Source organism: Prinia subflava, chromosome 15 (genome assembly GCF_021018805.1).
Source record: "Prinia subflava isolate CZ2003 ecotype Zambia chromosome 15, Cam_Psub_1.2, whole genome shotgun sequence".
Lineage (NCBI taxonomy): Eukaryota > Metazoa > Chordata > Aves > Passeriformes > Cisticolidae > Prinia > Prinia subflava.
This window is the reverse complement of record NC_086261.1, coordinates 15,339,766-15,586,609: the sequence shown is the minus strand read 5'-3', so window position 1 is coordinate 15,586,609 and position 246,844 is coordinate 15,339,766. Positions and strand designations below refer to the sequence as shown.

The 246,844-nt window shown below is 52.5% G+C and overlaps 1 protein-coding gene and 3 long non-coding RNA genes across 7 annotated transcripts; 2 read left to right on the top strand and 2 right to left on the bottom strand.

The window, feature by feature from the left end:
- Positions 1-23,376: 23,376 nt before the first annotated feature.
- LOC134558365 (uncharacterized) lies at positions 23,377-33,955 on the top strand. Its single transcript, XR_010082343.1, has 4 exons — positions 23,377-24,205; positions 26,256-26,395; positions 26,481-29,290; positions 30,123-33,955. It is a non-coding gene; the product is annotated as an uncharacterized LOC134558365 (long non-coding RNA).
- A 532-nt stretch (positions 33,956-34,487) lies between these two features.
- LINGO1 (leucine rich repeat and Ig domain containing 1) lies at positions 34,488-186,491 on the top strand. 4 transcript variants are annotated; one of them, XM_063412132.1, is made up of 5 exons: positions 34,488-34,693; positions 49,251-49,420; positions 85,486-85,528; positions 128,289-128,374; positions 184,590-186,491. In XM_063412132.1, exon 5 carries the CDS (start codon positions 184,602-184,604, stop codon positions 186,441-186,443), a length of 1,842 nt encoding a protein of 613 aa, XP_063268202.1. In that variant the 5' UTR covers positions 34,488-34,693; positions 49,251-49,420; positions 85,486-85,528; positions 128,289-128,374; positions 184,590-184,601; the 3' UTR covers positions 186,444-186,491. The 4 variants fall into 4 exon arrangements, with proteins under 4 accessions (XP_063268202.1, XP_063268200.1, XP_063268203.1 ...); XM_063412130.1 differs by lacking the exons at positions 34,488-34,693; positions 49,251-49,420; positions 85,486-85,528; positions 128,289-128,374 and adding an exon at positions 169,882-170,020; XM_063412133.1 differs by lacking the exons at positions 34,488-34,693; positions 49,251-49,420; positions 85,486-85,528; positions 128,289-128,374 and adding an exon at positions 170,369-170,497.
- On the bottom strand, positions 165,660-171,846 carry LOC134558366 (uncharacterized). Its single transcript, XR_010082344.1, has 3 exons — positions 171,666-171,846; positions 167,156-167,289; positions 165,660-166,377 (listed from the first exon to the last, which is right to left on the bottom strand). It is a non-coding gene; the product is annotated as an uncharacterized LOC134558366 (long non-coding RNA).
- LOC134558364 (uncharacterized) lies at positions 186,482-231,789 on the bottom strand. The gene is made up of 3 exons (XR_010082342.1): positions 231,362-231,789; positions 191,300-191,549; positions 186,482-186,724 (listed from the first exon to the last, which is right to left on the bottom strand). It is a non-coding gene; the product is annotated as an uncharacterized LOC134558364 (long non-coding RNA).
- Between the last annotated feature and the right edge of the window lie 15,055 nt (positions 231,790-246,844).

The window sequence follows — 246,844 nt, the reverse complement described above, 5'->3', positions numbered from 1 at the left end:
GCCCACCAGCAGCTTCACCCAGGCCCTGGAAAGCTGTCATCCACTGACACGGCACAAATAGAGCTGTTTCACTGAAAAAAACCCAGACAAAACATCCCCTGTTGTGTTTCCACTTGATGTCTCTTGGTGGATCCCCGGCTGTGTGCACTCGGGTGTGCCTGGGCCACACTGAGGATGAAGAGAGGGGAGGGGAAATGACAGAAATGGGAAAAGAGCCACGAAAGACTGACTGGTTGGAGAAGGAAGTGGGGTGAAATTGTTTAAGGTGAGAAAAGAGCCCCCAGCCCTGAGGCATGGGTCTGTAGGTGACACTAAATTGGGAGCATGTGTTGATCTGTTGGAAGGGAAGAGGGCTCTGCAGGGAGACCTGGAGCAGTTGGGTGGATGGGCCGAATCCAGTAGGATGAAGTTTAATAAGTCCAGCTGCTGAGTGCTGCATTTTGGCTACAATAACCCCCTGCAGCACTACAGGCTGGGGGCGGTGTGGTTGAACAGTGCTCAGGCAGAAAGGGGCCTAGGAGTGCTAATATAACCAACTAAAAATGAGGCAGCAGTGTGCCCAGGTGGCCAGGAAGGCCAAGGGCTCCTGGCCTGTGTCAGGAACGGTGTGGCCAGCAGGAGCAGGGAGGTCATTCTTCCCTTGTACATGACACTGGTGAGGCCACCTCGAGTGCTGTGTCCAGCTCTGCCCCTTAGTTTAGGAAGGACATTGAGTGCTGTGTCCAGCTGTGTCCCCTCAGTTTAGGGAGGACATTGAGTGCTGTGCCCAGCTCTGCCCCTTAGTTTAGGAAGGACATTGAGTGCTGTGTCCAGTTCTGCCCCTCAGTTTAGGAAGGACATTGAGTGCTGTGTCCAGTTTGTCCCCTCAGTTTAGGAAGGACACTGAGTGCTGTGTCCAGCTCTGTCCCCTCAGTTTAGGAAGGACATTGAGTGCTGTGTCCAGCTCTGCCCCTCAGTTTAGGAAGGGCTTTCAGACCCTTGAGCGCATCCAGAGGAGGCAGAGAGGCTGGTGAGGGGCTGGAAGCACAAACCCTGTGAGGAACAACTGGGGGAGCTGGGGGTGTTCAGCCTGGAGAAAAGGAGACTCAGAGGTGACCGTGTCACTCCCTACAACTCCCTGAAGGGTGGCTGTGGTCAGGTGGGGTTGGTCTCTCTCCCCAGGCAGACACTGACAGAATGACAGGACACGGTCTTAAGCTGCACCAAGGGAAATATAGGCTGGATATTAGGAAAAAGTTTTTTACAGAAAGGGTGATAAAGTACTGGAATGGTCTGCCTGGGGAGGTGCTGGAGTCACCATCCCTGGATGTGTTTAAGAAAGGCCTGGATGTGGCACTCGGTACCATGGTTTAGGTGAGGTTACGATTGGGTTGGACTTGGTGATCCCGGAGGTCTCTTCCAACCCGGTGATTCTGTGATTCTGTGCTTCAGCCCTTCCATCACCTCCTCAGCCTTTCCCAGCCAATGTCCCTCTTCCTCCCCTACTCCTACATCCTCTGCATCTCTCCAGCTGACCCCATGCATGTTCCCACCCTCTCCTGTCCCCACCAGAGGCCCCAGTTAAGGAGCTGTACCTGCTCCACAAAATCATGCATCCCTCTCCTCATGCAGTCTCCTCAAATGGATGAAAGCTCCCCATTGTTACTGACTTTGCTCATTCCACAGACTCTCAGGGAGGCACATCAAATTTAATTCCTGTACTGGTAATCATTATTTTTATTTTCTAGCTTGTTAGAAGGGCCAGGTACATCCCAGAAGACTTTCCTTTGAAAGCCAAGGCTGCCAGGATGTGTGTGGAGAAAGGATCAAGAAATCTTCATCCGCATGCAGATGATCCCCAGACGACCCAGACCCTGGGGGAATTAACCACAAGGGGAAGAGAAAGGCAGGAGGAGGAAAGGATGAGCCAGCTGTAAAGAAAGCAGGAGAGAGTATAGCTCTGAGGATGGATTTTTGGAGTCGCTTTGGGTTGCATTTGTTGGAGACTGCTCCTTTGTCAAACCAAGAGTGTGTGGGGAAGGTCAGGCTGGATAAATCTCCCCAGTTTGAAAGCAGGCATCTAGAAACGCTCTGGAATGTCCATTCCTGTGATTTGTAAGCCTCCAAAACAGTGAAGAGTTGGTTCAAAGGACTTTTTGCCTAGGAAATGTGAGTTTGCAGTGCAACATGTAAAGACAAAAAATGAAGCAAACTCTGATGGCTGAATCCAGTCAGGATTTCTGGTGGGGTGGGTTTGGCTCCCATTCTTTCCTTGCAGTTTTTTCCTGGCCACCTCTCTCTTTGCAGTTGAGGACAACAGCTTTTTTGGGGACAAAGCTCTTTCCTATAATTTCTAGCAAGAATGTGTCTGAAATCCAGAACCCCCAAAAGGGGTTTCAGGAAAATGGAAATTCAATCCTATTTAAAACTCAGTCTTGTCCAAATTCTGCTTTGGGGATTTCTGTCACTGACTCCCAACCCTGACTTTCCAGCAAGGCTCCAGCCCTGGAATGTAAGGAACATCCTCAGCCTGGCACTGACACAGGGTAAGTCACTGAATTTGGGCAATCTTTAAATACTCTGCGCTAGAGTGACTTGTGAATGTTGTGCTGTTAACAGGGATTAATGGAAATTAAATGAGAACGGCTGAGGAGCCTGAGAGGACTAAACTGCACCGGGAATGGTCTTAAAGGGGGAAGTGTTGCCTGGAAAGTGCCTGGGGAGGTGGCTGCTAGCAGGGGATGGAGCTGGGGGATGATGTGAGAGAGGATCTCAGCCTGCAAAAGCTCCAGGGGCAGGGCAGGGATGCAGGAGCAGAGCTGCTGCAGCCCACTGCCCCCTTCCCCCAGTGCCTGTGTTCCCAGGGGGGCTCAGCTCACCTCCAAGTCTGGCTGGTGGGGTTTTGTGTTTATGCTTTTTTCATCTGGAAAACTCTCATGGGGGCAGCTGTTGAGAGGCAAAGAAGCTGAATTGGATTTTTGTGTCTGCACGAAGTAGGCTCTGGTTACATAGTCCGAGAGAATAGGATCCTAAATTGGATTTTGCTGCTCACTTGGAATGGGCTCCAGTCATGTGGGATTATTGGGGATTTAAAGCTAACATATAGGAAATGGTAATGAAACCATCACCCAGCCAAGAAGCTGGGGAGCTGCTACATTCACAAACGAGGAGGAATCTCCCAATTAACACCTGAGCCATGAACAGAGCACTGCTTGGGATGCTGGAGTGTAAATCAAAATTTACAGGATCACAGGTGGTTATTATCTCCTCCTCTGATGTGAAACAAAAGCACATGTGCCAGCCTGGCCAGCTCCATCCCACTCAGCTCCTTCCCGTGCCTTTCCCAGCCAGGCAGGCCCTCATGGAGCCTTGAAGGTTGTGCAGATCCATGGATGGGTCCTGCCAGCACCCGTCCTTGGATCTGCAAAATCCCTGTGTTCTCTTGTAAAATCAATAACAGGTGTGTTGGTTTTTTTTTTTTTTAAGAGTGAAATTTGGGCTGCTTTACTGGCTTTGCCTGGTGCTGAGATTTAATATCTGATTTGTTTCCATGCCTCTGCCTCACCCTTGTTTTGGCCCCAGAAATGTGAAGGCAAGCTGGCAGTGTTATTTCTCTTCTTGTTTTAGCACCACCCCCCAGAGCACTGGGACATGGTGTGGAATGTACCAGGATTAGCTGGTGCTGCTGCGGGCAGCCCCTGCCCCGGGGGCTGGGACAGTTCAGTTTGGGGAGTTCACCCACAAGACGCTTAGCCAGAGAGCATGGCTGGGAGCTGGGGCCTCCATCTGACCCAACAGCTCTTCTCAAGGAGAGATAGTCCAAGTGGAGCTGTGGGAATGCATTTGGCAAAAGGGGGGTCTGCCAACAGGTGGGATTGGGGGGTGCAGAGGGCTGTGAGGCTCCCTGGGTCCCTGCAGAGGGATCCTGCTCTGGGCAGCCGGGACCTGACTGCTGCTGGGGGCTCTGGGCAGGGCTGGGTGCCAGCAGGTGCCACTCCAGAATGTGCCACTCCAGAATGTGCCACTCCAGAATGTGCCATTCAGCCTCCTGCTCTGCCGAGGCTGCTCCCAGAGGGCTTCCCCAGCTCCTCTGAGCTGGGGCTGGCTGGCCTCCAGCCCTGCCCTCCATCCCCCCTGCCCCACACCTCCTGCTCCTCATCCAGGTGCTGTCCAGCCTCTGCTTTGCTGGGTGTGAGGAAGGAGGCCAGAGGGCCCCTCCTGCCACTGGGGGCTGCCCAGAGACTCCAGCCCCAGGTTTTGGGGCTTGGGCTGGGGAGGAGGGCTGGGAGAAGAATCGTGCAGAGGCAGTTTGTTTTCTGTGCCTTGGCTGGTAGGCTCTCACCTCTGCCTCAAATTACCAGTCATGTCACATCTTGGGAGGCTTGAAATTGTGTTTCTCAGCAATGTTCCCAAAGAGATTAGAAGCACTGAGATGGCTGAAATACCCTCTGAGCCCGGAGCAGAACAAGCCACTGAACAAAGAGTGGGATGGGGAAAGAGGGGCAGCATCCCCACCAGGGTGGAGGGGAGGGCTGGGGCCAGATCAGTGCTGGCCCCCCCAAATCCCTCCTGGCTGGGCAGTGCTGGTTCATCCTGGTGCTCACAGGATGTGGGAAGAGCTGGGGTAGCTACTGGCCCTCTGGCACAGGATGGAGAGGCCTGACCACCATTCCAGATAGTTCACGGTGTCTTTTAACCCATGGAGCACAAGGTGCTGCTTCCCAAATGTGCAGGTGGAAAGTGAGGAGCTGCGATGGATGGGAATGAAGAAGGGCCAAGCAGCAGATGACCCTGAGCGTGGAAGGGATTGGTTTCCAGGGCCGAGAGGAGAAGGCAGAGATTCAACACTTCCTGATATGAGGCAGGAGCTGCCTGTCTCTCTGGAGCTCGGCTGTGTATTCCTATAAGCAGCTCCAGTAGTGCACGTCCTGTTTTTGCTGCTGGAGCCCCTGCACAGCAGAGAGCGGTGCTGGCTGTGGGTCTGTGTCCTGGTCCCCACTGTCCCCTCCCTCCCATCCTTATCCTGTTCCTGGGACTGTGTGGAGCTGTCTGAGATGTCACCGGAGCGAATTGGTCCCAAGGTGCCGCTTGGAGGGCCTGGCTGACAGAGTGATTTGTGATCAGCTGGCTGCAGCGACACATCCCGCGGCAATTAGAGACCTCCTGAATGGGAGGCATCCAGCCAGGCAGGGATGGAGCCGGGTGCAAATATTGGAGGAGCTGTTAAAGACTCAAACTTGTTATCTCCCAGGCAATCCAGAGCCCCTCACAAGGATATCAGTGCCGGAGCACACACAGGGATGATGGATGCAGACACAGCAGCGGGTCGTATGGAGTGGATGGAAAGATGAGCTCGTGACAGACGTGTCTGCAAACGTGGCCATCATCCCAATTACAGCCTGGGAAGAGCTGTGAGGAATGGGAATGGCTGGGAGGGTGTCAACAGAGTGGGACAAACTAGGGCTTGCTGCAGGGAGAGGCCTCGGGTGAGGAAAAGCCAGGGGAAGGAGGAGCTGGGATTGAAGGAGGAGCTTGAGTGGCCGGGTTTATTTGGTGATCTGCCTCCCACTGGGATTCACTGCTCTGGACTTCACTGGCTAATTACGCTGCCCTGTTCCTCGTGACCTGCTAGACTCAGCTCAAGCCTTGCCTCTGAGGTCAGCAGAGCTAATTGAACTGAGTGTCCAGAGAGAGCGTTTACGTGGCTCTTTTCAGAGTGGGCTTTTTCCGCACCTCTGGAAAATGCAAGTTGAAAGGGAATTGCCCTCTCCTCTGAGCCTGGTGGGACCTGCTGCTCCAGTCCTGGCTGAGCTGTGCCTTCAGCACACCTGGAGGGAGAGCTGCTGGGGTCTGAAAATTTTCCTGCCCCGGTGAGAGACCCTCAAACCTATTTTTATCTGGTTGTGCAGCTTTGTCTCTGCAATAACAATGTGCTCAGTGTGCAGAGTGAAATTAATACAGAGCCACATTTACCCTGGGAATATTTGAGCAAGTTTTTAAATGAATATTCATTGGAATTTTCGTGCTCTTACGTCTTGCCTGGCCCATAATGGCTGTAGCTGGGCAGCTGGGTCAGCGCTTTCCGGGGCATCGCTTGCCGTGTCAGAAATGTGGAAATGTCCCAAAAGATGGCATCCACCTCTGCTTTTCTCTACAGCCTTTGAAGTTGTGGATATCATGTGAAACCTGGTGCTGACACCTGTACTGTGAGGAAAGAGGAGCTGTGCCCGGGGTGCAGCTCCTGTCCCCCATGCCAGTGGTGCAGGTTGGCTGGAGGAGAGGGAGCGTGCAGCCCTGAGAGGGAAGGTGTCCAACATACAGGAGCCAGGTCAGAGCTGCAGGATATGCTTGGACTCTGCAATTGTAATAAAAGTATGTGAGCTGACCTGTGGCCAGCTCCACAGAGAGCTCTCAGTGCTGCAGCTAAATGAGCTGGTGGCAGATTTGGGCAAGACTAAAATTAAACCAGGTCAGGTACAGGCAGCATCGTGGAGCCAGGAGCCAGAGTTTCAAAGCACGCTTGCTCTGAGAGAGGGAGAGCAGGAAAAAACCTTCCTGTGTATGCAGAGGACATTTCCAGAGCTCTAATCCTTTGATTATAACAGATCTTAGGAGAAACTGTGCTGCTCCTTGAAGATGGGAAGGGAAAAAACCCATAACTATTCTGAATGGATGGAAGTGGAGCTGCTAATCAGAGGAGAATAATGATCTATTTATTGGATGTGAGACATTTAATAATGGAATACCAACTGTCTCCCCTGATTCCTGTGACTAATGGAGAAGGACATGGTAAAAAGTGCTGGAAGACAGACTGAGGTGGGGCAGTGGATGTTTAGACAAGGACAAACAGAAAACACGAACCAAGCGCTGCCAGCAGCTTCAGGAGTGGAATGGGGGTTTCCAGGCTGTATTTCAGGAGAGGGGAATGAAAATACACCCATGGATACAGCCATTATCCAGCCAGGAGAGCTGGGGCTGTTGGAGAGGCCCAACAGCTGTTGTTGCTGCTGTTGGGCCCTGCAGCAGCTCAGGGTGCTGGTGTGATCTGATCTTGGACTCTGGATGAGGAGCACGGCATGGGGGAATGGCATGGATGGCTCGAGGGGCTGTGCCTGGCAAAGCACCCGAGCCTTGGGACAGATGAGGGGGACAAGTGGACTCTGCTCCATTCCTGGGGCTGCACGTGCCTCCCCCAGTGCAGTAGCACAGCCTGTAGCTAGGTGCCACTCAGCACCAAGGCGTCATTATGTTTTATGAACTAAGAGAACATTCCCTAATGCGCCTCGGAACATTATCGTAAATAATTAAATCTGAACTGCAGTTGTCACAGTAAATGAACAAAAGATTGTTCCGCTCCCCATGTGCAAAGTACAAATCACAGACTTTTAGTCTCCCTCAATTTTTACTGCCAATTTAAGGAAAATGGCAAAGAACTGATATAAAGTTTCCAGGTTGGGAGAGAATCCAAAATCCCTCCTAAAAAGCCAGCATTTGGGCAGATCGAATCTGTTTTTCTCTCTGCAAGGGCTGAGGAGACTTGGAAGCTTGTTGTGATGGCTCAGATCATAGAATTTCAGAATGGCTTGGGTTGGAAGGGACTTTAAAGATCACCCAGTCCAATCCTCCAGCAGCGACACCTTCCACTAGACCGGGCTGCTCAGGTTTCCTGGGATTTGCACGTCCTGCCTGAAAAGTAAAGCTCAAATCCTTCTCTAGCTCAGGAACTGCTTTCTTTAAGTTAAAGGGATGTAACAGGGCACAATTAGGGGTCTATTTATGTAACAAAGGTTTAGTTTAGCTCTTTGGCCATCCCACTGGTCTGCTCCTAAATCAGCTGCTAGAGCCAGGCAGGAAAGCGATGTTCCCAAAAGGTGGGATCAACAGCCTGGCATGGCCAGGACCTAGGGAGGATAAAATACAGCCTGTGTCTGGAGAGATGGCTCCTGTATATCCCAGGGACCCCTGTGGCCACCCAGGCTGTGCTTTGGAGAGCGTCTCCTGCCCCCTTCCCTGCCCTTGATTTAAGGCTGCTGGTGTTGAGGACACAGCGATTTGATGATGGATCCTGCTGCCTGTGTTATCCCAGGTACATCTCGCCTCCCTAAACCTCCCTGTAGGGGTCTTCATTCAGTGCAAAATGACCCTGCAGGTGTCACCAGGGCTGGTGCTGGCTCAGATGGGATCCCCAGGCTGTGGCCACCATGCCCAGCGCTCATCCCTGGCCCCCAGCACAGAAGAGCGAGTGGCAGAGCAATCACCTTCCTCTGCTCCATTCCAGGTTTATGGTGCAAAACGTTTTAAAAGGGTGAATAATTAAGTGCTGCTCATAAAAAGGGTTGCTTGGCACTGCTGCCAGACTCCTCTGGCTCCAGGATCCACGATCCAGATGGGGCTGAGACACATCCTCTGCTGGGCACTGGGCTCATCCCGTGGGCAGAGGGGGGACTAAACATCCCAATTTCCTCTGACAAGGAGGACAGAGACTTTCCATCTGCTGAACAGTCCCCCACGGCTGAATCCATTCACAGGCTGTCCGGCACAGGGGGTGTTTCTCTTGGCAAGATCCAGCAGTGGTAAATAATCCAGAATTTGTGCTTGATAGATGCTTGTTCCACACCAGCCTGTCTCCTGAGAGTTATATAATTCCCTTTCCTGCAGCTCAGCTGTAAATCCAGAGTGATTCATGGCAGGCCCCTCCACCAAAAGCATTTACAGCCCTGCCACCCTCGGGCAGGCAAGGACGGGGCGGAGGGCACGGGTGGCCTGTGCTGAGCTGGGGGACTGCTGCCTGCCCGGGCACACTGGGGCTCCACGGGCTGAAGCTCTTGAGCAGGGTCCCTCTGGGTGGCATCAGGTGTCCCCTGAGGATGGGACAGTCTGGCCCTCCTCCTCTGGCTGCCAGCAGCCTCTCTTGTTGCTGGTGTTGTGGTGTGGGTGAGGCAATCTCTGTGGCTCTGGAAGGGTCCCACCAGCTCTGAAAGTCCCAGAGAGAAGGGGAAGCCAAATTACTGATGGATTTTTGGAGGGAACCATCCCTTATTCTGCTGTGTAAGCTCCTGCCTGGCCATAAGCCTGACTGAGGTGGTAGAGGCCAGTGGGATTTATGGTCAGGCTGGGCCCTGCCCACTCCAGTAGTGCTGGAGGGGGCTGTGGCACCCCAGGGAATGGGGAATGAAGAAGCAGCTCTGCAAATATTCCTGTTGCGATGTGTTCAGTGCTCAGGGATGATCTCCTGTCTGCAATATTAGCACACATGTAACAGAGTATTTCCCTGTTGCCCCCCTTAAATCAGATGGACCCCACGGCGGAGGGAGCTGAAAAATACCCCAGGCAGTTGCAAAGGCAGGGAAATTTAATTAATTCTTATCTCTGACAGAGGCAGCAAGCAGCAGGCAGGGAAAGGGATCTTTTTGGCCTCTTTTCTGTGCTGAGGAGCTGGAGAGTAAGGGAGGCTGCTGGATTCTGCTCAGCACAGGGGCTCCCCATTCCCATCCTGATGCCTAAGCACAAGAATCTGCAGAGAGGAAAGGAAACAGAAACCTGCCAGCCTGCTGCTCATAGGTCTGATCCATCAAAATCCAGGCGCCCAACCACATCACAACACTGGCACATATAAATAGCTATTTCCAGGGACTTGAAGTATGTCTAAATAAAACCAGTTCAGCTCAACTGCTCATCCCAGACAATAAACACCTGTATATTGGGAGGTGTCTGTGACGCACACCCATTCCTACTTGGAATAATACCCTGGAGTGGTGTTTCTCTCTGGTGGTTGGCTCTGGGGTTGGGAAACCACAGCAAGGCTGGATGGTGCAGTGAGGGACAGAGGGGGAGCCAAGGGCATGGGTGGAGAAGGGGGCACATGTCTGATGGTGGGATGGACACCCATGGAAAGGGTCACCTTCTGCAGCTGGTCCAGAAGCCTCAAAGCAGCCTGGAGCATAAGGTTTCGAGCAGATCTAGGGTCAGGGGGTGTGCTGCAAGAGGAGAGCTGCTCCGAGCACCCCAGATTTGCCCCAGCTGCTCACCTGCCCCTGGGAAATCCCCTTCACCTTGGGGCAGAGGTGGGGATGGTGGGACCAGGTCTCAAGGACAAAGCCCAGTCACGTTGAGGCTGTGGAGCTCTGCTCTGGGCAGCAGAAAAAGGTCCCTGCCCTGTGCCGAGTGTTTGAACTCCATCCAACCTCACCAACGCTGATCAATTCCTCAGTTTTTAATGTTCCTGTCCTCCCAAGAAGCCTCGCTTTCTTTTTCCTCTTCTTTTTCTCCCTGTCACTGGCCACTGCATTTTCATCTTCTTCTGCCGATAGTTCATTTTCATTTGACGTATTAATCTATGCTTCTTTCTGTACAGATAACTCATCCCTGCGTGGTGGCAGGAGTGCATAACCAGCACCACGCCAGGAATATTTTACTCCCTTTGAAAAGACGATGGAATAACAAGTAACCAGAGTTGAGCTGGTATCATCCATCCATTTTAAGAAGCCAGAGGTCCCTGGTGAGAGGCCTGGTGTAGGAGCTCTGCAGGTGGGTGAAGTTTGGAACAGGAGCTGGGGGTCACGATGCCAAGGTGGGGCTAGATGCTGCCCTCCCCTTCCCTACACTCACTGGAACATTGGGCTGTTGGAACTGGGTTCATTTATTTGCTGCTGTTAATCAGGCTTGTGGCTGGCTGGCAGCTTTAATGCTGTTTATATAAGGAACGGTAGCAGTGTACAAGAGCAATTATTCCCACCAATCTGCCTGGGGGTGGGAACTGTGCTGATCCCATCACCCCATCCCCCACAGCGGGGGTATGGGAGGTTCCACAAAGGGTGGCAAATGTCACCAAGAGGAAGATTTGACAGCAAAACCTGCCCAGCTCCCCCTGCACCCATCTGCCAAACCACACAGCTCCGGGGACGCTCCTGGTGCTGCTCCTTTAAATGCTTAAAAGGACTCCATCTGGTTTTAATTATTCAAATGAGCTGACAGGGTAATCAATATAAACGGTTAAATGTGGCCAGCACTAGTGTCAGCTCTGCTGCAGCACCTAGAAAAGCTCTGGAGTGGGGGGATGAGGGCTGTGAGGGGTGCTGGGGTCCCCTGGTCGGTGGGCATGGGTGGCACCGCAGCCTGGGCTGGGGTCACGGGAAGGGTGCGAGTCCACAGCCACCCTGTCGGGTGCAGGATTTAAAGCCATAACCTGCGGTACTTCTGGCTCTGGCTGCTTTTTTATTGCTAATATACTGCTAATTGCACTCTGCTGTGTGGTGATACTAATAAAGAGAGATTTAGAAAGCAGGAGGCTGGAGAGAGTAAATCAAGGGCACGGCGCAGCCTCAGCTCTGCATCACAATCACCCACGGCTCCCTGGCACCAGGAAAGGGTGGGGGACCCCACCAGCAGGACCTGCATCTGGGGTACCCACAGCACCCCAGGCCGCTGGGGGGTGACAAACCCTGGGGTGGGAACATTAACTCCTGCCTGGTGCCGCAGCACTCTTGTCCTTGTGCCCTCCGTGGTAACTAAGTTCCTCCCGACCCTCTTCTCCTCCTGGAGCTGTGGCCGTGCTGCTTTTTTGTGGTGTTGCCATGGAAATGCTGCCTGCATCCATCCCTGGTCCTGCTCGTCTCCATCCTGCCGTGGTCCTGACTGTGTCCTGGCTCCATCCCACCCTGGTCCTGCCTGTTTCCACCCCTGTTCCTCCCTGCTGGGAGTGCCACCAGGCTCCTCCCCGGGGCTTCAGAGGGCTTCTCCCATCTCTGCGAATAAAACATGACTAAGAGATGAAAAGAGGGAGGAGGTGGCACCCCCGGGTTGTTCAGTGTGTCTCTGCTGGCCCCTTGCTGCTGCCTGAGCCTCGGAGCAGGTGACATTCCTCAGGCCAGCCCTGCCTCGAGTGGGGTCCTGCTAAGGCAGCCACCGAAATGAGAGCAGCTGGAATTCTGCATGTGGCACGAAGGGAACGACGGCAAAACCCAGTGGGGACAGTGACATTCCTGTCACCCCCTCCAGCCAGCCATGAGCCTTCCAGGTTTGTCCAGCCCTGGGTGAAGGCAGAGCTGAGGCTGGGCCGTTCCTGCTCCTTCTGTTCCCAAACCCTAATTTTTGCCTTGTGTTATGGCATGGAAATGTTTGACTTTACAGCCTTAGTTTATATTGCCAGGAAGTAACTTAACCGTGCTCTCTAAGTGTTGAAGCTGCATTTCTTTTTGATGATTTCAAAGATTTATTAAGTTCTCACAGGGAGAAAGAAGGAAAGAAAAAAAAAACCAACAAAAAAGCCCCAAACCACGCCAGCAAATAAGATTCAGTGGTAAGCCCAGCAAATAAACCCAAAATATATGTGCAGTGTTTAGAGATTTCGCTGGAGCATTCACTTGCTGCCAGCTCCTGTCTACAATAGGATGTAGATGTTCAGTATTATCCGTGGCTGTCGAAGCCTGGGGCTGGTGTTTTTGGGTTCCCCCTTTATTTTGGGGTGTTGGGTGCAGGATCTGAGCGGAGGTAATTTAAGGTTTGCTGTTTGCTAACAGTTGGAAGGTCGGGAAGTGATCATCCAAACCACTCAGCTGAAATTAAAACATAGTGAGTGCTTCCTGAGCTGGAATCTGGAGCGGTTCCTGGGCAGTCTGGGAACATGAGAGATGGGTCCAGTTCACCGCACAAGTTAGTTGCAATTAATTAATGAACTGGTTCTATTAATTTACTCCAAAATCCAATCACTGGGGGATGAGGTCACAGCTGGCTAAGACGTACCAGCAGGTTGTGGAGTTTTCTGCAAAATAAATTAGCAGTGTTTAATTTCAAGAATCCAGGGGGAAAAAAATGTGTTAAGAAGCGATGGAGGCCTGGAAATCAGCTGGGGCTGCAGGCAGGAGAGGCATGGCCAGCTGTGAGGTGGGTGAGACACAGAGCCAGGCTTCTCTCTAAGGGTATTTATGTACCTGTTCCATCAACCTGCTGCTCCCAGGACTGAGCCGTGCACCTACAGAGGAGAAATTCCTGGGGGAAGGCAGCCTAAATTACTGTCTCCCCCAAATAGATGTGATTTGAAGCAATTTTCTGAAATGTGAGATTATTACAGGTAAGTTATATATTGATTTTGAAGGCTTTCAGGTGAGCAGAAACATTCGTGCCTCATCACAGAAAAGATGAAGGGTTGGGGTGGGTTTTTTTTCTTTTTTCGAGGGAAGAAGAGGGAAATGCACCATAATAAAGCAGAAGTGAGGCATAGGAAGGCAGAGATGAGTTTGAGATCTCCAGAAGAGCTCTAGCCACTGAATTATCCTCAGCGAGAGGTGAAAAGCAGTGAATTGTGGTTCTCAAGGTCCCACAGGGTTTGCCTTCCTCCCTTTCCCTCTACACCCAGCATCTCTCCAGCTCAGGGAGGGAGCTGCTTATCAGGGGGAGTGCTGAGATAAATCCCTGCTAATCTCTGCCCGCTGTACGTGAAGGGCAATGGCTCTGCATGTTATTTTCTCACCTGTTTGGTGAGCTGATGGAAAATCAAGTCATATTGCTCTTCCAGTCCCTGCTCTGACAGAGGCCAAGCTGCTGCGTTTGGGTGTGGGATGCCGTGGGAAGATGTACTGGTGTAATTACCCACAACATACCAGCAATCCACCTGCCCTGGGAACTGCAAAAATTGCAGCTTTCATCAATAAAAACTACCCTTTGATGAGACCCAGTGCTGCTGGAAAGAGCATTGCTAACATCTAACCTGTCCCTTCCTCTCCTTCTCTCATTGGATGCAGGGAACAGGTTTCTCCCTCCCACTTTGCAGCCATCACCACCTGTATTTGCAGACTCAGTTTTGCCCTTGACACTCTCTTCGCTGGGTTAAGCAACTCAAATTCATTCAACCTTTTGTGTTTCCCAGACCTTCTGGACTGCTTTCATTAAATTCATTAGTGGGTTCTTAGGCCAGGAGGAGGGAAGGTCCTGCCTGAGCCCCAGGCTCATCACTGGAGGTGAACATTCTTCCCCTGCCATGATGCCTTGGCACCCTTTGGGAAGGTACAGGGGATATTTTAAGCAGTTTTGGGGACTTTTTTTGCCCTTACCTCTTTGGCAGAAGGCTGGCAGCACCACTTGCAGCTGAGGAATCAGCTTTTAACATCTTTATCAAAGCACATCAATTTGGCTTTTCCTGAACTCAGTCCTGCAGGAGCACCTCGCTGCTTCTCCCTCCATGTATATATTTAGGTATTTTCCCATGTCCAATTAATCCAGCCCCTGCCTGGATCCATCCTGCCTTTCATCCTCCTGCAATAAAGCATCTTTTGTCAGCGGCGTGCTGCCGGCCGCGTTCCTCCGTCAGCCTCGTGTAAAACATCCCCAGACCCTGCGAGACAGGGACGTTCATTGCCCTCTCCTGCAAACCTCGGTGCTGGAAGGGTGAGGGAAGAGGTTCATTACACTCCGAGCCTGAGCCCCCTGTGTGAGAGGCAGCCAGAGGGAAGGAGAGCTCAAGCATTGGCATGGTTAGTCAGGAAAGGTTGGGGCTGTCACCCCAGGGATTGGGATGGATCCTGCCAGAGCATCATACCAGGGTTTTTTTAGCACTGGACACTGTATTACTTTGGCTACCCTCAGTAATTAATTATTATTTCTTACTATTTCTTTGGCCTGAAAGAATCTGACCCTTTTTCTCCCCCTCTTTTCCCCATCAAAACCCCTTTGAGGTAATGGATGTTTTTTCCACTGATGACACATTTTATTTCCATTCTCAGCCCTCCTTTCCCCTCCCAGCCCAGGGATAATGAATCCAGCCTGGCTGGAGTGTTCAGGTGCCTTCAGGGAAGGAGATGATCCTATAGGGTTCTTCCTGTACCTGGGGAGGCTGAGGGTGTCCTGACAGTGGGATGTCATTCCCAGAGGCTTAGGGAGACACAGTTCTTTCCTGGCCCCTCCTGCCAGCAGTGCAGAGGTGTTTTTTGGGAAAGATGCAACTGGGATTGCAATCACCGAGCTGTGCACCACCTTAACTCTGCCCCATTTGAGGTGTGTTGTACAGAGCAGGGACATTTCAGGGCATTTGAGATGGGATAGCTTCTCCAAAGCCCTGAGGGATGCAACTCTTCTCCCTTCCCCTTCCCCATCAGAGGTTTGTGAGCAGGTCATTGCCATCCCTCTCCTTTCCCTCCTGATGGATGCTGTGCTGTTCCAAGTTTAGCATCAGTGGGTCTGTCAGAAAAATTAATTTTTTAATTAAAAACATTTTTTTTGGTGGTGCTTTAATGTCTGGATCTGGAGTAATTATTAGTAGCTCCAGGGAGACTGTGCTTTAGAAAAATTGTTGGTGCTACTGCAAAGGAATTTATCTGATTAACGTCAGCCTTCACACGTGGCTGTCAGGGGGGATGGATGAGGGTGGGAGTCCTGCTGCTCTCAAGCAAACTGATTAATCATGGAAAATGAGGCAGGGCTCTGCAGGTGCTGATTTTCCACCTCGGAGGTGGGATGGGAGCATCAGTGTGGAGCTCCCTTGCCATCCCCTACCCTGCACACAGGTCCTGGGACGTGGCTTGAATGATTGGAGAGGTGAGCAATGGGTTTGTCCCTAGCTGGAATAAAGAGGCAGAAAAACACCAAAAGAGAGCATCAGAAAAACCTTGGATATCCTTGGCCCCATCCTGGGTGGGAATGGAGGTGCTGCTGCCACCCCAGGGCTGGGGATCCTTGGTGATGTCCCCATCCAGCCCCTGCCCTGCTGTGGCCACTTGCTCCATTTTCCACGGCCAAATCCTTCTCCTAGCCAAAGATTCCCTGAAGGAACCAGCTTTTCTCCCAGCTTTTCCTTCCCAACTCCTTATTGCAGGTTTATTCCTGTGCTGAAGTGTAAGCATTTAGATTCTTCCCAAAACTCCTGGCTCTGGAGGTTTCTGCTGGTTTAATCCCTGTAGTCCTGGCTGTGCTGGCTGCTCCAGCTTTGGATTCTCTTGGCTGGGGGAGATCAGCTGGGGAAAGTGGTGTGAAGGCACCTGATAGCTCATCCATCCCCCTCCTGTGAGCATCTCCTGGGGATAGGGCTGGAGGGAGGGAGGGAAGAGAGGGAGGGATGGATGGAAGGACAGAAGGCAAGGAGGGGTGCAACAGGAGGTCCTGGGCTGTCCAGAAGCAGGAGGGACCAACCCCTGCGCTGCTCAGGACCCTCTTCCCCTCACAGAACCCGTTTACCCAATTCCATCATAACATTACCAGCTGCTTCCCTAATGGGCTCTGCAGGCTCCAGGCAGATCCTACCCTTTGTGCCCAATTAACAGGCTGTACCCTGGAGAGTGGGACGCAATACAAATATTTTCCATGTAGTAATAGGACTTTTTAAAAAAAATCCTTATTTTAAAATTTTTTTGGCTGTGGTGCTGTCATTATAATATTGATTTGACATCCAGGTGTCAGAAACAGCTGGATGGCAGAAAAAATGGCAACTTTAATTCATTTTGCAGGCAGGGGAGTGGGGGGAACACTTTCCTCGAGGCTTTTCCTCCCCCCACCACCTTCCCTCTGCGATGCTCCATGTTCCACCCTGACAGGAACATTTATAAACTGCCACTGTGGGGAGTATTATTAACAGCTCGATTCCTTAAAGATGCAATTAATTATTCACCTGCTTCCAAATCAGTTTAAGCAGCTTCTAAGCTGCAGTGTAAATAAAACCTTCCCAACTCTCCTCTCCCCTTTTGCACACGCATTCCTGGTATTCATAAAGCGGAGCTATTTAAATTGAGCCAAACCAGCAGTTATTGTAAATTACTGCAGCTCCAATGGCTTCCCGGGCTCTCCGCTGGGTTACGCCAGCCAGGATTTTAACTCATCCTTGTGGGGATGGCAACTGTCGCTATTTCCTCATTTGCCATATTTTTAGGCTATTTTTACCTTGTTGCTAAATCCCTCCTGTTTTGTCACGCCTGTCTCCCCTTCACCCAATCTCCCTTTTACCTGTTTGCCATTCAGTAAATCATCCCCTAAATGATCCCCTGACTTGAGCATCAGCTACAACGCCTTGGTGCAGGGTTTATTTATATTTTTTCCCCTCTTTGGAAAGACGTTGATTAGGTCTCAGCTGACTGCTGCTTTCAAAGGAGGAAATGCCGACTGTGCTCCAGGGGGGTCTGCAAGCAAAAGGCTCATTTATTGTGGTTAGGTTCCTGGGCTGAAATTTAGGTTTGGCAGATGGCAGATATTTGGGGAGAAAACACTTTAAAAAGAGGTTTGGACTTTTTTTCTTTCAGGGAAAGCTGAGACCTGTGGTGGATTTTAATGGGAGTGGATGGGGCAGAGCTCCTGGAATACCTTTGTCATCACCACCCAGAAATGTTGAGCACCCAGGGCTGAAGGGACAAGGGAGCAAGCAGGAATGCCTGGGGGATGCTCACCTCCATAAACAGACTCTGAAAAAAAATTATATATATATATATAAAATGGATAAAAATCCCCTTTCCTCTTGCATGGGTCCATTTCCAGCATGAACACAGCAGCCACCTCCTGTGTTTCAAACAGGCCAGGCCAAATCTTTGCATAGATTAGTCGTTAACAATGGAGTTAATAATGATAATGGCACAAACGTCCTGTGCCTGCGTGAGCTACACTTAGGAAAATCTGCCAGCACCAGGTAATCACCATGTTTCACACTGTCAATGAGATCAATCATGTCGAGAGCCCATTCATCAATCAGCTGTGCCTGGGGCTGAGCAGGCAAGGGGGGAGTGCAGGCAGCTCTCGATGCCTCAAACCCCAGCTCCTGCGGGAAAAGGGCTGGTGCCCCGGGATTAGGTAGGTTGGGGAGGTGTCAAAGTCCTGCTGGGCTCCAAACCCAGCTGGGTGCCAGGCAAAGCCCGTGCTCACCTCTCCTCAAGGGTGCTCCCCTCTCTGTGGTGGCTGGGGCTGTCGGGGCTCCTCTGCCGGAGACAGATTGTTTGTTGCTGTTTCTCCATCTGGCTGGAATCACGTCTGTCTTCCACTCTGTAATTTGTTGCCCGACTGCCACCTGTAAGCCGTCCTTTCTGCTTGGCTTCCTGGCAAGGAGATGTCCTCAGCTGCGTGGCCTCAACACCGCCCTCAGGTCCCTCTACCCCACGTGGGATCCCAGGCCACTAGTGCTGGAAATCCTGCCCCAAGGAGCGTTCTGCTCTGAAAAATGGGACCTTGCCTCAGAAATCTTCCCTGAGCCTGTAGTCCTGGCAGGAAGAAGCCAGCAGGCAGGGAATGGGCAGCTGTCCCGCGGCAGCTTCGCTCCAGTGAGCAGCAGGAGGTGACGGAGAGCCTGTCCCCATCTGCGGAGAGGCCGGGGTTGGACCCCGCCCCAGGGCAGTCAGCCAAGCACAGCCTTGAAGAAGGGACAGGAACAGGCTGTAAAAAGCATGTCATGGGCAGTTTGGGGTCTGCAAACCCTGCTGGACAATCCTTTATGGCTGCTGTGTTGTTAAGGGAGAGACACCCTAAGGATAATCACAACACCTCCCAGCTCCTCTCAACACCGAACCCTGTGGGACAGGGGCACCCTGGTTCTGGGGTGGGCCGTCTTGCCCTGCCTGTGCCTCCTCCCTGCTGGCTGATGGGTGAGCACACTGGGCACTGGGAAGGGGCTCCAGGTGCTGCCACCTCGGAGCTGCTGTGTCTGGCAAGGTGTCTTGAGTTATGTAAAAAAAAAAAAAAAGAAAAAAAAGAAAAAAAAATTGTATTCTATTTCATCTGTAGAAAGCAGTTGGGGGACGGTTTCTTTTTTCTTTATCTCTTGTAACTCCGGGGGGAGGAGGCTGGATGCCTTCTGATAACAGACCAGCTGTTAAACCAGGTGGGGCAGTGTTTCTTATCTCTTTCATCAACTTTGTCCACCCTCGGGGGATATCTTCTGTTAATGGGACATTGAGGCTCACCAATGACACGACACATTACATCATCCCACTGTGAGATGCTCCACCCAGGGGGGAGGAGCCAACCATTCCTACCCAGATAAAATGGGGACACAGGGACCCCAGACATTCCTCTTTTTCCACTGGATTCCCAGAGGAAGAGCAGACCCATCTCACCACCACTGAACCTGTCTGCAGGATCATCTCTAGTCCAACAGAACCACATCTGTCACTCCAAGAGGACTTATTTGGACTGCTCCCAACATCCTGACCCACAGGGTCTCAGGTCGTGTTCCTGACTCCATCAGGGTTTTCTAGGACTTTTGTTTGTTTGCTTACTTTTTTTTTTATTATTATTATTATTACTGCATTTGTATTTTTAATACTCCTTTTAAAAACTTTTATTCCTATTCCCATATTTTTTTGCCTGAAAGCTCCTAATTGCAAAATTGTAATAATTTGGAGGGAGGGGGGTTTACATTCTAAATTCCAAGGGAAACTTCAGTTTTCCCTGACAGACACCTGTCTTCCCAAACCAAGACACAAGGCTGTCACTCCTGGTCTGCATGAATCAGACAGCTGAAGTCATGGGGACATGGAGGGGACACAGCCCTGCATGTGACTCCTCTGGCCTCTCCATCCAGCCCAACTACCCTGCTGCTGCCAGCTCTGCCTGCAAGGGTCTGCTGGTCTCCAGCCTCTGTGTAGATGGCGATGCAGCCTGGGGACCTCCTTGGCCAAGGGGGCCTCAGGCTCACTGCCAGAGCAGGATTTTGGGCAGAGGACCATACCCCTTATTCTGCATCTTAGTGAGAAGGGAGCAAACGGTGCTACCTATCTCTCCATTGTACCAGGTAAGTAGAAGTGGTAAACCCACCACTGGCATGGGTGATGCCACCTCCAGGCAGCCAAGAGGGTGTCCTGAAGGACCTGGCACTCAGTGGGAACTCTGTTACCTGCATGGACCCCTTCCTTCTACAGCACTTTTATAATTCCTGGGGCAAATACAACTGCAGGGCACAGCCCGTGAGCCCGGGCTCAGCCCTGTGCTCTCCAGAGGTTGAGCTGAACGTTCTCAGAAGCTGTGAAGCTTCCTTGCAGTTCTGTGGCCAGCATCCTCCTCTTCCTCAGTGTGGTACCCAGCTACCTCAGCACCTCTGCCAAGGATGCTGCAGATGTTGCAGATGTAACAGCATCTCTCCCCTCACAGCTGCACCAGGAAGGGATGCAGGGCTGGTTTTGGGGCAGAGTGAACCCCAGGAGCCCCCATTTGGTTCTCCGCTCCCTTCTCCCAGCCTTGCCTGGCCCACTCCCCTCTTTTTCCCGGCAGCAGCCCTTTATCCTTCCCTCTTATTTTCCCCACTTCTGGGAGGCTGCTTGATTGCCTGGCTCCCTTCATTAGCATGATACCTCCTGAAAAATTGGTAAACAGAGGCGTATGAATGAGGTGTTGATTGCAATCAGCGGGGGAGAAGGGGGGACTGAGAGCGCTGGAGAGGCCACCGACGCTTCGCAATCCCCCGGTGGTCCGGACCGGCTGCTGGAGAGGATCCGCTCTCCGGCACGGCCCCCGCGGGGCGGCCCACACACGCACCCCGCGCCGGGGAGCGGATCCTCCGCGGCACCACCCGAGCATCCCTCTGCAGGAGGGTGCTGCGTGCTGCCGCCTGTCCTGCCCTCTCGGGAGTGCGGGATGCTGTGTGGGAGAGCCCACCCCGGCTGCGGGATGGGCCGGGTGTCAGGACTCGCCATCCCGGGCAGGGTGCAGCAGGGATTTGCTCCAAGGGACGAAGCCACCACCCATCCCGGCAGTGTCTGATTCACCGCGGCCCTGGGCTGCTGCCAACAACTCACCCACAAGTGTCTGTCATTAAGCATCTATTTAGGCGTGCAGAAGTTGCCTAATTTTTCAAGAGTGCTGCAAACCCCCAATGTCCTTGAAGTCAGTTGCTGCTGAAAGTACCTGATACCTCCAAAAATGAGTCACGGGATGCATGAATCTGATGCCCAGCAGAAACATGGGTAAAGGGCCAGGCTGCCTGTGAAATGGACATTTTCCTATTATCAAAGGGGGTGGCAGTGCTTATCAGAACCTTCCTGGGTGTTGAGCGATGCCCTGACTGAAGCCAAGGCAGACTGCAGCCTTGCATTGCTGGAGAAACCCCAAAAGTGATGGGAAACCCTGTGGGAAAGTGCCTTTCCCAGTGGAGCATCCTATTGCTACCCAGGCCTGGTCCCTGTCCCCAGCCCTGCTGCTCCCCAAAGGTGGCCTTGGCTCATGGGAGCCAAACTACTTGCAAAGCCCTGCCTAGAAAAGGCAGCCAAAATAGGATGCTAGAGGATTATTCCCCAGCCATCCTCAGCAGGAAGCACAACAACCGAGAACAAACGCAGGAATTAGAGGAGGACACCTAAAGATGGGCTCAGGTTGGGAGAAGGATCCCTGCAAAAAGAGGTAAAACACTGGCAGTGGTTTTCACTCCCCTGCATCTGTTATTTGACCTTATAAAACTCTATTTGTGGAGGTGGTTGTTATTTTTTGTTAAAACTTTTAATCTAAAATCCCATTAGACATTAGGCTCAGCGGTGTGTTCATTTGTGAGCAGAAGCAAAACAGTTCAGTGTTTGTTCATTCCTGTATCTTCCTCACTTCAAACAGATGAAATAAAGTATTTTCTCTTTCCTTCTTGTTTCCCTTTGTGGTTTGGCTTTCTTTAGGAGCCTTCCAGGCAGTTCAGCCTGGTTTTCCCCATTCCCTGCACCGCACGTCTCTTCTAGCTCTGCTGCTTTCAGGTCTGTCGAAATCAAATAAATTCACAGGATGTCCGCTGAAGCAGGGACTTTTTCTTTGCCTGGCTCTCCCGTCAGTGGGGTTAAACCAGCCTATCCAGATGAAATTGTCTGACTTTAGGATAAAGGAGCATTAAAAGATACATCCAGGGTGTATTTCTGTGTGTATGCCCATCTCTACCAGGCAGCAGCAGCCTGTGGAGGGGATGATCTGGTCCCCACACTAGGGAGGCAGCACAGTGACCCTTTACAGTGGTTTTTTTTTCTTCACCCCCTTTTCTCTATCATCTTTATTTCAGGAATTGCTTTAAAAACAGGCTTTGAATAATTCACTGGGAGCATACAGCAGTCCACCCTGATTGCTTCGTCACAGCTTCCCTTGGCTTCAATAATTCACTTTCCCACCAGGAGCTGATGTGCTTTCCTTGTACGTGGGTTTGCTGCTGAGCACACCCAGCTCCCAGAGCAAAGCTGGTCACGAGGAGGAGTAAAAGGGGATTTAAGGCCAAAAGCGTTTGTTTTAAGAAGCGCTACATTTCTGGCAAGGCAGAGAGTTGGCCAGGCAGCTTCTCCAGCTGTGGAAAAGGTAACACAAGGCTCCCCTGGGAGCAGAGGCCGTTGGTCACGCAGCCCCTTCCCTGATGTGAGGCTTTGGGGGCTGCACCTCCAGTGGGTCAGTATCCACTCCCCAAGAGGGTCCCACAACCCCCCCAACCAGGCATGGCCCCCAGCCCCACTGCCCTAACTATCTAAAGCTGCATCACACCTCAGTTTTCTTATGGGGCGTCTAGGCTTGTATTTTCCCCCAGAAAATCAAACCAAAGGGGCCAGTTAGTTGGCAATGGCCAGGAACAGCAAATAAGAATGGGAATGGGAACAAGCCATGGGGATTCAGCAGTCTCTGCATCCAGGTCCTGCTTATTTGGGTGAATTAGGGTTTAAGTTAAAGGAAGCACAAAGGCTTCCATTAACTTAAATGGAACCATCCAGGCTCCTTGTCCATTGCAGTGTATTGATGGGAGAAGGTACACATGTAAGTATAAAAAATATAATGTACAAGTGTCTTGGTTTGAAAGACTGGCGGGAACCTCCCTTGGAATGGAGAATATGACCCCCTTCCCTCCAAATTATTATAACTTTGAAATGAGGGGGCTTTCAGGCAAAACTACAGGAAAAGGGATGCCAGTTCTGTAGGGGTGCCAGAAAAAATAACTCCTGCAATGCTCCCAGCCCACAGCGCCCAGAGCCCTTCTGTGGGGTGAATGTGTTTGTGCCATTCCCCCTCAGAGCCCTTCTCTCGGGTGTTCGGTGTGCCATTCCCCCTCAGAGCCCTTCTCTCGGGTGTTTGGTGTGCCATTCCCCCTCAGAGCCCTTCTCTCGGGTGCTTTGTGTGCCATTCCCCCTCAGAGCCCATCTCTCGGGTGTTCGGTGTGCCATTCCCCCTCAGAGCCCATCTCTCGGGTGTTCGGTGTGCCATTCCCCCTCAGAGCCCTTCTCTCGGGTGTTCGGTGTGCCATTCCCCCTCAGAGCCCTTCTCTCGGGTGTTTGGTGTGCCATTCCCCCTCAGGGCCCTTCTCTCGGGTGCTTTGTGTGCCATTCCCCCTCAGAGCCCTTCTCTCGGGTGTTTTGTGTGCCATTTCCCCTCAGAGCCCTTCTCTCGGGTGTTTCTCTGCCGCTCCCGCCCCCTCCCGGCGCTGCCCCGGCGCTGCAGTGCCCGTCCCGGCCGCCAGGGGGCGCCGCGCCGCCCGCTCAGCCGCGCTCCCTCAGGCGCTGATGGCGGCCGGGGCAGGGCGGGCCGGGCCGCAGCAGCAGCGGCAGGGGCGGCTCAGCCGGATAGGAGGAGGCGACACGAACCGGGCGGTTGTGCCAGGAGCCCTGGGGTGTCCCCGCATGCAGGGGGTGTGCGGCTTCAGTGGCGCAAGAACCCCGGAGCAGTGGCGGAGAGACGCCGGGGCTGGGCCGGGCCGGCTCCCGAACACGGCCCGGAGAGGCTCCCCTGGAGGGAAAAGGGCACCCTGAGACACCCGAGCAGATGGAAAGGGTCCTGGTTTACTGAGGTGGGGTGTTGATAAGGCTCCAGTGCAACAAGCACAGCTTCGCTCCCGCTAGGAGAAGGCAGCAGGAGCCGGAGCCTCGCAGCGCTGGCGAACTCTCCCCACAGTGACCGCGGCCGGCGCCCCCTGCGGCACCGAGCGAGCGGGAGAGCGAGGGGCTGCACCCGAGAGAAATCTCCGGTACCGCTGCCCCTCCAGCAGAAACTCCCCAGCTAAGAGAGTAGCCAGCCGCATTCTTCCCGTGGCAACTTCTTTTGTCTCCGTTAAGTCCTGGTCGTTATTGTCTCTTAGCAACAAATAGGACAAAATGCCATGAGAGAAAGAAACACCAGGAAAAATCCTAAACCCCAACAACAAGCTCTATGCAGTAGTGCTTCTGCTACTGCCGTGGGTCTCTTTCCCTGCCATCTCGGGAGCAAGGCTGGCGAGTAATGTGCAGCCAGGAGCCATGGCTGTGAATAACCAGCAAATTCCTGGGAGGAGAGCTGTGTACCTGACCCTGCAGATGCTGCGGGATGTGTGTTTGCAGCGATGCAGGCTGAGGTAGGTGATGCTAAAGATACTCTGGTGCCTGTGTAAGAGTGTGGCATGGAGGAAAGAGCTTACACTGGCGCTAAGTGCAGTGGATTTAATTTCCTCGCAGTAGCATTTTGATATTACAAGGCGCTCCAGAAAAATCAGAGAGGGCCTGGAGCAAAATGCAGCCGAGTCAATTGAAGTTAACTTCTCTGGGCACGGGGCCAGGCCCCTCTTTAAAGGCTATTTTTCCAGAAAGGCTGCAAAAATGTATTTCGAGTTGCTTTTGATTCAGCTGCCTTGAGACTGCTTGAGTGAACAGCGTGCAGAAAGAACCCTGAAAGCCCGGGCTTGAAGAATGGGGTGCAGACTGAGGGGAGCTGGCCTTGTATCCCCCCATGATCCCTTGAAGGAGCCCTGTGAGTGCTATAGGGGCACGGTAAGGGCCCTGCCCTCTTCCAGCATCACTGAGGAAGGCTGGAGGGGCGTGGGAGATGCCTTGCAGCCCACAGGGCATGGGGAAGGGTTTGTCATCAGGCAATGCTGACTGAGGGCGGGTGGATCCTCAGCACCCAGAGACAACCCTGGCTGGGAAGAGAGGCTCCAGGAGAGCTGAGATTTAGGGACAGTGTCTAGACAGATGTGCTGCAGGTTGGGGCTGAGCTAAATTTGTCCTCAGGTTGGGGGATTTGATGCTCCATGTCCTTGGGGGCCTGATGAGACAGACCATCCTCTGGCTCGACTTGCAGTTTCTTTTCCTTAAGGCTGATCTTCCCACACCATGGGGTGGAGCAGGAGGGGTTTCCACAGCTTTTCTCCCTCTCCTCGCTCCCCGATGTCTGCTGCTGCCGCTCCCAATAGCTGCTGCCTCTCTAATTGCATTATAGCCAATGGGGGGAAAGAAAACACTGCTTTGGCTTCAAATAACGACGCCCTAACCCAGCTCATTAGCCACCTGACTGGCTCCCCAACCTCCCGTGACACTCCCGTATTTGTCGCGCTGTTTTAGCACCACTAACGAGCACAGCAGCTGAGGCTGTGGCCGGCGGCTGCCCCAGCACCGGACCTGGGCTTTGCCAACGAGCTTGTGTCCAGAACCCCAAGGGGATGCTCTGCCTCTGCCGCGTTCATCCTTCCCTTTGCCGTCATCCTTTGTATCCACAGGCGCTTCTTCTGGCCTACTTGCATTCAGTTCATTTTCCTTTTGTTAAATAAAACCTGACTCTAGGCCTTATTTGGCAAATAGAGCTGGGAGAAGCTGGGCTTGCTCTTTCTTCTCCTGACAAGCCTTTCAGGATGGGGGAGATGAGATGGAAAGAAAGGCAGATGAATAGGATGCAAAAGCGGTGAAGAAAAATAAACGGGAGATAAAGGGGGTGTGGGAGAGAGAGAAAAATGAAGCAGATCTATAGCTGGGATGGGAAGCAGAGGGAAGGCAAGAGGGGGCCTTCTAAACCCCAACCAGCCCAGCCCCTATGCATGAAGCAAGGGACCAGGGAGTCCCTCACACTGGTATAATATGTCCATCCCCAGCTCCTCCTGGCCATGCTCACATGGGGAGTTTGGGGAGGGGGACCTGCTGTGGTAGAGAAATGTCCATGTTTCCATCCAGGAACTCCCTTTCCCTCTACTCCAGTATCCCCTAACAGTTTCCCCCTGAGGTGCAGGTCATTCATGGAAGCAGATGAGCACTTTAGCCTGACTCTGTCTCCAGCTGTCAAATGCTGTAAATATCTGGGAGGTGGTTAAAGCTGGGAAAACACAGAGATGCTTTAAACACAGCCCAGAGCCAACCCCACTGCTGGTAGGGCTCATAAATATCCCCTCTGTGTTCCTGCTCTGCCAGGAGGCAGCAATAACAGGGAACAAAAGCCAAAGCCATTGTGGGGTGGCTTCAGCGTCTCTGATGCCTCCTTACCCCTTCCAGGGCATGTTGAATAGCAATGAGGAGTAAACTCAGCTGGGGTGAGATGGTGGCTCAGGGGTGTCCTCTGGGCATGAGATGGTGAGGTTGGGAGCCAGTACAAGCAGCTCAGCATGGAAGTCATTGTTTTTCCTATTATTTCCCCATTTTCAGCTGGCTGAGCAGCACTGAACATCTGCCTTAAGGCAAGTCACCTGGCCCAGCTCTTGAAACCACCAGCTTCATTGGCAGCAAATGAAGTCCTTGGCCAAAGAGAGAAATTGAGGACTTAAAACTGTCTGTGCAGGAAACAGGTGAGAGTGAATGCTGTTAAACAAGGCATGAGACAGGAAACAGGTATTTGCCAGCACAGAGCAAACCCTGGCATCCCTGGGGGAGCCAGGGAAATGTCTGTCCTTTATCAACAGGCCACATCACCCCATCAGCCCTACAAGCACAGGACCCGCAGGGCAGCAGGACCCACTCTCAGGGAAGGTGGAAGCCTCATCTAGACCCAGCACCGGCAACATAACTCTGCCCCAGTTGTGATTTTTATAATAAGCTGAATTCTCAGCTGGACCCAGCAGAAAATCAATAGTGGGACTTGAGAAAGCAGTCAAAATCCATGGAGCTAAATTGGCCACCCCGCAGGCAGCTGGGCCTTCTCGGGCATTGTGATGTGCAGCCACCTGAAAGGGGAAAAATAGGACAATTTCAAAAGTCCTTTGAAATAATTGCCTAAGATTATTGAATTCTCTTGAAATACCAGGGCAAGATGCAGAAGTGCTTTTTAAAAAGTTGGCAGTGGGAGCTGGAGGAGCGAGGGAAGCTACCTTCCTGCTGCCAAAGGCATCTGGGGACAGCTGAGGTGGGTTTTTCCCTTTCCCAATTAGATCCAATGAGTGCCTGCCACTCCACCTGTGGAGCCTTATCTGCAGAGCAGCACATCAGCTTTAGCAGAAAGCCTTTCTTTCTCCAAAGTCCCTTTAATTCCATCCTTTTAGATCTGCCTTTTCAAGCGCAGCCCCAGCGCCTTCCATCTGCCCTTACAATAGAGACAGTGTCCTGAGTCGTTTTATTTTTGGCAGCTTTGCCTTCCGCTCCTCGTGTGCAGGGAAGCAGGGAGCAGATCTCCCCCTCACCGCAGCCTCTGAGGATGCTGTTGGATTTGGGGATGGCTATTTCAGTCCCAGTGGTGGATGCAGGACAGACGGACACTGTAGGGCAGCATCCTGAGGCTGTGTGAGCCTGTCCATGATTACTCACAGCACATGGCTCTTGCTGGTGTACAGCCAGGTGACTCTAAAAACGTGGGAAGCCTCAGCCAGAGTGTTCCATGCCTATCAACGTCTTCCAAGCTATAGGAAGAAAGACAGGGCAGGAAAGCAAAGAAAAACATAAAGAAACAATTTTCCCCTGACATTTTTCTTTTCTTTTTTAATGTGAGCCCTTACAGGAGGAGGTCTTTAAAATTAATAATGTTCTTTCTTTTTCTCTCTCTATTCCTGAGACTCCTGGTTTAACTTAATGAAATGTCAAATACTATTAAGTTCCAATGATGTGTTTGTGATAACGAAGGGACTGATTTTCAGCCAGTTTACAACTTTGATCCCTTCTCTCACCCCCTTCTCTTGGCTCTGATTAAAACTCTCTTTATTAGATTTGCTCTTTCATGGGCTCCCTCTGATTTCTAACCTTTGTGGTCCGAGGCTGGGGAAAGCCTTTTCATTGAGCAGATTTGAAGGCTTTTCAGCATTCTGGTATTTTGCTGCCATGTCTGCTCGGGAGCTGGTGGATATTCCCAGGGATGTCACCCAGGGTGCTGCAGGGCTCCTCAGGACTGGACCCTGTCACTGGGATGTGGCTTTCAAGGCAGCAGGGATGCCAAGCTGGGTTTTCCCTATGGTGACTTTACTGGGACACTGTGAAAAGGAAAAAAAAAACCACCTCTGATGGCCACAAAGTGCCTTGGGGAAGGCCAGACAGGAATCTCCAGAGACACAAGTGCCTGAAGAGCCTCACTAGGAACTGAGGCAGTCCTTGCTTCACTTGCTGCCCTGCCAAGGTCATAAGGCAAGGGTTGTACAGCTGGCAGCATGTCTAGAGGGATGAATTAGGGAAGGACAAATGGGTGGACTAACAGCTAGATGGGCCCATACTCTAATGGATGGCCAACAAGGTTACAAGGTGCTCTTGCTGAGGGCTTCATTATTCACTTGTGTGGCTGTGCTTCGTGCAAGAGCTTAAAGGGTTAATCTGTAATTTAGGACTCAACAGCAAAGATACAGTTGTTGGGAGAGAAGAAAGCCAGCCCTGTCGAAGGCTTTGGGAAATAATTTGCCTTGGCACTTTCTTATAAGAGTGAATTGATTTTTGCTGGGCTGTGTCAGGCTGAATTATGAATGGGGGAAAGTAGGGCTGGTGCTCCTGGAGGTGAAGGTGTGATAATTAGAGGCACGTGCAGAGGGGGCTTGGGAGCTGCCTCTTTCCAGGATTTCCCATGTGAATCCAGGACTCAGAAGCCCTCAGAGTCCTTGGAGAGGTGTGTTTGCTTCAGCCTGGACACAGAGGTGGCCTCCATGTTGATGTCCCCCATACTGAACCAGGAGAAGCCTTTTCTGGGCCATCTGGGACCACCTCCTCTCCCTATCTAGGCAGTAGAGCAGCAGATCCTGCTTGCTGGAGGGTGAAACAAAGCATCACCTTCATCCTGGGAGGAGATGGAAGTGTGCAAGGGGCAATCCTGTCACCCTGCCCTCCCTCAGTCCTGCCCTGGCCACTGCAGCACTGCTGGGAGGGAGCCATGCCCCAAGCCCTGCTCCTGCCTTTAAAAACTGCTGGTGCAGTGTCACTGCCTGCAGCCACCTCCATCAGCCAGCCTGCTGCCCCCCAGGTGCATTATCCTGACCTGCTCAGATGCTGCTTTCCAAGGCAAAGGCATACAATTCCTGCAGGCTGCTGGGAATTGTAGTGCAGCAAAGCCAGCAGGCAGGAGAGGGGACAAAGCCAGGCTGCCAGCTGGCTGCTGGCCTGGCCAAAGCTGCTCCTCTTGGCAGAGCCAGCACCAGACCTTGTCCCCGGCATGCAGAGACCCCAGGAAACCTGCATCTGCCTCCAGCACCAGCCACCTCTCCAGAGCTCTGAGCACCCTTCCATGCAGCTTGGCTTTTGTTTGCCAGCTCAAGAGGAGTCACTGCGAAGAGAATGAGGTCTGGGCTTTTTCTTTTTCCCCTTGCCCTTTTATTTATTCTCCTCTATTAAGAACCAGCTCCAGCTCATCAGTAAGAGCTGGGAACAGCAATTCCTGAATACGAGAGACGCTGTAGAAAAGCCTTGCCTGATCGCAGCCACTTCCCAAACAAAGGGGCTCAGACTATTCACTTCCTTCCCTGCCCTTCTCCCAGAAAATCCACCCCAAAGAACAGCTTGTTCAATAAGCCGGCTGCTCTGTAATCAGACTAGCCCAGTAATAAGCACCAGGCTCATCCAGCTCGGCACAGCTTTCCCCAGTTCCTGGGAGGATGGAAATGCCCTGCTCCCCAGGGAAACAGGCAGGCACCGAGAGGAGGCGGCTCTCACACCGCACACCCAGCACTCTGGGCGGGGGAGAAGGGGGGTACCTGTCTCAGTTGCCTCCCAGAGCCGTGGTTTAGCCCTCCCCAGGTAATTGTGCATGGAAATGGATTCCCATTTCCCTGCTCAATCGTCCTGTTTGCTGTCACAGCCGAACGTTTTGCATGTGCAATTACCCGTCCCCGCACATCTCTGTGGGCACGCTCAGGTGTCGGCTGCCAGCCTCGGGCGGCCGCCGTGCAGCCACATCACGCTGCATTTGGGCTCTGATTGCAGTCAAGCAGAAGCCATTTTCCATATGAAGCTGCAGGACCTATGGGATAAACAAATGGGTTGGAAAACCAGGCTGTATAATGAGTTAATTTAAAACCTGCTTTCCCTTCTTGTATATTAATTTACTCGGCATTATGTTTAATCTTTCACTTACTGGGTTGCATTGGTTTCTTTGTCTCCTTCCCCCTCCGGCAGATCCCTGGGATGCTCTGCCTTCGGCTGGAGCAGCAGGAAGCTAAGCCAGGGCTGGAGAGTGGGGACCAGATCTGGGCCCAGAGGAGCCGCTGTGTCCCACAGGAGCTCAGAGTGCCACCTTGAAGGCTTTTGTTCTTGTAGATGCCCAGCAGGTGCGGACAAATTCCCTGCAGTGAGGGGAGACCATTGCTGGGTATCCCTGGTGTCATCCCCAGGGTGCTAATTCCTTTAACCAACTGGGAGGATGGCACAGGGAATTAATCAGCTGTAATAAGGACAATTGGAGCTGACAAAGCAGCAGGAAGTGGTAGCAGAGGACTGGGTGGAGGAGCTGAAATTTGGCTGAGGATGATCCTGCTGAAGCATCCATCATGCTGCTCCCGTCCTCCTGGCAGCAGCCACGAAACCTCAGGTGTGAGTGGATGGCACTTCACATGAGCACCTCTCTGAAGGGCACAGGAGGCCAGTGCAATGAATAAAAGGCTGCTGCAGCCAGGGAAAGCAGGGAAGAGGCGACAGCAGCAGCTCCGCGGTGAGAACGAACAAGTGAACACTACTCTGGGGCTTTGTGTCACTGTGATGGGCTCTGTGCCCATGGCTGCTCTGGATCCCCTCTGGATCGCTCACTGGTCCTGTCGAAGAGAAACTTGAGGGTGAATATTGCAGGCAGGGAGAAGTAGGGAGGGAGCAGCAGGCAGGGCTAGGCAGGGCTTGGCAGGGCTCACCAGCAACCCAGAGATGCTGTAGCAGTGAGTGCCAGAAAGTGTGGCAGGCAGGATGCCCCAGTGGGAGTATCCCCAGCCATTCCCATCACCTCTGTCCATGGGGAATTATCTTAAACTGTCTTTTAGAAGGACTGACTGACATCTGAAAGAAAAAGACTATTGTGGAGCTTATTTAAGATAGGCTGACCAGAGAAACTGTCCCTGAGGCCACGCCAGAGAGAGGAGGATGGATGCAAGGCCCTGGGGCTGCATCCAGCCCGGGGAGCATGGGGTCACAGGCAGGAGGTTTGATCTATACCCGCGGCCTCTTCTGTGCTGGGGGAGCATGGGGAGCATCACAGCAGCTGCTGCTGGGAACACCCCCTTCCCTCCCCTCTTGCTAACGAATGTAGGTGAAACTTGCTGTGCCATGACTTTAATCAGCAAAGAAAACTGCAAAGCCTTTTTTTTTCCCTTTCCCCACCTGCTGAATTCAGCACTGAATGCGAATTAGGTGGCGTTCGGGCTTGGCTGCACGCCCGCTTCCCGTGCTCATGCAGGGAGCCAGACTCTCCCGCACCCCGAGCCTCCCAGGCTAATCTGAGCCGCGCCTGGATCAGCCTCTGGCATTTCACACTGTGCACTGACCCCCGGGGTTTAAGGGCTGCTTGCTGCCGGCTCAGCCCGTTCCGGGGAGCGGGACTGGCCCTTGGCACCCATGGGTGGCTGGGCAGGGTGACCCTGGCAAGACGTGCCTCACCAACCTTGGGTGTGTGGTGGCATTATCCCACAGCCGGTGTGCTCAGCAGCAACAGGCTGCCTGCCCCAGGAGGGGATGCAGGAGTCGGCGTCCTGGAGCTCTGCATAGGTGTGAGCCCAGGTGGAGCTGTTCCCCCGGGCTCACACCTATGGGTCCATGAGCGTGGCAGGAGTAATTTGTGGCTCCATTAGCACTAGGAGTCAGCATAGCAGCCCTGCAGTGTGTCCATTTGATAAGAAGCAAGTTCCACTGAATAATGAGCAGTAATTGGATTTCAGGGTTAACCAGCTTGCAGCAAAAATAGAAAAGAACAGAAAGCCATTGGATATTTCTGTTCTGGCTCATCAGACACTGGAAGTTTATCTCTGCTGAGAATAGCACAGGAGAGGTAAAGTTATTAGTGACCATCAGAGCATGGTGATACCATCTCCCTCTTGCGTTTAGTGGGATGAGTCTGTTCGTCCTCTGTGAGTTTCATTTAAGGCTATGGAAGTTGATAACCCCCTGCGGGAGAGCTCCACCCGTGCACCAGTGCAGAGTGGCACAGAGGGGAGAAACCAGCTCTCCTCAGTGTGCAGGAACACCTGCCAGCCTGAGGCAGAAGGCAGTGTCTCCTGCCAGTGTCACCTCATCCAGGTGACAGTCTGGTGGGCGGAAGGCCAGCAGAGATGCATGTCTGGAGCTGCAGTTGCCTTCCTTGGGGTGGCACCAGTGTAGGCAGGGTGGGCACAGGTGGTTGTGCCAAGCACCAGGAGGTGCACATAGCCATGATGGCCCTTCTCCCAGTGAGATGGATTCATGCTGGGAGTGGTGCAGAGAAGGGCTATTAGCACGGGGCAGAAGGGAGAGCCTGTCTTGTAAGATGAAGCTGAAAGCACTTGGCTTGTTTAGCCCAGCAAAGAAAGGCAGAACAGGAATATGATTACTCTCCATAAATATATCAAGCCAGTAAACACCAGGTACAGAAAGGAACCATTTAAGCTAAAAGACTGTTCTGGCACAAGAACAAATAGGCTTAAACTGGCTAATGTAGGCTGGAAATTAGGAGACACTTTTAAACCCTGAGAAGCAGAGAAGGAAAAATACCTCATTGCCTTTCCAAATGGAGCTGGACCACCATGTGAAGGGAGCAGATAGCCAGCTGCCTGCAGCTGCAGGGCTCTGGGGTGGGAGCCAGCAGGGTCCTGCCATGTCGGGCTCCTTCCAGGGTGACTGGGTGCACAGTGCACAGCGGCAACTTCAGAGGTCCCAGTTTCCCAAGGCAGGGAGCACCAGGGCCTGCTGACACCAGTCTGCCTCTGCTCAGGGGCTGGCAGGCACCTGGCACCTGGGACAGCCCCCAAAGTGCTTGGGGTGGAAGGGGTAATGAACCAGAGGCAGCCAGTGGTGTCTACCAGCTTGGGAGGTGCCACAGGAGCAAAATCTTCACTGATCAGAGCACAGCAGCTCAGAGCTCCTGGATTAGGGCTGGGAATCTGCTGCCATCACTGCTTGGTCTGGATTTTCACTGGGAATGGCATACAGCTGAGCCACCAACTCCAGATTTTACCTCCTGCATGAAATTATTCTCAATTCCCTGTATATTCTAGGGCCTTCCTAAAGGATGGGTGAAGAATCTGCTGATGAGGACTCTAATCAGTTTTGAGAGCAGGTAATTTCTCAGCTAGAGATCATCTCCAAACAGGAAATCAGATTCAGGAGATACCTACTTTATGCAGCACATCATGGTGGACTCAAGCAAAGCTTGTGGTAATAAGCAGAGCTGGAATAAGAAGATCATTATTAACATTATGCATTAATTATTTTACAAGCCTCCTACCAGGTGTGCTTTCCACATCATCTATCTCACTCATCTCTAGTATTAATAGAACAGGAATAATTCTAGACCCAATCCTGGCATTTTGGGTGATGTTTCTCCTTTCTGATACCGGAGGAAAGATGTTCCCTGCCTTCATTGTGCGTTTAGAGTTTGGCAGCGTGCCTGGGATCGTAGTAAGACAAAAAAGCATTTGAAGGAAGCGGCCACTGGATGGAGCCTTAAAGGTCATAACAATTGCCGGCTCCGGTACAGATGGTGCTCACTGATGAAAAACACCAAGCGGGAAAGCGGCGAGCGTTAGGGCTGCGGGATGCTGCAGAGCCCAAATCCACCACCCCCATCCCAGCTCTAGACACCTGAGCCGGCTGCCAGCGCCTCTGCCTGCTCCTGCCCCCGGGTCCTGCCCTCACTGTGCCGGTGTAGATTGCTCGGGGCAGGGATGCACTCACAGCCCGGGGTGCTCTAAAACACCTCACCAAACACCTTGCTTCTTTCCGGCAAGACGAATAGAGATAAGTGACTGTGTGAAGAGAATTCCAGTTTTGATTAAAACGCACAGACCTGCTAGCCTCGGCTCCCGCTTGAATAAGGATGAGGATAATATTGGCAGGAGAAAATGAAAACATCTGATGATATCTGAAGCAGAAGTGTGGCAGGGTGTCAGCTTTGGGAAAGGGGTTCACAGCTTTCTCCTGGACAGGGTCTGGTGTGCCGAGCCCTTGGCAGCTCCACTCCCTGCAGCCCTGGGAAGGGGTAAGGCAAACAGCCAGTGGGATAAGAATTTTCTGGATGAGTGGACAAACACGCTTACTAAAAGGGGCTCTGCAGGCGCGACGAGGGCCATCGCTGGGTCCAGCTCTTGGGACTCATCCTCATGAACACCCAGCCGCCCAGGGAGCGATGGAGAGCTACGGGGGGTGCGGTGCATCTTGGAGGGGATGTCAAACAGCGCTCGCTCTGTGCAGGCGCTCTCCCTTTAAAGCAATCCCGGGGCCGAGAGTGGGGAGGAGGCGGGGGTGGGCGGGGGGCGCGGCGCCTCGGTTCGGCGGCGGCTGCTGCGGGAGGTGGCCGGCGCCGCGGCGGCGAGCGGAGCCCGGCAGCAGCCGCCAGCCCCGGGGTATGCGGGTGAGCGGGAGAGGAACGCGGAGGAAGGCGGAGAGCGGCGGGGAGCGGGGCGAGGGAGCCCGGCCGAGCCCTCCCGAGCGGCGGAGGATGCGCCGAGCCCCGGGAAGTCGAGCCCAGCTGCAGCGCGGCGCGTCCCGCCCGGCCGCCGCCCCAGCCCGCGCAGGTAACGGCGGCGGAGGGATCGGGGCCACCGGAATGGGATTTTATAGGGTAGAATATCCATCCCCCGGAGGCAGGGGGGACATACATGATCCCGGGGGACCTGCGGCTCCGCAGCGCATCACTCGGCAGGTGGGACTCGATCCTCTCGCAGAGGAGCTGAGATGAGGGAAGGGTCCCCCCGCGGAGAGAAGGGGTCCCCCCGTGGAGAGCTCCGTGGGGCAGGCAGAGACAGGGTCGCCGTGCTTTAGCCCCCCCAATGCCCTGAGGGGCTGGAGGCCCAGCTCGGAGCCATGGCAGATGCTCAGTGCCAACCTCAAGACCACCCCGATCGAAGCTCGGCTTTGAGGTTGGATGCATCCGGCAACCTCAGGCAGCTGGCGCGGGAGACAGGCAGAGTGTGGCGTGAGGTGACAGGTTCCCATCTCGCCACCTGCTCCCCGAAACCGGCCAACTTTGGGCTGATGCTGTGGGGCACCTGGCACCCAGCAGTGCTGGTGGGGGGCAATGGGAGCCAGTCCTTGCTCGGACTAAAGCTAGAGGAGATGACAAGGGTGCCTGGAACATCGCAGCTGGATCCCTAGGGACTGCTGGCTCCATGAGGGATTATACTCCAGGTTTAGCAACCACAGGGGTGCGATTTGATCCCACACACTTTGTTTCCAGCTCTGTGTTCATCAGAGGATCTGCCCGGCAGGGGAGCTTCCTGTGTGCTTCTTGCTCCACTGCTAATTTAAGGCAAATTGCCAAGCTGGCCCCCTGCTCCCTTGTCCTTGTCTCTATTGAAAAACTGAGTCTCATCTCATGTTCCTCAACTTGTACAGGAGCAACCCACCACAACAGCGACTCGAGGGCCCCAGGGCTCTCCTTTTATCTGCTGCGCTGCTAACGGAGGAGAGAGAGAGGTTTAATTATCCTCAAGTGTCAGTTCAAGATAGATCTGCTGGGACACAGCTCTTGGCAGGTGCAAAATAACAGGACGTTTTCATGCATGGGAGGCTGAGCTGGGAACAGTTCAGTGGTTTAATTGGAAGGGTTCATATCAGGGTACAGAAAATGGGACAGTGCAGGCTCCGGCAGTGATCCTGGTGCTGCAGCTGTGCGAAGGGAAGATGGATGCCGAAGGCTAAGAACTTTCTCTGCTGCATTGTTTTGTGGGCTTGGAGCAGAGTGGGTGCTCCGGGCTGGTAGCACAACCCCAAGGCCATGCTGTCCTGTGACCTGCGAGGTGCTGATGTGTTTTCAGTCTCACTTTGTATCTCAGCTTTTCAGTCGATTCCCATGAGAGTCCTTGCAGGGCCAATGGAGATGTGCCCTGTTTTATGGGGCATCCGAGAGCTGAGAATGAGTGAATTACTCCAGAACCAGGGCACTCAGGGGCTGTCTCCTAGGGAGTGAGGTGTGATGGCCTCAGGGCTTATGGGACAGCTTCTCCTCCCTCCTCCTGCCAAAATCCCTGAAATGGTTACAAGAGGTCTCAAGTATCTGAAGAGTTTCAGTTCTCTGAATCCATGGAGAAAAGCCCCTGTCCTCACCAAACAGCTGTGACATGGGTGTTTGTCTCCCAGGGAGATGTCTCCACCCTGCCTGGGCTGCAGCGCTGGGTGCATGGAGCATCTGTCTCCTCATCTCCTGTCCAATCCATGCCATGGTTGTTGGTCCCTGGAGCCAGATTTGGATCAGAAAGCAGAACCTCCTCTAGCAGTGGCATGCCACAATGGCCATATTGCTGCCACAAAATGGGACTTCTCTATGTTCAGACCCTGTAATCAGCCTGGTATGGGACACGCCAGCTCGAGGAAGAAGGATGTCCTATTCTATTTTTTTTATTGTTTATCCAGATATGCTAAGCTCTCCTCTGTGCTCATTCCCTGGGGACCATGGGACAGATGTTGTAAAGAAACACTGGCCCCATCTCTTCTGGCTGCTTGGAGGGGACGTGGTATCCTGATTTTCTGGTGAAGTCACGGTGTTGTGCTGTTGTAGTTAAGTTCCTTGTTTTAGGGTCTGACATAATGACTTAGCTGCATGCAGTTCCTACAAGCACAAAACAGCAGTTGGTGTTACAAGTCTGGGGTTGGTCCTTTCTCATCTACAGCAATCATGTTCTAGCCCCACTTGCTAATTGCTGGTGTCTTTTTCTGACTCTGTGAGAGGACATTCAGTAACCACGGTGAGTTTTGTAGTTGTGCTGAGATGGTGTTTTCAGGAAGACCCAGTTATTAAATGTCATTTTGGCATCATTCCCTTCACGCTTGTGCTTGGTAAACGCTGCCATTTGCTTGTAGCCACACTCCAGTCCTGCCAGAGTCACATCCTTCTTTTGCAAACCTGCATTAGTGAAACTTGGTTGTTGCTTGGGTGAAAACCTTATGGATACTCCTGGTGCTGTGACCTGTGTGGTGCTGGCCGTGGTGCAGGAGTGCTGGGTATCTGGCTAGCGGTGGCTTGAGGGAAGGCAGCTCTGGGAGGAGGCTTTCTGTCCTTTGTGATAGCTAACTGTGCCTGAGTCTCTAACAAAGGCATTTTGGAGGTGAGATTGAGGAGCAGAGCCTCCTCCTCAGTTCTCCTTGGAGGTCAAGCATCTGGGAGAAGGGGTGGACCAAGGAAGAGCAGAACCCTCACTCATTTCAACTACAACAATCTTTTCGTGCCACCTGTGACAGGAACATATTTAGACTTGATATATATCCCCCGCCTTGACTTTGGGCTTTGGATCAAGGCGGAAGAGCTTTTGATGCTTGCATACACAATAAGGGGAAAAAAAGTTAAACCCACAATCCTCAAAATGTTTGCAAATCCAAGAGCTTATCATCACCCTGGGTAGGCAAAACTAACCAAGGGTAGGATCAGTAAATCACAGAATCAGCCACTTTCATCATCAAACATCAGGGCTGGGACACAGCTAGCACAGAACGGCATTACCACACTGAGTCCTTTGGGAGGATGCTCAGGATCTGGCACCATGGGTTTTTCCTTTAATACCTTTACAGTGAGCAGCTTGGCAATCAGCAGGGATCCCAGCCATACATGGATGGGGTTGGGCTTCAGATGGGTGTGATGAAGAAACAAAGGCTGCTTGTGGTACGGAGGACACGCACCGAATGAATCTCTTGCTGGGGGTTCTGTGAAGGACAGTGGATCATTCAGGACCAAATGGGCTGAGCTAGTGCAAGCCCCCACGTTGGTCAAACGGGTCTGATAACCTCAACCAATAACTGAACTGCTGAGCAGGGAGAACACACACACTTTTAGCCCTGGGAGGAGATTTAGGCCATCTCTGCAAAGCTGAGAGCATCCTATCTGCAGATCAGCACATCAGTGCCAACGGTAGTAACAGTAAAGGGGCTGGTTCTACAGCATCCCATCACTTTAGCCACTCTCCTACATCCACTTGCCACCAAAGCCCCTCTCCAGTGAGGCCAGTCCCTGCTGCTGGTGAGCAGGGGCCGTCCCCTCTCTGTACTTGGTGTGGTGGGTTGGTGGAGTGGAGTTGTATGGTGGGGTGTGAAGGGATCAGGCTGTCCTGACACATCGACAGCAGTGGTGCACGATACCCCGAAGCAGCCACTGCTGAAGCTGACTATGTGGGGTGTGTGTAGCAGCAGTGAGGAGAAGATGGACTGGCATCTGGCCTTCAGATCTGTCCTTCTGCCACCCTGAAAGCAAACTCAGAGCCAGAAGCAGGGCAGGTGGCATTTCCCTCCCTGGCACTTGCGTTGAGCCAGGCTGGTGTGTGCTCCACAGGCAGCAGCAAGCCCTGGTTGCCCTGGGGCAAAGTGCCAGTGGACCAGGGCAGCACATCTCTTGGTAAAGTCAGCAGGAACTCAGAAACTCAGCCCACAGGGCCCGCAGGGAGCACTGCAAGGCTGAAGGGTTTTTCCCAATGCATTTGGACCTGGGACATCAGCTGGAGCGACAGCATCGCCCGAGCACTCCAGTGGTGTCAGAGTCTGGGGTCAGGCAGTCCATCTGGAGTTTCATGGCATTATCTCTTAAATGCCTTTAACTGCAATAGGATGGCCTGACTGATTGGATTGTGCTCTGTAATTAATTAGCTGGGTGTGCTGTATGGGAAGCAGCATCAACGGGAAGACGGGGGAAGAGAGGGAAGCTCTTGCTGGCAAGAGCTGTTAAGCTTCAAACGTCCATTTCTCATTAAACCAGCCTTGTGCAGCGTTAGTCCCTGGCACAGGGGGATTAGTTCCAGTTTCATGGCCCCTTTCCATAGGAGTAAGGGTTGTTTTGCTGCCTGACCATTCCTCGAGAGCCTGTGTCCTGAGAGCCCCAACCAACTTGCCTGGCCTCAGTGACCACCAGGAGAGAAGAGCTTGTTCAGGCTGGGATGTCTTGGGGGTGGTGAGGGGATGCCCTCTCCTGCCAGGGTGACAGACCCTGCAAGGACTCTAGGATGGCTCCAGGGGTTAGGGACTGCTGGGCATGGCTGGCACAATTCCCGTTCTCTTCCTTGCCGCACTTGGGCTTCTCGCCACTCCCCTCCTGCTCCCAAACCTGCCATGCCTCTGCTCAGCTTCTTTGTCTACTTTTAGCATCCATTTGTGCCTTTAAACAGACAGCATCTCCCTTAGGATGGGTTTTTTCCTTTGTGTTTACTGTGAGGATTAATCAGGACCTGCAGCGTAAGGGAAACCTGCAACGAACAGCTCCTTGTTTATTGTTTGATTTGGGAAATGCTGCTGGGTTGGGCTCATGTTTCAGGTCTGTGCTGTTTTTCAAGGGGTGCATTTTGAGAATGTTGTGGGAAGAGAGGGTGTCCCTGTCTGCCCTGGGCAGGGGTCTCTCCTGGGCACAGCATCCTTTGGGCCTGGGGTCTGTTCCTCCCTCACTGGGTCCTGTATGGGTGGAGGAGAGAGGGCTTTTCTCCGGGTGCCTTCCCTGGGAGGTGAGACCTGTTTTCTGCTCAGATGCCCCTAACAATCTATCTGACACCCATGGGTCTCTCTGCAGCTCCCAGGTTCCTCCAGCACCCATTTGGAATGTGGTGAGCGGGGATGTTTGCTGCTGACAGGCACCTCTGTGCTCTTGTAAAATTTCAAGCTGGCTTGTGATGGGGAAACTGAACTTTGTCCATAAGTGCCTGCTCAAAATGGTCCCTTCATCTGTGTTTGGGGGTCTGGGATGGGCTCCCCCACTCCTCAATGCCATAAGGAGGTGGGTGTGGAGGAGAGCAGTGTAAAACTCCAGCAAGATGTTGTTGCTGTCAAGCTGGAGAAGAGTTGTAATGCCCTCTGCTCCAATGGCTGATAAATCTTGGAGGAAAAAACAAAGAAAAACGAACAAAAAAGAGTCATGTGCCTGCTCAGCTTAACCCTCAAAGGAAAACCACGTCATTTTAAAAAGTAAAGCTGTTAAAAATAGAATTTTTTAGCAGAGAATGACACTCAGAGGAGTCAATGAGCACTGTTTCAAGAGCTGGGAAACAAAACGCTCCAGGGGCTGTGAAAGGAAGTCTTTCCTTTTCCAACTCCCTGAGTGTCAGGTGTGGCTCCTCAAGCTTGTTGTTTTCCATCTGGCTGTGCCAGATTCAGCCAGGCTGTGGTGGTTGTTGGCTGCTCCCAGCTGCTGCTACTCGCTGGAAGTGAGGAATTCACCATCTTGGGAAGGGGAGAAGCTGTGACTCAGACTTGTGTTACATCTTGCCTTGGGTTTCCCACTTGCCAGCAGGGCCGAAGGGAAGGTGGTGAGCCGCACAGAGCATCCCTTCCTTATTTATTTAATTTTTAATTGGCTAAGGAGCCCTCTCATTTGCTTCGGTTCTGACTAATGAGACGCGCCTCGCTTTGACAGCGTGTCACAAGCAATAAATTTCTCAGGAGCTTCTGGGCTGCGTGGATGCCCTCATGCTCTCGCCTGGCTCACCCTCCTCCACATCACCCTGTGCTGCTGTCCCAGCCCGGCCTTTGAGCGAAGGAGAGGAGGGTTGGGATGAAGAGGGCTGGGTGTGAATTAGTGATCTCTTTGGGCTGGCCTCAGGGATTTGGGGGCTTCCTATATTGTTTTTCTGGGCTGGAAATTGGAAAGTAGAAATCAGCAAGGACCCAGACAAGCTGTTGTTTAGCAGCCATGATCTCTGTTGTGTTTTCCCAAAAATCTTAGCTGTGCCTCAGGGTGTGAGCATTGTGCCAAGCTCCAGCTAATCTCACCAGGGGCTTGGGCTGGCTGGCAATGAACCAGCATGCAGTGAAGATCCTATGGAAGACTTTCATTTCCAAAAATGCATTTTTTAATTGGAGGGCTTTGCAGGAGCATGTCTCCTTTGGTGAGGAAAGAAGGGGATGGTCTCCAATAGGAAAATCTAGATGGACTGATGATTTTCAAGGCATTTCCCATGGGGCTGTACCAAAAGGGGCCTGGTTGGGAGGTGCAGCAGGGAGGTGCAGCAGGGAGGTGCAGAGATGGGATTCTCCCTTGCCATCCTGCTGAGGTCAGGATGTGGAGTGCAGTCCTCCTGGGATCCTTGCTCTGGAGCATCCTTGTGTGCATTAGGAGCATATAGCGTAGTTGTTGTGTCTTATAGGTGTAATGTGATGCTGATACAGGTGAAGAGAAGGGTCGTGGGCGAGCTGAGGGCTGCCACCCTGGGGCAGAGATGCTCAGCCACATCTGACCAGAGCAGAAAGGGCTGGATGCTGCTTTGTTTGAAGGCGTGGACGCGTTGGTGCTGTTTGTCACCCTCTTGCTGGGTGACACTAACCTTCACTCTCCTGGAGTCATTAAGGGACTGCTTGAGGTTTCAAATCATTGATGGGAAGCACTGACTATTAGCACTTCTTCTCTTTGTATTCGTGATGGATTCTCTTTAGGCGTTGCTCTTAGTGGCTCTCCACTGTTAGCTTTTGTTTTCTCCTCAATAGCTTGTCTAATAAACGCCATTATCTTGGGCACAAATCTACTTCATGTCTCAATTCCACTTGGCGAGAGTTGGTAATAACAGCTGAACAACATCCTTTGAAAAGGGACTCTGTCACCAGCAGCCCTGGATGCCACTTCTCCGCTTCCCACACTTGTCCCCAGAGCAGATAAAGACAAGGGGAAGGCGCGTGGCCAGAAAGCAAAAGGGACATCCTCCTGATAAATTGGATGTCTGAGCAGTGCCGGCAGCAGTCAGTGCAGCAGCTCTGGGCATCAGGGCAGCTCTGGCCCTGCCACCTTGGTCATTAGAGGAGACGTGCTTATGGCCTGGGATCCTTCCTAATTCCAGCAGATTAGAGGACAAGGATGGTGGTGAAAGGTGACGGCTTGCAGGGAAGATCAGGGGTATTTCTTACAGCTTGAAGGAGCTTCTTATCTGTGGCCAAATCAAGCTGTTGCCTCCCAGTCTGAATCTGGTTCTGAAAAGGCTTTAACTGGTTGCTGCTGGGCGCTCACTGGGTTTTGGGTCAGCCTGCAGGTCTGTGAGGGGAAGTATTAAGGCAGCTCCGTGTTTTGGCTGAGGGCAGGACGTTCCCAGCCCATGGAGACCTAACCCTGATGTCACTGCAGTGACTTTTGTTACTGTCCCCACTGCGTGAGCAGATGAAGGGGAGGGCAAGCAGTGTTTTAATTAGAACAAACTCTATTTATTTCTGCTGGAGCAGGCTGCACTCATCTGCTGTATTTTCAGAGCTTCCCAAGGAGGATTTCCCATTCTCAGGGGGAAGGGGACCACTGATAGGAGCAAGCTGCCCTACCTCCTCTCAGTTGTCCCACTGCTGGGATGTCTGGCTGCTTCCAGTATCTGTCCCCTCCCTGAGTTATAAATACTTTATCCTCTCAGTGCCTACTGCATCAAATATTTTTTTTTAATGGCAATTTCTTTTTCTATTTTTTCCTGACTTGGTTCTTGTATTTCAAAACACGCCTGCCATGCGCGTAGCGCTCAGACATGCTCTCGGCTTCCCCCCAAATGTAATTGCTTTAAAACTGCAGATAGTTGGCGAAAGCAATTTTCTCTCCATTACGGAGGACTCCAGCTCCTCTCATCCTTCATGCAAGTCACTCTCCCCCAGCCCTGCCTTCTCTCTGCCGCTGTGCAGTGCTCAGCACTGGGGCTGGTGGTACCTCTGCTTTCCCAAATGAAGCTCTCACTTTTCCTGGCTGCAGTGGTACAGGGTGAGGACCTCTCTGGGGGGAAAAAGTGGCCCTACCACAGCTTCTGCCGAGCAAGGACGATGCTTGCTGGCAGCAAAGCCCTTCCCTTGGCCACGCTGATCTCCCTGGTGGGATGGGTACCTGTGCCAGGCACGTGTTCACTGTGGTTTTGCAGCTCCACCACGCTCACATTTAACATGCTCTTTCTGTCCGCAGGACGTGTTCGGCTTTCAAAGACATTAATGATGGAAAATAAATTGGAATCCAAGAGAAATAATCTTTAGGCATTCTCTGTAGGCCTCGTCTTGCCTTGCCTTCCTCAGCCATGTTGAAGACTGTGGCTGGAGGGGAATATAAATGAGGAGGGGCCCCAGGTCTCTCTGATCTGCTGTGATGCCGTGTGCTCAGTGGATCTCGCTGCAGGGAGCCTGTCTGCTCACTGGTGCTGATAAACCCAAGGGGGCTGGAGACAGTGGAAGTCATGAGGTGTTGCTGGACCTTCCTGGAGGGTTTGGGGTCCTGAGATAAACGAGGTTGAGGCACACCAGATTTTCTGAAGGTCTGTGCCCTGCTTGGGGGGTTTTAGTGTCACTCTGGCATGGGGTAGCAATTGTCTTTGGTTCTGCACCAGCCTGTCTCGGGGAACAGGCCCTTGTGTCAGCTGCCCATGCTGCAGATGGAGTTAGGTCACAGGTAAACCTGAACGTGCTCCATGCACACTATGGCTGCAGTGTTCCCTGCCCTGTGCTCAGACTCCCTAAGGTGCTGATCTCCTGCCTGGAGGGGAAGATGTGATTCCCCCAGGACCACCCCCCACAGCAGGTTGGGATCCTGTTGGCCATCACCCCTGAGATGTCCCTGAGGCCAGTGGCATCTCCAGAAGCACCCAGAAATGTCCTGTCTGGGCATCCTCACAGCAGGAGAGGATTCAGTGGCTTTGTCAGCATCAAAGCTTTTGGTCCCTGGAGGAGAGCCAGTGTGCCATAAAACCTGCTCATTTCTCCTGCCCTGCTCCTGCAGAGTGTGGAGCTGGCATGGACTGGGAGTCCACAGGGAGCCATAGCTCACACTGGCCTCTGGCAAGAGGCTGTTAAAGCACCACTGCCTATCTTAGCTGGGCCCTAGGCTGCTCTTGGACAGGAACCAGCCTTGTAATGAATGAAAGCTTCCTCTATGTCTGTTTGTTTTCTGAGCATCACTTTAATGTCGGAAAAATCCTGTTGCAGCAGAGCCTGGAGCACTTCAAAGACACTGCAGGAGAGGAGGGGGCTCTGTAGGGACCCTCCTTCTGCCAGGTGTGGAGAGCAACCTGGCTGGCCACCACAGCCAAGGGATTTGGCTCAGTGTGTTGAGGGAGACATTGAGCTTTGCTCCCACAGCACAGATCTGTTGCTGTGAGAGTCTGGCACATACCATGTCCTCCCAGCCTTGGATATTTGGAGATGCCTGTATGAACAGCTGGGGGGTTGGGTGAGGAGGATTCATGGTCTGAAACCTGCTGTAGTCGTCACATTAACACGTTGAGTGGTGCTTGTGCATCCCTCTCTTAGGGGATGATGCTGGTGGCTTCTACTTCTCACTAGAATGGAGTCAAGGCTGGCTGGCTCTTCCAAGGTGCTCCACAGCTCCCCAAAGTGGCACTTCTTGCAGTGGTATCCTCCCAGTCATGTAGTTCTGTGTCATCTTACTGGTGTCAAGCTCTGAATGAGCTCAGGCAATTTGCTTTATAAAGCAATGCACTAAATATGTCAACACTCAGTGCATGTTTTTAATATAATATTTCAGATTGTTTTGAAAGAAGCCAAGATCCTGCTTTCCCTCTTCATTAGGAATGTTTTATGTGAAAGAGATGAACAATAGAGAGAGTTTGCCAGCGAGAAAGCTTTCCCAAGTATTTGTTGCTGCTGAGAAATCAGCTGCTTTTTACAAAAAAACCCTCAAAGCAGAACTATCAGGGCAATTAAGCAGCTTGTAAACTGCCAAGGAAGGTTGTAGAATTGGCTTTGCTGGAGATGTTGGAGGCCAGGCTTGACTGTAGCCATTGGGTGTGCTTCAGGCACAGTAAATCCCAGTTTCCAATGGGGGAATGGACTAAATGACCCACTAGTAGCCCCTGGCCTCCTGGGAGTTTCACACAGACATTCTGAGCTGCTCTGGCATGAGCGATTCCAGGCTGATGGAGTGAGTGGGTTTGTGAATCTCATGCTGTTTCAGCCCAGAATTGATGGCTTTGGCTTTTAACTCACTTCCCAGCAGGACTAGGGGTGGGTTCTGTCCTGGGCTCCAGCTGGGAGACTTGGTCTCCTGCCATGGAAAGGGTAAGACCTTCTGCCTGCCTGGTTGCTAAGCTCTGTTCTGGCTGGTGCTACTCAAAAGAAAAGAAACCCAAAAAATCTCACTGCAGTACTTTCATCAGGGAAACTGGATTCCTGTCTGTTCCCCAAAGAGTTTCTCTTTCATCACAAGCTAGAGGAAACTTAGAGGGAACAGAAAACTTCCCTCTTCAATGAGGACAGACCTGGGGAGATAATGGGAGGAAGCTGTTTCCAGAGCCCCTGCCAGCCCTAGCTCTCTTTCCATCAGGCCTCCTCAGCTGAGGTCTCAAGAGGTGTTCTGAGATGACTTCCTCATGAAAGGGAGGGCAGCCGAGAGCCTGGAGCCTTCATGGAAAGGCCTGTCTGAAAGGCAGGGAGCCCCAGCCTCATTATCTGGGGTAGTTGGCACTGGGGAAGTGGTTGAGTGTAGGGGGCACTCCTACAGCCAGAATCAGCCCAGCACAGAAGGTCCAGAGGTGAGACCATGCAGATGTTGGCATGACAGCTGGCTGTGCTGGGATGTGGGCTGTGCTGGGGTGCTCTGACCCAGGGCAGGGAGGAACTGACTGAGTGGCTCTGAGGTGAGACCTGATGTTTTGTCTGTGTGCTCACTGCAAGATGCTGCTGGGCCAGGGGAGAGGGGCCCTGGGGATGCTGCTGCCCTGCTGCACCCAGGACAGGCAGGATCTGGTTTTCCTTCACCTCCCACCTCCTGGTAATCCTCTATTCAAATATTTTTCCTGCAGATCTGGTTTTTATTTTTATTTTTTTTTTACCACTCCTAAATGGAGTGTTTAAGCCTATTCTTTTGTTTTCTGTGAAAGGAGCAGTAAATCCTTTATCCTGCCTGGCTATTTCTGTGTGTGTATTTTCTCATTGTGCTCTATCTTGTCAGCTGTGTCAAAGCCTGGAAACCTTGGCCTCTGTTGGACTTCAGACTTAGATTTCTCTGTATTTAACAACACAGGCTCCCTTGGACTAACAGTTCTTTTTTTTCCCCTTGGTGTCTTATTTTTCCCCCAAAAATATCTGGTTAAAAAAATCCCTGACAAGAGGGAGGGAGCAGAGTGGTTGTTGGGTTGCCGGTGCTGGCAAGGAGCCCCAGCTGGCATGTCCTCCTGTCCCCCCGTGCCTCTGGGGCACCGGGGCTGCCCAGGGAAGGGGAACCCCCTGGGTGAGGGAGCTTTCTCCAGATTAGCCTGGGATCGGCGGGTGCCTGATGCTCAGGCAGGGATGTGATGAGCACAAAGGCAGGATTTCAGCTGGATTAGCCAGGGGAGAGGCGGACGGATGGCTGCCTCTGCGCCGGGGCTGTGTGCCAGCTCTGCCTGCCGTGCCCGCTCCTGGGGGCACGTGTGGGGTGTCTCCCTGGGGGGATCTGAGGGAGTGACAGCCGGTCTGCCACCCCTGTGTCTGGAGAGATGCTGCAGGAGGGATTGAGGATGGTGGCAAGTGAACTACAGCCCACTCTGTGCCCTGAGAGTGGTGGCAGCAGCCTCAGGAAGCCAAGGGAGACTGTAGAATTGGCTTTGCTGGAGATGTTGGAGGCCAGGCTTGATGACTGGGCATGCTTTAGGCACAGTAAATCCCAGTTCCCAAAGGGGGAATGGACTAAGTGACCCATCAGCAGCTCCTGGCCTCCTGGAAGTTTCAGAACTGTGGTCTGAGCTGTGCTGGCATGATCAATTCCAGGCTGGAAGAGTGAGAGGGGTTGTGAATCTTGTACTGTTTCAGGCCAGAATTGATGGGTTTGGCTTTTAACTCACTTCCCAGCAGGACCAGGGATGGGTTCTGTTCTGGTCTCCAGCTGGGAGCCCAGCAGCTAGTGACCCACATTCCCTGGGGTCAGCTCCACCAGCTGTGCTGGTGCTCCATGAATCCCATGGCAGCTCACCACACCAGGCAGCATGGGCGTTTGTGTGAGAACAAAGGAATAAACAATGGAAACTGTGATTAATTAGTGCAGCTAATTAGCAATGTGCTTGGCCTGGGCTAGAACTTGGTGAGGTGCCAAAATCAGAGGAGAAGCCACAGGAGAAACTCTGGTTGGAACCGCTTTGGGGAGGGAGCAGTGAAGGGGAGAGGAGGCTTTCCCAGCACCTCTTTACAACTTGCCACACAGACAGGTCACACTGGGGCTGTCACTGGCCTTACACCCTGCAGGTGCTGCTGCTGCCATCCCCAGCAGCATCCTCCCATTCCCTGGTGCTGCCTGTGCTGAGAGATCACTTCCCTAGCCACAATCAGCATCAGGAGCTGGGTGCTGCACCAGTGCTGCAGGTGCTAATTAATGAGCCCTCCTTAGGGTCGGTAGCGTTGCCTTCCCCATGGAATAGGATCCTGCTTGCTCGTCTTCTTCCACACTGTACAGCCACCTTTTTCTTTGCTCTCCATTTGCAAATTAGTGCAAGGACCACGATCAGCAAACAAATTTGCAGCGAGCTCATGGCGGGCTTGGAGATTTGGAAGAATCCTTGGCAAATATTTGCCAGCTTCCACCGCAAACCTTGCGAATACTTTTCATGACAGAGACATGCTGAGCTTAGCTACCACTTGAGGTAGGATGGCAGACCTTGGGTAGAGGATGGCTGTTAAAAAAAGTGAGCTAAGAGGTATTTTTTAACTTAACTTTTGCTTCCACCCCTCCTGTCCCCTGCTCTGATGCTGTGTAGTGTGGAGATCGGTGGGGATGGGATGTGCATGGCTGCTGTGCTGGGTGGTGCATGTGGGTGTGAGGGCCAGCCCGGGGGCACCGGGCACTGTGACACCACAGGTCACGCAGCTCCCGTGGGCTGCGGGATGGGGGGAACGGGCGAGCACCCCCACACCCGCCCTTCCCTCCGTGGGGCGCGGGGTGGGCGTGGGAAGGGTCCCCATGGGGATGGCGTGGGGCCGTGGTGGCCTTTGCTGTCTCTGGTGGATGGGTTGGCAGGACGTGTTGGGCATGGGTTTGGCCCCCCTGGCCCAAAGTTTGGGTCTGGCTGCCGATGGGCCCCCCAGTGCTGTGGTGGATGACAGGGCTCTACTCCATTGTGCCTGACCCCCATGCTGGCATTGTTCACCTTCATAGTGGCAGGGTGGGGATTATTTTATTGTATTTTCAGTAATACCCTCATTTGGGAGATGTGTAATAGTGCTTTTAATATTTTTTAAGGGTCTGTTTTAATTAGGGGGCTTGGACTAACAATTAGGGGGCTTTCAACCCTAACAATTCTGTGTCTGCAGCCATAGCAGGATCACATCATTGCCATTAAAAGGTGGCTGCACTGAAATACCATTTGCTCAGTGAGGTCTGAAGCAGTGCCCTTTGGAGTAATTGGGAAATGTGGCCTCTTTTTTGAGGACAGGACAGTCTATTTTTCAAGGTGCCATCACATTATTATTAATTTGTTAAACACTGACTGCTCAAAACTGTTTGAGATGCAAAAAGAGGATGTGAGTTCTGCCTTTGGGACCTCACCACTAAATAAATGTATTAAATCAAACTCTTGCTGAAGAGGAGAGTGATGCATGTGAAGGTGAAGCTGGTTAGAGGATGGGTGGATGGTGGAACCTCCATGAGCAAAGGGTATTGCTTCCTTTTCAGTTTTGAATTTGGGAGGAGTGATCACAAACCAGGTGGTCAAGGATCTGCTTTCTCAGCATTTGCTCAGTGCCAGTGGAACCCCTTGAGTTGTGAGCAATGGAGAGAGCTGCTTTTATCTTGTGAGACCCTTGGCTGGGCCTATTGAGCTAAGGGGTCCTTCCCTTGCACGTTCATGGTTGTGTGCATCAGCACAGGCTGCTTGCCCAGGTGAGCTTGTGCTTTCTCTCCTTCCCCACCAGTGATGCTGGAAGCAAATAATACCCTCTGGGAAACTGCTCCCAGGAATCCCCCTGTGCCTGCCAGGAGCCCCTCAGGGGTGAAGATACCTCTTCAGGTATCCACATCTGCGTAGTGTCCAGATCTAAGCAGATCCCACTGGTTTCCTCTCCTTGATGATGGGGAGGAAGGGAAATAAGAACAATACAGTAAAATATCAATATATTAAGTTCTTCACCTTCCTAACTTTCAAGTCAGCGTTTCTGTGGGGTTGGATTTGCTTGGTGTATGCTTGAGGCCGCGTGTTTCCAGATGTTTCCAGACTGACACCATCTGTGCCTTCCCGCCTGCAGCCCCCTGTGCCCGGGAGCCATGAGCCGCCCTCAGCGCCCACTGAGCCGCCGGAGCAGCCTCCCAGCTGCAGCCCCCCGGCACTCCTAGGCTTCCCTGCTCCCTGGAAGGTGCTCATCGCTGGCGAGGAGAACCGGCTGCGCCTGCACCCAGCCTCCTGCGTCCCCCCAAGGTAAGGATGTCCGTGAAAAGGAAAGGCAACCCAATTTCACTTCGCAAATTCAAGTGAAATCAGGTTGTTGCTTGTGTCGTTGCATCTCCTACCTACTCCTCTTCCCCTCGTCTTGCTTGAGGAAAGGTGCTGGCTTGGGGATGAGAACTTCTCTTTCAGTTGAAAGGTGATTTTGAAGGCAGGGTTGCTGCTGGTGAAACCTGTTGCTTGCAGACTGTATCCCATTGGAATTTGCTCATAGTTTGAGAAACTACTCTGCTGCTGCCAGGAGCCAGGCTTGGGTGGGACTGGCGCCTTGTGACTGCCTCTGCTTCCCTGATGTACTTCTGAGGATAATTGTCTATAATTTTCCTCTTAACGATGCTCTGGAGGCTTCCCAAGCACGAGCTGCCTTTCCTCCCAACTGTAAAAGGCCTTTGGGGTATTGGAGGCTTCCTGCAATGGGAGAGTAAGGAATGGCTGGGGGAGGGCATTTGGGAGCAGCCCAAGTCCCTGTCCCAGGGAAACACCTTTGGCTGCTCCTTGCACTTGGCTGTAGGGATTTTTTAAAGTTAAAAACGTAGAGCTCAGCTTGGGGGGAGTGAGCAGGGGCTGAGGCTGATGTGGCCCAGCTGCCCTCCTGATGGGTGCAAAATCAGTATTCATGGCTGAGGAGTGGAAATTTGGATTAGAAACCAAAAACCTGATTTCTGGGGTGGCTTTGGCGTTTGAGATTTTTGGGGCCTCTTGTTTTCAAGCTTCTCCATGCAAACAGAGATGCCAGCTGTGTGCAGTAGCATATGAGAATAGCAGCTTCTCCATGTGTGATCCCCAGGGCAGGGGAGCTGCGGCCTGGAGGAAGATGAGGATGCCACCAGCTTATCACAGGATGGACATGGGCATGAGACTCCTGTTTCGAGAAGTCTGTGAGAAAGTCAGAGTGGACCCAGAGACCTAAAAGTACGAGTCAGAGCTGTGATCTGCCTTGTCCTGGTTCACTTTGGGAGCTCCCTGGAGTTTTGGGTTCACCTGGAGCTGGGATCAGCTGGGATGCTCCAGCTGGGAAGCAGAGGCTGGTTAGCACTGGGAAGACCAACGTCCTCAGGCTGTAAATATCCAGCCAGCTCTAATCCTCCCAGTAACTCCATCACTGCTGTTTTCCTAAGAGTTATTTGACTCTTTGTGTTGCACTTCTCAGACAAATGGCTTTTAAATAAAACCTCTGCTAACTCGTTAGGCCTCCTGTCCAGGTCACTTCCTGCACGGGTGATTTATAGGGCTGCTTTTAACATTTTATTAACTTTCAATCGCCGGGGCCAGTCAATCAGAGCCTACCCCATTAGCTGTGGTGAGTGGCTGCCCAGGGCATCAGGCTCTCCCGCTGCCTCCGTCACTTCTGGAGAGGCTGCGATGCTCCGAGACCAACCATCGTGAGAGATGGGAAAGAACAGGAGGAGAATTTAGATAAGGAGGAATAGATCTGGAATGGATAAATGAATGCATAAGGGTTAAGGAGATAATGGGGCTTGTGATCATATCTGGGAAGGTGGCTTATCTCCTGCTGTTGATACGTGATTTCTCGGCTGCATCTCCCGCAGTGTGTGCTGAACTGTGTGGTGATGGGAGAGGAGCGCCAGGGCTTGGTAAGGAGGTGGCTGCTCCAGGCTGATCCCACTAAGGCATCGCAGCTGGAGCATCCCTGGGTAGGATGTGTCTGTATTAAACCCCTCTTGACAGTGCCAGAGACAAAGCCTTGCTTCTTGCCCAGTGCATTTGCAAGTCCACTTAGCTCCTGGCATCCCATCTGATCCAGTGGGCTGCCTTGAGCCCAGTTCCCTGCCATCTCAAACTCTCTCTGCATCTTCTTCCCCTTGGAGCCAAGCAGAGCCAAGCTCTGCAGCCCTGGCGCAATGGTGAACGGGGCTGAGCAAGCAGAGACCAGTCCACTGGGAAATCCAAAGGAGATGGAGATTGTAAGTGATGTGAGGCTGCAGCAATGGCTTTGATTATCTCTGGTTTAGTTGCTCCTCTCCCCACCATGCCCTTTGTTCCACCCATGCTCAGAGATGTTATTCAGTGGAGTTTTCCAGCTCTTGGTAACAGGGAGAAAAAAACCCTGAACTCCTGCACAACCAGAGCTAATGAGCTCTCTCTGGAAATAAAAGCATCCTAAGGACAGCCTTGTGATACAGAACATCCCGTTCTCTGTGGCTGCTCTGGCCGCTGCCTCTGAGCGAGGGCCCAGCACAGGGCTGTTGGGAGCTCAGCAGAGCTGTCACCTCCCATCCTTCCTCCAAGCCATCACTCATGTGAGGCATTGCAAAAGCCGAGCTGTGGTTTGCTCCTCTGGCAGAGCTCTGCTGTGGGGACAGGGATTTGGGAACATTTGTCCAACACTGTGATGCAGAGTCCATCACCTCGTACATCCTCGCAGGACAGGGCAAGGAGGGGTCACACGTCCCCACAGGTCAGGACCAGCTCTTACTGGCTTGGAAAGGGATTTGGGGAACAGCCTGGCTCCCATCCCTGGCTGGAGGGGAGAGGTGTAAGAAGGTGGGCTCACTGCAGCCCCCTGTGTCTGCGGGAACACAGACCTGCAGTCCCCGAGGGCTGTCGGGGTTGTCAGGCATCCGGCTGGGAGATGTCTTGCAGCAAAGCTGGCATCTGAAAGCCATCACTTCTGATGTGCCCATGATTTGCTGAAACCTGTGTCTCCTTTGTCATTTTTCTGTCTCTGTCTCAAATCCCAGAGCAAAGACAGAGAACTTGCTCACAGAGACAAGCAGGGTTTTTTTCCCTCCACCTTTAAATATTTATTCTGAGCTCTCAAGATACACACGCTGTGATCTCAGGGGCCTGCCTGTGTGTTAGCATCTCCTGCCTGGCAGAGCAGGGCTGGCTGCCCTTCCCCTGAGCAGAGCCTGCTCCCCCTCCTGCTGCCCTGTGCTGGGTCCCAGAGCAGTGACACGACATGTTCACCTCTTCCTACACATGTTCTCCCATGAGAACAAACCCGAGACCCAATACTGTCTACTGTAATATACTGTCCAAAGAAGGTGCGGGTTATGAGCTGCCCTTTTGGGCCTGAGACAGAGGTAAAAGCAGCCTGGTCCATCTGCTGTGCTCTGTTGCTGGTATGGCACATCCCAAATGGCACCCACCCCTCTGTCCCCTGCCTGACTTCCCCTGTCCCTATCAGCACACAGAGCTGCCATTGGAGGCTTTCCTCTTCCTCTCTGCAGCTTGTCCAGGGCTCTCAAGGTCGTGCAGGCCACTGGAGCTGCACTGCCAGCCTTGGCTTTGCTGCCTAAGCTGCGGAGCCGTGCTCAGCTGTGGCTTTCGGCCCCCTTTACTCCTTTTCTCCACTCTTGCTCTACTTCCCCAAACCTTCTGTGCTGCTGCTTGGGTGCACAGACTGCAGGAAGAGCAGCCCCATGCCACTGGGATGTATGGGCCTGGCATGCCAATGAGGAGCGAGGCTGGCGCTGCCAGCTCAGCCTGGGACGTGCCAAAGCAGAGCCACTCTGCAAGCACTGTCCCATAGTTCCCTTCAGAACAAGAGATGCAATCCCATCTGGCTGCCACTGCCACCTTCCAAGCATTTTTCCTGGAAGCTGACTCTCCTGCAAAGCCATCTTACCTCTGCCCCTGCTGTGGGGTTGTCTGGACCCAAGGGAGAGGGGATTTTGCATCTGCTCCTAGTAGCTGGAGTATGGCGATGTTAAATTCCTAGGAAAAAGGCCAGGAGCTGGTTTCTCAGCAGCTCTGCAAGGGATGAGAGGATGTGTGCCTTTCCAGGTGAGCACACAAATCGCTCCCTCTGCCTCCAGCTGCCGCAGCTCAGGCATCCAGCTCAGCAGCTGGCACTCATCAACAGAGGCTTGTCCCCAACCGCCCCTGGCAGTGCCAGCCACGGACTCCTCAAGACCTGTATGGATGTGGGCACCAATGCAGAAAGAAAATCCTTTGCAGAGGCCTAGGACTGGATGGCAGGTGCAGCTCTACCAGAAGATTCCTTGAAACTAGCACGTAGCCAAAGGCAAGAGGAGGCAGAGCAGACAATAGCTGATGGAGTGGGATTTTATTTTTTGGTTTTGAAGAGAAATAAATTAAAGCCAGCTCAGGCAGACTGAGCTCCAGTAAGCTGCAAAGTGATGAGGTTGGGACCCGAGGTGGTTGTTTCCTCGGCTGCTTTTCCCAGCCCTGCCTGCCCTCTGCCTGCACCTACCATGGGCTGGCAGCAGCACCAGCCCTCTCAACTCTTGCTGAATGTCTGAACAGAATGGCCTCATTAGCAGGGAAAGTTTCCCCAAGATAAGTTACTGCTGCTGTAAGAAGTGCAATTATCTCTCTTTTCTGCTCTTGCAACTGTGGGCATTGAAATTTTCTGCTCTTACACCATGTCATGGCCAAGCTCTTGTGCACAGGAGGGTGCCGCCAGGAGAAAGAAATTATAACGAGGACATTTTTTGGAAAGAAAAAGAGAATTTTTCATTAAGGATTTATTACTGCTTGGTTGTCTCACTGGGGCAGAGCTGCTGTGCCCATGCAGAGTAATGCCAGCCCCTGCCTCCCCTTCCTGGTACCTGCCTGCGTGTGGCTTGGTTGGGATGGTGGCAGAGAGTTTTTTATGGGAGGCAGAGGAGCTGTGCTGTTTGTGTTTGTCAGGTCCTACTCTGCCTGTCCCCCTGCCTCCTCATGGTGTCACCCCTTGCCCAGGGCTGCAGCACCCTAGGGCTCCTCAGCTCCAGCAGGACTTTTCACTGAGCAACGCATTTGAAGGAGCAGCCAGTGCCAGACGTGTGTCTCCAGAGTGAAAATCTGCAGCCTGAGACTTGTAGGAAATATTCCTTCAAGATTCAAGCTTTTTCAGTCATTGGTCGTTTGACCTAACAGAACAGCATGTCACTCTGTGAGCCATGGAGAAGGCTGCCAGAGCACACACAGAGGATGTTTGCAGCTGGGTGTTGTAACAGCTTAGTAGTGAATGGTTGGGATAAGTCATATTTCATAAAATCGGCCAGGAAAAAGATTGGTGATTAATTCTTTTTAATAAACATTGGTGAGTAGTGTGGCTTGGTGAGCCTGACTGACTTTTACAGTGATTCATGGATTTTTCCACAGGAAAAACCACCTTTATGGTGACTGCTGGTGTGTGGGGTGCCTGTTTGCCTTCATGAGTAATTCCCCCCAGCTCCAAAAGCACCAGGGTGTGGAAAAATGATGAACTTCTCTGCAGGAGCTGAGAGGGAGGAAGGGTGTGCATGGCTCCACCACTGCAGCCAATGACTGCGTCCCTTCAAAGAGCATCGGAGGACATGGGAGAGGGGGAATTTCACTGCCAGAAGTGCTGAAGGAGGCGAATCTTATGGAAAAACGAGCGGAGCTGAGATGTCCTTATGTGCTGTTCTGGGCTGGCCAAGTGAGATCAGTTAGGACCGGCTAATGGTGCTCTTTGCACCGTGCTGCCCCGCTCCTCCGGCAAACCAAACACCCGAGAAGTGTCCCAGCATCCCATCCCTAGTTAAACTGGTCTCCCGTTCTCTCCAGCCCCTCACGCTGGAAGCGGGCCAGCCTCCGTGGCCGTCGTGCGGCTCCGGGGCGGCAGCGTGCGGCCGGGGGCGTCGTGTGCGTCTGTGTGATGCTGCTTTTTAAAGCCCGCCGAGGCGGGACGGGGAAATGCCGGGCGAGGCACAGTCAGAGGTGTGAGCACTGCTTGCGCCTCGCAGGCGGAGCCGGGGGCGGCGGCAGCCCTTGCTGCGGCGCCGGGTTTGTTTTCTAGTTTGGAGACGAAGGCAAAAAAAGCTGTAGTTCTGCTGAGACTAAACTTGAAACATAATTTGGTTCCTTGTGAGGGTTTTTTTTTTTTTTTTTTTTGACTCTTGGTGAAAAATATAGGTATTTGGCTAAAACTTTGAGTTTCAGAGCAAGGGAAAGGAAAGGTGGCACAATGGTGAGAGAGGTTTGTGTGGAGATGCAGCTGTGAAGGAGGAAGGAGCCTGGAGGTTGGTCCAGCCTCTGGCAGCAGCAGACAGGCTGACACATCCCTCGGTGCAGCAGCACCCCACGGCAGAGTGACTCTGTCCACCAAATGCCCAGCCTGGTGGCCTGTCCCTTCAGTCACTCTCCAGCACTACAGGGGCTGCATTCTCCGGCCAGCATCCCACTCCCTCCTCATCCTCCTTCAGCCCTCCCTCCACCGCAGTGCCCACCCCGCCTTCATTACGGTGCCCATGTACTTCTCTAAGCCCAATATACTTTGAATTACTGCTCATCTATTCCTCTTGACATCCTCATGCTCATAACTAGGGAGCCTGCATTACCCGTTTGCACATCTGTCAAGCTGCGTGTTCCTTGGCCATTTCCAGAGATACATAAAATTGCCCGTGGTTATGACATTATTGACAACCCGCCCCGTCTCCTTCCCCCTCCCGGAGCCCAAATGGCTGCCTCGCTTTATGAGGATTGATATTTGGGCAGTAAATATTTTAGAGCCTCATCTGATGAGTGTGTCTGTGCGGGTGAATACATTTGTGGCTGAGGACAGATGTTGGAGCTATCTTCATTGGAAATGCAGGGCCTTGTCTTTCTCCCTCCTGCCTTTGCAGCATCTCTGTCATCTCTCTGCAGCCTCTCAGTGCTGCCTGTTCCCAGAGGGAAGAAGGGGAAATTTAGGGGAAAAACAAGCAGAGGTTGACAGGAAGGACAGGGGCTGGCAGAGCTCTGTGAAGGTTGCATTGCTGCTGGGTTCCCATGCTCCCATGCCCCTCAGCAGGAGGACTGAATTTCTGTGGCAAGGTGTTTTCCTTCCTTGCACCCAGGGAATCCACCAATTCCTGTAGTGCTGGACAACTAGCTTTAGCCCTTTGGAAAAGCAGACTGCAAGTATCAGACTGTCTGTGCTTTACAAAGGACATATTCTGACTTCTGTTCTGAAAAGCTGCTTCATCTTCCAAAGTTTCAAAATGTACTTCAGTAAATGCCATTAAAGAGGAAACAACTTAGAAACAGCACAGCCTGGGTGATCTGAACCACTTTTTTAATCTTGCTGAGAAAAGCAAAGGAGGCCATTTTCAGTTCCTAAAAATGATTTGCTCTCTTTGCTTTCAATCAGCAAAACAAAGAGTGTTGCCTGATTCCAAGGGAAGAGAACAAGCACACTCAGCTCCTGTAGAGTGAACCGGGGCTGGGCTGAGGTTTTGGGAGTCACAGCTCTCCTTGGGTTGAATCTAAGCTGTGTGCAGCAGAACCTTTCAAAAATATGTCTGCACTCCAGCTCTCTGGGAGTTTTGCTTGAGCTGCTGTCCTAGGCTGACTGGACAGCTACCAAGCAGAGTTGTCCTTGTACCGAATTCTAAGCCTGGGATGGGACTCTGGTCTCTTCCCCTCAGGGGGGACAATGGCACAGATATCTGGCACGAGTCCTCCCTGCACACTGAATGGTTGGAGCACATGCAAGTCAGCCCTGCTCTGTGATTTCTTCTTGCCATTTTTCTGCTTTTTTTCCTCTCCACGCCTGGAGCCAGTGCATCCAAATGTGCAAAAAATCAGCTGCCTGGGGGCGGCTTTGCAACCGTTCAGTCCTTGCAATCCCTCGGAGCCTTTGTCAGGAGAGCAGGAGCTTCCTGGCTTGGTTCAACCCCTGGGAGCCTTTGTCAGAAGAGCAGGAGCCTCCTGGCCCTGCAGTGGGTGCTGTGCTGTGCTGTGCTGGTTGCTGCTGCCTGGGGCGAGGGGCTGTGGAGGCTGCTGGGCTGGCAGTCACCCTGCAGCGCGTCACCCAACGCCAGCTGTTCCCAGGGCGTGGGTGTCCCTTTCCTGATGGGAGCGATGTGTTTCAGGGCAGGGAGTAGGAGGGAGTGTTTCTGGTTGCTGCAACTTGAGGTTTGAAGCTGTTGAGTAGGCGGTGGGGGTCCCCTAGAGGGCATATGGATTTCCAGGGGTGGCCCATGGGCCAGAATGTCACCTGTCTTCTTGGTGGCCGCTGTGCTATTGAGTGTGGGCAGTTGAGTGGACCATGGAGCCCACTGTACCTCTTATATCCAGATTGCTCATTCAAGGAGATATCTGTGTCATCAAGGAACTGTACAGAATGGCTTTGTGAAGGTGCTGGGAGAGTGGGAGGTGCCCAGCTCCATGTGCAAGGGCTCAGTGTCTCCACCTCCACAAAGCCTGGCTGCAGGAGCCTCGTGCCGACGGGAGGGGCTCAGTGGCCTCATTGAGCTCTCCGATGAAGGATGCTGCCCTGGCCCTGGCCAGTCTGCTCTTTTACAGCACTATAGTATCTATTTATTTATGATTTCCGTGGGTGGTGTTTTGGATGATCTATTGAGCCAGAGTGAGATATTTTGAGGCACAGTGAGATATTTTAAAAACATCTCATCACTCTGGAAATATCCATGGTACGATAGCTGTGTATTAGTCATTTGGAAAGGGAGTGATTTCAATGAAAGAAAAAACATTTCATCTTGTCAGAGCATTTTCACTCACTGTCTGCCAGGCAGCTCCTGTCAGTCTTCAGTCTCTGTGGCTGGTTTTACTCTTCTTAGGCTCTGCCTTTTTATTTTCTAACAAGAAGTAAAATAAACCCTCTAATGGATATCGGTAGCTATGAACTCATCAATTGTCAGTGAGAAAGAGCTTGTGAAAAGATACAGTAAACCCTCTTTGTACTGGATTATTTCCCATGGGATTATTTCTCTCAGGGACTCTCTCCATTTGGAAGGAGAAACTCCTTCTCCAGGTATTGGACCTTGAAAAAAAACACCCTGCCCTCCAAGGGGACTTATCCCCCTGAAAAGTGAGAGTAACTCCAAAATTCCTGAATGTCAGCTGGAGATGCAGAATTAGGCTCACAGAGAGCAGGAGGAGGGATGGTTTTCTGCTAGGCGAAAAAAAACCCCAACTGTTAGAAAACACAAATGATGAGGCCTTGTCCTGCAAGGGAGAACAGCGCAAAGCCGTTCAGCAAATGAAAAGCCAAATGAGCTGTGAAAACCTTACCACCATGGTAGGAGAGATTTTCTCTCGGAGGAAATATGCCACAAATCACCTAATATTCAGCTTTGCACTGCCATTTGGGAAAATGTTCATCATATTCCACTGGTGTCTGCTCCATTTTATGTGTATCTGTAGCTGGGGTTTCTCTTGTGCAGCCTGCACTCCCTGGGGAGGAGGCGATCCGGCCCAGATGCTCCCATGCTTTGATCATTCTCTGTAATCAGGCACAGAGTGGTTGCCCTGTAGTTACACCATGAGTGCTGTTCACTGTTGCTTTGAGGGGTGCAATTGCCATTGCCTCATGCAACAAGTAGATAACTGCTTCAATGACTCAGAATGATCTCTCTGTGGATAAATCACAGTGTTGATATTCCAAGTTTTCCCAGGGTACAGAATAACGGAATCATAAAATCAGTTTGGGTTAGAAGGAACCTCAAAGCCCATCCAGTGCCACCCCCTGCCATGGGCAGGGACACCTTCCACTGTCCCAGGGTGCTCCAAGCCCTGTCCAACCTGGCTTTGGGCACTGCCAGGGATCCAGGGGCACCCACAGCTGCTCTGTGCACCCTGTGCCAGGGCCTCACCACCCTCAAGTACATCTAAGGGCACCTCCCTGGGGGGAATGAGCTTGCCCCTAAATGTTTTGGGGATGTTTCTCCGCTGCTGTGGCTGCCCCTTGGCCATCTCCTTTGACACTGGGAGTTTTGCCTGGGTTTTCTCTGCACCAGTGCTGAGCTCTGGCTGCATCCCTGTGCAGGCCCACCCCACTCTCAGCCACTGCAGCCAGAGAAACTCCAGCAAGGGCTGTAAAATAGAAACTCATAACTAAAGGGCAGGATAGGGCAGGAGAGAAGCAGCCCTGGATCCCCTTCATGCCTTGGAGTCTTTTCCCCACCTCTGCCAGGACAAAAGGGGCATCGCTCCCTGTGAAAGCAGAAACTTAAGGGGATCAGGGTGCTGACTGCCCTGGAACAAGTGCCCATGAACCCCATCTTGCTAAAATCGGGGCTTGGCAGCAGTGACCTGTGACCTTTACAACTATTGCCTATTTTTTCATGGCCAAATGAAATTAAAATGGCCAACCAGTGCCATTTCTTTCTTTTAACCTTTCCCCTTTCATGTCCACACTTGACCCAAAAGAATGATCTTTTGATTTGCACTTGGTGCTCCCTTGCTGGACACTAATTCAATTAATTCAGTTAATTAATTAACACAAGCTGACCCCTTGCATTTCTTGGCCAGGGGCAGGACTTACCACCCACGTGGTGAATCCTCTGCTCCCCTGCCTTTGTGGCATGGCATCTCTGCATCCCTTAGCTGGTGCTGAGCGTGTCCTCGCCCCGTGCCCCTGAGTCAGCACTCTGCTGCTGGCGTGCTATTTCAGCTTAGGGGGGAAAAAAAAAGAAAAAAAAGAAAGTTTCGGTATTTAAAGTATTTAAACAGATGGAAAGCCACAAACTACAGTCGGTGGAGGGAGCGTGTTTCATGACTAACGAAATATGCCAGGTAGGCCGTTCCACTTGAGATATTTTCAGGAATATAATCACTTTCACACATCCTCATAAATTTGCCAAAGTGTTAGTTTTCCCCCATATGGATGGGGAGGATGCAGCATGTCATGACTGTTGCACGGCATCTTGAATGCTGTGTCTTCATGGTGTGTTTTTTTTCCCTTTGTTCCCCCCACCCCGGCTGTAATTGCAATTAAAGTTTGATTCACCCTTCCTCGTAATCAGTGTAGGCAAAAGGTCATCCTTGAACATTGTGGTGAAAGAGCTCCTTGGACAAGGCAGGGCAGAGGAAACAGCAATTAAATCTCTAATAATACTCCCCAAAATGGCCTGGGGTTGGACTGGAGCAGTGGCAGGGATGCTGTCCCCAGTGAGGTACCAGCAGGTGATAAAGGGATGCTCTAGGGGAGCCCCAAAGGCTGCATCCTTCCCATTGAGTTCCTCTGAATAGATGCTCCAGCACTGCACTGGGGTAAACAAATGCAAAATATTTTGAAGTCATTCAGTCTCAGCATTGGAATCTTTCTTTTCTTTCTGGTATCATGGCAAAATTAAATAAAAGGACCCATTTTCTGCATGTTATTGATCTTTCACTCAAAATCTGGGCCCTTTTCCAGGAAAAATGAGCCCTTTTGTGAACAAAGAGACAGGCACCTTCCCAACAAAAGTCAGCTTTCAAATCCAGTGTTCTGTGTGTTTGAAATTTCATGTTTCTGATAGGAAAATATCAATTTCACTCAAATTTGCAGAGCAGTGATGTGATGGGGGGGAGGCAGCCCTGAATGGATTGATGAGCACTTGAAGGCCAGATTGCCAGAGGGATTTAAAAGCAAAAGAAAAAGCAACCTTGTCACTGATTTTGAGCAGCTTGTGTTTGAATCCAGAGCCAGGCTGTTGGTCTGGAGCTGGCCCTGCTGTCCTTTTCCCTTGGGGACCTGGAGCCTTCATCATACACTGTGCATGTGGTAGGAGGGCTCAGTCCATCTCTCCTGACCAAATCTCAATGGTTTATATACCCTTTTTTAAAAAAATGTGCTTGTGGGTGGAGCCGGGCTATGAATTGGTGTGTATTGGCCTTGCTCTGTTGCCTTGGTTGGGAGCCCCACTGAGAGCTGCCTGCTGGTGTCTCAGACAAGCTGGGCTTTGCCAGCAGTGTTTTACAGGTTAATTTGTCAAATCTCTGTAGCTCGATTATTTGTTGGTGTAGCCCTTGAGAATTGCTGGGGAGGAGATGCGTTACGCTCCCCTGGACCGTGCCGCCACACGAGTGCTCAGCTGCCGGGCAGGGCTGCCGAGCTGGGTGTCCTAAACGTGTTCGTAGTGCAGCCCATGACATTACCCCACGGTAATGAGGGCGGCTGTGTTCCCCTGCTGCTGCATCCTTCAAGAGCAAGTAAATTGGTTTTTTTCACGTGTTCTCCCTGTGCCAGCAGTGATGCTCCATCCTTGCTGTGATGTGGAGGGGATGGAGCTAGTGCTGGCTCAAGGCCATTATTCCCAGGGCTGTCCATCACAGAATCATGGAATGGTTTGTGTTGGAAGGGACGTTGAAGATCATCTCATTTCACCCCCTAGCACGGGCAGGGACACCTTCCACTAGACCTGGCACCCTGCTCCTTGTCCAGTGCTACATGGAAAGTCTGCGTGGTGCCTGAGAGAGCAGCTCCCCCCTGCCCCGCTGGGGTTGCTCCCGGGGCTTTGCTCCCGGGCTGCGTGTGTAAGCTTGCTTATCTTTGGAAAGGCACGGCGGCGCTGACAAGCGGTGCAGGAGATGGGGGCAGTAGGTGGATCGTTTTTAGCAGCGCGCACGCACGGAGCAGACAGCTTGGGCATGTTCCAAAACACTTCCCACGCCCCCAGGCTGAATTTTAAGAAGCTGGGGCATCTGCACGTTCAAAACGCTACGGGGTGGAAGGGAAAAAAGGAAAAAAATCCCCAAGGCAGGCAGAGCAGCCAGCGCGTGGAAGGGGCAGGCAGCACCCAAAGGCTGATGTCTTGCTACGGAAGGGAGTTTGTTGCAAAGGCTGAGCAGCTCCAAGCCGCTCTCCGGAGGGGCAGAGCACAGGTGAGCGTGGAGCAGCGGGCGCTGGCTTGCAAGCCGGTCTCGCTCTTGGTTGAGTGGGGGGAATGGGGAGAGGAGCTTGAGTTAGCCAGGAACGGCGCCCGGGTGAGTGCCTGTTCCTCCTGTCCATCCGGGGTGGCGCAGCCTTTGAGGAGCTCCACACATCTGGGGGCCCCAGAGCCTTGCAGTAAGAGGGGGGTTAGTGGGGGGTGGTCCTGTCTTCCTTATGGGAATGAGTCCTGTGCTCATCCCACTTTTGGTTTTTCCAGGGGCTGCCTGGGATGCTGCCCATTCATAGCAGGAGATGCCTCCCTGATTTCTTTCTGTGGGGCAGCACTGGTATGCAGGACCAGCCTCATCCCCTTCTGCATCTCCTGGGGAAGCTGGAACAAGCAGGCAGTGGGCAGGGATTGACGTTGGGAACATACAAGCTCTGGGGTTGCACCAGCTGGCTGAGGGCTATTTCAGCCCTATCTGGGGCTCCCTGGGGCAGGGTGGGATATCCAGCCCGAGCAGGGAACCCCTGGGGCATGGAGGACAACCTGTGTGTGCGGTCCAGCAGTCTTGGATCCTCTGGAGTGTTGATCTAGAGCTCCTTTCTGAGTCCTGGTATAGCTTTGGATAAGTAGCTTCAGGCTGCGAAGGTTGGGAGGTTTCGCTGCTGGGAGACCAGCGTACATGCTGAGAACAGCCCCAGTTCTTGCTGTTGCTGCTCCCTTGGGATCTAAGGTCTCTGCTCCTGGTGGCGTGGGGCCTCAGACGTCTTGCACTGAAGCATCAGGAAGGGACGGGTGTAAATCTGGAGAGCCCAAGCTGCTGTCCGTGCTCCTCAGATCACCGATCTGGTGTGCGCTCTGTGATCCAGGGGTGGGGAGCGCGCCCATCTGCACATTCCACTGAGCTCCCGTTGGTGCTGCTGGCGAGGAGGATGATGGCGTGGCTCCCTGGCAGCCTGAAGCCATCCTGGTAGGGTGGCTGAGCTCTGACGGCTCCCTCCCATCTCTGGGCCAGGCGCTGGGGGATGCTCCTCCCGATGCATCACGTGCACGAGGGGCATCTTCCCCGCGCTGCCTCCTGTGCTGCTCCTGCCTCCCGTGCCGCTCGGCAGATGCTCACTCTGGGAGCACACAGCTCGCGCTCTGCCCTTCTCCTGGCAAAGCTGGTGGCTTATTTAAATGTGACTTCTGCCTGGTGAGGAGATTGGGAAACTTGTGAGGAGCGAAAACTAGAGAAGTCCAAGGGGGCAGATTTAAATGCCTCCAACATCAGAGCTTTTTTTTCTTTCATTTTGGGAAGAGAAGACTTCTTGGGAAGCCTCCACTTCCTAAGTATCCCTCCAGAAGAAGCTGAAACAGATTCTAAGTTATGCACTTCGTAAGTCTCTTGGTACCAGCAGAAGTAGTGCTCTCCACGGTGTCCTCATCCACCTGGTAGCCTCATGGCAAGGAGCATCCCCTTGGCAATGGGTGTTTCTGGGGTCCTGTCCCTTGTCCCTTGGGTGGGCAGGAGTATTTTTGCACCTCTGGCACCCAGGGGAGAAGTACAAGGCTCTCCTGGTGCTAAACACAAGATACTCTGCTGTGTCTCCCAGGGTGAAGAGGAGGAGGAGGAGGAAGGCAGAGAGGGGTGGGGATGGACCTAGGGTGCTCCGGGGGACTGGCTTGTTTCTGCCAATTAGCAGTGTAACCAGCCGTGGCACAGCCTGGGGCTCCTGGCAGATAATTACCTTGCTAGGTGCTGGGAAGGGAGCAGAAAGACTTGCTGTCCACGGGGACTTGAAAACTTCCCCATTCTTGAACAGATTTGGGAAAGGCAACTCAAAAAGAATAATATGGATATATATTTTAACAGAGCAATTTCTGCCAGGCAGGCAGGCCAATTTGTTACTGAGGTGACACATTTGGTTTTCACTATAAGAATCAAGATTTTTCAGCTTTTCTCCTTTTTCAGTCCCTAGGGCAGGGGTTGGCTAAGTTACAGGGAAGCAGGGGGTCTGCATGGGAACAGGCTTGGGGTTCTGGCTTCCTCCTGACCGAGCATTTATAAGCTTATGTGTGTTTCACAGAACAGGGGGAGAAAAATAAATGGGGGAGTTCCCCCAGTCTGCCCATTGCAGGTCGGTGAGGTTTCCATTGGGCCAGGGAATCCTTCCATCCCGGTGCAGTGTGGCTGTGCAGACACTGCCCGAGGGCTGCCGGGGGTCCTGGCCCTGGGGCTGGCTGCTCTGCCGCCCTGGGGACGGCTCCCCGGAGCTGCCCGCAGGTCCCTGCCAGCACTGCCAGGGCTGTGCTGTCCCCTGTGTGCTCCCTGTGCCCAACGGGTGGGATCGCTGCCGGCCAAGGAGCATCTGTGCTCTCCTCGCACCTCTCATCAGGGCCAGGGACCTCATTAGCTGCCTCCATCTCCTCTCTCCTCTGTTTATCTCCAGTTTTTCAAACATTTGCCAGATTTTTTTTTTAATTATGCCTTCTCTTTTTTTCCTGGCTTGAAGGGAGAAATGATTGTGTGAGTCATGATAGGGCCTGACAGCTCCCTGCATTCCCCGGCAGGCTCTACTGAAACTGGGGCTGGGGAGCAGGGCTGCAGTGACTGCTGCCCATACAGGTCCTGTTGCAGGGGGACACGGGGTGGGGAGAGAGGAACAGGCATTGCAGCCTTTCCCCCTCATCACCCATTAACCCTTTGGTCTGCGGTGCTTGGCAGAGGGTCTGGCAAAGCTCAGGCTTCCAAGGAGGGATTGCAGGCAGATTCGTGATTCTCCTTGGGAGAGTAGAGGGGACGTCATGACACTGGGTGGCAGGAGAGCAGCAGGGTGGGAACGGCTTGAGCTGAAAGCCCAGTGTGGCCAGCCCTGCTTCTGTCCACTGTCTGTAGGGGATTTGGGGCCATGCTGAGCTGGAGGAAAGCTCCAGGCCACATGCATGTGGCTTGTCCAGGAACAGGCTGAGATGACATGCAGAGTGGGGTCCCAGGCTGGTGCTCCCCATGACATCTCCCTGCTGAAGGAGCACAACCACTTTGTACCAAGCAGAGAAGGATGCAGGGAATGGCAATTCCACCTCCGTGCCAAACTGCATCTCTCCATCTGCCAGCCCTGCCTTGTTGGCAACCTCAGTCCCCCTTCCTCCACACCCCATCTCCCTCTGGAAAATCAGCAGTAACTCTTAGTCAGTGCCGTCTCATGGACCATTACTTCAGAAATTCCAGGGAGAGGGGTGCTTGCCCATGGTCCTGTGTGCCCAGTGCCATCCTTTGCAGCCCCTCGTCACCCTGGCACTGCTGACTTAGAGGGCAGGGCCACTCTCACCTGTTCCTCGCTGCTCTGGGATGATCCCAGCATTCCGCCTGTGCTTTTTATAGCCTGTGCTTCCCAGCAGGCTCACCAGCTGACCTGGATACGGCCACATCGCATTTGGGCTGAGCTCCCCTGCTCCCTCCTTGTGCCGGGGTGGGCTGGTTTGTCAGTGCTTGTTGGCACCCCAGGTTGCTCTCACAAAGACAGAAGCATCCGTCATCCTGCTCTTGCGTCAAGCGTTTCCAGTCCAGGCTGGGTAATAGGGATTGCTGCGAGCACGCGCCTCCGGATCTCTGCTCCACGGGGATCCCTTCTCTTTAGCAGGTGCTTTTTCTCCCAGATGCTGTTCTGCAGAGAGGAAACAGGGACAAATTAGTATCCCTGGCATTTCTGGCTTTCCCCATTCCTTGCCTGCCAGCTTGCCCTCCCTGCTCTTTTTAAAGAGATTCAGGTCATGCCTGGAATTAGGGCTCCCTGAACTGCAGTGAAAGAGCATTTAAACTGCTTACCATCGATTAGATGGAGTAGTTGGGGTTTGGTTTGTGCCCCACCCCTGTCCTCAGCTTTGGATGGGTGCTCACATCACATTCATTACTCCTCCTTTCAAGGCCTTTGCCATCATGGGCTGCTCTTCCCTGCACAGGTGGGAAGCTGGGGGACCCTGGGGCTGCTCCCCACTTTGCACCCCACCAGCAGCCAGCTGCTCTCGACACTGAGACCTTGCAGGAAGGCATTTTATTTAACCGGCTTCGTTTATCACAGCGCTCCGCCTGGGATTAGACACAGATAAGACGATCAATAAATCCTCCTCTTGGCTGAGATGTGCCATGAATTTTTTGGGAAAGGGTAGGGAAAGGAGGGCACCCCTTCAAAGGCAGCAACACTGGTTGGAGGTGAGGGAGGGGACAGCCAAAGGCTTCAAGGTGGTGGCAGAGAGGGGACCCCGCCGTGATCCCACTGCCAGTTTGTAAGAAGACATCTGTATGTGGTAGAGGAGAAAAGAAACGCCGTGCTGCTGCTGCGGCTGGTGTGACTGTACCGCCCCAGAAAGTAGGTCAGGCTGTGCTGCAGAGCTGGCACGAGCCCCCAGCACAGCGGGACACCCACCTCTCCCAGACCCCCCTGCTCGCAGCTCACAGCCAGCCCTGCTCCAAAGGCGGCCACTGTGGGGCTGGGTTGGCATCAGCCCCTCACCCCGGTGTCTGGGCAGCTCTTTGGTCCCGCTGTGGTGGCTCTGGGAGAGGGTGGCAGTGTGGGATCCATGCAAGAGGAGAGGCAGAGCTGGAGGGAGGACAGTGGGAGGGAGGGGAGGCTGTGCTGCGTCTCCCCTGCCTGCATTCCTCAGCTGCTCTCCTGTCTCCAGTGAGGATTTGGCTGCAGGAGGGATGTGGGATGCAACCCCAGCATCAGAAAGGAGCAGCTGTTTCTCCATCTCCCCAGAATTTTGGGGTCTCCCACTAGCTGGGGGTGGGCAAAGCTCAGGGACATAGCCCCTCCCCTCCCCCTTCCTTTCTGGGAGTGTTTTCTGCATTGTCAGGCAGACGTAGGGAGCAAGAAAAAAATGGTTAAAGGCAGAGGCTAATGCCCAAATCTGCAGAGATTTGGGGTGTCTCACATGGATTTCAAAGCCTCCTCAGAGGGGAAGGGGGAGCAGGACAGGACAAATTATGGGGTTCCTTTGGATAGGGCTCAGGCAGGACTGGAGGATGTCCTAGCTTGGCTCAGGAGGATGGCTCATTCCATCATCACTTCCAGGAAGGTTTTTTGGCTGCTGGGGAGAGGGGAAAATTAAGATGTGTTTTCAAGACAGAGGTGTTCCAAGTGCAAATCCAGAGTGTCTCTCTGGCACAGCACTTTGCTGTAGCTGTTGAACCCATTGGGAGATCGAAGGAAACTTTGGAATTGCCTTTGCCACTGGACACAGCTGGGCTTTTGCTCCTGGCCTTTTTGTGGGGAGGGATGCTGTGGGGCTGGATCACAGCCACAGGAGCATGGCTTGCTGCAGCCGGGGGCCTGGGACTGTGGGCTCAGGGAGGTGCCAGCCCCGGTGGCTCTGGTGACACCAGTGCCATGACCCAGAGGTGGGCAGGGACACTGTGTCCTCCAGCAAGGACCTGACTGATCTGAGAGGGCTGGTGGTGAAGACGCAGTGAGCTGAGCGAGGAATAAATTGAGTGTGTACATCACAGGCAGGTCTGGGCTTTATTGATTTTCAATGAAAGGCTGTGTCATGAATTTTTCTTTCCCACTGTATTTGCTGGAAAGTTGCATCTCGTCTCCAAGCATTAACCACTAACTAGAGAGCTCATTTTTCGCCCCCCAGGAGATGCCCCTGGGGGAGGCAGGTTTGCACATGGTCTTTTTAAGCCTGTGATGGATGCAGCAGCTTTACTAATCCAACACCAGAGGAGAAAGCCAGTATTAGCAGCGGAAAATGTTATGTCCAGCAGTTAATAATAATAAGCAGACTTATTGCCAAGGGGATGTGTGTGTGATGTGTCCTATTTGATGGGCTGCTCCAGGATCCACCCGGGAATGGTGTCCTGCTGTCCCCAGGAGGGACAGGGCATCATCTGGGTGTTGTCACTGCTTTTGCTGGTTTGCCTTTCCTCTCAATGACAGGAGGATTCTCAAAGAGAGGGAACATTCTCCCTATGGTAAAACCCTTCTGGAAGCTCCTGTTGCATCCTGCTGTTAAACTGGTGTTCAGAATTTGGAGCATCCCTTTAATCTTGAAGTCATTGTTTTTAAACATTAAAGAACATTTGGGAATGAGTATAGCATGAAGTGTTTTAGGAGACATATCTCCCTATCTTCAGAAACTCCTACAGATCTTCTTTGCTTCCTTATGAATGTGTTGAGGACTTAGGGGATAGCGTTGAAACCAGCTGAGGTATTTAAAAACAGATAACCAGTGGAGAAAATTGAAGAGGCTTAGGATGGATTTGTCTGGAAAAGAAGTAATGGAGAGGAGGTGTTTGGCTAGAAAAGTGGTGATGGAGAGATGTTTTACCAGGTTTTGGGTAGCACTGTGCAGTGACATGTGCAGTGACAGCAGCTTGTGTCCTCACAGGGAGAGGCTGGAAGCCTTGCAGGGTTGGGAGTTTGGTTGGAAATGCCCTGGAAGGGTTAATTCTGGTGCCTGGATATAACTGGATGCACTGAAGCTGAAGTGGAGCAGTATGCAAATCTATCCACTTTCATAAACTGCTTAATTAGGCGAATGTTAATGAGACGTTAATTACTGTTGTGCCGGCGAATCCCACGGAACGGAGATTATGTTTCTCTTCAAACATCCAGTCTTAATTATAACTTGTGCTTAATTCCACTGTCTTGCTTGGGACGGGGCTGGGGACGGAGGACGAGCGCCAGCTCCCATGGCTGCCCGCCTGCAGAGCATCTACGTCCTCGCCCATGCTGTGGTGGTGGCTCTGGGAGATTGGGGATGGAGCCGTGGGGCAGCAAGGGTGGCTCCAAAACCTTCACCTGCAGCCATCCCCTTGTGCTCGGGTCCAGCCTGGCAGCAAACCCTCCAGCTGCCTGCTGTGAGCAGGCCAGGGTGGAAAGTCTCATATCATGTGTAAAAGCTCCCATGCTTTTCCTTTGTGGGCTTGAGAGGCCTTTGTGAAGTTCCTGTTGGTGTCCTTGCACTCTGGGGATGCCACACTGCCACCTCTGCTCTGGAGGTGCCTGCCCAGGCTGGTCAGACTGGGGTAGGGAACGTGAGCATCCAGCACGTACCTTGTCCCCTTCTTCCTCATCTTGTTTCTACCTGCCTTGGTCTTCCCAGTAGGACTGCAAATGCATTCTGTTGTCTGTGATTTCTAGTTCCTGTATGGGTTTTTGTGGCAAATTGCCAGAGTTCTTTCTTACAGAGTGCCTGGCACACATGAATATTTTTAAAGTATGGCTTCCTCTTGGAGATCAGCAAGAGACCACAGCAGTGATGAGCAGAGAAATGGCATCTCATTTTCAACTTGAACACCTATTATTATTATTATTATTATTATTATTATTGTTATTATTATTATTACTATTATTACTATTATTATTATTATTTTACATGGCTTTCATTAAAGTTCAGCATAATATAACGCCTTCAAATAAGGAATTAGTGAGCCGTGGAATCTGCATCCTCAGGGGTTTTGGGCTGGTTTTCCTTTGCTGGTTTGCTGGAACCTCTGGGCTCACCGCAGGGTTCTCTGGCTCGTTGCTCATTGTGCCAGCTGGCTGGCAGAGAGGACAGCACCTTAAGGCTGAAACACGAGGTTTGGGCTCCATCAGAGCTTTTTTTGGTGCCTCTGCAGAAGATTTCTTCCGGTGGCCTGGCTCTCTATCCTCAGGGAGTGTTTGCCTTGCCACTGCTGGTGGTGGGAGAGCCCACGGGCTGCCTGCTCCTCTCCTCCTGCCACTGCTTCACACCATTTTAATAACACACACAGTGGCATCTGCAGGCTCAGAGCTTGTCGCCAGAAACCTGTGACAAAACCTGCAAAACCTGCAGCTGGGAGCAGTGACAGTCCTCATCCCAGGCCTCTCTGATGGCCGGCAGTGTCTGGGGAAGCTGCTCCGGGGTCGGAGTCGCTTTGGATTTCCTCACAGCAAGCGTGTTGTCCCCCGAGCGATGATTCTCCGCACTGGATGTTTTCAATTACAAAGAGTGTCAGTTCAGGTTTCGTTTCCTGTGTTTTTTTTCTTTTCTTCCCTCTGTTCGGACTCTGCTGTTTGATTTCCAGACAGGTTTGATATTTCCTCTCCCAGCTAGCCAGCAAGCCCTGGGGACTTTTGTGGGTGGCTCCTTTGATCGCAGGCAGTGTCCCTCTGACAAGGATGGGCTGGGCTGGAGGAGCAGGAGCCCACAGGATGGGGGCTGCACCCAAGGGGGTGGCACCACCAGAGCTCCGGTTAGCTCTGCATGCCTCCTCTGAAATCATCAGAACGTGACTTTATCAATCTCCTGAAAAGCTTTTCTATCAGAAGAAATGTGTCCAGCAGCCAGGGAGTTTTGCCTTTTTTTCTTCTCTGCATTCTGTGTCTCTCAGTGTTGAAGCCTCTGCTAATTAATTAAGAATTAATTAATGGCAATTTCTTTAATTTTTAAAAATGGCAGGATCTAGCCACATACCCACTTGCAGAGCTGCCTGCTGCTCCCTCCTCCCCTCTTGCAAATCTCGAACAAACAGAGCTCTGCTGCACAATCAACAGCTGCGTGGGAGGCAGAGCCAGCACTCTGCACACGATTCCAACCAAATCCCGTGTGTTGGGAACATGGGGACACCAAAGCCCACTTGAGGGGGACCGAAAGAGGTCATTGCCTGTTTGAGCCCCACTGCTAAGATGCCTCCGTGTGTCAGTGGCTGCTGTGCTGCTTTTCAGAGCCCAGAAAATACCACAAGCAGGACCAGGCGCTCCAGTGCAGCTCCCCAGGGTGCCAGTACCCGGGGTGGGTGCCCAAGGGGAACATCACAGGCAGAGAAGCAGGCAGGAGAGGAGAAGCTTTCACCCAGTGTTCTGCCTGCAGCTGCTTGTCGCTTCCAATTGCTGAGCCCAGCACCTGCTGTCTTTAAAATAAAATAAAAAGAGGACAGAGGAGAAAGGAGGATTTGGCTAAACATCTAAATTAGCCTTATGGTGCTGGGAGCTGAACTGGGCGTGGGGTAGATCCATTCCCACAGAACAGTGTGTTTGTACTGAGTGAGATGTGGAGGGATAAATGACTGGTTTTCATTCATTGTCATGGCCTGACAGCCATGAGGTAGACAGAGACAGTGCAAAGCTGATAAATGAGAAAGTTTGAGTTAACAAAGTGTAGTTGTCTCCCATTAGGGGGAAAGGAGTTTCCTTTACCACCAGTCCTTGGGCTTGTGCAGTTGGGATCGCTCCTGCCCTTCATTTTGCTTTTTTAAAATGCCTGATAATCTGTTTCTTATTTACCTTTGCTCCCAGATTGATGGTATGATGCATGAGTTGTATGCTGGGTGTGGGGTTCTCTTGTTAGTGCTGGGTGTGTGCTTGGGGCTGCTGACGGGGATAGAGAAGCTCCTGGGGATGTTGAGAGAGGGAGATGTGCAAAAGGGGCTGCCCGGGGCTGTGGGATCAAATCCCTGCTCCTCCAGGCAAGGGAGGGGGAAGAAGTGTCTCCCTGGCAATCAGCCAGAACCAGGAAAGCAGGTCTTCAGCAGGAACCTGCAATATTAAATAGTCTTTTAATGAAAAATGCATCTGCTCTTGAGCTGCCTCGCAGCCCGAGATACGGGCATGCTTTTTGGCTCTGCAATAGTTGCTGCAGGACCTTTTATTTTACAGCATTTGAAACAAAACTGTAATCTATTTTTAATCCTTTCCCTTTCCCCCTTTCAGTCTTGTCATTCAGCCATCACACTAGCACTGCAAAAGCTCAGTAAGGGTTTGGGAGAGGCCAAGGGCCAGGTTGCCTGCCCAGTTTAGAGCAGGAGAACAACCCATCCCTGCGTGGTCTCTCTGCCCAGTGACCCTGGCTGAGGCTGTCCTGCTCAGGGCTGCTTTGCAAAGACAGACAGAGCTTTGCCTGGCTGCCATTTAGTAGCTCTAGCCTTTCAAGGAGGGGGGATTTTGTTTTTACTGCCAGATTTGGGGCAGACCAGGCAGGATCTCCTCAGCCTGGATTTCAGATTGTCTTATGGCAATCGTGCCCGGAGGCAGAGGTGAAGGCTGGGTCACAACAGTTTACTGTTTGCTAATGCTTTTCATGCTGGGATTTCTGAGCAATTCCCAGAGAAACCAGCCATTGCAAAGGCCCTCCTGCTGGAGAGGGGCAGAAGGGGCTGGGTAGGTGGGCTGGGGTCCTGTGCAGGGTATTTGCTGCCAAATACCTGCTGATGGTACATTTTAACACCCCTAGCAGTGGTGTTTGTGTGTTTGGCAGTGTCTGGCCCTGCCAGTGCCATGGACAGCCCCTGGGAGCTGCTTTACCTTTCCTGCCACCCACTGCCTGCAGCCACAGAGGCCCCATTTATCCAGAGCAATGAGTGACTTTAGAAAAATAACAGTAAAGAAAAGGTATGTGAGAAGCATCTGTGAAATAATAACAAGATCCTGGGGATGGAGCTGCTTTCATCTGGGAGCTCTTTGTGAACTGCGGGTTGTTCCTGTCCCTTGTTAGAGCGGGAGCTGGGCAGCGATGCCCGCTCAGATCTTTCTTTCCTTTCAAGATCTCCGATGGCATCCCACAGGCTGGCGAGCCTGGCCCTTGCCAGCACATCCCTCCTGCTGCCCGCTGCTGAACTGGTTTTTAATCCTTCTAATCAGCCCCACATCCGAGCCCAGTGGCGGTGGGAGAGCTGGGTTCATCCAGGGCCGTTGTGTCTCCCTGCCATCTTATATCCTGAGTGAGGAATGTGGCAGGGCTGGGAGCTATGGAGGATGGAAACCCCAAGCCTGGCCCAGCTTTGTAAGGCTGAGCTGCCAGTTTTGCAGCCAGTTTCCTCGCAGCCAGGGTAGATGCTGCTCTGCGCCTGTTCCAGGTCTGGTCCAGACCCTTGGGGAACACCCAAGCAGTGCAAATGCTGGCAGGCACTGTGTGCCTTTCTAGCTGGCTGGAAAATGTCCATCAAAACTTCATTTCCTGGGCAAAATCTGGTTTGGCCAAGCTACAACTCTTGCGGGAGTCTTGTGTTGAAATCAGTGGAGGCTTTTGATGCTCCCACATTGGTGCAGAGAAGTGTGGACTCTCAGGGCCGGACCAGAGAGAGTTGTCCCCATGGACAGCCCTGTGAGCAGCCCCAGAGCAGAGTAATTTATAAAGGGACCCCACTGGCAGGTGCTGGGGAGCGGGAAGGAGGATGGGGGGCTCAGGATTACACACAGAAAGCCCAGTGCTGCCCATGCCTTGGGCAGAGCTGGTGTTCCCACATAAACCCACATTGCTATGCCCTGCTCCAGTGCCTGTCTGTCTGTTAATGTGTGGTTATTTGCACATGGCTTGTGAGGGCTTTCGGTGTGGTCCCTGGTTGGACTTTTCCTATAATAAAATAATTTGCTGCTCTGGAAAGAGGCGCTTCTGTGAGTGAGGATTAAGGTGCAATTCAGTGTTTGCCTTTTGGTCTGTGGCATACAGGATGTGTGGGTAAAAGGTGCTGTGTCTGATTTTGAGGCTCAGTAGCTGAAATGCCTCGTGTTGAGCTCAGGAGAGGAGGGATTTCTGCAGATTGCTGGAGGTAAAAGGTGGGGCTGTGGAGGAGGAACTGTGTCAGGCCCAGGTTACATCCACAAGGTGGGCTGGGGGTCTTGCAGCCTTATTGTCACCGTGGAAGTGAAAGGAGTGGTGCTCTTCTGAGCCTCCAAGAGCACGTTTGGACAGCAGTGAAACGTCCATAATGTGATTTCAGGTGGGGATACACACATTTACACTGGGGTACACGAGAGCAGGATGTGGCCCAGGGCCTCTGGTGGGGATGCAGGAGGCTGGAATCAGAGTGCTTTAAGGCTAATGAAGACGCCCTAGAAGATGATTAGCTTTGCAAGCAGCATTCCTGTGTGCAGGAAATGGGTATTATGAAGTTCACACAAAGCCCTTGGAGACCTCTGGAGCAGGAGTGATCTGCGTGTCACAGTGCTATTATTGGAAAGGGTGGCTTCGCTGCCTGTCATCTGGCTTTGCTGACTTAGCTCCGTGGACCATCGCCAAACACAAAGCATCTTCTCCTTGGCCGTGACCAACCCACCTACTTGGAGTGGGTGATGATTCGTTTGTTCCTCGGCTCAGTTGGAAAAAATTAGTGTCCTTGTGGGAGGGTGGGAAGAGAGAGCGTCACAGGGTGGCATCTCCTGAGGAAAGAAGTGGATTGCTGGGCTCGGGAGTTCAGCTGGAGCAAGGTTCAGTGTCCCACTGCCATCTCAAGGTGGTTCTGTGGGGCTCCTGCAGCCTGTGTTGGGCTGGGGCAGCTCATCCCCTCCAAGGTCCCGAGGGAGCTGCATGCAAAGGCAGAGGCCCCCATCTTCACTCTTGGGGGTGTGGGGCTGCTCTTGCTGGGGCTGAAGCCGCCCAGAGCAGCCAGGCTCTCTTCAGTGTGAGCCGCTTCCCCCAGGCTCAGCCCAGCCCGGCGTTCCCGGTGCTGCTGTGGCACAGAATGAGACGTAGTTCCCTTCTTGGCTTCTGACGCTGTCTAGGCGAGAAGTGCTTGTCACGCTCCTGACTGGGATGGGAGGCATCCTCTGGACTTGGCACTGTACCCGAGCATCCCTGCGGAGCTGTGCTGCTCACGGGGTGGCTCCCCAGGGCTCCAGCAGCAGCCGTGCTGGCAATGCCTGCGGCTGCCAGCCTTCCTGCTCCTGCTGCTGCTGATCCAGCTGTGGATTCCCCTTGGTGCCGCCACCAACATAAATCCCCGAGTCCCTTCTGTGTCAGACACAGACATGCAGTGGTTGCTTTGCAGTGAATTCGGTTTTAGGGGCTTTTTAAAGAAAAAAGCTGGAAAACATGCATTTGGCCCCAGAACTGCTGCCCAAAGAACAGGAGCAGGAAGGAGGGGGAAGGTGCTGTGCAGGGAGGGAAGAGATATCAAATGGAGACAAAGGGTGTGGGAGGGAAAGACTGCCCTGGTTGCCTCCCCTAGCAGTGAGCATCCCTCCCCCTGTGCCGGCAGCCCTACCACTGCCAAGGCTGAGAGGAGATTTGCATCAGGGGTGTGATGCTGCTGCCCCGCTACCTCTCCGTGGCAGGAAAGCTGTGCAGCAACAGGAATTCTGATTCCCTGGGGACCTGTGAGAGCAGCATCGCTCCAGGTCAAGGATTAAATCCATTTTGGAGAAGCACTTGGGGGAAAGCCCTGGATGCTATGCACATGGATGCTGATGCATTAAAACCGTTTCCCATGGAGATCTTCCACAAGGCAAGCAGGGAGAGGGGTAGGGCACAAACCCCTCCCTGGAACTGCTCCAGCACTAATGGCTTGCTCAGCAATCTGGGGGCATCCTGGCCATCAGCCTGGTGCTGGCTGGAGAAAAAATCCCCATCAGCCCTCATCCTGCAGCCCCTCTGAGGCCAGAGATGGCTGAGACCCTTGCCCTCACCGTGCTCCTGGGTCCTGTGGGGCCAAGCTGCTGCTCTGCCGGCGGGTTATCAAACCTCAGGAGGTTTTCCCAGCCATTTCTGTTCCAGCCACGAGTGTTGCACAAGTCAAAAAAAAATCCATTTAGAGCGATCTTGGTCAGTTCTGACCACAAATGGCATCTGGGTCCCTGGAAGGTCGCGTTTCCCTGCTGCACTGACTCCCAGCTGGGACGGCTGCCTGCACAGGAGGTACAGGCAGCTGCAGGCAGGCACGCTGTGCAACCTTCCTAGGTTGCCTAACAACTGAAAAGATGCAGAGAGCCTTAGAGGACTTCCCAAATTATTAGTCCTTTCCCAGAACGGGTTCTGGAGTCGAAGCAATCAGCCATTCTGATTTGCTTTGAAAAACATGTATTTTCAGTCTTCATATATTTTTCCCTTCCCTTCCATCTTGTATCCCCACACACTTCCTTTCATTCCCCTCCTTCCTCCTCCTTTTCATGAGCTATTTTCAAATGCCAGGAAGGGCGAGATCTGAGGGGAGGAGGAGTAACTGAACGAAAAAAAAAAAAAGTGTGGTAAAATTATTTCACACATTTATGGAAAAAAAAAAAAAAAAGAAGGTGTGGGTGTGGGGAAAGAGAACAGCTCCAGTTCCCAGAAGACAAAAAGCAACTTCATTCATTTCCCAATGTAATTTTATCAGGTATTAAGGCTTGGTTACACCTCTGCAGCCCTGCAGTTCCCAGAGATGGTGCAAGTAGTCCCTCGTGCTGTGTTGCCCTGACCTGGCACAGGTTTGGTACTGGGGCTTTGGTACCAGGAAACTGAGGTAGGAGGGTGCTAAATGGGGGGAAAGGGAGGACGAGCTGCTGGAAAATGTGGTTTTGATTAAGCCAAACCTGGCCCTGGGAAGGGAAGGGAAGGGAAGATGTTGCAAATATCACCAGCTTCATAGGAAGCATTTTTTCACACAAGGACAGTATGTTGGATGATTTCCCGTGTTTAATAAATAAAGCAACAACAGCTTTTGCTGGGAACTAGGAGTTCAGGTTGTGATAAACTTTTTAGCTGGCAAAATCTCCTTATGCTCAATTGTTTTTTCATCTCACTGGTAAAACTGGAAATAACTATTTTGGCTCATCCAACCATTCTTGAAACATGATTTGTCTGTCTTACTGGCCCTCTGATTCACAGCCACTGGAAAAGAGAAATAATCCAAATCCTCCAGGAAGCTTTTCTGAGTACTCACTGCTGAGATGCTGGAGGTAATGCTGGAGGGCTGATGCTCTGTTTGTCCCACACTGAAGTTCTGTCACCCTCATGCCATGAAGCTTTGGAGAAGGCCCTGGACAGGAGGAATTTGGGAAATCCAGCAGCAGGCATTAGCCTGCCCATCTCTCCGTGGGTGAGCCCAGGATCTTGGAGCAGGCTGGCATTTCACACCTTGGCGAGGGTGACATTTTCTTTGCAGCTTTTCCATGTTCAGAAGATGGCATTTCACCCCAAGAGGAAGCTGGTATTTATAAGGCAGGGCCCTGGCATTTCATTCATTGTTACCATCCAGTGATTCAGACAAGGTCTCTTAGCTGGAAAGGTCAGCTGGGTCTCTGCTGTTCTTTGCTGCTTTTCTTTCTTTTTCCTTTTTTTTTCCCTAGGGGGAAGAGGGAAAAACAAAGCCAAATCACATGCCAGAACTGCTGATTGCCATTTTTCTTGCCTTGAAAATTAAGGTGTGCTGAGCTATATAAAAGCTAGGACATTCCAAAGTCCATCTTGCAAGGGTGTCTTTGGAAAGGTCCTTATTTTGTTTCGAGTTCCAAAGGTGTAATCCAGAGCCTGGTGCTGGGGTGACGTGGGTGGGTGGCAGCAGCGTTTGCCCCAGTGCTGTGCCAGTGCTCACCATTGCCCCACTTGTCCTGCATCATCCTCCTTCCTGGAGCTGAAGCCCACGTGAGCCTAAAATTCCATCTCTCGTGGCCAAACACTAGGTTTTGTCCCCAGGGCTGAGGAGCAGGATGGGAAAATCAAGTGCAAGTCCCCTCTGTACTGTGGGGTTCTTGTTGGACTGGGGCAATCTGGACACTGCCAGGGCCTGGGAAACATAAATAAAATCAATAAGAAGCTGTTAAATTGTGCCTGAACCTCGCAAGGAACAGCGTGGGGAATTCTGGCTGCAGAGATGTATCTGCTGCCACTCTGCGGGCTGTGGCACATTCATTAAGCATCTTTAAGATGGATACACCCCCCAGTTCACCTCCTGCAAGAGCCTGGGAATTTATTTCCTCCTGAACCGTGCCATCAATCACTGGCGACAGCACTGCCTCGGCACCGCGTGGCTCGGCCGTGGAACGGCTGAGAGGCATCGGCTGCCTGCCCCGGGGAGGGGGCTGCCCCGGACCCCCTGCCCTGGCTGCGAGGACAGGGATCCCTGGCTCTCTGCACAGCCGCTGGGGAAAGGCTGTCTCACACCACAAATGCATTCGTGCAGCTTTTCTGTGCTGCTCAGGACCCCGCTACCTCGTGCCTGCCTGCAGCCGATGACACAAAGTTGTCCCTGCTTCTCTTGGCCAGCACTGCCTCTGTCCATCCCTAATCCCCACGGGCCAATGGCTCAGAGAGGAGCTGATGGTCCCACCTCTTCTTCCCCCTCTGTGCATCTCCCTGTGATCCTGGCCCCTTCCTTGGCACCCTGGTTGTGCTCCCAGCCTGGCATTCACTGCTTGCTGGGAGCTCCCAGGGCCCTGTGCTGTGCGTGTAAATGTGAGAGCCTGAAGTCTGGGCAGAAGAATTTTGCCGTGCCTGACTTGATGCTTGTAGCTTTTATCAGAGCAGCCAGACAGGAGCAGGACAAATCCAGCGATCCAGGGCAGTTTGGGGGATGCTGACTGATGTCTGAGCTGCTTTGCTTCCCCTCCCTTCTCCGCCTGCTCTGTTAGTGATGCTCTGGACTGGAAAGATGTGACAGGTCCACTCAGCAGGAGGAACGAGCAGCTGGAGGGGGCTGAGGGACCCTCCTGCCCTGCACCCAGCACCCTCTGTCCAGCCCTGCCTGGACCCTGTGACTGCCCCTTTCCTTCCTGGCACTCACATTTCACCCTCCAGTGCTCTCAGCTGCCAGCCAAGCTGCACGTTACTTCAATTTATCCAGAGGCCTCAGTTTTACTTCCTGCAATTTCTTCTATGCCTTTTTAATTCCCACTCCCCCCACACCAGCTAGGAACCTACAGATTATCCCATAAGAGCAGAATAAAGACTTGTCAACCTTTCTTATGTGCTCCTTGAGATGAAAACAACTTCCTGAACCCCTTATACTGCTTTATTTTCTGCCACTTCTGCTACTCTGAGTGTAATTTGACTGACTAAAGGATCTTGAAGCTAAAGGTAAAAAAAAAAGATAAAGTAGACTAATAATAATAATGGTAAAAACTGCTCCTGAGAGGCTGATAAGGGCCTGGAGATTCACACACTGGCATCGCCTGCCAGAGTAGGTGTGAGCCTGGCTTTTGTTCCCCAGCTCCATAAGCCAGTGCTGGGGGTGGGGACAGCTGGTCTCTGCAAAAATGGGATGTTTTCCAGAGAAGAAAGGTATTGTGTCCCCTGTGATATGGAAATGAGTGAGGAGGTAAGGGCAGGGAGAGAGGATTTCTGATGGTAATGAGGTTTTACACTGGCTTTCTTGCCTTGCCTCCATCGCCCCCTTTCAACTGGAGGATGGAGTTTCAAAGGCTGTTGTATTCTTTTCCTTAGATTATTTGTCATGTTTTTTTTTAACCTCGCCTGTTGTGGCTTTCAAAGATAAAAGGTGGGAGCCACAATGAAGGAGAATTTTCCTTCCCCTTCACTGGAAGGGCTGGGAGATCCTGCAGGAGTTATGGTTGCTGATGTAAGGATGCTGTGGGTTATGGCAGGTTAGATGGGCTTGGGAATGCATCTCCTCTCCCATCCTGTCCCACAGCCCCATGGCTGGAGGGGGGTGTGACCTGCTGGCTGGAGCAAAGGCTGGTGCCACACCTGAGACCGTAATGGCTGTGCCACCCCCAAGCCCCGTGTCACAGCTCTGTCACACTGGTGGAAACCAGCCCCTCCACAGTTGTACTCCACTTGTAACTCTTGGATGTTGCTTGTAGCACCTGCTTTGGAAAAACAGCCTCACTGTCCCTTGACATAGCTGAAGGTTGTGTATTCATCTTGTTCCTAACTCAGCTGCTGCAATATTCCTTGTGACTGTCCAGCAGTTGGGCCTTATTTAGTCCAAGTCTGCCTAGATCCCAGCCTCCAGCCACTGACTCTGGTCCAGCATTTATTTGCTGCCTTGAGGAATGCTCTGTTTTCCAAAGCCCTTCCTCATGTTGGAAGCTGTGCCTCTTGATGGAACGGACTGGACACAAACTTCCTGTGAAAACAGTTTCTGGTGGAATACTAAGGCTTGGGCTGAGTTCAATTTGTTGTGTAAAACATGAGCTCTTTGCTGAAAAGGTGAACTTTCTCCTCTGCAAACCAGTGCTGAGTCCATGGATGTATGTCCCAGGGGAACAAGGTGGGGAGCAGACAGCTCGGGTCGAGGGGAACGAGGGATCTGAAGCTGTTCCTGGGCAGTGGCAGGGCTGCTGTTGGCTCTGTGTTGCCACTGAATTCCTGCACGGCTCATGCAGTGAGCACCTCTGCAGCAAGAGCAGTCGGGCTGAACTCCTCTGTCAGTGCTTTTCATCTGATGTGGGTCTGAGGAACTTCACTGGACCTCCAGAGGAGCTGCCTGCCCCTCCTGTCCCCCCTGCCCCGCAGTGAAGGCCCACTGAAATGTGGCTGTGTGCAGAAAGTGCTGATTCAAACAAGCTCTGCGAGGTTGCCACGGGTCAGGAGGGCTCCCAGGTCAAATCCACTCTTGGGGCAGGAGCTGCAAGCTAAGATGCCTCATGGTGAGCTGTGCTGGTGTTAATTCTGGAGCTCCCTTTCTAGCCAAAGCCCTTGAGCTGTGCTGGTGCTGCTCTCCCCCCTGCCCAGCAGACATTGCTGCTCAGCTGTTTGGTTTTATCCCTTCCTAATTTTACAAGAAGTGACAGTAAATCTATTCTGTATGCACAGGACTGTGTGGGGTGTTTAAACAATCATTTGCATCCAGATGTGGTGATGGCTTTGGGGTATCTCTTGGCTATGTGGGTTGGTGTGGGATATATTATGCTGTAAAAGTTAATGTTCAGAGTCTGATACTCAATCCTCAAGAGCAGGAGAGCATTTGGCCATGAGCTGTGCTGTGTGAGGCGATCCCATCGCCTATGGGTGCCTGAGGTGTCAGGGGTGTCACCAGGGGGTGTCAGGGGTGTCTCCAATCAGACCTTCCTGCAGATAGTGCCATTAAAGGGCTCCCAAGCACAGCCAAGGGTATCTACACAGCTTGTCTGCACATCCAAAAAGACCACTGGCCTGGGAGGAGGAGGGGGAGCAAGGGGACATGGCAGACGAAGATAAGGCCACGGACTGGAGGATTTGTGGGAAGCTAATGGGCACTGAATGGGCATTATGGCCCAGCAAGTTCTCATTTCCCTGGCTCTGTGCTGGCTCATCCCCACCCAGAGCAGGGAGGGAGCAGGAGGCACCCACAGCTGAGGGCTGTGCCCCAGAACATCATGGCCAGGGAGTGCAGGGAGCCAGAGTTTGTGGCCCTGGGACCTCGGGCACACAGCAGGTTGCAAAAGGGATAAAGCAGAGGAAAATGAGGTTGCTGCACTGCTGCCCCGTGGGTGATGCTGAGGGAGATGCTCCATTTTAAATCAAACTCAGATCAAAGTGGAGATGGCTCCTCTGGTGCTCGGGGATGCATAAGGCTGTGTCTCAGCTCATAACTTAAGGGCAGCTTTTACTACTCAAAGCTATCTCCTTGCTCTGCCTCACTCCTCAATGCCCTCACAACAACCCAGTGTTTGCTCTGCTTCATATTCCACTGGCTTGGAAGAGCTGGAGGGAGATTACCGTGGCTTCCCCTCCGGGCAGGAGTGGCGGCGGGGCTTGGTCTCAGCCTGCTCTGAACTGGGCAGGATGCTGGCTCCTTAGGAGAGGGAATTTTGAGGCTTCCTTTTTTCTAGCACTGGGGTAGGGTATTGCCCCCATTAGCTCAGCCTGCACCCCCAGGGTGTCTCTGTGAGGGGCCAGGTGCAGCAGGGCTGGGACTGGCAGTGCAGTGCAGCTGGTGGGGGCACTGCAGCTTCCCTCTCCATGGGGCAGAGAGGCCATCCCTCGGCCAAAGCAGAAATGCTCCAGTGCTGTTATCAGGTCTCCAGCTCAGGGATAACAGCTCTTCCCCTGTGCCTCCTGAGCACTCTCAGAAGCAGCACCATGACTGCTTAAGTCCCTCCCTCTGTCTCCTGTGTCCTTGACACCACACCCTGGTGGGGGCTCAGCAGTCCAGGAACATGACAGCAGTGCTTGGCATAGGGTCAGGAGCATCCTTGATGGGGCGTGTTGGGTTTGGGGGCCACTGGGGAGGAGTCAGCCCTGGGGATGTGGCTGCAGGTGCTTTGGCTCTGGCATCTGCATTTGCCCTCCTTCGTGTCCCTCACAGAGCTCAGAGCTGCCTGGGACAGGTCTGAAAGCAGCAAGGGGATGTGGTGGGACGGTCACCTGCAGGCCAGACCCTGCTTGGTCCAGCAGTTTCTGCAAGACTTTCCCTGTTCTCATTGCCTTGCTCAGGCCTGGATGGATGAAATGGACTTTACAGCCCCAAATCCCTTAATCTCCAGTATACTTAGCAGTATTAGCCAGACTACAGAAGTCATAGACACAGTAATTGCACTCAGTGGAGGACACTCTCACAATTTCATGCTGGAAGAAAATGTGTTATTCATTTTCCCCTGTCTCCCACCCATCTATGCAGAAGTACCTTGGAGCCACGATAGGAATACGTTAAACATGCAGAGAAGTGTCATAGCTGAAATACAACCTGCTCTCCTGGAAATTAACCCAGGCAGCCTTGCAGAAGCTGTGCAGGGTGAAATCTGCTCAAAGTGGGGCCTAAAGCTTCAGCACATCTTAGCTACTAATGCTAAGCAAGTTACGCTAAGCAATTAATATCCTTTACTTCTTTACAACCCTCCCTTTGTTTTTATTAAGCATCCCTGCTAATACATTTAGCAAAGCTTGCAAAGCCTTTCAAAAACCATGATCAGCTCCCGTAATCTTATATACAGAATGATCACAAGCACTAGACCTAATAGACTCAAAGCTAGTATGATTACCACTGGGTGGAGCAGGAGGTTATAAATTCCTGTAGCTGACCACCCCAGGACAGTTTCCCACCAGTGGTGTTCTCCATCTCTTTTTCCTCTTTTGAACACACACCACATTGCATCCCCATTATGGTGGACAGTGATTATAGTTTTTTTCTATCAATTCATATATATTTTAATACTTGATCTAAGTAATCATGTTGTGATAGTTTCCTTACCAGCATTAAGATTAATTCCAGTTGAAGTAGGTAACAAGTCTTTAACTAGTGTATAATTAGACTGTAACAACTGGCGGGATGTAACAGGAGCTGTATAATTAAAATCATACCCTATAATTCCACTAAAGTTACGAGTGCAAATATTCAAAGGATTACTTGGGTCTACAATAATATCACCTACTAATATGAAACCACAAAGGGCCCTTAAGAAAATATATCCTTTTCCATAAGTGCACTTGCAGGGATTGCATTGGCATGTGTTTCAAAATGACAAACATTTTGCTCAGTGTCAAGATATGTCTTGGGGTTTAATGGTGTTACATTTACGTTGAATCCTTGTTGTTCCCATATCCTGTTTGCCACCTGTGTCCACTTTGTGGTATCCATACTTTATGTTCTATGGGAAAGAGGATAACTGTATTGTAATTTAGAGCAACAATGGGCTATGTGCTGTGTACTGAAGCATTATATTACTAAGATGGAAACTGTGACCTTATTGTCAATGGGGTCATAATTGGCCAAATACCACCAGGATTGGAATTCTCTTCCAGTTGTGTTGTCCCAAGCTGCTTTTCAAACCTCTGTGGGTAAGGTGCTGTGTTTGCCCACCCTTGCAATTGCTGCCACTGTGGAGTGCATCCAGAGTTGAGTGTGGATACATCTAAGAGCTGGTGAAAGATTGCCCTGGACCATTCCAAGTGCCTCTACAATCAGGCAGTGGTTTCTCTCATTAATTTTCTCCCACAGAGGCAATATATCAGATAAGAGCCATTGATTAGTCCCCAGTGCTAATAGAGAGGATCGCAATGGGTGTTCTAATTTGCTTAAATCACTTGTTGTTGCACTTAGTTTATTTAGGAGCACTTCAACATCTATACCGTTTAGGGCTCCCAATCCTGTCCCTGTAATACCAGTTGCATCCCTCTTTGTTTGCTTTGAAGGGGGATGAGCAGGGAAAGGGTAACCAGTCCTGGGTCAACATGTCACAAGTGATGTTAATTGTATGCTATTATTTCTTAAACTCTTATCTGTCATCACACAAAAACTGGTATTAAGTCTTGAGCAGCAGCTGGTATTATCAAGGCAATGAGACCCGTCCTTCTGCTTACCTTTGCCCTAAATTATAAACCTTATCTGAGGGACACCAAAAAGCAAGAGCTTTCCTGTCAGGTGTTCCAGGAATTTGGAACTTTGTTCCTGTATAATCTAGGAAAACTATCTTCTCTTTGGATTTGTTAACTTTCTGCTAATCCAGATCATCCATCATTTTTACCCTTAGCTATGCTGTAGCAGTAACAGAGTCAATAATAACAAGTGCAGTGAGATGTCCCATTCATTCTTAGCTGATGTGAGAGTTTTTCCAGGGGTCAGTCATTTGTCAGCTGGCTGGCTAGTCACCACCTGCTCGATGGGAGAATGGTGTATCCATCTTTCTTCTTCTAAACCTTTAATACAGAAACATAGGAACATGCTATATGGTGCTTCCCGCTTAGGTTCCAGTTTGTATTTTCATGAGAACATGTTAATTAAAATGACATCTCCAGGTTGTATATCAGGGACCCGTATTTCCAGAGGTGTGGGCTGATACCATTGAGCATATTCTGTTATTTTCAACCCCCTGCTGCATATATATGATGTATTGTGTCAGCCATTCATCAGATGAGACCAGTAGGTGTCTTAAGTGAGTATTACCTTCTTTAATACAGCCCTGTGTCAACCCTTCTTGTTGGAAAGGCTTCTACCCAGCCTGGTAGCTGATGTATTATCACTAACAAGTGTATTCATTGCTGCGACATCAGCCAAGGCACTTCCTTCCCTAATTTCTGTAGTGGCCTTGGTATGTGGCTGGACAATGTATTACAGCAATTTCTCTGGTACCTGGGGCTGATTCCAGCACTTGTATATTTCTTCTCCGCTTGATACTTTTTTCCTCAATGATGTGAAAAATCCTCATTTTTTTCCATAGCTTTGCCATTGTGTGGCATACCCTGAGAGCATACCAAGAGTTTTTTGGCTTGCTTCCCTTTTCTCAGTGGTTGTGCACGTGTCAGGGCTGCCTGTTCACCCTGTCCTTGCTGGGAGTGTGCCGTGGTTGCACTGAACAATTAATACCCTTTATTTCTTCACAAGGTGAGGAGGCAGTCCCTCATCTTTACAGCTGGGTGTTTGTACGTCCCACGCCTGGTGCGGCTGCTGTTTGCAGAGTCGATAACTGATGGCAGAGAAGACTTTACTGTCTGAGGAATACTTATGCAAACAAGCACAATGGCTTAATAGGGAACACCCGGAGAAATCTCCAAAGAAAGCGCTGTAAATTCCCCTTCCCGTGGATTTATGGGGAGATTTTTCACAGATATTTATGGTTTCCCAGGTGCGTTGTTGTGACTCCTCAGCGCAGATTTGCGTGGCGTGCTCCAGGAGCTGATGAGAGGGGAACATTGATGGGGTAGCCCGGTGTTCATACCAGGATGGTAACGATGGAAAAGGCTCCTTAACTCCTTGCTGAGTTCCTCTTGTGTGTGGCAGCACCAGCTCAGCACCTGGAGGGGCTGGTGAGTGGGACTGGGTGGATTTAGGTGGCCCTGATCAATTTAGATGGTCCTGATGCACGCAAGGGTAGATCACCTGCCACAGTCCTGTCTGAATATGCTGCCCCACCCACCCTGGCAGAGCTGGGCCACACCAACACTCCCCTGCTGCTGTCCACAGCCAACCCATTGAACCACATCTCTTTTTCTCCTCTTCCCCAGGTTCCTTGCCTCACCAGCAGCCCCTTGTAGGATTTCAGCTCTGGTAAGTGCAGTTGTGTTTTCTCCTTGCTGAGTCCACGTCTGTTGCTAAAGAGTTGTGAGGGGTTGGAGGGGCACTGGGGCTGGGCACCACCACTGCTCCCCAGGCAGGCGGAAGAGCTTGAGTGTGTCCCTGTTAAAGAGCCAGTTTCTGCTGCACTTCACCCTAGAATTATTTGCCCTGTGTGTGAAAATACACTGAGCTATGTCCATTTGTGCCCTCCCATAATCCATGAAGGGAAACAGTGTGGGATCTTTAATCCTTCCTGGGTAAACTTTGTTGGATGGGAACTGAAAGCTTTGGTGATTGGCATGATGATTGTAAAAATAGCTGGGAGGTATTTCCACTGGGTGGCGACTCAGGGGACCTTTGGAACAATAGAAAGGTGAACTGATGGGTGGAAGGAGAGCACAATCTGCCCGGGGACCTTTGCAGAGGAACCAGGCTTAGAGGAGAGTTTAGGATCTGGAAGAAATGTGGATGTCAGAAGCTGCAGTCCTGGCTGCAAGCTGGTGTTGTCACCTATAGCCTTTCCAGGCACGTGCTCCTCTCAGGCCACTCTCTCTGCCACCAGCCACCCAGCTGACCCTCCTGGGGGACCAGTGGGTAGAAGGGTAACATTTCTGGGCTTTCTCAGGCTCAACTCCCTGTGTCTTTCAGTGTTTGATGTTTTCACACTTCGGAAGTCCCCATGGGTTTTCTAACCTCACCTTTAACACAGCAGAAAGGGTCTTGGTTCTGTGCTGAGGTAAATTACCAGGGGTGTCTCGCAATCAGCATGGCTACCATGTATTGTGTCATCTTCACCTTTGTCCTCTTGATGTGATCTCTTTAAAAAGTACACATTTATCCAAAAAAGCAGCCTCTTTGTTTGATGCAATCTGTTGGTTTGATAATTAAGTCCAGTGGAAGGCACTGACATCAGCCATGTCCTCAAGGATTTGCCACTGTTATCCCAGATTGCACGGCCCTGTTGAACTTAAGAGGTTTTCTTTTCTTTAGCTGCAAATAGTTCACTACTTGGAGCCTAAAATTATCGAAGGAAGGATTGCAATGGTGATCTCAGGGTTTTGGGGTGCTGCTGGCATGACCTTGCTCTGAGACAGAGCTGTTCTACAACAGGGACACCACTGTCTGGGGCATATCTAAGCATGGCAGGGGGCCAATGAAGGTCATGGATCCTGGTGCCTAGGGAACTGCCCTGATGTCTTCTCCTTGTGCATCCATCTCACCAGAGGGCACTGGGCATGGTGTGAGCTTATCCCAAAAGCTGCTCCTCACTCCAAAACCGTGCAGAGACTCCTGATCTGTGATGCTTTGCTCATGACCTTGGCAGCCTCAGCTGGGAGCAGCTCAGGCCCTTGGGAGAGCTGTGCTGTGTGAAGGAAGCAGCACTGCCATACTCCAGCACGGGAGAAACTCCAGCTAATAGGTGGATGAACCAATCAAGAGATTTTTCTGTCAGGGCTGTGTTACATTGGGAAGTGAACATACAGCTCTGTCTTCCCGGACAATTCCTGCAGGAGCAGCTCTGGCCACACTCCCTCCAGCAGCAAAATGCAAATGTCTGTAACTGCAGAGTGGGGCAGGCAAGGCAGGACCCACTGGTCCTTAGAAAAGGGGAGAAAGTGGAAAATGGCCTGGAGGAGGGGGCAGTTGGGGAGAAGTGGCCATGGTGGTAGAATTGCCTCTCCTGACACGACGTAATCAACTCACGGCTTCTTCTCCCCAATCCTCTTACACCCCTCCCGCCGCACATCTCTCCCCAGACATGGCCATGTGTGTTAGCAAAGATAAAAGCTCTCTTCCCACGCGGGCTCTTCTCCCTCAGCATGCTTAATCATGAGCCAACGTGGCAAACAGCCTTCCTGAGCGAAGCCCCAGGCTTGGCTCTTCACTTTCCCTCCCTGCCTCCTGCCTTGTGCCTCTGCTCCCACTCTGCCCTGCACCCCGGGGGCTCCCTGCACGCCCCTGCAGCCCGCGCAGCCATCACGTGCCTCTGATAAATGAGCTTCATCTGCACCCAAAATTAATCACATTGTCACACTGGCAGAGGATGAGGCAGCTGCGCCGAAATGCCTGAATCCCTGGCTAATTTATCACAGGGGCTGGGTGCAGAGCTGCTCCGCAGCTCCTGCCGCATGGGGACATGCTCCGGAGAGGCGGACGGCAACAGGGAGCTGTGAGGCCTGGGAGAGAATGCTCGGGAGGACACATCCTCCTCCTCCCCAGAGCTCAGCCACTGATTCTCAACCAGAAGAACCTGGTGGGAGATCGCCTGTGCCCAGGAGGGCCATGCTGCTGGTGACAGCCTGGCTCCTCCGAGCCACCTTGGACCTGGAAGCTGATGTGTCCTGCACTGGAGCATGCTTGGGAACCTGGAGAGAAGACCAATAAGGAAAATGAATATGAGGGAATGATTCCAGGATTTCCAGAGTCGTGGTCTTTGTGGATGGTGGATGCAGGAGGCACCCAGCCAGCCTGATATGTCTTGTTCACTTCGTTGCTCCAGTTTTCCTCATCAGAAGTGAAGTGTTCACTGGCTGTGCCTGTGCTGCCTGTGATGGGCTGGGATCAGCATGGAGAGCCAGCTCCAGGGCCAAGGGCTTCCAGCTGGGCCAGTTCCTGGTACAGATGTCAAGGATGGGACCGGTTGTGATGTTTGCTCCTGGTGTTGTGCATCTTCCTGGGATCTATGTCATCCTGCTTGCTTGTTGGTTGCCAGCTGCTCCTCTCCATTTCAGTGTGGATTTGCTGGGCAGACTCTCTTCTCCTAAGTCAATCCCTAGGACAGACGTGGATTTCTCCAATATATTCACTCTTGCTTGTCTTGTGGTCACTAATTACTAATTCCAGACCAGGCTCATCTCTGGAGTGGTCGTTAACTAATTGGATGCCTTCCAGCAAATCCCAGCAGTCCCTCCATGATGGGAAAGTCATGCGTTCCTTGTCTGCTTCCTGATTTTCTTTCCCCCCTATAGTCAATGGTAGCACCTTGGAGGAGATCCTGGGGCTGCTCTCCTGGAACTAGCAGGGGTCTGCTGACAACACAGGAGGTGCTTCCTTGGGGGTGCATAATAATGGACAGCAAAGCAAAGCAACACACAGATGCCCTGTACAGTGCCTGGTGGCATCCTTCGCTTCACTCCCAGGTGCTGGAAGAGGCTGGAAACCTTCTCTGCCCGCTGGTGTCTCAGGGTTTCACACTGAGTTTCTTTGCAGATATTGTTGGATATGGTTTTTTTCCTCATAGCCTGGCAGAAATGCTGGAAAACTGTTGTCCTGTGCAGTCTGAAGCTCTGTGTTTCTCATGCTTCGCTGTCATGGGGAGAACTGGTCCCATGTTTTTAGAGAAAAGAGGCTTTTATCAATAAAATTGAGCTGCTGGTGCTCCCAGAAGCTTGCCCAGACAAAACAGTGAATGGCTTTTGTTAGAACTTTAAATCATAACTTAGGAGGGCATGTACTCCCTTAGATCAGCCTTAAGCTGGTGTTCAGATAAACATGGAGTTTTGAGGAGGGAGAAGGGGTGTTTTGGTCTCCTGTGCCTGTGAGGGCCCCATGGGGTCTCTGGCCACTGGGCACCAGTGGTCATGGGCAGCTGAGCAAGAGACAGTGGAAAGCTCACTCTGAGCACCTCTGAGCCTCCTCCTCAGACCGTGCAGCCTGCTGGGCTGACCAGGAGCTCTCCTCCCTCCTCACCTGCATGCTTCAGAGTGGATTTTGGGGCTGGGCTGTGCTTGTGACTCTGTTTCCAAGCTCTTTGGAGAGACAGATGTGTGCGTGGCTGTGAGCTGGAGACATGTCTGACCTGATGTTCATCCTTATTTCAGCTCCCCCAGGGCCTCTGGGGGATGATGCAGCCTTCAATCAGCACAGAGGAAGAATTAGTTCTCTTGGCTGAGTTGCATGTTCAGAGTGAATTGCTGCCAAGGCAAGGCTCCCATGGGTGCCACCCCTAACCCTGGTGGCATGGTCGTAGGTCCCCGTGGTCAACATTGCTCAGCCTTGTTGAGGTTGCCTTGTTTTTTTCCTATGCTCTTATTTTTTTAACTCAGGGCCACAGCTGAGGCTTTGTAGGCACCTCTTTGCCAAAACATGACTGGCTTGTGCCCGCTGTGGAGTGGAGGAGCCAGGAAGCAGCTGAGATGTGACGTGGGGAATTGGAGATGTGTGGTGACACCAGAGCAAGAATTGGCCACACGGCCTAGGAAATGACAGCTGGGGTTTCCAGGGAGTGTGTTGAGAGGGTGGAGGGCAGCGCTTCTGGGGGGTCTGGCAGCAGAGGATGTTGATGCTGGGAGACTCCAAGAGATGCCTGTGCTCGGGCTGTGTGAGGAGGAGTGCTGAGGGTCAGTCCCAGGTCTCACAGAGGTGGCAGGGCTCCTGCTGCTGCTGGGACAGGGCAGGACCTCCTGCCAGAGTCAGGCCTGGGCAGCCACTGCTGCCTCTGCTCAGCGTTTACCATCCCCTGGGCTGGGAGGGAGCCCAAACACCGCTGCAGGAACGGCAGAGAGAGGCATCCCCAGCAGCACATGGGATGCTCCAGGGGTGCTGAGCCACCTCAGCAGAGGGAAACGCTTGTCTGCCCAAAGAAAAGGCTTTTCCAGATTCTGTCAGAGAGTGGGGAAAGCCTGTTGTGGCTATTTGGAAGCACTTTGTGGTTGCAGGTGCCCAAGTCTTTTAGGACTCAGAGTACAGTTTCTGAAAGGACCTTTCCCCTAGAAATTCAAAATAACTGACTCTGCAGATCCCTGTGTACCAGCAGGCAGGGCAACACTCAAGCACTTGTCACAGCAAGGCTGACACCAGCCTGCTTTTTCCTAGGTCAAATAACTGCCACAAATTACATCAGACTTTGCTATCCATTAGCAAGCTGCTCCTTTGATCTTTTATCAGTGTGAAACAACTGGAAGTGTTTTTTTGGTCTAGTCCAGCCCCAGGGTAGTAAATTGGACATCTCCTGTCCCTCTGTCCCTTGCAGAATCCATATGGATGTAATGGAGTTAGTGGCATCTTGCATTTTCCTCTGTCGAGGCACAAATAATGGTATTTCACCCTGGCACCCAGTGGTCCAAAACCCCTGCACCCACATTTTGGAGAGGGTTGTGCTGTGGATCCCCACCTGTGTTCTCTGAGCTCTCCTTTGGGGGTTGGGATGGTTTGAGAGGGGTTGTGCATGGTTTATGATTCCTTGAACCACTGTGATTTTGGACAGAGCTGGAAGCAGCAGCCTCCCTGGCACGCTCCAAAGCCAGCTCCAGCGAGCTGAAATAACCTGGTGTGACCTGCAGAGCCTGATTTCTCGTCCCTGTCATTAAACACCCAGCTGTTGAGAACTTTTATATGTATTCAAATTGAGACTTGGCAGGCTTAGGTAGCAGGGAGTTCACCTCGGTAACCAGGAAGATCTGCTGAGCTCTTAAAGCAAACTCCATCATACCTCAGCCAGGATGGGCAGGGATCTGAACACACCAGAGATGCTTTCATGGGCTGAGCTGGTGAGACTGGGTGGGAAACTTTGCTGTGCTGCTGCTGGTAGGCAGCCCATGGGCGAGGAGCTTCCTAAGGGATGGGGTCTCCAGACACCAAAAGAAGTACCCAGAGCCCCCTAAGGCACATAGGGGCTGCATTTGGTGCTGAGGTCTTGAAGGGAGAAGAGGGCTCAGCATCCGGAGATTTCCCAGGCAATGCCTGGGCTGAGCCAAAGGATAACCACCTCGTCACACTGGAGAAGATGGCTGCTCCCCTAAATTCCAGATTTGTCCATCACCAGCAATAATGCACCGAGAAATAAATGTCACTTACAAAATTTATGGGAGAGCTGCTTTGCTAGTCTCCTTTTTTAAGGTTATACTAAAAATTACACCACATCTTCCCCCAAGGGGGAGCAGCAGGCTGTCACCATAACAAATGTCGCGGTGTGTCACGGAGCAGCGCACACGTGTGTGCACACAGCGTGCGGGCACCGGGAGCCGGCGCGGCGCAAGCGGGGCCGCTCACGTGGCTGCTTGGCTGAGGAAAATCGCTCTTTTTATACTTACACTTTATATGGCAATTTCCTGGCCGCGTAAAAAACAAACCAAAAAAAAAAAAAAAAAAAAAAAAAAAAAAAAGGAAAAGAAAAAAAGAACCATCGGAGAGTTACACAAGCTCAAAGGCGAGTTCCCAGGATAAAAGCTGGCACATGACTCCTTTCTGCAGCGGCAGCCCGGGATGCGGGCACACACGGCACGGCCTCCCGCTCACAGAGAGCATCCCAGCCCGGCAGGACGGGATCCCGCAGCCCCACGGCGTGGGCACCATCAGCTCGCAGGAGGTGTTTCTGGAGGGTTAAGCAGAGGATCAGTGAGGCTTTGAGGACTGTGCTCCCTCCCTGCCCCGAGCGGTGCGGCGGCACTTCGAGGCCCGGCTGCCCCGGCCGCTCCCGTGTGTGGACGGGGCGCTCCGGTTGGGGGACGTTCATCAGCTCTGGCAGCGGAGCTAATGCGATTAAGGGCTTTTCTCACCCTGCGCTCGGTGCTCATTAACATTTCCCTGCTAAGGAGTTTAGCAGCGTCGCCTGGTCTCGGCGCGGCTTTGGTTCGTGACCGGGGAGCGAGCGGGCGGTGCGGGGGGAGCTCCCCGGCCCTGTGGGCTCTGTCCGGACAGCGACACGGCCACAGAGGAGGGGACGGGCTGCGAGAGCTGCTGCAGTGCCACCGACCCAACCCTTCCAGAAAGGAGACCTATTTCTGCCAGGGATTGCGAGCTGGGGAAGGCAGATGCCCTGGCTGAGGGAGGGCGAGGCTGCCTGCCTGGTAGCCTGCAAACAGAGACCTACAAACAGCTTCTCTGTGGTGTCACAACCCCATCCTCTGCGCAGCCAATTTTGGAAGCCTCCTTCCCAGATCTCACAATTGAGAACCAGGAGAGATATTTTTATTTGGTCTTACAAGTAGGTCTTGAGACATCTCTAAGTGGGTGCTTCATAGTCTGCGCAGAAATAAAACCCTCCCATGCGCCACACAAAGCCCTCCTCAGCAGCCAGCCCGAGGCGTTGCCCTGCTGCCCTGGGCTCTCCTTTTGCTCCGTGGCCCTGGCCAGCTCTCCTGGGGGCACCTGGAGCAGGCTGACACGAGTTCTGACCCCTACCTCACAAAATTTGATGCAGAAGATGCTTCTAGACTTTCTGTGGTGGGTCCCAGATGTCTTTTTAGTCACCTGAAATGTGTCAGTCTGTGTTGAACCAAAGAAGAAAAGTGTATTTGATGATTTTTTTTTCTTGAATATTTTAATTCTTCCATCCAGAAAACCTGATTCTCCCATGGAAATTGTGTTTCCTGTTTGAAAACAGGTTGTTAACATGCCACTCAGCACTACAGAAAGCTGCTTTTCCAGGGGCTAATACTTGAAGATTGACTGATTTCAATATCTAGCATTCTATATCCTCTGATTCAGCCTTTCCCCTGCATCATTGGGGCTTTTGTGCTTTTCCTTTCTCTGATGTGGATCCTCTGGTGCCTTGCAAGACCCAGGCTCCTGCTGCAGCCTGGGTCAGCTGAGCTGAGGAAGACCTCTCCACTCTGCCTGGCTATTTCCATGAAACCTCCAGGAATTTAATAACTCAGAGATGTTCAGCTGTCACTCACAAGCTGTTGAATTTGACTGCTGAGTCGGAGAGTAATTAGGGTAGACAGACAACACGTGGAGCACGTGATGACACAAGATTTGTTTTCTTAAGGAAACCACGCCAACAAAAAGAAGAAAAAGAGCTCTAAAAATACCTCTTTTCAATTTTTTTTTGCCTCATTCTACCTGCAGATAGCTCTTGACTGACAGTAACGGAACGTGGGTTGCCTTAGAGTGGTGACACCCAGCACTGGGTGCTGTGTGGGCAGGATGGGTGTTCTTGTCCCTGCAGTCCCTGGGGACACGGGGCTGAGGACTCAGCATGGTGACCTTGGTCCCTGTGAGGTGACACCGGCTGTGAATGAAGGATGTGACACGAGCATCCCCTGCAGTGCTGTGCTATTTCAGGGCAAACCCATCAACTCAGAACCATCTTTTATAAATAAAGGAGATTTTAATTGAAACCACAAATTGTTAACAGTCTATGACACTGCACATTCTGCCAAATAGCAGAGCATTCTTTAAAGTACCTGTTAAAATACTGAATGGTGGTGTGTGCTGGTGATTTTGGCTGGTTGCTGGAGGTGCTGCCTTCAGCCCTAGGTCTGAGTCTGCTCCAGGACACCTTGGTGGTGCAGGAGGTCTCTGCTGAAGTAGCCAACATTGTGTTTGGACGTGATACCTGCTGGCTTTGTGTGCCACTTTGGAAGGGGGGACATCAGCATCAGGGGCAAAGGGCAGGCAGGGTTGTGCCAAGGGAGCTACTGAGCCTCTTCCTGTGTTGGCAAGAATGGAAGATGCTGCCCAAGGCTTGCAGTGGAGCCTCACGCTGCAGGCAGAAACAGGCAGAAGGAGAACGATGAGGGCTGCTGCTGAAGGCTGCAGTTCCTGGTCAAATCGCTGCCCTCCAGGGCCTGGCTTTGTGTCTGGGATGCTCAGAGAAACCCAGACCCACACAGCTGCCTGCCCCTGCCAGCTTTTCACTCGCTTTACCCGCTCCTCTCTGTCGGTGCTGGCGGGCAGCCCAGTGCCAGGCTTTTTATGGTTTTCTTTTTGTCTTTTTCAATGAGAATAAATCTTTTATCTGTGGACTGTGAGACTGTGCTGCAAACAGAGTCGTACAGATCTTGTGGGTTTTTTATAGCCACCTCCATCTTCCAGGTTGATGGTTTGCAGCTTGGTCAGTGCCCGGAGCTGGCACTGCTGGCGTGGATGGAGATTAACCCCAGCTGCTCCATGCTGGAGGCTGAGATGCAGGGATGGAGACCTGCCCTGCCACCCCCATGGCATGGGGTTGTCCCTGCTTGCCTTGTGCTGTGCAAGAGGAAAGGGGAAGCATTTGGCTGGAAGGAGGCAGACACAGAGCAAGGAAAACCAGCTCATTTTGCTTAATTATGACTGACTGTGACAGCCCGCATCTTTAGTTTGAAAAGTATCTGTGAGGTACGGGCTGCTTCTCTCAAACAGGATAATTATGTTAATTAAAATGCTTTCTTTATGGCAGTTCTGATTAATAAAAACAGTTCCAGTGCTCTCTTTAAACACGCTAACCTTCTGTTGTGCAGGAAAACTGGCTTTTCTCAGCAATTTATGACTTTTAAAACAGATTAGAGTGGGACAGCCTGCTGCTTTCACACAGTAACGCTTCCTCCCCGGGGGGAGAGCAAGGCAGCCCACCAGCACAGTGCCCTGCTCGTGGGGAACAGACGGAGCAGAGCGCTCGGGCAGCGACGCCGGAGCAGGCAGCAGCGCGTACCCGTGTGGGAGCGAGGGATGGGAGGCGTCAGAGAGCTCTGCGAGAGTGCCAGGGAATAAAAATACCACTTATTTCTCTAATTGCTGTTTATTTCCTCCGCAAAGTATTGCGATAATTAACAAGCTCCCAATTAAGAAAAAATTGTGTGTAGAGGAAAAGCAGGTACGGGTGCCAAGAGAGCTGGGTTTGTGCCAGAGCATGATGAGGGGCACTGGTGGTGGTCCTTCTTGCTGACCACACGTGGATGGGGCTCTCTGGGGACTCCAGCACTCTGGAGGAGGTGGAGATTTCCCAGTTCCTCCCCAGAGACCTTTCCCCAGATGATGGTTGTCCTTCCAGAGGTTTGAAAGCTGAGGAGCTCATGTGACCACTGGTGTGGCTGCCTCATGTTTCATCCTTTGGCTGGTTGCTGGTCCTTGGAGGGGTTTACGTCCTGCGTGTGGAGGTTTGAGGCCTCTGAGCACATTCTGGTGTGGGTTTGGAGTGGGGCTGAGCATCCTCCACCCTCCTGAGAAGCAGTGGCAAAAATTGGGATGGCTTGGTATCTCTGCAGGTAGCTGTGAAAATATAATCAACAGGCAGCCCGGTGTTCCTAAGGAGGCACCACTTGATGTTCATACGGAGGATGGCTTTGCCACAAATGCAAGTCCCCAGCCAGATGCATGTTCCCACTGTGGCAAGAAGGTTTTGTGACCTTCCCACCCTCCCTTTTCCTTTTCCCACATCTTTCTCCTGGCTTGCCACCCCTGCTAGCAGATGGTGCCTTAGGCTGGGGCAAATGCTGGAGCAACACGTGAAGGGGTTCTTAGCTCCCACTTCCCAGGCCCAGCAAGGGACTCTTACACAGGGGTAGTGACTTCCACTGGGTCCCTTCCTTTCCTCTGTGCCCAGGAAGGGACCAGCACCTCCAGCAGCCCATCCTCAGGTTCAGGGTGTGCTGCTGAGCCCTCTGCCTTGGCAGGTGCTTTGGGAAGGGTGACACCATCCTTCTGCCCTGCAGGTAGCTGGCCAGAGGGGTTTGGGTCTGTTCTGCCCTGCTCCTCTGGGACAGGAGTAAAGTGAGTGCATGTCCCTGACTCTGGAATGCTGCATGTGACCAGCAGCCCTTGCCTAAAGCGTTAGTTTGCCATTGAGCTGTAACTCCTGATACAGACCTGGTTGACTTCATTGGGTTTGCTAGACCTAGTGAATGTTTGGCAGGCAGCCCCACTGCCTCTCTTGCTATGTTTGAAGTATTTGGGGAAGAACTGGTGTGGGAGAAGGGGAATAAAAACCCCTAAAGGCTTTAGTGTATCGAATGTAGGCTAGGGGACAGTGGTGAGGGGCTGTGGGGTGAGATTCCTGCACACATCCAGCAAGGCAGCTTTGCTCTTTGGTGTGTTTACAACCCACAGATCTTGATGAGCAGTGCAGTCATTCAGGGAAGCTATCCAGAGCTTCCCTGCAGGTTATCCCCCCACTCTGGGGGGCTGCAGCCCCCCCAGCAGAGCTCCAGCCCCCTGGCACAGCCCTTGCCTTGCCCCGCAGGCTTGGCCGGGGCTGGCTCCGCTCTGCTCCTCTCCTCGCTGCCCCGTTTACCTCTGCTATATTTACATGTCTATTTTATGATTTCAATTTTTAATGCTTCTGCTCTTTGAAGATGCTTAATGCTTTGGAGTGGAACATTTTCTTCTGAGTCCTGAGTGCCAACTGAGGACAGACCAATAAATCAACTAATAACTGGAACCTCATTTTCTGCTCCCATGGCTGTGAGTTAACCCTCCTTGTGCCTCCGAGGCTCTCCTGGTGCTTCCCATCTCCCTGGGAAGGAGAGCTGCTTGTGCCAGCTGTGAGCATCCTTTTGCTGGGCAATGTCAGGCCTGTGGGATTCCCATGCTGGGCTGTATTTTAAGTGGTGGTTTCTGGGTATATCTTCAGTCATGGTTTCCAGCTGCCCCCTTCTTTCCCTTTCTGTCACCACTGGTCCCAGTGCCTCGTTGGGTCTGCAGAGCTGGAGATTAGGAAGGCAGCCTGTGGAGAGTGGGGAGCGTGGTGGGTGGATCTGGCAAGTCACCAGTGAGACCCAGGCTGTCCCAAAGCTCCTCAGGATGGGACAGCCAAGTGCCATCTTCGTGGCTTTGTGATGCCACAAAATCCAGGACTTCTGACTGTGCTCTGCAGGAATGACATCCAGAGAAAGCCACTTCTTTGCTGCTTGCACAGGGAACTCTGGCTCTGCCAAAAACTTGTGGCAGAACTGGAGGACACCTCAGGAAGGCATCCCATCTCCCTTTCACTGGCAGCTGGAGCTGATGAATCCCCAGCTGATGAATCCCTGCACCATGAGCCTAACAGAAAGTGGCAGATCTTAGGTAAATCTTCTTTCCAGCTATTCAGCCTAGCCCCCAAGGGCCGAGGACTTTCCACACTGCTGCCTTCATTAGTCCGACTCTATTTCCTGTTCTCATTCATCTCAATAAAATCTAACCCTTTAAAGAAGCACCTTTGAAGGGTGCTTTTTACCAGCACCCTTTAAATCAGCTTTTACCTGATCTGCAGCAAGGTCTGCAGGATTCTTGCAGGGCATCTGTGTTTCCCCTCTGCATGTCCACACCTGCAGGCTTGAGGATTCAGGTGCCAGCCCTGCTCTCAAGATACCTTCCCTGAGATAGGCTGCTGGCCTTACCTTGCTCCAATACTTCACTGCCTGTTGAATTATGAAAGCACTGCTTGTATCACCTGGCAGATGGCCACAGAGCTGCCTCTCAGCTGCTCTTTAACTTCTGACTCCAAGGTGTTGCATGCATTAGCCTTGTCTGCTCTGCATCTGGAGCCAGGCTGTGCCCGTGGGCTGTGCTAACGTGGGGTGCCCAGGGCCCTGGGGAAGCCCTGGCCTTGCAGAAAGCAGCCATCCCTGGGCTCTGCTCCCCTCGGGGGGCTCTGGTACTGTACAGCTCTACAGTGGGCAGGGGTGCAGGCAGAACAGGCAGGGGGGTCCCCTGGGCCAGCAGCACATGGGGCTGGACACAGCAGAGTCCTGTGGTGAGCCCTGCCAGGCAGGAGGGCAGCCCTGCCAGGCAGGAGGGCTTTGGCATCCCCATGCCCTGGTCCCCTGCCAGCAGTGCTCGAGGCCCCCTGGTCTCTCCACACCCTGGCACCAGCTGGGTGCCCGTGGCACTGCTGATCCAGAGTGGAAATGGGCTTCACAGGGCTCCATGGGTGCCTAATGAAGTGCTGGACCTTCATTAAATGCTCTGTGAGCCAGGCACATCTCCTGGTACCCTTCCTGTGCCACAGAAGCACAGGGCTGCAGAGCAGTGAACCAAGGCCATGCTGTTCCCCACCTCTGTTTTTTGTCTCTTTGATGCTGGGGATTTGAGCCCCACAGATACATCTGTGGGGCTGGGGCTGCACTGCAGTGCAGTAACAACCAGGAGTGGGCTCAGCCAGGGTTTGAGTCCCTCTTTTGCTTTTTGTCAGAAGCGATTTGTCCCTAGGGAGCTCTCACAGTCCTTGCCTTGGCACAGCCTCGTCCCCAGCCAGGAGTTTTGGACTCCTCTGAAGCCAGGACCTGGTTTTGGCAAGCCAGGGGTGCCCAGGGCTGGCTGGCAGAGCTGCTCTGGTGCACAGCTGATGGCTCAGGCTGCCCAGTGCCATCCCCTTTGTTCCCAGTGAGTGCTGGGAGAGGGTGGGGAAGGGAACAGGGCCCTTCTTCCAGTCTTGTGCTCGGTTGCTCTCTGATGGCCCGCCTTGTGTTTATCCATAATTACATTGTGGTGACATGGCTGCAGTTTCCAAACCCATACACAAATGCTTAATAACCCATGGGAATGCTTTCCCATTCGTTAAGGGGCACAGGCTGGGTCCATTTCCCCTGGTCCTGCACAAGCCAAGCGTGGGGCAGCATCTCAAGGCTGGTCCCTTCGCTGCTGGGGACCTGTCCTGGAATGACACCACCTCTGTCCCCTGCATCATCCGTCAGACACTCTGGAAATGGAGGCAGAGGGTATCAGGGGTGAAATTTTCCATTGGAAAATGTATTTTTTATCAAACTACATAATCAGAATTGGCACGTAGCCATGGAGCCGACATTCAGGTGGGAGAATATCGAAGCAAATCATTCTGGCTTCTGTCTGTTGACAGTGTCCAGGAAATTCAAATGTGTCTCTTTGATTTGATGTGTTTTGACTTTTATGTTTTAATTTAATATCCAGGTTGTATTTAACATTTTATTATGGTCGTGCTTGAGAAATTAAATACTTTTTCCCTTACTGCGGCAAAATTCCTGAATATTTCCCAGTGAAATCCCAGGGCTGGGTTTTTCCTGAGTACTGTCCTGCAGGTGATTTTGATTCACCGAGTTCAGTGCAAAACAAAACATCTAATTTAGGAACCTTGCACAAACCAGATACTGGTTTCTGTTAGGCAGTTTCTGAAAATTCATGTCTTTTTGGCTACATGTGCCTTGGAAATACCCTGGAGCAGGTTTGGAGATCTGGGGAAGCAGCATGTGTCCTTGTCTGGTATTTGGAGGCAATGTAGAGGTAGATTTTCTTATGGCTTTGACTGACCACCAAGGAATGGAGGTGCTATTGTGGGTCTGCTGCTGGGGGCGGCACATCCCTCTGGGGGATGCCACGGGGTGCATCCTCTCCCTGCTGTGGGGCAGACAGACCCCACTGCTCTTGCTGAGACCATAACAGGGTGTGGTGCCACAGATGAAAGCCTCCTTTGCACCCCAGTGACCCCCTGAGGGAAGGGGAGCTGCAGCCACAGCTCAAGGCGACCAGAAGAGCCGCCGGTGCCTGTTGGCTGCTTCCGTGCACGTGAGCACGTGCTTGGGTGTTTGTGCATGCATGTGGGGATAGAGCCACTTTCCAGGCAGTTCTTTTAACAACTAAATGACAGTTTGTTTCTGCTAGGATTGCAGGCCTGCCTGGCAGAGGCTCCACACTAGAACTTTGGAAGCTGCCGCCAGTGAATAGCCAAACACATTTGTACGGGATCAGTTGACAGCGTGTTCCAGCCTCCAGCTCTGGTAGGGGGGGAAAAATCATCTCCCTGATATATGTGTTTCAGCACCAATTATCCAAGCCTCATTTGCTCTAGACTCACAGGACCATGTCCCATGACATCTATTAATTGCATTAAAGATCTCTCATTATCCTAAATCTCCAGGATGCCGAGCTGGAGTGGCTCAGGCCCAGGTTTTCAGGAGGGCACAAACGCGTGTGAGCACGCGGGATGGAGCATGCCTCTCATTCAAGGCAAGCAGGCAGGCACAGCCCCCGCTGGCAGCAGGGGCATGTTCCTCCCAAGCCTCTGTCCCCGGTTATTCACAGCTGGGTTGTGGCTGATCCCTGGGGCTGGATGTGACACTTGGCTGGCAGCAGCCTGGCAGAGCCTTTCTGTGGTCTCTGAGGTGTCGGTTCCATAAGGAGTGATGCTGCCAGCACTCCGCACCACGCGCCGCCAAGCTCGAGCCCACTGCCCCTTCTTTGCCAAATACTTATTGTTCCTGCTTTGAACTTCTGCAGAGCGAGGTTTGCCAAGGCTCCAACATGAATCATTAATTAATTCCTGGAGGGCTCTTTTTTTTTTTTTAATGTTGTTTGTTTGTTTTGAGTTTTTCAGTTTTGTTTTTTTGGTGTGTGTTGTTTTGCTTTCATAATTGAAAACAGGCAGAGGAGGTGCAGGATAGCAGAGATGCAGTCAATCATTTCACTGTCCATGGCCAGGAGGGTGCCATGGGTGCCCTGCCTGCCCTTGCCCCTTGGGCTGGGCTGTGGTTGCACCCAGATTCCTGCCCCTCATCCTGCCTGCCAGGCTCTGTGTGAGCAAACATAGCTTCCTCTGGCTGTGAGCATCCCTCTGCCCTTGTCTCCCTCCTCCTTCATTCTGTGCCATGGTTGGGTCTCCTCTGGTATTCACACTTCTGGGAGTGCCAAGAGCTTTGTTGGATGCAGGGCCCCTGAGGTTCATATGGAATTGCATTGCCTCCTTTAGAAACGTCATTTCTTGATGAGGCCTCTGGAGGGGCTGGTGGAGCAGAGGGCTCAGCAGGGCACCAAAGAAAGGCTTGGAAAGGAAAAGGCAAAAGAGAAAAGGACAGAAAGGTCTCATTAAAAGAGAAAAATAAGTTTGCATTTACTGGGCAGCCTCAGGATTGCAGAGGGCGGAGGAGGGCGGTAAGGTCTGCTTGGAGGCTGACACCCAACTTCTTGTACATGGTGTGCTCCAGTCCCCGAGCATCCCAGTTTACTCCAGTGCATGCTGGGCTGGGGACAGGCCTGATCCCAGAGCTCAGGGAACACAGCAGGAATGGGCAGCATTTGCAATAATGGCCAGGCCCTCAAGCCTGCATGAGCTCTTGCCATTTCCACCCTCTTTCTGGTGTAATAACTTGTTCCTTATTGACATTTTTATTCCGAACACAGGGAAAATGCCAGAACGGTAATTGCTGTACATGTAAAGCAAGGCACTGTGCCATATCCTCCAGATCGTTTCCTTCCCCCTTCCCCCAGCCTGTAAGGCCTAGGTGGAAGGGAGCAGTGGCTTGGCTGAAGGGTGGGGTACAGGGACCCACAAGTGCCATGGAGCTGCCAGCAGGTGGGAGGGGACGAAGGCAGTGTCCCCTCCTCCACAGTGACTCACAGGGTAGTGGCAGGACTGGGAGTATCACCAGGTCTAATTGCTCTGCTAGCAGCTAGACCCGCTGCCTCCAGGAACACTCACATCTGCAGGTATCTTGTGGTTTCTAATACCATCAGAAATCCCTCTTGCTCTCATGTTTACCAGCATGCAATTGCAACCCCTTGATGTCTGCATAACAGCTTTCCATCTCCAAGTTCCCTACAAACAGTGACAGAGCTATGACAATCAGGAAGGAGGCAAACAGGATGAAAAAACCCACTGGGATCCAGGGAAAACGCTGTGTCCTGCAGGATGTAAATTGAAAATATAAATGCTCTTCCCTCCCTCCACCCCAAAAGCAATTGATAAGAAGATAATGTAGAAAATGTAGAATTTTGCAAAGCCATGGTAGCCACGTTTTTTCATGCAATAAGCCAGAAAATGTTTACTGCATGAGCCGAGCAGAAGCTGTAATGTTGTAAAATGATAGTGCTGGGGAGCCATCTGCTTATTGACTGAAGTCTGGAGCACAGGCTTTCTGCTAGTGTGTCTTGCAGAGCTGGGTGTGCACACGTGTGCCAGGGATGCACAGTGAATGTGTGCTGCCAGCGGGACTCCAGGAGCTGGCTACTCACACCTGGAGAGACCTTGGGGTTGTTGGGTTACACCAGGCTGGGTGGTGGCTAGAGATGGCAGGCTCTGGGGGTGCAGCAGGAGGATCTGGCTCTCAAAGCAGGCAGAAAAGCAAACCTGGGGCAAACAAGCAGCCCCATGAGCTCAGGGGCTCTCAGGATAGCTTTGGAGGGTGACAAGGGGCACATCAGAGGGCTCAGCACAGCCCTCCCATGGATCTGCATCCCATGAGAGCCCGATGCATCCCAGGCTCCTCCTGCCAAGGCCTCTGGGCCATGCCAGCACGTGGTAGCTGTAGTTAAGTGGGGGGATTATGCATGTCTGAACAGCTGGCACTGAACTCCTAAACTCTGGAAATCAAATTGCGCCCTGCAGAACGGCCGCCCTGCTGCCGCCGAGGTCAGGGGGATTTGTGGCTGCCTGTAAGAGAGCCAGATCTGTCTTTTCTTCCCCTGCTGAAGGTCATGCCACAATGCCCTCAGCATCTGGCTAGTCCAGCTGGTGCCCTTCACCCTCACGCAGACCTGCCCATCTCCACTGCCCGCCGAGGCCGCGCTGGCTCCACCCCGGTACCCCAGCTCACACAGGGGGGCAGCAGGGACCCCCAGACACCCCTAAGTGCAACAGCCTGGCTGGGAGAATCAGTCTGCAAGCCTCCAGTGCTGTGAATTTGGTCTGTAGCATTGTTTGGATGACAGGATCGGTGAAATAACACCCAGGGGACAGAAGGGATACCAAAATTATGATATTACCCTTTGGAATTATTTCACGGTCAATGTAGCTTTCCTGTCCTCACGGTGATATTTTACCCAGCCACTGCTCAGAGGATCCCTGTCTTATATTAATCCCTTTCTGTTGGTGCATGGAATGAAATGCTGTATCCCCCCACCAGCCCTCCTGCTGTCCGCTTTGTTTCCAAGCAGCAGCTCGGGCCGCGGAGCTTGCCTGCTGCTGGGAATTCTGATCGGCCGTGGCAGAGCAGGGCTGGGCTACGGATTCATCCATCCGCCTGCTCTCTCACAAGCTGCTCGTGTATTATTGATAACCCAGGGCTGAGTGATTATTACATATATAAATTTATTTTAATTTCTTCTGATTGCTGCTGTGATTAAAGGATGTGCCAGGTTGTACGTAGTCTGGTAGCGATTAGGCACTACAAGCCATGGCAGAGATAATGTGCAGGGCCTGGCTCAGTGAGGCTGACAGATGAGACAGGACTGGTTTTCCCACGCAGGGCTTTGTCCCAGACCTGCAGAGGGATTTCAATGCCTACAGTTCCTTTCAGTTTCAGTTCTGCTGTGTGTGAGTGCTGGTGTTGAGCTCAATGCCGGGATGTCCCCATGCCCTGGGATTGCCTGCTCCATGCCAGGCAGCAGCAATCTATTCTGGGCATCCAGAAACAAAACCAAACCTTACTGTCACTTTTGTTTTTTTCAGCCTCTCCCATTTTTCATAGAATGATGAACTTTGGGCTGGTATTTTAAAGGTATCATACAACATCACAGAGTATCCTTAGCTGGAAAAGACCTCTGGTTATCGAGTCCAGTGATCTTAGGTACTTAGATCAGTTAAAGATGGAGAGAAAAGGTGAGGAAGATGAAGTGGCAATGCCCTCTTCACTTGCCCCATAGACACTGACCTGCATTTTAAATGTCTCAATATCTGGCCATTAGGGCCAAGTAAAGCTAATTGTGTGAGTAATTCTGTTGACTTAGTTATTCCTGTAAACATTGACAGAATCAGCTCTCCTGTTCCTCAAGAGAAAACACTTCCCAGCAGAAAATACAAACAAATTGCTCTTCATATCACAGCATTTTAAAATAAAAATATCAATAAGGAGCTAAGTCAAAACTGCATTTTAGATTCAACAGATTATTCAGCAGAAAACACGAAAACAATGAAGCTCCTCTGAGGATGGTAATCAGCACAGGCAGACGTATTGCTTTTTCAGATCACAAAATCTCAATACCCAAGATCAGTAGAAAACTAAGTAGAAATGCTTTTTATAGGATTCAAATTCCAATTAAATTAGAGCAGATTCTTCAACAAGAAAGCCTACAAAATGAAGTCTTGGTTTATGTATTGGAAAGCAAAATGCAAATATGTTGCTTTCCGGCTCGCAGGGTTTCAAACCAAAAGACAAACTTACTTTAAGTAAAAATTATTTCATTCAAATTCTGGGGGAATCGACTCAAGTAACTGATCCTCAACTGAATTATTCAGCTTTTTTATCAACAGACTTATTTCTTCCCTCTTTATTCCTAATTTGCCTATTCATAAATCCCACTGCTTTGTCAGTCATAAGAAATACTTTCCAGTGGCTTTGACAAAGCAAAAAATTAGCAGGGAAGGGAGCTGGCACATAACCGCCTCACTGCAGAATGCTTCCTTGCAGCGTAAGGTATTTTTCTCTTCCTGGAGCTTTAATGCCAGCAGAAATCAATGCGAGATCTCAGCTCACCCTCCTCCCTGCAGGGCTTCAGCCAGGATTTGGGCCCCCGTGGTGGCTGTGTTGGACCTGTGGTCCCCAGAATGTGTTGGGGGTCCTGGTGCTGCTCCCCTCCCCATGGCATCCTCAGGGGAAGAGCTTTGCTTTTGGCCATGCTGTGTTGGGCCGAGAGGTCCTGCAGGGCAGACGATCCCGCTCTCCAGTCAACAGCTCTGCTACTCCATTTCCTTTGCTCTTAACCACTGGTATCTTCTTCCCACCTGGAATTGCCTGGCTTTGACTTGGAGTCATTGGATCTCATTCTGTGAGCTTGTGGGGGTCGTGGGTGTTTCTAAAGGAAGCACCAGTGATCATAAATATTTCCTTTTGATCTGCAGGCATCAACCTCTGGTGATCTGAAGAAGATTACAGGAAGAGTCTGAGTCAGAGTGGTGGAGCTAGATGAAAATCTTAGTTCTGTAATTTTACTAGGAAATGGGAAATACTTTAACAGGAAGATTAAATGTATCTTTAAATACAGAACTTAAAAAGAAGAAAGGGATTTTTTCAATTGACACATGGAAGGAATTGTAGGAACCTTAGAAACAATCTGTAAAACCTCATTAAACAGCAGAATGTTCTGCAAATCCATCCCGTTTTCCTGGAGAACTTTGAACCTTCCTTCTCCCTCTGGTCTGCGGCCATTTACTGCTGTGTCCACAGAGCAGTACCCGGCCTGCAGGCCCCACAGGCTCCATCCTGGCACCCCGGGGATGTGAAGTGGGATAAAGGAGCAGGCAGGGCCCCTCCTCATAACCAGTCCTGATTCTCCCAGTTTCCCCAGTTTCACCGTGAAGCCTGTGTTAGTGGAAGGAATGGAAAGAGCAGTGGATGCCTCAGGTCAGAGGTGTGACTTTGAGGGTGATCTTCCTCCTGCTCTGGAAACATCACCTTGTGTGTCCACTGCAGCGTGGCTTCTTTTCCTCACCTCCTTGCTTTGAGGAGCTGCAGAAGGGCCACTGGGATGGTTTTGCCATTTTCCCCTCTCTCAAGAGCAGGCTGGGAGAGGGCAGTGAGGAGCTGCAGGGGTCAGGGGTAGCTGCCAGAGAAGCACTGACAGGGGCACAGCTTGGTCGTGGCACCCAGCGAGTGGGAACGTGCCCCCACCCTGCCCAGCCCCACTGTGAGCACTGGTGTGCTGCAGCCTGGTGCCTCCTGGGATGTGAGAGGAGCTTTTGGAAGCAGCCCAGAGAGCAGCTGGGGTTTCTGGCACCTGGGAAGCTCTTGAAGATGGTTTACATGCTTGAGAGGCACTTGGATGTGCTACTGCTGGAACAGGGATGTCCCTCCACCTTTCCTCTCCCTTATTTCTTGTGTGGGGGTGAGGTTTTCCCACCCTCTGGTGCTCCAGCTGTGAGGGAGACTCCCTGCACAAGGAGTCTGGGGAATGGCACAGCTCCAGGGTTTTCCTGGCACTTTCCCAGTCTTCCCCAGCGGGCTAGCAAGGCGACCTTGACTTGTCTCATGGAGCATTCAGACCCTGTAACTACTGCTGCTACTTAACACTGGCTTCATGCTTCTCAAGCCTCCTTCTCTCTGGTAGCAGAGGATATAGATTTGAGGGAGAAGTTTCTTATCCTTACAGATTGCAGTGTCCACCTGAGGGTGGCAGCAGAATGGAACCCCAGCCCAAATCCTCTTCCTCAGGTGACCTTTGCCTTGTGTCCACGAGGGAAGGGCTGTTACAGGTAGCACACAGCAGAGGGGCTGGGATTCTCTCAGGATGGAGCTTTATCAAACCCCCAGCACTGCTGAACTGGTGGCTTTTAGGTCCTGTTTGGGGAAGAGCTAGGACACAGCTCAACTTTTGCTGGAAGGAAGGGACAAAGCAGAGGACAGGGGCTGCCCATGGTCTGGGGGAGCTGGGGCAGGGAGAGGGAGAGAGAAGGAAAGGGAGGGGAGATAAAAGAGCTGCTTCCTCCATGTCACTCCTCATGAGGGTAGCTGGAACAGCCCACAGTGTCTCCTCCCTGCAGAGGGTTTTCTGCAGAGCTCCCTGCTCCACCAGGAGGGAATGAGAAAGCAATGTCAAATATATGTTTGAAATGTCAACAGTAGGGCCCTGCAAGATTGACTGCAGTCTCGTGAAATATTTAATTCTTTCTCTCCTTATGAAGAGAGATGTTATTCTAGCTGAAAGATAAATTCAGGGGGAACAGGGCAAGGGAGGAGGGGGGCAGAAGGGGAAGAATTGTGCAGGGAGAGGGAGGGACTGGCTGTCTTCTTCTTTCACTGTACCCCTAACAGGGTGCCTCTTACTCATCATGGAAAATACAGGCTGTTGCTTCATCATCTCAGCCTCCTTTATTTCTATCAGCTTGTTTTCCCTTTCTGCTGCCTTTATCTCTGCATACACACCCATTGCAAAGCCCACCTGCACTCCACCCCCAGCCCCAAACAGCCCTGGCACAGCCCACCTGAAAGCACAGGGACACAGTGGTGGCACAGGGCCCTTGGTGGGACAGCCACGAGGGAGCCAAATGTGACAGCGGGCTGGTGGCCAGGATCCCCTTTTGCCAGGCCTGCAGATTTTATGCTGCTAGGGAGTTTGGTCTTGCTTTCTGACGTGGGGTCTGATGCTGCAGATCCAGGGGGACAGGCAGGACAAGAAAAGCATTCCCCTTACCTGCTCCCTGCTCAGCACCATCAGCTGCTGTGCTTCCAGAGGCTCTGCCTGTCCCTGTGCCTGCTGCGGGGAGATGGGGACAGCCAGGGCTCCGTGGGACCTGCATGGGGGCTGTGCCCAGCCCCCTGCCCTGCCATCAGCACACAAGGACAGGGACAGGGACAGATGTTCTGTGGCTCTCCTTCCCTTCCCTGCTGTGCCAGGGCTGGCACTCCGAGAGGGACAGGGCTGGATGTCTGCAGACAAGCTCACCCCGAGCCTCCAGAGGCCTCTGGCAAAGGCAATTTCAGCCATAATCCAACTGAGGCCGTGTAAGCGTGGCCAAAATTGGCTCAGGAAGCATCTCCCCACCCCTGCAGTTCCTGAGATAGAAAAGAAGTGAGTTCCCACCAGCAGCAGAGATGAAAAAAAATATAGCTGTAAAAAAAAAAAATCTTGAAAACCCCCTTTTTGATTCCATTGAATAAGGGTTTTTCATATGCTTTCAAAACATTTTGATAGTTGATTTTAGTTTCTAGTTCCTTTTTGCAAACTATAAATTACCTTAGATTTATTAACCTAAAAATTGATTCTTTCTTATTTCAAATGTGTCAAAAATGGGACATTTTGACTTTTTGAGCCTTTTTCCAGGATTTTTGTGAAGTGGGTAATTTGTCACAATTGATCCTTTTTTGAAGAGGCTTTGAATTTCAACAAACTGGTATTTACTGCTGAAAACACAGTGAGTTGACAAATTCTCAAACCAGCTACTGTGATTTCAGGTTTCCAGAGCAGAGTGGAGGAAGGTATAGGTGCAAACAAGGAGCTTTAGACCCTGGGTGGGGATGCATTCTGAGAATGGGCACTTGTTGGACTTTTCCAGTGCTCTGTGCAGAGATCTGGAGCTGAGAAGGGCACCAGTGTCCCCTCCTGAGTCTTCCTGGGCCACCCATGTCCCTGCCACGGAGCAGAGCAGCTCCATGCCTCCACTTGCAGCTCCCCACAGAAACCACAGGCACTGGCATCACTGGCATCTGTGCTGTTGGACTCACTGCAGCATTAAACCTTGATAAATGCCTTTAATATTTAATTGGTCTTTAGAAAGATAAATAGGCAGGATATTAAATGCAACTCCTCAGGCAGAGTAAGGCAAGTAATGAATGTTACCCACGACTTGGTGGCATCTGCAAAATGCACTTTTAGTGTGGTTTGGAACCAAGGCCTTGGGAGATGTTTCCTGCTCTTGTTTCCCAGACAGAGTTTGTAGGTGCTCAGACATGGGACTTTCACTCTGGAAATGGGATGTGGGATTGCTTCCACACACTCCACCATGTCTGCTGATGGGGTTCTCCTGCTCCAGCCTCTGCCAGTGGCCTCAGCCAAGCAGGAGCTGGAAGTTCCAGCCATTAAAAACTGTTTCCTAAGGGTCCAGCAGTTTTTGTGCCATTTACAGGAGTAGATAGGGGCAAAAAGCACTGGGGAGTTCAGACTGGAGTAAGGCCACAGAGCCAAATTAGGGGTCTGAGTCCCAGGGCTCAGTGCAGCACTGTGAAGTTGCATCTGCTCAGAACATGGCAGGATTTGCCTGCAAATTCCCACCTCTAGCTGTGCCAGGTTTTCAAAGGACTTCAGCTCCAGCACCACATGTCCTGGACTCGGTCCATGCCTTGGGAAGTCAATGCCACTGCCCCACTGTGACATGAGACCACAGTCAAGAGCTCCGGCCTGGCTATGGGCAAGTTCTGGACTCTGCAGGGGGTGTATGGGCAGGTAACCCTTGGGAAAACTAAAACAAACAAAGTTTGAACTCAAATATCTTTAAGTTCACTGGAGGCTCAGTTGTGCAGAGCAACACATTTAGGCTTTAGGGGGAGCTGGGGTTCAGTTGTGATCCCCTAACCAGCAGCCCTCCCAGGGAAGGTGGCAATGATGCAAAGAGCATCCTGCTCTGCCATCTCCAGCACACTTGTACAACCACTCCAGTGTCACCAGCACAAGTGGTGGGTGAACCTCTGCACATCTACAGGCTGATTTTTCAATCAGAGGTGCACTCAAGCTGCCCAGAGTTCAGATCCTTGTCTCTCTGATGCCACTCCAGTGCAATCAAGTGGGCTGAAGATCCCAAGGGAAGAAGCTTTGCTATGGAGTTGTTCTTGCCTGGGGCTCTTGGGCTGGGGGTGGCACCAAAATAGCCACTCTTCCAGCTCAGCTCCCTGTTGTTCACCCACAGCAGTGACTGAGCCACCATCAGCTGCTTCTAAATATGGAGAAATGCTGCAGGCCTTCGGCAGCTACGCCGGGGAGCTGCTGCTAAACGCCCTGGAATAATGATCCTGCTGCTGGGAGGCCCTGGAAGAACAGAGGAGACAGGAGGGAGCGGAAGCAGCAGCAACAGCAATAATAACTGAGGAGCAATCCAGCAGGGGAAGGCTTTGATCTGAGGCTGGGAGACAGGTCTGCTGTCTGCAGGGGATTTGTCCTGCACAGGTTGAGGGAGGGACCAGGGATTTGTTGAGGGGAAGTAAGAGGCAGGAGCTACATCCCACCCACATGGTATTGTGCCTCCTCAGCCATGTTCTGTGTGCAGGGATATCCCTGCATGGCCACGGCCTTCTGCTTTCCCTCTCTCTAGATGGAGTGGGTGGGGTGGCTGCAAGTCTGCAGCAGCTGGACCTCACAGCCCTGCCCTGTCCTGTCTGCCCTGTCCTGCCTGCCTGGGGCCGAGCTGGCTGCCCCCTGTGCCAGCCAGCAGCTGGCTGCCCCTATTTCCCAGCCAGGAAGCACACATGGTGCACCTTCTTCACTCATGGAGCTCCACAAAACCCACCCAGAGCAAGATGGAAGGAGCCACTGCAGTCCTGCAGGAGTTGGAAGCATCCAACTCTCTGCCTTTTCCTGTCTCTCTTTTCTTTCCTCCTTCTTTCGTTTTTATTCTCCTTCCTCTGCAGAACCAAAACATTTTGGAGACTGCACTCTGTGCTAGCCTATTATTCACAGAACCTCCTATCTCCCTGCTTCAGGATGCTGCCTGGATCCGACCAATTACCAGCTCCCTTGATGTATAACACCATAAAACCCTTAACCTCATTATAGAAAATTTCTTTTGAATGGCCTTTAAAAACCATCTCATTACACAGGAAGAACTGTAATTACCTTTAACGAGACTGAGATATTGTGCGAGCAAGTGCGTTTGGGCTGTCAAAACAGGAGCAGTGGGAGATCATCTCCAGCCGGTTTCGCCACAAGGGCAAACACTTCGTAATTCCCTCCCCTGCGCCGCTCCTTATCCTGGCCCTCCCTCTTCCCTCACTCCTCCTTTCTCCACGCCTTCCCTGGGCAAACACAGCTGCTCATGTTGCTCTGCTGCCCAAGGTGAAGCCCATCGTCCCCAGGGCTGGTCTCTGAAGCTCACAGTGTCTGCAGTGTGAGCAAAGCTCTCCCGGTGACTCGCCAGGGATGCTCTCAGAGGGCCCCTGTGCTCCCTGCACTGAGGCTGGGCTTGGCCAAGCAGAGCCCACAGGGTAATGTGGCTCCTGGGACACGCTGCTGTCACAGCTGAGGGATGACAACTTTCCCAAGCAAAGCCATCTGGTGTGACAGGGAGGGCTGAGTGCCCCTTTACCTTCACCATCTTCCAGCGAGGAAGAAAAACACATTTTTTGTAGGGCAGAGCCACCCCTGCTCTTTCCAGCTGTGCTCTCTAGTGATCTTAAGGGCAGGGGTCTGTCCCTGAAGTCTGTCAGGATCTGGCTCTTTAGCTCATCCCTGGAGGGGAACTGGAGGGGTTAAGGTTTTTTTCCTTTCTGCATATGTGTGACTCAAATGAAGATTTTTTTTTTTTCCAAACAAAAATTTTTCCATCCCATCTGTCACTAATGTCAAGGCACTCTTTTGCCATGATCCATTTTTTAGAAAGAAAAAAATAAAAATCCAACATTATTTTAGAAAAATCTGAGTGTCTGTCGCCAGAGCAGTGACACGTTCCCTTCCTGTGTAACCCCTGGTGTTCATCCCCACCCCACCCAAACTTTCCCCACCCTTGCTCTGCCTGCTCCTCCTCCCCTGGGGTGTTTCTGGCTGTTTTCTCTTTATTTCTGTCTTTTATGATTTCTGTCTCTGGGTCAGGGTCTTTTTTGGGCGTGTTTTGCTATTGACAAAGCTCAGGACCCTGAGAGCTCAGCCGGGCACGAGTCGGGCTAATTGATCACAGCCGTTGTTGCCCTAATTGCCCTAATTGCCCTAATCACCCACACCTGGAGCTGCCCCACTCCCTCAGAGCCCTGTTTAACCTCAGGACTGGCCTCTTCATCCCTTTCCAGAGCTTCAGTGGGGGTGGATGTGTCTTCTTGGGCTCCAGCCTGTGGATTCTGGGGCCTCGTTCGTTGCTGTTGGGGGCTCTGGCTGCAGCTCCCACCTGCTCCTGCTGTTTTTAGAGCCATGGGCGTGTGCCCCATCACGGAGGGCATCCTCTGCTCCTGGGCTGCCTTCCCTGAAAGGGGAAGCTGCACCCGTGTGCTCAGGGAGGCCTTTCTGAAGCCAGCCGGTGAGTTTTGACCCCAGAGTAGGGGAACTCTTGCTGAAATAAAAAGGGCAAGGAGAGCTTCTTTTTAATGCTTTTATTAAGAAATCAGCTCTGGGTGGGGCCCACAGGGTCACGCACACGGCTGCTGCTCCTTTCAGCAGCGTCGAGGAGGAGGTGGCAGCTTTGATGTACAGCACAGCTGGGGCTGCCGTCCTCAGGGGTGTGCCTGGAAGACAACTTGGGTCATTACCGGGGGGGGGCGGGTCCTGCAGATGAAGAACTGTTGAGGTCACGGTGACATAGTGGAGTTACTTTGGTTGGTAGTTTTATCTTCTCCACTGCTGCACCAATCTAGGGGTGCTATTTCTAGTCTTGGATTTTGCACTGGCTCATTGTCTTAGGGGTTCTTTATCTCTGAGTAGTATCCAGTGTCTCAGTGTCCTTTCATTTGTATATTGTGCACCATTTTGGGGAGCAGAGGCTATACCCCACAGAAAAAGGGTACAGGTAAGGGACTGTTGGTTAGGGTAATTAACGATATGGGTGATTAACGGTCTCCGCATTCATCTTGGTGATCAACATTTGACATAGTAACATTTAACAGAGCACGGTAACAATCAATTAACTTATAAACTTGTTCATAACATTGCTATTTTAGCCCGTGTCTGGGAAAGGTTAACACCTGGGGCTCCCCATTGCTTCGGGAGCAGGCAGAGGGAGTGCCAGTATTTCACAGAGGGGGAGTCACACTTTATTTCGTGTAAGATGGCTTTGCTGGACAGGAGTTGAAGAAAAGGCTGTGAGGGAAGCAGCTATGCTGTCCCTGCTGCTGCATGCTGTGCTTGCCCTGCTCCCTGCTAGCAGGGCTGGTTTTTCCTTTCATTCCCCTCAATGCCTTGAGGGAGGACTGGACTCAGAGTCTCCTCTTACAGCTACTAAAGATGGCTGGTAATCACCTTGCCTTCTCTATCCCACGCGTGTGTGCCAGAGGCTCTGGGAGATGATCTCGGTGCTTCCCCCTGCCTAAGCAGCAGCCTCCGGGCTCTGTGTGGCAGCAGTCAGGGCCATTTCTGCAGCCTTGCTGCTGCTCTGTGCTGTAGCACAGCCTGGCTTGTGCTTTCCTGTGATGTGGGGTGTTTATTGCAGGATCTGTACCAGGGCGGGCAGGTCCTCTCGCAGCATCAGCTGCTGTGTTTGGGGTGAGGATGGCTGTGGTGAGGACCCTGCTGCCCCTAAAGGAGCTCTGCCTCCGGAGGGTCCCTGGGCAGCGGGTCCTGCTCCGCAGCTTGTGTTGGCTGAGGAGTGTTCCTGTCCTGCTCTAAGCACCCTCTGGAGAGGGCTCTGCTCAGCCTCGATGTCTCTGACCTTTTCAGTGCCGTGCGATAGCATTGGCTGCGGAGCTGCTTTCAGAGCTGCTCGCTGTCTAATGAGCCTGTGGGGATTGGGGGGAAATGGGCAGCCAATAAAAATATAGACTATTGAAAAGGTCAGAGCGATTTAGTGGGGACACAATAGCTCACAAAACTTCTGGGGCGTTGCATCTCTGGCTGCCAGTGCCTGGGTGTGTGCCTGAGTGCAGGGGCTGTGGGCTTGCAGCTGGGTGGTGGCTGCAGTGCAGGTGCTCCTGGGCAGGGCTGAGCTTTCCGGGGTGCCAGGACCTCTGTGGGTTGGCACATTGGCAGCTCCTCTGCCAGAAGGGTTGGAGAAACCTTTGTCCAGAAGGAGCCTTCAGGACTTGGGCTTTGCTGGCACCTCTGTGGAGGAAGTGGCAGGCCTGTGCTCAGGGTGTTCTCTGGCATTGCTAGCAGGTTCCTACCATGATTCCAGCCGCAGGGAGCTGGCGCACAGGCCCTGTTTGAGGCTGTTTCAGCTGTGGATCTGTGCCCCAGGTGTCACAGGCAGGGACCACAGACCTTCTGGAGAGTGCTTGCTGGGGCTGAGGGTGCATCCCCAACTGCCAGCAGCTGAGAGTGCATTCTGAGTCAGCTGTGGCTTTCCTGTGCCCCTGCTACTTGCTCAGGCAAAGCTCTCATCCAAAGCTGTGCTGATTTAGCAAACCTGTGCCCTAAGGGGCGTGGGGAACATGCATCCAAAAGTTCCCAAACTGACTCAGTTTCTCCAGTGTTAGCACAGAGGGGAGTCTCCCCTTTCTCTCCCTGACCCCTTCTAGTCCTCAGCTCTATCCCAGCACATCTGTCAGCTCGTCCTCTGCCACAGGCTGCTGGCTGGTGGAGACCTCACCTCTCCAGCCAAGTTCCATCTGATGGCCTTTGTGGTGGCAGAGCAGGGTCAGTGATCTTGCCGTATGCCAGGTGCCAGGAGCAGAGGGAGAAAAAGGTCTTTTAAAACCCGTCACGCCATTTCACCTTACCAAAATTGTCATGACAATGCAACACTGAAGGCTTCGTGACAGCCCTGTGCCCCAGTGTTGATTACTGGGAAACACCAAACAACACTTTGTGCAGCCCCTTTCCCTGTAGGCAGGAGGCATTTGGAAATGACAATTCATTGAGCTTAACCGTAAAAATTAAGGTTCTGGGAGTGAAACCAGAGCAGCAGGTGGAAAGTGCATGTTGGTGCCAGGCAGGCAGCAGCCAGGACTGTGCACTGGCACAGCAGCAGGTCTCACCCTGGATGCTGATTCTTCTGCAGACTCTGTGCTCAGCAGTTGTGACTTGGGCAAGTTTCTGGCAGAGGAGACAGTGCTTGATGCTGCTCTCTTTGGTTAGATGGGAGGTTGGATTATTCTGTGGGCTCCCCACAGCTGTGTTGCTGTGTGCACAGCTCCTGTATGTGCCCTGACCCCAGGTGTGGGCACTGTGGATTTCTGCCCAGCCTGGTGCTTTTTACAGCCCTTGGCACTGTTATTCCAAGTGTTCCTGTGGTGTCCTGGGGACAGTCTGTGTGATGTGTAGTTCAGTAAATACGTAATGGGGTGTTTTAGGGCTTTATTGCTTTTATGCAGCACTAATGTAATGCTATTTAGAGAGCTCTGGCACACCCATCAGCAGCTCAAGTGGAGCAAAGGAAGGATGTTCTTCCTCTCCAAGCCCATCATCTTCCCCACTTGATGCTCTCAGCCATGATATAGTGGTCTAAAGGTGACAACTTGTCTCTCTGAGCACTCTGAAAAGCAGGCAGTGGGATCATTAGAAATGACTGTGGATTGGCCCTGTTTTAAAAGGGAGCAAATATTTGGCCAAAGTCCCATTGGAGTGTTTTCAGCTTTTGTGAAAACCTTCTGCTAGACAACTTGTTTCTAGAGGTCCTACCAGAGCTGGGCTCTTGGGTTTCAGATCACCCCTGTGAGGAGCTGCAGGTGCTCCATGGGGCTTTAGCCAGCCCAGGAGGTGTCATCAGGCCTTAGCTGTGTGTTGGATGGGGTTGGAGACACTGCCTTGCCTGGCATTCCCCTGCTTAGGGGCAGTACATGGCTCTTGTTCCTACCTGTGCCCATCCTGTAGGGTGTTCCTTGGCTGCTACCCAAGGGCAGAGCCTGTTCTGTGGTGGGCCTTGTGCCCCTGTCCCACAGCACAGCCCTGGGCTGGGACTCCCATGTGGAGGGGTGCTCCCTGTGGGTTGTAGAGGTGCTGTTATTCTGGATTGGCACCTTGACAATTTAGGGCCCCTGGCACTTAATAACTGCAGTAACTAATTTTAGTGTAATGGCACTCATTCAATCTGCTGTTCCCAGAATGTGCAAGTGACACAAATTAATGTTACACAGAAAAAGTCAAGTTTCTAGTGTGAGATCAATAGATCATAATGTGGTGATATTTGAAAATACATCTTATTAGCAGTTCATATTTTGGCACTTTCCATGGATTCCCATGAGCTCCCTTCCCTGCTGCCCCAGGGAACTGCTGTGCATGTGGTTGCTGACAGCATCAGTAGTCCTGTGAGATAATGTTGCCTGTGCTGGATGTCACTTTGTGGCTTTTATCCCACGGGAAATGAATGGAGAGAGGCTGGAGTGCTGTTGGTCACTGCAGGGCAGAAGCAGGAGCCTTTGGCATCTTTCAGCAGTAAAGAGAAGGGATTCTTCCTGAGCTGGCTCAGGGTGTCCAAGCAGGCAGACACCACAGAGCTGACATGGTGTGCTGCTCTTGTGAACCAAAAGTGAGGCAGGGAGGGAGCCCCTGGCTGCTCTCCTGTCCTGGATAAAAACAGAGGTTCATTGGAAGGATGCTGAACTGGACTGTGCCTCTGGGTAGATGAGAAGAGGCTTTGAGCTTCCAGGGCCCAAACAGCACCATTTACCTGTGCTGATGAGGAGGAGTAATGTGAGGGGCCCCCCATGGCAGGGCATGGCTTTGCCTCAGCACAATCCTTCTCAGCCTCAGCTGTTTGACAGCTTAAAGTGACTTCCTTGAGGCCAGCACTCAAGGTAAAAGCTGGGTGTGTTTTGTCTGTGGACTGGGGTCTCCAGTTACTCCTGTGCTTATCTCCTCCTCCCCACGTGCAGTAGATCGTGCAGGGTTGATTTGTCTGCATGAGTCAGGCTCTTTGGCACGGGGTTCAGAGCTGGGTTTTGCAGCCAGCTGTAAAAAAATCCCTGCAGGGCATGTGCACTGCACCTCTCCCCTCACATGCCTTGTGCTGCTTCCTCCTCCTCCTCGGAAGCTAATCTCCTCTGCAGACCGCACCATCAGAGCGGATTAGAGCAGCTCCCGGCTCCTGGGTGCTGCAGAGGAGCTGCCGGGATCATAGGTTGGGATTGTGGCTGTGGGGGATGATCCCTCTTCCTGTCAGCCTGGATGGGAAAGGTGGCGTGCAGTCGTTCTGCCTCGGTGGAGTGTGCTGGAGACGATGCTTCCCTCTGGTCCCCAGAGCCAGCGGAGCTGTGCTGGGCTGTCTGAAATGGAAGATGCTTGTGTGCACTCCTGTAAGCAATGAAGTGACTCAGGTTGCCCACTCAGTCTTCTCTTTCTGCAGACTGTTCCCAGAGTCCCTCCGGATGTGTCTGAAGCATCCTAAATAAGACCTGTGTGCACTGTGCTCCGAGGTGGAGGCTGCAAGGAGCGGCTCAGAAAAAAATAGGCCATTGCTTCCTCACGCAGGCAGCATTTAAAGAGCCTGTGCGGGAGGAGTGTGGGCATGTGGCTAAATCAGAAGTGAGGAGCCGTCCCCTCCTCTGGCACCTCACCTGCCTTCCATGAAATGGGGCCACTGGGAAGCCAGGCTGCAGGCTGGCTGGCTTTTTTTTGGTAGCTTGTTTGTGGCATTGGCGTTGTGCGCTGCTCCCAGCACCCAGCAGAAATCACTAGGGAGAAGCAGCTCACTTTTTGCCTCACCTTTCTGACCAGAGTTTCCAAAATGGATCAGGTTTTTACCTTTTCTCCCAGAAAAGTCAACAGCAAAACCTGCTTGCCTGACGTAGGATTAGGCAATTGCCCTTGCAGGAATCCCTGCCTTGTCCCCCTGATCCTTTCCTCAGCCAGTTGTCCGGGCAAAGCATCTATCTCTGTCTTCCAACCTGAGATGCTGTCTCTTCGCTAATTAAATGAGGAATATCACCTCTTGATAATTGTCAGTTGATTACAAATTAAAAAGGGACCTATTGGACCAAGAAGAGCCTTATCCTCCCTCGGGGGACTGCCTTCCTTTTTATTTAAGGGTTTTTTTCAGGCTGATAATTCCATCTGAAAGTCTCCTGTGATACTGTGGTAACCCTTGGATGCTATTCAAGTGCATCCTGGCCCCTGGCGTGAGCTCATTGCCTCCTAATTGCTCTAAATAAGTTGGGAATGATGAAATTAAAGTGCCATTGATATGAGGCAGCCCTGGCACGCTGCAGTTACAGGCATGTGAGGGATGTGGACAGATGGGGAGATGTTAGGATAATAGGTATTAACTGCAGATTTTACCCTGTTTGGGTTCCCTGTCTAAGCTCAGTTCAACTTCTTGGTGCAGCAAGTTTGGCAGCTCCTGTGCTGGTGCCCAGCTGAGCATTTGGCATGGGTTGGTGCTGTGCAGCACATAAAACTGGATAACCTCCCTTAGTTTCTCCAGGGTTCCTGGGTGATGGACTCCCCAGGGACAAGGACATGCAAAATAATCCCGAGTCCACACAATGTTCCCAGTCTGTAAATCCTGGGTTGCTCTTCCTTCGGGCGATGTGGTTCAAACTGAAACAAATAGATGTGGGGTGCTGGATCTGTTCTGATTCATTGAACAGGGCTTGTTGTTCTCTTCATTACCTTAATCTGTAATTTTGGAGTTGGGTTTGTGTTTCAAACCTGAAACAGCTGAGTTTGGGGTTCTGGTGTTGAACCAGAAGCGAGTGGGTAGTGCCCCCACCCTGGCATGCAGGAGAGCTGGGCTGAGATCCCAGCGTGCCTGGGAGCAGCATTCTGTGCTCCTGACCTTGCCCTGGATGGGGAACAGCCCTAGCAGGGGATGTGGGAGCTGGTGGGGTTGGGGTCTGTCCTGGGCAGAGCTGGGAGCTGGTTGGTGTCATTCAATAGCTGCTCTTGTGCTCTGCTCATCTGGAAGTGTTGCTGCTTTTAGCATCCTCTGCTCTGAAAGAAAAGAGACTATTTTTGGCATATGTAGTCAAAGGGGGAGAACAATACCTTGCTGGCTGGTGGTGTTGCAGTGTCCCATTCAGCGGAGGGGCCTGGATGAGACCTGACTCCAGATCTTCAGCAAAGGCAGTTTTGTGACAATCTGTTCCCAGCCAGAACAGACTCATCACATCACCCACAGGGTGAAAGTCATCCCAGTCCAGCGATTCGACACCCATCCCCATGACTCAGTGTCCCATCCCTGTTCCTGCAGCGAGAGCTGCCTGGGCATGGTACCACGATGCTCAAGGAGAGCATCTCAGCCAAAGCACCCCATTTTTGTAGCATACAGGAGTGCCTTGTCCCAGAGCTGCAGGTGAGGATGAGCCTCATCAGCCTGCAGGTATTGTCGTAGCCTTACAGGTGTGCTTGGTTTGGTGATTGTGCAGTTAATCGTTTTCTGAAGATGGATGGCAGGTACAGCACAGCAGTTTGCTTTCCAAAAAAATGCCAATCATTCTAATCACTTGCCTAAGATTTGGGTCAAGTCCAGCCACCTGGCTTTGGATGATAACTCTCCCAAGTCTTCTTGAGCTAGTCTTGTGAAGCATTGGCATTCTCAGGACAGTTGAAATGGATGGGAGGTGCTCTGACATGGCAGCCAGCTGGCCTTCAGGATGGATGGCTGATTGCAAAGAGATGGAAAGTTACATTTGCTCAGTCTGAGCCAATTCTATTCCTGTAACTGGCCTTGGCTGTGACTTTGGCTTCCCCGTGGCTCATCGGATGCTCACCCTGCGACGTGCTCACCTGGAGGCTCTGGGTTGAGATGGCAGGATCCCTAGCTCTGGGCAGCCCTCCAGGCTCAGGGCTCATCTATCAGAGGAGTTCAAGACCTCTGAATTCTACCTGTTGCACATTTAAAGGCCAGAGGAGTAGATTTATGACTCTGGTCTGACCTGCTCTGGAACAGAAGCCAGAATTTGTCCCTGGCTGATTCCTTTGTCAAGTGCAGTAACTCTGGGTGCACTCAGGCATGTGGTTCCCAAAGAGTGGGAGCTGCAGGGTCTTGGCTCTGCTGTCTGGCAGCAGAGGTCTCCACGAGGCTCCCATCTGCTCCTGGCTGGGGTGTTTGCAGTAATCCCTTTGAGTAAGGGGTGCTCCCAGAGTGCCTGGGCCTGCGTGAGGTGTCGCTGCCTGTTTGCACCAAGGATCATGGGCACTGCCTGGGCTGGTCCTGGTGACTGAAAGTTCAAATCTCTCCAACACATGGTACCTCCAAGCAAACACGAGGTGGTTATAGTGGCTGTATATCCCTGCAGGTGAGAAACACCCAGTGTTTGGAGGGATTTAGGTGTAAATTAATTCAGTTAACTTTCTCAAAAGGATCTATGAGCTGCAGGGTTGTCAGCATGATGCCAGTTGTGCTTTCTGGTGGGCCAGTCTCCCCAGAGTGCCCTGCTTGTGTTCAGGGCTCTGCTCCCACCCTTTGCTGCTGCTCCCTCTGTTGGTTGGCAGTGCTGCCAGTTGCAGCCCCTCTACAGCTGAGCTCTCAATGCAGCTCATGGAATTCTCACCAGAAGCCAAGGTGTGTGCTGTGACGTTGAGATCCACTCCCAGTGAACCTGTTTCTCCTCACCTTGCATGTCTGTCAGATCATCTCTGCTCTTCCTCTGCTTCCTCTTCCCTTGGCCACTTCCAGGAGGTGGCTGCTCCTGGGCCCTGTGCCTTGGGCAGGAATAGGTCTGTGCCAGCTCCCACCAAGAGCCATCCCCTTCCCTGCAGGGCTGAGCACAGTACAGTACGTCCCTGGACCTGCAGGGAAAAGCTCCTGGTGACTTCCATCAAGAAAAAAGCTGGGTACTTCCACAGGGCCATGGAAGAGGGAAAGCACGGGGCAGGGCTGGCTCATCTGTGCCAGCACACTGGGTTTTGGCCCGTGCTGAAATTGGCTGTTCCTACTGAGGATGGAGGAGGAGGAAGGAGCAGTGCTGGGTGGAAAGCCCTGGTGAGCTGGGCTTGGCATGGGTGTGGGAGGAGGGAAGGAGCAGTGCTGACTGCTCCCAGAAAGAGCCACAGGAGCTGTCACCATGTGTCACCCTCTTTTTGGCAGCCCCAGCCTGCTTGGCCATCAAGTGCAGTTAAAAAGGCCGAGCAGGCACCAGGACTTATTTTGCCACCAGAAACTGCTTGATGCTGTAGGAGCTGCCTTCTTGCTCTGTGTCATGCAAGGTCTGGGCAGGGATTGTTCTGGGGGTTTATTTGGGGGGCAGATCCTTGGAGTGCTGCCCTGATGGTGATGGTGCAGTTTGTTGCATGAGAACTCTGCTAGCTGGGCCAGGTTTCAGTATTTTGTGGGCTTTGCATCCCCTCCAAACAGGGCAGTGGCAGGCCCTGGCTGGCACTGAGCAGAGCAGGCTGCTCCTGGTCCCCACTTGCTGCAGGTGCCCGGAGGTATCCTGGCACTGCTGGGCAGGGGCTGAGCGGATGGAAGGACTTGTTTTCCATCGTGGTTCCTTGTGGCTGAGATTGCTTTCCAGGAGCCTTTCACCCAGGGGTGAAGTCACTCACCACGGCCACCTTCAGCAGCTGCTCCTCTGCATTGTGGGTTGTAAATGTCCCCTTAATTTAGTGCCTGCAGTGCACTAAAGCAGCAACCTTAGCACAGCCTCTGCATAACAACCAGAGAGGCTCTAGATCCTGAGCTCTGACACACAGCGCTCTCCTTGACTGCTGTAGTGCCAGGGGCTGACGTCTCCTTTACCCTGGGCGCCTCAGCCTCCCCACCACTTGCTTTTGAAGGATAACTCCCTGTAAAATAGAGAGGTTTAGTCTAGTCCAGCTGGGCAGGTCAGTCCAGGCAGTAATGCACTCACATCCTAAATGTTTCAATTCTTTTGGCTAAACTTCCTGGTGAAAGGTGATTTTTTTTCTCCTTCACAAAAGAGGATAACAGCTCTGACCTTGAGGAGAGAAATGATGAAGGTTCAGAGTTCTCTCTTTTTTTTTTTGTTGCTATTTTTCTTGTAAAATATTCCAGTTGAGAGGGATTTTTTGCTTAAACAATTTATACCCAGCAGATAGATTTATTCTGTTAAGCTGCCAGCCACAAGAAAGCCTTGTTATTCCCTGTGGCATGGATTTTTTTCCCCCCCTCAATACTCATAAATACTCTCTGCTAAATCTGAGTTTTTACTACTTGAAGCATGAGGGACCAGGTATTCCTGTTCTGATGCTGGAGGAATCAGCCTCCTTTGCTGCCCTGACCCTGGGTAACCTGAGTGGTGCTTGGGATCATCGGTTGTTAAATCTCCCTCTGTCTCCTCGTGCCTGATCCAATTCTGCTCCCTTGTTATTTCCATCTCTCAGGGATAAAGGATCTGTAAAAAATTACTTCCTGGAACCAAGAGGTGCTTTGGAGACAACACTTCCGAGTCCCACCTGGCTGCTACTTCCCATCCCTCTGCTCCCAGCCAACACCCTGCTGTCCTGGCTTTTAGCAGGAACTGGGCAAAAAAATGTTTCCTGGTTTAGCATCATTATTTCAAAGGAGAAGAGGAAAATGTGGAAGTTTGGTTTGAAATTATTTGAGTCAACGTGGCAGAAGTGCAAGGACTTGACAGCAGAGTTGGGTTAGATTGGGGTAGAAAGAAATGAGGAGACTTAAAATGAAAAGTGGGCTCAGAGGGAGGGGAAAAATGCAATATTTCCTTTCAAACACATAAAACTTGGCTCCTTTGATGCTGATGGATCACTTGATACTCTTTGTGAAACTATTCCATATGACAGAGCCAGTTTTCCAGGCCGGAACTGTTGCTGGTGGGTTTTGCTGTGGTAGCTCCTTGTACCCCTGGTGCCTGCCTCAGTTTCCCTTCATAGACTCACAGAATGCTTTGGATTGGAAGGGACCTTCAAGGACACCTTGTCCCAAACCCCTGTCACAGGCAGGGACACCTTCCACTGTCCCAGGTCACTCTAAGCCCTGTCCAGCCTGGCCTTGGACATGCCAGGGGTGGGGCAGCCACAGCTGCTCTCGGCCACCTCTGCCAGGGCCTGCCCACCCTCACAGGAAAGGACTCCTTCCTAATTTGTAATCTGTTCTTCCCTTGTTTGTAGCTTTTCCATGAAGTTTGGGGCACTTCAGGTGCCTCATCTCCCCCTTTACCAGGGTGGGCTGGTGCAGAGGACCCACATGGTGCTGGCAGCAGCTCCCTTGCTCAAGAGGTTTAGTTGAGATCCCCAAACTCATTGCAGTGGTGAGCCCGAGGCAGCATCCCTCCCCTCCCAGGCAGCTCTGTCTCTCTATGCTTTTGGTTTCTTTGGAGCTCAGATTCTCAGCCTCCTTACCTCTCCTCTAGTGCAACGTTTTAGGAACAGATGGGCTTAATTTCCGATTGCCGCCCCCTGAACTTGGGAGGAGGCTTGAGTTTGGAGCCAGTCTGCCTCTTGTTCCACGTGAGTCCATCCAGCAGGCTCCTGCCTGCCCTGCCCCTGTCAACACGGAGCCAAGGACCCGGCAAATTCCCCTCTCCGTGATGAGAGAGGCTCTCAGAAGTGATATTTTCTCTCTCAGTGGATAAATCCGTCTCTGTGTTACCTTAGTGGCAATGGCTGAGCATCTTCTTACGGGCTGATACTGTTGAGATGCTTAGTCTAAGCTCCATCTAATCCTCTTTCAGGGAGATATCGGGCTGGTGATCTCCTACAAACAAGTTTTCCGACACCAGCCTCGGCATTTTGTGGTTTGTGATCATGCTGGAAGGGTGATGGTCCTGCTGCATCTCTGCTGCTGATCCTGAGCTGAACCAGAGGTGAAAGGGAAAAGAAAACCAACCTACAAGTTTCTAACCTGAACTCTGGTGGATTTGGGGTTTAGGTGTCTACTCCTGCTTGCACAGGGTTTTGTGGCATGTGATTTCCTTATCCAGCTTCTTATGGAGCATAAATCAGATTTTTATAACAGATTTTGTGTTGGATTAAAGCTTTGGGGTGGTTTTTTTGAGAGCACCCTCGTGAATCTGGCCTGTTGTGCTTCTGCCAGTGTACCCTGGGAATCTTGTCACTCTTTGGGAATCAATAGCAAATGTAAAGCAGACCTAATATATTTCCATTGCCCTTCTGTGTGCCGAGGCCCAAAATTCAAGGCAGAATTTAGAGGTGTTGCAATGTGCTTGAAAACTCTTGGACTGTTGAACTTGGCAATCAAAACCTGATTCCTCCTTGCTGAGAGTGGGAGCCCTGTGTGTGGTTGCCCTCCATCATCACGTTGTCACCCAGACATCTGCGAGTGGGGATGGCACAAGGCAGTGGTGGGGACTGGCACCCAGGGCATGGCAGAGAGGCTGGGAGAGGTGCTGTTGGTACGATCTGATCAGCACAAACCTGATTGTTGGCCCTCATCCCTGGGGTCTGGTTTTGACCAGTTTCGGGATGGACATTGTCTCTTCTGAGCCAGGTGAGCACAGCCTGTTCTGCCATGGGGTGGCTCCCTGCAGGGAGCACTGGCCAGCGGTGGCAGTGAGCAGTCCCTTGAGGAGAGGGCAGATCCCCTGGCACCTGCTCACACTGTCCCCTCCTCCTGTCTTGCAGGGCTGTGTCTGGGCTGAGCCAGGTGCCCTGCTTGGCGCTGGGTCCCATGAGAGGGGCAGGACCGCGCTGTCCGCCGCGCCCGGGCCCGCAGCCCCCGGCCGTGCCCGCGCTGCTCAGGGCCCAGTGCCAGCCCCCGGAGCGGAGCTGCAGAGAGCCCCTGCCACGGTGAGTCCTGCCCTGCCACCGTCCTGCCACCGCCCGTCCCGGGGCGCTTCCCTGCCGAAGCTTCCCTGTGCTCCTGCTCGCTGTTCCTGCTGGCTCCGTGTGCATCCCCGGCTGCAGCGGGCTGGCAGCGTGGGGTGCATGCTCCGGCCTGTAAAATATGCTCTGGGGGAGCAGCTTATGCACCAGAAAAATTCAGGTTTCAGTCAACAGACTCAGCTCACGCATTCAGGTTGTATTTAGCAAGTGGCTTTGGCTGGGAAAAAAAAAAGTGAAACACTGAAAAGTTTGATTTTGACATTTTCAAAATGAAACCTTTCAGCCATCTGTTTCAAGATGACATTTCATTTTGAATTTTTTCTAGGGTTTTTTTTTTTTTTCAGTGTGGGGGGGAAGCCACCTACAAACAAAATGGAAGCTTCACTTCAGCCCAAACAAAATGTTTCATTCAGCCGCAGATTATTACTGGAGCTTTAAAATTTGGCAAAGAAAAAAAAGCACTTTGGTCATCCTGAATTACTTTTTTTTTTCTCTGTCTAATCACCAGGACAAAAGACAAGCGTGTGAGGGAGTGGGAGCTGTGGGGCCCATAGCACGCAGTGTTGGGGGTTTTTGAGTGGGAGTTTGGGAAGAGCCTGCAGTGGTAGAACGTGTTGTACCAATGACTTTGGTGGTGGCAGGAGCCTGTGGGAGCCAGTTTTAGCTATGGCAGAAAGCTCATGCTGGAGAAGAGAGCGTGCTGTGCTGAGCCCACCTGGAGGCAGCCTCCTCCCAGGCTGTGGGGTGGCCCCACGTCCAGGCCTGTGCTGGGTGCCAGAGGAGCGTGGCAGGTCTCACCCAGTGCCATTCCTTCCTTGCAGGGCAGCATCTGTGTCTGCTATCTGTTTTCCCCATCTGGTGTTTGGGAAAGCACAGTTTGGGGAGATAAAGGTGATGCAGAAGGAACCTCCTGGTCTGCCCAGAGCCTTTTTGTAGCTCTCTTTGACCAGGAGAAACCACTCTGAGGATGGGGGAGAGAAGGAAGGGATGAGGGGCAGAACAAGACCCTCCCTGGGGGGCTGCAGGAGAAGCTGCATGGGCTCCTCTTGGTTCCCTAATGGCAAGGAGGAGGTGATCTGACCCCTATGTCCCAAATCCCATCACGGCCAGCACTTCCACCAGGCAGCCCAGCTGAAACTACCCACTTGGAGAAAACAGCAGTGCTTTCATTTCCCACACCCTCTCCACCCCCATTCCATCCCAAATGTGACCCTATCCAGTCACACAGAGCTGCTGGAAGGGGGCTGTGCTTGGTGGGGGCTGCTGGATTCCTTGGAGTGGGGCTGTGCTGGCTCATGCCCTTTGTCAGGAAGGAGGAATGCAGGGCTGAATCACAGAAGGAGGAAAGGAGAGCCCCAAAATGATGCCATAAACAAAATCTGTGCAGCAACACGGGGGGCTGCAGGAAGGCATCCTGGGCTGATTTCCTGGGAGGAGTGTGCTGCTGGCACATCCTGGCTCCCCGCAGCCTGGGCGTGCAGGACTCCCACTCCAGCAGGAAGGCTCCAAACACAGCATTCCAGGCAGGTGTCGGGAGCGGGGAGGGACAGCAGGTGTTCCAGATCTCTTCACATGTGCTCCCGTACTTCTGTCAGCACTGGCTCCCTGCTGAAGTGCTGTAGGGTTGCTGCCTTTGTTGCAGAGGAAAAAAACTGGCTGTTCAGAGGTGTGTGAGATCAGGGTTGCTGCAGGTCTGAAATCAGTGTCTGCCCTTGTTTGGAGGGGAGCTGGTTGTGCCCAGACCTCTGTTGGCTGTTTTACAGGTGGCCATGACCCAGGGTGTGAATGGCAATGCTGCAGAGGGAGGTGGGACCTTGTCCCTGTGGGCTCAGCCCACAGGGAATCCCTCCCCCCTGCTTTGGCAGAGTCTTTCCCCAGGCCTTCACTGGAACCCCCGAAACCTCCTGCATCATGTGCCTCTGGGTTTGCATTTAGTGTTCCCACCTTCCACTCTCTTTCTGTTTTCATTTCTGCCTCTTTTCCCCCCTCCCTCCATCTTTATCAGTAGCTAATGAAACAGGCAGGGAGAAACCCAATTCGTACAGTAATTAAATTTACTTAGAGGGTATTCAGCTGGAGTAATGAGAAGTTTAATTCAATGATTAGTTTTTTCTTTCATTAATTAAAAATGGAACAACGGTGCAGTTACAGTGGGCAGCATTGATCCTCCTTGTGGAAAGCTGCTGATGGAGGAGGTGGAGGGAGGAAAGCTTCTCATTTTATCTTCTCTGGATGCTCTCCCCACACACAGATGCCTGTATTGTCCCCTGTTCCCAGCTGATCCCTTGCCCAGATGTCCCTGAGTGACTCTAGGTGAGGGGTGCTTGGGGTGGTGATGAGGAGAGCAGTGGCACAGTCCCCCACACAGGTCCTCTCCCCGATCTGTCCCCAGCCTTTCAGTTTAAAAATGGATTTGAAATATTTGCTGTGGGTGGAAGATTGAAAAGCAGGTCCCAGCCCACAAGAAGTTTGGGGTGGGAGAGTTGTTTTCCATCCTTGCTGAACAGATTTTGATCCATTTAAATATGTTAAACTCATAAACATGTTTTTAGTCTTTTAAAATAAGTGATGCGTGAAAGCAAAAAATAAGCCAAATAAGTAATTTCCCGTTTTTCCAATGCCTTCTGCAGGATCTTGAGCAATGTTAGGACCTCAGATGTCCTTTGAAGCATGATTGGGCAGGTTCTGTTCCCCTAAAGTAGAGGCATTTGTGCTCCCAGTTTTGACACAGATGGGCTTTTTTTGGTATCTTTGGGATTGTCGTAAGATCTGCTCGTGTACGAGGAGTTCCTAAGGAGGAGTAGACTGTAACAGGAATAACTCCCCAAAAAACAAGGAACCATTAATGGTGTTACAGATCCTGTATAACAGAGGGAGGTGTGCATCAGGGGGCTGGGCAGGTGGGCAGGCACTGCATGCCCCTCACCTGTGCCCTCCCTGCCCACCTCTGCCCAGTCACCTGCTGCTCTGGGGGCCCTGGGATGCTGAGAATTAGCCAAGGGCTGGGGCAGCAACACCTGGGTTTGAAGGCAGTGAGAGCAAAGAGCACTCAACACCCCTGGAAATCAGATGCTTTAGCTTTTCTTGGGTTATCTTGGGGGATAAGTGCTTCAGGAAAGCTGGTGGGCAAGGGAGTGGCTTCTGGCCAGCCCAACACTTCCCTGTGCTGGGAAGACAGGGTCCAGTGTGGGACTGGAGCCCCTCCAGCAGTGTTCATACCTCCTTGAGGCCCCTCTGTGCCCCCTGTTTGTGGAGAGGCTCAGGATTCAGAAAAAAGGCTTTTTATGGCAAGACAGGAGGAATACATCCCCCTGCTTTGACCTAATCTCCTGAAACAGCAAAAACTGTGATGGAAAATGGTGAATGTGGGGCACTTTCTCCACACCTGCAGGAGGGCTGCAGCTGAGCTCTTCTATCTCCAGTACATGCCTTGGAGCCCCAGGTTGGATAAACTGGGGTACTCCAGTGCTGGCAGCCTGTGCACCCCTCAGCTGAACCGAGCTCCTGGCATCTCTCAGGGCCCAGCTTGTCCCCAGGCCTTGTGTCAGTGTTGTGGGCTGACCCTGGCTGTAAGGCAGCATCTCCAAATCCCAGTGCCTCCAGGTGAGAGCCGCCCTGGGATGCAGTGTCCTCATTGCTGGGCTGTGAGCTGCGAGAGCCTTTTGCAGCTTGGCTCTTTGGTGATGTTTTGCAATTCCTGTCCTCTGTGAGGCATTTGGCTGGGATACAGGGATGCAGCCAGGGACTGAGCTGCCTGGGAAGGCTTATGGAAGGAGGTGGAAGCCTGAGCTGACCAGTGAGTGACATCTAGACTCGTAATCAGCCGCAGCAATGCCTTACAACAGTGTTTTTCCAAGGGGTTTTGCATGCATGTGCTTCTTCAGAGATCACTGCAAATGATTCCCCAGTGCTCTGGCCCAAATCTGTCCTGGTAGCTGTCAGCAGATCAATGCTCTACTAAGTACAGACCTGCTCTATTTCCGTGGGAAAATGGCTCTCTTAAGCAGTTCATTTTGGGCCTTCCAGCAGCAGGGCCACTAAATTTTGGTAGTTGTGTTTTTCTGTCTGTTACAGCCTGATTTATGACTTTTAAATATCAGCTTGGATGAAGATTGAGCTTGCTTAAGCTCAGTTTGGGGAGGGAGAGAGGGAAAAGCATTCACAGCTTTTTAATTTCTCTCCTGCTCGCCTCTCAAATGCCGGGTTTACAGCCCTAATTTTGATTTCCTTTTACTTACAGTGCATGAGTGGAAAGCAGAGGAGAGGCCAAAGCCCAGTGCACGCCTGGCATCTGATCCCCCAGCATCCTGCCTTCATCTGACCCAGGTAGGTGCACCCGAGCTCGGGTGTTGGTGTATATGTGATATTCACGTGCATTTTGTTGTGCTGAGTCCAGGGCTGGGCTGGTTTCTATTGCCAGAAATGTGGTAAAAATGCCTTTTCCTTCCCCTGTACTCCGGGGTGGCTTCCCAGCCCTCCTGGTGGGGCAGCTAGGAAGTGTTCACTCAGTCCATTGTGCCTGCACAGGGGGGTATTTTACCAGGGGAGAGGCCTCTAAGACGAGTATTTGGATGGTGGACTTTTGAGAAAGGGCTTTGTGATGGGGTGGCCTGGCTCTGCTTAGGAGGGTTTGCTCCAGCTCGTGTTACATCGGGGAGGGACAAGCGCTGCCCACGTGGAGTGATTCAGACGCTGCAGCCTGGGAAGGCTGGGCAGGAGTGGTTTTATCTTCCAGGAGAGGGCGGGCGAGAGGGTCCTCAAAAAGCGATGGTTTTCGAGATGTCTCCATCCTCGCTGCACGGCTCCTGCACGCTCTCCCGGCTCAGCCTCCCCCCGCGCTCTTGCCGGGACAGTTCAAAGAGCCAGGAGCAGGTTTTGGCTTGTTCTGCACATCCCCATCCGCAGCTGAAGTCTGTGAGCTGTCAGCCTGATGCGTGAGACAGCAAACATCAGAGCTGACTGGGCTGAGGCAATTTCCCAGGATGTCAGTCCTCGAGAGAGAATAAAAAGGATCTCTCGGTGAAGAGCAGAGTTTGGTTTCCCTAATGAAACAGAAAAAAAATTAGGATGATTCAAGCATCTTTCATCTGCCACAGCTGGGGGAGGGTTTGTCGAAGCTGGATGTTGTCCAAGGTAGTAGGAGATGGAAAAATGTGCTGGGATCTCTGTTCAACAGGAGTGGTGGCACTGGGAGGGGCACCTGGGGCAGAGCACAGGGCTCACCTGGGCTTGCCCAGGGACAGTGCCTGGTTCAGGGGAAAGAGAATCAAAACAGTGAGGCAGAACTCTTTTACACTCACATATGTAATTTCCCCCTTATGTTGTTCTTTGCTCAAAGCAAAGAGCAGGCTGCATAGGCTCAGCCTGGTGCATGCAAAAAAGGGACCTGTCCTTACCTTGCCTCACATTCCTGCGAGAGAGGAGCCTGTGGAGAGGCATTTCCAGCTTTGCAGAGAGGTATTTGTAGCTTCTTGTTGCTGTTTGCTGCTTTATGGTAATCAGGAATGAGCCCAGACGTCCCTCCCTGCTCCCACAGGTGCTCTGTGTGGATTGGACCCTGGGAGAGGCTGTGTGTGAAGGATGCTCCGAGGAGGAGCTCCCACTGTGTCAGGGCTGACAGAGCAAGCACAGGGACCATGGAAATAGCAGTTTTCTGTGAAAATACCTTTTTAACAGCAAGCTCTGAAGTGCATTTATTTTTAGTGATTGTCTCTTAAAACAAGATTCTGCTGGGAAATGATCCTGCTGGTTAAAGTCCTCCTGAAAATGTAAGCACCAAGAACCATCTGCTCTGTGTTTGGATTTGGGTATTTTCTTTCAGAGTGCTCTTTGCAAAAACTGAAGGTTTTCCCTAAGAACAGTATTTAAAAAAATAGGTGGTTTTGGTTTTCCTGCTGCTTTTTCCTTTGAGAAAAGGAGAAAAGTTACTTCCTAGGGAATTTGGGATAATGGAGGGGGGGTGTGGTCAGTTCCTCAGGCTGCTCTCTCCACTAAGCAGTGCAAGAAGAGGGCAGCCAGGCACAACTGGCATCCCAAACACCCCCCAGTCTCTTGCCCTGCCCAAAAGCTTGGAGGGGAGCAGGATGTGGTGCTGGGAGCAGGATCTCAGCCTGAGCATGCAGCAGGCACACAGGCCCTCTCCCCAGGGAGCCTGCAAACCTTGGGCTGGATGATGTGGTCAGAAGCTTTATTTAGTTCTGAGCCTGAGTGGATTTTTAATGCATGAAATTTTAGTGTTTAAACTGAGTAGATCTTTGAACTGCTGTGGTTTCCAAGGGATGCTTCTCTTCCTCTCTGACTGCATGTGCCATAAATGCTCCCAAAAAATCCCCCATGTCCTCTCTGGTGTTTCAAGCTCTGGTGATGTGACCACAGATTTGCAGCAGGGTTTCCACTAAGCCCCTGTGGAATGTCTTAGATTTTCATTATTGAAAAGCAAGTTTTTGGCACCAAGGTTACATCAAAAGCCTGGTGTCCCCACAAAGGGGGTGACATGTAGGAGTGGCAGCAGTACTGGGGCTGTCCCCAGGGACAGTGGGGACACCAGGGCTGCTCCTGTCCTCAGCTGGCCCAAATGCTGGGATTAAACAGTGTGACTGGGAGAGCTGAGAGAGAACTGGGCTGGAGGAAGGAATGGCACAGAGGGAGAGGTGTCTGTGGTCTCTTTTGGAAGGTTGGCTTCACTCCCGGAGGGCCAAGGGAAGCCCTGAATTCCTGTTCTGTGCCTTACCTGGTTCCCACCTGAGTCTCTGGATTAAAACAGATTTCTTCTCAAACACCTCCCTCTGAGGGGCTGACAAAGCTATCAAGAGATTTTTCTGTTGTTAAAAATCATTATTAATTTTGCAAACATCTAGCAAGCCAGGCAGGGAGCCAGGCTGCCCTGCCCAAGGTGGTACCAGAGTGGCTTTGCTGGATGCCCCCATCGGGGTCCAGAAGAGCCCACGGGTGGGATTTTATGTGGAGTGCCTGATGCTCAGAGCTTTCCTGTACCTGTGCACTCTGTGGGGACAATCAGGGACTCTCTGTGGCAGGAACCTGGGCACTGTGTTTGTGAGACTGGGAGGCTTCTGAGGTTTTCTAGCAGTGGAGCCAGCTCTCCCTTGTCTTGGGCTGGGAGATTACATTGTGTGCACACAGCTTTGGGATGTCACATCAATGTTAACCACAGGGAAGAAGCGAGAGTGGAGGTGGGTGTGCATGGCAGTTTGTTTCTTTGGGTTTATGTGTTGATACTTTCTGCTTAATTGCACCTTGACATACGCCAAGGGGCAAGGAGGGGTTTTAAAGCAGCTTTAAAAAAAAAATTACCTTCCATGAAATATTTAGGATAGGCTGACTGCGTTTTAAAGACTGTTCTAATTACTCCTGCAAGGCTTCCCCTTCTCCTGATCTGATTGCACATGGAGAGAGGCAGCAGGAGTGTTTGTCCTGGTTAGCACTGAGGGGCTGGGATGGTTTAAATTCACTGCACTGACCCGAGGAGATGGGTGAGTGGGGAGTCAGAGGGCTGGTTTGTTCCTGTGAATATTGGCTGGTGATGGACTGAGGGCTTGGAAGGGAATGGAGGCAGTTTAGTGACATATTAGGGAATACTAGGAACAAGAATAAAGCCCCTGGTGCACCCATGGCTCCCTCCTGGCTGTGTCCTGCTCCCGTGGCTGTGGGGAGCACGTGGCTTGCCTGTGGAGGCATGCTGCTCCAGGAAGTGCTCTCCCAGTGCTGTGAGGTGTGATCCAAAATTAGTATCCCATTCACTTGCTCTTAGCTGTGTTAGCTCTGCAAGGCTAATAGGGCTTTAAAAAAAAAAAAGTCTCTTGTCACCAGAATCAGCAGCTCTGACTCAGAACATGCAGAGGGAGCAGACTTGCTGATTAAGGCAATGTTGATTTTGTAAGTGCTCACACGGCCACAGCAGGGCCCTGGGACTTGCCTGAGAATCTCTGCCGGAGCCTGGGAGGGGTCCTTGGTTCCCATCTTGGTGCCTGAACCACCGTGTGAGGAGGATGAGGACATGAGCATCAAACCCAGCCAAACCATGGAGCATTCCCAGTGCCATGCCATGTTCCACAATTAATCACTTCCACCCACACTACACCTTCTCCCTTCCTTAAATCCTCCCTTGCCTGGTTCTGGAGCAGGGAATGGAAGCAGCTCCAGTTTTATGAATCAATCAAAGACAATGCCTGCTTTTGAGGGCTGCTGATTTAGAGAGCCCTTTGCAAGCATGTGTGCAGTATGATTTCTTATCGGAGCACAGCTCTGGATGAGCTTGCCAAGAGGAGCTGTTCCAGCTCCTGGCCACATCCTGGGGAGATGGCCTGAGTCCTTTCATCTACAAATAAAACAAACAGGAACAAAGAAGGCAATAATATTGACTTTCATCATTGATATTTCCATTTATCTCATACAGTTACTAATAATTAGGATTGCTGTAGCTGGATGGGTATAGCTCATAATCTCACTGTTTCAGGGGAGCTTATTAATGTCACTGCCAAAACCAGGCAGGCATAAAGCACTGGCCAAGTGCCAGGAGGGCGAGTGGGGTGGAGGGATGGCAATGGAGCAGGGCTGAACCTGGAGGAGAGGTGGGAGGCTGTGGGGCAGGGAACAGTGGGGCAACAGCGCTGGGGAAGAACATGATGAGCAGGGCCTGCTGTGCCTGTGGTGGGGGGAGAGAGCTGTGTGGGCTTGGGGAGGGGAGCTGGGCTTCATCAGCCAGCCCTCACTGCATCCTCTGGCACAGCTGGAGCACAGCTGGAGGGAAGGGCAAGACTGGCACTGTGTGCCAATGGCTCTGGGGTGGAGGATGTGCTCCAGGTAGAGGATCTGCCAAGGTACAACCCCTGTGCTGTGGCAGCAACCCCCCCCATGTCTCCAGCACACTGGGATATGTGGGGAAGGGGGGCAGATTCCTGTAGGAATGTCCCCACCTGCCCCAGTGCACCTGTGGTGGTTCATGCACACACTTCCCACAGCACCTGCAGCCTTGTTTGTTTGCTGGTGCTTCATTAGTCACTCCCTGTTCTGTTTTAAACCCACTTATGGTGCTGTCTGCAGGTGCCTTGTGCCTGTGTGCTCACATAGCTGGCCTGGATCTCCTCTGGGATTCCAGAGGAGGTGGGACACTGAGCTTTCCATGCTGGTGCTGCTGCTCTTCTGTGTTACTGTGAAAGCTTTGACACACAACTGCTCTGTCAATCATGCTGGGTCAGGCTGGAGGTCCCTTTCTTGCATCTGTGTTTTTAATTGTACTGTTCAGTGTGCATCCTGACCCCTGGTGTGAGGGATGTCTTCCGGTGTGCAGCCTCCCAGCATTTCCAATTCCACAGGAACTGCTGTCACAGCAGCCGCAGGGACCTGCAAGCAGCGAATGCGAATGCAGGGCGGTGTTTTTATTAGGATTTAAATGAGTTTAAGACTGTTCAGAATTACAATGTGATTTGAGCCAGGAGGGGCTTATAAATCTGGTATGAGTTCATATATTATACAACAAATGTGCCCAAGCTCATGGCTCCTGCTCAGCACCGTCCTCACCGAGGTGGGGAGAGCAGTGGGGCTCAGCCCTGTTCCCCCAGCGTGTTCCCATGGGGAAAGGCTGCTGGGGATGGGAGATGGGCTGCAGTCACCCAGGTGGGTGTGCAGGAAAGCTGGTTCCTGTTAATAAACCTGAGCCTGTGGTGCAGTACAGGGGTGGTCTCTGGCTGAAAGGTGGGGGTGCACGAGGGGCCTGTGGGCATGTTTTGGGTAAGGGTTACTTTATCTATTCCTCCCTTTATAGCTACCCTGTGAAGGTGGCAGGGATGTCTCAGTGCTGGCCGTGTTGGAGGATGCTGTGCAGTGAGCTGTGGCTTCCCTGGGTGCTGCTGCAGCATGGGGGGTGACCCTGCCCTGGGCCAGACCCCACTCCAGGTATCTGGGAGCAGTGAGCTTTCTCCAGCTGGTCCAGGTGGTGCCAGAGCCAGCTTGCATCTCCCTGGAGACCTGACAGCACAGAGGTCACCTGCTGGCTGTACAGGCAGTGCTCATAAAGGCTTTAATTGCCATTAATGTAATCAGTGGCAGCACAGGGCTGTGTGCACAGGTGAGTGGTGTGAGAGAGCTGTACCTGTGTGCAGGAGTCCTGGGCCTGTGACACCTGGGAGCCGCCACAGCGATGGAATTCTCACCCACTTCCTCAGCCAGAGCAGGAATGAAAGGGAAGCTCGAGCTGTTGGCTTGGGATGTTCGTGCTTCGCCTCGTTTCAGTGCTGTGCTTTTGATCTCTGAAGGATACAGCTGAATATTTGAATGAGAAATACGTGGTTGTGTTGAAATCCTAGACAAAATGCCTTTTGTGCCTCCCTGCGTGTTTATTTGCGTAAGAAAGTGTTTTGCTGGAGAAACACGGAAGGAGCTCGAGGGAGAGGAAGGAAGGCGGTGGTGAGAGCATTGGGGAGCTCACAGTACAATTTCAGGACACTTAAGAGCCTCTTATTGTCAGTGGCGAGACAGCGACATCGGAGGCAGCTCAGGCAATTGTCTGAGACAAATTGCTTCGTTTGATGGCTCTGTTGGTACCTCACTGGTTAAGTTCCTGGGTTATATATTTATTATTATATACAAAGCACAGGAGAGTTACAGAGATACATACATATGTATACACATCTCTGGATCCACAGTTATCACTCAGGAATGACCTTGCAGGCAGGAAATAATGTCACCAGCCTGGTGGTGCTTCTGAGCAGCAGGATGTTTGTCCTGTAGGTGCAGGGAGTGGGGGAGCCAGGCCCCTTTGGGGCTCCTCAGCCAGCGAGCGGGGCCGGTGCTGTGTTTGCCACAGGAGGGAGCATTCCCCTCGTTCCCCAGAAGGTTTCACTTGCTTCGGGAGGCACTGAGGGAAGAGCCTTTGACAGGTAACATGCTGCCAAAGAAAGCTGTTTTCCCCAGAGAGGGAAAATTGCTGCTGGTGCCTGCGGGAGAGGTGAAGGTGTGACAGGGAGCAGCGCTGCTGCTCTGTGCTACTTGGAGGAGAGATGGCAGACTGGGATGTAAAGGCACCTGATGGAAAGGCCTGTGGGGGCAGTGGCACTGGGGAGGCTCAGCTCCCCTGTGCCCATGGAGCCCTGGCTGTGGGCAGCCCTGCAGTGCTGTCCTCGGGTGTGTGGGAGGAGGGGATGGCTGGGAGATGTGAGCTGCATCCAGCAGCACAGATCAAAGGCACCTCAGCCAGCGACATCCACCAGAAAGCCTTTAATGCCCGGCCCTGGAGCAGGGAGATTTGCTCAAGGGACTCATTTCCTTGCCTGACTGTAAAAAACTGTGTCAACTTGACATTCAGGAAATTTTATTTAATACCTTTTTATTCATTTAACAGTTTAGCTAATTGCAATGTTGGGGTTTTTTTTTTGTTTTTGGGTTTTTTGGTTTTTTTTGTTGTTGTTGTTTTTTTTTTAGTTGTTTTTGTATACTTCTTTTTCATTCATTCCAGCTTTGTCCTTATATACACTTTGTTCTTTTAAGCCATTTCATTACGGGTGTTTATTGCCTGTGCTGGTTGTCTGGGTGGATGGGGGAAGGAGGAGGGGTGTCCCAGCTGCACCCATGTGCCAAAGCTGTCAGTAGCTCTGGTGACACCAGCCTGTCTCAGCAGATCAGGACAAGATATCACAGAATTGTTTAGGCTGGAAAATACCTCTTAAGATCATTGCATCCAACCACTAACCCGCCACCGCCAGGCTCCCTGCTAAACCATGTCCCCAGGGACCTCTGTTCTGCTGAGTTGTTTGTTTGGGGCAGAAAAGCAGGAAAAGGCTAACGTCCCAGGGTTTCATTGTGCTGTTTTCTCAATGAATTAATTGCTACTTTTCTTTAGTAAGAAAACGTTGATTGGGAAGTTCCTTAACTTTTATTTTAGAGAACTGGGTAAATCCTTACAAATGTCCAGATGTAAAGTGAAATGTCATTTTATTTCTCTGTTTTAGATTCACCAGCACTTAACAGAAAATATTGTCTTGTGTTAAGCTAATTCTTACTCAATTGTCAAAAATATGAAAAGATAATAATTGCAATAATTGCACTAATGGCAATGGGCTTTCACAGCCTTGGCTTTTACCACAGCTAATTGTGCTCATCCATTCCTCCTGTCTCCTCCTCACTCAGACCTTTCCCCAGGCACAGGGGTCCCTACACAGCCCCCCATGTGTGACCTCCTTGCATCCAAACTTTCGGCAGCCCTGGCCCTGTTGTGTACTGAGCTCACCAAGTCTTGCTGGAGCTGCCTGTGCTGGGACTATCCAGGCAGATGAGCTTGAGTTTAAGCTGGGCCTGCTTCCAGGGGTGCCACCTTAGTGCTGGGAGCCCCATGGCATCAATCCCTGCAGCCTTTGGCACTGAGCACCAGATCTGAACCAGGCTTCTTGTCCCGTTCCTGGGCAGGGCAGGCTCAGCCTGTGTCCCTGTGGGAGTTAGCCCAGTGCCCGAATGGATTCTTTCAGCGCTCGGCGCAGTTTGCAATCCCTGTGCAATCGCGAGGAACGCAGCTGGGCAAAGATGTCAAGAGCTGTTACCGTGCGTGCAGGGAGCTTATATAAAAGGATCCATTTTCATTCCCCTGCTTGTCTGCTTCAGTCAAAATACAATGCCACAGCTAAGAGGGTGCAGTGTCAGGGCCGACCGCAGCCAGCTAATGCATGGCTGCTGCGGTGGGGCTCCATCTCCCGGCCCCGCCGCAGCCCCGCAGCCGCGGCTCGCCCCGCCGTGAATCACGGCTCCCGCTGGAGCTCCGGGCCGCCAGCCTCAGCCCGGAGCGGCTCTCCGGTGCTCTGCCTCCCCGGCGGGAGCAGGAGCCGCGGGAGCTCACAGCTGAGCCCGCCCGGCAGCGGCCCTGGCACGGCAGGGATCTCTGGCTGCTCGGTGACACGTGTGTGCACACGGGCACACGCGCACCGGAGCACCCTGGAGGTGTCTGGCACCCGCTGCTTCATCTCCATTATTTAGAGGCTGTGAAGAGCATCTCAGTCTGCCTCTTGCTCTGTGGGCACACTGTGGGGCCACTGGGGGATGGCTGGCTGGGACTGGCAGGGACCAGGAGATGGAGCCTTAGGCAGAGGGGACAGTGGATGCTTGCGTGCTCAGACCACCTTAGCCAGGGCAGGGGGCAGCTGTGTAGCTGAAGCTGTGCTGAGAGTCCTCGGAGATGTGATGTGGGGAGATGAGCAATGTGGAGGGATCTGTGCTTCCCTTCCTCCTCTCCAGTGTACTTTGACCCATTCTTCAGCAGGGCTCATCTCACCTGGGCCCTTCCCGTTGAGCTGGACCCTTCATACTGGGGACACCTGGCTTTTTTGTGCCACTGTGTTGGGTAGCAGACATGGAGGAGGGAGTAATGCGTGTGCCCATCTGCCTGGGCTTGGCAGAGGCTCTCAGGTGCTTTGGGCAGGTCTTTGCTATTGTATGCTCCCTTAAAAGTGCCTTGCATCTCCTCTGAAGGCCCGGCTGAGGCTGTGTGGTTGTGGAGAGCAGTGGCTGTGCTGACCTGGCAGCAGCTGGGCGGGTGTTTGTCCAGGAGGTGGATGGGGATGGCTCTGCTTCCAGCAGCCCTGCTCCACGATCAGGCCCTGCCCAAGGCACCCTGTCTTTATTCTCTGTCTGAAAATTTCTCCTCACTGAGGGCTCCACAAGGAGAGCCTGGTACAGGAACGGGCAATATGAATCCTGAAACCTCAATGCACCGAGCAATTTTCATCAGAGGTTTTCACACCTTGCCTTTCTCTCCTCTCTTTTTTCCCTCATGGAAACAGGTTTGCTGGCCTTTGCTGGGCAGCTCACCACCACCCCTCTCCTCTCACTGGCACAGGGAGAGCAGCTGATGGGGCTGTGGGGATGCAGTGGAGCTGCAAAATTCTCCCAGCACTGGCTGGACTGAGGCAGAGGCCACCAGCCATCTCCCACCCCATCCCCCTGAAATGTCACTTGCTTTTAAATGCACTAGTAGTTTAAAATAAGAATAACCTGCTCCAGGGCTTCTTAAACCGTGGAATTAAATATGGTTCTAGTCTCTAGGCAGAGTCTGACTCTTCAATTCTAAATCTGCTCAGCCAAGCGAAATATTGCAGGGGGAAAGAAATCAATATTTCTTGTGCCCAGCACAGAGAGGAAGCTGTCTGTGTGTGGCTGCAGGCATGCAAGTACAGATGTGCACACACACGAGGCTGGGGTTGGGAGGGTGGCAGAGTTGAGACCTGGGATGGGGAGAAGGACACGGTGTTTGCAGTGCCAGTGCCATGTGTGCTGCTCCAGGAGAGGTGTGGGGATGAGTTTATCCTGCTCTGGTCTGTGACACAGCTGGGCTTCCCTCCAGGGGCTTCCCTCCAGGGGGTTCCAGGCACAGTCTTTTAGAGAAGGAAACACAGTTTTTCCCATTTCAAGATGTGTAATTTAGCGGCCAGTGAGAGGCTGTGAGCTTACTGCAGAGCAGGAGCGCTCTGCTTGTCCTGGTTTCTGGTACCTGGTGTGTGCAGCTGAGCTGTGCAGGAGATGGGAATAATCAGGGATCGTAGCAGAGTGAAGGACTTCCCCAGTGACCCACAGGCCCCATCCCAAAGGATGGAAGTGGTTGAGACAGTGAATGGATGGGGTGCTTTTGCTCTCCACCCCAAGGACTGATCTGGATGCGCTGTATGCACCGCTGTGTGGCCTGTGGCAGTGTATCCTGGGCATGGCTGTCCTTGTCTGTGGTGATTCTCTTGCCCAGAGAACACAGGGTGTGTGGGGAATGGCCCCGGTGTCTGCTCTGGGAGCATTGCTGAAGATCCCCATCCTTCCCTGCAGAAGGGATCTACAGCTGGGGTTGTAGTTCAGGGGCAGGGGAAGCTGTTTTTGCCAGCTGAGTCCTCCAGGTGGTTTCTGTGGAACCTCTCTCCCCTCAGCCACTGCTTTGCAGAGTTGTGGTGTTCTCCCTCTCTGCTCCTCCATGGTGTGTGTGGGAGGAGGGAGCTGTGCCACCGTGTCGGGATCAGGGGTGGAGGAGGATCTCCATCTGCAGTGGGAAGGACAAATGTTATTGACCTGCTCTGGCATCTGACCAAACCACAGACACTCACCCCTCCCAAAAAGCCTCTCTGATAGCTTAATTTCTTAATTGCTGTCTGTGATCAGGATGTCAGCTCTGGCTCTCCTCCAAGATCTGTCACTTCCAGCAGCCTGGTGCTCACTGCCACCTTGCTTTGGTCACAGTTTTCAGCTCACCTGAATGACTGGCTGGAGAGTCTCTCATCTCCATGCAGGCTACCTCTGCTGCCCCTGAGGGCAGTGGTGAGTAATGAAGGAGTTCAAAAGGCTGAGGAATGCCAGTCCAAGGCCTCAGCTCCAAGCCTTGTGTGAGAAGGTGAGGGTTGGAGCTGAACTGTGTGTTCTGAGGTCCCAGGCAGAGTCAAGCACAATGGTAGAAGAGGTGAAGATGTGTGGTGCTGGGCTCAGGATGGAGAGCTGGACAGCATGGTTGGATGCCTGGGGGTGAGTGGGACCCAAGGGAGAGCTGCCCTCTGTGGGCTCTGGCACGGGTGATGGGAATTCCCCGTGGTTCTGGCTCCAGTTAAAGCAGGGCCGTGAACATGTGCAGCAGGAGCTTACAAGCTGAAGCACAGCAAGGCTCTGTGTCTCAATAAGCAGCACTCCAAGGCAGACCTAAAAATAAATATTTGAAGAAGAAATAGTACTCTGTCTTCTGTTGTCTCTCCTCCTTCCCTTTCGCTCTCTCTCCTGCCCCCCTTCTCCATGTCTTTCACACATGACTGAACACGAGAGTTCATTGTTAAAGGGGGTTTGTTTGTTTGTGGGTTTTTTCCCTTTCTCTGCTTCCCCAAGGAGGAAACTCCAGGTGTTGCACTGTTAACAGCCCCATACAACAGCAAGGGCTGCCTTCGTGCCAAGTCTGTCCGTGCCCAGGATGATGGGTGCTTGTTTTTGTCTCTGTGCTTAGTTTGTTTGCCATTATAAAACACAAACAGACAGCTTTTCCTTTTCCAGGGAACAGAGATGATGGGATCAAGCTGCCTGAAGTCTCTAAGTGCAGTTCAGCCAACAGTACACTAGGTTTCCTCATTCTTAGCAGGTCAGCAGTGCCATGTGGGATACTGCTCCTGGTTCCTGTTCTTGGTGAGAACAGTTAAAATCGAGCCAGGAGACAGCTGGGCTTGTGCTTTCCTGGAAAAAAAGGAGTAAGGGGCCGCTAAGCTGTGGATGGATGTGAAGGTCAAGGCTTGTGGCACTGTGTGTCAGACAGAAGGTGAGCTACTGAGGCAGAGGGAGAGTCAGCCTGCTGCTGGCTGGGCCATCAGAGAGAGGGGTGCCCATGCTGACATGTGTGCTCCCCGTGGCAGTTGTGTGGGGCTTCAGGGAAAGTTGGGGTGTTGTGTGCAGAAGTTGGTCCTGGAAAAGTGAGCGCAGAGTCAGCCCACGGGCTTTGCCATCTCCCACTGCATCTGAGGATCCGTGGGCTGGGAAAGGAGCATTGGCATCATCTAGAGCCCTCCTCCGAGCGCGAAGGGAAGTGTTAGGAGAAATCAACTGTAAAAGTAGAGGTGAAGAGTGGTAGTGAGAAGGGAACGGGAAAGGAAAAGGCTCCAAAGAGGAAATGGGACTAGAAAATGCAGAGGTGGTTTAAGGATATCTGGGACGTCACAGGCAAGGGAGATGGGCTGGGGGAGATGTAACTTTGAGAGAAGTCTTCTCAGACTGGCTGCAAATGTTTGCTAAACTCCTCGGCTATATTTAGCAGGCTCCATGCCCTTTGGAGAGCTCTCCAGGCAGATGGCGGAGGAGCCGTTTGCCAAATGGTGGAAGCCGTGTCGGAAGGGGGTGCCCGGTTTGGGGAAGGAGTTTAATGTCAGCTTCGCCCTTTCCACAGCAAAGCCAAGAGGTTCGCTTTGCTGCCCGTGGGACGGGGCTGCCAGATGGCCAAATATTTGCTTATAAATTAGCAATGGGAAATAGGCGATGCAAAGCCCTAAACTGAAGAAAGCCAGGGCCTGGATTGGATTCTTCCTCCTGTGCAGGATGGTCTCTGCAGAGCAGGGTTGGGTGGATCCATTGTGGGGGCAGCACAAGGAGATCTCAAAGCCAGTGAGCCCAGGCACAGCACTGCCATCTCTCCCCTCCTCACTGGCACAGTCACGGGCCATTACTCAGGCATGTGCAGCCTCTGGCTGTGTTTGCTTTAAACCAATATGCAGAGAAAAACAGCTTTTCTCTCTAGGTAAAAAAAAAAAAAAATGCTGCTTGGTCTTGTATCTGTGTAGTATCTCACTGAATGGGATATGACTGCAATGAAATTTCCAGGCACTAATGCAATAGCAGTACTTGTAATTTGTGTGTGTGCCTGTGTGGGCACAGGCAGCGTACCTGATGTGGTGCTGAGCAGCATTCCATGTGGTCCTGCCCTTCTGGAGCTCACCTGTGAAATGGCCTCATGGCACATTTGGGGTGTGCATCACACCTGAGCCGGGGCTCTGTGCCAGAGGGGAATTAAAGCCTGAGAAATGCCCAAAGGTTTTGAGGGTAGGGGAGTGGACAGGGACCACAGGGATGTGCACAGACTCTCAGCAAAGCAGTGCTAATGCCACCTCTTGAAAGTCCTCCTAAGTCACAGGACTGTCCAGCTCCCTACTGTCTGCATGCCTTCACTTCAGAGGCATAAAATTATTTCAAAACCAAGTAAATTTAAAAATAATGGCTTCCTTTTATTTGCTGCCTGGAGCTGGGGCTGGGTGTTTGCACGTTCCCCGGTGTTCCTGTGTAGGCGGGAGCACTGGCCTCTCTCCTCTTCTCTCGGTTTCTTATGAAAGCCAAGCTTCCTGTGTCTTAACTTGACTCCCGGGGCTGGGGCTTGGAGAAGCTCTACCTCTGTAATGCTGGCAATAAAATCATAAGTGCTGGCTACACTGCTGTAAAACTTTTATTGCTGTGGGAAGAGGAACAGCGAATCCTCCCTCTCTCCCTTCTCTTCCTCCATGCTCTCCCCCAGCTCTGGCTCTGCTCGCCCTCCAGGGCTGTGAGCCTTTGTGCCAGGCAGCACTGAACGCATCCCATTTCCCTCTGCTTCTGCTCCCTTTGATGCCTTCCCCATCCTGCATCCCTGTGGCTGCTCTTCTGCTGCTCTGGCCTCGTTGGCAGTGTGCTCCTGCCCCTTTCCTCGTCCCTTCGGTGCTGTGTGGCTGCACCTCATCTCTGTTCTGGCGTGATCCGGAGGAGAGGATCCATGAGAGCTCCCTTTGCGGCGGGGCCATCCGTGCATTTTGCATTTCATGGTGACTGGAAGCGCCGTCTGCCTTCCCACACCATCCCTCATGTATTTATAGATCACAGCGGCATTATCCGTGTGGATGCAGATCGTGCACAACGCTTTTCTATAAATACAAATGCTCTGTAATTATCGTTAGAACTATTTAGCCCAATTCAAAGGTAGATTAAATAATGAATGTGTGTGTGATATGCCTGTCGACATCAACAAATGGAAAGAGACATCTCTGGATGCATATCTGGAGGTTTCCCTGGTGAAGGAGCTGGGGGAGGGAGCTGAGCTGAGTGTTGCTGAAGTGCCTCTTCCTCAGGGGCTCAGTGGGGACCCATGGCCGTGCTCGGCTCTACGCGGGCTCTTGGGACCGGTGTTCCAGGAGGTTCTGTGCCCAGGGATGGACAAGGAGCATCAGCACACACAGAAGCCATTGGTATTCACAGCTACCCATGGCTCTGACTGCTCTGGGGAGCAAGGGGAGGTAATTTCAGGCTAGGCTGCTGATGGAGAGCTGTGGAAGGTGTGTGATAAGGCTCCCCAAGGCCTCTGGCCCCTGTTTTCATGTGGTAATTGATTTCCTCTGAGGCCATGCATGCCCTGGTGTGTTTCCCTTCCTGCTGGCCTCTCCCTGGCCACAAGCTGGTCCACAGCAGAGCCGTGTGGGGACACTGGCTCTCTCCCTCTTCTGGCTCCTGCCCCTGCCACCCCTTGGAAACAGGAGGCGGGGGGAGCTTTAGAGCATTTGCACAGGACCAGTCTCCTGTCTGGTGTTTCCTGAGGATGATGTGGCTCTATGAGCATCACAAAGGGCTGAAGCAAGGGAGGACTGACAGGCTTGGGAGGAGCAGTGGCATTTAAAGGATAGGTGGATGTGTGGGAACCCCTAAACATTGTGTGTACCCTAGGAGGGGAGTTAGCAAAGCTGATGGAAGAACGGGGAACAGTCAGCACTGCCTTGAACACTGCCTCTGTCTCCTGGCCTTTTCCTAGGCACAGTGAAGCCTCAGCTCAGGTCACAGCTCCATTAGCTCCCGTGTGGCTGTGCTGGGTCTCTGCCCTCCCCTGGTTCCATGTCACATCACGGGCTGCTCCCCTGCCCCGGGGACAGCAGCGGCGGGAGCGTCAAGGGAAGCGGGGCTGAGAGGAAGGGCTCCATCACAGTAACTAATAACTGTGTGCTGACAAATTGAATTATACCTTTTCCAGTTGCCTGCACTATTGATCAGAGAAAAGGTTTGTGTTTTTGTTGGGCTATTTTTTTTTTCTTTTTCTTTTTAAGTTACAGTTGCAATGTCCTGGGGGCTTATAATGAACTAAATAAGGTCAGGTTAGCAGAAGAATCAAATATGCTCTGGCAGCAGAAGCGTGGGCTTTTCCTGGTGACTCTGAGTGGAGAGGAAAGCGGCAGCAGCTCCTGCTCCTCCATGCCCTGGTGCATGCTCCTCCTGCCCTAGGCTCCTGCTCCCTGGGGGCTGCTTGGAAAAGGGGTGGTGTGTGTGGCTGTGCCAGTGTGGCAGTGCTTGGCCTGATCCCGAGCACTGGGGCAGGAGCTGGGGGGGAACTGGGGCTCACCAGGTCTGTGTGTCACCAGCCCCAGGCTGTGCCAAGCTGTGCTGCCCTGGCATTCGAGTGGCTCCTGCCCTGCCTGGGGGCTGCTGAGAGAGGCAGGAGATGCCCAGTGAGACACGAGGGGCCGGGACGTGGCCAGGCACAGCACTTGTCCAGTAGCTCTGGGGGGTCCCTGCCTGGGGAAGCTGGCCCTGTTTGGTTCTTTGCTCCAGAGCCGAGATCCTGCTGTGAACTCAATTAAAGTTGTGTTGGAGAAAGGGGGAATAAATTACCCAGATGAAAAGGATGAGTAAAAAAACCATGTGCAGAGAAATGCCAGCCCACCTTTGAAAGGCTTTATTGAACTCAGACACGTGTCACCTCGGCAGCAGAAGCTGCTGCAGAAAGGGAAACACCCCCTGGTGTCCTCCTTTGTGTCCCCAGTCCTGGGCTGGGACTGGAGCAGGGCAAGGCTGTTGCAGGAGGACAGAGGGTTGAGGTAATCTGTCAGTGCCAGGACAGGTGAGGCTGGAGGCTGCTCTCAGATGAAGGTTTGCAGTGTCTGCCTAAGAGGGAAGGGCAGCTGCAGGTCCAGCAAGTGTCCCCAGCAGCCTTTGTGTGTCCCATGCTCTGTTTAACCTGCTGCTCCCAAAGGGGAATCCAGGGGATCTCTAGCGCTGTGGCCACTCCACAGCCCTGGGGCTGTGCTCAGCCTTGGCCTCGGGTCACCTCTGAGTGAGCAGTAGGAACATCTTGTTTTTGTGTAACTCTGTTTATGAAGACCTCAATTGAAATCTCAGCTGCCCTGGGGTGGATCTGGATGCTCTCCAGAGCTGTCTGTACGCTGGCAGAGCTGCTGTGCTCCACACAGTGGGTTTTCCCACTTAGCACTCGAGTCCTCTCTCTGGTGACCCGGGAGCCCCAGGCTTTGGAAGCAGAGGCTCTGCCAGGACCACTTCCCAGCCTGCCCCATGCCCCTCCTGCTGCACTGGGACTCGCTTCTCTTCTGGACCCTTCCATACTAAAGTCACTGATAACAGCCAAGGACCAACACTCTGCCCCCCTTGTCTCAGTGTATTGGGCCGTGGTGGAGGAAGAGCGGCTGGAGAGCTGGGTCCCATCCTGCTCGGTGTCCCCCAGGACCTGCCAGGGTGTGGCCAGCAGCTGGGGGTACTCTGTGGGCACAGACCTCATGTTTCTGCTCTTAATTGCAATCTTCCTCCTCCTGCACTGCCTTGCTTGAGAGTCCGGCCGCATCCAGTATGGGATTAACATTCCTGGCACAGCATAACTCCATCACCATTTCTATTAAACTCATTTGCTATCTAAAGCAATTCATTTTCCACTTTGTTTGCCCAGGAGGAAAAAAATAAAGCCCTCTGAGCTGAGGCCCCAGTGTTTGAGAAGGTGGAGGGGGGAAGAGCTGGGTGCCACATCCCCTCCTTCAGCTGGCAGAAGGCATGGCATTCCCACTATCCAGACAGGAAGATGCCCACCTCTGTGCTTCCACCATGCTCTTGGAAGCAGGAGCTGCCCATTGCTGACACCAAGGCTAGTGCTTGCTTTCCAAAACTAGGGTGAGTCTCTACGAAATCAAATTGTCCCTTTTCATCAGGGATATCCCTGGACTTCCTTGAACTCTACCCCCTTCCAAAAATCAGGTTTCATTGGCATCTACAGCAAGTTTGGGGAAGGTACAGCCAAGCTGAGTTCTCTCTGCCTGCTCCCTCATGTCCTTGTGTGCCATCAGTCAGTCATTTACTTTGCAACAGGCTCAGGAGCTGGATTCCTGCCCCTGCCTGGGATGTGGGGCCAGTCTCTGTCTTTGGGTGCACGAGGGAGCAGGAAAACAAGGGTACAGGGCTGCCAGAGGGAGAAGTGCAGCATGTGAGGAAAGCTCTTCTGTGTGTGCATCCCTGCAGGAATTGTGGGGCTGCTCTTGGCAGCCCTCCCATGGATTATCACCTCCTTAATGGGCACTTCCTGCCCAGAAAAAGAAGGGAGATGCTCTGCAGCCCTCTGTGCTTCTGCTTTCAAGGTCAGAGGCTGCTGATAATTGATCTACAGCCTCACTATAAATCTGGTGCTGAGGGGAACCTTCCCTGCTGCCTCTAGACAGCAGCATCCATCCTGCACTGCTTGGCCAGCCCAGCCACCCCCAAAGGAAGGGGGCTTTAATCACTCCCTGCCTTTGCTGGGCAGCATTTGGGTTTGCAGCTGGCCTTGCTGGCTCCCAGCTCTGCCACCCCCTGTGCTGCTTGCTGAGGTTCCCCTGGGGTCAGTGAACCCCTGCCAGGGTCTGCAGCAGCAGGCCAGGAGAGTACAGGAGCTGACAGGGATCTGGTGAGTTTGGGATATCCAGCATGGCTTTGAGTCCCCACAGGACCCAGTGTTCAGGGTAATCTCCCAGGAGATGGGAAATCTGGCTCCGAGGCAGGCAGGGGAGGAGTTGGAATCAGCTTCCCTGGGAGCCTGTGCAGCCATGTGTTAGGGGGAAGAGGGAAGGTGGTGGTGGAGGAGGCCACCAGCTGTGGAGCACTGGGCCACCCTCCTCACGTGGTGGCCACCAGCTGGATGTCAGGATGGTCTCTGGCTGTGATCCCTCTGTCTGAGGGACTGCCATGGCCAGAGCCATCGAGGCTGCTGTTGGCATGCAAGCTCCTGGGTGTAGATCACAAATTGAATTGGAGCCCCTGAAAATGACAGCCCTTTTTAACTGCTGAGTGTTTCCCTTCATCATCATCATCATCATCATCATCATCATCATCATCATCGTTTGCAGCTAAACTGCAGCTCTGTCAGGGATCACAGCAGTTTTCAGCCCGGAGCTGAGCTGGTTTGGGGCCTTCCTCACCTGCTGTGGGCAAAGCTTTGCTGTCGCTGTCCCTTCCCCTGGGATCAGCCCTGTTCCCAGGGTACATCCTGCTTCATCCAGAGAGAAACCAGTTTCCCTCCCACAAATCCTTTCTCAGTGGCTGGTACTAATGGAGATGTAATCAAGCCGGTTTAACCCCCCTGCTATCTGTGACTCTGCTGCAAAGCTCATTAATGAGTCAGCTCAGGTTGTGCTAATTACCACAACCCTGGTAGGCCGGTGAGAGCACCAGGAGTTAACTAACACTCAATTAACCCCTGGTTGCTCGTGATGATTTCCCCTGTTCACAGCTGCCTCAGACAGTCAACAAGGAATCCGTGGTAGGCAATAGGCAGCTGAGCCTCTAGTGCAGCTGGGGAGGTGACAGCTTTCCTGTGTGCTTCGGGAGCCACAAAGCCAGGCCACACAACTGAGCTCTTCAGCTGCTTTTCCCTGGTGGTTTGGGGCACCTTGGAGCCACTCTTTGAGTCAGAGTGTCAGGTCCCAGCCGCCTCTCCATCCCTGGAAGGACCCAGCCAGATGGATGCACGGAGCATCCAGCCCTGGTGCAAGGGAGCAGAGCAGGTGGGATGGAGGAACCGGGAGGGGTTGAGGTGATCAGGAAGATCCTTCTGGAGGAACACAGACCCCATCCCCTGGCTCTCTGGGAGCCTTTGACCATGGTGTGTCTCACGCCAGTCAACCTTGGCTGCAGGGCTCAGATGTGTGAGGGCTGGAGCCATCCCAACCCCTTGCATCCCACAGGCTGTGCAGAGGGGCTGGGGCAGCCCCAGCTCCTGACAATGCCTGAGCTGCTGCCCAGAATGTGCCCTGCAGTTGCTATGGTGACATTGCCATTTCTTACCTCACTGGGGGAAAAAAAGCCTCCAAACATTTAATTCTGCAGCCCACCTGGGAGCCTTTTAAACTCCCCAATCGGTGTTTGACATGTAATAATTTTTCTGCTTTTAAGATTATCCTAAAATGCTCATTCTCTTTCTCTCTCTCAAAATCTCAGCAGTGGAGCCTCAGAAAGAAATCAGCATAAAAAATACCAATACAAGTTTCAAATGCCAATTTGTCACCATCACTGGGAACAGGCAGTGACAGGCACCAGGGACAGAGACACAGCAGAGTGAGTCAGGGCTGACAGCGCCGGCACGCTGCAGCCACTGCTGACCGGCGCCTGTGGGAGATGCCAGGTGGAGAGCTGAGCCCACGGGGAGAGGGGACAGGAGGTGAGGGGTGGAAATGAGGAATTAGGGGAGGAGAGCTGGTCCTGGCTAGTAGCAAGGAGGGCTTTGAGCTGCTGCCCTGCATACACAGTGGTGCAAAAGGGAAAATAACGTAGAGCCTCCCTTAAGAAACCAAATTGAGATTTGGCTCAATGCCCCGGGTCTGCCTGGTGCTCCCAGGTGACCTGGGATCTCCCCGGATTCCCCGGATGGTGCGGGGGAGCAGAGCCCAGCCCTGCCAGGCTCCCAACCTTGACGTGCAAATAAATATAGTCAAAACTGTCAGGCGCCGGGTGCTGCGGTGCCAGGAGGCACTTGGGTACCACCAGCGGGACCCCATCATATGGCTGTTCATGCTTGGGTATCCACACACCTTCCCAAGCAGATGGTCTGCTCCACAGCACTGGGATCCAGCAAGCCTGTGGAGCAATTTAATCTCCAGAAATAATTTAATATGGCTTCCTCCAGAGTATGGTGGTTTGGGGTTTTTTTCCCTGACCAGCCATAGAATAATTTAATCCTGCCTTCTGTGTGAAGGTCTATTTTCAGCTTGCCACCTGCAGAGTGTTTTAATCCCACAACTCACAAAGTAATTCAATCCTCTCCCTTGGTGAGTAATTTAATCCTCTAATTCCAGGGTAATTTAATCCCCTCCCTGGGGAATAATGGAATAATTTGATCCTCCATTTCCAGAGTAATGTGATCCTCTACCTGAAAAGCTCAAAACTTCAAACCAGCCACCTGCCTATCTGCAGGCACTGCCATCCCTGCAAAACGCTCCCTGCCAGGTGGGGATCTGGGTGTTCTTCCAGTAAATCCATCCCCACACTGGCCAGGGTAATCCATGCAGGTCCAGAATGGGCAAAACCAATCAGCACTGCCTAACCCTGGGGCACTTGCGCCTGGATGTGTGTGATTGCTTCATTTAAATTCCTCCTCAACCAATTAATCCATTTGCTGATGAATTAGTTTTAATCTAGGCCCGTGCCATGGTTGTTAAAGCAGGGCAGCCTTTGCCCCCACTCTGGGGGGCTGCTGGTGTGAGGGGAGGGCTCCTCTGGGCTTGTATTGGTCTGAGTGCTCAGTTCTACATCTAAATATATATATACACACATATATATGGATTATCTCCCATTTACGTGGAAGGGTGGTGCTGTGTCCCCTCACGTGGCGTTGTCTCCACCAGGACTGGCCTTTGACATGCCTTAACCCCTGGTGCCACTGGATCAGGACCCCATTGCACTGAGGGGTCACAAGGAAGATCGCAGCCTCCAGCTCTCCCTGAGGAGCTGGGGGCACGGCAGGGCCCTGCAGCCCAGCTGCTCGTGGAGCTGAGCCCCTGCCCTGCCCCAGTGTCCTGGGCACTGTCCTCTGTCCCACTGCCCACTCTCACAGGGCCCTTGGGCATGTCACATGCCACCCCCAGAGTGGAACTCCACCTGGAAAGCAGTGGAGGCTCCCTGTGGAGTGGCAGGAAAGAGAGATTCGCTGCAGGAGCCTGGCTGCTTTACACCTCTTCTCCCTCATTTCTGCTTAGCAAAGGCTCAATAGGAGAAGGAGTTTTCCCAGCCGAGATGTTATAAAGAGAAATCCCAATAATCATAGTGTCCATTTCCATGCAGAGGAGGATCTGTGGATTATGCAGAACAGAAATATTTCCCTGTCCCTCTAAAGACTGCAGCAGTTTGTACTCAGGAGAGGGATTAGCATACTGGAAAAGAAATAAGAGAAACACTTGTGGGAGAGGAGAAAGAGGGAGCAGGGCAGGAGGAGAGACCTGCAAAGGGGTCTGTGGAGGCCACGTTGGCCCCAGGTTTGGGATGCCAGGGCACACATGGGATGATGCCGAAGCACAGAGGGCAAGGGAAGGTTCCTCCTGTGGCAGAGGGAATGGGGTTGGAGCCCATCCCCTGCCTGGGAGCTCCCCAAGCCAGGCAGCCCCACCCACACTCTGTAGGGCCCTTTTGCACAGGGTGGTCTGTCCTGCATCATCTGCCACATCCCCAGGGAAAAGTGATGGGGCTGAGACTGTGATTGTACTTTTTGTTTAATCCCACTGTCAAGTTAGTTCCTGAATCTTGGAAGCCAAAGGGGAGGCAGGTGGCTTGGAGGACCAGAGCCAATTTCCATCACTCCCTGCGTGTTGCTCCCAGCTGTAAAATTTTGAAATTATCATCCAGTTAATTATCATCCAGTTCCCCCCACCTTACTGCAGCCCCCTGGGACCACCCCATGACCCGCCAGAGCTCTCTGCAACCTCCCTCTGGGGCTGCACTGGGCTCAGAGGTGCCAGTGATCATTGTCTTTCCTAGGGGCAGAGAATTCAAACAAAAATCCTTGCCTGGGCTAAAGAGAAATCATTGCTCATCCTACCGCATGCTTTATATGCCCTGGTCCCACCTGGGACTGCTAAAATTCTGCTTTTAAAACTCTGCTTTGTACAAAAGTCTGGCCTGGATATGTCATCTTGCATTCTGACGTGATACATTAACAAATAATTCTTTATGTGCAAAGCGTTCCTAAGTACCTGCAGGCCAGAGGGAAGAGAGAGAGGGGCTTGAATATCTTTAAAAATCCCATTCTAAATGTTTCCACTTCAAAGTCTCTTCTTCAAATTCTGTTCCATGCCGTATCTTATGCCCAAAAGTCAGCTATGCTGGTGCCTTCTGTGTCAGGCTGATGCCACATGGCAATGCTCTGTGGGGCAGGGGTGGGCATGTGCAGGCTGTGCTGTGTCTCCCAGATGTTGCAGTGTTCTGTTGGAGCAGGGGAAAAGAGCAGGAGAAAAGTCTCTCCCTTTACTCCCTGAAATATGAGCCGCTCTGTTTAGCCAGTCTTGGTGTTCACTCACCTCTCTTCCCCTCTAATGAGTCGGTTTTGTTCTCCCATATCACGTCTGGATGCACATTGTGGGTAATTGATGGACAGGACCCGACCTCTGAAAGCTATCAACATAGCCACTGTGAAATCACACGTCCAAATATGTTTATCTTCCCAGCTTTTTGGGCCCGAGCACTCTTGGACATGGATTTCCGTACTTCAAGGAGGAGAGCAAATTTCCTTCAAAATGTCAGCATAGAAATGAAAGATAAAAGGGAAGACAGAGGGGCCGCTTAAACTTTGCATTCACAGCAGAGCGGCGTGGCTCAGAGGGAAGGAACTGGAGCTCAGCCACGGGCAGGCCATTTTGGGGGGGTTGGTGGTGCCTCAGGGGTCTGGATGCTGCCCTGTGGTGGGTGCACTCCAGTGGTGACTCCCAGCCAGCACTGGTGTGCAAACCACCTGCTCCTCTCCACTGTTTACCTCAGGATTCATCCCAGCAGGTTGGAGTCTGGGTGTTCTCTCCTGCTCTGAGCTGAACTCCCGGTGCTTGGCACAGGTGGGTCCCTGGGGTCACACCAGGTGTCCACCCCAGCACTGGGGGAGGTCTCCATTCACCCGGTGTTGCTCTGGGTGTGAGGAGGCAGCGCTGGCTGCTCTTTGTTCTTTGCTGTGCCAGGACAAGGCTGTCCTGTGGCTGCAGCCACTGGGAGTGGCAGGCAGTGGCCCCACGGTGGTGGGCTCACGTCTGCGTGTGCCTGCCCTCGGTGTGGCTTTTGAGTGCTCTGCAAGTAATTCTTGATTGCAGGAATCCCTCTCCACACAAGCACCTCTCCAGAGCAGCAGCAGGCGCTCCGTGTTCCTCCTCCATCCCTCTCTGAGCTGTGGGCATGGGAGGAGAGCGGCTGAGCTGCAGCCAGGGAGCTGGGAGGATTTCCCTGGCCAGTGACAAGGATGGGGACCATTCCTGCCACCCGGGCATAGTCATCTTCTGGCCAGAGCCTGGTGGGGCTGCCCAGGACCACCCTGGAGGCATTTCGGGGAAAGCACGAGCCCTCCCCCGCTGCAGCCGGAGCGGTCCCTGCGTGCTGCTGACTGACAGCCAAGGCGCGCGGCCGCACATCTTGTTTTCAGCAATCTGGGTGTTTGTGTTGGCAGAGCCTGGCTCACGCTCCTGACAGGAGCTGCCTCTCACTGTCAGCAGCAGTTCTGCCGTTGCTGAGCCTTTGCACACCCACCTCTTCCCCGGAGCTGCCGGCGGCTCCACCAGCCTCTGCTCCTGGCACCTTGCACAGGGCTGCCTGCAGCCGTGGTGCTGCCAGGCACCCGCTCCCTGCCCTCCTGCAAGCTCAGGGTTTGCCCCTCTTCTGATGTAGCCCTGTTGCTCACCATCCCCCAGCCATCATCCCTGTCCCACTGTCCTGGGGAGCTCCTCATGCACCAGGATCAAGGCTTAGTCTGCTTCCAGCCTCACTGCTGAAGTCGTCTGCTTTAAATACCGACAGCGGGTGAAGTGAAGAACCCTTATGGATTTGATGGATTTGCTGCGGAGCTCCTTGGGGTGGTGCAGTTTGTGCTAAGCAAGAGCTGGGAATATAGGCTGAGAGTGGTCCCTCTGGGCTCTCGTCTCTCTGTCTCCAGCCTTCTTTTCTTGAGGAGCTCTGTGGGATGTGGATGAGCTATCGGAGCAGGTCCACGGTTGGGATGCGGGTGGCAGCAGAGCCCATCAGCTGCAGCCTGTCAGTGCTGCTCACGCTCCCAGAAACTCTCCAGGAGCACTGAGGCTGCACCGACTGTGGCTGCAACCCCTGGGATAGGGCTGCCTGCCCCGGCTCCTGCTCCTGCAGGCTGCATTTATTGGATCCAGTGTGGGATGCAGGTACTGGATGCAAGCTGAACCTACTGAGCTGCAGCCACTGTCCCAGCCTGTGTGAAGAGCGCAGGTCCCCAGCCTGCCGTGGCTCCTGGCTATGCAGCCCTGCATCCACCCTTGCAGTGCCCTGTTCTCCAGCTGCACTGTCACCAGGAGAGCCCACGGCAGGGCCAGCAGCCCTCAGCCTGCCAGCAGGGCTCGGCCCTGCGCGCTGCTGCCGTGCAGGGACCTGACAGCGGCAGGGCGAGCGCCCTGTGCCTCTGCCTTCGGATAACAGACGCTGCCGTGCCCCGCAAAGCTTCCAGCTCTGCTGAGAGCGGCCGGGAGCAGAGGGAGCTCTGGCCTGGTATTGCCAGGGAAGGGAGGTGAGGAGCAGCAGGAGGGCGAGCTGGAGCACAGGGGCATCTGGGGACACCAGCTCGACAGCAGCGCTGCGGGGAGGGAGCGTCTGGGAGAGGAGCCTGGACTGAGGGGGTGTGTGCACACAAAGGTCATGTGTTCATGGCTTGACAACATGTCCACATAGCAAAATCACCTCTGAGCACCTCAAAATCACCCTCCACGCCCCAGGGACAGCAAATAATACTGAGACATCTGTAGATGCTTCATGACTCAAATGAGAGCTTGGTTGCCAACCTACTCCTCTCCTTCTTTCCTACTAGCGTTAAAAAAAACCCAGGCGGGTTTTGCAGCCCTAAATCCAGCTCCTGGTCCATTTGCAGCCTGCCAGCAGAGTATTGGGTTGAGGCACTTGGTTGACAAAGGTTAGGGCTGCAGGAGGAAGCTTTGAGCCACCTCTGAGACCTCTCAGTAGCCCCAGAACACCCTTTGGTTCTGTCCTCAGAAATGCATCCAAAAAGGCACCTTCTTGATGGAGAAATGGAAATAGAAGTAGGCTTCTGGAAGTTCTCTCTTCTGTGGAAGTAAGGACAAGCCACATTTCATCCCACCCTCCCTGGAGCTCTGGAAGCCTCTTGTGCAGCCAGAGCAGCTCTTGCACAGGTAGCCCCTCTTGGGAGCCTCCTCAAGCAAATGCATTTACCACAGTGTGAAGCACAAACTTGTCTTCTCTGTGTGTGACTGCGGGCTGTATTGTAGATTAAAAGATTTGTCTTTCTCCTTTATCCAGCAGGTGGGTCTCTGGTGGCTGTTTCAATACCATTCCTGCATGGGCTCTGGGATGTCTGTGCTGAGGTTCTCAGTAAACTCAATTACACCGTGGTAATAGCATGGTATTGACTCAGGAGCCTCAGCAACACAGGACTCTTGCCGTTTATTAGCTGTTTAATTATATGGCACATCAGGTCAAAATAATGTCATTAGCTAATTAGCCCATGTTGGGGGTATTTGTAATTTTTTCTTAAATGAATGCTAGCATTAGTGAAAGGTGCCAGCTGGTAGCCCAAGAGTCAGGGCTCCTTTTGTGCATAGGGCAGGTTGAGGCTGATGCCAGCCTGCATCTCCTTCATGTGTCCCATGGATGCAGGTGCCTGTCACCTCTGAGGACAAGTGTCCCTCTTCAAGGGTTTGGGTGAGCTGCTCATAGCAGCACCTTCTCACAATGTGTCTGGGACCCCAGCACCCTCAGAGAGCTCACTGTGGGCATGGCTGGGCCAAGCTGATGCCCAGGGGTTGTTCAGTAGCAGCATGTTCAGGATTTGAGGAGTAGTACGGTGGCATTGAAAGGCACAGCTCTCCAGGACTGTCACACAGCTCAGCCCAGACACTGCCACTGTGCTGCCAGAGCCACTGTGAGTCACTGCCCCCGTGTTTGACACCAGCTACGCACGGCTGAGCACACGGAGAGGAGCAGCCAGTGGCACCTGCTGCAGTGTAACCCACCAGAGGGGGTGACAGCAGCACAGCCGCGGGGCTGGACCTTGTGGTGGCACCCCCCTCTGCCTGTTTGGCCCAGGAGCTCACCCAGTTACCCAGGGATGCCTCATTTTCCTCTGCCTGAGGGGCTGGGAAGGCAGAGCCGGTGTGTCCTGTGCAGGGGATGCTGCCAGCACTGCTGTGACTGCCAGCACACACCCCATGCCCATTCCTGTGTGCAGACTCCAGTATCGACTCCCTGCATTCCCAGGCTCCAGTATGAAAGCTTTTGGGGCTGTGTGCTTGGGATGGATCAGTCTGCCACGGGATCTGCCCCTCACTTCACCTTGGTGACAGGGCACAAATCAGCAACATCCCAGGGGCTCACCCGGAGGTGGATGCAGGCTGCTGGCATGGGGATGAGGTGTATAAATCCTGAGGGATAAATCCTGTGGGATTAGTTCTACAAGACAGTTCTGGCTGTCTCCCTGTGGTTTCTGTGGCTTTTCTGAGGAGGAGGCAGCATTGCCATATGAGAGCACTCTGGGCAGGATGCTGCAGGGTGTCCATCAGGGATATTGTTATAATTAGCATTTCTTGGCTGCTCTACCCCACCAGCACCAAAGGTTTTCAGCATGATGACTCCTGACTTAATGTTAGTCCTTCATCTGGCTGCTTGGGGCCTGCAATTCCCAGTTGTGTTGCCCCTCCCAAATTCTTACCATTATTTAACCCAAACAGGTCAGCTCTGCGCTTTATAAAATACATTTGCTGATCCTGAAGATTTCTAAATGTCTTTCAATCTGGCTGGGTCTATTCCAAACCCTGAAAAATTGCAGGCCCCTGCAGATGCTTTCATGTCCTTGAGGACAAGTTCTGCCAACTGGAGAACCTCCCTGGGGAGCCCACGCACTTCTGAGAGGTTCAAGAGTCCATAGCAAATAACTCCAAAATTAACCATGCAAACCTCCCCCAGGTCCTCAAAGGCACAAGTTCAGATGAGTAAAATAAATTTGGAGTTAATAGACCACACTGAATTTGAAATACAACATTTCTAAAAGGGGCAGGGGGAATAGAAGACTTGTCCAATAGTTAGGAACTTTCCCTCTTTCATACCTTATCTCCCCAGTGCCTTAGCTGCTTAATTGGAGACTCTCTCGAATAATTATATTCCAGAGTAGAGAATTCTTTGGTGGACAGATTTTTTTTTTTTTTTAAAGACACATTAGGGGGGAAACAAAACTGGGCTTGTAAGGAGGATGAGTTACACCCTTCTGTTGGCTGTTGCTGGTGTGGTGAGGCTGCACTGCTGTGAGATAATCACCCATTCTCCCATGCTCTGCCGCTCACCTTAATAACTCTCCCAGGATTTGATGTAATGGTTTACATAACCTTTCTGAAGCATCCTGAATTCTGATGCATCCAGCACTTAAATGTGACATTGAGTCAACTCTGAAGTACTTTACTACTGGGTGATGCTGCTTGGGGCTACGGCAGACGATGAATGGAAAAGTTTCACTTACCAAGATGAACTTTTTACCAGCTGAGCTGTGTGTCTGGAAGAAATCTCAGGATCTCAAATCCTGAGCTGGCCTTGTCTCCCTGTCCTGCCTGTGGATGTATGTAGCACCAGGGTTGATCCAGGGCAGGAGCTATGGACTTGAATCCCTGTTACCTGTCTGCATGTGGCCTCTCTGTTGGTACCTGCCTTGGAGCCCACTGGCTGGATGACATTTATAGTCAGCAGGGAGAAAAAAGACACGTCCAGGCAAAATTCATCTGACCTTTCTCAGGCAGCCACCTTAGAAGGAGATTAATCCTGCCCCTGAGAGGCCTTTTCTCTCCGTTAGCGATACAGCAGTTCATCCAGCTTGTCCATGGATGCGGGCTGTGTTTGGGCAGATGTATCCCCCTGGATCCCTGCCGGGCTGTGGGATTTGTGCATGGCCAGGGAAGGTGCTTTGCTCCTTCCTGGGGCACTGAGTGCAGGTGTGGGGGATGGACAGCCCTGCTTCCCCAGCTGGGGCTCTGGCACGTGGCATTCACCAGCCCAGCAAAGGCACAGACTCAGAGGGCAGGGATGAAGAAAGGCATTTTCTGATATCTGGGGCTGATTCTGCTGTCTTCAGAGTCCCGCAGTAATTGCTGGTGTTGACTGTATATGTAAATCTGTGTCTATAATAGTCTCTCTCATGTATGTCTGTGTATATATATCTGCAGGCACACGTAGATGTGTGTGTATCTAACATATGTGCTCTCAGCCCACACAGCAGATGGGGCTCTGAGCGCCGCCGCAGCGCGCTCCTGGTCCACGTGGCACCCACGGGTGGGCGCGGTGACGCCCTGCCTGTGCCAGCCTCGCCCCTCATCCCGACCTGCCCCTGCCCTCCCAATCCTCCCCACTGGGATTTCACCCTGTGCACCGTGGACGTGGCCCTGCTGTCACCACTGTCCCCCACAAGGCCTGTGGGGTGGTGGCACCTCCCCTGCTCCCCAGGTTTGCAGGGGGACGAGGACTGTGAGGAGCCTTGCACAGCTCAGTGCAAGTGCATGCAGTGGGATGGAGCAGGCTCCCCGTGCTTCACTGTGGCTCGTTCGTTAGTTCGTGTGTCTTAATAAACCTGGCTGGCCCTCTGCCAGCAGGGAGTAACTCAGGCTGGGTTCCAGGGGAAGCACCTTGGGGATGGAAGGAGCCCATGGAAAGCACAGCTGAGCCCCAGGCACACACACAGGAACCTTTCCCAAAGCCCTTGGGGCTTGTGCTGTGCCAGATTCTGGGCCAAAATCACTCGGAGAAGGGGCTTCTGGCTGTACCTTTCACCCTGGGATGAGATGTGGCTGCAGGGTGTCCCCAGCCAGCATCCAGCACGAGTGTCCAGGACACGGTGCTCCAGGTCTGCAGGGAGATCAGGGTGCTATCCAACACTGCAATCCCACAGCAGTGGGAAGTGCTGCCTGACCCTTTTCCCCATCTCTAGAAAGGTGACCATGTCTCCCAGCTCTTTCTTTTTACATCAGACACTGAGCACAGCCCCAGTAATGCAGGTCCCGCTACCACGGCTGGTCACAGGGAAGCAGCATGATTTCATTGTGGGATTTCCAGCCCTGGCATAGTCACAGAATCACAGAATATTCAGAGTTAGTCCAGAGGAGCAGAGCTGAGGGAAGCAGGGGTCTGCAGGAGTCCTGGGATGGGGAGAGGGAGCACATCCAGCTGAGGGTGGTGTCTGTAAAGGCTGTGACCTGAGCACCTCCTGCCAAAGCACAGGAAGCAGAGCAGGGTAAGGGAGGAGAGGGCAGCAGTAAGAAAATTCAGGTGTGCAGCTGGGAAAGAGCCCTTCCATAAGAGAGCTGTTGGTGTCAACGATGTTGGTAGTGTCACTGATGGAGAAATTCAATCACTTCCAATGAGGGAAAAATAATTGTCTTTCGAGGTACAGTAGGTTGTTGTCATTTTCCTATGACACACTCCATCAACTTTCAATTTCCAGTACAAAAGCCCTTCGTTCTTGCTCGGGTCTCTCTAATCCATTGCAGTGACCACTCATGGCAGACATGGCACAGGCTGGGGGACTCATCTGGGAACAGAAGGGCCCAAACTGTACCAAGCTGAGAGGAACACTCAGACCCTGCTGGGTGCAGAGGGTGCCAAATGGGGGAAACCAGCTTGAGTCAATGGTCAATGAGATATCTCATCCCCTTGAGCCCCAGGTTCTGTAAAACAAGGAGAGCAATATGGTGATGGGCTCACATAGCTTGGGTAGAGGGGTTTGTAGGTACCGCTGGCACTAGGATCCCAGGCAGGTTTGGCACAGAGAGGCTCAAACCCTCTGGGGCTGGAGGATGCAGGTTCAGCATCATCCTCCCCTCTGTATCCATGGTGGCAGAAAGGAGAGGAACAGGGGAGAGTGGCCAGCAGTGATTTGGAGCAAAGATGTGTGCACAGGAAAGCCAGAGCTTGGCACTTACCTTCCACTAGGTGATTAGCAAAATATCCCAGCATCCCAGCCACAGAGCCTTCTCCTCTAGCACTGGAAGAGGAAATATGTATTTAAAAACACTGCTCTAACAGAGAGAGGTAATGATGTGTTTTAAGGCAGAGCTAGTATCATTCATAAAGCCCGTGCTGCTTAATTATATCTGCCCCATTTAGGAGAAAAATGATTTCCCAGTGAGTTTCTGGTTTGTTTTCCTTCTTTCCTGCTGTATCTCACCATGGCTCCAGCTGTTTGTCAGGCTCTTTGGGATCTCTGTCTCCAGCCACAGCTTGAGGCTGGCTGCCACCCCAGGAACTGATGACTGTCACTGTCACCAAGTGCCAGCCCCCCAGAGAGGCCCCAGGGCTCAGGAGGGGCAGAACTGAGGTGATGCCATCCTACACTGACCCCGGGTGGGGTAGCAGGGGTAAGTCCCTTGTTCTTATGGGACTGTAGTTGACTAGTTGGCCCAGAGTCACAGAATCACAAAATGTGCTGAATTGGGAGGAACCACAAGGATCAGGAGTCCAACTCCTGGCCCTGCAGAGGACCAGCCCCGAGAGCATTGTCCAAACACTTCCTGGACTCTGTCAGGAGTGGTGCTGTGGCCACTTCCCCGGGGTGCCTGTACAGTGCCCAGCCACCCTCGGGGTGAAGAACTTTTTCCTGATATGCAACCGAACCCCCTGCTGCTGGGCACACAGCCCTGCTGTCCTTGCTGGGGGCTCTGTGGGGGTCCCAGTATTTTCCTGGCAGGCTCTGGCACTCTGCTGTCTGGGGGTGCCTGTGCCTGCTGCCCTCCAGCCCCGCGAGCCGGGGCTCCTCCTTCCAGAGAAGAGCTTTCCATGCTGCTTTTAATCAGCCTTAGCTTGTGGTGCTTTCCTTTCGCCTGTCAGCTCTAGCCTGACATTATTTGGGTAGAAGCAGAGGGGTGGGAGTGTAGAGAGGCAAAATGGTGGCTTTTTTTTTATTTCTTGCATTCATAAGACATTTCAAGTGACACACAGAGACAATAACGTATCACTCAGCTCGAGTACAGCTTGAATGGTTTAAAAATACACTTCTGAACTTTCCACCCCTATTCATGCACAGGCACCATCCCTTTGGGGTCTGCACTTTGGCAAGAACAAGCAAGGAGTTAAGCAGCTCGGCAAGACGAGCTATTTATGGATGTTGCAAGCTCCCTGCTCTGCTCCCATACCCCATTCAATCCTCTAATTATGTGCAGTTGTTTCATGCTGTGTCTCACCGCGCGCTCTCTGGGGGAAACCACTGGGGCTTTGCCAGCTGATGAGGAGGGGGTGGGAAGGGGGAAGACTCTGCCACACGCGCCTGTGCAGCCTGGGAGAGCAAGGGGTGCTGTGAGGTAGTTTGTCTGTGGGCCGTGGGGATACCAGGGCACGGCCCTGGGACCTTCTGGACAAGGAAGCAGAGCTTGTAAGAGCAACAGCCCCAGTGGGGGAGTTACCTGTGGGAAGCAACAGAAGGTGAGGAGAGACTTCCCCCCTCCCTGGGTTCAGTCCCCTGTGAGCCTTCCCTGTGAAATGGAGCCCAGAAGCTGCAAGACAAACATGAGAGAGCAGGAGGGACCACAGGGCTTGCCAGCCACTGCTGCCCCCCAGACAATTACTGTACAGCACTGCCAGCTTGGAGCAGAGAGTGGCTGCTGCCAGGACCCTGAGCCTCCTCTTGTTCCCCTGACAAGCCCGCCCAGCTGCAGGCTTGCTCCGGGGTAACAGGAAAGCTGCCCGTGAAAACTGCCCCTTCCACTTCCATAAACACCTGCAAAGATGCTGCTCCAGCTCATAAGAATTTTAATTAATCCACTAATAGTCTTTGAATAAGTCAACCAAACAAGAAAAGAGAGAATAATTTCCAGTGCCTGGAGCTGCGAGGCTGTTTCATTAAAGCAGCTCTGTGAGCATCCTCAGTGCAGCAGCCTGCACCCATCACCCCGGGGGTTTCACACTCCCAGACACTCTCAGCAGCTTTTCTGGCCCCTTTTGAGTGGTCTGGGGGAGACCAGCCACAGCCAGCGCTCTGTGTCCCCTCCACTCTGCAGGGTGGATGGGCACTGGGAGGACTGGGAGGGACAAGCTCCCCCTGCTCATCCAGAGGCTGGACAGGGCCAGGGCGATCTGTGCAGATCCTTGTGGCACAGGGTCCAACACCCCCAAGGCTGGCACCTGCAGTCAGTGCTGTCAGTGGTAAGAGCTGGGGCTGCTGCTGGTGACACTGGTCTCAGATAAGTTGCTCATGTGGGAGCTGGAGATGCCCAGATTCAGTTTTTCCTGTGGGTCTACCAGGCATGCAGGGCTGTTACCTTCCCTGTGTATCTCTACTTGTGTCTCTGCTTCTCCCTCCAGTCCTCTGCCTTGCACTTCCCTTCTAGATTATCCTGGCCAGCACCAGTGATCCTGGGTCTCCTGGGTTCTTCGTCCCATGCAAGTGTGCTCCAGCTCTGCCAAGGAATGGCAGAGAGAGCAGGAATGTCTTATTTTCCCTTTACACTCCCTAAACTGGACCAAATGTCATCTACCCATACATTGCACCCCTGGGAATGGTGCAGAAGCCCAGACCCAGAAGCTTTCACAAGTACACCCACGGGTGTGAATTACCTGACCTGTGCCTCTGCTGACATTTGAGCCCTTCCAGCCATCCACTGTGCCCCCAGCCTGCTCCCGAGCCCATCAGCAGGGAAGGGAGCTGTGGCCAAGCCCCTGTGCGGTTCCAGCAGGCAGCACAGGCAGTTCACATCCCCCTCCATCTGCCACGGCATCCGGAGGCACAGGCAGCCCCTGCCCCACACACCTGGCCTCGGGGAGCCGGCCTGTGCCCTCCATCTGCTGCGTCTGTGGGGAGCAGGGCTGTGCCACCAGTGCCCCTCCAGCAGCTGAGTTCAGCTCTGCACAGCCTTGGGTGAAGGCAGGGTCCTGGCAGTCCCTGCCCGTGGAGGTTTAGATGCTGAAAAGGCCCCTCTGCACAGACCCAGTGCAACGGGAGTTTGGGGTTCAGCCCCCACGAGAATGAGGAGTCCCTTTCCCTGGAAGGGGTCCCCCAGTTTGGTGGGTGCTGATGGGGTGCTGGGGGCCACTGCCATGGGGCCCCTGCTGTGGAGTGGGGAATGCTGCCAGGAGCCAGAGACTCCCCCTCCCTCCCAGCTCTGCTCTGCATGGATTTGCTGTATTCTCACCTGATTAGTGGATTTGAAATACAGCCTGTGGCTTTGAGACCCAAAATAGATGTCAGGTTGTCTTTACTCCGCCGAAGGCTCCTTAGTATGTAAATCCCTCCCCAGACGGTGTGTGCAGCACGGTGCTCCCAAAGGGATGGCACCTCTGGGATCCCGGCTTTCCTGGGGATGCCCACCCCAGCTCCTGCACGGCAGGGTCCTCCTGCCACGCTGTGGTGCAGTGGGGTGCTGGCACAGCTCCCGTGGCAGGCACGTGTGAGGGATGGTGCTTTGCATCCCTCCTCCACTCCCCCCTTCTCCCCCTGCTCCAAATGGGACCCGGCAGGTTTCCAGAGAGGCACTGGGGCCAGCGGGCAGTGACATTTGTTTTGTCACTTACGCTGTCGTCACCAAAAAACCCTAAAAAATAGCAGCCTCTAGGGGCGAGCTGGGCCCGGTGACATTCGCTTCATCTCACAGCGACTAACGCATCCGGCAGCATCCCCAGGAGCTGCGCGCTCCGTGCCGGGATGAACGAGCTCCGCGCTGCCAGCCGGGCACAGGCAGGACCCCGCCACGGCCCAGGGACACCCCGGGCTACCAGAGCCCCCCTCGGGCTCTGCGGAGAGCCGCCAGCCCATGTTCGCTTAGCAACATTAATTGCTTGATACTTTTGCAGCGTTCCCTACCTTGTACAGATTGAGTCAAAAAGCAGCGCCCGAGGAACTGCCTCTATTAAACTGATGTTCATTAGAGCTGACTTGGCGCTACCTCATTAGGCTGCTGTAATTGAAGGAGTTAATTGATTATCAATAGTTTGAGTTCCCTCTCCTCATGCCCACAAGGCCTTGCTGGGTGTTCTTGGGGGGCAGCATTTGTCATGAGGCTCGGACGTGCCTCAGTGCTGGCAGTCACAGCTTGGGCTGCTCGCGCGTCCCCGTCTCTGCTGTGCCCGTCGTGATGCCGGCGCTGCCGCAGCGTTTTCTGCGTGGGTCCTTCGCATTCAGCTTATTCACCCAGATCTGGCACCCGCTCCAAACTGTCTGAAATGCTTCTGATGGCTCCCCTTTCCGTGGCTGTTCTTTAATGCATATGTATTCTATTTGGAGAGGCTGCATGTGGGGGTTTGGTGACTCTCTGCGGGGTGTGAAAGCTCAAGCAGAGCCTCCGAAGCAGCTGCTCCCTGAGCAGCTCCGTCCCGCAGTGCAGGGGTGGGGGGCACAGCCTGGGGGGGCCTGGCTGCCCGTGGGGGCTGCGTGGCCGTGCTGGCATGCTGGTTTTCCTGAGCTTGGACTGACTCCCTCGCGCAGACACGTGCTGCTGACTCAGTCACACCTCTGCTGTTTTTAGAGGTGGCCTTCTAACACTCCGCCGTGTTCAGCAGAAAGCAGGGAGATGCTGTGCTTCCCCCAGGCAGCCTGAAAACACATCCCCTGCGCTCAGGAGCAGCTCTTGGGCTGCTCATCCTGGCCCTCGGCTGCTGGAAATGGGACAGGCGTGGGTTTTGTAGTGAGACAGGTCTGTGCTCAGCCCTCCTGCCATAGAGATCTCTGCCTCCTGCCCTGTCCTGCCCTCAGAGTTCACCCTCGTGGCAGGAGCAGTGCCCAGAGCACCCCCAGGTACCCCCAGGAGCTGATGGTCCATTGCTGCACCCAGAAGAGCACGGGTGACATTGAAGTGGTGATGCTGCAGCAGGCAAGCTGGGAATGGAAAAAAGGATCCTCTCCATACCTGCATCCTCACACCTCCACAAGGGCACAAGAAGGGCTCAAAAAGGCAGAGGGCAGGGGTGCCACAGGCCATATGTCTGCTGCCAGATTTTTTTTCGGCAAATACCCCTCCCCTGCCCCAGCTCAGGGTCTGTGTGGCCTCGCAGGTGACAGCACAGACAGCGAGGTGGGAGGTAGACAAGCCAGGAGGAAACTGTTGCTCCCCAACTTTGTTAGCTTTAACTAACGAGCTGTTTATAGGAGTGACATGACACCTGCTTTCCTCTTTATAAATTCAATAATTTATGAAAGGTATTAAAGGCAAAACAGCCTCCCGGATAAAGCCTGTGATGCGTGTACTCTGGGTATTAGCCAGACGGGACAATGAGCTACACTTCAATAACACACGAAGATATTTACCCTCTCCTCTATAAATTATTAAGGGGCTTTTTTGCACGTAATTACATGAGCTTTTATGTTTCTCACTCCCTGCTTTTAATCCTTTTTGGAATGGTGCCAGTCTCTTATAACGGGAGCTGAGCAAACAGCAAATGCCATGGCTGGGTTTGGGGTTGGGTTTGGGGTTGGGTTTGGGGTTGGGTTTGGGGTCGCTGCAGATGATGGAGATGCAGGATGCAGAAAAGGGCCCGGCTGTGAGCCTGTCCCACCAGCACAGCCCCGCAGGGAGGGGACACGAACGGAGCCAGCCCTGTGGGGCTGGGGGGGGGTCTGGCCCCAGCAGGAGGTGCCTTTCTTCCGGAGTGGGTTCGGGGAGGTGGCCGTGGGAAAGTGCAAAGCAGGCTCCAGTGCTTTAAACGCCCTCCAACTGTGCATGCAAATCAATTATATGCAGATGTAATTGGGCATGCAAATGTCACTAGGAGGCTGTTTACATGTGCAGTGTACATTAGGGGAGCACGTGTGTGTGCAAAGGAACACTGAGGGTGTTGGTAATAATTACAGCCTGAGAGTGTCCTGGTGCTGGGTCTGCTGCTTCTGCCTCTCCAGCTCTGGCCTTCAGGGAGCAGAGCTCCCTCCTTACCCTGCCCCATGGCAGACCCCCTTCCCTGCCTGATGTGTTTGCTCCCTGGCCTGTGCCCAGCAGTGCAGCTCAGCTCCCCCTCTGCTTCCCAGCATTGCCTCTCCCCCTGCCGCTTGCTGGTACGGCTGCAGCCCCGGCTGAGCCATCCCCATCTCAGCCCGCCTCACCAGGCAGGGGCCAAACTTCTTTTAAACATTAAGGTGAGGAGCCCATTTCATCCCATCCAGGCACCTTGACCCCTTTCTCTCAGTGCCCAAGTACTTGTGAGTCAGCCCCAGCAGGATGGCTCCCACATCCCCTCCCCGTCCTCCATGCCCAGCACAGCCTTTGCTTTTTCAGTGTGGGCAATTGACAGGACCCTCCTGTCCTCCATACTCACAGCTCTCTCCAAGCCCTCTCTCCTTTGTGCCAAATTCTTTAATCATTGCTCTTTGTCCTGTTGTGCAGCTCCTATTCTTACACCAAGCTGTTAAAAAGCTGTCACTGTCATAAATTCCTTGTCCCAGAAATTATCTTTCATCTCCTGAACGTGGGCTACAATAGGCACTGAGGTGCTTGATATTATTAATACCTTCTATATATGTGTCAATGGGCTTAAGAACTTAATGGAGCCTTTTCCCTCAGCCCTTCACGCTGCGTGTTTGGGCTGCTTGACAGAGCAGTCAAGCTATCAGTGCTTGACTCAGGCTGACATGAGGACATGTGGCCTCTCTCCATTCCAGAACATTGCACAAAAAGGCCTCGTTTTCACACCCAGAATTCAGATGGGTCGGGGTGGTGACAGTGCCCTAGCAGAGACATGGATGAGCTGAGCTGGGGCAGACCCTGTGTATCAGCATCTTATCCCAATCTTCAGCAGTACTGGCTTGAGGGGGCCTACTGAAAGGCTTTTTTCTCCTCTTTATCCCTGTTATCCAGAGCTCCATGGAGGTCATGTCATGATTTGAGATGTGCAAGGCACGAGCACAGCATCTCCTACCTCTCACCTCGCTTTCAGTTGTGCAGAGAGCTGGGGATGGGTGCAGCCACGTGCCTGCAGCCTCCAGCACGCGAGGCTGTGGTGGGGACACTGGAGAGATCCCCTCCATGGCCTCACAGCCCCAGCCCGTGTCCAGGGGGACATTCTGTGGCTCCTGCCACTGCTGTCCCAGCTGAATGGCTGATGGTCAAAGAAATTTTGGATCATTCTGCTCCAAATCGATAAACTGACCCGAGCAGGGAGCAGTACAAGACAGTACAGAGGGAAAGCATTATGATAATACTTGATAAGGATCCTCAGTTTCACTGAGTAGCAGCCGTACAATGCAGAATTTGGATTCCCTCCAGCTGATAATGAGAAGCCACTGGACTGACTCAGCCTGCTGTGAGGAGGCATCAGCACACATCCAGATGGCCGTGGGGATGGGGGAGCAGGAATATCCTGCCTTGCCTCTTCGTCCCACTCCCCCCACACACACCCTGAAATGTCACCACCTCCAAGGGAGAACGTGATCTGGAGCACATTTCTCCCTGGCTGCATCCGCAGGGGCCCGGTGGAACAGCCATCCTCAGGAGCAAGGGTTCCTCAGGAACAAGGGTTCCTCGGGAACCAGGGTTCCTCAGGAACAGGTCCTGCTGCCAGCAGTGCTGAGGAGGGCAGGGGAGGTCTGTGTCCCTGTGTTGTGCAAGGCATGAGACATCAGGGTGACCTTTCCTCCCTGTCCCAAGCAGCCAGGAGTTTTTGGTGCCTTCTCCAGGGACTGGTTGGAACTGGGCAGGATGGAAGAGCCGGTTGCTGGTCGAGCCCAGGGGACATGTGAGGCACCCTCATCTCCGGATGTGCAGGGGCAGAGCAGGGACAGACCCTCCCCCGTTCCTGCTGCCGGGGGGAGGAGGCTGGAGGGGCAGACAGCCGATCTGGCGCTCCCAGAGCCAGCGCTGGCAGTACTTCAAGGTGTGGTACATCTTATCTCTGCCTGGCATTTGCATGTATTTTCTCAGCTCAGCTTGTTACAACAAAAGTGTGAAAATCTGAAAGAAAAGGAATGATAATAATAATGGGAGTAATTAAAATCCACCTCCATCCTGCCGGCCCGGCCCTTTCTAGACCTATTGCGGCATTCCTGGACACGTGCACTGAAACCATGGGAGACGAGTGTGTTCCAGGTCTGTCCCTGGAGGGGCAGGGCTGCTCCCCACTGCCCAGCTCCCTGTGCAGGTGCTGCCGCTCCGGGAGGGAGCTGGGAGAGGGATGAACTCCTGCCTCCTGCCAGCAGAAGGGAACCATCTGCCACAGCCTGCTATCGTCTGAGGAGGGCAGTGGCAAAGAGCTGGAGCATCTGTCTGAGGGACGAGCCCCCGCAGATGGACACCCAAATGTTCTTGCTGTTCCCTGCAGGTTTTAAAGAGGAACATGTTCAGCGAGGGCGTGTGAGCCAAGCTGCTCTGCAGCGTCCAGGGGCTGCACACAGGTCAGCACAGGATAGTGGCACCTGGAAGGCTGGGGCACTTTGGGTCACTCCATGCTGGAAAAAGGAGGTTGGCCCAGTCGAGGGGTTGACCCACAACAGCTGGAGTTGGTCCCTACAACACGGGGGGCCAGTAAAGGTGATGGGAGAGGGAAAAAAGGGATGTTAGCTGCAAAGCTGACAGCTGCACATAGCTACAGGCTGTTAGTGGGGAGAGGAGGGGATGGTGCTTGCAGTGCTTGCTTGGTGCTTGCTTGGAGATTTGACTGTGTGCTTCTGGCTGTCCCCAGCACAGTGTCACCCATGCTACAACACCTCAGGGACATTAACAGTAAGCTCACCACGGGTCAATAAATGCAGAAACATGGGAGCCTTTGGCTACTGGCTCCGAGCAGGGGATAGTGCAGTTCCTCCAGCAGAGATCAGCAGGGGTCATTGCTGCCAAGATCTGCCTTTGTCCAAAGTGTCCTTGAGGCTGTTGGGGTGAGGAAGAATTGCCCATGAGTTCGGCTGAGTTAAAGAGAGAAAAACCCAAATGGCTGTGCTTCTCCTTGGGCAGGTTGGCTGTACTGGCCCCTCTTACACTCTGGTACTGTGGGCAAGGGCCTGGGGGCTCCAGCTGAGAGAGCAGGTTTTAGGTGATGCTTTTTTCTCCCTGCACTCTCCATCCTTCCCATCGCCTCTCCCCACCGCTGGCCAAAATGCACAGTGTCACTGTCAAAGCAAACCAGGGCTGTGCCTCGCTGCCATTCCTGGGGCACCCGTGCTGCCCCCACCTCTCCTGCTGCCCCTGGTCCCTCCACCCCGGTCCAAAATCGTGGAGCTGTAGAACGGTTTGCATTGGAGGAGGTCTCAAACTCCTGCTCTGAGCAGGGACACCTTCCACTTAGACCAGGTTGCTCAGGGCCCCACCTAAGCTGGCTCTGGGCACTTCCAGGGAAGGGAATCACACGCTGAGGGCACCCAAAAGGCAGAGTTTGCACAGGACTGTTCTATAGCAGAGGTGTGCCCGGATGCCATCTTAGCCCAAAAGCTCGTCCCCGCTCCTGCACGCCCAGTCCCCCGCCCTGTGCCACTCGGCGCTCCCAGGGCGGGGATGGCCGGCGGAGCCGAGGTGGGAAAGACGGTCTTGGAAGGCCCCCTGCTTCCAGGCAGTGCATAGCATCACTCACACACCACCAGCGCTGCGTGCATGGCGTACTTGCCGTGTCTTTGTGGAAGGGCTGAGGTGACATTTCCCCCCTCACACACTAATTCCAGGAATTGTTCCCGAGTGTTCCTACGGAATACGCAGAGCCCTGCACTTCAGTGGGGCTTTAACGGGGCGGAGGGGAGGTCGGAAGCATTAGAAACGGCATTCGGAGCTCTTAGCCTGTCTTTTGTCCTCTGTTTGTTTTTTTCTGGCTGCATTCAGATTGCCGGCTTTGTCTGTGTTTGTGAAGTGCTATTAACATCGATGGCATTCCTGCCATAGCCGTAACAATAAGAGGCATCGATCCGCGCTGCGTAAAGCTCTGAGGACCACTGAGAGGGCCAGGCTGAGTTTCCTTGACGGCCGGAGCAGAGCCCGTGCAGGCTCACACGCGTGTCACCCCACGGTGTGTGTTGCCACGAGGATGCGGTGCCCAGGCCCACGCAGGGACTCTCACCTGCTGGGTCCGTGCCCGTGGGAGCCGAGGAGTGGGCAGAGCGGGAGAGAGAGCTGGAGTGATTCAGCCCTCAGCTGGCGAGTTCACCGTGCCCACCCTTTGTTTATTCCTGCCCTGCTCAGATCTCGCCTGTGCCAGGCAGGAGGATAATGGGGCTCCGGGGAGGCAGCAGCCTCTGCCCGAGTGCCACAGGGGCTCCCCGTGGCTTGCCCGTACCCCACCGCAGAGCCGTGAGCTGGGGACGGCCTCCGTCGTGCTCCGTGCCAGGCTGGGGGAGGCCATCGCACAGGAGAGGCCGGGGGCAGCTCAAAATCTCCCACGGGCTGAGAGAGCAGTTCAAGGGAACGCTCACGGAGCCGATGGAGAGGCCCCAGCCGTGCGTGTGCAGAGGGCCCTGTGCCCCTGCCTTGGCCGGCAGCCAGGGACAGCTGGGTAGAGGCACCCCAGGAGAGCCCAGCCGAGAGGAAGCAGGAGGGGAAAGTGCACATTACAAGTAAAGTCTGTGTCCATTACTGATGGAGAAATCGGCCTCAGCTGCGAGAGCCAGCGCTGGGCAAACCTAATGCTGCTCGATCGAGAGTGTCCATTATGGAAAGGGGACGCGGTGGGCAGTGCTCGGGAGTCCTGCACGTAGTCCTGAATGAAGGGCCACAAGCTCGGCATGTGCCGGGCCCTCCGAGGGGGTCTTTGGGATCACCAGGTCCCGGACTTGTCCTCGGAGGCGTCCCGTCACCGCAGCCCTTTCCCTCCTATGTGCCGGGGTGGGGGGGACGGTGTAAAGAGGAGTAGAACGCTGTGCTGAGGTGGCTGCTGTAGGACGGACCCTCCGGGATCCCCAGGGCAGCCCGGCATCGCCTCTCGGCGGGCGCGGGCAGGGCTGGGCACCGCCGCAGCGGTGACGGGCAGAGCTCCGTGGGTCCGTCCTGTGCGGGCAGCGAGGCTGGACCGGCGGCGGGGCGGGGGCTCCGGGGTCCGTTCGTGGAGCGGCCCCGGTTCGCGGAGGAGCCGTCCCCGCTCCCCCCGCCCCGCAGCCCCGGGGACCCGCACCCCCCGCGCGGAGCGGGGGCGGCGGCGGGAGGAGGGACCGGCCGCGGCCGCCGCTGCCGTGCCCGCCGCTCCGCGCACCGCCCCGCGCCCGCCGCCGGCTCCTCCCGGAGGGGAGGCGGGGGCCGGCGGCACCCAGCCCGGCCCCGCCGCGGCAGACCCGGCCGGCGGAGCGGGCGTGCGGAGCCCGGGCCGAGCCAGCCGCCCGCCCGCCCGCGGGGGCGATGCCGCCGCCCCGAAGCGCCGCCGGCCGCCCGGGCGCGGAGGGCAGGGAGCCGCCGGCCGCGCGGCCCTAGGGCGGCCCCGGCGGGGTCCCGAGCCCGGCCCGGCCCGGCCCTCCCTCCCCCGGGCGCGGGACTGGGGGGCGGCCCGGCCCCGGGAGCGCCGCCGCCGCCGCTCGTGCTGTCGCTGCGGAGAGGGGGAGCTGCGCTACTGCAGGTGGAGGTTTGGCGGGGGGGCCGGGGGAGATGCCATTTCTGACCGAAGGAGATCGCCGGCGAGGATGAGATGCGGGTAAGCGGGACGGGGGACCGGAGCGGGGAACGGGGCTGGCGGGAGCGGCGGGGCGGGGAGCGGGGTGGGGGCTCTGTGGCCCCGGTACGGCGCCGCCGCGCTGCCCCGGGGCCGGACCCGCGCCGGTGCGCAGGGCGCTGGGCTGGGAACTTGGTGCGTGCCCGGGGGAGAGCCGTGTGCTTCGGGGAGCTGCCGCCCTCCAGCCCCGCCGGTGCGGATGCTGCCGCCGCCCCGCTCCGCTCTGCCCGGGCGCTCCCCTCTGCCCGTCTTCTCCCCGCACCTCCGCACCGTTCCCGCAGCCTCGGCGCAGCTCCTGCGGGAGCCACGAACCAGGCGGGGCCGGGGGTTGGGGCCAGGGTCCCAGCGAGGGGGCTGGGGCTCGGCGGGACCGAGGCTGTATCCTGATGGGGAGCATCCTCCTCTTCTCCCGGTAGCTCCCGGGTGGATTGGCCGGCCTGGAGCAGATGCCTTGTTCAGGTAGGGAACGGCTGGTCTGGACAGCGCTACCCTCCGGGACCGGCAGGGGAGCCGGGATCAGCCTGAAGCTGGCTGTGCCCATCTCCTGCCCAGCAAGGGTTAACTCAAGAGGAGGAATTGTTCCTCTGCCCATCCCCAAAGCAGAGGCATTAAGGGTTAAAGACGGGCAAGGAGAGCTCTCCAGCACTGAGCGGCCAGACAGGAGGCAGGAGCCATGGGGAAGGGGTGTTTTCCAGGGCAGGGGTTCACCTCTCTGTCACCAGTCCCCCCAGCCTGGAGATAGGTGAGTCGGGGACGTGGGGAGTTAATGCCGAGTGGGGTGACTCCTCAGGCTCTGGGAGGGCTCTGGGGGCTCTGGGCTCAGCCCCACACCCTGGAGCCAGGAGCCGAGCCAGAGAACCGGAGATGCTGGGCCAGGGTCAGGCTGCCGGTGCGGGCTCTGCCCTCGGTTTGTGTCTGGCAGAAAAAGGAATTGGTTGATGTTAAAGGAGCTCCCCAGGGCAGTGGGGATTGCTAGGATGCCCAGGAACCTGCTTGGCAGAAGGGCTGTGGGAGCCCTCCCGGGCGGTGCCGGTGCTCGTTGTCTCCGTTACTGTGTGTAGGTTATTGGATTTTTCACCTTGCACTTGGGTGTATAAATAGCCCCAGTGACAGGTAGAGGCACGGCTCGATCCAGGTGCTGGAGATGCCGCCTCCGACAAGGGATGGAAGTGTTGGTGCCGCGAAAGTGATTTGCACGAGGAGAGAGGGACAGTGGGTGAGCGTGGGCACTGGTGGGACCGGGACTCCTCGGGCTGGTTGGCGTCGCCGAGGCTCTGCTGCCTCTCCCTGCCTGTCCCTGCCCCGGCTGCCGCCCCAGCCGTCGCCATCCGCGGTCCCTCCCAGCAAACGCCCTTTCCAGCAAGCGACTGTCGCCGCTGGCCGGCAGCAGGGGATCGGTGCGACAGCCCTGGTGCTCTCCGGGGTCTTGACTCGCGGGGGGACGTTCAGGCATTCCCAGGAAGAACCCCACTCCATGGATCTCCCTCCATCTCCCCTTTCTCTGCACCACTCCCGGAGCCCAGCTGTGGCTCTGCAATGATATCCGTTCCACAGCCCCATCCCAGCCCTCCTGCCAGCCTTAACCCTCTCCTCACTCCTCTGAACCCCGCAGCAGCCCTGACCTGACCTTCACGCACGCTGGAGACAGACAGACGGCTGTGGAGCAGCAGCGTGGCTGTGCCTCCGGCCATCTCCTCCGGCACGGGGACTGCACGGACCATACAGGACTGCCCAGCTCGTCCCCACCCAAAGGCAGCTCTCCCAGCCCACCCAAAGGCAGCTATCCCAGCCCCTATCCCAGCCCCTATCCCAGCCCCTATCCCAGCCCCTATCCCAGCCCCTCCCCACCCAAAGGCAGCTATCCCAGCCCCTATCCCAGCCTCTATCCCAGCCTCTATCCCAGCCCCTATCCCAGCTCTTATCCCAGCTCTTATCCCAGCCCCTATCCCAGCCCCTATCCCAGCCCCTATCCCAGCCCATCCCTACCTCACAGCAGCTATTCCAGCCCATCCCCACCCCATGACAGCTGCCCCAGCCCATTCCTACCTTACAGCTGCTGTCCAGCCCTTCTCCACCCCACAGCACCTATCCCAGCCCTTCCTCACCCCAACCCCAGCTATCCCAGCCCTTCCTCACCCCAACCCCAGCTATCCCAGCCCTTCCCCACCCCAACCCCAGCTATCCCAGCCAGCATCGCTGCCCAAACCTTTCTTCCCCCTGTTTCTTCCCTGTCTGTTCCCCAGAGCACGCTTTGTGCCTGTCCTGGGCCTCTTGCAGAGGCAGATGGCAGAACAGCCGTGCCTGTCCCAGGGGCAGAGGGGCAGCTCAGCTCCCTCTCCCGGTGCCAAAGCTCCGCTCAGCCCTCTGCCCGTCCAGCAGAGTGGGCTGGGGCATGGCAGGAGGACGAGTCTGGGCTGGCTGTGCCTGCTCCTTGCTCCTTGCCCCTTCCTGGATCCCACTGGTGCGGTGCTGAATGCATGGAGGAGAGGGGCCTCTGGAGCTCTCAGAGGATGAGCAAGGCCAAAAGAGAAATGTGTCGCTGGGCTAAAGCCTCCACATCTTCCCTCAGAGAGTTCTCCCCATAGCATCTGCCTGCTCCAGTGTCCAGGCAGCCCCAGCTCTCGCTGGGTCTCATGGGACAGGCAGGAGGTGACAGGAGGAGACAATGGAGCTGCTTTTACAGCTCCTGGGGAAGCATCAGGTTTTTCAGGCCTTCTTGTGGATGGATTAATTACTAAACAAATGGCTGTACCACTGTAACACTGTACTGTGCTGCAGTTACTCTACACCTGTAATGTAATTACTGTGTGATACCTCTAATTACCACCGTTTCCTGGAAGGTTAACAGCATCACTGAAGGACTTCTGTTTTCTTTAGTGTCCTGCTTCACACAGCCACAGTAGCACCGCTGAAGTTAGTGCTGCTCCATGTAAGTGACAAGTGTAAAATCCTCTGACTTTAATTCAGGGGTTGATAAACCACTTTATAATAACACCACAATTATAGTGTAATTACAGTTGCTGAGCTATAAAACACAACACAACCTGTTGGGGCTTGATGAGGTATGTTGGGTGACCACTGGGTGCTGCTGTTTGGTGGGACCCTGTCCTTGGAGGCAGAGTTGGCAGTGAGGACACCTCTGTGAACATTCGGGTGGAAAACACAACCAAAGCTTGGCCAGGCTGGGTGTTTGGTCTCCAACACACCCAGTGACTGAGTCAGCAGCTCTCCTCTGTTCTCTGCTGAACCTCGAGCAGGGTTTGTCCTACCATGAACAGAAATGGCTTTTGGTGGGAAAAGAGCCAGAAGAGCTCTTCAGGTAGCAGAGAAGGCTGGGATGAGAGAGAAAAGGGCTCCAAATGCTTAAGTCAAATCAAACAACCCAAGAAAAACAAAGGGAGAAAGAAATGGAAGGCCATGACCTCAATTTTCTTCTTAGTCAATTTTTTCCACTTTCTTTCCATTCAAGAGGGTAAAAATGGGAGCTTTTGGCAGGGCATGGCTGTGGGGAGAGAGATCTCTGTCTCTGCTGTGTGTCCCTGTGACCATGCCTGGGGACACGCCTCACTCACAGCCAGTGCTGGTGGCTGTCTGAACCTGCTGCCTGTTGGCAGTGCCAGGGCATGTGTGACACTGAGGGGGACAGGGGTGTCTGGGAATGGGGCTTGCTTGGGGAAGGGGACAAACACCAGCCAGACCCTTCCCAGTGTTCCCCCAGCCCCCAGGCACTGTCAGCAGCATGGTGTGGCCTCTGTCCCCTTGTCACCAGGAGAAAGCTGGATCACACAGAGGTGGCTGTGTCTGAGCAGCGTTAATTGTCAGCTTGACCCGGGCAATTGAATAAATGCTGATAAATGTCACGGAGAGTGACACTGTCACCTCCCCTTCAGCCTGGGCAGGGAGGGTGCGGCTTCCTCCACCCCTGGGGGCAGGAGGTGACACCAGTCTGCCTTGGGAAGGGGGGACAGTGGGGGGAGTGCCCAGCCTTGAGCAGAGACCCCAATCTGGGGTGAATCCTGGGTGATTCCCACCTTTCAGGAGCAGCAATCAGGAATGGCCAACGGGACCTCCCTGGGCCTGCCTGGGATGCATGGAGTGTATTGGTGAGCATGGCCGTGTTGGGGGAGCCCTGCCGTGAGCCCCATCAGTGGCTCCATCCTCCCTCTGGCCTCTGCAACACCTTGGGCACCATCCCTTGCTCCTCCCAGGCCTGTACCCCTCCAACAGCATCTCCTACCTGAGCAAGGATCAGGCTGGGCAGCAGGTCCGTGTCCCTGTCACAGGGGCTGGGGAGCTTGGCTTCGTTTTGCTCATTCTCATGGTTAAGCACAGAAATGGTTCTGTTTAACTATCCTGCACGGATTTTTCCAGCATTTTATTTACATGTCTCTGCAAGCTGGTCAGTGCCTCGGCACCCTGCAATGGACGTGTACCATGAGCATTCCTCTCCTGGGCCCCACAGGAGTGTCCTGGCAGAGGCCAAAGGCTTTCCCCTTTGGAGCACTCGTGTCCTTTGTCTCAGGGCTGGAGTCATTGTCCTGAGGTGGGGACAGTCCTTGGGTGAGCTGGAGGAGGGAGCAGGGGCAGAGTGAGGAGGTGCAGGACTGCTCTGTGCCTTCCAGGACATGATTCCTGCGGTCCAGCATTGTCCAAGGGATGCTCAAATGGCAAAATGCCTGTGGTTGCCATCAGTCTGGGCTGCCCTGTGCTCTGGGGACAGGCTGGCCACGGCTCCCTGAGGGAGCTGCCCCTGAGTACCCAGCCCTGCCCTTGGCTCCTGATGCAGCCCAGCCCCGGCCACCCCACACACACCTCGCTTCCCTGGCAACCCTTCCCCTCCCCACCCTATGCTGCTCTTTATATCAGGAGGACCCACAATTACTAATTTTTTTGTCATTTCCATTCTGTTTCTTCATCAGAATGCAAAACATTAAATATCACTCTGGTAATTATGGTTAATTTCATAACCTGCACCTTAATTGGATTGGTCTCTGATGGGGAATTCTTGTAGGAGGGCGAAGCAGAAATATTTTGACGTGATCCATTCTTTCAGCTCTTTGTTTGGATTTGAGATGTCGAGTGTGAAATGGGAAACAACTGATTTAGACCTCAGAGGCAACCTGGGGGTGGTGAGCAAAGCCTGAGCATTCCAGAGGCACTTCCCACCCTCCAGCAGCCAAACCTCTCCCTCCCGTACCCAAAGCCAGCCTTTCTCCATCCCTCCTTTGGACTGGGAATAGTCACAGAGAGCCATTTCCATCTGGACTACCCAGAATGTGAGCCTGAGGAGCCGGAGAGGCACCACAGCAAGCACTGGCCTGGTGCCTTGTTCTGCTGGCCAGTGCTTTGTGTGCTGTAGCACAGAGCAGGGCACAGCACTCCACAGGCTCCCCGTGGCTCCGAGGATTTCAGGGATGTGAGGGACACCCACAGGGACACCTCTTTCTTCTGGGCATTGGGCAGACAACAGTCCATGGGCTGGAGAGGGACACCAGTCTCCTTGTGCTGTGGACCAGACCCAGTGCTGCTGCCCAGGGTGGGCAGTCCCGGGGGGCCCCCAGTGCTTGTCTGGGGCTGTGCTGTGGGTGGCTGTGCCATGGGTGGCTGTGCCGTGGGTGGCCAGGGTGGCTGTGCCGTGGGTGGCTGTGCCATGGGTGGCTGTGCCGTGGGTGGCTGTGCCATGGGTGGCTGTGCCATGGGTGGCTGTGCCGTGGGTGGCTGTGCCATGGGTGGCTGTGCCATGGGTGGCTGTGCCGTGGGTGGCTGTGCTGTGGGTGGCTGTGCCATGGGTGGCTGTGCCGTGGGTGGCTGTGTCGTGGGTGGCTGTGCCGTGGGTGGCTGTGCCGTGGGTGGCTGTGTCGTGGGTGGCTGTGCCGTGGGTGGCTGTGCCGTGGGTGGCTGTGTCGTGGGTGGCTGTGCCGTGGGTGGCTGTGCCGTGGGTGGCTGTGCCATGGATGGCCAGGGTGGCTGTGCCATGGGTGGCCGTCCCACAGAGCTGGCAGCTCCCTGCCACTTGGGGCCTGAGCTACGGTTTGCTCTGGGAACCGCAGAATTGCGCTGCCATTAGGTGCTGCCATTAAACTGATTTGTGCTCAGCCTGTTTATCCTTTTCAATGGAAACGGCACCGAAGCGGCAGCGAAATGCAAACCCTGCCCGTGCATTTCCGATTGCATTCCGATGCTCTGGATTTCCCCGTGATTACTTTTGTTCTCACGTACAGCCCAGAGCGCAGGCTCCGTGTCATTATCCAGTGCTGGGAGAGGAGGAAGGGGCAGAAAGCATTGCATTCAGCTCCAGCAAAACACAGCAAACCCCCCCATCACTGCCTTCTTTTGAGGGCAGGGGGGAGCCACTCCGTCCCCATGGAGAGCCCCTCCTTTTTTTCATGCCCACGGGCTCAGCATGTCCTGGAGAGGCTGAGGAATGGCATGGCTGAGGCTGCCACTGTGCTGACACTGACACCCCTTACCATGGGCATGACAGTGCCTTGCACAGCCCCATACCTGCCAAGGATTTCTGTCAGCCCAAACCCTGTCCAGGCACATCCCTCAGCACTGCCCTTCCTGCGGGATTTGGGCTGGGAAGGGCTGGCAGCCCCTCGCCCGCTCTGCCCAGCTGTGTGGGTTCAGCTGGATGCAGGAAGGGCGGGCTCAGCCACAGCTCGGCACAGTTTGTTTTTATCTAATCCATTTTATTGTTGAATGAAACAATAACAGCAAATACAGGCCCTGAAGACAAGCCATAAATAATGCAAAAATCAAACAAGTGAGAAAGGGGGAAAGAAAAAGGAATTATACATGTAAAACCAGCCCAGAGAAAACAAGCTTGGGAAGAGGAATCTTCCCTCTGCACTTGCTATTGCTCATGCTTTCTTTGCCTCCCTTTTTTTTTCCATTTCACTCTCTGGAAATTCCTGCGGCACGAAATTTGTGATTATGTGAACAAAACTTAATAATAACTGGGAGAAGGGGGAGAGGGAGAGATCTGGCTTGCAGGAAGGAGTTGGGAAATGAGGTGCATGGAGCAAACTGGGGCTTCCATCTCCCACAGTGCCTTGGAGCAGAGCTGTGCTCCCGGCTCCCTGCTCTGCCCCGTGTCCCTGTGGGGCGTGGAGCAAGCACAGCTCTACTGATGCCACCGATGCTGGAGGGAGCCCTGGCAGCACGGCACACACAGTCCCTCCACCTTGCCACTCGTCCCACTGCTGGGTGATCCCAGAGCTGGCTCTGCCGGGCTGGGCTGCACTTGGCTTCTCCCAAAGGCTTCTGAGGCCACTTATTTTAGGCAGCAGTATAAAAATACCAGGGCTGGTCCTAAAGAGGGGTAAATCAGCAGGTTTCCCTGAGGTCAGCAAAGCTGACGGCTTTATGTCCTATGTCCTTTGAAGTTCTCTTGCCACTATCCCAAAGGTTTCCAGGGAAAACGCAGTGCTCCAGAGGAGCCCTTGTACTTTTCTTGGTATCTTGTGCTGGTCGTAGAGGGATTCAAGGGATGTGGCCTGGGAACAGAAGTGATGCTGTAAGTACAGTCTTAGCTTAATCTAAATGTAAGGAATGTGACTGATCGCTGGACCAGCTGTTCCCCAGCCTTTGGGGCTTTGATGTGGGGTTTCAACCTTTGAGCAGTGCCAGGGATGCAGCAGGGACACAGTGGTTTGCAGTGGTGGCATTTAGAGGGGGTCACAGCCCAGAGCCTCAGCGCTGTTCTTGGATGGTCCTTGGGACCAGGATGTTGGGCTGGTTTGGCATTTGCTGTCCTGCTGAGACAGCCCTGGGTAAATGAGGGCAGGAGGCACTGGTGGGGCTCCCCCAGCCCTATCTGTTAGCCCTGGGTTTCTGCTGCTGGAGCTGCTGGTGCCCCAGCCCTTCTCTGGGCACCGAGCAGAGCTCTGGGGAGCTGTAGAGCCACAGGATGCCTTTTGTTAGCTGGAGGGGATTGGGTGTTCCCAGGCAGGGAGCAATAGGACGGAGCTGCTTTCCTGGTGCCCCCAGGTGTGGTTTGTGGGTGGCTGGGAGCGGTGCCTCAGCCTGGCAGGGCTGTGTCCTCCTGGCTGATGGGACACTGCCATGGCTGGAGCCTGGGTCTGGGGGAGCAGGAAGCCCCTGCCACCAGCCCAGCCCCCAAGGCAAGCCCACACAGCGCTGCCATCTGCACCTGGCCGGGAGGAGAGGCGCTCTGGCAGCGGGGTGACTTTGCTCCAGCCACTTTTGTGCCATGTCAGGAGCTGTGCTGCCCTGCACACAGGGTCCAGCTCAGGCTCGCTGCAGCTGGGCTTTGGCTGATTCAGCAGCACCGGGGCCGTGTGCTGAGGCACGCAGGGCACCCGGCAGCGCCGGAGCTGCTGGCAAGGATGGCTGCAGCCCGGGCTGTGCCCATCCTCCAGCACCAGCACTGCCTCCCTGGGCAGGCCCTTGGAGCGGCTCAGGGGAGCTCAAGGAAGCACAGAAGGCGTTTGGGCCATGGGCACGTTGCAGAGGATGCCTTTGCAATGTCACGGCTCTCCCAGCAGACACACTCCTTGGACTTCCTTTCACCTCTTCAGGGCAAGTGTTTCCATTGCCCTGAGAAGAGCCTGGGGCATTTTTCCATCCCCCTTTCCCAGCTACAGACAGGGAAGAAGAACCATCTGGGGAGACCCTCATGCCACACTGGAGCCTCCTGTACCCAGTGCTCACTGATCAGAGTGCAAGTTGAGCTGGGTGCCTTCAGTGAGCACTTAAAACATCCTGGTGACCCAGCCCATATCCACAGAGACAGCAATCCCAAGGAAATTTGCCAAAATAAAGGAAGAAGAAGGAGAATCCCCATTCAAATCGTGCATGTCCTTTCCCAGTGCCTACCAGGCTCCAGCCATCTCTTTCTGACCCAGCCCTAGAAGTCTCCAGCCAACCCTTGGGAGCTATTTCCTTGGCAAACGCAACCCCCTGCTCTTTGGCTCTCACAGGTAATAAAAAATGAGCCTTCTCCAGGCTCACCTGACCTGGGAAGTGCTGAGCCACCAGTTCAGGCAGTGGCTGTGGCAGCAGTGACCGGTCCATGTCCTGGCCACCTCTGCCCACAAGCAGGGGAGCACGGCTGGCCCTAAACCCAGCTCCACTCTGCACTGCACCCTCGCCCCCCTTGTTTATCTTGTGCTGGCTCAGGGCTTTACATCCTCTGACATCCACAGCTGCCTTTGCAACTACTTATTGATCCCTTGTCAGGATGTTTTCTGTGCTGATGGGGTGCTGAGGCATGTGCAGCCAAAGAGAGAAAAGGCGCAAAGGTATGAGGAGGGTGAGGAGCTCTTGCACAGATGTGATTGCAACAAGAAACAGCCTCAGCAAAAACTGCTCTGAGCTTCAGCATCCTGCAGCCACAACCAGGATCTTGTTCCCATCATCCTGCTCCAATAACCCACCCGAAAACCACTCTCCAGGCTGGCTCTGGGCCACTGCTGGTTGTCCCTCCACTGTAGATAGCTGTCCCTGTGTGGGGTCAGGTAGATGCACAGCCCAGATTTAAACCAGCAGACAGCTGGGCCAAAGCCTCCCCTTAGCAGCATTCCTCAGCCCATGTTAGAGCTCTTCTCCTCCCTTGGGCATCTGTTTTTTCTGCTTTTATTTCCCACTGGCTTGGTGCTTTCCTGACTGAGTGTGGTGCTGGTGACACCACATTTTGGGTGGCAGAGCCTGTTTCCATGAGGAAATGCCTTTCCAGGGCGCTCCCGTGGGCCAGCCATGGCCGAAATCTGGTGCCAGCTGGGCGGTGTCAGTGCCGGAAGGGAATTTGCATCTTCAATACTCTCCATGCTCTTTTACAGCTTCAGAGCAGCTGCCAGAGCAGATCAGGTTGCGTCACACCTATTCCAGGCTCCCACCTCGGAGCTGCTGAAAGCAGATACTCCAGGGGGCTGAGCAGGAGCTCCCTGCTGGAGAGCTGTGCCTTCCTGTGGGAAGGGGAGCAGTGACCCTGGCAGCTGGTGGCTGGTAGGGCTTGGGGTGGGCACTCCTCTGGCTGACCTGCCTTGGCTCACTGCCTTGTGCCTCGTGTGTCCCCATCACCCTGAGGGGTCCTTCTCATCTTCTGCCTGTTTCTCACCCATTCTTTCACCCTCCTGTGCTGCTCCCGGATGATTTGGGGCCGAGCCAGGACACAGGACAGCCCTGAACCCTTTGTTAGCAGCCCATCCATTAATGAAGGCCAAGAGGAGTGTGGTGGCAGGTCTCCATTGCCCAGGCCAGTGCTGTGCCCACCAGCCCGCCCTGGCAGCACTCAGGCATCACTTCATGCTCTCCCTTTTTGATTTCTTCTTCTCCGTGTGAAGCACAGTGATTCCAGAAGGGCAACCACCCCTTCTGCTTGGTGCTCCCACCCATTGCTGCCCATCCCTGAGCAGGGGGGAGAAGGGCAATTACTGCCAGTGCCTGCACTCTGGGACTGTGTGGGAAAAGAGGAGGGAGCAGATGGGATGGAGAGGAGGGAGAGACAAAGCTAAAGGGGCCATAAATGTATGCTGGACACAGGGGAAATAACGAGAGGAGGAAATGGGCACAAATGTGTTTGGTAAATTAAAGCGGCTCCCTTTGTTTTGCTGCTTTGCAGATTGCTACAGAAACAGTGCAGAGCCCGGGGTCTGGATAAGAAACTCCTCTAGCAGCAGGAAAGGTTGTTAAATATTTATTTGTAAACCTGGAGTCTTTGTCTCTAAAATGTAGTCAAGTTCAATAAAATTTGATTTAGCTGGAGCAGCTTAGAGGAGACAGGAGCATGGACTTGGGGAGCTGTGTCTGTTGGCTTCCTACAAAGCCATCAGGGCAGAGATGGCATGGGCCCATGGCTGAACTCACCCCCACACTGCAGCCCAGTGAGGATGCCCAGCACTGCTGAGTCCAGCTCAGCCTGTGCCCAGCCGGGAGCACCAGGTTGGCTCCTGCAGGGACAGGGTGGGGACACTGAGCCCCCAGAGCCCTGTGGGCTCCCCTCCCTGCTGGGATATGGCTTGCTTTGTCCTAAATTGCCTGTTGTCGCTCGATGCGCTCAGAAGCATCTGGTTCAAGGGTGAACATCTCCCGCCCTGTAATTTATGGCTGCCAGGTGGGCTTAGAGCTGACTCGGGGATTTTTGCCTCCTGCTCGCTCACTGTCAGCACAGCAGATCGCTCCCTACTCGGCGGGGTGGGGAGCAGGGGACAGCCCAGGGACAGCAGTGACAGTGGTGGGCATGGCCAGCCGGCTGCCTGCCCCTTGGGGCATCCTCAGGAGCACACACAGAGCCTGGGCTCCCTTTTGGGTCAACACCCAAGTTTGGCTTTCCTGGGGCTGTCCCTCCCACACCAGGGCAGCCTGTGCCAGTCGCACTGGAGCAACCCCCACGTACATCAGCGCTTCAGGCTGGCCCCAGGCTGCATTTCCAGGCACAGGCCCAGAGTGGCATCTTCCCCCGCAGCACTGAGCCCAGGCAGGGACTCTGGGCAGGCCCTGCTGTATTTAGCACCACGGCACCGCTCCGGTGCATCCATCTGCACCTCTTGGGCCGAGGCCGACACCTTCCCGCGGGAAAGGTCTGAGGAGGGAGACCTCAGCCCTGGGCAGCAGCTGGTGAGGACAGGGGTCAGTGCCTGTCACGGCTCTGAGCATGAGTTTGGCTTTGGCTTGCACTGGGTTTGCTTGTCGCCTAAAGGCAGCGAATCTGGTGGCTGGTGCTGCAAAAAAGCTGCTGCTTTTTTTTTGTTGATTCTTTTTCTTGTGCTTGAGGAAGGAGAACCACGCTCATGCCCACGGCTGCAGCTCTCGCGGGCTGGGCTGAGCATCGCAGCCACGGCCCCATCCTCTGCTCCTGCCTGGCAGCTCCTGCTGGGCCATGGCCCACACCCTGGAGAGGGGCTCGGCCGTGTTTCAGGGTCTTCCTCAGAGTAGATCTGGGAGGGCTTTGTGGAAAGCCCGTCCTGCAGGTAGCAGGTGCTCAGGGGCTGTAAAGCCATGCATGCATTGTTGGCCCACAGCTCACACAAAAATCACAGTTCGAGTCGTTTTTAGAAGGGCATCTCTTAATATCCACATCACCTTGAGGCACAACTATTTCTCTCCGAATCAGGCAGAGGTAAATGGGAGCCAGAAGTGATTTAAAGCTCATCTTAGCTCAGAATTTTCCAGCTTATTTATTGTCTTTCTCCCAAAGCTCCTCTGTGACTCTGGCTATTAAGATTACGGATGTTTTTGTCAGGGATTGTATTTATCACGGATTTAAATTTAGCTGAGAACTAATAACATGTGAGGTGTATCTAGACTTTAATTCTGGGCTGTGCTTGTCAGTAACGCCACACAGATTCTGCTCCATTCATCTATTGCCTCTCTGCTGATATTTTACCCACTGATAGCACACAGCTCTGGCTCTGCCGAAGCTGCAGCGGGGATGACAGCACTGGACCAAAGGCGGTGGAGGTGCAATCCCCTCCCTGCTGGTGGAGAGGCAGGATTGAACCCGGGGGAAGTTGGTCTGCAGGGTTGGGCTCTGCCCCCTCCCCATGCCCAGCAGAGACCAGAACGGGGCAGCACATGCAGGCAGAGTGGAGCTTTCGGCCCGGCACACAAAAGAGGCTGGTGCCTGGCACTCGTAATGAGCTGAGTGTTTTCAGTTCTGCTATAATTAAGCCCCTCAGACTGTATTTTGTTTTGCACGCCGTGTTTTGCTGTGTTTGATGGCTTTCCCAGCACGGCTGCGAGGAGCAGGAATTGGTTTCTGAGATAAAAGGCTGCAGGCAAGCCAGGGCTCAGTAACAAGACTGTGGTGGGAGCGCAGTGCCCGCGAGGTCCTGGCCATGGGGAGGGGTGGCACAGGCACCCACTGCGAGCCCAGCCCCAGCCGGGGCCGTGCCAACCCTGGGCCAGCCTGGCTCCAGTGCAGCAGCCCCAGCCCCAGCCCCAGCCAGCGCCGTGGCAGTGGCAGCAGCAGCCCCGCTCGTATCTGTACTGCTGCCCAGCACCAGGGAGGTGATGACATGGAGATGATGGATTGTAAATACCCAGCAAATGGCTCTTTGCAGCCTGGCTGGGGCCCAGGCACTCTCACTGGAAATGTTTCCACTGGACTGGGACGTGCTGGCCCAGGGCCAGCAGGAGGGAGCTCGGCAGCACTGGCAGGGGAGCTCCATCCCTGCACCCCTTCACTTTGGGGTGATGTGTTCAGTGTGAGCCCCACTGAGCAGCCCCAGGGCAGAGGGTGCAGGGAAGGTGGGGGGTGGAAGAGGACAGTAAATGGGAGGAAACCACAGAGGGTTCCTGTGGGGACACTCCAGGCCCTCACAGCCTCCCTGGCTGTGCTGGGGCTGCTGGTTTCCAAAATGGTGCTGGTGGACATTTTTATGGCCAGTCCATCATCTCCCATCCTTGTATCTTACAAAGAAAATTTGAATATTTTTTTGGGAACAAAAGTGATTCTTGGGTCATATATCTGTATGAAATGATGAATATGAGCAGATGCAATGGCAAGAATGCACAGAATGTGTACCAGCCCCATAAATAGTGCTAGAGCAGGGAAAGTAATGGACAGGATACACAGTGATGGATACAAACGGAGCCAATGGAAGTAATGGATTGGGTGTGTTCAGCAATAGCCATAAATAGCATTAGTGGGAGCAGTGCAGAGAGTAACATAACAATAGATATAAACACGGGCTGCAGTAGCCGAAGATCTAATTTGCAATATTGATATGATTTGATTCCTCATAACAGCCTGAACAAGGAAATAAATGCAACAAAGGCAGTGTGACAGGGAGCATCCACTTCTGCTGGGCTGGGATGGCTCCGGGCTGGGGCACAAGCCAGACCATGAGCCCCAGGGAGGCCTCCCAGCCCTCCCCAGGGACATCAGCAGGAGGCTGTGTCTTTCCCAGCTGACACCAGGCAGCCCCCGCATTATCCCAGAGCCCCCCTGGACCTGACTTGAGGCTACAGCTTGCTCCATAGGCAGTGTCTGTGCAGTTGCTGCTTCTGTGGGGGAATGGTTTGGGTCTGCCCTTGCAGGCTGGCATGGTGGGAGGCAAGGAACTGGCCCTGGGGATGCACTGAGAGCAGCTGAGGCATGGAGGAGCACAGAGGGAGGGAGCTGGCTCCCACTGAGCTGTTGGTGTTCCTCACCCCAAGTGGGGTTCCCTCAGATGCTCCATCCTGTGCTCAGCTCCTCTGTTTGCAAAGCAACCTTTATATTCAGGCTCCATCTACAGGGAACAAAATAATTTCAAGAGCTTAAAATAGGATGTAGATAGATGTGTTTCATATTAAATTATTTTTTTAAGAAGCAGAGGAAGCTGCCTGACACAGATTCCTCAAGGCTTTCCACTCAAAAGTCTGTGCACGTTCAATCATCAAGTGGAAAGCCAGGGAATGGGGAGGAGACAGGGTCTTGAAGCCACAGGGCTGGATTTAAACTGGAAAATTAGACCCTCTGTGTGTATCAGTGGTGCCTTTTGCCTTTCTGTCACCTCTGCCAGGACACCAAACCTTCTGGCTTGGCCGTGCCCATTGTTTGCTCACGTGCCCCTTGCTGTTTGTCTCCCACTGTTACCTGCAGGTGAGAGATAGGATGGTAGCTGGGGAGGCGAGTATGCGCAGCCCAATCCTGGCCTGCTGGCAGCCGATTCTCCTCCTGATGCTGGGATCCATCCTGTCCGGCTCCGCCACAGGCTGCCCGCCGCGCTGCGAGTGCTCTGCCCAGGAGCGCGCCGTCCTGTGCCACCGCAAGCGATTCATGGTCGTGCCAGAGGGGATCCCCACCGAGACCAGGCTGCTGGACTTGGGCAAGAACCGCATCAAGACGCTCAACCAGGATGAATTTGCCAACTACCCTCACCTGGAGGAGCTGGAGCTAAACGAGAACATTATCAGTGCCATTGAACCTGGGGCTTTCAACAACCTCTTCAACCTCAGGACGCTGGGGCTCAGGAGTAACAGACTCAAGCTGATCCCTTTGGGGGTGTTTACTGGACTCAGCAACCTTACCAAGCTAGACATTAGTGAGAACAAAATTGTGATCCTCCTAGACTACATGTTCCAGGACTTGTACAACCTGAAGTCTTTGGAGGTGGGGGACAACGACCTTGTCTACATCTCCCACCGGGCTTTCAGTGGCCTCAACAGCCTGGAGCAGCTGACCCTGGAGAAATGCAACCTGACCTCCATCCCTACGGAGGCCCTGTCCCACCTTCATGGCTTGATCGTGCTGCGGCTGCGCCATCTGAACATCAACACCATCCGGGATTACTCTTTCAAGAGGCTCTACCGGCTCAAGGTCCTCGAGATCTCCCACTGGCCCTACCTGGATACTATGACATCCAACTGCCTCTATGGATTGAACCTGACCTCCTTGTCCATCACCCACTGCAACCTGACGTCCATCCCGTACGTGTCGGTGAGGCACCTGGTTTACCTCCGGTTCCTGAACCTGTCCTACAACCCCATCGTCACCATCGAGGGCTCAATGCTTCATGACCTGCTCAGGCTCCAGGAGATCCAGCTGGTGGGAGGGCAGCTCACCACGGTCGAGCCCTTTGCCTTCCGTGGCCTCAATTACCTGCGCATCCTGAACGTGTCAGGGAACCTGCTGACCACCCTGGAGGAGTCAGCTTTCCACTCGGTGGGCAACCTGGAGACGCTCATCCTCGACAACAACCCCTTGGCCTGCGACTGTCGGCTGCTCTGGGTTTTCCGGCGCCGATGGAGGTTGAACTTCAACAAGCAGCAGCCCACCTGCTCCACCCCTGAGTTCGTCCAGGGCAAGGAGTTCAAGGACTTCCCTGACGTCCTCCTGCCCAACTACTTCACCTGCCGCCGAGCACGAATACGGGACCGCAAACCTCAGCAGATCTTCGTGGACGAAGGCCACACGGTGCATTTTGTGTGCCGGGCAGACGGGGACCCGCCACCCACCATCATGTGGCTGTCTCCCCGGAAGCACCTCATCTCTACCAAAACCAACGGGCGGCTCACTGTCTTCCCTGACGGCACGCTGGAGGTGCGCTACGCCCAGATCCAGGACAACGGCACCTACCTATGCATCGCCAGCAACGCGGGTGGCAACGACACCATGCTGGCCCACCTGCACGTGCGCAGCTACTCCCCAGACTGGCCCCACCAGCCCAACAAGACCTTCGCGTTCATCTCCAACCAGCCCAACGAGAGCGATGCCAACAGCACGCGCGCCACCGTGCCTTTCCCCTTTGACATCAAGACTCTCATCATCGCCACCACCATGGGCTTCATCTCCTTCCTGGGCGTCGTGCTCTTCTGTCTGGTGCTCCTCTTCCTGTGGAGCCGTGGGAAAGGCAACACCAAGCACAATATTGAAATTGAGTACGTGCCACGGAAGTCCGACGCGGGCATCAGCTCTGCCGACGCGCCACGCAAGTTCAATATGAAAATGATTTAACCAGGCAACAATTTGCAAATAATAATGGTGTTGTTCTGTTTTGTTTTTTTTTAAAAAAGAACAAATGAACAAATAAAAAATAATTAACAAACATTGCTACAAACATACCGACCTCTCTCCTTCCACCGTGCCCTCTGCCCCTGTCCAAACCCACTGCGCCTGCACTGTCACCACCTCCTCCTCCTCTTCTTCTTTATACCAGGAAAACATTCAGCCGATGTCTTCAGGACTCCTGTGTTTGTAAGGACTTTGTCTGATGGACTCTGGTGTCAGATATAACTCTGAGAGGGGAAAAACAACATGGGGGGGTGGGAATAAAGAAAGAAAAAAGAAATAAAATCAATAAAAAAGTTACGAACTTTCTTCTGTAACTTTGATTTCAATAATTATGGATTTTTATGAAAACTTGAAATAATAAAAAAACCCTATTTCCTATAGATAGTTGGAATGCAAAATCTTGACTTCTTGATCTGTCCAGTTCTGTAGCTGGCAAGTGCTTGTTTTCTTGCCTTAGAGGCACTTCCCAGATGCCTTGCCAAGAGCAGTCCCAGGCCAGGGAGAGTCTCCTGCTGACACCAAAGGCGCCTCCTGCAGAGCCCTGCGTGGCACCAAGAGGAGTCTGACCATTTTTCCTGGTTTTATAGTCAGTTCCCCTGCCCATCCCCAAAGCCTGTGGAGCAGGGCCGTGACACTGCTGTCCATAAGCAGAGTGCAGCAGGGCTGTGCTTTCCTGCCATGTGTGTGGAGGGAGGATGCTGAGCCCCATTGCAGGGCTGGCCCTGCCTGTGGCCTCCAGGCTGGGAGCCAGAGGGGCCAGGCTTTGCCTGGGCAGGGCTGGGATCCTACTGCTTCTCACAGGGGGAAAGGATCTTCTGCCAGCCTTTGCAGCAGTACCAGCATCTCCTCTCCCACAGGGGACGAGCTGGCTCCTGTGCTCTGCACAGCTGTCCCCAGGGGCAGGGAGGGGTGTGACACATCCATTGGCAGCACCCACTTGGGTGCCTCCAGCAACTGGTGCCTGGTGTCCAGAGCAGCTCCAGCACTGCTCCCCACCCGCCTGTAATTCAGGACCTGATCACTGGCAGCCAGACTCTCAAGCACCCTTTGGCACATCCAAGGGAATTCAGCTCCCAGGCTCACAGGAATTCCACAGGTCTATAAACACAGGCACAGACTGAGGCAGAGAGCAGGCACAGGCTGTGACACTGTCTGCCTCTGCCTAGCACCAGTGTGCCCATCACCACAGGGTCTGGTCACAGCAACGTCCTGCCCTTGCTCAGCTCTGGGACTTGGATCAGGTCTGGAAGGTCTGTGTTGCCTCAGAACCACGGAATGGGTTGGCTTGGTTTGGGTTGAAAGAGACCTCAAGGACCATCTTATCTCCACAGGAAAAGGGGAGAAATGGGGGTTAAATTTGCCACTGGGCTTCCAGGGCTGGAAGCACAAAACATCCCTGCAAATGGTGTCAATATAGGCACTAAAGGTTTTATAATCCTTACTGGATCAGCAGATGATTCCCAACCTTCCCAGCTGCCACCAAGAGGGTGGCACCACACTGGCCCCCTGGCCCACCCAGCCTCAGTGACACCTGTGAGGCAGATAAGCCCAGATTTACATTCTTGATTTCTAAGGCACCTAAGGAGTCTCCAGGGATCAAAGTCACTACAAGATGGTAAAATTTAAGTGCCAGGAACCTGGAGCCCCAAGAAGGGAAAGAATGGATTTGCTTTTTTTCCAGCGGTGTGCCAACCTAGAAGAACCAACCTGAAGCATCTGTGCTGTGGGGAGGGGGAGTTTTTGCTGATTTCAGCTTTCTGTTCATCTTCAAACAAAACATCTTATGCTTTCTCCACAGCAAGTTTCAGAAGCTTTGATTTGTTCTTTCCTCATCTCTAACACATCTTTCCTTTGTAACTTTAAAACCAATACATTTTTTAAAAGCCTTTGGCTTTTGTTTTGCTTTTTAAGAGAGCCAAAGCAAAACACTCTTTATAAGCTTCCCCTCCCATCAGTGTTTAACCATTATTTCCAGCAAGCTAAACACAAATCCGCCAACAGCAACACACAAACCTAGGGGTGAAGCTGAAGGCAGGCTCCAGGGACTGCAGCTCCTGCTGCAGGGGCTCAGAGCAGCACTCCCCTGGGAGAGGCAGGGATGCACAGGGGCCTCAGCCCTCAGAGGATGATGCCAAGGCAAGTGGAGCCAAGCAAGAAAGAACTTTAGGCACAGAAAACTCAGTCTGAGCCTGGTTGCCAGGACTGACACAAACTCAACCAGTGGCTCAGCAGAGAGGTGGAGGGGGGTTCTCCATGACCCTGGACAGATACAGGCACTGGCCCTCCAAAAGAGCTGCTTTCCTGGCTCCAGTTACACCTTTTAATGCTGTAATGAAAAGAGTTAATCCAACATACATAGATTTAAAAAAATACTAATAACCAATCCAGTGAGGAATTTGCAACACATTACAGAGCCCCAGAAATCAAAGGGGGGAACCAAGTATTTCACTGTCAAAAAACGTTAAAGAAAAAGAAAAGGAGAGGGCAAATTATTTCTTTTCTGTAGAATATCTCAGGAATTTTCCCAGCCCAGTCCTGTCACACAGCCCCACACCTGTCCCCAGCCTCACCACCTCTGCTGCCCAAAACCTCCTGGGAGAGGTCACTGCTGCCCTAAATCCCAAGCTACAGCTACCCTCATTAGTGAATGTGCCCAATGCTCTGTGGCACTGCTGCCTGCCACACACTTGTTACCCACACTGATTTTTTAATCTTCGATGCTTTGTGAACTGGATAATTTTTTTTTCCAGTCACCATGTGATTGAAGCAGATGGATGGAGCAGAAGAAAAGCATCTCAGAGTGGCCAGCAACTAAGCTCAGCCATTTTCATAGCTGGTAAAAATGAGAAAAAACCCACAAATCCAAAGAATAGACTCTCTTTCCTTTGCTGAGATTTACAGTCTGTTTCTATTGCAGTTTAGTCAGGGGTGAGAAAGCAGAGGCTGGGTTCCAGCACTGCTCTTCAGGGAACCATGGCCCATGTGTCAGAGCCAGACAGCAGTTTCCTCTTGTTTCTTTTGAATCACAATAAATACAAAGCACTTTATAAAACAGTTTAAAAGAGGTAGCAAAAAAAAAAAAACAGGCAGCTGTGCTTAGAGCACGGAGGGCAAACGTGCCTTACCTCCTCTGCTTCCTAGACTGGGAGTCCCATGGGGATCTTCCTGACAGGCAGCGTGTGCGGGGACACAGCAGGGAGGAGCATGAGTAGTTACACAGCCCTGCCAGCCTGGGAAGCTCCCACCCAGCCCAGGCCCTGCCCTCCCCAGCAGCTCCGTGTGCTCCCCACTGCCAGGGCCCAGGCTGGCAGGTGCCTGCCTGGCAGGTGTCAGCTCTCCCCGCTCTGAGGCAGGAGCGGGGTTGTGAGCACCCTGTGGGACATTTACCCCCACTGATCCTCCCCATCAACCCCTGGGCCCACTCAGCTCCTCTCCAGGGATCGCCAGAGGTACGCAGAGCATGCAGAGGGGTAAGGGACCAGAGAAGAGGGGGCCAGGCTGGCCCTTCACCTTCGTGTGCTACACATCCCCCCAGCTCTGCCACAGCCCCCAGCTCTGCCTGCAGCCCCCATCTCTGCCTGCAGCCCCCATCTCTGCCTGAGCCCCCCAGCTCTGCCCACAGCCCCCAGCTGTGCCCACAGCCCCTCTGCTCTGCCCACATCCCCCCACCTCTGCCTGCAGCCCCTCTGCTCTGCCCACAGCCCCTCTGCTCTGCCCGCAGCCCCCAGCTCTGCCTGCAGCCCCCAACCTCTGCCTGCAGCCCCTCTGCTCTCTACCCACAGCTCCCAGCTCTACCCACAGCCCCCAGCTCTACCCACAGCCCCCAGCTCTACCCACAGCCCCTCTGCTCTCTGCCTGGGCTTGCTGCCTTCCCCTGCTTCTATCAGGCCTTATCACACTTAATTTTACTCCTTCTCTCACTAACTGCCCTCTCTCTCTTATCTCAGCTTCAGAGCCAATATTTTACTCTCTCCCTTTTTTCTTCCTTATCGCTCTTTTTTTTTTTTAAATACTTTCTGCCTTCTGTGCTGCTCCCTCGCTCTCCTGCCATTTCTCTCTGTCAAGAGCTCTCCTCTCTCCACCACGGCTGTGCTTCCTGCAGTCCCCTCAGCACACAAGTTTCATCCCCACATTTCTGCATCCCTCCTCCCCTGGCAGGGTCTCATTCTGCGTCCACCACAGCGAGCAGCACACAGAGAGGTGGAGGGAAAAAAGGGCTTTGGGCTTTCATTCCCTTTTCTCCTTCCTTCTTTTCCCCCATCTCTTGCCTTGTCCCTCTTTTTCCACCTCCACATGGGCTCTCCAGCCCTGCCCAGCCAGTTTGCCACGAGACAGGGCAGGGACTTTGCAGTGCAGTCCCTGCTTCCAGGCTTTTGCAGGACACAGCAGAGGAGAAGGGATCTGAGGTGCAGGGGCTCCACACCCAGAGGAGATGGCAGGGGAGCAGCCCTGCTTCCCCTCTCCCTAGCCCTGTGAAGGTACACATAGCTCCAAGAAAAAGCCTATTGCTTTCCTCTCTTTTTGCTGGATCACTATCTGCATGCTTATGATAGATTTGCTGTGATTCTATCAGTTTATGATTAAAACCCATAAATTTTACTAGGCCTTTTTCTTATTTTCCATAATCCTCAGGATTCAAGGCAATCAAATTTTAACTGGAAAGCATGGGCTGTGCTGTTAGTCCCAGTGTAATGGGGAATGGTTCATTTCCCAATCCACCCCCATTACTGGTAGTATTAAAGAAATACTGTCCTGTGAAAGAGATTTTTCCTCAATTCCCTTTAAAACAATGTCCTTACCTGAGAAAAGGATTAGAGGAACAACACAAACTGTGACCAAGACACAGTGTGCCCTGCTGGTGTGGTTTGTTCCCATCCTGAGGTTTCCAAGCACAGTTTCCCTGCAGATTTGGGTGGGTGCTGAGGGTCTCAGGGTGACCAGCCTGCAGTGAGCAGCGTGGCAGGTGTGGGTCCCTGGCAGCTGCTCCATGTCAGCTCCTATCACCAGGCAGGGGGTAGCTCCAGCCCCTCTAGAGATTTCATCATGGGCCTGTTACGATCCAGGTAATAAGACATTTCATTCAAATGAGCAAATTTATTCCAGTGGCACTTTAATAACAAAATCAATTAAACTACACTTCCCAGCAGGGCTTTATCATACACTATAGCTACAGCATATTGCCTGGATATACTAAATTCTCTTCCTGAAATAAAGAGCAAAGTTTAGAAGACAGATGACACCATTTGCAGCACTAGTAGGGTAATACCCTAATAAATCCATGGCCACCTGGGCACTTCAGAGTTGTCACACACTGCACTCGGTGGCCACTGGGAACTTCCCAATGACAGTGAGAACTGGAACGAGACCTTTTGTGCTCCTGGGGCTCCCAGTGCAGATGTAGGGAGCATGGGCTCTGGAGCACAGCCCTGTGTCACAGCAACGAGGCATCCATGCACACAGACCAGCCAGAGAAGAACACCTGCACGGGAACATTGTGGACCTGGGTATCAGTGCCGGCTACCCTATCTGTGGTGGCTCTCTCTGAAAGAAGCAGCTCTGACCAGGAAGAACAGTGAGCATCCAGCTGGGAAACCAGGCTGGCCTCTCCCTGCAAAGCTCTTTGGTGTCACCACCAAGGCAGCAAAATGATGGGACAGTCAGGAAAGGCTGCTGGTCCTGCAGGCAGCTCCCTGGGAAAGGCAGCTGCCCAAGGAAGCACCCACGTAAGGGGGCAGCTCCTGCCCAGTGCTGTGCTCCCCTCCATGCAGGATCCCACCCCTCTCACTCCCTCCCCTCCTCCAGCCCCCCCCTCAATTACAGCCTGCTGCTTCAGCGCTGTTTCTGTATCGTCACACTCCAGCACCCTGCCTGAAGAGAGTGTGGCTCTTCCCTCCTCCATCATCCTCCCAGACCATCATCCATCAGCTCTCCAAACCCTGCCCTGCTCTCAGCCATTCCTGCCTGCCAGTCAGCCATTTCCTCATCATCCCTTCAGCTTGTGCTTCCCAAGCTATCAGTGTTCCCCGGCCTTGAGTGCTGCAAAACTAATTAGCTCACTACAAAGATTGAGGAATAATTAGGGACTCCACTGAAAGCACAAAACTAGGGCATCTCGCCTTAAATAAATGCGAGTGAGTGTCTCTGTGCTCCGCTGAGGGCCGCGATCGCTTCGGGCAGATGATTACTCGACTCACCGTCCCCCGGCTCCCACTCCAGGCGTGTTCACCAGAGGTGCCTCTGCCTCCATCTCACCCTTTAGGCACGTGCTTTCTGGGTTTTTTGGCTCGTGTTCCTGCACCTCCTCCCCAGATCTCCACAGCTAGCCAGGCACTAAAGCAAGCAGGCAGCATTCTTGGAATGCTGGTGCTGCCTCCTCAGTAGTGCACCATCTCCATCTCTCTCTGTGGGAAAGCTCGAGCCAAGCATGGAAAATAGCAAAAAAACCAAAAAAATTGCAAAATTTATTTTTCAGTTGCCTCTGCTGGGTAGAAGAGAGGCTAAAACAGTCTTTCCCCTGGGCAGCTCTACTGTGATGGGCAGGAGCCTGCCCTGCCCCATACTGGAGCCCCTACACACCAGGGTGACACAAGAGGAGGATTTGGGGGCTGCACAGGTCCTTCTTCCTCACACACAGACCATGCTGGGGCCTCCCCAGGTGAGCACAAGTGTTGAGACACAAGGAAGTCCCTGGTGACACACACCCTCCAAGGAAATCCTCCTCCCTCCACCTGGTAATGAGCGGGTAATGAGAATTGAAGGCAGCCCAGACTGAAGTGTCCCTGACCTTCAGCATTCCCTCATCTCCTGGCTCTGTGAACCATCCCTCCTCCAGTCATTGTCTGTGCCTGAGGAGCGACATACAGTTTTGGCACTTACTAATGATACTTAATAACAACCTGACACTCAGCCCCTGCATTCACCCAGAGACCTGAGGCAGCCTGATAATGTCCTCAGCCATTTGTGGAGGAGCAGGGGAAGGTGCAGCAGAGCAGGGGGAGGCAAGCCTTGCTTTAAGCCCTTCAGAAGAGCCTCTCCAGGTCCTGCTCCCTTTGAACATTCTCAGTGCAGCCTGAGCAGCACCCCCTGCCCTTGCCCATGATGAGGAATGCTAGTGGCCGAAAGGACAAGTTCTCTCCTTAGGCACCAACCACCAAAGCACTGGTTACTCTGGCACTTCACGCACAGCCACAATCCCTTCCATTGGAGCTGTTATGGCCTCATGGGCTTGGTTTGTTCTTAGGGTGTTCTAGTGCCTCAGACCCCCAGCCACAGAAGGGGCAGGGAAGTGGGAAGAGGGTCTTAACTTGGCAGCCTGTATCAAACCAACCCTCATCTGATTGCATTCTGTAATGTACTCATGCCCTTGCCTGCAGCAGGAATTGTGGCAGCGGGTGCCACCCCCAGATCCTGCTTGCTGCTACCAGTGAGGTGCATTTACTCAGCACACCCAGCACTGTGCATATAAAATTACACTGCAAATACAGCTCCCTTTTCTCCAGCCCCGAAGGGTTAAGGATTTGCAGACAGCAGGTGAAGCCAGGCAGTACAGGCAGGGTTGGATATGCTGTATCTGCACCCTCAAATGGACTGGAGCAGCTGCTCCCTTCTCCTGCGTGGCTGCTAAAAGGGACAATGCCAAGGTCAATTAGACCCAGCCCTGGACCTGCTTTTTCTTTCTCTTTTCTTTTTCCCAGGGCTCACAAGTGTTGACTATTCAAATGGATGAGAATTCAGGACAAAAAACAAGAGAGATTCACACACCTTCATCTAAGAACACTTCCCAGGCTGGCTGGCTGGCAAGGCAGCTCAGCATTGCCTGCTCCACTCTCCACTACAGCTCACTGGCCCACTGCAGCCTGCTCCACAAATAACAGGGGAAGACACCCAGAGCTTTAAAAATTCCCCTGCTTCTCTCTCTGTGTACCTGGATAGCATGTTTTCACACCCTCTGAGTCTGCTCACAGCATGTAAATCCTCTGTGGCAGAGTCACTTTCAGGATAAAACCTCCTCCTATGCCATCTTACATCAGGCTGAGAACGGAGGCAGGGCCAAGCTGTTTGCTCTGGAGCAAAGCCCCTTGGTTCTGCACCAGAGGAGCCCCTGGGCACTGCTCCAGCCTGGCAGAGGGCTGCCATCGGGCAGAAAGGTGCAGGAGTGGGTGGGGAATGTGCTGCAGGCTCTCCAGCCCCCTCTGCAGTAAATCCCTCTGACAGGATGCTCTCAAAGCCAACCTGCCAGTGTCTCCACATTGCTGGTGGCTGCAGGGGCAGGTGACTGAGCATTCAGCAAGGTTGTGCTGTCAGGACCCAGCAGCAGCACCAAAGCTGAGAGCATTCTTCAAAAGCAGAAGTGTGATGAGGAAGAAAAGACATAAAATCACCTCAGACAATCTTGCCCAGCGACAGAAGGATCCTGCTCTGGCATGTTTTAAGGAGGATGAGAAGTGCCCTGAAAGTCTGAGATGGGCTGGGATCTGTGTGGAACCGGAGGTTTCTTCTGGCACAAGGCCCTCACAGATGGATGCTCAAGGCAGCAAACAGACAGACGTCTTTATCCTGCAGTGCAAGTGGAGCTGTTCTTGTCTTTCGAACACATACCTAATCATTTTTAAGATCTCTGCCTCAGAACTATCTTTTTGATAAAACTAATCACAGGCTTAAATTACAGATAAATACCCGATATTAAAAGAACAGTTTGAAAGGGAGGAAAGGGGTAGTTTAACGGTGCTCATTTTCCCTGCTTTTCTACAGCACACATCTTGGGCTATTTAACTGTAGAGCTTATGGAGCTTCATTTTGACAGCTCTCCCTTCTTTCAGATACGGCTTCTACAAATGTTTCCCTCGGTTTCTTTGCCCGCTCTGCCTCTGTTAGGTGAATCATTGCAGCAGTCACTGTATCTCCAGCTGAGCCTAAGAAGCAGGCATGCTAAGAGCTGTATGAACACACACAAAGGAATCAACCCAGTGCTTAGAAGGCTGGACCCAAAAGCATCTACACAGGGAATGAGGGACTCACAGGTGCCTGCAAAGGATCTGGGCTATAATAGCTCAACAAAGAAGGGAAGCTAAAAATTAAATCAAAGCTGCAAGAGGCTCAAGAGGCCAGCTGAGGACAGAGGTCTGTGCCCACAGCTCTGCTGGCCCTTGTGCTGCCAGCCAGAGGGATGGAGCTGCTGTTGGGCTGGCAGGAATGATCCAGCTCTAGGTGCTTTTAAGCACAGCACAATCCAGGCTCACGCTGGCTTCTTCTGCTCTGCAGGGAACAATGGCTTTGATCAACAGAAGATTGCTGAGTTAATTGTAATGATATTCTAATAAAGCTGGGCAGATTAATTACGGCTCTTTATCAGCGCTGGCCCTCTGCCAAGGGTTGGCAAAATTGTTTGCCTCTGTTTCTTGTCATTTGAATTTAGGAGAAGAGAGGAAGTCGGGTGCCTTGTTTTCCTGCAGCAATCAGGAGCGTGGCCTTGTGCCCTGCTCACGCTCACAGCGCGCTGTGCTGACGGAGGGGAGGGGGGGCACACAGGGAAAGCAAATGGAGAGTGACAGAGCAAACCAATTAGACATGATGCAGCACAATTACACTCCTAGTCAATAAGGGAGCTGGTGCAGAGAAGCACAAAGGATGACGTGCAGACCACAGACGTTGCTCCACAGTGGGCAAAGCTGAGGCACGCTGCACCTTCGCAGGCTGGGGGAGACAAGACACACACACAGAGCCTGCCAGGAGGGCTCACAGAAGCAGTGCTGACAGCAGGCAGAAAAGCCTCATGGCCCTCATTCCTGCTCACACCAGCACAGCAAAGAGAGTGTCCAGAGTGCAGCCAGAGCCCTGCTAAGTGGCCTTGGGGAACATGAGACTCAAACCTTCCTATTTCACTTGACAAATAGTTCTTCCTTCCAGGGAAGATTTAGCAGTGCCCAGGCAGGTGAGAGACAGACCTGCAGAGGAATGATCCAGGCTGGAAGGCAGCAGATCAATCAGGCAGAGCTGCCTGTCTCACTCATGGAGAAGGGTGAAGAGGCCTTTCCTGCATCTGGCCAGCATGAGATGTGCTGGTGGAACAGGCTGTGAGTGAAACCAGGGAAGGAAAAGTGCTCCACACATAAACCAGAGAGCTGAGGATTAAAATAATACCACTTGTTTTTCAGCAGGCAATACAGCAGTACCAGAAACTTCCTACTAATGGGTCAGGTCTTGCAGCTTTGAGGATGAAACATGACACCATCTCACCCATGCCTTCTCCAAGGGCAGCCATGGGACACGCAGTGGATCCAGAGCTATTTCCCTGCACACCTCTAGGAATTGCTCCAGTAGCATCACTACTGCTTGTGAACCATGAAGACACACTGGAGTCTAGATTAAGAATTTAAGTATTGTTCTTGGCAAACAGAATGTATCCAGGTTTTATACATCCGAGACAGGCTTAGGCAGGACCAGCCCCGCAGGGTCCCTGCTCTCCCTGGGCAGCAGGGCTGGCACGTGGCACAGTGCAAGCCCAAGTTATTCATCCAGACTGAAAATTTGGCAAGAGCAGGCAGGGAGCACCAACTTCCACGTGCAGCATGGTGCTGACAACCTCTGGCTGCTTTTCCTAGTGCACTGAGCCCTTCTTGCCTGTGAAAGGACCAGAACATGACAGCAATGTCCCCTCTGTGCTAAACCAGAGGACTCAGAGCAAGGTCACAACAGCCCGAGAGCAGGGTCTGTGTTTTGTACCATCGCCCTGATAACAATCCAGATAATTCTGTAGGGTTTTGATGACCCATAAAACTATCTCACACCCAAAAATGTTTGCTCTGACTGAGAGGAAAAATTGCTGATCTAAATACTTTTTTCTTGGAACATGACAGAAACAATTACTCATTTAGGCCTTTGTAAAGACTATCGAGTTTGGCAAAATGTCGCTCCAGGGGCAAAAAAATGGGAAAAAAAAGTTTCAAAAACATTTTGAAACCCTACCTTTTTTTTTTTTTTTTAGATGAACTCCAGTTTTTCTATTTCAGAACAAATCTTTACCCTGAATCAGAGTTTATCTTAAATACAAAGAAACAAACAAAACATTAAGAGAACAATTACCAAGATGAGCAACACCAGAAAGCAAAGTGTTGTAGAACCTTCCATCACAACCTTCCATCCCAAGAAAATTTGTCCTTTTATACAGATTCTGGGCTAGCAAAGTATTTCAGCAGCTTCAGATATTCCTTCAGAAGAAAATCTAATTTCCCACTGCCTGGAGCCATTACCCCTGCCTGCAGGGGTCTGGTACCAGTCCCTCTCAGAGGGCAGGGACAGCAGCACCGCTCCAGCACGCACCACCCGAGATTCCCCATCAATAAAACCATCGGCATCGGCTCCTGTGTTCATTTCACAGGCGGCTGCTCTGCTGACAGGTTTCACACGCTGCTACTGTGTCTTGTCAGCTTTATACTCTGAGGCCAACGCCAGCTCACCAGCTCTGATGTATATACATAAAAATAAACGGCTCAGAAACCCCAATAAAGTGACAGATAACATAATGGGGCCCGGCTTCAGAAAATAAGCTTGTTTATGGAACCTCTGTTCCTCCAAATTTGATTTATGCCATGCGGGCTGCCCCTCGGCAAGGGTTTGGGAAGAAGGGCTTGCTCGTGCTGGCTTCCCATGGGCAGTGAAGGGACAGTCACTGCTTAAAAGCTGCCTTTAGGGTTCCTGCTCTAAGACTGGCAGCATTAATGTCGGGGGCAGAGAGCAGAGCTTCCTGCAGGATTTGGTTGATGTGATCTTCCTCCAGCTCCTACAGCTTCCTCCAGCTCTGCATTTTTCTCACAGGCTACCTCATCAGGTCCAGTACCTGCACACAGCAGGGAAGCTCTCCTCATCCTCTCTGACCCTCTTAACTCCCTTCCTTGTGCTTTCTGGGCTTGCCACACTGCCTGCAAGCTGGAGGTAGCTGAAAGAGCTCCTGGCTCCAGCAGCTGACAGAGCATATGAAGTTAAACCAGACAGCGCCTAAAGGAGACCATGTGGGCTTCAAAGGGGAGAGCTCCTGATGGCACAAGCAGGTTCTCCGGCTAGCCCCTGTGCTCTGGGCTGCAGATGGCCCTTATTCAATCTCTTTCTCAAAGAGCTTCCTTGCAAACAGGGATAATCCTTCATTTGATGTTTGCTCCCTAGGATATCGCTGTTCACAGCAAGCACTGCAATTTGTGTTTATTCTTGCCAAGCCATGTTTATTCTTGAGCTGCTTTGATTGTTACAGTGAAGGCTGGGACGGCTCTTTCAGTCAAAGTGCCTGTTTCCAGGGGGCTAATAATGAGAGACTGTCAGTCTGGAGGCACAAGGGAAAAGATTGCAGGCCCTCCTCTCTCAGCAAACAATCAGCCTCTGCCAGACCCCACGCTTTGCTCTTCTCAGTCTTTGATATGCAGCTGGGAGATCCTTCGCTCCAGCCTGGAGTGGAGATGCCAATGGGACGCCAGCCCCAGCACCATTCCTGCAGAGGGGCGTCGAGGCTCCCAGGAAAAGCTGCACACACAAAGTGTGTAAATGCCACGAGACCTGGGGGTTCAGGCAGCCCTGTGCCACACGCCTGCTGTGGGGTGAGCCCAGCAGAACCTGCACTGCTGGGACAGACACACCAGAGCTCCTGGCCCAGAAGGCATTTCAGGGCAACCCATGGGCACAGAGCTCCCACTGCAGGGGTGGGTCATGGTGGTTCACTTCCATGTCCTACCCCATGACAGTTCACCCTGTCACTGCACTCCTGTCCAGCTCCCAGGCTCCCACATGCAGAGCAAACCCCTGGCTAGCTGCTGCCAAGCGTGGACCACACCTGGAGAGGAAGAATTCCCCTGCAAGATGCAGGATCACACACACAGACCTGCCACAGCAGAGCAAGGGGACCTCTGCCTTGTGTGACAACCACGTGGCTCCCTATCAACTTGTTCCAATCTCCAGGCCCTCATACCACTCAGATTTTAATCAAACCTTACATTATGCTGTCATTTGTCTGGGGCTTACTACTAAGGAGGGCTGTGGGGGAGGTTTCCCCTCAAATTAAATAATTAAAATGTTTTTCTCGGGCTAAATAATTTTAATTTTCCCCCCCAGCAGACCAGTGACTATAAATATTTAATACATTGCTTGCTTCACTGCATCCAGTGTGTTGCTATTTTAAAAATCATTTCATTGTGTGTATTTTTCTTATTTTAATTACAGTCGCCTAGTATCAGACCACTTCAATAAATAATTAAAGGCAGGGGGGAGACAGGGCAGCCAGGATGCTTCAGGAGAGGTGGGCTGTGCTACCCACATGGAGAGGCAGGAACAGAAAGAAGGGATGCAGCCCATCCTGGCAGCCACCCTCGCTCCTGCTTGGTGCTGACCCCACCCCAGTGCTGCAATCCTGCAGCTGATTTGGGGTTACCGAAATATCGCCTCTGGAAAGGACACAGTGCTTATCCAGCTCCAGTGCAGAGATCCATCCTGCCAGTCCCTCCCTGGAGGGGCCAGCAGCACATGCCAAGGGATGGTGTGAAAGCTGGCCAAGCGTGCATTGATACCTCCCCAGGACGCTCCTCCAGCCGCCGGCAATCTGCGGCTGACGGCCTTCCTGAGTTAGGCATCCTATCTCTCCTTTAAAAGCCCTCAATGGATTTATTTTTATTTTCTTCCAGGAATTTCTCTAATTACAAGGATAGCCTGAGCACTTCTTAACTGTTCTCTGTCCAAGCCAGCCACTGATTTCCAGGTAGAAGTGCCCTCCATGCCTGCAGTGATAGGTGGGGTCCTGGTGATGCTGAGTGCAGCAAGGGGAGGTATGTGGGAGCAGAGGTCAGAAACTGACCCTATGCTATTATAAGCTGGAAAGTTGGGAGCTCCAGCCCTTCACTGCATAGCCAGATCCTGCTGTCCCCATAGCCATGAGCTCATGGTGCCAGCAGCCTGGCAAAGAGAGAGTTATCAGCTCCTGCAGCTGCCACCGCAGCCAGCCTGAATGGCATTAGCAAAAATGAATAGGAATACAACATGAAGCTAATAGGATCTGAGGGGAGCTCCTTAGACAAGTTGATTTCCAAATTGGACTGACTTTAACCTCACATAAATAAAAATGAACACTTATAAAATATGGTGGAAAAATCCATAAGGGCAGATGAAGGCATTGATGCGTTTTTCTCTCCCTCCTGCACTTGCAGTACAGAGCAGGGCTCTGTGCTCAGGATCACCCCCACCCTGTTCCAGATTAGTCCAGGTAGGTTGTGGCTGGGGCCAGACTTGGTCTGCAACAGCAAATGCTGCCCTAGGCTACAAGGAGGTTCACCAGCAAGGTTCAGGACCAGGAAAACTCCCCTGGGCCATAACCAAGCACAGTGGAGCAGGCATCAAAGCAAGACGGGGCAGGGGCTCAGCCTGCTCCGCACCAGCACTGAGCTGTACAAACCCAGCACAAACCCAGCTTCCATGCCCTGGCTGCCACAGAAGGTGCCTCTCCAATATCTGGACAGTGCCTCTCACTGAACCTGGAAGAGCATAACATCTCCACCCAATACAGCTTGAATTCACCACCGCTTCCACAAAACACGGCAGCAGGACAGGCACACATCACACAGGCACAAAGCCAAGAGGGCCTCACGAGCTTGCATTTCTTTAGACAAACACTGCCAAAAAAAGGTCCTGCTCCAAAGCCTTCAGCCTAAGCAGGTGATGGAAGAACAGCAAGAGCAAACAGAGTCACTGCCTTCTAGACAGGTGGTTCCCACACTTGCGCCCGAGCCACTGTCACCAATTTGGGACAGGAGCTGGCAAATTCTTGTTTGAAGAGGAGCTTCCAGAGGCACCAGAGCAGAAAGCAGAGAGCTGGGAGACAAGGGCGAGTGCTGGCAGAGGCTGTCACCTGAGGGTGAGTGACAGTAAGAAACCACATGTGGAAAGGGACTACAAGGTTAACAGCAAAGAAAGCAGTGAAAGGGCTGGAGAGCAGAGACAGGTAACTGCTGTTTGCCAGCAGGAATCAGCAAAAGCAAGTAAAGCATGGGTGACAAGAGCAAAATGACAGGTGCAGAAAATGATCCTTGCAGCAGAGCTCTGAACAGGCAGGAGTGGGAAAAGATTGCATTTGTCAAGGCCAGAGAAAAGGATGTTGAAGGAATTGAGGCGTGAGATGATGACACTCTGGATGAGAGTTGTAGCTGTACCTTAGCAACCTGAGGTGAGGGAATGAGGCAGGCCAGCACAGCCCCCTCCACAGGCAACACTGCACCGGCCCCTGGGAGAGGGGTGACCCTCAGGTACCCATGGGGTGCTTGCACACGGATGCTGAGATCCCAGTCCAGGCAGAGGATGGGCTCTGGGGAGCCATCTCTGAACCAAATAATCTTACTGGCGTTATAAAAGTCTTCAGACAGACAAGGCAAATGAAGAGGTACATAGAAAACCAGGAAAGATGATCTAGGTTGCCAAGGGAGGACGGGTCTTCAAGAGGGCTGAGGATGAGGTAAATGTTTTGCCAGTGTGGAGCCGTTGCCAAGGAGAGCTTATCAGTATCAGGGAAAGCAGGGCACAGGGCCAGCCCTGCGCTGGAACCAGAGGGCCAGAAATGGCCAGCAGGGACCAACAGCACATCCAAAAACCTACAGGAACTGGGGGGAAGAAAGGGGTGTGTGACAGGGTGTACAGTAAAAGGGAAAAATCCCCAAGCCTGTCTGGGAAGATCAAAGGGGAAAGAGGTAGGGAATCCCAATGAATGGAGAAGTCTCTGCACCCCCTCTGCAAGCTCAGCAAGGCCTCCCACAGGCTCCATGTGAGAGGCATCAGGAGCTAAAGCCCTAAACCAGCCAGCTCTGAAATAGGAGTCTGGCACCCTAAAAATATTGTGGCCAATAACAAACCGGAACAGCCTTAAATATCCATTTCCTCCACATAAATAACATGGTCTATAACTCTTGCTTTACATGCAAATATTTACAGGGCAGAGAATCTACAAAAGATAAACAGCTTCTAGGCTGCTTGGGACAGAGACAAGGAGTTTGGAGAGGACAGCTTGCCCAACATATAAGCAGGGTCCCTGGAGAAGAGGAATGGCTCCAGGGACTTGGTCAACCAGCTGACACTGGGAGCCCCTCTGAAAGCACAGGCACTCATTTGGTGCTTTTGAGATCTTTCCTCTGCTGCCACAGGCCAGCTCGGTGCTGGTTGCTTGCAGGACCTGATGTTCACAGTGGGCTTTGCTGACAGTCAGGGGGCGACCTCAGCTCTGCTTCTGCCAGGAGGCAGCCTGGGGATGGTGGAGGCACCAGGGTCCAGCAGCCAGAGGTCTGTGCTCACCCATGAAAGCCAGGCTTGGTCACCACCACCCTGCCTCTACCAGCAGGTTTCAGCTGAAGGAGAGGGCCAACATCTCAGCCTCATGTATGCTGTACTTGACAGGAGTGTCCCTGCCTCCAGCCTCCCTGGCACTGCTTAAACACATCTTTGAGAAAAACATCGTTGCCAGACAACACCAACCCCAAGGAACCGGTCTCAAAGCCGTGAGCAGCCCTGGCAGCTGGGAAAGCACCAGGCACATAGCAGCTGCAGTGTTTCTGAGAGAATATAGTGCATGATTTTGCACTATATCCATGAAAAAATGCAAAGCTTTTTGACCCATTTCAGGAGTGAACAAAAACAACAAACCGAGACCCATGTATTAAATCCTCCAAGGTTTCTGTGGCACTGAAATTCAGGCTCAGAGCAACTTTCTAGGAGTAAGGAATTCCGCTGTGTCCCTCCTCTGCACTCACCGCTCATTATCCTCAGTATGGAAATTTTTCCTAGCATTTCCAGGAGACGCTTTGAGCTGCTTTCAGCTCAAAACGTTCTGTGCAGTGAATCCAGATTGGACTTGGTAGGCAAGGATAACAGGAGGCTGCAAGCAGTAACAAAAATCCTTCACGACACACATACAGCATAAAGACGCTTCCAGCCTCAAAGGATTTACCACTTCCAATGCAGACCTTGCAGCCTTCTCCTGAGCTTTCCTGGTCAAGTTTTATTGAATCTGGCAGCATGGGCCAGTGCAGGATCAGAGCCTTGGGAGGAATATGTACACCCAGGAGCCAGGGAGCGCTGCAGGACACAGCAGGCACCCAACTCACCTCCCCTGGTGTGGCAGGGCAGATCTCACACAAACCCACAAACGGGCTCTTGTCTGAAAACACCATCACGGCCATTCCAGAAACAATTCCAGAAACATTCCTCTCTCTGCCCAGGGGAAATCAGATCACTGCTTTCGTGTTTGGGCTGTGTCCTACCCAAGTCAGCACGGCTGCAGCACGGGATGCTTGGCTTGCCCATGGCCCCGCTCAGGGCTTGGACAATCAGGGCACGAGAAGGACTTACAGGGGCTTCACAGCAGGCTCAGGCAGGGACAGACAAACAGATGTCCAGGGCAGATTGGGATGAAAGCAAAGGAAATTGTTCATGAAAGTGAAGGATTTACCTTTTCTTACCTCTCCACCTTTCAAATTCAAAGACATACAGGTCAAATTTGGAGACAAACTTCAGAAAAAAGAAGTGAAAATGACAATTTCAGCCCTGACTTATTTTTCCTAGATGTTTCTAAAGCAGAGCACTTTTCACTGAGGAAGTTTGACGGCATGCACAAACAAGAAGGAAAATGAAATGACCCCAAACAAATGAAATGGATTTTCATGGTTTGTTTCTTCCTCAGGGTGTGTGTGAGGAGAAAGGGATCACTGTCAGTCTCCCAGAGACATTCTTTTAACTGTTCTACTTCAGACACCACATTGAAAAACTGAATTATTCAGAAAGCTCTAATTGCAGCTCCGAGGTACCCTTCCCTTCCCTGGTACAGCACCACACTGGGCGCAAACTGCTGTTTTTCTACTGCCTTCCCAAGGGATACAGGCTCTACCCAAACCCAGAGATCATCATGTACCTATTCCCAACAGCACATCACCCTCGGGGAAGAGGGCTTTACAGGCGAGCGTGCGCAGGTCTGGACATGCGCACAGGAACTTAGAGGGATGGGAGAAGCACAAGGAATAATGAATCCCCCTGCACTCACTAAGTCCAAACAAATAGACTGAACTGGGAGCCTGATTTGCATTGGTTTGATTGAAGATGTAATTTGCTGCTGAATAAATGTGGTTGCATCCAAATCAAACCTTTAGTCCCTCAGACATTATAACTCTTTCCTCTCTTCCCTCAGGCTTTGCCAACCTTTAAAGCTGACCAAGGATGATGCATTACAAGAAGGAATGAACTTAAATAAGAGAAGGACAAGAATAGATTATAAGGAGAGACCTTCCATAAGGAAGAAGGAGATGTTTAAAAACACCTTAGAGGAAAGGTGCCATCACTAGAATGATCACAGGCAGCCCAGCCCCACATCCCACACAGCATCACCCCAGGATCATGGAGGTAGTAACACACAGAGCTGGCCCTACATGCCAAGGGGCTGAGGCTCTTTTTTTCCAGCAGCCTCCTGCTTGAAGCACTTTATATCTGCCAGAGCTCCCCTTAGTCTGTCCCACAGGTGCCCAGCAGTGTCAGCAGCTCTCCTGGTGCCAGCACGTCACCATGGCTGCTCAAAGCAGGTACATGACATCCTGTCCTCAGGATGGGTGGGACGTGCAGGTCTCAGTCAGCACACATTGCTAGGATGGGCCTCTGATAGAAATGGGAGCCCAGATCTACAGATATCCAAATTTGGAAGCATTTCCCAGAGCTTTTCAGGAGCTTAGAGCCCTGGCCCTGCTACCTCTGTTCGAGTAAAGCCTGGTGAGATTCAGAGTTTTCCTCCTCCGCTCGTATCTCCCTGGCTTATCACAGCTGCCCTGCTGCTGGAATTGACACTTGGATGCCTTCCCCAGGCTATTGCTGACTGGGTGAACCTGCTCCCCATCACATACTCACTACAAGCTGAGCTCCCTCACTTGTTCCTTCCTCCCAATCCCATATTTATGAGATCACTCCACGGTCCCTATCAATTGCTTGGGCAGCCTTGGGCACACAGCAGCTATCAGAGCAGCGAGTCAGCCTCTCAGGCAGGCAGTAAAGGACAGCCAGGGCCCAGGAAGGACAGATCTGGTGGGCAGCAGTGGAGAATGTAGCACACACCCTCGCTAGCCCCATCCCAAGGGACACCACTGTCACCCTCTGCCTGCCCCTGACCCACAGCACAGCTTCATGCACCTACCAGGCACCACGGTGCTGAGAAGACAAAACAGAAGCCAGAACAAAAAAAGGAGAATAACAGTACAAAGATGAAAAATTGGGCATTATAGCCAGGGAGGAAGTTACCTACCTGTCACTGAGCAGGTTTTGGCTTTGCACTGTGCCTGAAGCCATGTTTTGAACACACACTAAGGACAAGCATCCCATGGGCATGAATTCTACCCCTGCACAGGCCTCATTGCCCCAACTGCAGCTTCCCAGTGGAATGCACCCCTGGGAAGAACAAGGATGCTCACAGCCTCAATTTATGTGAGGGGAATCCATCACAAGGCATGAAAGCCTTTCACTGAGGACAATTTGTTGCAGGAGTTATAAACAGAGGTGCTGAGTTGTCAGGCCAGGAGCGCTGCAGATTGGCAAGGTGGAGAGGACTGCCCCTGGCAAAGGGATGAGAGTTACCTAATGTACCCTCATTGGGCAGGTGGGGCTGCAAACAGCACGTCTGGGCGTGGGGGAAAGGAGGAAGGGGTGGGCAGCCTTGTCCCTCGGCACCGTTTGTAGCCTGGAGTCATCACTCAAAAGCAAGGACCATGGTGCAGGCAACGCCAAGGCCAGAGGAAGGGAGAGAGGCAAGAATTGATTATCCCATAAATCAATCGCCAGGCACTGATTACAAAATAAACCACCAGGGCAAAGGTCAAGTGCTTTGTTATATCACCCAGCCTACAAGATTTATTTACCCTTTGGGCAGCCCGTCCCTCTGGCCATCTATTACAGGGAGCTGCAGCCTATGGACACAGCCAGCACAGCCTGCAGGCAGCAGCACAGGGCTTAGAAATCACATCCAGCTGCCAGGACCAGGCAGGTACAGGCACTGATCCTGCAGAACCTACAGAGCCACATCTACAGCTCTGGGAAAGGTGAAAACCGAGTGGTCCATCCCTGCTGCAGGCACCAGTGATGGCTGAGGGTGCTCACCAAATCACCAGCAGCCCCCCAGAAGCAAATCAGTTCTCCACAGTGGCAGATCAGAGGGACGTGGTCTCCTCTGGAAAGAACCACCAGGCCTGGCTGCACCACCATGAAGAGACTCCCATGGCCACTGGCCTCAGGGTGCACTTGCCTTTTCTTTCTGGGCTCCAGGAAAGACCTAACACTTTGAGAAGACCAGCAACTTCCCAGCAGCCAAGCAGGGCCTCACTCCAAATCAGATCTGTACCCAGCCAAACTTTCCATGCCCACTTCCATCATCTGAGATCTACATCCTTACAGGGAGAACTGCAGGGAACGTCTTGTAGCACTCGACTGGAATTCAGCCTAAAAAACTTTATTTTTTCCCTCCCTTCCCTCTCTAACTTTATATTTTAAACACAGGCAGCAATAAGAGAAATTCCTGGGAGTATTGTTCATCTGTTTCCCATAAGCTGCTTGTCACTGACCATGAAAAAATTTTTCAGCCTGGCTCCCAAAATATAAAAACCCTAAAATGGACATTTTTGAGTCCTTCGCAGCAACCCAAGGAGAACAACGTCAGAGCTGTAAGATCTGCGTGTACTCAGAGGGTGGCAAAGAAACCTCCCGGGGAGGAGGGAGGTGCCAGCCCGTGTGCGTGGGCAGGGTGCTGTGTCCCGCCTCCGCCCGCACAGCCGGGCGCTGCCAGGTGGGCTGTGGGCACGCAGCCCGGGCACGGCTGTTTCCCCTTAGGGATGTTCCCAAGGACCCTGAGGCTGTCATCCCATCCCCCTGCACCACGGGGCTCTGCCAAAATGGCTGCTGCAGTTGGCACTTGCCTGGGAGTTTATTTTTCTTTCCAAAGCACTGAATGTTTTGACTCCTATTTTAGCCCATCTGCCATAGCAGAGAGTGGAGGCTCCAGCTCATGGGCTCACCCACATGTCCCCACAAGGCACACGGGACACCACCATGCAGGGGGACACTGCTGCACAGAGGGGACAGCTGAGGTGATGAACTGCAACTCATAAAATCACACTGGTTTGGGGATGGAAAAGACCTTAACCACCATCTCATTCCAACCCCTGCCACAGGCAGGGACACCTTCCACAAGAGCAGGTGGCTCCAAGAGCTGTCCAGCCTGCCTTTGGATACTTCCATGCCCCAAGCCCGATGCCAGTCAGTGCTGGCACCAGACAAACCTCAGTGATTTACCCGTGTTGGGGGGAATAGCCCCCACAGACACCTCCTACCCCAGAGTGGAATTCCTCCCCCTTTTGCAGGGCCATCTCATGGCCCCACCAGTCCCTGCACTGCTCTTGCTGATGTTACCCTCCCAGGAAACTCAACCTCAACTGTTTCCAGCTTGAAAACACCAGGCACCCTCATTCCCAAGAGCTCAAACTCCCACCTCTGCTTCTCTGAACTGCAAAATCCATCCCTAGTCCTCCAGGACAATCCTGTGTCCCAGCAGAATCAGAAAAGCACAAGGGTCCATGGTTATTTCGTTGGTCCCAGCTTCCCTGAGGAAAGCAGCCCTGTATGGGAGAAGTCCCAGCAGTGCAGAGATGGGCATCTCTGCCAGGAGCTGTGCTGATCTCAGGAATCACATTTTCCACTCCATAGGTGGGCTTCTCAGAGGATGGTGCTCATCTCCAGAGCTCCATTCTCATCTACAACCACCACCTTGACCTCAGTGGGAACGGTGCTGGACGTAGCCAGCCCCTCCTGCATTCTCTCAAGGAATTCAATCGCAAAAATAAATTATTCCAAGCACTCATTCCTGGAGGTTTTTGCAAATCCTTTGAAGTCAACAGTTTATTACTTTTAGAGCTTGGTATGTCTCTCCTCTCCGTCAGGGGTTCTGACCTGCATGTACATCCATCGCTCCTATGGCCTGGCCCAGCTCCACATTCGGACAGCAGTAACAAACCCAGGGCAGGGAGAGGCAGTCCCATTCCCAATCCCTCCCTTTGCTCCCTCCTGGCAGATTCAGAAGTTCAGATTTAATCTGAAAGAGGGAAGATGGAGAGGAGCCTCAGCAGCTGCAGTTTCTGTAAATGTCAGGATACGGAGATCTTAGCAAGCCTTAATACACTAGGCAAATCCTCAGAGCATGACCGTGTGCTACCAGGGCTTTTATTCCCCTCCATGGTAATTGGAGAGACAGGGATTAAAAAGAGGAGTTGCAACAGAACTGGCTGGTCCCTCTGCTTTACCAACCACAGTTTATAGACAATATTGGGACATACAGGCCACAGGGTCTGTAAAGACCTCCAGGCAGAGGTGGGTGTTCTCCTAAAGGGCACTGGCCAAAGACTTCTGCCTGTGTAAGGCTCTCAGAAAGTGTCCAAAGGAGAGCTACAAAGGTGGAGAGGGTCTAGAGGGGGAAGCTGTGAATGGAGTGGCTGAGGTTACTTGGTTTGTTAAGCCTGGAAAAAACTGAGGGGAGACCTCACTGGGGTCTGCAGCATTCTCACTGGGGCAGGCACTAATCTCTGCTCTGTGACCAGGGACAGAAGATGAGGGAAAGGCTGGAGCTGTGTCAAGGGAGGGTCAGGTTGGATATCAGGAACAGATTCTTCCCCCAGAGGGTGCTGGGCACTGCCCAGGCTCCCCAGGGAATGGGCACGGTCCCGAGGCTGCCAGAGCTCCAGGAGTTTGGACACACAGGGTGGGATTGCTGGGGTGTGTGCAGGGCCAGGAGCTGGACTGTGAGGATCCTTGTGAGTCCCTTCCAGCTCTGAATATGCCTTGATTCCCTACTTTGGAGTATATTTGGTGTATGTGCAAGGAGATGAGAGAAGTGTGCATGCATTTGGCTGAAAGTGAGACTGTGCTCCATGGAGACAGGAGGAGAAGGCACTGCGTGGTGTCCAGGTGTGAAGCTCTGTGCTCCTCTTTCTACAACTGCATGTTTACATTGCTTTTTTCCCCTCTACATGCTTTTTTTTTATGGATGAGGAAAGCTCCATCACTTTCCTTTCCTGTAATGATGTTGACCTGATTAAAATTTTTATTGGATTTTACAAAATAATTTCATACATACTGTTCCCTGGAGCACTGCAGGGTGGAGGGGGGGCAGGGCACAGAGAAAGAGAGAAGAGAGTATATTAAGAATGAGGTGGAAAAGAAAAATATTTTATTTTACACTGAACTGATGTTTCCTGAATGAATAATAGATTAGAAATCTCACTTTTTAAATTCACATAGTGCTCTTACAAGTGCCCCTGCAACATGCAGGCATGCAAACGTCACCACTTGAGCATTTTTGACCTATTTCAGTAAAAAAAGCTTCGCCTTCCTCCAGCTCCTAACCTTTTCCACCATATTTCAGCAGTAAGCAAGCTGTGGTTAAGGGGTTGCCAGCACCTGGGAGATAGGACAGACCCCTCTGGATATCCACAGCCCTTCCATCAACCAGCCCACAGCATCCCCTCTAGTCTGACTCCTGCTTTGACATGATGCTTTAATGTAAGCAAACCATGTGGAGGCACCTCACTGTCCCTCCCCTGTGAGGACAATGGTGTGGGCTCTTGGGACTCCTAAGAGCTTCTCTGATGAAATCAGACGGGTCACAAACAGGACACACAAATCAGGCTCTTGTCCCCAGCCCTGGGCAGTGAAGGAGCCCGATGTACCCCAGGGAACTCAGGGAGCAGGGCAGACCCTGGGAAGCCCGAGACAAAGGAAACACCAGTTACAAAGGAGGGTTTGAAATCAGAGCTTGTCCTGCATTTTAGCATTTTACTGCTGTTTTTCTTCCTTGCCAAGGCAATGTCCTAGCACTGATATTTCAGGCATAGAATTCCCACTGGTGTTTCACTCTGGTCCCTAGATCACATCTTTGCTGTACAAGGAATGTCATGAGGGTGATTTAGTTACCCAGTTCCATTTTCATATATTTAAATTAGATAGGAACCCCATGGCCTATGGACTCACTGTTGCCTTCCAGATAAAGGTAGGCACTCCTGCTGCAGGCAGCTCTGCACCCTAGGTCCCAATACCATAAAAAAAAAAAATTGCTTTTCAGGGAGCTTAACATTTGCTTCAGTGTCCTTTCAAGAGTACCCCCACAGGGCTGGCTTGTTTGGAAATTTCGTTTTCCTGGTGGATTTTTATGAAATAAATATTTCAATGCTGCATCAATGGCTCACCAGAACCCCCCAAGCAGCAATAAGTCTCTGAGCTGAACCTGATGCCAGTTTAGCCTCAGATGACAGCAACAGAGGGAAGTCAAGGTGAGAGATACAGCATGTTACTCTGTGGGTACCTGCTGGTGGCCAGCAGCTGAGACTGTCTGCAAGTCCCTTGCTCTTCAGGTGTTTTCAAGGTCCCACTGCTGAAGGCATTAAGGTTGTCTGGGTAACTCTTAATATGTGTTTTGGAATGAGTCTGCAGGGCAGGGGTTGATTTCTTTCCCGGCACCACGTTCTCTAACAATTGCTGTTTGACATTTCCCCACGGGCTCTGGTTTTACCCCTGCAGTGAATGTTCTGACAGGCTCCAGGTCTGACCACCTCTACAGCCCCTAAATCTTGCCCTCCTGCTACCTGCCTGCCTGGGACAGGACTGCTGGTTCTACACAGGGCAGTGCAAGGAGTCACCTCCCCTCAGAACACAGGCAAAGCTCCTGCTCCCAGCAGTACTGTGGATCACACTGGGGATTTCAGCGCTGGGATTTCAGCTGGGCTCTGCACTCTGCCCTCAGAGCACCATCCCTTCTGCTCCTTCATTGCCTGCTGCACCACTATCCCAAGGGCAACCATCCATGCGATTTCACCCAGCACATCTTAATCTTCACTTCATCACTCTGTGCTACTCCATCCCCACCTGAGCGCCTCCTGGGCAAGGGCTGGAGGCAGCAGGGGGGCACCACAGTCTGTGCAGGCTGTCCCAGCCCAGAGCACAGGGCTTGCAGCAGAAAGGGATTTGCAATGTAGTGAATAGGTAGCTGATAAGTACTACATTGAGGAAACTCCGAGCTCTGGATAAAAAGGCTTATGGCATTGAGCTGTGCCTATCATCCAAGAAGTGGAGGGCATCTGGTACCGCTCTTACATTGCCCCACACCCAGCACAAACCCCTCATTTGTTCCCAACTGACTTTTATTTCAGGTTCCAGACAGTGACAAAGAAAAGAAGAATATAAAGCCTCCCCAAGAGAATGAGCACAGAAATTCACCAACAGCCTGAGCAGGGTGAGACATGAAATGGCAGCAGCAGGTCCTGCAAGCAGGCAGAGCCAGCTCCTGCCTCATGCTGCTGCACAGCTGCCCCAGCCCAGGAGGCAACAAGGAATCAGGGACAATGATTTTTACTCTGCAATCAGCAAAAAGACAAGCCCACAGGCTCTAACCAAACCTGGGTCTTTCTGGAACTCGCTCATTAATCTTTAGAAAGAATAACCCTCTCCAAATACCCACACGTTCCTCTTCCTGGTTTGTGAGGAGACACAAGGCAGATGCCAGTCCTCTTTGCTGGGTGACCAGATCATGCAGAACCCACAGCTCTAGAAATGGGCAGGCCCACTTCCAGCCCTTACAGCTTCACCTCTCCCCGTGGGAGCTCCTGGGAAGGCTCCAGGCTTTGAAGCACACATCCGCATATCAGCAGCCTCCATCCAGGCTCCCTGGAGCGCCTGTACCACAGCCAAGGGCAGCCACCAGCTCTCAGGCCACTGCCTTGGCTCGTGTCTTGTCCCTAAATCACACATGCAGATGGGTTTAAACGAATCAATTGATTTCCTAACCTCACATCTCCCTGGGGCCAGGGGCTGGAGCTGTCACAGCCATGTTACATGGGCAAACAGGAGAGGCATGAATTTGGGAAGTGCTCCCAGCCCAGTGAGGAGGGATAGGTCAACATCAGCTCCCACCAACTCCAGCTGCTAAAAGACATTTTTATGGGCAGGGATTTGACAGCCAGTGTATAAAAGGAGCCTGTAGCCCACACCACAAAACACCATCACCACAAGTAGCATCTCTTGGCCTCCACTGAAGCAGATGTGCATTAACTTGGTCCCTCAGCGCACACGGGAGCTTGTGTTGTTGCTGCTTCACCCTGGATAACGAGGGCTTTAATCTCCAGGTTTCTCAACTTGGCACCTTGCCAGAACTAGGACTCATTTTTAGTATTAAAAAATAATGCATATTTATCAAACCTAGTCAGGCAGAGGGAGGGGGAAACAGCTGGCAGCAGCCTCCCTCTCCCCATTTGACATGTGCTTGCCATTTTTCACATTTTCAACAGCTCTCCAGCTCTAGTCCTTATAATTACGATGAAAAAACCCTCACACTCGACCATAGTGCCTCACAGCCAAGATGCCAATGTGTTTCCACATAAAAGCCTCATTGCAAGAAATCTGAAATTTCTCAGTGTCTCTGCTTTATTCCCATCCTCCCCTACATCATTGTATTCACATGGCGTTCAATTATTTACAAGCATACAAAACACTCCAGCCTGGATTCTCAACTAGTATTAATCAGTGAAATGCCAACTAAATCAACAAAGCTACAAAGAATTGCTCCAGAGAAGGATATGTCCTGCTGTCTCTGAAGACCCCTTCTTCCCTTCACACCACACATTGGGAAGGAAAGGATAAAACACAGTTTTGGTAGGGTTGGGTTTTTTTTTTTCCATTCCCTCAGTCACACAAACATATTAATGCCCACACAAAGACCTGCTCCCCACTGCTGACCTACTTCCCATTCCTGTGCATGTGACACACTTGCCTCCCACGGTATTCCTGGAAGCAGCCATCCAGCCCTTACCCTGCAAGGCAACCCCTGGAGCTCCATGCATGGGGCAGCCCCTGGGTGTCAGGGAACACCCTTGACCTAAATGACACATAATGCTCTCAGATTATTCAGCCAGGCCTGGCATTTCCTTGCACTTGGTGCAGCATCATCTGTCTCCAGCTTGGTTTTGGGGGGCTTTTTCTCCATCCTTTCCAATGGCAACATTTCCAAGGAGGCCCAAAGGGAGAGACAGCTGCCCAGGCAGGCTGGTAAGCACAGAGGGCTCACAGACAGGATGAGCTCCTCCAGTGATGGTTTCATTTCTAGTTTTACAGCCTCCATCACTTTAATTCAATAGGACCAACAGAGCCCCAGGACACAGAGCACAAATCAGAGAGGCCAATACAGTGGAACAGGCATAGGATATTTCTTCTAAAGCTATAGGACAATCTTCAGTCAAATTATGGTCTTTAGGATCCCCATAGAAAACAGCCTTCCACAAGACCAGGCTCAGCACACACAATCCTTTGGTAAGTCTTTTTCAGGACTTTGTGATCATACAAAAATCAGAAACTGACTTCTGAAAGACATTTTGTTATCTGAACCTTCACTTTGAATCAGAAAGTGAGGAGTCCATGAAAACATAATATGAGTTTAAAGAACAGGTCTGGTCCCTCAAGAGCATTTTCACAGGCAGACTGGAGAAACGTGTGAAACCCTGGGGCGCTGGGCACCTCATTAGAAGACAGGAGATAAATGTACTCCTATTTCCAACACAGGTTGACGATCTGGGGCTTCTCTATTCAAAACCAGAAGGCCACGGAAATGCAGGAGATGCACACCAGGCTGGGTCTCACTGCACTGAGCACAGCTTACTCATCCCTCGTGTACCACCACCACAGCAGAGAGATGTCACAAGGCCTTCATCATGACTGGAATCATAATATCCATGATTCACATGGAATACTTTTTATACAAAGCACCAAGATAAAAATAAAATGAAGAGGGAAAAACTCAACAAGAAACTTGTTTCATTCCCTACAAGATGGATAAACCAAGATAAATGTAAACAGCTCAACTTGACCCAAATATTTTTTCGTTGCTGAGTAACCCTGCAAAAAAACGTTGTTATCTCACCAGCATCTGGGGAGATTAGATAGCAGGGAATTTAAACAAACTTTCACTGCTGTGCCTTGTTTGAGGACTTTCAGACTGGAAATCAACCCTCAGGACTTGTAGCACCCCAGCCCCTGCCAGGAGGGAGCACACAGCTGAGGAGGGCAGGAAGCATCTGCTGCATCTCCAGCACATGGGCTGCGGACCTGCTGTTGACACAAAGGTTTACAGAAAACATTCGGGCCTCCAGCTTCCCCAACACTTCCACGGGAAGGATGCAGCTGCTCTGCAAAGGCTCCAAGCAGGAAACACAGGCTGAGGCCATGCCTCCAGCAGGAGGCGGGAGCAGTCCCAGCAGATGGCTGTGAGCCATTCTGGGTGGCACCAGGCACTCACCGAGGGGCTCAGACTTTACAGCCCACACTGGCTGCCATATGTTGTGACAGTGGCTCATCATCACACAGGACCCCATTTATAGCATCCTGCAAGCACCACACTACCTCACACTGCTCCTCATTAGCACAATCATCTTTCAGCAGCTGGCTATCATATTTACTGGGGTTTTGCATGTTTCTGTAGGTGGAAGGAGATCTGAGAGATCATCTGAGATTCAGGAATGATGTTTTAGTCTCATTTGTGCTCTGGAGGTCAGGCCTGCTCACTTCCCAACAGATAAGCGCTATCTCAACAACACACAGATGCTTTTAGAGATCACCTTGGCCACTGCTAAGCTGTGCAGCACTCCTGCCAAGTGAATCCCAGCAAGCAGGGCTATGCCTGTGACACTGGGAGCTCAAAACAGGGCAGGTAGGAGATTACAGCTGTGAAAATGGCAGTCCTTCTAGCAATAGCAGGCTTCCTTGGCAAATTTCTCCTGGAGAGACTCAGGGAAATGAGAGCAGCAAGGAATGAAAGGCCTGGAGGTGGCAGGATGGAAATCAGGCTTCCATCAGGCCTCAGAAGGAGGCGATGCCAGTGGCACCTGGTAACAGGCTGCAATGACATGACATAAATGAGGGGCAGAGCTAGGGCAGAGCATCACTGTGCTCCTGTCACACAGCAGCAACATCAACCCCAGGGCTGTGGCATGGTGACACTGCAGCCCCATGGGCCCCAGAGATGGGCAAAGTGGGATGCCTTTGGCATCGGAGAGCTGGGTCTGCCACCCTGGCATGGCAAAGCTCACAGCTCCGCAGGACTCTTTGGGAAACATGGCAGTCTGCTCAAAGCAGGTAGCACCAGCCACATGCAAGTTCAAGAGTGGAGTTTCTGCCCCATGAGAGCAGTGAATGAGGTCAGTTCACTCATCTGTCACCAGCAGGAGCAGGGCACCCTGAACCACTGCTCCGCATCTCACACTGGGTCAGCCCAGCTGCCAAACTGGGACTCAGGCAATTTGCTCTGTAAGGGTCCTTAAAATATCAACTCAGCACAAGTATTGCAGCTCCCACCAGGGCTCTGAGGGAGGACAGTCATCCACACTTGTGCTAGGCAACTGTGGTTGCATCCCCTGGATTTATGAAGAATCTGGGCTATTTTAAACATTTTGAAAAAAACCAGCCACTCAGCGTTGGTTATTTTAACTCAGTACAGTCCATGAATTCAGACCAGCACTACAAGTCCATTGCTGGTGTCCAAGCCATCCTTCTCTCCGTGGATGGCTCTGGCCCATTCTGGCCCTCCTAGATTGTGGCAGTTGCATTTTAGGCCTCAGGTGATGCCTCATCTTCTCAACACACACAGCTAGGGAGCTTTCTGGAGGAACCAATTACGAAAATTGAATTCACAAAAAAGGCAAAAAAAGCTGAGATATACATCAAAGCCTCAGTTTTTCTTTCTACTACACCTAGAACCTGTATCACCCCAAAATGCATCAGTGGGAGCAGACTTTGCTCTTCTCCAGGTGCTGCCTGAGCCTCCACCAGTGCTGGCAGCTCTCTGGGCTGGCCCAGAGGCTCCAGGTCACCAAGGAGGTCAGCACAGACCAGTTATCCCATTTAGACTGAACCAACCAGTTCCATAAAGGAAGTGGTACTGGTTTCACGAGTGCAGACTGGAGCCTGGGGAGCACCATTTTCAGCCCTGGAAAGCAGAGGCTTCTGTCTGCTCAGAGCCTGCTAAAAAGCTTTGTTTTTCCTGCCCTACCTGGCAGCTGCATGCACAGCCAGCTCCATAATCCCCAGCAAAGCACATCTCAGCTGCAACTTAATCTGAACTTCAGCTCTCACCGACAGCTCAAGTGAAAATGAAAAGCAACTGATAAAAGAAAACCCACCAAATGCAGCAGGTGGTGAGGAGGCCAGAGGCAGGGAATATGACTGGAAAGAGCAATGCTGTGCTGGCAAACATTAATTGCTTTTTAAGTATTCCAGTGCTTTCCCTCCCCGGTGGCTGGTAGCTGCAGAATTTCTGCTCATTCTCCAGTGGCTAAGAAGGAGAGGGAAGCCAAGAGTGTGTCAGCCAAGCAACCCCAGGGACCCAGCCCACAAACTGCCCCCACAGGGGACAGCAGGGATCTTCAGTGACACTGAGGCTGCTGACATTTCTTTTGGGCACCACTGCAGGGCTCAGGCCCCTTAGTCATCTCTAAGGGACTCTGAGCCACTGGTGTTACGTGTGTGAAGACAGATCTTGAGCTTCTGCTCAAGTGCACAATTTGCTTCTGATCAGAGATATGGGTAGGAAAAAGCATAAACAAAGTAAGCACAGCCCAGATGTTTTGCTCCAGATTCAGCTTCATTTCCGAGACTCTAAAGAACAGAGGAACGACCCTCTCCTCTGCCCTGCTGCCCACATGCCCCTCGTCACTTCCAGCTGTCAGAGATGGGCCCCGCTGCCTGCCAGCACTCCTCATGCTGCCAACACCCTCACACCAAAGCTGGCCTTGTGCATCCCTCTGCTGCTTTGTGACCTGGAGAGGCCTGGATTGGTAAAGCACAGTCACCGCCAGGTCACACTCACCAGCTGTATCATCTACAAGTAGCCCCAGCCCCTCCCTACAACAGTCCTGAGCCAGCAACAGGCTTGAGGTTCAGCCCCTCAAGCCTTCAGCAGATCCCCTCCATGGGAATCTCACCCAGCACCATGCACATGATCCCACCTCAGCCACAGAAGAGTGAGTAAATAACCTGTCTTAGCTACACCTTCCTCCAAATGGACAGGAATTGCTGCTGCCATTTTTGCTGGCATTGTCAGGAATCACTTTCTGGCACTGTAATGGCTTTGATGGGAACTCAGACAAAACAGATGAAGGAAATCATGCCTCATCCTGCCTCTCCACAGCCAAGCCTCTTCATGAGGGAGGGGGAAAAGCAGCATCTTTAACACAGGAGGAAGGAACTGCTGCTGCAGCAGCTCAAACAAGCTCACCTTCCACTTGGCACAGCTGCTCAGCCCCCCAAGGGATGTTGTAGGTGGGATGATCTGGGGGTTGAACACTGTTGGTGCCCCCAAGCAGACAATCAGGCATGCTCTGAGCAAGAGGAGACCACTCTTTCAAAGGAAGAAAGAAAAGCAAGTCCCCTGAAGCCTGTGGCAGGGCCACATCCATGGCCACTGTGCCATCAAGCTACTTGGGTGTGACAAAACACCACCAGGGGAGACACAGACAACCACTCACCCCACCACCACAGGGGTGCTGAGCAGCAAAAAGCCATTTGGGGCACAGGAGAGACACTTCAAGAGCAGTAGCCAACAACACGACACAGTACTGCAGAGAGGAAGCTCTCTGCACTTTCACACACGCTGCCCTGTTTCCTCAAAGACCCAATTCCAAGCCCTCCAAAAATCAATGCAATAACAAGGAGATGAGTTGCAGCCAATATGGATTTGTCAAGAGCAAATCACATAACTCCCATCTATCTCCCTCCTCCAAGAGCCATCAGGCTTTGGGCACAGCACTCCCTGTCAGACACCTCCACTCCAGGAAGGCTCCCGACAGTGCCCAGGCTGCCACTCCCATCAGCCAGGCAAACGTGGTCTCAAGAGAAACAGTGACAGGGCAGGCACAAAACTGCTCAGAGAGCCATGTGTGAAGAGCAGATATCAGCACTCTCCTCTGCTACAAAGGCAGAGCATATCGATAAACAGGATTTTGTAGGAATCTGTCATACACCTGCCTTCTTCAGAGCTTTTGCTACTGAGCTGGATGAAGGAGCAAAACGGAAACTCATTAAATTCACAGGTAGCATGGAGGTAGGAAGAACTGCAGGTTGTTTAAGAAGATAGGATTAGAAAATGTTGGTATCTCAAGAAATCATCCTCTTTTTTCCAGAGTAGATACAAGGGCCAGGTTTTTCCCTCCAGCAGGAATAATCAGCTGTCCAAGAACAAGTGCCCAAATAGAATGAACTAATTTTCAGGGTCTTGCTTCACTACTCTTGCATATCAAGGGTTACTGATGCTGTACAGACTGGGGCCTCTTGCTCTTAACCCTATGACAGTACCAAGTAGGGTTCAAGGCATGTTGCATTAGGCATGCACCAGGGATTCCTTCCCTAGCAGGCTGCAAACAGAATCAGTGTCAAGCTCAAAGGCCCAGAACAGGATCAGAAAGCATGCATTCCCACTCCCAGGCTGCTCTTTATCTCCTGCATCACTGTCACCTCGTTGCAACTGGCGCACTGAGTGCCCCTTGCAGAGCTGCTTTCAGCAGGGAGGGCATTGCTGTGCCAGCAGCACATCATGCTAATCGTGACAGCCAAGCACAGGCTGCACCCGACCACAGTGCATGCCACACGTGATTCATAAAGCTGTCCCAACTGCCTGCTCCAGCCCTCCCCACAACCAGCTGAACTCAACTCTGCTGGCAAGTGCCCTTCCTCTTGCCCTGTGACGTTTCACACCATTTCAACACACAGACTCTGCAAGTCAAGAGCTTCCCATCTCCAGCTGGGGTTGCCACTGGAAGCAAGCAAGCACAACTGCCCCACAAAAATAATGAGCCAGCCTTTCCAGATGTGGTCTTTTTAGCAAAAACCATGGACAAGCCCCTGCAATGAGCTATATTTTTAGCCTGAAGGGAAGAGACACTTGGAGCCATTCTCTACTTGATCCTTGGGCTTCCCCTTTGGCTGCACATTTGGTTTATCTCAGTGTGAGCTGGTGGGGAAGGGGACCTTGCAGCCCTGGGAACTCTGATGTTCCAGGTAAGTTCATTCACTGCCAGAATAAGAAAGCTGAGTTTCCAAATAAGTGACATTTCTTTTCCTTTGGCAGCAATTGCAGGGAAGACTGCAAAGTAGCAGGGGATTGATCTGGCTCCTGTGGAGGTGACTAATAGGAACACGATCCCACAGCTATGGCAGAGGACTCGATGGCATTGCCTGCCACAGCTGCCAAGTACAGAGACACTTCCCTCACATGTGAGGGGGGAATCCTGTGCTGTGCTCCCCACATGCACATCACCCATGGACACAGTTTGCCACGCACTCCAAGAACCCAGAATGGGAAGCAAACACTTGAAATGAAAGCAGGAGAATGAGGTCAGGGAAGGCACTTCAGGTTCAGAAGTACCCAGTCAGCTGGCAAAACCCTCTTCACTGGAGCATCACCCAGACCACAGGCTTTTAGCACCCTGTGGAGCATGACTGAATGCAGTCTTATCCCTCCAAAATGAAATCTGAAATAAAGCATGGTGACAGAAATTATAGTGAGACTGAGGGTCATCCCAGGGCAAGTCTTTTCCTGATGAGGGTCAAGACAATCCATGCATCAGGAACTTGACCAAATGTAAAGAAAGGTCCAAAGAAGAGACAAAGTGGATAAAGGGCCTTATATTTATTACCCACCACAAAAGACAGCAACAATATCAAGCTATAAAAGCAAGGTGCTAGCACCCATATGATCAGCATCAATCTGTGAGGATCTGCCATCTCTCCCACCAGTACTTACTGTGGTTTCTCTCCTGAAGGATGGGGTATGCATGCACACACCTGTACACTCTCCTTCAGACTGGAGGCTCACAGCACTGTCCACCTCGGCACAGGCTTGTGAGGCACCACTGCATTTAATCCTTCAGAAGAGACTGGGCATCATTAGCTTTGCCAAAAAGCCTGTGAAGTTTAAAGCAGGACTGTCATCGCTTCTGTCATTCTCACAGATGCCAACGCCACAAGGGTGCCCTGGAATTCACACAAGATCAGCTGGGAACTGAATGGAAGGTACAGGCTATGTAAATCCACCTCAAAAATGGCCCTGAGTGCTGGAAGGCAAGGTCAGTGTGCCACTGGCACAGCCAGTTCAGCTCTTGGCTTCCTCACATCCCTTGCTACCATTAAGGTCCAGAGCATCTGTGATCCACACTATTAACACCAGGATGTCAGCTCATTCCCGCCTGAGGAAAGCAGTGCAGCCACAGCTATTCATGCCTTTTGCCACCTCTCAGCAAGACCACAGCAATCCGACAGCCATGCAGTGTGTAAGGAGCTCTATCCAAAATATGCTCTGCACCCTGAGTGCTCTGTAATCCCATTTCCACGCTGGGCTGGTCAGCTGCTTCCCAGGTCCTGATCCACAGATCCCGGAGAGATCTGACCCAGGGCCTTGGCACTCCTGTCCCTGTGGCCTCAGCAGCAGAGGCAAGGCCGCTTCCCAGGATGGAGTCCGCATGGAACACCACAGAGCACCACAGGATCCCAAGGGCTGATCCCATCCATATGGAGCAGAACCCCCTCAGCCCCTGCTGAGCTGTTGCTGCTCAGGGAGCACAGGTTATCAGACATTTCCTCCTGCAAACCACTGGGTTTCTTTGTGCTACCTGGTGTGACAGAAATGCACCATGACATGGATTTAAGGGAAACATCCTAGAACATGACTTTCCACTGCAGGCACTTAACCCCTGGGATGACACTGAAATATCCAGACCCTGACAGAGGCAGACACGTTCACTGTCATGCACAACTCAAATATCTCAGACATCCTTAGAGCACAGGAAGCTCTGTCTGCAGCCCACGCTAATAGTGAAGAGCTTATAAATTCTCAGTCAGCCTGTTCAGCCATATCAAATTAGCATGGGAGTCGTTGGGTTCCTTTGGCACAGGACTGCACGGGTTATTCACAACAGGACAGGTATTAGAGACATGGAAGGGAGAGACGGGCTCTCCAGTGCAAGGAATGACTACCATGGCATGAAGTGACAGAAAGATGGTGTCTGTGCCTCTGCTGAGCTCAAACAATTCTCCTCTGGCTTCACTCCCTCATCTGTAAAGACAAGAAAACTTGGCTCACCTATCAAATTCCTATTTGCATCAGCTAAAAAGAATAAAGGTCTGGTCCCATGAGGTTCTGATTCACTCTGCTGAAGGTGCCTTATCCTTTTACGACAAGTTAATGGGAGCTGTGGTACAAAGCAATCCACCTTGTTTGGATGTGTTGGAACAGATGACTTATGAAGAAAGGCAGCCTCAATACCTCACCCTGCAGACTTCCAAACATTGCTACAGGCCTTTTCTTTACCTGCCTCTGCCAATTTTCACCATGAGCTGTACTGCTCTATTATCACCCCTCTAAGGCTCCTCCACATGCTCCAAGCTCATCCCAGACTACCTAAACACCAGCCAGGGCAGGCAGAGAGCCATTAGCACTGCAGTGCTGTTATTGCTGCTGCCTGGGCTGGAATTAATGCTGCTCAGCCACGGCACAGTGAAAATATTGACTTTCCAGCTAATCAAACCAAATTCCATGAAAGCTACAACTTCAAACTTCAAAAAAAATCCATCAATGATTCATAAATATTTGAAAGCGCCAGATTGATTGCATCTGGATTACTGCAGCGGAGGGAGCTGAGGTCTGGCTGAGAAGGAGATGGACGAGGCAGCTGCTCAGACCTTGATGTCATGGATCACCCTGCACTCCCAGGACTGCATGGACCTCCCCAGCCTCAGTCAGAGGAAGAGCACTATATCCCAGTGCTGCTTCTATATCTGGGCTGGTGCAGATCCAGAGTGCCCAGCCTGCAGGTGAGGATGGACCAGTCCAGCTGTTGGCACCATGATTAGAAGCCTAATAACCTGGTTTCATTTCTGACTGGAATAAAAAAGTAAAATAGATATAGATATTCCAACCTCCTCTACCCATTGTTGCCCACAAACAAGGTTGTTGGCATTCCCAGAACATGCCAGCCTTCAGCTGGTCTCCAGGGAAGCAAGGGGATTTGTTAGCCTGGCCTTCTCTCCACCCAGCCCAGCCCTTCCACCTTCATGCCATTCAGCCAGCCAAGGAAGGGTGGTTTATTTTCCAAACAACCTTTCCAAGAGGAACAAATTCCAGGAAATTATGCAAGATGCAACAAGTCAAAATGGTCTATTTTTACTTCACCCCACAAAGAAGCTCCAACTTTTCTGACATAAAATAAAATTAATCTGCTGACTAATTCAAACTTGGATGGGGGAAACCTTTTGAAAAGAAACACAATAAATAGCTTTGGTTGCACTGTAGACAGTATTTACTGCACAGAAGTTGGTTTGCAAAGCCACTGCAGGCTGCCTTTGTCCTCCGAGTCTCTGGAGCTACATTTGTACACAAAAGAAGCCAGCACAAAGTCCTTGCCTGTGAAACCATATACCTAGATCTTGAAAGCAAGAGGGAAACCGAGGCCTACAAATCTTACTCTGAAATATGAAACTCTCCTTCATTAGCAACTGATGTGAGAGAGAGTCCTTCAGGGCAGGGCAGACAGGTAAGGAAAGAGGTCCAAGGCAGGTTCAGGGCACCGTGTTCAGCCACATCTCCTGTGACTGCCTCATTCCTCAATGACTGCCCTGGCAGGAAGCACAAATGCTGACTGAAGTGCTCCTGTGATTTCAGCAGTGTCCCCCCTCCATAATCCTCTCTGTAATCCTGTAAAACTAACACAGCACAGCCTCCCACTGCAGCCTCTCCCTCGGCAGGAGCAGTCACAGTTCCAAGGGTCTGCGGAGAGAGCTGGGCGAGCACGGCCTCTGCACCTGCACCAGCCTGGCCTTTGTACAGGACAGGCAGTAATCCCCAGAGGCTGCCAGTGCTGTGTCTGACACTCCCTGACCCAGCGCTCCCACGAGCTCTGTATCGACCCCCACACGGAAAGGCACAGCCATGAGAACCTCATTTCCCCGAGTCAGGTACCTCACGCCTATGGTGTGCACAGAGCGCAGCACAGACGAGCTGATGGCAAGGGCTGTCCCCACCATAAGGGAGAAATCTGCTCCTGATCCTTTATGAAGATCAAGCACCCAGAGTCTGCCAGCTGCTTGACCACAGACCCTGACAAGAAGGAAAGCACTTGGCTGCCAGCCTTCCCCAGTTTCTAATCCCCACCAAGCTCAAGATCTAGGCAAAGGGCCTCTCCCTCCTTGGCACTGAACCATTGTCCAGGGAACCTCAGTCCTCAAAACAGTGCTTGCACTGGTTGCTTGCTGGCTGGAGTTAAACCACAACACACTGAAATGAGGCAATTAACCCACCCATTTCTTTCTCACCACCAAAAATAAACAGAGGCCCTAGGATAGTGGTTCTAAACACAAGATTAGAAAGCATTCCTTGCCCATAAGCTTCCTGGAGCAAGCCTTCCTCTCTTCAATCCAGTTAAAGATACCTTTAACACAACTCACTCTACAGCACTGTTGGTTCCTCCCCAACATCTAAGAATAGTCTCATGTATTTAAAGACTTTTCCCTAATCAGGAAAGAAACAGGATAATCACTTGAAGTAGTTTAGTGAACTAAACTCAACTTTCTTTGGCAGCCATGGCACATACATTGGTCTGACCCTCAGTGTTCATGCAGGGAGTTTGAGGGCAGGGCTGAAGCCCGGTTCTGTGCCACTGCAGTGCCAGAGATTTGGGTTCCCATACCACAAACGAGCATCACAACTACCACAACAGCCAGCAAAGCAGCAAACACACCCACACTGCTCTGTCTGGGTTTTCTGCCGCAGCTGCCTTGGCTTGTGACACTGCCTTGTAAGAGACTGCATGAGGAGGAAGAGGAGAAGAGGTCCCTGATAGTGCCCACAACCAACAGGTCCAGCTGCTTCTCCAGCCCTGCTGTTGCACACACACATCATTTCTTGCCACCCTCCACATCCCCGTTCCCCAGGATGAAATTGTTTCTTCAGAAAATCAGAGGATCTCCTGTTTAAGAATTGGATTCCAGTTTAAGTAAAAGCTATTTAAAAAGAAACCTGTCCTTGTGAGTTTGCTCATGGAAATCAATGGCATGCTAGCAGATGTACCAAACATTCCCCAAAGTGCATGTGCCAGTGCATTTCTTCCTTCAGAGATCATTAATGGCTCATGACCAAGGTCAGGAGTCAAGTCTAAGACTTTGCTGCCGATATAGAGGAAAGCATCTTTGTGGTGACACAGGGCACAACCTGCCCAGCTAATAGACTCACAGGAACTCCACTCCCAGTCCTCACCCATCCCCTAATTTATAAATAATAAATCGCCATTTTAAAGCTGCTGTCTAGGAAGAGTATCCTAAGCCTTTGCCACCCCTTGGAGAGTGCAAACACAGTGACAAGACAATAAACACAGAGCAGATTAAAACAGCTGTAACTAAAATCAGCTTCAAAGCCAGAATAAAAGTCAAGCACACCACTAAAATCTTCTGGACAAAGAAAGGTTTTTAGCAGGGAAGGCCTAAAATGGGCAGGCCTGGGACCAGCCCCCCCCAGCCTCCACAAGGGAAAGCACTCAGTCACCATAGAGACAAAGCACAGGCACTATTGCTCGTGTCCCCACTCTGCAACCTCTGTCTCCTCCGAGGCTCTGGAGCAGATGGCAAGCTGCGAGCAAGGGAAGGAGGGACTGGTGAAATGCTGCATGTAAATAAGACAGCCCAACACTTTTGCTGTGCCTCGGCAGCAGCCGAGCAGGGCCATTAAAGGGCTGCTGCAGGCGAGCGGCGCGGCAGCAGTAATGAGCTGGCCACGAGTGACTGATTCCGTGTCAAGGTTGGGCGGTATCGATCAGATGTGCGGCTGCAGCCCTGCCGCTCCGGCACAGACGGCGGCTGATGGATCGCCGGCAAGGCCACGGCACCGCGGGAGGACAGGGGAGCACAGCGTCCCAAGAGGAGCCACGACAGCGCCGGGACTCCGGCTGGAGCCACCCCAAGCACTGAGCTTCTCACTGCTTTCAGAAGCAAATGAAGATGTTCCTTTTGCTGCTGTCCTGGTAGCATCAGGAGTATCTTTTCACCACAAAATCCTGTCTGGGTCTGGAAGCAGGAACAGGGATAGCTTTGCTTCCTTGGAGAGATGTGTGACTTGCAGCACAGCAGCCACAGTCCTGGTGGAGACTCCTCCTCATGGTGGAGAGGCAGATGAATGCTGCCATGCTTTGACACTGGACACACTGAGTCCTTGCCCCAGCCAAGAAACAGAGGTTTTTTCAGGAGTCTCACCTTGTTTCCCAGGCATTCAGAGTATCCAGTACTTTGGGTTTTTTCCCTTTATACCTGAGGAATTTTTCCACCTTAAAATTATCTCAGACAAGGAACCTATCTCCTGTGCTTAGCTCTCAGTTCCAAGAGAAGGAAACAGCTCTGCACCTCTCAGATGGACTGATGCAGCTTTGGTACCCAAAGCAGTATCAGTTGGTCCCTCCACACACATAAAAGGCCAAGCCTTCTGCACAGCTACCAGCACACCCCTGCCCAGGGGGAGAGAAGCAGGAACAACATCCACTTGGATTGCATTATCACAGCAAGGCCTTGATGGATGTGAACTGCAAAGGGCAGCCTAACAGCATGTGGAGACTCTCCCTTGGAAGAGAGGAGTATTCCCATCCTGCTGCTGGCTAGGGCACCACATCTCAGCTCAGCTTGCAGGGCCTGGGGCTTTGAGATGGTCTGCCCAGGATCAGTCATTAGACCAGTCACCAGCAGTTATGGATTTCTCTGGGTTTACACTCCTCCACCTCTCCCTTACACAGCCTAAAAAGACTAGCAATAGTCACAGCTCAAATACTCTATTTAAAGGCTGCCTTGAGGACTAGAAGTTAATTTTAAAACTAACTGACCTAAGCTCTCTGCCATAGTACCTCAGGAGGAGTCTGGAAGGGTGGGGTTACTGCTAATGCTTGTCTAGAGAGAGTGTGTTTTACCTCCCAGCTCTTATTTCTCATTATTAATGTCAAGGTTTTTTACAAAATTTGTCTTGGTCAATTAACTCAGACGGGGATGCTTGTAACATTCCAAATAAAGCCAACCACATCCTGTGCTCAGAAAGATGAGCGAGCACGGCTCAGGAAACAAGCGAATGACAAGGGCAAGGCATGACTCACACCTACCCCTCTCACATCCCGGAAAACACCCACCCCACCAGCCTGGCAAGGACACAGACAGCAAGAGCCTCCTGCTCTCCCCACAAGAGTTCTCTCTGCTGCCCTGCACACCAATGCTAACAGCTGCATGTGGCACACAAGATAAAAAGCCTGTTTTGAAGTATATTTGCCCAGCGGATCCATCACAACAAAAGCATCACAAAGACACTTGCACGACACAGTTGCACACTAAAAATAGAAAGAGGGATTCTTTTCCATAGCAATGTGTTACTTGTATATCAAGATATCTCTTGGTTTGACCTTTATCACATTCAGTTACAGCGCATTGAAATTTGGGGTACAGTTGGACTGACCAGGGCCATGAGGGCCATGCCAGCATCTCTGCAGACAGGTAAGAACCACACTGGGGAAGCTGGGGCCAATTCCCGTGGCTTTCAGTAGTCACACTCTGCACTGGGTCACTTCACACGTTTTTTTTTTTTCCTTGCCTGGAGGATCACTGCTGTGGAATTGGAAAGCAGTGGCTGGCTGGCACAGAAGAGGGATGCAGGCAGAGCTGTATTAATCCTTGACTGCTGAATGAGTATGCTTCCCTTCCCAAAAACACCTCAGGCTGTTCCCAATCAAAAAAAGGTTGTGTATGGAAGCATCTAAGTATTTCCTCAAACTATGTCATATCCAAGAGAAAGGAGTAGTTCCAGGGAAACCTGGACAAAAAAGTAATTTAGAACTTCTTCATAGATGTGAAACAAAGTGTTTTGACTATCATAATTTCATCTCTTGGCTGAAAAACCTTTTACCAAACTCCTCTCAAATTTAGGGTCCTCACAGAAGCTGTACTTTCACATAAATAGAAATCATTGTACAAATAGCGAGGAAGGAGTTTTGAAAGCCGTCGTCATCTGAACTCATCACTTTTTCTGAGGAACACATTCACAAGTATATTTTTTGCTACAGGAATTATAGCACATGTCATTTCCAACCAGAACATGCACTACCCATCTCAAATCTGAGATATGGTCAGAGCAGGCACAAAACCGTGGGTGCCTGCAGCGAGAATCGCCTCCAACTCCCCCTCAGGCCTTCCTCATCAAGTCAACTGCTAACGAAGAGCTTGTGAGTGCCCATCTTGGGGCAGCAGCCCCACAGGCCGTGTGGGCAGGGCAGGCCTTGCCTCAGACTGTCCCCTGGCGTGACAGGAGCAATGGGACACGAGAGGGAGGACTCCAGCAAGCACCAAGATCTGAGAGGGATGAAGCTCACGTGGAGAAAGGAAATCTGCTGGTGACCACGATGCGAGCACAGTGAATGGCTGGTTTAGGTGAGTATTTGTTCACACTGCCCCCACAATTTCATATGCCAGTCAGTGGAAATAAGGACTGCTCTGCACACTTGGTTTTTAGGCCACATATCACCTAAAAGGTCTCAGCAGAAGTGAGTTCTTGCCAGCCACAGGCTACAAATCCAGACCATACCACTTTTGGCATTGCAGAGCCCACTGAGATTCTCCCCATGACCTTCCTGTTGAATCCCAGCCCCTCCAGAAGCTCATTCCTGCCCTCATGTGCAGATACCAGCTCACAGTGGAACCACAGCAATCACATAGGGCCTTCTCAAGCCACCTTCACAACAAACCACCACAGGCACATCCCTGCTCAAACACTTCCCTATGCTCTCCCTGGTTCAGGATTGCCAATCCCAGGAGCATTCCAGCTTTGCACTGCTCTTGCCTGCACAACCTGTGCTGACTTCTGGGGTGCCTCTCTGACACAATACACCTCAGCCAGTCCCTTGCAGGGCCAGCTCTGTGACATCCATCCTTAGAAACAGCTCTGCTCACAACTGAACTGCAAACCATGTCAGTTCCATTATCTGCACCAGAACACATGAAAAACTGTTGCTAACAAAATAAATAAATGCCAGTCTCCAATTCAGGAGTGCAGAAAGATAATTGCTTTGATTTGCAGTACAAACTAGAACTTGAAGGAAAGCAAGACCAACTTCTACTAATTAGAATCATAAATCTCAGACTGGCTGGGCTGGAAGAGACCTTCAAGATCCTATAATTCCACACGTCCTACTACAGGTGGGGACACCTTCCTCAGGTTGCTCCAAGCCCCATCTAACCTGGCCCTAAATACTTCCAGGGATGGGGCAGCCACATCTTCCCTGGGCAACCTGTGCCACGGCCTCACTAAAATTCCCTCCCTTTCAGTTCATTCAGCAGGGATGTGGGAATTACACAGAGCAGAACAGAAGCTGTAGCTGCTGCACAGCTGTACCAGGTAAGTCAAGAAGCAGCTGGAACAGGTTACAGTGCTCATTCAGCAGCCCAAGACTTTTCAGGATAACCTTTCATTAGTGAATGCTACTTTGGGGTGCACAGCCCACCTGTGCTGGGTGGCAGCAGCCAGCTCCCACATCCTTCCTGGTGTAACCGAGGGCACAGCATCCCGTCCTGTGGATCCCCAGAGCATTTCCAAGGGAGAGCACAGCCCGCCTCGCCCAGCACAGAGGCACTGCCCGTGTCCTGCTGCCTGCCGATGCCCAGTGCTGCAGATCAGAGGTGGGATCAATACCACATTCCTGCTAAAACCAGTGCTGAGGGCAACCATTTGACACTGACTACAGGCAGAAGTAAAACTGACCTCATCGATTGTCATTTTCCAAGCAAAGGCAGTGAGTAAGGAGCAGACTAGCAGTGCCAAGAGCAAAAGACTAATTTGGTGGGGGCTTTCTATTTTTAATTATTTCACATTTATTATCCATGCTCTTGATCCTACAAAGATTTAAGATTTCTTTGGGCCTACACACTTGCATAAGGTTTTGTGTGCATTTAAGAGACTGTAGGATCTAAGCCCAACTTTTTACTAAGTACTAGGTAAGCAAATTTGCTTAATAGGAATTTTAATTTGCCATTACCCCTTTAAAAATGTATTTGTTCTCTGCTAAATAGAAATAAATTAGCCTAACAGCAACCATTTATATTTCTTTAGCATCTTGGAAGCATCTCAATACATTTTTACCAACCACAGCAGCCCAATGAAACTAAATCAACTGCCACATGTACATCTCCCAGGGCTTGGTTTGAAGATGGGGTCTTTACAGTAGAAAGCTTGATTTTTTTCTCTAACTCACTGAAAAAACATATTTATAATTTCAAGTAGGAGGGAAGATGCACAGGAGCTCTGCAAGAAGAGCTTAATCTGGTGAAAGGAAGAATTTCTTTCAGCAGATTTTGTACCCTGCCCACCTACCCACCCTCCCTGCCACCACACATCAGGAAATTCACTCGCAGCAAGCCCAGCCCTTCCAAGGGGGCTGACACAGCCTCCTGCTCACCCGGGCTTTGGCACACAGGCACCAGTGCCTGCCCCACACCAGATCATCCCAGCTGCAGAGGAGGGAACTTCTCCCAGTGCAGAGATGCAGCAGACCCAGCCCAGGCACAAGAGCCCAGGCCTGCCTGTAGCCTTGGTGCTGGTTTCAACACACAAGGACCAATCCCGGAGAAATCTGTGTTTCACAAGTACTGCAAAGCTTTTTGGGGTCTGTATTTTGGCCTTCCTCCTCTCCACCATAACCTGCAGCATGCATCACAACTCATTTCACTCCCAACACCGTCCCTGAAGCAGCACCACTGCAAAGGCAGGGAAGGGAGAGAACAGCAATGCCTAAAGAAGAATTGAGGCTGACCCAGGGTGGCAGGAAAAACCTCGCTACCTTTCCCCAAAACAGCCATGCTGTTGTCCCCTGTGCCCGCCAAACCGAGCTGTTCACTTGAGTACAGCTAGATTGTAATGAAGGACTGGGTGGAAATAGATTTTTTGTCCTGCCTGGCTATGGACGGCTGGAGCCAGGGTCATTAGCTATGCACGGCAAGCAGGCAGCACTCCCTCATTAGCAGGCCACTCGTCTGCTCCAGCCACCTTCATTATTGGTTCAAAGGAGTGTGCCCAGCCATTATTGCCCTCTCCAGAAACTCAGCCTAATTGGCTTAGGGAACGTACAGGTTAAGAGCATGAACAGCTCTGCAAGCTAGCACAGTTTTGCCAAGTCATGATTTTATGAGTTCAGGGAATTGCATATCCTCAGGTCCCGGAGTCTTCGGCACTGCACTTAACCTCACTTTCTGCATCAACTGAAGGGGACAGGATGCTTCTAATCCTCATGGCTACAGGGGAAAAGTGACCCTTAAAGGACTGCAAGCCAGATAGAACAAGTTTACAAGTTCTTCCTCTTTACCCTTTGAATTTGGAGACCATTTCCCAGAGAAGAGCTGGTAATGTAACTTCCACAAACGTGGAAAAACAGGCATGTTTGCTCTCAGCTGAGGAAGCAGCCAGCCCCAGAGCCCACTGCCCTGGGCAGTGAAGCTCTCTTTGTCCTCCTAAGCCACAGCACAGGCAGAGCCTGTGTTTCCCTGTTTCCCAAGGCTAGGGAGCCTCTGTCCCCAGGCACCATCCAGCACCGACAGCCCGCAGCCCACACCCACCAGCCCAGCCCTGCCTACAGGGCTGGTGTCACTCCATCCATCATCACAATCCAACTCGACAGAGAGGAGGAACACGGGCTAGGAGAGCCCCTTCTCCAACTACAACCACCACCAAAACACCCAGCAAAGCGTACCTTCAGTTCCTGAGCCGTTCCTGTTCAAATGCTCAAACACCCATACTTCTCCTGAGGCTTTGGTAGAGGTTTCTCTCCTCTAAAGCTGAAGTAACACATCCAGACTGTTCCTCCAGTTCCTCCTTGCTTGCACTCCTCTCCCCAGCGCCCAGACTGTCTCAGCCCGTGGGGTCAGCACTCTCTGTTGTCTCCTTACGAGTTCCAGGTGCTGCAGCGCTCACCTGCTGAGCCTCCCTGGTGCTGTCACCTGTTTGCCTTTGCCAGGGTCATTACTGGGGGGCTGCCCCACCCTGGCCTTGCTGCCACCTGAAACTTGGGCCCTAACACAACTCAGCTGCCGGCTCCTTCCCGAGCCTCTTGAAATCCTCACTGGATTTCAACCTTGCAGCCCAGTTTCCTGGGGGCTCTACGCTAGGCAGACATTTGCCTTGGTGTTAGTTAGGGGTTAGGATTTTTCCTTGTGTTTCTTTCTCTCATGGAATTTTGTCCCATTTGTTGCTAAGAGACAATAACGACCAGGACTTAACGGAGACAAAAGAAGTTGCCACGGGAAGAGTGCGGCTGGCTACTCTCTTAGCTGGGGAGTTTCTGCTGGAGGGGCAGCGGTACCGGAGATTTCTCTCGGGTGCAGCCCCTCGCTCTCCCGCTCGCTCGGTGCCGCAGGGGGAGCCGGCCGCGGTCACTGTGGGGAGAGTTCGCCAGCGCTGCGAGGCTCCGGCTCCTGCTGCCTTCTCCTAGCGGGAGCGAAGCTGTGCTTGTTGCACTGGAGCCTTATCAACACCCGACCTCAGTAAAACAGGACCCTTCCCATCTGCTCGGGTGTCTCAGGGGAACCCCGGGATCCCGGGCCCTGAGGGAGCGCGGCTGAGCGGGCGGGGCGGCGCCCCCTGGCGGCCGGGACGGGCACTGCAGCGCCGGGGCAGCGCCGGGAGGGGGCGGGAGCGGCAGAGAAACACCCGAGAGAAGGGCCCTGAGGGGGAATGGCACACCAAACACCCGAGAGAAGGGCCCTGAGGGGGAATGGCACACAAAACACTCGAGAGAAGGGCTCTGAGGGGAAATGGCACACAAAGCACCCGAGAGAAGGGCCCTGAGGGGGAATGGCACACCAAACACCCGAGAGAAGGGCCCTGAGGGGGAATGGCACACCAAACACCCGAGAGAAGGGCCCTGAGGGCCAATGGCACACCAAACACCCGAGAGAAGGGCCCTGAGGGGGAATGGCACACAAAACACTCGAGAGAAGGGCTCTGAGGGGAAATGGCACACAAAGCACCCGAGAGAAGGACCCTGAGGGCCAATGGCACACCAAACACCCGAGAGAAGGGCTCTGAGGGGGAATGGCACACCAAACACCCGAGAGAAGGGCTCTGAGGGGGAATGGCACAAACACACTCACCCCACAGAAGGGCTCTGGGAGCTGTGGGCTGGGAGCATTGCAGGAGTTGTTTTTTCTGGCACCCCTACAGAACTGGCATCCCTTTTCCTGTAGCTTTGCCTGAAAGCCCCCTCATTTCAAAGTTATAATAATTTGGAGGGAAGGGGGTCATATTCTCCATTCCAAGGGAGGTTCCCACCTGTCTTTCAAACTAAGACAGTGTTAGGGGTCTGTTTGAACATTCAAGTTCAACCTAGCAAGCCCAGGCTGAGCTGATCTGCTGAGAAATCAAGCAGATTGAAATGGATGGGAGAACTAGCACTTTTAAAGTCATCTTGCAGCCTATTTCTTTCTTGCATCATTCTGATAAAATTCCCTGTAAACTGCTAGAAGAAGTTTAATATTTTACATTGACATATGATGCAGAGGAGTGTGTTTAGGAATTTTTTGATAGTAATGGTCACAAAAGCTTTTCTTTGCTTCTTGCAATAGCTAACATCTCATTCTCTAGATAGAGACCAATATATAATACAAGCCTTGTCCATCTTTCTAGAGCAGATCAGATATTTTTCATCAAAAATTACTTACTACCAAAATAAAATATTCAATTGTATTCATTTAAATCAACACCTCTCAGAAAATACTAATATCACACAGTCTAATAGCTTTTCCATAAAAAAAAAAAATGAAACAAAGCATTTTGAGAAGCCTAAAATGTCTTGTTCAAAATGATTTTTCCAAACAAAATCGTTTGGTTTGTATTTTAAAAATACTGGCAAGCTGCGAAGGCTGAAATAGAAATGAAATGTTTAATTTTGGAAGAACATATGCTTCATCAGAATTTTTAACATTCATTTCAGAGTCAAGAGAAAAACTGATGCCACAGACTTTCCTGTCAAAAGGAAAACTCACTTCTTTGCTAGTCCTAATATTTATCACTTCTGCTCAGTGTTAACAAAATGCAGAAGTACTTTTGACTTGCCGTGTGAATGAGGAGAGCTCTGTTACAGCTGCCACACTCCAGCCCAGAGGCAGCTGCACTTCAGCCCTCTGTGAATCCCTCATTCCACGGCAAAGGCTGTGGCTCTGCAGGTGACAGCAGCCCCCTGTCACGACTCGCCAGAGCAGCAGCAACAGATCAGCATTGCTGTCACACTGCTGTCAGTGCCTGGCCCTTTCGGGCAAAGCCATGGATCCACTGAGCCTGAATTAATTGAATCCTAGTCCTACAGGCATCCTCCAGAGATGGGAGCTGGACACAGATACCCATGTCTGGGGCAAAGGAGTGCTGCTTTTGTTTGAAAGCACCTCTTTCTCAGAATATGTTTAAAAGTGGTTAGCAATTGGCAGGTAAACAAGTGACTGACAGCTTGGTTTTGCATTATAATTCAAGTCTGGGGTTAACACATCTCTGCTCTCCCTTGACACAGACCAGGGGAAGGGGACACAAAGGCCTGGATGGGTGTGACGCTGCTCTGCAAGCAGGACAAGAGCAAGCAGCAGGAGCACATGTCCTTCCTATCTCCTCTCCAAAACACAGGCTCTGGAATGAGCTGGCAAAACCAGCTCTGGCTGCTGTGCACCACAAGGTTCTTCAGCCTGGGAAAGCACTGATGGGTGGTTAGTCCCTGCCTCCAGGAGCAGGAGGCACCCACCAACCTCCCACAGCCAGGGGATGGAGAAGGGGATGCCTCTGCCAGAGGAGATAACAAAATCTGTGCCTGATTCCATACAAGCATTCTCACCAGAGAAGAGGTAACGAGTTTGCTGTTCATGTCCCAGTGAGCACCAGAGTTAAAGGGCTTTCTGCAAAAGGCATGTTGAAAGGGGAATGCTTGAAATGAAACATGGATAAGAAATCAATCCTCATCTCTACCATGAACATGTTGATGATGAAAATGCTAAGTTACTAGAATCATGGAATGGTTTGGGTTGGAAGGGACCCCAAAGCTCATCCAATTCCACCCCCCTGCCATGGGCAGGGACACCTTCCACTAGACCAGGTTCCTCCAAGCCCACTCCAACTTGATCTTGAAGTTGTTCTAGGACAGAGGGGTGGGTTGGTGTGCAATCCCCACCCCATCTTTCAAGGGCTCCTGCCTTGAAGAAGTGTGTTTGAGGTGTGGGCCCTGCAGAAAGGGGCAGCTCCTTCTGGAAAAAAGAGGTGTGTACAGTCACCTAACAGTCTAGCTAGTCACCTCATAGTCTAATTAACCACCTAATACAGACACCTAGTAGTCAGGTGTAGAGTCAACACAATCTGAGTTGACTCACAAGAGCTCTGCATGTACACTACTTTCCTCACACCCCAAGAGGCTGCAGGGCAGGAAGGGACTGACAGTGTCTGTCTCCTGTGGTATTTGCAATTTTCCCTTTTCCTACCATCTCAGAGAAGAGTCATGTTCCAATCCTTATACAACCATCCCCAAGCAGTGCCCACTGAGACCTGAGCATTTCTGTCTCTTTTGATAGTGCCTGTATCCCTCAGAAAGACAAAATGCCCACAGCACAAAGTGGGCTCTGCAGCAGAGGCAGGAGCTTTGCTCCCAGCAGCTTATGGCAGACACCAGCCCCTGAAATTCCGAGCCTGTCTGCAGGCACAGGCACTCACATGCCTCAGAGCAGTGGGGGTCCCCCAAACACCCATGCATTAGCCTGCTCTCAGGGGACAAACAGCTCCTGAGTCACTGCACAGCCTTCAAACACGGGCTTTGTGCACTGGGTTATAAAAAGATGGGGAAAGAAGTCTTGAAAACATTAGTTTTTTTCATCTTTTAGTGAGGTGCCATGGGAAAGGGTGGGGATCGTGTGTCTCAGTGGTAGAGCAATTCATGAGGCCCACAAGCTTCCCTGAAAGGAGGCAAGGCAGCCTGAGAGAGATCAATCGCAATTTTATCTACCCTTTTCAAGTTCTCATTTCTTTTTATCCCATACTGCCAGATAAAAATCTCTGCCTCAAACATGGGTAAGGAGATAGAGCTTTATTATACCATTCCAAAAACATTAGACGCTGTAGGCTTCACCCTTTTATGAGTTCACTTTGCTGGCACTTTCCTCTCTGCCCCCCCAAATCTCTTCCCTTTAATATTTTTTCCCTCCAAATCAGAACAACAGGCACAAAACTAATTATGTGATATTTCAGATCCATGTTGTGTTAATGGCACCCGATCGCGTGTGACATTTCCGACTTGTTAGACTATTATTCTCGCTTATTGTTATCTCTGCTGCTCTGAATACTGGCTCAGGGCTTTATATCCCCCCCATGCACCAGGCTCTCATCCCCCCCTTCCCTCTCTTGTTCTCATTTATCAGCATGTGAGGATCTGTGGAATATTAAACTGGGCCATGCTGGATTGCTCACTCTGCTCATTGTGGGCAATGGTGGAAGGGAAGGTAGAGATGGCAGAGCAGAGAAGGCAGGGAAAAGCAAATGCCAGAGGGGATTTGTGGGGAGAAGCCACCATAGCAAGAGTCAGCCCAGGGGAATCACTGACTTTGGGCAGAGTTGTGTCAGGCTGTGAGATGTCCATTCCTCAGGTGACCTTCCAGTGGTGGCTGCCCATCTCACCTGCCTTGTATTCTCCAAGGGTGGACTGGAATCCAAAGAAGACCCTTCTGATGTGGTTTCATCTCCCACAGGCCTTGCTTGAAGAGACAAAATTGTTCCTTCTGCTTAGACCTGTGGGTGGGGCCTTAGGCAGCAGAGGCGGCAGACTGACCCCAGCCTTGAGCCCTGCTGCCTCTCAGAGTGACAGCTGGTGGGGCATGTCCCACCTACAGCCTCCGCTGCTGACCATAAACCCAGAGAGGGCTTTTATGTCTGGGCACAGAGATGGAGGCTGAGGTCCAGAAGCACCTACAGCCCAGTGAACATCGGCTGCTTTGCAGCTGGCAGAACAAATGGCAAGAGCTAATCAAGGGGTGCTGCTGCCACCACACGCCTACCAGGCAAATATCTGCGATGCCACCTCAGGGACTGGGCTTCTTAAGGGAATAGCACTTGCAGCTGTTGCCCCTTCAGGGCCAGTGCATGGTCCCAGGGGTTCAGGGGATCATGCCATCATTACACATAGCTCTAGCTGCTCCTTCACCTGCCTGCAGAGCTCCCATATCCTGAGGACTGCTGGAGGTATTGGCCTGAATGCTGCCATCCTTTTGTTTCACTTCCTGACTGATTGTGCTCCTGGGTCTCTTTAGTCACACAAACACAGCAGCTGATTTGTCTCCACACAGCACTCAGTGAGATGGCGGCTGCCAAGTTCTTCCTGCTGATACAGGCAGTGTGATCATGCCAGCACTGAGACTACAGGGAAAAGACTGAGAGGGTCCTCTGGCCTCCACTCCTGCCTGCTGAGGCTTCCCAGTGTGCCACAAATCGCTCTTCCTATCCAAACTGCCCCACTCCTTTCCAACCCTGCCCTTGCTCCTGCTCCATGTGTGGTAACCCTGTGCTGCCAGTGAGCAGCACTCCAGACAAAGCCCACATACCTGGCTCCAGCCAGCAGCTTCATGAAATTCCTTCTACCTGTGAAACTGTGTCAGGAGAGATCTATATTGGTAACTGAGCCAGGGCCAGAGCCCAAGCTTCAGACACTGTCATGGCCACCCAAGCCAGGACATGCTTCCCTGGCCTGCTTCAGCCAGCACTGTCCCAGAGGATCCTGGACGCAGTTCAGGGGATGGCATGAGCCAGGGACTGTCACCAGTGAACTGCATGGGAGAGACCAGAGTTCAGTTGTATCAGCACAAACCACACCACATCACACCCTCGCAGCACCAGACTGGATCCTGGCTCGTTACATTTACTAGAATAGATACAGCCTTGGTACAAATGAGCTTTAGAGAGGACTCTTTGCCAGGAATATAATTTCCAGCTTCGTTCCTCTAGGGCTCAATCCAAGGAGAGTTTGCAATCATGTACTGCTCCCTCTGTGCCAAGGAGCTGAGAGGGGGTGCAATACCCAAACCTCAACATTTGAGCTAAATTGCTTAATATAACTCTGATTCTCTGTCTTGGTTTAAGCCCCATCCAACTCTAATGCCACTGGCACACCTGGAACTCACCTGGACTTCTGAGCATGGGAAACCTTATAAGGGCCATCAGAGGCCACAGACACAGGCAGGGCTCTGCGAGTTGCAGACAGGACTGGGTTGTCCCTACGAGTCTGTAGGTTGGCAGCTATTTAGCAGACACACATGGAGACCTGAAATAAACTTCAGCTGGGAATAGGCTGCTTCCAGTAGCATCTGCAGGGATCTGCTGCAGGAACAGCTTGGCGAGCACTGCTCATGGGCACGGTGCTGTGCCACTGCGTTGTGCACTCGGGGCCCCCAGGCAAGCAGCAATTTGTGGGATTTCTGTGCAACAATTCCTGTCCAGAGACACTCTGTCAGCCCTCCTGGTTCATCACTCACTGAAACTCTCACTCTGAGCAGCTCCAGCTCCAGCTCCAGCTCCATGACTGTGTTCTCATGGGCTCCTTACTCCTGTCTTGAAAAGGAGCAGGAGACAAAAAAGTGGACAAGCTGCCTCACTGCACCCCCCAGCCCCTTCCCAGTGGGGTCTGCTGCCCTCCTGCTTCAGCCCCTTGCATCCCTTGCCCAAACACCCACCTGCTCCCAGACCCCTCTGCACCATGCCCTGGTCTCCATGTCACTGCTCCTCCCTGGAACAGCTGCAGCACAATATGCTCCACAGCTTGTCAAGGGGGATGGGAAGAGGAGCAGCAAGATAGAAATAAATAAAATAAAATACGTCTCACTTAATCCTTTTATCACTATACTTCTTTCAGTCATTTACAGAGATGATAATCGCCCAGACTCTGCAGGAAGCACTGATGGAAGCAAGCACTGAAATCTCGTGGCAGCACCCTGCTCTCTCATCTGCTGTCACTGGGGTGTGAGGCAAGAAAACAAATCTTTAGAGAGGGCAGCCCCAGAGTTAGTCCCAGTGGGGCTGGCTGGCAGGTGGGCAGGATCAGGGTCAGCAGGACACGGAAAAGGGAAGAAAACAGGAAACAGAAGAGAATCAGAAGCAAAGCTATAGAAGGAGGGGAATTGCAAAGAGAGGGAGCAAGCTAAAACAGCACCATGGCATCAAGGAACAGAGCGAGAGAGGGAAGAGATGATCGAGCACACATCACTTTAAAGCATATCAGTAAAAAGCTGCTTTCCTCAGAGACAGACCAAAGGTCAAACCACTGCTCCATGCCAGGGTCGGGAAGCTCTGCCCAGGGCTCCTGCCTGCTCTGTCCAGGGTATAGGAATGGAAGCCCTGCTCTGCTTCCAGCAGGGCCAACGCTCCCCAGGGATGGACCAGGCATCTGATGGGCCACCAGGGTCTGCTGCATTCAGCAAGGAAGTGGAAGAGAAGAATGTTCCTCTGGGCAAGGGCAAGAGAATCACAGCAGGTTCCTCCTGGGGAAAGTGGGCTTTGAGCTGGCCTAAAGCCACCCAGTCACGGCAGCAGGAAGAGCTCAGAATCAGCTCTTAGCACGTGGTGAGTCAAGTGCTCCCACATAAAATGGCAGCTGTCTCTTCCAGCAAACAGATGCCTTCGTGGCTTTAAAGGGCAGTGGATCAAGGTCATCTTTTCCCAAGGTTTAGCCATCTCTTTCCTTTCCCTTCAGATTTGCTAATATGGTACATCAGTCAGCTGGCTCTTCAACACATCTCTTCCAGTCACATCGATTCACACATTGATTTGTTTAAGTGCAGCACCAAATGCAATCCCATTCTTCAAGTGTTCTTCCCACCTTGGGGAGTCCCCTAGCAGACCCCAAAGGTGCCTGTCCTCATGAAGAGCCCTCACCCTCTGGGCACCAGCCAAGCCTGCGACCTGCAGCACCCAGGAGAAAGGACCCTCTATCCAGGAAACATCAGGTACCTCTGGGTGCGATTTTTAATTTCCTGCAATACTAAGATCTACAGGGCAATACCAGGAAAACAAGTTATTATCTGCCTTGGCTTTATCCTGCCATAAACTGTCGCCATGGGAAGGCTTAGGGAGCTGTATGTACAAGGACTGCTCATGCTTTGAAGGAGGGTCCCTGTATGCAGATCTCTGGCTCCTGCCCAGGCTTCCCAAGCATCAGCTGGGCCGTGGGGAAGCTGCCTCAGGCTTCTCTCCAAGTGGAAAACCTTCCCGGGAGGGTCAGGCTGAGATTTCCCAGGCAATCCTTGCTGAACACATGGGTTTCAGCCTCTTCACTTCCTCCAGGGCTTTTCCATGAGCCCAGTCAACTGCAAGCCTGAGGGGCAGCGGCCCCTGCACATGTCCTGAACAGATTTTTGTGCACTGAGAGTGTTTTCTAAGCAAAAAGTGCCAGTGGTTCCTTCTGCCTGTCCCCATAGAGGCAGTGCCCCAGCAGAGTGACAGGGGAAAACAGAGCTGCTTATTCCAATGTGCTCCTACATGGGAGCATTGTCAGTGCTGAGAACATCCCATGGAACCAAAGAGCAGCTGAAAATAAAGCAAAAAACAAATCCCCAGAGAGCAGCTTTCCTTCTCCTGACAAGGACATTCAGTTGATCACCAACCTCTGCCTCAGCCCCCAGGTCCCTTGGGCTCCTGATGTTATTCCCTGGCTTGGTGAGGAGGCTGTACAGATGGGTTTGGGGAGGAAGTGACAGGGGAAGGCTGCTCTGGCTGGCTCTGTCCCCTGCCCAGCACACTGCCTGCCCTGGCTTTAGGTTCCATGCCAGGGGAGTGACACACAGCCATGCTGTGCTTCTCCCATGCATTTCCAGGGGACCCTCATAAAATCTGACCTTCATGCTATAAACCTCTGAGTGATTGCTGAGTAAGTAATTCCTCTTGGGTGATTGAGCAGGGACTGTCCACAGAGCTGCAGTTTGTCTGGATTAGAAGAAGCGTTCATCAGGCAGCAGCATGGCCCACCTGCCTGTCTGCTCTCATTTCCATCTCCACGGCCATTCCCTGCTCGCTGCCCCAGCACTCCCACCCTCTTTCTCCCCAGATAGCCCTGAGCTGTGAGGAGGGGGAGAAGCCAAGCAGGGAAAGAGGTGCTGGGGCTGCCTCTGCTCTTTCCCTGTCATAAAGCTCTCAGGGCCAGCTCTGCAGTCAGGGGAATATTATCTCTCCATGCTGCTGTTAATCTCTTTATGGCATCATTTGACCCTTTCTAACATCCATTGATTTTTGAACTACCCTTTATGGCAACGCTTTAGCTCCCTTTGGTCTAAATTACTAAACATCAGTGCCCAGGGCAAAACATGGGAACAAATAAAGCAATAGGGGAAAGTCCATTCAGTAACTGTGACTTCCTTGGTTCTTTTAGGGCCCCTTCTCCCTCCTTCGCTGCCTCTCAGCCTCCTCTCTGTGGACACCCTGGGGATCCTCCTTCCTCCCAGCACACAGAACACCTCACCCTGCCCCAGCTGTGCCCTGGGAACAGGCAGGGTGGTGCCTCCTGTGGTACACCTGGCACTGGGTGCTGAGCCCACCTGGCCCCACTTCAGATTCCCCAGCTCTGCACTTTCCCCAGGCACTGTCACTCTCAGGTTCTGCCTTTTGCCACCCATCTCCAAACTCACACTGCCTGAAGTCACATCCAGAAGAAGCTCCTGGCCAAGCCTCGCTAAGGCAGCCTAATAGGGCAACTCAACATGAGGTGAAAGCTTCTGCTTTTAATTTACTGGAGAAATGACTTCTTATTCCAGATTAATATGTTTTAATTTATTTTTGTTTTCCTGTGCTCAGCCCTGGTCCAGCAGTGACTGTCTCCTTGCCTCATACTTGCTACTTGTCCAAATGAAATACTGAGGTATATTGTCTACTATTATGGTAAAATACACAATATATCACACTGATGCATTCTGTGAGTATGACATAAAAATGACAAATGTGCTCTGGCCAAACACTGAAATGTATTCATCCTGCATTAGTGCAAAATTAATATTAATACGCTAGAAAATGGCTTGGGTGATGAGGGTTTTGTGTCATATTAGAGAGGACACTTCATTCCTTCCTCATTTTTTAGACAGCATCAGCCCTTAGTGCTGACAGGAGCCCCAGGATATCTACCACAGGCATATTTTCACAGAACTCCAGCCAGGACCACAGGGGATGAAATGCTTTCACAGACCTGGGTCCCACAGAACAGGTTTAGAAGGCCAAAGTGGTACCAAAGTTAAAATGGTCCCTGCCATCTCTGTGCTGCAGATGCTTCATGATTTATTCTTTGTATATTATCATCCCCTCCCTCAATGTCTTCAATCCCTGACTCTATTTAATACCACCATGAGGGAGGAGTGGGATCCATCCCCATGGGTGGTGGGATCAGTTTATCAGATTTGGATTTGGCTGGATTCACCTGCTGAGTGCAAGTCTGTGTCAGATTTTCATAATTACTGCCCTCCTCTATGAGGTGTGGTAGAATAGCTGGTGAGTGCAATGCTGAAGATAATATACTTTACAATTAGGCCATTTAATTATCCCATTGTGTGATTTCCATAACCACAGGCATATCTCTGCAAATTTATTGACCACGCACAACAAAATATACCAAGTGAAGAGGAAAAGCAGCAGTTTTAATGTATCAAACATAAAAATTTCTTTCCTCAGCTCTCATCTGAAAGTGGCTCCAGCTAAGGTCTGCACACCGTGATTAATTGCCTTGCCAGTACCATATGCAAACACACTATATACATATTATGTAAACAAGACAAAGCGGGGAGAGGTGAGGGACATTTTCACCTTATCTAACCATATCTTAGGCAATGTTTTCTTACACAACAGCTTAGTTGCTGCATCTTTGCCAGATTTCCTGGAATGAACACCCCCCCAGCCAGGTTTCCCCAGTGTCAGCGGCTGAGCGCGGCTCACCACGGCTTCATTTGCTGCCAGAGGATGAGCAATTCCAGGCCAGGTCTACCACATCCATTTCTCTCCCTCTGGCCAGGGCTTCAAGGGAAGATGAAACAAATAAGTGCTTTATCATTATGGGTACAAAATTGCAAAGCTAGGACAGCTCCAGAAACACAGACTTTCAGCTTCACGGGCCCCCGGTGCAGCCCCCTGTGCCCCCCTGCCCACACTCCCTCTCTCACAGCCACGAGTTTCTGAGCAGAACAGCCTCCAGAGCAGCCCCAAAGGAACACTTTGTACCCTGCCTTTCATCTCCGGCGCACAGGCCTTTCTACAGCACCATCAATACAGGATGGAGGAGGAATCGTTAGACGCGGCACTTCCATCAATATCCCTGAGAGGAACAGGTGACATGAAAAAAGGTGAACCTGAGACCTCTTCAGACCGGAGACAAAGAAATTACAAGGATCTTTCCTTTTCAGTAGGTTAGCATTTTGGTTTATATCTATATCTATACCTAATTTATATACCTAGAAATGGAGCATCCATTTTTCCTTTGTAAATGGGAAGTGGAGGCTGAAAGCTACAACCTTTGCCTAGAAGACTAAATGGCCTTTGGAACAGGCTGATAAGTGATAAAAACAACCTGCAAAAGCATGTATCCTTGCATCATTTAAGATGACCTTTTAGAAGGGAGATACAGGGAAAGGGGAAGAAAATGAACAGAGAAAAGGAAAAAATGCTGGGGGAAACAAAATTTTAAAACCAAACATCCGCTGTTGGCATTTGAAGCAGCTGCTGCTAGAACAAGAAAATAAAAATAAAAATAAAATGAGATTCGACATTTTATTTCCCACATCAAACAATATATCCCAGATAATGGCAGTAGAATAAAAATTTACCCAATGCAGCCTGTGAGAGAGGCAAGAGAGGAAGAGGAGAGAACAAGGTAGAGGGAGGGGAGAAAGGTTATTATAAATGTGTCAAGCTTGTTTATGGCCCTTTATCAGCAAGTGCAGTGGAAGAGAGAGGCACCGTTAGCGCATTTTAAAAGTGTTTGGCAGCTTTGTTTGGGAATGTAAATAATCTTTATAGTCAGGAGCATTTATGTTTCATGGAACAGGCAGGCACGTGCCACCTGTGCCGACAGATTTTTGAAGGACCTTCTGACAGCCCTGCTGGGCTCTGCCTCTTGGGTCTGCGACATGGGTGCTTCATCTGAAGGTCTGAAACTGCATAGGAAGGGAAAGGCTGCACTGGGAATAGCAGGGCATTGAGGGGAGGACTTGAAAGTCATGGAAAACCCATCCATCGAGGTCAGATGCCGGGCTGGTTCACCTCATCCAGAGCCAGGGGAGTTGAGTTCCACCTCTAGTGATGTTGCTGCGAATCTGCAGGACAGCAGCTCTGCTGCTCCGTGCAGAGGACCACAGCTCTGCCCAAACTGCAGCCTCCTGAGGGCAGGGTGCAGCAGTGGGGGGTCAGTCCAGCAGAGGATCTGGTCACCCCTGCTCCTGCTTCTCCCAGTTTCTACTACAATTAATGTAAGTGATAGGCAAATAGCTGCCATTTATTTTCATGTAAAATGTATTATCAGGAGTACCCACACCCTGAAGGGAGCTGGCATCTCATTTTTCATGGGCAGGACGGGGAGGGAGAGCCCTGAAGAGCAGCAGTGGCAGAGATAAACCAGGAGACTGCCATGAACACAGAGACAAAGGAGGACACCGTGGTGCCTCTCCCTGCTGCTGCAAGGGAGATTCGCGCTCCGCAGATTAATTCTGAAGCAGTGTTTAACACATCTCCCTTTGGGGATGAAGGATTTGCCCTGCGTTTCAATGAGACATTCAAAATCACACTCATCACTCTCGGAAATGGCTCTCAGTTAAATTGTCACCTCTCAGGCAGGAAGGCACGCTGGGAGCTGCTCAGCCTGGGAGGAGACCGGGGCTGCGGGGCCATGGCAGGGCTGGGCTGGCAGCAGATGGGAGCAGCAGCACAGGGCCTTGAAACACAGAGTAGAGCAGCTTGAGTCAAGGATGTGAAGTGCAGGCAGCTCATGGGAGGGCCATGGGGCTGGCAGGGAGCTGGGGGGTGAAGGGGTGGGTGTGTGGCTGCTGCCAGTACATGGAGCAGAGGAAAAGAGAAACCTGGAAAGGGTTAATGGCCAGAGGGCAAGGTTTTCCTTCCTGTGTGAAAATGTGGACTGGTCAAGCTAAGCCTTCTTGTTCTCTGACCTCATCTTGTACGATTCCACCTTTCCTGTTTCTTTCCTGCCCTTCCTGATAGACAAAAGGAACTCAAAATTCAGAGGGAATATGCAGCTTTGCTGCTCTTACGCATCCTGGGCTCCCACAGAGGCAGAGGAAAAGTGGAACAGACCAGAAGGATCAGCAGATGAGCGATACCCAAAGACCCAAATCTCCCATGTCCCTCAGTGGGCTGCTGCAGTGTCCAGCACACACAGAGAGGGTGAGAACAGCCATGGGAACGTCTCCATCAGCACAGAAGGGCAGAGCAGATGCAGTGACAGCACTGGCTGTGCACTGCTCTTGCTGCAAATCCACTTGGAGCTGCAGGGGTAGATCCAGTTCCCAAGGCTGGGGTTCTCCATTCCAGCACACTTGGCTGTGGGACAGTAATCAGAGCAATCCCTCTCCCACAGGGCTCTAGAACAGCCAACTGGTGAGTGACAATTCAATTGCTGCTGACCTGAGGACATCTGAACAAAAGTCCAAAAGCCCTTTTTTACCCTCTTATTGATCTTGAGAGTATTCCCATCTGCTTTATGAAAGGGTGTAACTGCGTTAAATTGAAGATTTTGAAGGTGTGAATCCACTATAAGAGAAAAAGTTGGAATTTATGAACTCAGCATACCAGCACTTTCCAGGAGTGGAATTCTGGAATACTGTCAAACCTGTGTTCCCCACCTGATAAGAAGCCAGCAAATTTCACTTTGCTATGTGCAGCCAGGTACCTAGAAATCGTCATATAAAGGAACTTAAATGTAGATGTGTGATATTTACTGCAAAGCACGACCTGTGCATAGACAGAGGAAGGAATGCTTGAGCAGGAGGAGTAAATGACTATCGCAGGCAGAAAACTCACTGCAATTCATGCATCACACAAATGGTTGTGTATATTAAAGCAATGAGGACAAAGGGTATTGATTTAGCACAAGTATCAAGAGTCCCAGGTGCTAAAACCTGAAGAAATACAAACTGTGCTGGGCAGAATAACAACAAAACGAAATGATAAAAGGATATGAGTGTTTGAAAAGACGCTTTGGACGGGCTATAAATTCTAATAATCCATATTTCTCGAAAGCAGCAGCTATTGACTCAAAAACAAAGGAGCAGGCATTGTAATGTAACAAATGTCAGACGGGATAGCAGCAGGAATTCAATTTGCTCTGGCCATATATCAACTTGAAACTTAATGTAATGGCACATAGTTAAAGCTGCACCCTCACTTAATGGCTATTACCAGTCCTGGGTGGGTTTTCCAGCAAGCATAAAGCAGTGAGTAATTGGCCCCGCTCTGCCTGCATCACTGCTAATGAAAAAAAACATGCTCAAGCCTGGCGGGATAAGGGGAAAGCAGGGAACCCTGGCAGAAGCAGGCAGCACTGGAGCTGCCAAGAGCCTGCCCTGCCAGGATCCCTTGAAAGAGTTTCAGGAGAGACTCCCGGACTTCAGCTGACCGGCATCTCTTTTGTAGGTCAGATCCTCGGGGCAGCAGCCTGACATCCTTGTTAGCTCCCTAAATTAACAGCATTTGGCCTGCTGGAAGAAGAGCAGGGAGACCCTGGCTGTGATCCCTCGCCTGGCCCTAAGCATGGAGTATTTAGGTCTGCTCAGGCAGGGGCTCTGCAGTCGGCCAATTAGAGCCACTGTAATTACTTCTGTTCGTGACTGACTGTGAACGGTGGAGTTTAATGACAGATTTCCTGTCCCACAGTTACTGTGGCTGCTGCAGGGACAGCAGAAGTGTCAACGTCACTGAGAATATGCTCTGGCCATATGTTAGAGGCAAGAGACACTGAAATGGGGGGGAGGCAGTGGGGAAGAGGGAGGCGGGATGGATGTGGGACACAAACCTTTGTAGCAAGGAACTCTAGACTTGCAGAATGGTTTGGGTTGGAAGGGACCTTAAAGATCATCCAATTCCAACCTCCTGCTGTGGTAGGGACACTTCTCACTAGATCAGGTTGCTCAGAGCTTCATCCAGCCTAGCCTTGAACACTTCAAGGGATGGGGCATCCACAACTTTTTTG